The sequence below is a fragment of the Ochotona curzoniae genome, unplaced genomic scaffold (genome assembly GCF_017591425.1).
Source record: "Ochotona curzoniae isolate NIBS_2020 unplaced genomic scaffold, NIBS_Ocur_1.0 contig_4612, whole genome shotgun sequence".
Lineage (NCBI taxonomy): Eukaryota > Metazoa > Chordata > Mammalia > Lagomorpha > Ochotonidae > Ochotona > Ochotona curzoniae.
Genome location: NW_024466343.1, coordinates 27130 through 315487, shown reverse-complemented (window position 1 = coordinate 315487; position 288358 = coordinate 27130). Strand labels below are relative to the sequence as shown.

Genomic DNA, 288358 nt, shown 5'->3' with positions numbered 1-288358 from the left:
TTAAATAACATGCTATTAAATGACCAACTTGTAGCTGAAGAAATGAAACTCAAGAACCTTCTTGAAGAAAATCATGCTACTGTATGCTCTATGAGTCATTGAATGATTTAATCAGAAGGTGTTTTGAAGAAATTAAACCAACAGAAAAAAACAACAAAACCAATGCGATACAGTTTTCTCTAATTTTGGTTGGTGAAGTGTGTCTCTTCTAGACAATAAATAGAAGAGTTTTGTTTTTTAATCCAGTCTACTAATCTATGATGTTTGATTGAGCTTAAGCCATTTACATGCAGAGTTTAATATACATGGGTGGTACTTTGGTCCTGTCGTTTTAGGAATGGGTTGTTCATTGATTTAGTCTTCTGTTGTCATTTTACTGGGATTTTTTTCATATTTGCCTTTGGTTTTGATAGGTGCTATTCCTCACCATCTTGAAGTATCACTTGTAGGACAGGCTTGGAAGAGGCATATTATTCTAACTTTTCTTTACTGTGGAAGAATTTTATTTCATTTTCAAAGACAAAACAAAGCTTTGCTGGATATGTTATCCTAGGCCGACATTTTTTTCTTTTAGAATCTGCATTATGTCACTCCATTCTCTTCATGCCAGTAGAGCTTCCTGTGAGAGATTTCTTGTGAGTTTAATTGTCATTCCTTTATATGTCAATTGATTTTTTTCACGTGCACAATTAAGGATTTTTTCCTTATGTTCAATTGACGAGAGCTTGATGATCATGTGTCTTGGTGAAGATCACTTTTGATCAAGCCTGTTGGGAATTCTGTGCCCCTCCTGGATGTGGTTTCCCAATTCTTTCTCTAGATTAGGGAAATTTTCCTATATTATTTCATTAAATACATTTTCAAACTCAGCTTCTCTTTCTGCACCTTCTGGGACTCCCATAACTCTGATATTTGGCCTCTTAATAGTGTCTTTCAATTCTTGAGTACTGTTTTTGGCTTGATCCAGCTTGCTTCCAGCTTTTTGTTTGTTTCCCCTGGTGACAGGAAATATTTTCCAATTCTGAGATTCTTTCTTCTGCTTCATTCTATTTTGGAGACTCTCCACTGTACTTTTAATTTGCTCTACTGTGTTCTTAATTTCTGATATAAAACCCTAATAATAAATCCTAATATGCTTTATTGCTTCCTTAAATTCTTTGAACTCTTGTATGTGCTTCTCACTTTTCTTCAGAGCTTTAAAATGAGTTTTCTGAATTCTGTGTCCCCCATTTTCTCAATGTCTTCCTCAGTTAACTCTGAAGTTGACATAGGGTTTTGCTCCTTTACAGAGAAGTTTTCAGTAATATTCATTGTGCCTTTGTCTCTTCTTTTGCTCTTGATCATTGTACTTCTGGTTAGCAGAGTCTTCTTGGGGCAGGTTTCTAAGCTGTTTCACCCACAGGTCTACAATGCGGTTTTACTTATTGCAGTTGGTACACAGCTCTTTGCTTGCAGCCACTTGTGTCACAACCTCCAGTGAGTTCCAGGTCTGTGTTCTTATGTCAGATTTCCACCATGGTTCCCACAGCCCCAGCTCCTGGCTCACCACTCTCTACCTCATGTGATACAGTGCTGAGGCTGTACCATTGTCTCTGCAACCTTTCTCCAACTTTCAGTAGGAGCAGATCCCAGTGTTAGGGAGACACCAGGTGTCTTATATAATTAGGTTGTTGGTGATGCTGATCTTGTCGGAACCTGTTGGACATTAGGTCTGGGCGCCACACTGACCTATTTTGACCGGCCTGATGCCACAGTCGGTATTATTTTCCTGCGGGACCAGTGCAATCCATGGAGCTCAGTAAATTCTCACAAGCTCAGCTCATGCGCAGTTCACTGTTGTCCTCTGCAGTCCTAAAGCTATTGCCACAGTGTACAAAATGGTGCCTGACATACCACTACTACAATTCTTGAACTGCTGGCTGTCAGGTCTGAGGGCTACCCAGACCTGTCTTTGGTGGAACCTATAGAATGCTATGTTAATGCAGTTCACTAAGTCAGAAATGAGTTCACTCCCAGCTCAGTGTATTCTCAGTCCGTTCCCTTACCTTTGCCTCCTTACCCAAAATGGGGCTCAATTCAGTTCTGGGGGCTGACCAAGCTATGAAATCCACCCTGTTCTCACACTGTCCATCTGGGACCTGCTGCTCTGTCTCTGCTCCTGGTCAAATCAAACAGACCAGCAGGACAGACAGTTGTTTGGGTTCACCTCCCAAGCTCCCAGTGAAAGTCCCTTCCCACCTGGTTGCTGGTGGAGTTCTGGCTGCTGGTGGAGTTCAGATTGCTGTTAGCTGAATGTTGCTGGAGTATCAGTCACTGCAACACCACAGTGTTGTGTCAGCTGCTTTCCTGTGTCTGTTAGTCTCCAGGTACCCCCTCTGCTGTTGTTGTGCTGTCCTCTCCAATTTCCTGGAATATGTCCTCTCTGCCTCATCCTGATTAAATGTTTCTCCATTTGTTTAAACATGTCCTTACCCTATTCTGCCATCTTGATTCTCAGTACCTGTTAATTGTAATTTTATTTCAACCTCAAACAGCCTGTATCACATGCAATAAGATATTATGATGTAACCAATGAACCAACAATCAATGTCAGATTGCTTATGATCTACATCAAATAATTGTAAAACCTAATATACTTTTAAGACCCTATGCTATTCTGTAATGGGGTGGGTAAGCAGAGAAACCCTCCACCTCCTTCGAATGTGTGATGATGATGTTAACTATAACTTATGAAGAACCTAATAGGTAACTTATAGACAGCATACTCAAATTCGCATTAGACATTAGCAAAACTACAAAGACATATGGGGGGTATCAAGAGCGATCCTGACAACCTCTTAACAGGAGGTTACATGCACAGAGCAGGGTGTAACCTCAGAGTGGAGTAGGAGGACAGGAGAATGCTTATAGACTGGAGACTCCTGTATCCTCACCGAGGACTATCAGTAAGGGCACCAAGGACTATATCCCATCTTCCAAGGAGACTACGGGGAATTGGGGTGCCTTTGGAGGCAGAGAACTCTGGGGTCATCCACTCCCATTCGGATCTCCCACATGGGATGGAAGAAGCCCAAATCCTTCCTCACAGGATCTAATGTCATCAGAACAACACCCAGGAGCCCTGAGCAGTCCTCAGAAACAGAACAGTAAACTTCCTCCAGGAATCGGGAAAGGAGTTTTCTCTGGTCCTTACTTAGTTCCAACTTTGGATCCATACCCTCTCTTGCAATGACCAACAGGGTTGTTGTTCCAGAGCCTACCTCCCCACCCCCAAAATTAGATTAGATAGACAAAGAACAACAAGGAAAGCTTAGAACCAGACAGGAACTGGACAGGTTGGACGCTCATATACCTTACTAGGTAAGACACAAAGATAGGTCACTCCTCACTGGGATATTCAAGATTTCTCTGCACACCCCTCCTAAAACTGTTCTGTGCCTCAGCTGTTGACATATGCCTTGTTAGAGTTATATGCCAGTTTGGACTATCCTAAGATCTGCCAAGTTCAGTAAAAATTATCCTTCAACACTATAAGCTACTAAATATAAAAATGAAAATAGACACGAGATAGCTGAATCCTTTCTATAGCCATTTTAAGGTGGATAGCAGCCAGATGTGTATTAACTAAAATAGAACTGTCAATGAAGTAGTCACAGGATATGGTTAAGGACTTGTGTTTTCTAACATATTGGTTACTCAATACCATGTCAATTAACCCCACAAAGTTGTTAACTGTTGTTGATGTTATGTTGTGGCTTTTAATTGGTCGGGATGATATTCTGCCAGCTCTGCTTTTAGACCAGAGATGGTCTCCCCAAGAAACTGTTGAAATTATCTGGACAATAAGATGCTGGACTCTGTGCATGGTACATGCATGCAATGAAAGAATCATGACTGGATTTGAACTGTAATACTGCAACAAGGTGGAGGAATCCACCATGGGGGGAGGGTCCATGGAGGGGTTGGGGGAATGCCAGAGCCTATGAAATTGTGTCATAAAATGAAGTGTAATTAAAAATATTTTTTAAAAATACAGCATCTGGGCCATCCTCCCCCCTCAAAAAGGTTTTCTCTATTTAAGTTTATCAATTTAAGTTTTCTCCATAATGCTTTTCACCTCCTTCTGAGGTTTTGTCAGCTGCTCCTAAAGTCCATATTTATTTTTTAAAAGATTTATTTGTGAATTTGAAGGTCAAAGGTGCAGAGAGAGTTGGCCACAGTCAGGAATGGGCCAGCCTGAAGTCAAACTGCAGCTAGGAGCAAGGAGCTTCTTCCAGATTTCGTATACAGATGGCAGAGGCCCAAACACTTCTGCCTTCTTCAACTGATTTTTACAGGCTATTTGCAAGGAACTGTATGAAAAGTGGAGCAACCAAAAACCAAATAAACACATCTATAGGATGCCAGCATCACAAGTGGCAGTTTTAGCTGTCACACCACAAAACTGGCATCTAGTGTCCATATTTTTGAAGCCTTTTATTTGAAGCAATTTTGGTTTTTTCTATCATACCCCTCAAAATTCTTCAAGCTTCCAGCCCATAACCACTTCTGTTCTTTACATATTCTTCAAAGCAGTAACCCTTCTCACACAAAAATCTGCATTTACTATGTATTATTGATTATTATTTGACACAGTCTTAGAAGCTGAAAACAATGCACACACATTATCTCACAGTTTCTAAGAGTCAGAATTCTGGCACGTTAACTGGGTCATCTACATAGAAACACATAGGATGAAATCAAGACGCTACCCTAGCTACAGGGGTTAAATCATTTGCTTCCACATTCATTGAGGCAACTGGCAGAACTCAAAGAACTCTGATCGTGGGACTGAAGTTCTTATTCACTCACTGATTATTGGATGGAGCTCAGTCACTCTGAACTATTGCATCCCTCCACTTGTAGCTCTCTCCATCTTCAAGCCTGTCATGGCACTTTGAATCCTTTTTTTAATCTCCAATTTTTGTTTCTCCAACTTACCAGAAAGTCCCCAAATGACAAATACCATATGTTTTCCCTGATCTGTGGTACCTAAAATAAAGACTACAAAAAAATACCATATTGTATATGAGCAAGTTGACATTTTCAGATTTTATTATTGTTTGCAATCTTTGGTATACTTTTTCAGAACAGTGGGTTTTTTCCCTACATGCTAGTTGTTGAAGTCCTTACCTAATACAATATTAAACCTTCAATTGTGACCAACTGAAATAACGTCATTGTAAAAAAAAATTTTTTTTTGAAGTCAAGAAGGAAGAAGGATGGTGAACAAGGGTGGGAGAGGGGTTAGAGTGGGAAATGTCACTGAAGTCCTAAATCTGTACCGTGAAATACAGGAAACGTGTTCACCTTGCATTAATAAAACTATATAATAAGAAAAGTTTCACTTGATCAGCATAGATTCACCAAGATACTTCTGCATCCTTTTTTCCTCTGTTCCTCATGTAACAATAAAAATCATAAAACTTTTCAATTACATAATCAAAAATTATGTAATTGTTTTATGTAATTGCTAGTAAGCATAGCTTAAATCATGAAGACCTCACAGAATCATTTTTACATGCTTGTTAGGTTACAATTTCTACAACTACATGAGTACTGATTACTGAGGACAGAATAGTTAATTTTTATATAACTGGTTCTATTATGTTGCAAATTTTTTTCTGAAAATATACCACATACACACACACATTTGCTACAAAATAGATTGTGAATGTCAAGATTTTTGGAAGATGATTAAAGGCATATGTGGCTTCATACTTTATCTGATTTCATACCAAAAGGAATTTTTTAAATTGCTGATATATTTGTTAGAACAAGCTAGCTGTTTCCAACCAAAACATCAATGCAGAACTTCATAACGCAACTGGATTTCAGCTTCCCCATTCATTCACCGAATGTTTACTCGGCTCCCACTATCTACAGAACATTTGAGTACAGAGACATGGAGATACAGGGTGATACACATGGTAATGCCCTAAGACATGGTCAGAGCCTGAAGTTTCTCCTCGTGCCCAGCAAGTAAATCTTACTTCATTTAAATTAGTCAAAAACGTACTTTAAATGTCCACTGTCAAACTTTGGAGAGCATTTGAGATAGCCTAAAATATTATCCTGGTTCAATAAAAAGAAACATGAATTCCTACTTTTTTATTTCCTGCTTTTAAAAAGGTGTGGCAAATCATATTTTTCCTTTAAATGTGACCCTTGTATTAATACATGAAGGAGTGAGATCATGTACCATTAAAGTCATATCTCTTTGTCAGCTTCACCTGTTCCTTGGAAATGTCCTTATTTTGAAAAGATCTTGGCTTAATCTCAGGCTAATCTAGCCAACGCTCCAAATCAACCCAGCAGCAAGCGTGGCAGACCTTGAAAGAATGGAGCACTGGCCTGTTCATGGGCTGCTTCCATCAGAAATACCACATTTTACAAGAGAAAGACAAGTCATCACTTGGAGTGAGAAGTGATGCATTGTACAGCATCCTGGCATTTTCACATAACTTCTAACTTCTGGGTTTAGTGAATTTTTAAGCTATATATTCATGTATTATTCTCCAGGTGGAGAATAACCTACAGCCTTTTCTTCCTGCACAGAAACTCTTATAATCAGAACTAGAGCGAATAGGGAGGAATAAGAAAAGGGAACCCTATGGAGGCCCCTGGGGTGCAGGACTGAGGCCAGGTGCTCTGGCAGATGATTTGGCTTGGCTTTTCTAGTTTCCCCCACTTTCACTTCTTTCCGTAGCATGGTTCTCACTATCATCCTCCTCTTCCCTCATCTTGGGAGATATTCCTATCACCACCATTTCCCAAAGGCTGCCCAACTCCTCCAGTTTATACCCTGCTACCACCAATATTTCTGCAGAAACAATATGCAATCAATTTATACTTTCAAGAGATCCCCTGAGCCAAAGGTCACAGCCTTCTGTTAATTCACCAATCACATACTCATTCACACCAAAGACATCTGCCTTCTAGGTGTCAGGTTAGTGGCTAGAAGCTGAGAATATGAGGGGAAAAATCCCTAATCTCTGCCTTCAAGGGATGGAGTGAACACTCATACACACAAGGGCCTACAATAATATCGTCATCAGTTATCACATGTCAGGACAGGGGCAGAGTATTCAACCCACACTGGTGCTCCCATGGGGGACAAATTTTAACTCCTGTGGCCCCAACTTTCCAATCCAATCAGGAGCATCTAGTGGGTGAGTTAAATTTTTGGCAGAACTTCTTTCCACAAAGAATCCCAAGTGAAACAAGGACATTCCCAGAAAGAAGTTTGTGTAGGTGATGGGAGAGCCAAGGCTGTTAAAGAGGCACATGGAGGAGGACCCAGGATAGATTATGTATCTGTTGATTTTAACAAATTCTTCATTCAGAGAGAGAAAAAACATTTGAGCTAAACTTAGGCTCACAAATATGAGATTCAAGATATGTATCCAAGCATGTTTAAAATGAAAAGTATTGCATACATTAACTGAAAATAACTCAGTTTAGCCTCTTTTCAAGTAGAACCATAGAAACCTAGAGGTCATACATTTTCCCAATAGGAAAACATCTGAAAATGATTGACAGTCCATTGAAGTGTAATAATGTAATAAATACCACTCTTTCACAATGTTCTATGGCCCTTTCTATGGAAAGATTTCATTAGAACAATTTTTATTCCTGGCAGGCAAAGACACATATTTACAAAAAAAAATCCCAGGTTTGAGGGCCAGAAGATTAAAAGGCCATTTTGCACGTTGTATGCTATATATTAGAAATGTTAGAAGAGAATCACGAGGGGACGAAACAGCATAGATCTCACAAGAATATGGCAATCCAAGCTAAGTGGAGGAGGCAGAGATAGGATGAGAGGAAACTTCAGTTTCCTTTGGAAGCTGGCCCCTCTTCATCCTCCTTTCAATCGTCCCTTTGTTCATTAACCAAGTTAAAGAGACTTAGCCAAGGCGGCTACAGTACAAAGAGCTAGGGATACAGAAACCATCAACTATTTAACTTATCCACTCAACTCGATCTAAGGGTGAGGCACAGAGGGGCAGGATCATTACACAATGCAAAGAATATAATACAGAGTGATGGGTAAAGAGGGTTGTGGGAATAGCAAGGAGAGCAGACCTCTTTTGGGTTGAAGAATTGATCAAGAGAAATTTCTTGAAGGAGGAAGCATCTGAGCTGCATTTGGAAAATGGTAGAGTTTCCTAAGTGGAACAGGTATGAGAGGAAGTGTATTCAAAACACTGGAGACAAGACTAACTTGGGAAGTGCTTATATACAGAGTAATCCAGGAAAGCTCAACTCCTGTACCTAACAATTATGCTTGGGCTCATTTTTAAGTTTATTTTTTTTAATATTTATTTTTATTTAAAAATCAGATTTACATAGAGGAAAGAGAGGAGAGGCATAGAGAAAGATCTCCCATTTGGTTCACTTCCCAAATAGCCACAAATAACCAGAGTTGAGCTGATCTGAAGTCAGGAGAGAGGGACTTCTAGATTTCCCACACATGTGCCAAGTCCCAAGACTTTGAGTCATCTTCCACTGCTTTCCCAGCCCTTAAGGAGTTAGAACAGAAGTGAAACAGCTAGGACACAAACCAGCTCCAATAAGGGATGCTGGTACTAGCAGGCAGAGGGTTAGCCAATTAAATCATTGCACAATCCCCTCGTTTTAATTTTGTTTAAACTCAAGCCAATTAGGTACTCACTCAGATCCCATTAGGGACCCTAACTACCACTGCCACATCACTCCAGGTGTGAAATTGCCTCTCTCCAGGCATCACTAAGCTTGAGGCTTGCTTTTATGGTGAATCATTGGCTTCTTGTCGTGACCATGTAAGACCTTTCATCCCAACATTTGATGTTCCAGAAGCCAGGAGGAACAGAACCCAGGCATCCTAGAGGCTGTCCAATTGCTGGGCCCCTTCCTCTCAAATGAGCTTCATATCAGAGATCAGGAGACCCAGGAGGGCTGAAGAACAGCCTGGAACCTCAGTCTTCCTGCTAGGGGGAGGGGCAATGAAAAGCGTTTGAGGGGCAACAGGACTTTTCTCAGAAAAAAGTAATTCTCTACTTCATGCAACAGAAGCCACCCAGAAATTTTCCAACTGTTAAGTGAAGAGGGGTGCTCTAATTTCTCAGAAATGGAACAGAATATCCATGATAGCATTAACATTATTAATTAAAGTAAAATCATTTTTAAAATTCTCATAGAGTTACATGGTCTATGATTTAATAGACTCTCTGAAAGACTCCTGATGAGAGCTTTCACCTAGGCAGCCATGAGCTATAGAAAACAGCTGGTATTTGGCTTTCTATTCCCTAAAAAATAGAATTTTAATGGTCCATTCACTCTTCATCTTAACTCCCACAGCAGTTACTTTTATGCAATTCTTTATGCTATCAGGCAAGTAAACAAGAAAAGTTAGCAGCTTACCAAAAGTTGCACATTTTCTATGCCCAACAAACACTAACACACACATACAAACATACACACCCTTCATTTGGGGACTGTGTGACTGCTGTTCCTGCCCCAGCCCTGAACTCAACAGGAGATAGCGCCAATGTCAGCCACATGTTATTTACTTAACAACATGTTCCCAGTTTGGCACCATCATGTACCACCAATTGGAGAAGGGATGGGGCGGGGGTCCCAGAGCCTCTGGCCCCAGCCTTCAGCTTTGGCTTCATACTATTGCCTAGCCTGCCCCAAACTACCCTGCTCCTTCTCAACCCAACATCTCCCTGAGTTTCCCAGTCAGATTCAGCAGAACAGTCAATCCTATTCTGGGTTTTTACTTCCTAACAGCAGAAATTCTGAACAAAATTCCTGAATAAAGTTCATCACTAGCCTCTGGCATTACACAACAAACATCAGATGACTCAATATTGCAGAGGGAATTAGGACAACTTGGCTTCAATTCAGGCTTTACTCATATAACCTTTGGCAAGTTCTTTCATTTATAAAATGTAGATAAGGGAGTACTGCCATTAAATAGGTATCTGGCACACATCTCATTTAGTACTACCACTGTTGTAACCATTTTTTAAAATAAAAACTATAAGCTGCCATTTATTCCATAAGGATTCACCAAATGTCTCGTTTTGTGCCAGGTGCTGAATTTAAGCTTCTCCTTCTGGACAAGGAGACTACCCAAGATGCAGAGCCATCTGGAAGGTTCCCCTGTAGACGCTGATCAGCACGTTGGAAAAGTCAAGGAGACCAGTGTTTGAGAAGATGTGAGACCATACATTTCAAAATTCAGGATCATACTAAACTCCTAGGCAGCCTTTCTTTTGTTTCATCATTCCTAATGCCTTTTTCTCTAAATTTTTAATCAATATCTAATATTACATAAGTTAAAACCATTTATTCAACAAGCTCCTTTGGGCTGAAATCAAAATCTCCCAGAAAAGGACAGAAGAAATCAACAGCAGAAATTTTCAACCATTAGTATTAACCAGGAAAACACAAGCTTTTCTTTTTGTTTTACATGTAACTACTTTTTATTTTTTCATCCCTCTAGATTTTCCTCATTTGGATATATCAAAGTTATAGACACACTCTTTATACTTGACCATGAAAGTTAGACCTTTGAAAGCTGATAAGTAACTGGACAGATTCAGATATCCCTTTGTCAATACACAAAAGATTATTCTCATTTGGTTAACAGATTTTTACCTTTTGTTGTTGTTATGTTTTCAAAAGTTCTAGGTATGGAACATGAATGTACTTGAGATGTCAAGACATTCACTTCAAAATAAAAACTGCATATGGATTATAAATTTCAATAAAGATTAATCATGCATCAATCACCTCTTTATGAAGAAATAACTGCTGAATCTCAATGAAAGTTAATAATAGACATATACACCTCATAGTATGCAAGTTGACTAGGGGATTGGTTGGTCTGGGCTAGGTTCAGCTAGATTATTCTCTCCGTGGGTATTTACTTTAGAATCTAGCTAAAGGAGTAAGAGTGCCAGAAAGTGCTCATGGAAATGATTTTGAACAATGAACTCATACAAGATGACAGTTCTTTACAAAAAGAAACTAAGCTTCCATTTGGATCACATCTATTAATTCCTAATTTTTATACTAAATCAGAGCCAAGCCAGAAATATGTTCAGGTAGAGCCAAAGCCACTGAAAACTACACAAAATCAACTGAGTTGGGAAAGAACACTGTTCCCATGAAGTTATCACTAGGGAGTAAATATTTTGAATAGATCCAGTATGATAGCTTAGCAGCTAAAGTCCTCGCCTTGCACTTGCTGGGATCCCATATGGGCACCGGCTCTAATCCCGGCTGCCCCGCTTCTCATCCAGCTTCCTGCCTGTGGCCCGGGAAAGCAGTCGAGGAGGGCCCAAAGCTTTGGGACCCTGCACCCACGTGGGAGACCTGGAAGAGGCTCCTGGCTTTGGATTGGCCTAGCTCCAGCCCTTGCGGCTGCTTGGGGAGTGAATCATCGGACAGAAAACTTTCCCCTCTGTCTCTTATCCTCACTGTGTATCTGCATTTCCAATAAAAATAAATAAATCTGAAGACGGCATCTAAATCTGTACCTCAACCTTAACTACACTAATTTGATACCAATAAGCTATAGCATTTGTTCTTGGATCCAGCATTGGCTAAATCTTTAAAATAATAAAATAATAAGTGAATGGGTCATATTCTCAGTAAGGAATAATCCTATCTTTGATTACCAATAACTCAAATGGAACCCTAGGAAATATACTTATTTATTTAGCTTGGATGATTTCTTTCCATTTTTCCTGGAATTTGTGGCTTAATATATAATGTGTTCATTCTAGGCTTTAGGGTCATTGGAGATATGTGGGGTTTTTTTTAATCATTAGTTAGCATATTTGTTTATTATGTTTCAATCATTAGCTTATCTATAGATTTTTTATTTTAATATCTTAAGTAGCTTTATACATAATTTACACATCAAAAAGATACGCCCAAATTTGTCCTAATTCAATTATTTTTGCTAGATTTAAATTTACAGATGAATGTATAGAACCACCACTATGTTTCAATTTTTGCACTTTTGTATCATCCTATAAAATCTCTTATCCTAAATGCAGCCAAATCACATTCTCATCCTCAGCTCTAACATCTTATAGCTGTCTTTATAGGAATGAAATAGTACAGCATGTTTTTATTATCTGGCTTTTTTTTCACTTAGCATAATGGCTTCAAGTTTTATTTGTGTTACAGTACATGGAAATTTGTGGAAAATGCAAATACTAGAAAACCTATCATAGATTTAAAACTTTTTTGCACCAAAAGAAATCCATCTTTTTGAAGATTTGTCTGTGTATTTCAAAGAGATATAGAGACATGGAGAAAAAGAGAGAGCTTTTCCATTCTGTTTTACTTCCCAAATGATTTCAACAACCAAGGCTTGGCTAGCACAAATTCACAAGCTAGGGACTCCATGAGTGTCTCCCACATGGGTGGTAGTACCCAAACACTTGCGCCATCACCTGCAGTTTTCTTGGGTGCATTAGCAGAGGATTGGATTGGAAGTGGAGCAGTGGGAAATTGAACCTGCATACTGATATGGAATGTTTTGGCACTGCAGTTAGCAGCCTAACCCAGTGAGCTACAATACCTACCCTGATACATTATTTTAAAGCTTTGTTATTTATTTGAAAGACAAAGCAATAGAAAAAGAGTCATCTTTGATCCATTGATTTACTCCCCTAAATGTCGACAACATCCAAACCTGAGACAGGCCAGGAGCAGAACTTATATCCTGATTTCCTATGTTGGAGGAGAGGTGCCCAAATATTGGATTTTTTTTTTATTAAATGGAGTAGATACTGGTAAAAGAATAAGCTACAGGTTCAGCTTAGAAATGTATATATAATGAGGAATTGAAAAATCAGTAGCATAAAAACTCTACTTATTAAATCTCAGCATTTTTTAAAAAACGAAAACTGGAAAGACGTGAAAATTGAAAAGCCAGAGTGTATGGCATTGCAAGAGACACCATATGAGAGAAACAGGTTGAAGGCACAACATAACATTTGGAATTGAGTAACACTGAGAAGTCAGAGGAATGCAATCAGTCATGTACTGGATTTGAAGACAAAAATACTGGTGACTATAACAAGAATAGTTCCAATGGACTTAGGCACTAACCCAAGTTAGTGCAGGGACAGCTGCTTCTCTGTTTCTTCATCGCTTCAAGAAATGACACACATTTCACAACTCCCCAATCACGTGCATAATCATAACTCTAAGATAAATATCCAAATGGATATGGCTATTTCAGTTTGGTTTTCATGCTGTAACAGAACAAGTAACTATGTAGCTGACTTCCAGTGCTTTTGACAATTCTAGCATTTTTCTGGTGTTTCTCCCTCTGTGGGAAGCGTAGAACATAATAAAATTGCAACAATAGCCAAAATTGATGTCAAATTGGACTTTCTGAAGGTACAGAGATTGCAAGTTTAAGATTGGGCTAGTCCTGGGACACAGTGCAGTAGCCTAGTGGGTGAAGTCCTCGCCTTGCACATGCTGGGATCCCATAAGGGCACCAGGTCATGTCCTGGCTGCTCCACTTATCATTAATCTCCCTGATTGTGGCCTGTGAAAGCAGACAAGGAAAACCCAATGCATCCATGTTAGAGACCTGAAGGAAGCTCCTGGATCCTGGCTTCAGATCGGCTCAGCTCTGGCTGTTGTGGTCACTTGGACAGTGATTCATCGGATGGAAGAGCTTCCTCTCTGTCTCTCCTCCTCTCTGTATGTCTGATTTTCCAAAAACAAACAAACAAACAAAAAACATAAATCTTAAGAAAAAATTAGGCTAGTCCAACCAGCATGAAGGTCCTCAATATCTTTCATATATGTGTATTCAGCACCCCAAGAAAACCTGAAAGTATCTTCTTCAATTTCTTTTCTCATGATCCCTTGCAAGATCGATTTAAAGCTTATTTTAACTCGATTCCTATTTCAATAAAGAGGTCAAATGAAAGAAGTACATCGTGTTAGCAGTGGACGCCTGTCCTCTGCTTGCTTGGGCAAAGCTATACCTCAGGACGTGGACTCTTGAAAATATTCCCTTTCTTCAAAATTATTACTCTCCAGCAAAAATAGCTCCTAAAGTCTACAAGCTCTGAATGAGCAAAACAATTTCAAAAATTTCCCTAATGAAGATTACAATTAAAATATTTAAATGGGTTTTGGTTTTCTTTCTGAGCCACACTATTGCCTAGCCCTCTTGAGGAGTTCCTATTGTTCAGTCCTGACAGGATTCTCTGTTAGAAATTATAGCCTGCTGCCTTTCAGCCTCTTCATTAAAATGCAATGCTGCCAGTTATATCTGCATGCATATGAATGAAGCATCTATAGAATAATTAAGTCATGAATAACACATTGCCTTGCCTTGGCTTTTCCTGATGCGGAAAGGGTGTTATTTATGAACCTAGAGAATTTATGTTATATTAAAAAATAATTGTCAATAGAAAGTGTTATTTGAGCACTCATTCATTTAAATTATGAGTATCCTATGCTAAGGACCATTTTAATAATACGATCATTTTCATTGGGACGTGGATGTAAACCTATATGCCATTTTTTTTTTCATTTTGCTCAAAAAGCTTTTGGAATGAGAGTTGCATAATTTGAGAATCTTCTTTTAGGTCTATTATAAACAAAAGACCATTAGCATCACAACAACCTAACAAGCCTGGATTCAAACTAATAGTGACATATCAGTGGGAAAACATAGATACTGTCAGTGCTATTATAACACAGTGCATGTACATTTTGGACTGTGTCCAAGGTGTCTGGCTCACAGCTACAAGGACTTTGTGATTTCCTAGAACAATGAGAGTATAATTTTCTTAAAATATTTGATCTTTGTTTTTCTTTCCTGAAACAGTTCCAGGAAAGCTTTGATGAGGTAAAGAGGAAATTAGGTCTTTTTAATTACAACAAACTCTCTATTTAAAAAAAAAAAATCTATCTCTTTATTTGAAAAACAAGAAAGAAAGGAAGAGAGATCTTTACAAACTTACTTCCAAAATTACTGCAATGAATCAGGTCAAATTTAGAAGCCCAGAACTCTGTCTGGATCTCCTTCGTGGGTGGCAGAGGACCAGGTAGATCTGCTGCTCTCCCGTGAGAACCAGCGGGTAACTAGCTCAAAACCAGAGCAGCTAATTCACAAATCAAGCTACATGTAGGGCATGTGATGTCCAAGCAGCAGCTTAAGATACTGTGCCATAAGAGACCCCTTCTAAACCACACCTAAGCTTATGTTATTGAGATGATCTGGGGGAAACAGCACATAGACTGAATGAGAGCCTAGTGGCCAGAGGAATCAACTGTGTGCTTACAAAATGGGATCTCTTGGATCATCAATGGTCAAGATACAAGCAATCATAGCTAAACCACAAAGACTTCATCAATATGGGAAAGGATTAAGATCCCAGGGCTTCCAGTTGGTAAAAGGTGCTCATTCATGTGCCAAAAGGGCAGAATGCCCAATCCCTGTAAGGAAAGATACTCCAACATTTGCAAACTTTCCACGCTTCTCTCCATCTGGCTGTTCACATGTAAGCATAGAGGTATTCTTTAGAATAAATGACTGAATATAAACAAAATATTTTCCTAAGTGCTGTGAGCCATCATAGTAGATTAGTCAAATCCAAACTGGGAGATAGTCATGAGACCTTTACCCTACAACTTGTCAATCACAAATTATAGAGGGACAGACTTGGAACTGAAGAAAGAAGTTGTGGGACTAAGGTTTCAACACTTTGGACCTGATTCTGTCTGCAAGAAGATACTGTTAGAACTGACTTTAATTAGAGGTCACCCTGCTGGTGTCTGTTACAGAATTGATTGCTTAGTGTGTGAGTAAAATCCCAGGCACACTGGCCATAAAAATTACATGTGCATATTTAGGAGGAAAAATGATTATCATTTCTATTCATGATTTTAAAGTGATCTTTGAGTATTTTAAAGAATTTATTGATTTATTTATTTTAAAAGTACAATTACAATGAGAGAGAAAGGAATAATTACAATAAGAGAGAGATAGAATAATCTTCCATCCTCTGGTTGACTCCCCAGATCACCACATAGACTGGGGAGTCCCAGGCAAAAGCCAGGAGCCATGAGCTTTATTTAGATCTTCCACATATGTGGTACGGGCCAAAGCACTTGAGCCATCATCCACTGCTTTCCCAGGCACAAAAACAGAGAGATGGATGAAAAGTAGATCAACCAGGACTTGAACCAGCTGCATATTGAATCCTGTAGCTTAACCTGTTGCTTCACAATGCCAGCCACAATATTACAGAAGTTATGGCTGAGCTTCCTGGAGTCAGGCCCCTCCCAGTATAAATGTAGAGTTAATTAGTTGTTCTTTACCCCCAAAGTCCCAATTTAACCAAGAATGAATTGTGAAGTGGTATTGTATTGTAGTTTCTCTTATTTTCAATGCTTACCTTCATGATTTTGTGAATCACAAAGATATCCAGCCTTATGTATACCATTTGCTGCAGAAAACAGAAACTAACAAGGCGAGGATATGTGGGAAGCTAGAAGGAAATATTGGGAAAAAGTACAAGTCTCAAGGTGAAAAGAGAAAAGGATGCTGGAGTAAGCACAGTGGTGTACCAAGCTAATCCTCTGACTGTAGTGCCAAAATTCTGTATGGGCACCGGTTCAAGTCCTGGCTGCTTCACTTCTGATCCTATTTTGTGTTTATGGCCTGAGAAAGCAGCAGAGGAAGGCTCAAGTCCTTGAACCCCTGCACTTACATGAGTAGCCAGGAAGAAACTCCTGGCTCACAACTTCGGATTAGCTCAGCTGTGACTGTTGCAGACACTTGAGGAGTGGACCAGCAGATAGAAGACATTTTTCTCTATATTTCCTCTCTGCAAAAATCTGCCTCTCGGATAAAAATACTGTTTTTTTAAAAAAGAATGTCCACCTTTTGACCTCACTGAAATTGTTTGATTGATTCTCATCTCTAATCATGCTTATTTATGACTCATTTCATGTATGGCCTTTTTTTTTTCTTTCCTTTTCAGCAGAAAACACATGCTACCAACTCTCCCTGAACAATAGTCTAAACCATATGTCAATGGAGCAAACAAGAGAGGCGAAGGAATTTGCTTCAAATATTCTAGTTCCATTTACTCCTTTCTGTTTTGCACAGTGAGAGATGGCCTGGACAAAAAGAAAACTTGGAGAATAGTCATGGAAGTAGGCAATAGTTTAGTCATGGAATAGTGGAATCCTGAATCAAATAAAAGACAAGTTTGAGTCCCAAATTTATCAATTATTGTACATGTGATCTTAGACAAATTGCACCTCTAATCATTAATTTTATAACTTAGGTGTAAATAATAGCACATTGTTACTGAAGAATTTTTTTTATTAAAGATGAGGCATTCTAATACTTTTGCAGTTATTGAAATTAAAAATGGAGAGATGGAGTTAATTTGCAGATATTAAATATAAGTTAAGGGATTGGCATGGTGGCCTAACAGGTAAAGTCCTCGCCTTGTATGTGCTGGGACTCATATGGGTACCAGTTCTAACCCCAGCAGCCCTGCCTCCCATCCAGCTCCCTGCTTGTGCCTGGGAAAGCAGTCGAGGACAGTCCAAGGCTTTGGGACTCTGTACATATGTGGGAGACCCAGAAAAAGCTCTGAGTTCCTGGCTTTGGATCGGCTCAGCTCAGGCAATCACAGCCGCTTGGGGAATGAATCAAGAGATGGAAGGTCTTCCTCTATGTCTCTCCTCTTCTCTGTAAATCTGTCTTTCCAATAAAAAGAAAAAAATGAAATTGCACAGACACAATTACTGAGTAAAAACTTCCATGCCAATATTATCTGAGTTAACAGAACAGGCAGATCTCAGACATCTTAAAATCATTTTTGTTGAAGATAAAATTCACAGTATATAAATGAGAATACTAACACTAGCAATCATTTATTTGCTTCTTGGCTCATTTTTACAACAAGCAGAAAGAAACAATGAGAGTAGAAGTGAAGGTAGCTGCCCTGCTTTCTCTGTAAAGCCCACAGTGCAGCCTTGGTCTGATGATGCTGTATGATGCTGCTCAGATGGGAGAGAAAGATGAGTTCTGCATTTTTATGCTGTTTTGATTTTGAGGTTTAATTAGTGTTGTTTCTGGGGAATTCGTTGCTTTAATTAATGATGTGCCTTGAATCTCTTAAGAATGTCATTGCAGGCATGAATATGTAATGAACGCAACTTTCTATATCCCAGCTGAGGAATATGACTTTCATTTGGCTCTCACCTCTCAGGTACTAGAAAGAAACTGGCTGACAAGGTTTTATTTGTGTATCTTGTTTTGGGGCTCAAGTGATCTTTTATTTTACTTAAAAACTGCATCCATTAGCAAGGAAACCAGAGAGGGGGAATTGATAAGCTTGCTTTGGAACACTTAAACACTATCTCTGAACTGCTTATGTATCAATAGGCCAGTTTCTAAATTAGGGTTTCTCAATCAGCGCATTTTTGACTAGATAGCTCTTTCTTGTGTGAGAGATGCTGTACAAATTGATGTTTATCAGTATTTCTGACTTCTAACCACTAATTGGTAATAGCACTTGTCATTCATAACCATCAAAAATATTGCCATATGTTGGCAAATATTCTCTGACTGTGTGGGGCTCAAGAGCGAATAGGTCACTAAGTCAACAAGATGGCGACTGATGGTCAAGGTCACTGGGTTACACTTAGCCCGAGCAAGATGGCAGCCAAGAGAAGAGCCTTGGGTGATATCCAGGGCGGGGATCAAGTTGCTTTAAAGAAAGACTGATTAGTCAGGGGCCATTTCACTCACCTGCCCACCGGGGGAGGTGGCTTCTGCAATCTGCTGATGATAATTGGCTCCTAGCCCTCCCTTCCTGGAATCCCTGGCCTGAGACTGTTCGCTGTTCCATAGAAGAGCGTGTGCTTCCCAAATAAACCAGAACTGTTTAGATGGAACCCTTGCTGCGTCTGTTCGTCTCTTGTGCAAGGGGAGGTTGGGTGGCAGGCAGCAGGCTCACTCCCCCCAACAGCGGGGTACTAGAGGAATCTGTCGGGGGAGACCCCGCAGAACTGGCGCTCAACTTGGAGGCAGGAAGGCTGGACCTTCTGACCTCTCACTGTGCAGCTCTGAAAGAGGAGTGAGGAAACGACTGGCTATACAGCTTCAGCACAGTGATTTCAAAGAGAAAGCACATTGCTGAAGATGTGTTTTTTCTTTAGGTGAACCTCTTAAAAGAGAAGATAGCATCAGGTACAGTATTCCTCCTCTCGAATGGGATTGCACCCTGCAGAAGTGACCCTTGGCACCCCACAGCTCTGCATGATCGTGGGGACCCCGTCCAAGCCATATCCCCTGAGATGTTGTAATGTGAGGGAGGCGTTGGGTGCCCACTGACTTCTGTCCTATCCTCTCACCTTCTGCTTTGAGAGAAGGTCGCATATGCGTGGCCTGAAGTGAACCTGTTTGAGGACTGACAGTTTCTGGCCAATGCAACTCTTCGGTACTACCTGAAACTCTTCAGGGAACCCTCTGCGTACCCTAGTGCATGCCTCTCCCCGCTCTACTACCTTTCTTAAGCCATGGACAACGACGGTGGGAAGATTGACCCTGCGTTTAAAGTGCTGAAATATATATTGAAATCCTGAGGATTAGAAATTTCAGATGCACAGGCAGTTAAGGTCTGGGAGACTGTGGTCAGAGTGGCAGGTAACATCGGCTAATTTATCCACCCGCAATACTTGGGAAAGGAAGAGCGAAACTGACACCCAGAACACTGGCCCTGGTCCACCTAAGCCACCCCAACAGGAGCTTCCGGGATGCTGAGAGAACGGGCTTCCCCCTCCCCCACTAGGCTGAGGAGAGTCAGGGAGCACGCAACCCCAGTTAGGAGCCTTCTGAAGGGGCACTGACCCTGGAAGAAAGACCTGCTCCTAGTGCGCCCGAGGAAGAGCTGTACCCCACTCCCTCCGCCATTCCTTGGAAAACTCATTCCACCACATCATGTTACCCCGAGCCTCCTCGCAAACCTCTCCAGGCCTTCCCAGTTAATGTTAACCTTGGGGGATACTGCGCAGTGGTGTGGTATCCCTGGGAGGCTGGGTGGCCGGCAACAGACTCACCCTCTCCGACAAGGGGGTTCTAGAGGGATCTGTAGGGGGAGACCCCGCATGAAGGCAAGAATTAGTTGTCAGCCACAACTTTGCAGGAAGGTCAAGACAAAGTATATTAATTAATGATAAATATGTGGCTATTGAGGACTTAAAAACACTGTTGTTGGTTTTTTCAAAGGCAAGTTACAGGAGGCCACTGCTTTGGACAAAGCTTCTGCTCTACACCCCAACAGACCAGACCAGACTAAACAAAAAAAGCATCACACGTTAAGTTCTGTGTCACCACACTGAAACTAAGCTGTTTATCTGTCCTTTTGAAAAATCAGGATTATGAACACAAAAGACAAATTTTCAAAACTAGCCAGTTTCATTTGAAGTGATAGTGAATTCCTCATGCCTAATGCCCACACAGTTAAGGTCACCTGATACTGAGTAACGCTCACCCTTCAAGGAAAGTAACTGAAATGACCAATCCTTTGTTTTCTTAAATTCTGCTTTCTTCTCAAGCCTTTTCCTGCCTGTAAAGCCAGCTTCTTCTGCTTTACTCATCAGAAAACATATTGTATTCCACAGGATGAAGTGTGGCCCAATTGCATGATCAAAAATACAGCCAATATAGATGTTTTAAACTATCGTAATTTTGTGCTTTGACACTGCCATAGAAAACATGAAAATGCTAGGAGTGTCATGTAGGAATGGGAAGGACCTAGGACTAGAAACCCCAAATCATCTGAACTAGAAACCCAAAGCCATGTTTCCTTGAGCAGTTCTTTTATCCTTACCAAGTTTCCTCACCTTTCTAAGAAATAAGCATGAGCAGTGTAGAGCAAATATATCTATGCATGTGACTGAATAAGTAGTGCTAACACTTATCTAAAGATCTTCAGTGAAACAGCTGTTAGTTGTAATTAACACACCATTTGGGACACTTGTAATCTCTGTCAGAGCTGCCGTGTTTAAGGCTGGGCTCTGCTTCTCCCTGCCAACACTTAATGCATACTGGAGGCTCAACTGCTTGGGTTCTTGCCACCTATATCAGACACCCCCAAGGTATTCTAGAATCATTCACCCTCTCAAGTAAATAAATAATGATTTTTTTTTAATGATCTCTAGTAGTGAAGCAAGAGTTTTCATTCTCCAACCTGATCTGTTCAGCTTGCTAATTGATGTTTTACATGAATGATGAATCAGCTGACATTTTGCTCAAATGCACATATGCCTCATGTTTGAAATCATCATTAATTAGATGAACTTACAGGAATTTAAAATGATCTTGAAAAACAGAATCTAAGAAATTATATTTACATAAAAGTACTGTGTAACTGACCCCAGAAGTTCACACCACAGCACAAATATCAGACTAAGGAGACTAATAAAAAACATTTTATAGAAAAAAAAAAACTAAGTACATCACAAATGTTATAAAGTCAATTAAGAATCTTAACTGTGATGGCCCAGCCCTAGCTATTGCAGCCATTTGGGGAGAGTAGACCAACAGATGGAGAATATCTATGACTTTTAAATAAATAAATAAATATTAAAAAAAAAATAGTCAAAGAGCCATGTGCACCAGGCTGGGAGCAGGCCTGATATCCTGAAACATCGGGCTGGGAGCAGACAGGCTGATAAGAAGCCTGGTAAGAGGGAAGGGTGCTCTCTCTTTTCTGCAGATACAGGAGAGAAGGCAGAATTATCTCTCTCTCCCCTACTTTTCTCCTCCCAGCTTACTCTGTACCGGAAGATGACCCATTATATGTGTGATTTCCTCATCTTTTAAGTAAACTTTATTTTAAAAAAATGTACTTAGGGCCAGCATAGTAGTATATCAGGCTAATGTTCCTTCTCCAAGTGCTGGCATCCCATATGAACACAGTTCATGTCCTGTCTGCTCCACTTTGGTCCAGTTTTCTGTTTTTGGTGTAGGAAATCAGCAAAACATGGCCTGAGGCCTTGGGCCTCTGTACTCCCAAAGGAGGCCAGGAGGAAGCCTCTGGATCAGAGCTTCAGATCAGCTCAGCTCTGTCTGGTGCAGCCATTTGGGAAGAAAACCAACACGCATATCATTCATCTGGAGCAGGTGGGATTTATCCCTGGCATGCAGGCATAGTTTAACATGCAATTTAGGGAATGTGATACAACATATCAATACAGTGAAGACCAAAACCACATGATCATCTCAATAGATGCAGAGAAGGCATTTGATAAAACCAAATATCATTTCATGCTAAAAACTCCAAGCATAGATAATCATAGATGGAACATTCTACAACACAATTTAAGCAATACACAAAAACCCAATTTCAGCATCACATTGATTGTGGGAAGAATGGAAGCTTTTCCACAAAGAAATAAAATTAGACAAGGATGTCCACCTTCACCACCGCTATTCAACATAGTATGGGAAGTCATCACCACAACTGTTACTTAAGCACAAGAAATTAAATGAATTCAAATTGGAAATAAAGAAATCAAATTATCCTTGTTTGCAGATGACATGATTCTACACAGAGAACTAAAAGTCTCTGTAAAGAGAGTATTGAAACTCATAAGCGAATTTGGTCAGGTAGCAAAGTACAAATCAATGAACATCAGTTGATGGTCCTTGTATATGCAAATAACTCCATGGCTGAGAAAGAACTTGCAAGAATAGTCCCCTTTAAAATAACAAAGAAGAATATCTTGGAATAAGCCATGAAAGATATGGAAAAGATTCATGATAAAAACTATAAAACATTAAAAAAAATAAATAGAAAACATTGAAACATGGAGAAATTTACCATGTTCCTGGATTGGAAAAAATCAATATCTTCAAATATCCATATTACCAAAAAAATATATAGACTCTGTGCAATCCCAGTCAAAATCCCAATAGAATTCTTCTCAGAGCTGGAAAAAATGATACGAAGATTTATCTGGAAATACAAGAGACCACATATAGCCAAACTATCTTAAAGAATAAAAACAGAGCTGGAGAAATCTCAATTCCAGATCTCAAGACATACTACAGGGCAGTGGTAATCAAAACAGTTTGTACTGGCAGAAACAAAGATCAATGGAACAGAATAGAAACCCCAGAAGTAAGTCCACACAAATACAGCCAACTAGGCTTTGACAAAAGGATAGGAAATTACTGAGGATAGGAAATTTGATCCCTTCAAAAATGCTGTTGGGACAATTATATAAAATCTTGCAGGAGTAAAACAGAAGCCCTGCCCCCATCTGTCTCCTTATATGAAAATCAGCTCTAAATGAGTCAAAAACCTAATCTTCACGCAGAAACCATCAAGCTAATAAGAAAAAAAAAAAAAAACAGCAACAACATAGAATGAACTCAATAAAATATAGTCATTGGTAAAGACCCAATTAGAAAAGCCCCAAAAGTACAGGCAGTCAAAACCAAAATAAACAAATGGAACCACATCAAACTAAGGAACTTCTGTACAGCAATGGAAATGATCAACAAGCAAAGAATCAACCACGGGAGAAAATCTGCACACTACATGACAAATAGGGAACTAATTTTCAGGATATATAAAGAGCTTCAGAAACTCAATGACAACAAATACCCCATTAGGAAATGGGTGTAGGAAATGAACAGGCATCTTTTTCAAAAGAACAAATTCAAGTGGCCAATAGACTTATTTAAAAAAAAAAAAATGCTCAGGCTCTCTTGCTATTAAGGAAATACAAGTAAAAACCAAATTGAGAATCCACCTAACTCCAGTGAAATCAACTTACTTTCAAAATTCTACTAACACCTGCTAGTGTAGATGTGGGAAAAAGAGTACTACTTCACTGTTGGTGGAAGTGTAGGTTAGCTCAGCCACTGTGGAAGTTACTAAAGAAAGTGCTAAGAAAACTGACAATGAATCTACCATATAACCCAGCTGTCCCACTGCTGGGAATATATTCGAAGATGAAACCTTATGAGAAAGTTACCTGCAATCCTGTATTGATAGCAGCACTATCCACAATTGTGAAGACATGGAAATGATCCAGATGCCCATCAAATGAGGAATGGATGAAGACTCTGTAGTACATGAACTCCATGGCATACTAAAAAAGAATTAAATACTACCATTTGCAATAAAATAGTCCTAACTGGAAACACCATGCTTAGTGAAATAAGCCAATCCAAAAAGGACAAATATCATATGTTCTCTCTGATACAAGACAACATTCATGCAAAATACAAAACAAATAGATATATAGGTGAATAAGAATATACGTATATAGTAATATATATATGATACGTATATATTATCATAGAGGAACTATTTAATGTTGGCTAGCATATCTAGAAGAAGTGAAGATATCTTGCAGTATGCAGCTCTATAACTAAATAAAAGGATGAATCCCAGTGAAACAGTTTAATATACCTTGAAAATACGATACTAGATTTTCTACCATTGCCTATACTTACAATACCATGATACAATTAGGTATAAAATGTTGGACTTGGAACGGCTCTTGGATGACTTTGCCACCACAATAATATGGGGGGGGGGGTGGGAATAGGGAAGGGGGTAATGAGAGGAGAAGGTGGAGGGAAAGGAGCTAATCCCTATAGCTACAAAACTGAATCATGGAAAATAAGAAAAATAATGTTTTAAAGATTTATTTATTTTTATTGGAAAGTCAGATATACAGAGAGGAGGAGAAACAGAGAGGAAAATCTTCCAACCAATGATTCACTCTCCAAGTGACCACAATGGCTAGTGCTGCGCAGATCTGAAGTCAGGAGCCAGGAACTTCCTCCAGGTCTCCCACATGGATGCAGAGTCACAAGGCTTTGAACTGTCCTTGACTGCTTTTGCAGGCCACAAGCAGGGAGCTGTATATGGGAAGTGGGAAAGTGAAGATGGGAAGTGAAATTGCTGAGATTAGAACAGGTGCCCTTATGGGATGCTGGCACATTCAAGGTGAGGACTTTAACCACTAGGCCACTGCACCAGGCCCAAGAAAAATAATTTTAAAAACGCACGCACACAGAGCCTGACGTGATAGCGTAGTGGCTAAGGTCCTCACCTTGAATGTGCTGGGACCCTCATTTGGGTGCCAGTTCTAATCCCAGTGGCTCCATTTCCCTTCCAGCTCCCTGCCTGTGGCCAGGGAAAACAGTCCAGGACAGCCCAAAGCTTTAGGACCCTGCACCCGCGTGGGAGACCCAGAAGAGGTTCCTAGCTCCTGGCTTCGGATTGGTTCAGCTCCAGCCACTGGGTCACTTAGACAGTGAACCATCAGACAGAAGATCTTCCTCTCTGTCTCTCCTCTGTATATCTGCCTTTCCAATAAAAATAAATAAATCTTTACACACATACACACATACACACACTCACTCACACACAAATAATAACCACGAAAAGGAATTTGGCCCATTTCAAGAAACTGTAAAATGCGAACTATGCAGAGCCTGAATACTGTGATCTTATTTTTGCCTATGCAATAAGTGACACAACGGAATGGACCACCACATGAGATAATAACCTAGTAATGTTAAACTTTACCTCATAACCCCTATGAGCAGGTTGCAAAGACTGTAACCACAGCATGCGCTGTGGAACAGCAGGCTGAGTTACTACTTGGAACACCCTTCCCATGTCACAGTGCCTGGGATCAAGTCCTACCTCTCCCTTTGTTGCAAGTTGACCAATCAATCCCAGAAATGAGTCAGAGGCAGACCCTTAGAATCTCAGGAGCTTTTAACCAAGATAAGACAGAAGACAGAACAGGTCAATCAACCACCTCAGCTATATGTTGGCAGCGAAATACTGGGCAAACGGAAACTCTATGATGGACTATGTCAATCAGTGGATTCTTCAATGACCTCATTGTACTTGGAGTGGCAAGATGGGCAGCAATTCATAACTGGTGAACTATCAAAACCACTGGAGCAAGAATCTTGGCGTATGCCCCACATCCAGGACCTAGGATGGGTGGGAAACTGGGTAGGGCTTCTCCCTCAATATTCCCTTTACCTCAGATACATGAAGGAAATGATATGGAAATAATAGTCTTACCCACTTTCCTGTAGCCCTCAAACCTTTTTACCCTAATTAACTATGTAAAGATTGTCAAAAATATAATAAAAAGATGAATTTAAAACATATTTTTAAAAAAGAACTTCAGCAGTTTTAATTCACTGACGGCATCCAACCAGTGTGTTGTCCCTTACCAATGCAAGTGGAAGAAGGAAGCAGCCCTGGTCAGCCAATTGCAGGGATTTTTTTTCAGAAATAAGCATCCGATAAGCTAAAAGAGTACTGGCACATGATATGAATTATTCAGTCAGCCAAGCTTATATCAGGGCCCAATACAAATTATCCAGTCAACTTAGTGGTGCAGAATAGACACCCAATTAGTTAAAGCACCATGCATTCTAAACTCAAATGAGTAAAAGCTATATCCTGTCTAGTAGTGAACAGCTAAACCAAGCAAACATGTCCTGAAACCAATCTGGGACAATCAGCTCACTGCTTGAGCTGTAAAAGAAAAGCAAGATCTCATCCTGGAAGAGGATAATATCTTGTGATAAGTACTCTCACTCACATTCCTGAAATTTTCCAAGAACCCAACGTGTTTCCAAGAACACAAGGCTATGGACATGTCCCAGAATTGTTTCAGAAGATCTAGCATTATTGTCACTATTGTTTATTGTCTGGGCTGTCATTCCTTCCAGTTGAGCTTCCAGCAAACATGCATAGACAGCAGACAGCAGCCCAAATACCTGAGATTTCATCACCCATATGGGAAATCAGGAGGAAATTCCAGGCTTCAGCCTGATCCAGACTGAGCCTGATCAGATGGAAGATCTTCCTCTCTGTCTCCTTCTCTCTGTAAAATCTGACCCTCCAATAAAAAAATAAATAAATCATTGAAAAAAAAACCAAAACCTCAAAGCCAATAATGACCCCTTCATAAATGAGGACCACCAGGGGGCAATATTCTCATGGCTGAAATAGAAGTAACTTCTCTTTGTAAAAATCATGGAGACACTTGCCGCTCTCAGTATCAGTGTTGTGTGAAAATGGAAAATATGAATGAAAAAATCTCCTGAAAATCCCTCATGCAAACCCGTAATCCCATCATTTGAGAGCCAAAATCCTATTGACAATGTGTTTAAAAATACGAGTCAAAAGTAATTTGAATGATCTTTGGTTGGAAGTATTTCTAGCATCCTGCATGAAAAATAAAAATTTACCTTAAGTATAAAAAATTCTGAGGGGTAAAACTTAAGGTATTTACGATCACAACCAGAAAGCATCACACAGAAGAAAACAAATTATGAGAAGTGTGAGTTGACAGAAAGAATAAATTGCCTACAAGACTGAATACTCGAGATTGGAATAATAAGCCCACCATATTACATAAATAAGCTACTGTGTTTTCAAAAATTAAAGCAGATATTAGAAAATTTGAGCAAACTACAAGAAACTATTAGGATTGGACATCCGGATGTGATACTGAGTCAGAGATCTTAGAAATGGAAATTTACATTTAAATTTAAAAAGCCAACAGATTAGACTCAGCAGTGGAGAGATTTAGTGAACTGGAAAATAGTGATTTAAAAAACTTAGAAAACACTGTCCAGAAAGACAAAAGGTAAATATGAGATAGAAAATAGAAGCTATAGCTTGTGAAGGATACAGAAGGTAATTCTATTCTCAGTGAGCTGGGAAGGGAAAAAAAAGTGAAGGAAACATGAAATATATCAACTCAGAAATTCAGGTAGACTTCAAACACTGCCCCCTGCTAGGAAGACTATTAATATTAGAAGAGCATGGATAATCACTGAATCCCAAAGCTGAAAGAAAAGGCTGCCAACTTCAGGAGAAACATAGATGAAAGGGAAAATCTGATCACCCGTCTGTCCTTCCTATTCAAATTGAAAGTGATGTATTAATATAACGCCCAAGGATGGAATGAACTGGGTCCTAAAGGCCACACGCCAGAGAGTAAGGTTGAAATGATATCATAGGCATGAGATGATGAGTCCTCTGTTATTAGCACTGATTGTTGTCTGTTGTCCTTGATTCACGCAACATAATTGGATCAACATTTACAAATAAGTGCTTTCCTTTCTCTCCTTTTCAAACATGCCCAAAGCTCTGCTTCTCAGAGAAGTTGAGAAAGCAACTTGTGCATATCTTGGACAGTGTAAAGAAATAATAATATTGTAGCATGGAATTTAAAAAGCCCTTTCCATAAAGAATAAGAAGCAGCCTGATTCAGACTTTAAGAGCTCTCTGATATGTATGCAGCAACTAAACTCTGCCAGCGCTGTGCCAGTGCAGCCACAGACAGTGTGAAAATGAGTAGGCACGGCCATGTTCCAGTAAGTCTTGACTTGCAACAAAAGATGGAAGGCTATTGAGGGAATAAGTAGTTTACTAACCTCTGTTGTAAAAGATGATTTCTTTAGAAATACAAACACTGGTAGCATTTAAGAAATAGAACTGCTCTAAAATGATATTTTGATGATCATTTATTTTGAAATGAACATTATGACTATTGAGTGAAAATGTCCTAAAGTATGTGGGTAGAAAGGCCGGAAAATCTAACCCAGTGAAGCCACAGTGGTCCAATTCATATAATATACACATGGAGATGCTGGAGTATTACCTGAGTTTAAAAGCCCATTGCTTCACTTTCACACAGAGATAGAAAACACAGCACACACAGAAGAGAAATCCAAGAAAAGTGCAGCATCAGTAAGCAGACACTGAAGGAAAGTTTACCAAAATAAATTTTGATTTTGTGCCAGTGGATTTTCCAATGAGTTAGAATTTCATAGTGTTTTTCAAATTGCTATTATTATTATTTGAGAGATAGAGAGTTCCATGGCACTGTTTCATGTCCTAAATGCCCAAAACAGTCAGGACTGGGTCTGACCAAAACCAGAAGCTGGGAACTTAAAGCAAGTTTTTTAAATGTGGAAAAGCAATCTAAAACTCCTTCTCCATCATCTAGCTGCCTTGCATGAGGCAGTGAGCGGGGATGAGTAGACACAGCCAGACTCAAGCCCAAGGCACGCATCATCACAACCAACATCTTAATCAAATCCAACATACATTATTTTACCATTTTTAAACTGAATAATTATTAGTAAGCCTTAATTTTTAAACAGGTTCATTTTACTTTTATTTAAAAGGCAAAGTACATACAGAAGGAGAAAAAGAGAAAGAGATGTCTTTCATCTACTGGTTTCCTCTCTAAGTAACCACAATGGCCAGGATTGGGCCAATCTGAAGCCAGGAGCATCTTGCTGGTGCAAAGACCCAAGAATTAAGCCACCTTCCACTGCTTTTCCAGGTTATAAGCAGGGAGTTGAATAGGAAGCAGAGTAGCTAGAATTGAACCAATGCTCATAGGGATGCTGGCATTGCAATGAGAAGCTTAGTCTCTATGCCATGGTGGCAACCCCAATAATTCTGTGTGGATGACACAAAGGTGTGAGGAGAACAGCTCCCCTGCTTGGCAGGGCCCGGGGAGCTTCCAGATATTTGGCAGGGACCAGCAGATTTCCCTCTGACCACCTTGATGCAGTCTCACCCTCATTTGCATGGACACTCAAGCACCCCACTAAGAATTCTGTAATCTATTGAGGCATTGTTGTTTGCCCCCTGTGAGATGGTTTTTACAACCTATGTGAGCTTGAGAGTTAGTGTCACTGGTAATGCCTTGATGAGTGGGCCTTTGACAATTTACACATAGGAGCACAATTAAGCCCATGCCATTTCTGGACACATTAATGGGTGCCTACCTATTGCACTGAAATCTGGCCCAGGCATGTAGCACACCTTCTGGGAAAGGGCTTGATAAATATCCTAAATATTAATGCAAGTGATGGGAGAAAGAACCGAAACTGCAATGGCAATAAATATAGTTGTTGTGATCTCAAAGGCTAGTCTGTCTTTGTAGTTTCTTTGGAGCATAGAAAATATTGCTGTTTTAGCCACTTTTATAAATTTGTAACTAGAGGAATTATAGGGTGATTATATTAACATCATAGAGATATACTTTTGATTATTGTTTGATTGTTTATGAGGTTGTAGAGCCTGCAGTTATAGGGGGATTTAGCGTTTGAAACTTTTTGTCCTAGATCATTATGTTTTTTTCCCTTTTGATGTATTACTCCCGCTAAGTGATAGATAAGTTGTGAAAATAAAATGTAGTAAGAATGTTTTACTGGTTAGTAAGCAACCATCTGTGCCTTGGCCTTGGAGTTCTGGCTGTCACCTGATGGCTACTTCTGAAGAATAAATAATGGCTTGCTTTAAAGAAACTGATTATAGTAACTTACAGAATTATCTTTAAGAGCACCTGGTTGACCATGAAGTAAAAAATAAAATAATGAAACATCTGTGCATACCCACTTAGTCATGAAGTAAAAATAGGACAATCAAATGATTGTGCAGAGGCTTGTGATGTGTCTGAGTAAATAAAAAGGACAGCTTCTTCTTGAGCTGTAGCAAGAGGGCACCAAGTGACAGTGTCTGTGTCTCTTCTTATTGCTGACTCCACACACCCTTCCCGAGCTCCGAACTCAGCTGGAGCTGGACTCCAGCACATATATTATAAGGTTTTTACATAACAAATTTATTCTTTTTTCAGTTTTATTTTTAATGCATGAATGGTATTAGTATTACTGATTATTCACTATTTTCATATACTATTCAGATTATTGTACACACATTATAGTTTTTAACACTTTAGAAATTAATAAGGAGAGCACTATAATTGCCTTGAAAGGTATATGCTTGATCCATGACAACCAAGTAAAGATACTGATTTACTTTCCTTTTTTGGCTGTGTGAATATCCACTGAAAAATATTCCAGTTGGAAGTTAGTTAATGGTTATAAGGAGAACAAAGGAAGAGATCCTTGAGCAAACTAAGAACAGTTTGTCTTCCTAATCTCTGACCTCTTTGTAAGAAAAAAAAAGAGGGAAAAATTAAAATAAGTCAAAAGTGAGAAGAGTTCTTTTTGGGTCATATTCATTGTCCTGTTTGGTATAGTCTATTGCACAACTCCTGTACTGACTTGGGGGTGCATTGCTAGGCAAGAAGCTGTACTAAAACAGGACAACAGGGGCCTGGCGCAATAGTCTATTGGTTAAATTCCTCACCTTGCACGTGCTGGGATCCCATATGGGTGCCAGTTCTAATCCCAGGGGCCACACTTGCCATCTCAGCACTCAGGCCTCTGACCTGAGAAAGCAGTGAAGGATGGCCCAAAGCCTTGGGACCCTGCACCCATTTGGGAGACCCAGAAGAGTTTCCTGGCTCCTGGCTTTGGATTGGTTGAGCTCCAGCCATTGCAGCCACTTGGGGAGTGAATCATCAGACAGAAGATCTTCCTCTCTGTATATCTGACTTTCCAATAAAGAAAAATAAAATAAAATAAAATAAAATAAAATAAAAAACAGGACAACAAGAGGAGACTGTCATGTGTCTGTTTGACTTCTTCTCTGTGAGGCTCAGGATTTATTATCAAAAGTTCCTTTGAAGGAAAAGGATTGATATTGGTAAAGTCAATGAGAAGGGTGTAAGACTCAGTTCCACTGTTGCCTTCATTGCACACATATGTCATCCTCATAGCTGTGGATTAGTGGGAAATAATTGGGTAATCAAAGATTGGTATAAATGGAATAGAAGTCTTTTGCCAAATGAATTACCTGCATCAGAGGCCAAATGAATCATCTAAATCAGAGACATAAGATGGCTGTGAGATGAAGATGTAGCCGAATGCTTCACAGAAATCATGGGTGCGTAGACAGTTGCTCAAAACCAAGTATATCATCTGAATCTTTCTTATCAAGAGAATCACTAGTGATCATTAGTGAATGTGCAGCAAAATAGCCATCACAAATAAACAGGCAAACACGAATGTATCTGCTCCCCAACTCCCTTCAGATACAATAAGAGATAAGTATCCCACACACTTTTATTTCACAAGCAGCTTCCAATTGACTGTATGTGCTAATTCAGAGCCTGTAGGAAGGTAGAAAGCAAATGTCAAGACATAATGAGATACATAAATGATCCAGTGGGAGAATTGAAGAATAATGGCGGAAGAACAGGAGTAGACGGAAGAGTCTTCAAAGCACAATATTTTGAAAGGAGACAAAGGAAATTTGATCAGGCTGACTCAGACTGTAGTGCAGATTTGACCAGGCCAATTGGCAACAGAGCAACTTTTTTTACATTGCAGAAGTCCCATAGTGGCAGGAATAATGTTGGCTGAGAACAAACCAAAGAGCAATTAGCTTAATGATAATTCTTTCAACAGACTCAAAAAGTGCAGCACCTCAAGGCTGTCAACTCGTTATTTGTAGTGTGTTCTCACTTCAAGGAAGATATAGAGAGAACTCTAAAAACTGTCCAAAGATCTATTTAGTCTTTTCTAGGACGGATGTTGCTCTAGATCACAGTTAATACCATGATCAATAACAACTGTTTTCCATTCAGCAAGTACCAAAGAAAACTGGGATAACTGCTTCGTCTGTCATACATCAATTTATTTTCCCACTCACCTTCTACCACCTTGCATTTTCCTTCTCGCATTATATATCTGTTGCAAAAACACCTGACCCAGGAACTAAGGCCACCATAGCAGATAATACAATAGCACAGAAAATATCCAAGATTAGGACATTCCTTTTAGTAAGTGGAAAAAAAAAGTTTGTGAATTCTTTCAACTGGTTTCTTTCTTAACTCTTCATAAGGTAAAAGAATAAAACCTTAGGGCCAGTGATTTAGCCTAGTGGTTAAAACATTGGTTAAAACATCCTCGTCCTATAGCAGAGTAATGGGTTTCTGACTCCAGCTTCTGATATTGCAGACCCTGGGATGCAGCAGGTGATGCTGTGACTGGGTCCCTGCAACCACATAGGATGCCATTACAGTTGGGTTTGGCCCCTGCCGCTATGGGCATTTGGAGAGTAAACCAGTAAATGGACACACTCCCTTGCTCTCTTTCTCTCCCTGAAATAAATGACTTTTCAAATCATAAAAATGTAGTCCAAAAAGGAGGTTAATGACCTGATTTGTGATAGATCTCAAAACAAGCATGCAGAGATGTGAAACATTTTACTATAATAGTGTTACTTGACATAATGGTGAGGTCCAAGCAGGGTTGACTTGAGAACACGGCTCAGAATTAGATCTGAAAAGAAAAGTGGAGATCACTCCAGGCAACAAAGTGGACAGGCACAGTGGCCTCACCGATGAAACAGGAATATAGACACTAGTGTCACCAAAAGAAATAAGTGAGATATTTTCTCTTCAATTTTCATTGTCCTAAAGTAACTGTAATGTTTTAATCAGAGGATTAATGATCAGATTTGTACTTTGAAAAAAGATTTTTGTTAATAAAAAGAAAAACTTGAAGAGTGTGTGTGTATGTATGTGTGCACACTCAAATATTTAGGACTAGTTTGTATTCAAAACAGGTATATTACATATAAGAGAAAAGGTTGTCATGAATTAGACTGCTGGATATGGAATAGGTATATTCAAGAAATAATTAGCTGTTAAAATAACCAAAACTCACTGGTATGTTAAATGTAAGAATAAAAAACAATTAAGATATGAAGATAACTCCTATGCTTCCAACTGATACAACTGGGTGAATGACAATGACATTCACACCCATAATAAACACTAAACAAAGATCAAACTTTTATCAGATAAGACTATGTGTGAGTTTCAAATTAAACAGGGCACGTGTTAGAAATCTACTTGTGAGTGATTGGAAAGTCTTACTCAATCAGACTTGGACAATGGTGATAAATTTCATGCACATTTGAGAAAAGCAAAGTCTCCCTGAGGTCAAGACCATGGACTATGAATAACAACTGGTTCCACACAAAAACAGACAAGAAGGACCAAAAACACCAAAGGCATATCCAAGAAAGTCTCTTTCAGTAAAATTCTTTGAAAGGCCCATCGGAGTGATTGGGTAACATCACCACGACTGAGTTTGGTTTTTTATGCTTAATTAGCATTGCATGATATGGGCTCTGTTTGAGTTTTTCCATTTTTATAACGACTTCTCAAATGTTCCAGTGCAAATACATGCAGGCTGACACCACAGTGCACAAGGAGGCCCTGTTTGTCTCAGCGCAATAGTCAGACCGTTTTCTGCCTATACCTGCTTAATAGTATGAATAAGCAAAAAATCTGTTAGCCAGATTGAAAAAGACTCCACTAGGGGGTGCCAACCTGCAAATAAAAATGAAATTAAAGCACGTTTGACTTCCCAATACTTTTGTATATTCACTGAGCAACTAATAACTACTTTAGCCTAGATTCTGCAACAGAATAGCCACTGCAGCTTTACTGTGTTCTGCGACCACGACCACCGGTAGCAGATGAGAGGAAAATTGAAACTTGGCAGTGGGAGTTGTGAGGGCCAGTTCGAGGCCTGAGCTGCTCACCTCTTGATACTAAACTAACTCCTAGAGCTTATCATGCTTTGCAAGGGAGAGGCCATGTTAGGAACTGCTTCTCAGAACAGCCCACCAAGACTGACTCAGTTTTTTGGACATCACTTTTACTCACTGCGGCATAAATTCTCTCCATGTGTTTGACTTGTATGTGTACAGACTCTGATGTCTCATATCCCAGTGTCTATAGAACAGAAGGTGAAATGTACACAGAGAGGTCACTTAGGGAGATGGCAGGTCATTCTGTGGAATTGCATCCAGTTCATGCAAAGTTTGTAGCTAATTAAAGGACTGAACAAGTGATAAGAGTCTGCAAAGACAGACAAGGGGCACCAAATAAGATGAATGATCCTCAAAATTTAAAATGTACAACTGAAAGGGAGGGATACCTTGAATAAAACCAATATCAGGTAACAGCAATTGGAGAATGTTTTTGCTTCGACTCTCAACATGAATTATCATTTCCATTTAACCAGACAACTGGACGGTTGCTTATGCGTTTCTTACTTGGAATTTGATTTGCTGGTCTTTTCAGAAACTAATTTGTTTATCTGAATAAATCTTATTTATCTTTACCAAATCAACGCCATAGTGCCACTGAATTCATAGTGCTAATTCTTTTTACAGGTAAACATTTTTAATTATGAGGCTAATGCATTGGTTCAACTGACTAAATCTCTGTCTTCAAGAGTCAGCATCCTATATGGGTGCCAGTTCATATCCCAGCTGCTCCACTTCCCATCCAGCTCCCTGCTTATCATCTAGGAAAGCAGCAGAGGATGGTTCAGTGCCTTGGGACCCTAATAGCAGTGCTTGGGATGACATGCAAGACCCAGAGAAAGCTTCCTGCTCCTGGCTTCAGATTGGCTCCTCTCCAGCCATTTAAGCCATTTGGGGAGTAAACCAGCAGATGAAAGATCTTTGTCTCTCTTTCTCTCTGTAAATCTGCCTTTCCAATAAAAATAAATGATTCTTTTTTTTTTTTCTTAATTGTTTCTCAAGTTGACTCATTTCAAAATGCTTAGAACTTTCCTTGTGGCATTAGAAATAGGTGGACTAGGAAGATAAGACATTTAAGGCTATATCTTTAAGTAACTATTATTCAACACTACATGCTTGTTTTGCCCTGATTTATCTACTTAGTAAATTCAAAAACAACTTTTATATAAGCTTTTGTCCAACTTCCATAATAATTTCCATGCTTTTGTCTCACATATTTAATATTATGCTTTAGATCCTCTTTAGTTTTAGTGCTCATACAAAATGTACCATCTTATAGCAGCTTCTTACTTCAGAAAAGAAATCAACTTTATAGGATGTTTCCATAATAAAAGAGCAAAACTGAATGAGCATATGCTCTTCCCAGATCCATCCGTTAACATTTTAACGCATTATACAGAAACTTATTTTTTAAAGTTCATGGTTATTTTAAAATACTGTGTAGTAATTTTAAGTTTCCCCCAAACTAAGATAACCTTTTTCAAAAATAGATTTTATTTATTTGTTTATTTATTTCAAATTCAGAGTTACAGAGAGAGAAAGGGAGACAGACAGACGGATCTTCTATCTGCTACTTTTCTTTCCAGTTGGCTCTAACAGCCAAGGTTGAGGCAGGCTGAAGCTTCATTCTGGTCTCCCATGTTGTAGCAGAGACCCACACACACTTGTACCATCTTCTAATGCTCTTCCCAGGCCAATAGCAAGGAGTTGTATGGGCAGTGGAACAGCCAGGCCACATGCCAGCGCCCATATGAGAAGCTGACATGAAAGGTGACACCTTTATCCACTACACTACAGTATTAACTCCTCTGCTTACTTTTAATTCCTTTTCCTCTGAAATTGAAGAACCCATTTTTGTGGCTTATACATCATGACCATTAAATCCTTTTTTTAAAGATTTATTTATTTTTATTCGAAGGCAGATATACAGAAAGGAAGAGAGACAGAGAGGAAGATCTTCTACCCGTTGATTCACTCCCCGAATGGCTGCAATGGCTGGAGTTGAGCCAATTCAAAGCCAGGAGTAGGAACCTTCTTCCGGGCCTCCCACACGGGTGTAGGTTCCCAAAGCTTTGGGCCGTCCTCGACTGTTTTCCCAGGCCACAAGCAGGGAGCTGGATGGGAAGCGGGCCTGCAGGGATCAGAACCGGTGTCCATATAGGATGCTGGAGCGTTCAAGGCAAGGACTTTAACCACTACGCTATCACGCCAGGCCCATGACCCTTTAATCTTAAAATATTTTAATGTGCATTTCCTAGGAATGGGACTATTCTTTTATATAATCAATAATTGTCAGTAGATCTTATGTCCTTCTTGGCTTTCCCACCACCATCCCTAATTCCCACTCCCCATCTTGGGTATAGGATGAAGTTTATGATACTGTGTTGAGTTGTCACATCTGTTTAATTTCCTTTAATCTGGAACCAGTCCACATTCCTTATTTGCCTCTTACACCAAAAATTTGAAAAACATGGTCTTTCCTTCTTTTAATTTAAAAAAAAAGTTATTTTTGGACCTGGCACAGTATCCTAATAGCTGAAGTCCTCACCTTGCATGAGCCGGGATCCGATATGGGCACCAGTTCCTCTCCCATCTTCTACTGCTTTCTTAGGTCATAAGCAGGGAGCTTGCTGGGAAGAGGAGCAGCCAACACACAAACCAGTCATTGAAGGTGGAGGATTAGCATGTTAAGCCACAGTGCCTGCCCCTTATTCTGATTGTTGTTGTTTGGCACTGTTGCTCAACACGCTGGAGTTTTCATTTCATTGCACCTGTTTGTGCTGTCTCTTTCCTGGGTAACACAAGTTCCTGGAGCCTGTAACCTCCCTTCCTCCTCCTCCTCGGAGGTCATATCCTGCGTGGCCACTAGCTGGCAGGATGGTTACATACTGTGCTTGGTCCCTCCCAATCTCCAAGCCCATTTCCTGGAAACCTTGGCCTTCAGACAGACTGGACTGCAGCAAATAGAACATTCCAGCCTGGCAGCGGGCAAGCCTTCAGCATGCTTTTGCAAAGGAGACACTGAATTGCCTGAAGACTGGAGGAGGCACTAGGTTTCCAAGGGACAGCTGATCCAACCCTTCTACCAAGGCCCCATGTCAACCTCTAGTTGCCTCTTAGCTACCTCTCAAAAACCACATCTTGTAACCCATGAGCTGGTTGTGAAAACACTGAATTTGGGCTTACGTTGTGGCAAGTCACTGTAATTTCTCTCATCCTAAATTTCCCCTGCTGTAGCAGGAGTATAAACTCGGATCTGGCTTGCTCTTGCATGTATACGGGATTTGTGAAAACAAACTTTTTTATATGACCCTGATTTGGTCAGGACACACCAATTCCAAAAGTAATACCTTTTTTTTTTTTAAGATTTATTTACTCATTTGATGGAGCTAGTGCCATGGTTCTGCAGGATAATCCTTTGCCTGCAAGCACCAACATCCCATATGGGCATCAGTTCATGTCCCAGCTGCTCTACTTCCCATTCAGCTCCTTACTGTGGTGAGGGAAAGCCCAAGACCTTGGGACCCTGTACCCACATGGGAAACTTGGAAGCAGCTCCTGGCTCCTGGTTTCAAATTGGCTCAGCTCAAGCCATTGCAGCCATTTGGGGAATGAACCAGGGAATGGAAAATCTTTTTCTATCTCTCCTCTCTGGGAATCTGCTTTACAATAAAAATAAATAAATGTTTTGTTTTGTTTTTAAGAAAAATTTATCTATTTGAAAGTCAAAGTTACACAGAGAAAGGAATGTTCTGTATCTTTTATCCACTGATTCACTTTCCAAGTGGCCAGAATGGCCATTGTGAAACCAGGCCAAAGCTTCATCTGGTCTCCTTGTGGGTGACAGGGGCCAATGCACTAAGTCATCATCTTCTGCTTTTTCCCAGGCCATTCACAGGGAATTAAATTGGAAGTGAAGTAATCAGGACACAACTTGGTGTTCATACTGGGTGCCAGGATTTCAAGTAGGGGCTTTATACACTATGCTACAACACTGGCCCCAGCACCACAGATTTGAGTAAATAGAAGAAACAGGGAGATCTCACTTTGCCCTCATCCATCTTCCCTGAATCAGGCCATTCTTGGGCTCTTTCCTGCCCTTCTCTCCTGAAGTAGATCAGAAGACTGTCATTCCAGAGGTACCCTCCCTCTGACCTGAGGAGAAGCATGATCTTATCCCTGAACACACAGAGATGAATCTGAACCAACAGGCCTGATTAAAGTTGCCCAGGGTGTTGCTGTGATGACAGCCTCCTTCATCCAAGCACACAACTAGTCACTTCTTCATAAAACTTAAAAATATACTAGTTTTGTTTCTTTGGGTCTTCATTCCTGAAGACTTCCATGTCACATCAAACTTGATTAGGTAAATGTGCAGGCTTTCTCTTGTCAATGTAGCTTAGCTACACACCTTTCCCATAGAAAGACACAGCAAGATTTCTTCCTCACAGTCCCAAGGATGTCTTCCAGATTTGCCTATCTACGCATCTATAAAGTGGAGATATAAAACCTGTGTTTCTGGCATGGCCATTGTGATGCAGAAGAGTGAACTGCTGCTTGGGTTGGTGTTGCACTGTTGGTTCAAGTCCCTGTTGTACAATTCTTGATAAGCCTTCTTAGGCAGACAGCTGATGATAGTCAAAGTACTTGAGTTCTTGCCACTCATATGGGATACCCAGCTGGGCTTCTTGGCTCCCGGCTTTGGGATATCCAGGCATTTGAGAGGCACTCAGCAGACAGAAGATCTCTCTTGTGTTCGCTCTTGCTCTCTGTGTCACCCTGCCTTTCAAATAAAAGATAAATCCTTAATTTTTTTTCTAAGGATGGAACAAAATTCAGTTAGTGAAAGTGGCAAAATAGAGTATTCAGTGTTGTCAATATCAACCCTTTATATCAAAAATTCAAAGCAGCATAATTCCATAGTTATTAGAGATATGTATGTGGGGAGCCATGAAGTTGGGTGGGATGGCATGGGTGTGTGATGAGCACCGCTCCTCAGTTAGCAAGGCTGCGAGGAGTTTCTGGCTGCGAGGCAAGGCCCGGCAGAATGTCTCTGATCACCTCATTGCTGCCTCACCCGTTGTATGGAACTCAATCACCTCTCTGATGTTTCATAGAATTCTTCTGAGGGTGTTGTTGTTTTTCTGCTAATGTGAAGTGATTCCTGTAACTGGTATGACACCTCAAATTGATCTATCATGTTATGATAAAAACACCTATAGTAACGTAAGGCTATGACACACAGTTAAAAGTATACAATAGCACAATTGAGCCCACTATGTTTCCAAACATCCTGTTATGTGCCCACTTTTGCCCTGAAATTTGCCGTGGTATAAGTAATGTTTTCCTTAAGAAACGGCTTGATAATATCCTGGAATAGATGGCAATCATGGAGGCACAAAGAGTTTGTTTACCATACACCTCGAACTGCTACAACACATGATATGATGCATTTTAGTTTCTTATCACAAGAAAGCAAAATATGTGGGGCATCTTCTAAAAGGAAACAAAACAAAACCCCCTCAAAATGGCTTAAATCCCAATCTTATTGGCACTTACATTTAGGGAAAGTAAACAGTTTATATAGATGAAAGAAAGTTTCTTGTAAAGGCCCTCTGTTTGTAGATTGGCTGAGCTGCCTTGATGCCTTTCACTGCCCTTTAACAAAAGAATAAAAAACAATTGAATCAGCACTAGGTGAAGGTGACCGTAATTAATGCATGATTTGATTATAAGATTTAGCAAAGAATCTATGGTATATGCTTTTATAAAATCCTTTCATTTATGATCTTTTAATTCTGTATTCTTAATATTTTAACCAATATTAGTTTCTGTTTAGTAAAAATTGATTTTGGGTATAAGTAAACTACTTGTCACTATGTAGCTGCATGCGCTGCCAACCGTGGAGTTCCTGGCTTCAGCCAGGTGATTGCAGGTTTCAATGAGTAATGGTTTGTTAAGAATGTTTTCTTTGAAATAGAAAAATATTTTTTAGGATTGCTTCTTGCATTTTCATAACCATGATGTAATGAAAAATGAAACAATTAGATGTTGTACAAAAACTTGTGATGATTTATGTATAAATAAAGAAGGCAACTTTTCTGAGTTGTCCATTATGAGCATCAAGCCATAGTGGTCCGTGTCTTATCTCTTCCTATCATCTCGCCGATCTACGCATCCTTTGCAGGCTCTCAGTCAGCTGGAGCTGGTCTCCGGCATATGTATGTGTGCATTTCTAAAAAGTCAGTATTCTCCGCTGAGGAAAGCACAATGAATTCTCTCTTTTATTTTATTTTTGATGATGTTTACATAGTTGATCAGGGTGGGAAGGGTCAAGGAACAGAGCATAGTGGGTGAGACCATTGTTTACACATTTTTTTTTCTTCTTCCTGTATTTGGGGGAGAGGGGGAAAACAATGGGAGAGGACACACCCAACCTCCCAATCACGCCAGTACCCAGTCATCCAGGGTCCCCGTGGTGGAGCATGTTCTGAGAGTTCTGCTGAAATGGTTTTGATAGTTCTGAGATGCTGTTGCTATCACCACTCCAAGGATGAGGAAATCCTTCCAAGTTCAATTGGCTGGCATAGTTCACCTCAGAGTCTCCATTCACCTAGAAGTTTGCTGTCAAGCTTCACTGGGATAGTTGATCAATTTATTTTGCCCTCCTTCTTCTGCAAACCAGTGGGTGCTGTAGCCCAGCCCAACCCTGCTCACCTTCATGTGCACCAGTGGGAGCTGCAACCCAGTGAGCAATCCCCAAAACCTCCACTGGACTGGCCCCCAGCTCTGGTTCTTGTACTTGCCAGCATGTGCAATTGACTGGTCTGGTCTGTCCCACATCCATTCAGATCTTGTATACATCATTGGGTATTGAAGCCTAACTCAACCCAACTAATTCCAGCCTCCAGCCCACACTCATGCCAGTGAGTGCTACCGCCTGTCCAGCCAGGCCTGCGCCCAGTCCTGGTCCTCCTGCTCACCAGTGGGAATTGCAGCCCATAAGAGAGGTGCCCACAGCCTCTCCACTGGAACCACTCCCTGTCTTGGATATTGTACTGACCAGATGGTTCTGCAGTCTAGCTCAACAGGATGCCCCTGGTTCTAGAACTTGCTAGCTGATGCTGCAGCAAAGCCCAACTCACCTGCCTTTATTCTGGCTCGTGCCTATATGAATGGATACAATTGGTTAACTCAGCCTGGCTCTCCCCCTAACCCAGTTCAATGTAGGCCAATAGGTATTGTAGCCCTGCCCAGCTTGGTCTTTCCCCAGTTTCAGCTCCTATGCTCACCATCAGGGGCAGTGGCCCAGCAGTGTAGTCCCCCACTATTCCCCTACCAGACTGACACCTCCTCCCACCCTGGTCTCATGTGTATTGGTGGGTGCTGTGGCCCAGTCTGGTGTGGCCCATCTCAACTCAGGATTTGCCGGTGGGTGCTGAGGTCTGGCCCAGTTTGCCCTAATTCCAGCTTGTGCTGGTGGGTACACCCAACCCTGCAGTCAGGCCCTAGTCCCTGCCCTAGTATGAACCGGCTGGTGATGTAGACAGATCCAGCCTGTCCTGCACCCCATCCTGGTTATGACCTGCCAGTGGATGCTGTGAACTAGCACAGCCTGGCCCAACCCTAGACCTGAACCAGATGGATACTGGCAGGTGCTGTAACTTGGTCTGGTCTGTACTGCTCCTTGCCTTTGTTGTTGCACTCACCTACAGGGACTGCACCCTGACAAAGGAGTTTCCCAAGCTCCTCTTTTGGGTCTCCTCCCAGTGGCAAATCTTATGCACACAAGTGGGTACTTGGCCCAGGCTGACTTACTCCTCCTGTCTTGGTTGGAACAGTAACCTTGCCCAACTGGCCCACACCCAACCTGGTTCTTACTGTTGGCTGTTGCATCCCAGCCACACATGGTCCACGCAGCTCTCACTTGGCCCAGTAGGAGCCAAAACCTAGCCCAGCCCATTCTATACCCACTCTGGCTCTCCTGAGCACCAGTGCGTGCAGGAGTCTAGCCCAATCAGACGCGCCCCAGACCCAGTCCACACCCATGCCAAGGGACAACTTTGGTCATATCCAGCCCAGACTAATTCCCCTATTCCAGCTCTTGTGTTCACTAGCAGGAACCACAACCTAGCCAAGGCATTTCCTTAACTCCCCAAAAAGGCCTGTTTCCAGCCCCGGATCTTGCACCTGCCAGTGGTCGCTCTGACCCAGGTCAACATAGCCCATCTCCTGTCTTGACCTTTGCCATCAGAAGCTACATGCAGCCTGGCCTGACCCAGCCTGTGCATAGTCCCAAATCTTACTGAAGAATGCTACAGCCTGGCCTTGCCCAGTCCACTCCCATCCCTGACCCATGCAAACTAATAGGTGTGGTAACCTAACCCAGCATGCCCAACATTCCAACCTAGCTCCTGTACTTGCCAGTGAGCTAAGGTTGTATTGGTCCTGTCTGATCTACCCCGTTCCAAAACCAGTCCTCACACTTGTTGACAGGTGGAGCTACCCTGCCCGGTCTGACCAAAACCCAGGCCTGAATCACATGCTTAATCAGCAGAAACTATATCCCACCACGGGAGTTTCCCCAGTTCCTCTACCAGACCCATCCTCAGACCCAGATCTCCCATGTGCCAGTGGGTGCTAGTCCCTTATTGGTCAGACTACCTCCTCCATCCCAGCTTTTATATGAGCAGTGGATGTTGTTGCCCAGCCTGTCCCACACTATATCCAAGACAGGGAGTGGTTCCAGTGGAGAGGCTGTGGGCACTCACAGGTCGGCAAGGGAGCAGAAAGGCTGTGGTTTGGAGGGGAAAATCCGAGGCATGTCTGATCAGGCGAGGGCATCTACCCAGGTGGGAGACCTCAGGTGAGATAGTAGCATGCCCATTATCCACTGGTACTTGCAAAAGCTGAGGATAGGGAACAAGCCTGATTTGGCTAAGCCAAAGTACCTACCCACAAGTGTTGGATCAGAAGATGGACAATGTCAGGCTGGGCCACAGCACCCACCTCAACACAAGAGAGCTGGATCTGGGGGCAGATTCTGTAGGGGAACTGTGGAGTCACCTCTGTGGGACTGCAGCACCTGCTGATTTACATGAAGAACTGGAGGCAGTGATGGGCCATGCCAAGGTGGACCATAGAAGTAACCTAATAAGAACCCACCTGACACTCACAGAAGCTGGGCTGGGAGGTGGCCAGGTAGGATTAGGCTATAGTACCTGCTGGCACATGCAAGGGCTAGGGCTGAGGGCAGACCATGCCCAGCAGGGCCACTGCTCCTGCTGGCATGCATTAGACACAGGGCTGGGAGCAGACCTTGAAGAGGAACTTGGAAACTTACCTATGAGGCCACAGGTTTTGGCGGGGTACAAAGGAGCTGAGGCTGAGGGCAGGCCAGGTCAGGCAGGTCTGAACTACCCATTGGCACAAAGGAGGGCTAGGACATGGGATGGGTCATGCCATTTGGTCTGGGTTGCAATCCCTGCCAGTGGAAGCTGAAGCTGAAGCTGTGAGTGGGCCAAGTTAGGTCAAAGCACCTACCAACAAGCTCAGGACCCAAAGCTGGAACAGGCATGGTAGGAGAGCTCTGGGGACACACCTGTTGGGCTGTAGCTCTCACTAGTAAATGTGAGGGCCAAGATGTGGGCAGACCAGGCTGGTCAAGGCTGCAACACCCACTGGAATCCGTGAGACACGGAATGGGTGCAGGCCAATAGGGCTAGGCCACCGTACCCACCAGTGCCAATCAGTATTGGTAGCAGCACTTATCAGAACATGTGAGATCTGGTACTGGGAATAAGCCTGGTAGGAGAATGTTGGGAACTCTCCTGATAGGTTACAGCTCCCACTGGTGAGAGTAAAAGCTCAGGCTGGGGATAAGATAGATCAGGCTGGATTGTAGCATCTGTTGGCATACATGTGAGCTGAGTCGGGGGTGGGCCAGGCAAGGTCAGTCCACAACACACCAGCATGAGTAAGAGCAGGGACAGGAAGTAGCCCAAGGCAGGTTAGATGCTCACCATTTCACAGAGAGCAGACCAGGATGAGCGAATGCCAAAACTAGGAGTGAGCCATCTCAGACTGGGCCGCAGTACCTGCTGGCACATGCAACACACAGGACTAGAAGCGTGTCTGGTAGGCAAGCTTTCAGGGCCTCCCTTGCGGAGCTGCTGATACTACTAGTGAGAATGAGAGCTGGGACTGGGGGCTAGCTGGTAGGTTGGTGGGGCAGGATGGACTTGGCTGCCACACCTGCTTGTGTACATGAGAGCCATAATGGATGCATACCAGCAATGCTATGCTGGAACACCAGCTACATGCCAGGACTAGGTGCAAATCACGTCAGGATGAATGACAGTATCCTCTGGTAGGCACAAGATCTGGGCTGGGAACATTCCTGGCAGGGGAACTGTTGACACTGCCCCACTAAGCTGTACCTATGAACACAAGATCCAGGCCCACGGGCAGGCCAAGCTAGACAAGGCAGTGGCACCTGCTAGCATATATGAGGGTGGGGTCTGGGAATGGGTTGGCCTGAGCTAAGCTGCAGCACCCATGGGTGTGCACAAGATCTAGATGGGGTACAGGCCAGACCTTAGCAAAGGTTAGCACGCACAAAAAACAAAGGCTGAGGGCAGGTCTGGTGGGAATTATTGGGAGTCTCCCTGACCAGGGCACAGCATCTTATGATGCATCTGAGGACTGTGTGGTAGGCTGGGTGGGTTGGCTGGGCTGGGCTGCAGCACCAGTCAGTTCATGTGAAATATGGGGCTATTGCTGCATAATGTATTCCGTTTTAAAAAGATTTATTTATTTTTATTGGCAATCAGATTTACAGAGTAAGATCTTCCATCTGCTGATTCACTCCCCTAAGTAGCCGCAATGGCTGGAGCTGAGCCAATCCGAAGCCAGGAGCCAGGGACTTCCTCCAGGTCTCCGGCACAGGTGCACTGCCCCAAGGCGTTGAGCCATCCTCTACTGGTTTCCAAGCTCCAAGTTGGGAGCTGGAAAGGAAGTGGATCAGCTGGGATACGAACGACAGCCAGATGGGCCTTTAGCCACTAGGCTACTGTGCCAGGTTCTGCATAAAGTACTTTTAACTGGCTTTTTTTTTTTTTCTTACAGGTCTTTAAATATTTCATTCCATTCCATTCTGCCCTTTCTAACATCAGCTGAGAAGTCTACCATTGATATGATGGGGATTAATTGTAAATGACTTGACACTTTTCTCTTGCACTCTCAGAATTATTTCTTTGTCATTTGATTTGAACGGGTTTTGTTTCTTCGCTTGGGTTTTGGTTTGAGGGTAGTTTTACTATAAAATGACTCTGAGACAATCTTTTTATTTATTTGTTTGTTTGTTCGTTTGTTTAATGTAACCTATGGTAGTTCTTTGGGCTTGCTGGAACTAAATGTCAATGTCTTTCTGAAGATTCAGAAAATGTATTGAATAGGTTTTCTTATTCTCTTCCCACTGTTTCCTTTCTGGAACAATCATAAAGTGAATGCATAACTATTCAATGGTATTCCAGAAATCTCAAAGGTTTTTCTTGTCCTTTTAATCTATTGTTATTATTATTGTTTTGAATAGATTATTTCCTTTTTTAAAAACCCATATATATATGGATTTATTTTTGGATTTTCTTTTTTTTTAAATTTCATTTTATGACACTGTTTCATAGGCTCTGGGATTCCCCAAAAACTTCCCCAAGCCCTCCCCCCATGTTGATTTCCTCCATATTATTACAGCAGTACAGCTCATAACCATTCATAATTCCATCATTGTGGGCATGGACCATGCTGAGTCCAGCATCTTATTGTACACATAAATTCAACAGCTTCACTGGGAGATCATTCTTGATCTGAAAGTAGAGCTGGCAGAATATCATCCCCTCCAATGAAAAGCCACAACACAAATTCAACAACAGGAATAAACATGGAAATTTACAACATCATGACATCAATTGACATGGTACTGAGTGACCAATGCTTTAGAAAATGCAAGTTCTTAACCACATCCTGCAATTACTTCATTGACATCTCAATTTTAATTTATACATAACCAACTGCTATAAACCTTAAAATGGTTATAGAGTACTATTCAGCTGTCTCGTGCCTTTTTTTTCATCATGTTTATATTTAGCAGCTTATAATATTCAAGTGTGATTTTTACAGAGCTTCGTGAATTTTAGGATACTGACTAGGTTATTTCAAAGACCCATTTTAACACTCAGAGATTCTTTCTACTACTTGCTGAACTCTGCAGGTAAGATTGTCAATGGTACTTCCACTTTTATTTACTGAGTATTTTAACTCAAAGATTTTGAGTAGCTATTTCTTATTACTTCTATCACTTTGTTAAAACTTTCATTTAGCTGTTGGCTGCTGGCAGGTCCCAGGCCAGGTCTGATGCCATGCTTGGAGCCCTGATTCCAGCCACCGCAAACACGTGGTGAGCTTTTTCCCAGGCCTACCCGAGCTTCAGAGGCTGCTCCCTTCCTGGTGAATACACTGAGAGGGGAATTCTGGAGAACAGGGTGGGCTTGGGCCCCACCCACGCCAACATGGTATGGGAGATGGGATTGGGAGGGGTGACCTTGGGGTCTGGGGGTAGAATTTCTAGCAGATCCCAGACTGAGTCCTACTCTATGCTCAGAGCCCAGATTCCAGCCACTGTGAACACGCGGTGAGCTGTCCCTGGGTGGCATTTGGCACCAGGCTCTGCCTACCAGCAAGGTGCTGCCTAGGAAAATCCATGTTGAGCCCACTGTGCTTCTGGGTTGTGAATCAATCCTGAAGACTTCCAACAACAGAGTAACTTTTCCTCTGAAGGTAAGCGAGGGTACTTAGACCTGGTAGGTTGGAGGAGAGGGACCAGTTGATGTGTATGGGTTAGGCTGATATACAGCCTCCTTTGAGTCATGTGTAGAACTTGTTATCACTGAACAATGCTGACCATCATACACCAGTTCGTGCAAAAGCTAAGGCTGAGACTTGTCTAGCAGGACTAGATCCTAGTACCTGACAGAATGATGGATCAGGAGACCGGTCACATTAGGCAGAGCTATGACATTAGCCAGCACACAGGAGAACCATTTCCAGGGGTAGATTCTGTAGGGGATGTGTGAGTCAAACCCTGTGGAAATACTAGTCTCACTTGTTAACTCAAGAGTTGAGGTGGTGATGGACTAAGCTAGGTGTGACCAAGGAGCCTGCCATCACTCACGGGTAAAGGAACCAATAACAGTTTGCGCTGGTCAAGGCAGCAGCACCCAAATGTGCCTCCTAAATAGGGTGTGGAGTGGGATGAGCTGCAATGTTCATGAGCTCATTCAAGGCCAAATGGAAGGCCAGACTACTCCAGACACTGGCATATATGAGAACTGGGTCTGGGAGTGGGTCAAGTAGAGGAACTTGGAAACTGCCCTGGTGAGTCAAAGCTCCTGCTGGTGAACACATGATCTAGGCCTGGTGGTTGGACAAGCTGGGCAAAGTAGCTCCAATGGCTGGCTAATGTATGGGTTGATAATGTAACAGGGTGTACTGGGCAGGGCCGAGCAAACCTTAGCTCACAAACGAAAATAGAAATAAGGATGGAGCACAAGTCATGCCAAGCTAGGCACTTACACCTACTGGTTTGCATGAGCCAGAAATGCTAGGCCACAGCATCTAAGGCAAAGGCCGAGAGAGGTGAGGGACTATGCCAAGCTGAGTCAGAGCAACCACTGGCATGTGCTTGATCTATGGCTGGGAAAGGCCTGGTTGGAAAGCTAAGGGGACACCCTAACTGGGTGGAGGCTCCCACTGAAGAGCGTGGAGACTGGAGTGGGGGCTGTGTTCTGGTCTGGATATGGCTGCAGTCTCCCTTGACACAAGTGTGGACTGGGACTGGACACACCAAGCCAAGCTAGACTCCAACACCATCTAGTGCTCTGGAGGACCAGAGTAGATGTAGGATGGACTAGGCTAGGTCTCTGCCCCTATTGAGCCATGTGTGAACTGTGTTTGGCTATGGATGAGCCTCAGCTGGGCTGGAACATCCAACAATAAGAACCGGAATGGGTCGAAGGCCAGTGAGGAAAGGCCACTGTTCCTGCTAGGACAGTAGGTGAACTGAGTATGGCTGGCTCCTGGACCCACCAATATGCATGAAATCTGGCACTGGGAGAGGTTCTGATGGAGGAGCCTAGGCATCTCCTCTGCCAGGACACAGTCCCTGCAGGTAAGCGCAAGAAGCACAATAAGGAACAGCCCACACCAGGCCAGGGAAAGGTACCCACTGGCATATATATGGTACAGGTCAAGGGTAGACCAGGCTGAACCAGTTCACATCAGCTGCTGATTAATCCAAGCACTAGAACAGTGTGGATCAGGCCAAGTATGGTCGCAACACATATCAATACACATTACAGCTGGGATAGGGTACACACTGGGCTGGGCTAGACTGTAACCCTCACCAGCTGGAAATGGGGTGGACCAGGCCGTGCCAGGCTACAACACCCACTAGCAAACGCCAAGGTGAGGCAGGCCGTGCCATACTGGGATGCAGCACTAGTAGGAACCAAGGAGGGATGGGGTAAAGCTGGTAGGGAGAATGTGGAGGGCTCCCTGCTAGAACACTTCGTCCACTGGAGACCATGAGTTGGGATGGGGGTAGACCAGACTCGGCAGGGCTACAACACCTGTGGGCCTCTTGCAAGCCAGATCAGGGAAGAGCCAGGCTTGGTTGACTGTCCCTACTGGTGCAAACATTAAGCAGAATGGGTGAGGGTTGGTTGGGCTTTGACACAGCATCAGATAGCAAATGCTGGCACCGGTGGCTAATTTGTCAAGTTAAACTACAGAACCATCCAGAAAATGCATGATCTGGGAGTGGGAGTGGCCTAGGAGGGAAATAGTGGGCACCTCCCTCTTGGATTACCACTCCTACTTCAGAGCATGAAAACCAGGACTGGGGCAGGGTGGCTAGATAGAAAGGCACCCACCAGCATGTGTGTGGGCTGGATAGTGGGACTAGTTGGATTGAACTAGGCTTTAATGCCCATTGATATGTATGAAAACTGAATGGGATGTGGGAGCAACTGGACTAGTCTGCTGTACCTACCGGCAAGCACAGGAACCAGGGTAGGGGGTGGGCCTGATGGAGGTTATTGTGGGTCACTCCAACTAGGCTGCAGCTCCCACTGGTTTATGTGAGGGCTGAGTGTATGCTGCTCAGAATCAGGCTGGACTGCAACACCCATTGGTTCCAGTGGAAGACATGGCTGGAAGCAGAACCATCCCAGCAATTGCAATCACCAGCTGATTGGGATGATAGACTGTGCTGGGCCCTGTACTTGCAAACACACACAAGAATCTGGTCTGGGATCACCTCAGACAAAGTTTCTTTGGGGAGTTCCCCAATCGAACTGCCAGACTCAAAACCCTAACCATGAAGAGAAGTGCAGGTTCCATGATCTGCCATGGAGTGCAAGTGTCAGAGCCGAGCCTCCTCAGAGGCGCAGACAGAGCAGTGGAGAGCATAACCAGATGCACATGGAGGATATGGCAGTCTATCAGAACCTGCAGAGGATACCTGGCACCACAACAGAAGACAGAACAAATAAATCAACTGCCCCAGCCATGTGTTGGCAGTGAAGATCTGGGCAAATAGAGATTCTAAGGTGGACTGTGTCAATCAGTGGATTCTGCAGCAGCTTTATCATGATTGAAATGGCAAGATTGGCAGCAGTTCATAACTGTTGAACTATCAAAGCCACGTATACAAGACCCTCAGGGCATGCCCCACTTTTGGGACCTGGGATGGGTGGGAGGCTGGGTGAGGCTTCTCCCTTTATCTCCCCTTTTACCCTTGATACAAAAAAAAAAAAAATGTGGAAATAATAGCCTTACCCACTTTCCTGTAGCCCTTGAACCTTTGTACCCTAATTAACTATGTAAAAACGTCAAAAATTAAGAAAAATTAATAAATAAATGTAAAACTTTCATTTATATTATATGATTAATTGTTTTTAATTTCATTGAATAGTCTATGCTCTTTTTTTGCTTCTTTTTTTTTAAAGATTTGTTTCTACAGGAAAGTCAGACTTACAAAGAGAAAGAGACAAGGAGACGAAGTAAATCATCCACTAGTTCACTCCCCAAAAGGCCAAAATAGCCGGAGCTGAGCTGATCCAAAGCCAGGAGCCAGGAGCTGCTTCCAGGTCTCCCATGCCAATGCAGGGCCCAAGGTTCTGCGTCATGCTCTACTGCTTTCCCAGGGCACAAGCAGAGAGCTAGATGGAAAGTGGAGCAACTGGGCATAAAAAGGAGCCCATAAGGGATACCAACACTAGAAGGCAAAGGATTAGCAAGTTGAGCTATCGTGCCAGCCCCCTTTCTGCTGCTTCCATTTGTTTGAGACATGAGAGAGAGATAACTCTTATCCACCAGTTCACTCCAGTAACATGCATAGCAACCAAAAGCTGAGAGCGCAAACTATGTGTCCCATGTTTGTGGTATGCATGCAATGAGTTATCATTGCTGTCTCTCCTGAGTTCACATCAGCATAGTTAGAATCAGGGCTGGAACTGAAAGCTGAGTTGAGGTACTTCAATGTAGGACTTGCGTACCCTAATTAATGGCTTAACCGCTATAGCAAATATGCATCTATATTCTCTTCTGTCCATTATATTTCCTTAATACTGTTTTTGAATTATTTTCCAGGTAACTTATTAATCTGAATTTCTTTATGATCTATAACTGGAAAGTTGTTATATACTTTTATAGATATAATTTGACTTTGCATTTTTAGGCTTTTTGTGCCCTAATATTGTTTTTTGTACATCTGGTTAGTTGCTTCCATCAACTTTAAAAGATGGTTTTCATAGCAGAAGATTTCCTGGTAGTAATGTGTCCTACGATGTTGGCTGTATGCATTGCTTGGGCTCTAGTTCTAGGTGAACACCTTAATATTCTACCCATATTATGTACTTTTTGCAGTTTTAATCAATGTTGCTGATGCATGTGTGTAACTCAGTGGCCTGAACTATAGGTTGTGGGATTGCACAATCAGTTGAGATACAGCTTCCTTGTTCCAGGGTCACCTCTGTGAGCTCAGGTGGGTATGGTACAACATGCTTTGTTATGGAATGGGGTGCTGTCACTGTGTGAGGTCTGCAGTGACATTGAGAATGCAAAGGTGAGCATATACGGGGCACTTGTCAGTTTCTAAGTGTTGCACAGGTGACTTCATGGTCCTCTGGTCTTAACTTAGTCAAAGAGGCCTACTCTGCTGCTTGCCTACACTGAGGCTGGGTAAGCAAAGTCAAGCCCCAGCCAACTGAGCTGCGGAGAACAGGCTGCTCAACTTGTTCTTGGGGCCACAGGAGGGAAGGTAGGGAATCTTGGCCAGCACATAGTGTGGGATCAGCTGCTTAATTAGTCCCTGAGTGACTGGGACATCCAAAGGGTTATGGGAAGTTAAACCTTCAGAGAGAGATGGTGCAGTGTGTGCTGGATTCCATCTCCAGGACAATCAGCAGTGTGCTGATCCTGAAGCTTTCAAACTGAGCTCAGATCTTATTGCAGCCATGGGGTTCTCTAGTGATAACTGCCTTGGGTGACTATGGCATAAATAGGAGTTAATGAGGGCCACTGCTTACTTATTTTCAATGGAATAAAGTCCTTCTTGATTCAGAGTTGGTGTTTAGGTGGAACTGCAGGTGCTGTCTTCTTAGTTACCTTCTTTAAAGAGTATCACATATCCTCTTATTCTGAAAACTATTCATAAGACTTTAAAATGAAAGATGAAAATTTCTATGTCATTTTGCAAATTTTGTTTAATTAGCCTGTAACTTTTCAGTACTTGCTAGCACTTGGAATTTCTGGCTAAGAGCAAAAAGTGGTGTTTCACATGAAAAAGATTAAGTATAATAGTGAGTGAATATCCAGAGCAGATTTGGTGTAGCAGGAATTTCATGAGCTTCAGTTCTCCTGTAGTAGCCCTTTAGTGGTCTGTTACAAACAGCAACTCTTACTGCCCTCACCTTCTAAACCAAATAAGATGATTTAAAGAGGCTAGAATTTGCAAATAACTTTTGGATCCATCTGGCTCAGCCTCCAGAGTGTTTGGCAAACTTTTCTCTGTGAAGAGCCAGATAGTAAATAGTTTGGGTTTTCTGGGTCATATGATATCTGTCATGACTTTAATGCTGAGTAGTAGCACAAAAGCAGTCACAGATAATATATAAGCAAATAGACAGGATAATGTTCCATCAAAACTTTCAGAAACAGAGGAGCATATTTAGTTGGTGGTCCAGTTTGTCAAAGACTTCTCTAATGAGTACAGAAAAGAGTTTCATAAACCCCACATTGTATTCAGCAGTCAAAACACAGTCTGGACATTTCACAGACATGAAACTTGTGACATTGAGAAACTTGTGGTCTTGAGTTTAGCATAAACAGATGTTTTCTGAGCATCAGCATCATCATTGTTGGCACAAATATGGTGGTGCAACCATCAGGTTTCCACTTAGAATTTCCACATCCCATTTCAAAGTGCCTGGGATCAAGTTCCATGTTTGCTTCCAGTCCAGGTTCTTTCTAATGCTCTCCCTGGGAGGCAGTACAGGATGGCCCAAGAACTTTGTTTCTGATTTAGTCCAGGACTGGCTGTTGTAGGCATTTGGAAAGTGAACGTGTAAGTGGGTGGAAGACTCCCATCCCCTCTCTCTCTCCTTAGGGTTCAGGACTGAGAAGACATCACCTTACATCTTTTCTGACAAAGTAAATACACTTATCACTATATACAAGTAAATCTAAATACAACTGAATGCATTTACTTCATTTTTTTTCCCTGTTAAGACTATTGCACTCATTTTTACAGACAAGCCATCGGAATACCATTTCACTAAACGTCCTTATGTTGAATAACTATTCAGATGCTATGGAAATCATTGACTCACTAAATCCCTAAGAGATATTGTAGAAGGAAATGACTTTATTCTTTTTTTTTCATTTTTTTATTGCATTTCATTTTATGACATCATTTCATAGGCTCTGAGGTTCCCCCAACTCCTCCCTGTACTCTCCCCCCATGGTGGATTCCTCCACCTTGTTGCAGTATTACAGTTCAAATCCAGTCATGCTTCTTTCATTGCAAGCATGTACCATGCATGGAATCCAGCATCTTATTGTCCAGATAAATTCAACAGTTTCTTGGGGAGACCATCTCTGATCTAAAAGTAGAGCTGGCAGAATGACCCTGATGGTCATTGCAGGAGAGAGTGGGGATCCAAAGTTGGAACTAAGTAAGGACCAGAGAAATCTCCTCTCCCTAGAAAATGACTTTATTCTTAGTGGAAGAAGATTCTGGACTCCCCCAGTCTACTCAACCAATGATCGTGGATGCGTTCAAATTGTTTTTTAAAAGAAGATTCAAAATCCCTTTGCTACTTTTACTTGCGTATTACACTTTAGTATTTATACCTGTTTATCTGTTCAAAAACACAGACTGAACAAGACTTAATTACATACACAAATGCATAACATTTTAGATTTAGATGCAATTTCTAAGATCATCTAAACTGCAGATGTTATTAGAGAGAGGAAGAGACTGGGATTACACATACCTGTAATAGCAAAGCTAGGAGATCGATACTCTACTTCTCAGAAGACTATAGTATATTTGAGAAGCCATGGGTACATCTTTTAGAGATTCTGAAATGTTGGGTTAATTCTTAACCTTTTTCAATGAGAATGGTATCTTCTGTAGGTTAAATTAAATAAGTACTATGCTACATTAGAACAGGCTTGCTAACCTGGCTTAATCACCCCCAAGGACTGTTTGAGAGAAAAAGTAATCAGAATCTATACAAATGGGACTATGGCCAGCCACCCTAACAATCTGTTAAACATAGGTACTTTCCAAATCTAGCCAAAATGCTTGAGCTTATCTGTCAGTAATGAATAACTAGAATATAGTGCATGTGGTGGGGAGAAGAACTTTAGTCTTACGAATGTTATCACTATCTTTCTAAAAATGATGACATGGGAAGGCAAGCCTCTCTGATATTAGCACTAAAATAGGCCAGGAAAGAATGTGGATTGGCCTTGGTGCTTCTCTTCTGGTCCAAGGGGTTGACACCATGACCAAGGAGGTAGTGATGATCTAAAATATGATCTCCATCCAGGAGACTCCTCTCTGGTTCTATGCTTCCTGAGCATTCTTCCAAGAGCAACCAATCTTAGGACAAGCTCATGACCTGGTTTTAGTCCCTAATGCCTCTCTCCTCTTATTTATTCTCTGCCCCCTTTGGCTCCTCCCTCTCCCCCTCCCTCTCTCTTTCTTTTCTTCCTCCTCCTTTTTCCCTTTCTCTTTCTTTCTCCAACCTGCTCTCTTTCTTTCTCTCTTCACCTCCATTCTGTATTTGGGGCATAAAGATATGAAGAAAGGCAACTGTCTTGCTACCATAAAAGAAATCAACCTTAGCTTGTGCTACGTACTAGTGCACACACACAGCAAAAACAAAAAGAAGTAAAATCAGACTGATGATATGGTTGAGTGCCTAAATAAATTCAAATCCAGGTCTCGCTCTGCTTTTAATTTCCAAGTACAGAATCTATCAAATCCCCCTATTTATTTTTTTTCTGCCACTTGCCACAGATCGCAACCTAATGGATCAAAATTGGCTTATTATGGGAAGTTTCCTATATGACAGATATACTAGTCAGTCAACCTTTGTTTTTGGACAGCATAATCTAAATTAAACGTATTGCTTTAATCACATATGATTTTGTTTGACGTAATTGTTGTGTGCACTTGGACTTGTATTCTAAAGTTGTATACCGATATTACTTCTGGTAATACCATGTATCTGCAAGTCTAAGGCCACATCCTAAGGCCAAACCCTGAGGTATGTCCACAATGCTCCGATGTTGTATCTTGTGTAACCTCCACTGCATATTTACCTCAGTTTATCTCATTCATCTCTCTCCTTAACCAAATCCAGTACTTAAGGCTCCCATTCCAGTGCTCTTTCCACCAAACCACATGCTCATTAGGTGGTTAATGACATCATGAGCTTGAAAGTAATAAAATAAATTTTTTGTTAATTCAGATAGGCCTTCCCTCCAATTAGTGTAAATTATTGAGGTTTTATTATATACATACATATGTGTTTGTGTTTGCAAAGTTCCATTGATGAATAATGACTGTGCAGCCACCCACAGACCAGATGGAAATGATTGAAGATCATTAAATAAAACATTGTTAGATCATTTCCAGCATGTAATCACCAACAATGGCTGTGGTTAGGCTTGTTATATAAACAGATGGGAGAGAACATGACTCACTGAGTACCAGCATTATTGAGGCCTTAGGTATCCCCAACATAGAACTTCTAAGAAATGAGCTTGGGGGCTGCTGAGCCTGGCCTGGGTAGAACCTGAGACTGAAAGGATCATGGCCAGCACTGAGTCATTACTCCAGTGCTCACCATAACTTGAACTTGTGAAAGCTCCCTTCCCTTCTCTCCCTTACTCCTTTTCCTGTTTTATTCTTTTCTCTCTCTCTAATTTTTCCCTATCTAAAACCATTTATTGAGTATGAAATAACTGCTGCTCACTAGACTGGATCTTTTTTTTTTTAAGATTTATTTATTAGGAGAATCAAGATGGCAGAATGGGGTAAGGACACTTTAAATAGACAAACATTAGCTGGTGTGAAGCAGAGAGGGCACATTCCAGGAAATAGGAGAGGACAGAACAACAGCAGAGGGGTACCTGGAGACTGACAGACACAGGAAAGCAGCAGACACATGGTGTGGTGTTGCAGTGACTGATACCCCAAGGAGAAGAATCTGCTAACCAAAAGTACAATGACCAAGAGCAGAAGAAGAGACAGAGGCACAATGAATGTCACTGTAGACTCCCCTGCAAAGGAGCAAAACCCTTTGCCAATCTCAAAGTTAACTGAGGAATACATCAAGATAATGGGGGATGCAGAATTCAAAAACCTCATTATAAAGCTTCTTATCAACAATAAGAAGCATGTAACACAGGAAATGAATCAAATGAAAGCTAATATATATATGTAAACACGCATTTATAGACATGCACACATATATGCACAAACATACACACAATACATGCATACATGTATATATATGCACATGCATAAGCATGCATATATAAATATATACATACATAATATGCATGCACTCACACATATACACATACATACAGTACACATTACCAGTCACAGGTATGCACACATGCACATGTGTCACACACATATATACAACACAGTGCTTCCTTTACCTTGACTATGATTAATTTTGTTATTGTATGAATAAGAAACTAAATAACTGCATCTCATTTTTAAAAATCCATTTATTTAAAAGTAGGCAACAGAGAAACAGAGATCTTCCATCTACTGGTTCACTTCCCAGATGGCTACTAGTGTCAGAGCTGCATTAAGCCAAAGCAAAACTCCAGGAGCTTTATCCCAGTCTCCCACGTGGGAGGCAGGGGCTCAAGCATGTGGGCCATCTTCCACTGATTCCCTAGGACATTAACAAGGGGCTGTAGCAGAAATGGAGCAAGAACTGGCACTGAGACAGGATTCCTGCAACTCAGTTAGCAGCTTCACCCACTATGTCACAACTTTGATCCTTGACTAGGTATTTTAGAAGTAATAATCCTAGTTAGAGCCATGATGGCACCTGACTTGATCAAGTAAGCTAACTTCTAGCAGCTCAATTTCTGTCTTTAAAAATGAAGAAAAAGATGCTGTTCACATTCCTACCTCCAGAGTTCTGAAAAGCCAGTGAAGTTAGACAAGAGAAAGAAACGTCTAGAGAATAGTTTGTGGTTTATTCCATGCCCAGTTCGACCTCCACTCTCTAGCAGATGATGCTATCTTGGGGCTTTGCATCTCACTTAAGCAATACAGTACTGGAAAGACACATGATCAGAGGGATCAAATTTCAGTCCCAACTCCATCATTTAATAGCTGTGGGATATCTTTTAAAGTCTTCAAGTTTCAAGAGATTACTGTAAGAAATGAAGTTTCAAAATTAAATAACGGGGGTGGGGGGTGCACTGTGGCAGAGTAGGCTAAGTCTCCACCTGAAGCTCTGGTATTCCATATAGGCGTGGTTCATGTCCCAGCTGTTCCACTTTCTGTTCAGCTCCCTGCTTATGGCCTGGGAAAACAATGGAAGATGGCTCAAGTCCTTGGACCATGCACCACATGGGAGACCCAGAAGAGGCTGCTGGCTACTGCAACAATTTGGGGAATAACCAATAAAAGGAAAATCTCTATGCCTTTCCTTCTCTTTGTAAAAATCTTCTGTTTCAAATAAAAATAAATAGTTCTTTAAGAAGATGAATGAATGGTGTGAAATCAGACATTTTTGTTGTTGCAAAAAGCACAATCTAAAAATAGTCTGAGAAGGAAGTCAGTTTTTAACAAAATAGGAATGGGAAGCCATCAGGGTATAAGATCCTGCTGAAGACTGGCCACCCCCTTGAGCTCTCTTCATAATTACAGCATTGTTTTACTCCCAGCAGGTTAGAAATCAGTGTGTTTTCTGGACAAACTCCTGAGTAAAATAATCTGCATGACCTATCAAAGACTCCAGGCCTTTGTGAAATAGTCTTCTATCTCAGAGTAGCCAAGGATGGGCCGCCTTCAGCACACTTTGACCCAATGAATGTGATTAGGGGGCAAAGGGATATTGTTGCTCACAGGAAACATTATCTATTCCAAAATAAGATAAGAACATATAAGTACACTGAATAGAGAAGAAAGTGGTAAATAGAAGCTGCCCCCTGGATTCCCAGAGGGAATGCTTAATAATGTCACAAAGGAGGGGCCACAGAGATTAGATTGTAGTCAGACAACAATAGCACCTGTTCAATGGATATCTTTCCCTTGCTTGCAGTAAACAGAGGAAGTAAAAGAGAGAAAGCACGGAGGGTGAGGAAGAATGTGGGGAAGCCAAATACCGGCTGTAAATTTAACATCCAGAGGAAACGCGAGTCTCAAACAAACATGAAACCCCTTGTAGCCCTCCCACAGTACAACATAAGGCAGCTGGGCAGCACATGGCACAAGACTTCAGGGGATCCGGCCTCATCAGCAGTACTGATGAAAAAAAGCTCAAGAATTAACATGAACTCTGAGAAATAGAGTCTGTTTGGGCTGCTATAACAAAATGATCATAAATCGTGTGGCTTATAAATAACGAAGTGAGGCAGATAAGTTCAAGATCAAGTTGCTTACAGGTTTGGTCTGAGGGATGCTGACCTCCACAACCTTCTATGTTCTCCTGTGGCTGAAAGGGTAAGCTCTCTGGGTCTTCCTTGATTGAAACACTTTGGAATATGCTAATCATCAGGATCTCAAATGTCCTACCCCCTAACACCATCACTTTGGGGTTTAGCATTTCAGTAACACACATGAGCTGTATGATGTGGAAGCATTTTACAAACTAGGAAATAAACATGTAATAACAAAAGTATATATGTCACCAATAAAAGTGTTCTATTTTATGTTTCTCTTCCTTCTTGACAATAATAAAAAGGCTTTTTTAAAACTCTGGGAAAATAGTGTAAGAAACACAGGGAATGGATACACATTGCCACAACAGGAAACTGTACATCAGAAGCCATGAACGAAGTTCAGTCACATGGGATTCATCTTCACAGAACCTAAAACTCTCCTCCAAGAATCCATTTCCAATTTCCTCTGCTGCCCCCACTCAATTTTCCCATCACTTAAATGACTTAGGAGGGCTCTCTAAGTGATAAATATTGGTGAGCATACCCTATCATTCCTACTCTTCTTTAATAAAAAGCCCCACAGATTTGTTCCTGGAAGAACAACTATTCAAAGTGAAGATATCTTTGGAGCTGGTACTTAAGTGCTCCCAAGAAGTACTTACCAATTGCATACAAGTAAAACTGTGTGTGTGTGCTTCTATGTCTACAAGAAGATATGTGAGCTGTATCCTTCCTTCTTGGTAGAAGGATAGATATGACAGCTGGACCTTATACAATGATCTCAAAACCATTCATTAAAAATAATGCAAGAACAGAATACAGGGATCCGAAGGTTTGACAAGACTGTATACCGGCCATGGATTGCCAAGGTTAGTAGTTTTTTTTGTTAAGAGTTACAAGAATATTATATTGCATGAATCATGATTATTCTGGGGCTAAAAAATTCAATACCTATGGATATGAAAGACAGAAAACAAATCATGGTGGTTCAAATAATTGGGAAATTTACCACATAAAGAGAAATACAAGGGTTTGTCAACTCCAGGGCTGCTTCATTTAGAAACACAGCAAGATTAAAGCACCCACATTTCGTCATCTTTCTGTTTTCCAGTGCTGTCACAAATACATTTTGATTTTGATAAAGTGCTGCTGGCTCATCCTGTATGCATCTTTAGAATAGTGGTCCTTCTTTTTGAACTAGGTTCCTTATTCAGCTGTTGTTACCATAACAAAATTCTACCAGTCATGTGGCCTAAATAAAATAAATTTATTTTCTTACAGGCCTGGAAGCTAGAAGTCTAGGAGCAAAGTACCAGTCCACTTTGTACTTGCGAAAGGCTGCCTTCTCACTGTGTCCTCACATGGCAGGGAGTGTAAGATCTCTGCTGTCTCTCATTGTAAGGATTCTAATCCTATTTGAATAGGGCTATGTTTATGGCCTCAGTTAACGGTGTTTCCTGGAAGGTCCAGTCTCCAGTCAGACACACTGGACGGAAGTTGGGACTTTACTATAAGAATTTCACAGGGCAAGGCCAGCCTAGTAGCCTAGCGGCTAAGATTCTTGCTTTGCATGTCCCAAGATCCCATATGAGAGCTGATTCTACTCCTGGTGGCCCCACTTCCCATGTATTGTGGGCAGGGAAAGCAGTTGAGGATGACCGAAAGCCTTGGGACCCTGCACCCACATAGGAGACCTGGAAGAGGTTCTGGGCTCCTGACTTCAGATTGGCTCAGCTCTGGTCGTTGTGACTGCTTAGGAAGAGAATCAGTGGATGAAAGAGCTTCCTCTCTGTCTCTCCTCGTCTCTGTATATCTGCATTTCCAATAAAAATAAGTAATTTTTTTAAAAGTTTCTCTGGGTACAAATCTTCAGTCTGTAACATTGAAACAGCTCCAATTCCCTAAAATGTGATTTAAATCTTACTCGCTTTAGAAAACCTTCTCAGACTCCTATGCTAAAATTAGCTGTTTCCTTTTCAGTTCCATAACATGCCTTTTCATGCAGTGTGAATCAAACAGTAAGTACATTCTTGTCCTCCTTGCTACAGTAATTCTTCTGCTTTCTATTCCTAACATCTAGAACAGTTTCTGGCACTAAGTTTTTAACTGACAAATGCTACAGGAATGGAGAGGAAAAGAGTATGTCTTTAGGAACCTCCCCAGCCCAGATCAGAGTTCCAGGTTCCAAATCTGGCTCCTCTTCTGATAGAATTTCCTGCTAATGAACACTCTGGGACACAGCGCTGATGATTCATGTAGTTGGGACTTGTCACTCACATGAGAAACTCAGATTGAATTTTTGGCTCCTACTTTTGGTTCTGCCCAATCCCAACTATTGAGAGAGCTTGCGGTATGAACCAAGAAATTAGTGCTTCCTCTCTCGCTGTCTCTCAAGCAAACATAATTCTTTAAAAAGGAGAGAATGAAAGAAAGGAAGAAAGAAAGAAAGAAAGAAAGAAAGAAAGAAAGAAAGAAAGAAAGAAAGAAAGAAAGAAAGAAAGAAAGAAAGAGAGGAAGAAAGAGAGAAAGAAAGAAAGAAAGAAAGAAAGAAAGAAAGAAAGAAAGAAAGAAAGAAAGAAAGAAAGAAAGAAAGAAAGAAAGAAAGAAAGATAGATAGATGAATTTTCCAATCACTGGATTTAGTACATGACTTTGTTACTTTCTGTAACATATTTAAAATTATTCTATATATATTGCTATTCCTCCTGCTTAGACATGAAATTGAATCCTTTTTAAAAGAATGATTTATTTATTTGAAAGAAGTTACACAGAGTGAGAAAGGGAGAAACACAGAAAGATCTTCCATCTGCTGTTTTACTTTGTAAATGCCCACAACAGCCAGGCCTGAGTCAGGCCAGATCCAGGAGCTTCATTCCAGTCTCCCACATGCGTGGCAGGCGCTGAAACACTTGGACAATCATCTGCTGCCTTCCTAGATGTATCAGCAGGGAGCTGGATCAGAAGTGGAGCAGCCTGCAACTTTAACCTGTACTCATATGGGATGCCAGCACTGTCAAGAGGAGATTAAACTACTATACTACAACATGGCATCCCCCCTACACCTCTTTCCTTAAATCTTTTTTTTTATAAAGATTTATTTTTATTATTTTTCTATTGGAAAGGCGGATATACAGAGAGGAGAGACAGAGAGGAAGATCTTCCGTCCGATGATTCACTCCCCAAGTGAGTGCAACGGCCGATACTATGCCGGTCCGAAGCCAGGAGCCTCTTCCGGGTCTCCCATGCGGGTGCAGGGTCCCAAAGCTTTGGGCCGTCCTCGACTGCTTTCCCAGGCCACAGGCAGGGAGCTGGAAGGGAAGCGGGGCTGCTGGGATTAGAACAGGCGCCCATATGGGATCTCAGGCGTGCAAGGCAAGGACCTCAACCACTTGCGCCACCGCGCTGGGCCCTCTTTCCTTAAATCTTGACTGGTCTCTTTCTTGAGTTATTGAAGCCATGGCTTAAGAAGCCTTTCCATTCCACTCTGGCAACATCTACTCCTGGAACCCTGAGGTATAATGGAAGAAGTTTAGCTCCCCAGAGGTCGTCATACTATAAGGCAGTCCTATTCAGTGTGTGTCGAGACCACATGAGACAGCCAGCTGACCAACCCCCAGCTATTCCAGGCTTCCAGATTTCATTGAACCCAGTCCAAATTTCTGTTCATCCTAAAATCAGATGAGGTAACAGAAATAAATTGTTGTTTTAAGCTACCAAGTACTGCGTAAGTTTCTGAAGTGGCAATAGATGGTGAAAATTTATTCCACTGTGCGTCTGTTCTTTTCTCGGAGAAGAAATATGACCATTTTGTCGCTAGTGATACTTTTGCAATAATTACTTGGATTAAAATGCAAAGTACCTAAAACAACATCAAGCCCAAAGTGTCAGCCTACAAATATCAGGTTTTTTTTTTTTTTAATCTTAATGGTGTTGCTTTTTGTTTCTGTAGATCTAAGCAATTCTGTGACTAAAACCAATAATGGCTCATAAGCAATGTACATGAAATTAGCAATTAACAAGTTATATCACCTTTGAGATGATATTATATTAGTAGATCTTGACTCTACCTCTGTGTAGGAAAAGGTAATCTCTTGCAGAGATTCTCTAAGTGGAAAGAGTGAAAGAACAACTCCCCCGCTCCCCCTAAATATTAGATACCCTCTTCTAGAAATCGGAGCTGTGGCCTGGGCCAAGCAAAGAGGCTTCCTGATACACTTCTGAATCCCTCTGTTTACACTGCTATTTTTTCGCTTTTTCCCTACTGAATTAATTTGACACTAATGGGCAAAGCTCTTGGGGACAGAAAGTGTTGGTCTTTTCTCTCTGTGAGCCTAAGATCCAGTGTCAACGGCAGAGAAACACCAACAGGACACTAATGGCCCTGCCTTATTCTCAGTCCTTCTCCAGACAGTAGTGCCCTTGGCATCAAGAATCCTCACTTCAAATCCATTAGTGCCGGGCAAATGAGTTGTGTGGTTTCTCTCATCTCCTGCTCCCAAACCACCACATGTACCTTCTCCTGACCCCTCCCTCTAGTTAACATTGTTTAACACACTCAAGGACACAGTTGCGGTTCTTTTGTTCCTAGAAAAGCAAAAAGTGCTAATGCTTCCTGGGCTGGCCACCTCCGAGTGGACTCAAAGCCAAAGACAGGGCTGTTTGATGTTTTCTATTTCAGGATGGTACTGAGATCCTGCTACTGGGCAGCTTGCTGATGAAAGGGGCCCCTGGGAACTTGCTCACATACCCGTTTTCCTCCGCTGACCTCACTTGGCACAGCTAGGAATCCGGCCCTCCCTGCACCCAGTGAAGCTGTCCGGGGCTCGTCAACTCCTCCAGAGCAGCGTCGTGACCCCGAATCCCTGAGAGGAGGGGCACATACTGTAAGAGAGTTGTATAAAGTAAGTGAATCAGTGCTCCATGAAGACCTGAGGAAGTATCTTAAACAAAGAATCTGAGCATTGACACAGAACGTAGAACACAGAAGCATAAACTGGCACCCAGGTCGGCTCAGTTATGGAGAAGAGGGTAGTACATGTGGGCTGAGCTAGATATTTAACTATCATTTAGAGTGAGGAAAAATCTATCCATGTCAAAACTATTTCAGGGCAGGTGTTTGGCATAGTAGAAAATATGATGCTTGTGATACCCAGATCCCACCGCACAATGCTTTGAGTCAAGTCTAACTCAGCTTCTGAAGCCACCTCCTACTAGTGGCCACCACCTCCTACTAGTGGCCACCACCTCCTCTAGCCACATCCTAGAAGAAGCAGGTAATGACTCAAAGCCTGAGTCTCTGACATAAACTTGTGAGTCCCAGATTGAATTCCAGGTTCTGGATTGCAGGCTTATTCAGGCCTGGCTGTTGTGGGCATTTGGGGAGTGAACCAGTGAATAGAAGGATGAAAGTTTCTCTCTCTCTCTCTCTCTCTCTCTCTCTCTCTCATTCTCTCTCTCTGTCTCCCTCTTTCAAATAAATAATTTTTAGAATTTATTTATTTGAAAGTCAGAGTTGTGTAGAAAGAGAAACAGGGAAAGAAAGATCCTGCATCTGTTAGTTCACTCCCCAAATAGTCACAATAGATAGCACTAGGCCAAGCCATAGCCGGAAGCCTAGAACTCAACTCAGATCTCCCAAATGAGTGCAGGCTTCCAAGCACTTAAAGAATTTTCCATTGTTTTCCCAGGAAAATTAGTAGGGAGCTGAATTGAAAGTAGAGCAGCCAGGACTGGAAAAGGAGCCCACATGAGATGACAGAGTTGCAGGTGGCAGCTTAAGCCACTGTGACACAATGCTAACCCCAAATAATTTGATGCTACAAATAAAACTAAAAGATATTTATTTTTCCAATTGCAGATCTGGGCTTTAGGCCTATTCTGCTTTATGCTAGCTATCTGAATTTGGATAAAGTATCTAGATCTCAACTGATTTATTTGTATGAACATAATCTCTAGTCCACAGATCAAACAAACAGGATACAGCCTCATCTTTATATATGTAAGACAGTGGCTGGAAGGGCATGCAGGTATTGACCACTGCCAAAAAGATTGTTTTTTTATAATGGGTCCCAACCACACTAGGAACCTAAAACAGAAGGCAGGTTGGTTGCTGTTTCCAACAGGTTGTCTCCCACAGTCTTCTGTCTTCTATGCTTTTTTTTTTTTTTCTTCTTCTTCTTCTTTTTAATATTTATTGTATTATGTGACACAGTTCAATATAGGCACTGGGATTCCCCCCACCCCCCTCCCAACCCTCCCCCCATGGTGGGCTCCTCCCCACCATTGAGCAACCACAGTTCAGGTTTAGTTGAGATTCCTTCATTGCAAGCATACACCAAGCACAGAGTCCAGCATCTCATTGTCCAATCAAGTTCAGCAGCTTCTTGGGAAGACCTTCCCCGGTCCGAAGGCAGAGCCAACAGAGTAGAATCCCGGTCAATTAAAAGCCCCAACATAACATCAGCAACAATATATAACATTAAGGGATAAATTGACAAAGTATTGAGCAACCAATTTGTCAAAATTGGATGCATGGTCTTAACTTCCTATGACTATTTCAATGACATTTCAACGATTGAGGTGTGAAACAGTGTTAGGAAGCGTGTGCAGAGAAATCTTCCATACCTTGGTGAGGAGTACTTAATCCTTGTGTCCTACCTAGTAAGGTGTGTGTGATTCCATGCTGACCAAGCCTTCCTTGTTGTTCTCCGCCTATCCATTCCAATTTGTGAGAGTGTGTGTGTGTGTGTTGGGGGTTGCTCTGGAGCGTCCCTCATGGTCATTGCAGAGAGGGTGGGGACCCGAAGTTGGAGCCAAGTAAGAACCAGAGATAGTTCCTCTCCCTAGTCCCAAAGGGAGTCCACTGTTCTTCTGTTTCTGAAGACTGCTCAGGTTTCCTGGTTGTTGTTCCGATGGCCTTGGATCCTATGATGAAGGATTCAGCTTCTTTCATCCCGTGTGGTAGGTCCAAAGGCGGGGGGAAGGGGTGATGTCCTCTGAGTTCTCGGCCTCCGAAGGCATTCCAGTCCCCCGTGGTCTCTTTGGCACTTGGGATGTGGTCCTTGCACCCGTACTGATAGCCCTTGGTGGGGATCTGGGAGACTCCAGGTTTGGGATACAAGCCTCCTCCTGTCCACCTGCTCCACTCTGTGGTCCCCCAGTGCTCTGTGCACATGACCTCCTGTTAAAAGGTTGTCAGGGTCGCTCTTGATTCCCCCTATATATCTTTGTAGTTTTACTGTTGTCTAATGTTGTCTTGAATCTATTGTCTACAAGTTACCTGTTATGTGTCTGAGAGGTTACACTACACGGCTTCCTCACACGTTCACAGGAGATGGAAGGTTTCTTTGCTCTCCCGCCCAATTTCTGAGTAGTAAAAGGTTTTGAAAATATATTTGGTTATACAATTTTAAAAACACATGGGTTGAGACCAAATTAGGTAGAGGTCCATCGGGGAAGATTTACATCATTGGGAATCTTTAGGGTTGATTCATGTACCCAAAACCCTGAGGGTTCATCATGGAGCTTTCTAAGCAGCAATCACGGCAACCAAATCCCAGAGCTCCCTGGCCAGGCTGCCAGCAGGCAGAGCCTACCGCCAAATGGCGCACTGGCCACCCGATACCGGCTCCGGACGCGCACATGGTAGCGGCCATGTGCAATCCAGGAATGGGACACTACTTGTCCCGGGGCCTTCCAGCCCCCATGTGGTGGCTTGAATACTCTTTGATTTCCTTTTTTCTCCTGCTTGTCGTTTCTTGTTTTGTGCCTGTCGGGGCCTGGGTCTCACCTTTTCACACAGGCAGTGGGAGATGAACTAAGGCTCCTGGTGGCCTAGGTACTGAATCTCATCCATGGCTATGGCCAAAGCCAGGGCAATTTTCATCCAGCGCCATCACCCTTCTTCTTTTTCTATCCCTTGGTCTGGGTCTCAACCAAGGATAGAATCTACCCCTATATATTCTAAAAGGAGCTCCTAAAATTAAACCAAACTCTCCTGTTGTTTGTAATTGTGTCTCTCTTACTAGAACTCTGGTGTATAATAACATTGAAAGATCTGTGAGTGACAATGGGATAAGATCAAAGGGACGGAAAAGCGCACACCATGTGCCCGGCATTTATTAGGTCTTCAGAAATGACCTGCCTTCCTTTAATACTAAACCTTTACTCTGACTCTGTAGCCTACTAAATGTTGACCTTGGGCAAGTTTAAGATTTCATGCCTCTAGCTTCCCCATGTGTAAAAACAGGGAAAATAATAGAAACCAGGTCATAGAGCTAGCTACTATGGAATTTAACAAACTGATACATATAAGACTCTTATAACAATACCTAGAAAACAACAGATACATGTAAAATGCTCACTGATCTTAATGTCTCCATCATTAATTATTCTAATTGCAATGTTTTTGAAATAAACTTTCAAATAGATTAACACCATTCAAAACCAGAGGGTCAAACAATTGGTTCAATTTCTTTTCTTTTCTGGTTACTTTATGAATATCTGTCCCTAGTTTTCAAGTCTCCATGAGGGATGATGTAGGAAGAAGTCTGGGAGCACTAGATCTCAGGTTCTCTGACTGCTTGTTGTTTGGTGGTCCGAGGCAAGCGCCCTACCAATGGCTCCCACCAGGCTGCCTGAGGTCCGGACCAGCAGGTCCCATTCACTTTCATGTTCACCTGTTTCCTGTCACCCTGGATTCTAGACTGAAGGTAGTCTGTTTTAAAATTACTCAGCTCTCAAGAGCAGAGGGAAATCTACCTGCAAACCTAGCTTGCTGCCTTTCCTTGAGGTGAACAAACACTTCCAGATCCCCTGCTATCAAGCATGCCATCAATACTGCAAGAAATAATGGATCAGTGCTCCAAGAAGATCTGAGGGACTGTTTTAAATAAGCTGAGCCTTTATAAACAAATGTATACACCTACATTAAGCTGCTGGTCCCAGGAGGCCCTGCGATGCTGACTCCTGATTGGGCAGTGCTATACTTCTTCAGGGAGTGGCATCGCCACCCAACCCATTTCTCTAACCCCTATGGATTGTCCACCTTAAAATATCTCATATTCTCCTGGTGACCTCTGCATCATCCTTCGTTATTTTCTTCCATCTTTCTGAAATAGTCTGGAGCCATTGCTATGTACCAGACACCTTACATAAGGAAGACTAAGACAGCCTTTCTGCTTTCAAAAACATTCACCCATTGACAAACTAAAATAGAAAGAACCCCATAATACCATTTCATCTAAATCTGGTTCACTAGTTAACACTTTAATAGCACTTAACACCTTTTCTCTATTACTTAGAGCAGGTTGCTAACGGTATTTATACATTTCTTTAATTAATATCTTCCCCACCAACCCCCTCCACGGTATAGGTTGCAACTCTTCAAGCTAAAGTATGCTGCGTAATCAGTGTACACCAGGCACTATTTAAGAGCTTTATACATATTAATTTTTTAATTTTCACAACCACTTTAAGAAGACTGTACTAATATGAGTCTCGTTTTACAAATGCAGAAACTGAGATCCAGAGAAATTAAGTAACCTGTTTGGGGTCATAGAACTGGTGAACATCATGGCCAGGACTTAAACCTGAGCAGTCTGGCTTCAAATCTGTTCTCTCAAGTGAGATATAGCAAAGCAAATTCGTGTGTTCTTACCTAAAAGCCAAAATAATGTGCATCATCACAGTCCTAACTTAATCTAAGTTTTTAATTATGAAAACAAAGAAAAATGATCATCTAGTTTCAGAGAGGGAGATTATTTCCTCTGCCATATCAATCAATTCTCCTTTAAATAGTGGGCACTATCTTGGTAGAGTTTATTGCCAGCACAATTAAAATAGCAACATGTAAATTAAAAGCAAAAAATAGATTTTTTGATATGACTATGTCATTTTACAAATTATATTTCTAAACTATGCTTACTAAAATATAGCATAGAAATTATAAGTTCATATTGGTGGTTAAAATAATGAGGTCATATAAGTAAAATTTGGATGTTGGTTCACTTACTAAATACCAATAAGATATAGACACACAATTTGCCCTCTTACAGCCTTAGTTTACTCACCTACAAGATGAGATGGCTTATAAGTGTCTTTGACCTTCATCTAACATACTGAGGTTTAAGAATGCAGTAAGTCTTTCTGTACTTTTTTATGTTTTATTTTTACCCAATGATATTAGAAAATAATCTTGTTTGCAGTGCAGTTTCTTTCAGTGAGCATTTGTAATAATTACAATCACTCAACTCATTTAGAAAATAAATGGAAAGTTGTACAACAATACCCCAAACTGTTTGGAGGCATTGTTGTAGAACCCCTACACTGGGTCTGCTTGCCCAACACATAGAAAGCCAATCACTGATATCGTGGTGATGGAAGAACAAAGATATTTTATTTTTAAAAATACAGAGTAAGGAGTCAAGCAGCTCTCACTTAATTCCCAGGCTCCCCAAGAAGTTAAGAGTGAAGGTTCTTATATTGAAATTGGGTCTGGGGCCCCCCGCACAATAGCCTAGCAGATAAAGTCCTTACCTTGTACATGCCAGGATCCCATATGGGCACCAGTTCTAATCCCAGTGGCTCTGCTTCCCATCCAGCTCCCTGCTTGTGGCCTGGGAAAGTGGTCAAGAGCAGCCCAACGCCTTGGGAACCTATGTCTGCATGGAAGACCTGGAAGAAGCTCTGGGTTCCTGGCTTTGGATTAGCTCAGCTCTGGCCATCGCAGTCTCTTGGGGTCCTTCTGAATCAACAGACAGAAGATCTTTCTCTCTGTCTCTCCTCCTCTCTGTGTAACTGACTTTCCAATAAAAATCAATGTTAAAAATGGTGAGAGAGAGAGAGAAATTGGGTCTGAGAGGTGCATGATTAACTTAGAGCCTGTTTGCTGAGCGGAACTCATGACCTTCCTGTGATTGGTCAGTGATGCTGTGTTTTTTAGAAAATTTGTGATAGGTACATGGGATCCAATTGGTGTGGGAATGCAGAAACACAAAAATTACTCTCTGCCCAGACCTGAAATTTCTCTACCCAAAGGACAATACTGGCCATTGAGATTCTTTACTATTATAGAAGAAAATAGTCCCTTGAGCCCCTTGATTGGAATCGTGTAAGGTCAGCTGCGTCGCTCCCCTAAGTCAGTGAATTCCTTTTGATTAAGGACACATAAAAACCTCTTGTGCTAAGGGAGACAGACATTAGGATTTAACACTATGAGAGTTCAGTTTCGGAAGTTAGCCCCAGTGTTGAACAAAACAGTACAGTTCCCTGATCACCAATAAACAGACAAGGCAGTGAGTCTGTTGAGAGACTGATAATGTTCACAAGTGCCACCGCTCTCCTTTTCACTGGGAACCTAGCTAGACCACATTTGGCAATATTTGGGAGCATGTATCTGAATTTCAGTCAATGGAATTTGAATTCAGGTGCCATGTCTAACAAATAGGCATGGAATAATGAAAGCATCTTTTATGAATGATGTATTTTCTTTTCCCAGCCCTGGCTAAGTGGACAGAACTTAGAAAATGAAGATAAAAGCAGACACCCAATGCAAAAGGAGCCTGGGTTGCCAAATGGTCACATAAAACAAAAACACATCTTCAGATCTCTACTAGGTTGCAGCATTAAAGAAAATTCAACCTGAATTTGGGGCTGTAGTTATCTTTACATTTTACATTTTTTGTCCAGGTAAATTAAGTTACACTGAACATCGCATTCAATCTTGGATAAAGGCAATCTCACAAAATGCTCAGTGTTTGTTGCAGGGAAAAGAGAAAGAGTTGAAATCACATCTTACACCTTTTACCTCTCATCCTTGTTGTGCTATGAAAAAACTACCTACCACCATTTCATGCCATAGGTCACCCTGGTTTTGGCAAGTATTTCCTTGTAATTCCAGCACCCCTATAATCCTGCCTTTCACAGTTTCCCTAACCTCTGTAACTGAAATCTGTCTAGTATATACAGCCTGATTGCTTTTTCATTCAGTTTTTCATTTGTTACCCTTTTTACCACTACTTCTAAGTCACTTTTATTTCAACCCAGTTAATTTGAAAGATCTTTAAGAGAAGAAATCAAGCTATGGATTGATGTGCTTCTCCTTGCTATTCTAACAATTATTTCTTCGTGTATTTTGAAGCTCATTACTAGCCTTATATATGTTCAAGATTCTTTTGCCCTCTTGATGAAATGACCCCTTTAGCATTATGAAATGACATTCACTTTTCCTGGCAACATTCTTTGCTCTAAAATTTGTTGTTCCTGGATTCCTCTCCTCTGCTCTTGTGTGTAGAATATCCTCAAAGACAGTAAACTAGGGCAACAGCTTATTCCATTTCTCTCTTATCTCCTGGAATTACCATTCTTTACTTCCTCTGTGTGTGTGTGTGTGTGTGTGTGTGTGTGTGTGTGTGTGTGTGTGTAATGTTTCGTGGTTTTCGTCAGGACGGTAAATTTGTCCAATGTTTTGCAATTGTGACCTGAAGGTAAAGTCCCTAATTGCTTTTATGTGTCATCTCATTTGATTTTTATTGGAACCCTATTAAATAAGTCCTATCATTTTATTATTTTCAAAAAGTGTCTCTAAGAGTTTAATTAGCTGCTCTAGGGACAATGTTGTGGCACAGTGGATTGCATTGCTGTGCAATACCAGCATCCCATGTTGGAGTTCCCATTTGTGCTTTGGCTACCCCAGATCTGATCCAGTTCCCTACTAACGCATTTGAAAAGGCAACCGATGATGGCCCAAGTATTTTTGTTTTGGCAGCCAAGAAGACTATCAAAATGATTTGCTGATTCATGGTTCATGGCTTCTGCCTGGCCCATCCCTGACTGTTTTAGTCATTTGGGGTGAACCAGCATTTAGAAAATGCCTCTCTCAGTATCACTTCTCTCTCTGTTGCTCTGGTCTTCCAGATAAATAAATAAATATTTAAAATAAATACATATTGATCTAAGTTTTCACTATTAGCAAAAATAATTAAAATAAATGAAGTTGGTAATGATTAGAATAACTGTGTACACTTATCACCTGGAGCTAAAATTAAATACATGCTATAATCTCTTTCTATAATTTTTGCATTTATTTACATATTAAGTGTCACAGAAATGAAAAGATATAAAAATGCATTTGAGCGAATACATAATGAATTGCCTTAATTAACAGTAATTGCAGTTTATGAAATAAAGTCTACCTCTGAATATCGAAACTCTAAGATCAGATGGGTAAGATGACAAAGCATTGTAAACTAAGAGACTGCATAAAGGATACAAGTTAATGACACTACTCCATATGAGAACTGGTCCTACCACAATATGTCTCAATTTATCCTCCATGCCAGTAATACTGAAGCATACATTTTTGGTTTTGATAAGAAAACTCAAGAGGAGCAAATAACCAAAAAAAAATTAATCTATTTGAAAGACAGAGTTACAGAAAAGAGAAAGAGTGAGCAAGATAAAGAGAGAGCGATCTATTGATTCCCTTCTGAACTGGCCACATTAGCCATGTCTGGGCTAGGCCATGGCTGGAAGCCAGGGATTCCATCCAGGTCTCCCACTTGGGGTAACAGGGGACCAAGCACTCACACACCCAGCACCTGAAGCGGTTTTTTGCCTTTTTGTTTTGTTTTGTTTTGTTTGTTCATTTTGCCTGTATGAATAAGATGGAAGCAAATGATTCAGAGCAACTTGGAAGGAGGACACTGAAAACAAATGAGTCGAATGGCATCACAGAGATAGTCCCAGTCCTGACTCAGTTTAGCATAGTGCACCAGGCTGCGAGAAAACAATGGGGGTTGGCATGGCAAGGTGCTTCCTTCTTCTTCTTCTTCTTTTTAACAAATTTATATAATTAGTATTTATATAATAAATAATATAAATATTATTTATATAATATATCACATTATATATTATTATATATATATATATATATATTTGGAAAGTCAGATATGCAGAGTAGAGGAGAGTCAAAGAGAAAGAACTTCCATTCACCTATTCTCTCCCCAAGCATCCACAATGGCCAGAGCTGAGCCAATCTGAAGCCAGGAGCCTGGAGCCTTTTCTGGTTCTCCCACATGGACACAGACTCTCAAGGCTTTGGGCCTCCACTGCTTTCCCAGGCCACAAGCAGGGAGTTAAATGGGAAGCAGGGCCCCTGGAACATGAATCAGTGCTCATATGGGATCCTAGCGTGTGCAAGGTGAGGACTTTATCTGCTAAGCTGCCACATCATACCCGTGCCTCTTTCTTTTAAAATACCTGTCACAGTGTGGTCACATCAGATGCCACAGCAAATGTGAGCTTCCTGTTCTTCTTTCCCAGACCAAACATTTTCCCTGTCACAAAGGGAGCAGCAACTCAAGGACACCCAGGCATGTGTGATCCCCAGGCTTAATGTGATCCTTCATTGACACTAATCTCTCCCTCCAACTTGGAGGGTCAACAAACCTCTTCTAAAGCAGCAGCAATATAAGTCTTCCCAAATGAGATTTTAGCCAATGAATAACAATTGCTCTTACCATAACAGCATCTGTTTCCCACATGGACAAGAGGCTTTCTCCTGTCTGCCACAGTGCTGTCATTAGAGGGAGGGGCATGTCTTCCTGTCCATTCATGCCGCAGTCACCACTTAGCAGCAGTCGGTAGGAACAATGATCCTTCCTTTACAAGGGATGCAGTTGCAAGCACAGCCTTAGCACTGGGAGAGATTCTGCTCTGTATCACAATATTTCAGTTTCTTCCCTTCTTTGGAAACACATAATATTTCTAGGTTCTATGAAAACTCTCTTTGCAGCAAAAAAAAAAAAAAACTGACCTTAGAATCCCTGTCAAAGAAGAGAGACCACATAGGTATTATGATACTGAATCTAGGCATTAGGCAAAATTTATTTTTCATTTGTTGAACAGCAAAGAGGATTTGTAGTCACACTTGATGACATTGTGTGTAATTGCATGGAATTCTTAGAGAGCTCATGTTGCTCTCGAGCACATGATAGGAGTATATCTGCTTAGACACGTTCTCGCAGCCACTTGCTGACATAGAACATGGACCTTAGTGTCACATAGGCCTTGTGCAAGTCCTGGCCCGTCACATGAGAACATAACCTCTGAAGCACTGCTATGCAACAGAAGTTTTGTCTTGATGTAGCTAGTCTGTACCTGTGCTCTCCAACACAGTAGTCATTAGCCTCAGATATTGAGTGCTTGAAACGTAGCTAGCAAAACTATAGAATTATGCTTAGTGAAATAAGCCAGTCCCAAGCAGACAAATTGTACATTATCTTTGACATGCAGTAGTTAATACAAAATACAATCAAAATGTATGACTGAAGCTGACATCTTATGATTTGATTACTGGTTATAGTCCTTGTCTATACTTTTATAGAAGAGTAGTCTTTCTATTTTTTACTTGTTGAACATTGTGGTTAGTGATGCAATGAGCCTGTGACAATAGAATCAATTGAAAATATGTGTCTGCAAAAAATTAAAGAAAAAAAGGAAAGAGAGAAAGATTAAGGGAAAGAGATAAAAGATATTTTCTTTGACTGATATCTATTAAGGTGCTGGCACAGTGGCTCAGCAGGCTAATCCTTTACCTGAAGTCATGAGCATCACATATAGTAACTGCTTCATGTCCTGGCTGCTCTCTGCTGCTCTTTTCCCATCCAGTTCTCTGCTTATGATCTGGGGAAGCAATAGAAGATGGCCCACAACCTTGTGACCCTATACCCATGTGGGAGACCCAAAGGAGGCTTCTGGTTCCTGGCTTAGGATCATCTCAGCTCTGGCCACTGTGTAATAGATTCAAGTAGGTACAAGACAATTCATTTGCTATAGAAATGATAGATTAAAATTATATTTAAATAGTTCAAGAAGATAAAAGTAAATATTACAGATCACCCTAATACTCAAGTCACCTGCTCCTACCACACTTTTTCTTTTCTAAACCTCAAAATTATAGTTAATATGGAGGTCCCTATAACCAATTCTCAGAAGAAAGAACTTATGCTTGGCTCATGGGTGGGTTGACATGATATGTTGAAGCAGAGAGGACATATTTCAGGAAATAGAAAAGGACAGAACAACAGCAGAGGGGTACCTGGAGACTGACAGACAGAGGAAAGCAGCAGACACAATGGTGTGGTGTTGCAGTGACTGATACTCCAGCGGCATCCAGCTAACGGGCGATCTGAACTCCACCAGCAGCTGGAACTCCACCAGCAACCAGGTTCCACCCAAGACAGGTCTGGGTAGCCCTCAGATCTGACGACCAGAAGATCAATAATTGTAGTAGTGGTACCTCAGAAGCCATTTTGCACACTGTGGCAAATGCTTCAGGACTGCAGGGGACAACAGCGAACTGCGCATGTGCTGTGCTTGTGAGAACTTACTGAGTTCCATGGATTGCACTGGTCCCGCAGGAAAATAATACCGACTGTGGCATTGTACCAGTCAAAATAGGTTGGTGAGGCACCCAGATCTAATGTCCAACAGGTTCCAACAAAATCAGTGCCAGCAACAACCTAATTATATAGGACACCTAGTGTCTCTCTAATCCTGGGACCTGCTCCAACAGAATGTCAGAGAAAGGTTGCAGAGACAATGGTGCAGCCTCAGAACTGTATCACATGAGGTGGAGATTGATGAGCCAGGAGCTGGGGCTGTGGAAACCATGGTGGAAATCTGACGTAAGAACCCAGACCTGGAACTCATTGGAAGTTGTGACACAAGTGGCTGCAAGCAAAAAATTGTGTACCAACTGCAATAAGTAAAACTGCATTGTAGACCTGTGGGTGACACAGCTTAGAAACCTGCCCCAAAGAGAAGACTCTGATAACCAGAAGTACAATGATCAAGAGCAAAAGAAGAGACAAAGGCACAGTGAATATTACTGAAAATTCCCCTGCAAAGGAGCAAAACCCTTTGGAAACTGAGGAAGACATTGAGAAAATAGGGGACACAAAATCCATAAAACTCATTTTAAAGCTCTGAAGAAAAATGAGAAGCTCATGCAAAATTTAAAGAATTTAAGGAAGCAATAAAGCATATTAGGGCTGATATATCAGAAATTAAGAACACAGTAGAGCAAATTAAAAGTACAGTGGAGAGTCTCCAAAATAGAATGAAGCAAGCAGACGAAAGAATCTCAGAATTGGAAAATATTTCCTGTCACCAGAGGAAAACAAACAAAAAGTTGGAAGCAAGCTGGATCAAGCCAAAAACAGTACTCAAGAATTGAAAGACACTATTAAGAGGCCAAATATAAGAGTTATGGGAGTCCCAGAAGGTGCAGAAAGAGAAGCTGAGTTTGAAAATGTATTTAATGAAATAATATAGGAAAATTTCCCTAATTCTAGAGAAAGAATTGGGAAACCACATCCAGGAGGGACACAGAACTCCCAACAGGCTTGATCAAAAGTGATTTCACCGAGACACATGATAATCAGGCTCTCTTCAATTGAACATAAGGAAAAGATCCTTAAATGTGCACATGAAAAAAAAATCAATTGACATATAAAGGAATGACAATTAAATTCACAGGAGATCTCTCACAGGAAACTACAAGCAAGAAGAGAATCGAGTGACATATTCCAGATTCTAAAAGAAAAAAAAATGTCGGCCTAGGATAACATATCCAGCAAAGCTTTCTTTTGTCTTTGAAAATGAAATAAAATTCTTCCACAGTAAAAAAAAAAGTTAGAATAATATGCCTCTTCCAAGCCTGTCCTACAAGTGATACTTCAAGATGTTCTCTTGACAGAGAAGAGGAATAGCACCCACAAAACCAAAGGCAAACATGAAGAACACCCCAGTAAAATGACAACAGAAGACTAAACCAATGAAAAACCCATTCCTAAAACGACAGGACCAAAGTACCACCCATGTATATTTAACCCTTAATGCAAATGGCTTAAGCTCAATCAAACATCACAGATTAGTAGACTGGATTAAAAAACAAAACCCATCTGTTTATTGTCTGGGGGAGACACACTTTATCAACAAAAATCAGCAGAAAGTATAACACATGGTTTTTGTTGTTTTCTATTAGTTTCATCTCTTCAAAACACTTTCTTCTGATTAAATCATTCAATGACTCATATATCATGCAGTGGCATCATTTTCTTCAAGAAGGTTCTTGATTTTCATTTCTTCAGCTACAAATTAGTCATTTAATAGCATGTCATTTAACTTCTTAGTGTTGTTCATTTCTTTTTTCTCCCTGATGTTGATTTTGTTTTGTGGCTCTTCATTTAAGCGGATGTATAATAGCTGAGTAATGGAGACTGTCATATCTAGTAACATGTCATTTAACTTCATGGCATTTTAAATTTCTGTTTTTCTTTCTATTGTTGATTTTGTATTATGATTTTTCATTTGAGGGGATATACAGTAGCTGTGAAATGGAGACTAACATCCAGATGTGAGGATGCAGCGTGCATTTCTGTTTCCAGACAAAGATGGACTTACAATGAAACTGTTCACTATATCTTGACAATAGGATGCTGGATTCTCTGCCATTGTCCATGCCCACAATGATGGACATATGACTGAGTATGAAGAACTATATGTTAGTAATTACAGAGGAACTAGGTGGGGGGTAGGGAATTGGGAGGGGATGAGGGAATATGGAACTCTATTGTAAAATGAATAATAATAATGAAATGTAAAAAAAAAGAAGTGGAAAAAAAGATTAGGTATTTTGGTGCTGAGGGAGCTCATGATAGAGTAGAATGAAGAGATGCTGCTGTTAGATAATACCAAAAAATTCCTATTGAACTTACAGCCAAATCTACCTGCTGACTTGGCGTTCCTTCTATGTGAACTAACAAAGAAGGTCTTAATGTTATTTTAGGGACGTTTAATCATAAGTATGGTGAGAGAGAATCAAGAATTGATACTTGATAACAAGGATAAAAAGAAACTTGTTAGGAATCCAGAAATTCACTGAGAAATTTCTTGGTAATCTTATGCTCAGTAAATGATGTGTCTGATAAGGACAAAGCAAACCCTCAGAAATGAGAATTTGTGTTATCCCAACAGACAACCACTGAAAATAGTGCAGAAACAAGATTATGGACACTTATTTTAGCATCAGAATCAATTGTTGCATTGGGAATTGTAGCTTGATTTCACTCTGGATTCAGCTATTCATAGATTTTACCAACACACCACCTACGAAGAGGAAGGCCTAATTGATTGAACTTTCACTTCCGGGAAAGAAGTGGTATCACTTTTTTCTCTCACGCACACAGATGTCTTTTGTGGTAGTGTAACAGCAAAATAAAATGAGAGCACATAAATTCACATATTCAGTACAAGTAGTAGACTTTATCATATTCCAACTGTTGCCACCTTGCCGTTTCTGACATCACTACACTTGTTTCATCAATAACATTTGCTGTGCAACAAATACTAGTAGGAGTCAGACAAGTTTTATATAAAATACTCTGTGTTTTACACATGTCCACACTATGTATTTCGTGTTTCTTGCCCAATTATATGCTGAGGGATGGAATGACATTGGACCTTTTAGGTACCATATATGCGTAACTCAGAACTATAGAAAAATCAATGCCCTAGAAGGGAAACATGTGATCAATGAGAAACGAAAACTAATTGTACATACCTTCTTCCCTGGAGGGATTATAAGAAATATCTCTAGGCTTTCAGAAGAAATATTTCCTTGAAATAAGACAACTGTTTCAATTGATAGCCAGGAGCCAGGAGCCTCTTCCAGGTCTCCCACATGAGTGCAGGATCCCAAGGCTTTGGGCCATCCTCGACTGCTTTCCTAGGCCACAAGCAGCGAGCTGGATGGGAAGTGGAGTTGCTGGGATTAGAACCAGTGCCCACATGGGATCGTGGCACACTCAACGCAAGCATTTTAGCATCTAGGTTACCACACTGGGCCAAGAACTTCATTTATTTGTTTGTTTGTTTGTTTGTTTGTTTGTTTAAAACAGGATTGGGCAAATGCAGGGGAAGCCCCAGCTCTTTCGTTTTTACAATATATTTTTTTTAATTTCCAAGTCAGATATATATAAAGAGAGGAGGAGAGACAGAAAGGAAGATCTTCTATCTGTTGATTCACTCCCCAAGCTGTAGCTGAGCCGATCCGAAGCCTGGAGCCAAGAGCCTCTTCTGGGTCTCCCACGTAGGTGCAGGATCCCAAAGCTTTGGGTCGTCCTCAACTGCTTTCCCAGGCCACAAGTTGGGAGCTGGATGGGAAGCATGGCTGCCAGGATTCAAAGCAGCACCCATACGGGGTTCAAGCTCATTCAAGGCAAGGACTTTAGCTGCTAGGCTACCGTGCTGGGCCTGAACCAGGAAATTTATGCAAATATATCAGAATGGCAGGGAGTCAAGTGTCTGAGTCATCATCTTTGACTACACATTCACAGGAAATTGGATAGGAATTGTAATAGCTAGTACTGCCAGACGCTCCAACATGCGATGCGGAGGTCCCAAGCAGCAGCTTTACCTGCTGGGCCACAACACCGTTCTTTGCATTATTAATTTTTTATCAATATGCCTAATATATTTTGGCTATCACTGAAGGTATTCTATTCAGCAATGTCTGGCAGATTGACTGCTACATTTAATAAGTTGTATAATAGAGCAGAAATTAAAAAAGAATTTTTTTTGCACCTCAAAATGAAGCATGGAACAAAGAAGAAAGTATTTATTGCAAAGTCAGATATATATATAGAGAGAGGAGGAGAGAATCACCACATTCTCTTCTGTGTATATGAGAAGAAATGGCTAGGGAAGCAATGCTTGTATCAACACCTACAATGCTGCTGAGAATCCAAGGGAATACTGAAAAAAAATTAAAATTTGGAGTAATATTTTCTGTAGATCAGACTTATTAGCGATTTCTGACTTGTAGTTCATTGTAGTTTCATGAATCTCTTCCTACCAAGTGATGCCACTAAATACACAGTTAGGGCCCGGCGCGATGGCACAGTGGTTAAGGTCCTCGCCTTGCATGCCCGGAATCCCATATGGGCGCCGGTTCTAATCCAGGCGGCCCCCCGCTTCCCATCTAGCTCCCTGCCTGTGGCCTGGGAAAGCAGTCGAGGACGGCCCAAAGCTTTGGGACCCTGCACCCGCGTGGGAGACCTGGAAGAGGCTCCTGGCTTTGGATCGGCATAGCACTGGCCGTTGTGCTCACTTGGGGAGTGAATCATCGGACAGAAGATCTTCCTCTCTGTCTCTCCTCTCTGTATATCTGCCTTTCCAATTAAAATTTAAAAAATAAATCTTTAAATACACAGTTAACCTGAAAGATGTAAGGGCTGTTGATTTAAGAACCCAGTTTACTTCAGCAGATTTGTCCCTTACCTAAACAGAAAGAAATAGAAAACCCTGAAAGGTCCAAATGTGTGCACACCCACACACCAGTGCAAGCACAATGAAAGCCTAAGAAAGCCGACATTTACATCAACGGGGCTTTCTGTTGGGTTCCACAGCATTCCGGGCAGATGGTTCACCTGGACTCAACAGGCTCAGACATCTTAAGAGCAGAAGATATCACAGAGGAAGTATTAGGGACACAAAAAAAGCTAAAAATGAAATTCTATGAGCCTTGACAAGTGGTCATGGCATACATTAGATAGGACTGGAAATAGCTTCAAAAGAAAAAAGTCAGGATTTTTCTTTGACCTGGTGCTTTTCCTCCAATTTGCCACACATAAAGGTAAATTGCTAAGGAGAGAGCATTTCTCCGGTACTTGTCAGGCCTCCTCCAACCCTCCACACACATCTGCTAAAGAGCTGTAAAAGTGATCAACAGTCATTCAGTATTTTGAAACAGGACACGACTGCTAATCAGGCAAAGTCCCAGAATTTGGCTATGGCTGTTTCAAACGGGTTAGCTGTAGTTTCCTTTATAAATTTAACCACAACCAAGAGACATAACTTTTACCACCAAGAATCCTTCTTTTACCTTTTGTTTTCATACAGGTTTCAGGGTAATGCTGCTTAGGACATGCTACCCTAAAATATGTTTGAAAATATAAGGTTCTTGGTCCAGTGTGGCAGCCTAGTGGCTAAAATCTTCACCTTGTATGTCCCAGGATCCCATATAGGTACCAGTTCATATCCCGGCAGCCCCACTTCCCTTCCAGCTCCCTGCCTGTGGCCTAGGAAGGCAGTCAAGGACGGCCCAAGGCCTTAGGATCCTGTACCTTCAGAGCATGTCCCACATCAGTGACCCTGGGGTATTATCGGGAGGCTGTCCTCCATCCCAAGGTGCAGAGGCATTATGAATATGAACCTATTCCCTGATCCGGCCTGGCCTGCCCCCAACCTACACCAAATATATGCTGATGGGTCCTGTATTTCGGCATGGTCTGGGCTGTTGCCTGTCTTGGCTCTTGCATTCACCTGCAGGGATTGTGTCCCTACAGAGGAGTTACCCAAGCTTCTCCATCAGGATTTCTCCAGTGCCAGATCTCGCACACACTAGTGTGCCAGCTCTACTTAGTCCACCTCCTGTCTCACAGGAACAGTTGCCTTTCCTGACCAGCCCTCACAACTAGTTCAGCCCATCACCACCCCAACTCTTGGGCTAACCAGCAGGATTTGAATTTCTACAGGGTTGGAGCCACTTAAATTCCCCCAGTGGAATCTACCCCCAGACCTGGTTCTTTCATGTGCTAGTTAATGTCATGACCCATACCCTGTTCTGACACTCAGTCAGGTACCGGGATATAGCTCTGCTACACAGGCCCCCAGCCATAGCTGTCATGTGGGGTGGCATGTGGCAGTCAGTGATGCTTTGCACTAACAAGCCCACCTCAGGACTCCAATGTGGGCTGGTGAATCAGCCTGACCCCTACAGATTTTTCTATCATTGCTGGCCAAACTACCAGGTCTCAGTCCCCTTGGTTACCTGCAAGTACAGTACATTGAGTGTTCCTCAGGATTTATTCCTCACCTACACATACAGTGGCCTTATCAATTGATATCCCTATGAAGTAATTGATACCCTCAAGACCCAGAGCTCACTGCCGGGTGGCCAGCGGCAGCCTGGTGCAGCATGGGTTCTCCCAACCACAGCCACATGGCTGAGCATGGTTCCTGTAATGACCCTATCTTAAAAGGTCCTGGCTCTTTTGCAGGGTCTTTGCATTTTAACATTCTGAGTAATGTAATTTTGAGATGATAAATCTATTTCTGTTTTCTTTAGTATTTTCACTTTATAAACATGCCTTCTTTGCCCAGTCTCTAATAAATCCAATTAGGTTTTTAAATTTTTTGATTCTTAGGCTGTACTGTGAAAGTTGGAGGCAAAGTTAACATTGGATATGGGTTGTGATAAAGATAGAGGCAATGAGGACATGTATAGTGTAGTCGTTTACTAAGATGTAGAACTGAAGATGGTCAAGCTTTAGAGGAAGGGAGCGTTGTTTTGGGCATCTCAAGTTTGGGGTATATGTACCTACTATACATCCTATTGTGGATAAGCCAGGTGAGCCGCTGGACATGCCAGTAAGGGGATCTTGGTGAAAGATCAGTTTGGGCCATAAGGTTGTAAAAGGCAGTGGCATTTGGATGTAATTTAAAGTTGTTGAGGCTATAGGAGTTAATGTAGAAAATATGTGGCTAAAAGAAAGCACTAAGGTTAGGGCCACTTAGACTGCCGTACCATTACTAGATTTAGCAGAAGAGGACTACTTCCACTCTGAAAATTATTCTTTCTGAAGCAAAATAGAAAGTAAAAATCACTAGATATATAGAAACTCTCAAGTAGTCATTCAAGAACTTAGGTGGACATCAAAATATTCTATTATAAAAGATGAACTAAACTTAAGAATTCTGTGCTCTTATCCTCCCATACCAATTTTGGATGCTGTAGCTGATGGAGTATATGCTATCATTTAATATGTCTTTAACGCATCTAGCTTCCCTGCCAAGAAGCCTACATCTCTGGTCTTCCATGAATCCCTCTTATAATAGTCTAGTTGGATATCAGGACAACTCATTTGTATGAATAATTCTAAGAAGTAGAAAACTCCTCCTTTCCTCCCAACATTCCTTTCTTCCTCCCCTTAAGGGAAGTTTTTTTCAAACTTCAGTGAAATTATTAGTTAAAGACATATAAAAGGGCAGATTTTAGGCTCAGCAGATTAAACCACCAGTATTTTATATGGCCTCTAGTATAAGACTTGAATGCTCCACTTCTGATCCAGATCCCTGCAAATGTGATTGGGAAAGCAGTTGAGGATGGCCCAACCACTTGAATCCCTGCTTCTTATGTGGGAGACCTGGAAGCATTTCTGGTTTCCTGGTTTTAGTTTTGTCCAGCCATGGCTGTTGCAGCAATTTAGGGAGTGAAACAGTGAATGGAAAATCTCCCTCCCTTCTCTTTTCTTTTCTTTTCTTCCTTCCTTTCTTTCTTTCTTTCTTTCTTTCTTTCTTTCTTTCTTTCTTTCTTTCTTTCTTTCTTTCTTTCTCTCTCCCTCTTTTTGTAACTGCCTTTCAAATTAAAAAAATCTTACAAAACAAATGAATAACATATAGAACTACAAATAGGATATAAATAAAAATGGGATACTAGAATCACATTTCCCATTTGTGGAGATCTTAGAAATATTTTCATAAACCCCATTTTCCCATTGAAAATCATAGCATGAGGACCATTGCTGAGGTGGATTCAGTCTTTGTTTGAGGAGACTCTAAGCAAAAAGAGTCTCCAGCCTTTATGAGCCAGTTTCTTACCCACAGAGTATTAAAATGGGAGATTAAAATGGGATCACAGACAAGATTTCATTTTAGAGTAATTGTGGAGAGCCAGAGAGTTTATACAAATTCCCTGTTAAAGAGAATCATATTTCATCAGTTAATGAGAAAATATGTGCTGAGTATTTTTTTTTAAAGATTTATTTTTATTATTTTTTCATTGGAAAGGCGGATATACAGAGAGGAGAGACAGAGAGGAAGATCTTCCGTCCGATGATTCACTCCCCAAGTGAGCACAAAGGCCGATACTATGCCAATCCGAAGCCAGGAGCCTCTTCCGGGTCTCCCACGCGGGTGCAGGGTCCCAAAGCTTTGGGCCGTCCTTGACTGCTTTCCCAGGCCACAGGCAGGGAGCTGGAAGGGAAGCGGGGCTGCCGGGATTAGAACCGGCGCCCATATGGGATCCCGGGCGTGCAAGGCGAGGACCTTTAACCACTTGTGCCACCGCACCGGGCCCTGTGCTGAGTATTTTGACTCAGCAGATTGAGCTGCAGGATACGATGCCACATTTCATTAGGAAAGTGTTGCTTCAGGTCCTAGGCACTGTTTCCAATCCAACTTCCTGCTAATGTTCCTAAGGAAGCAGTGGATGATTATTCAAATAGTTGAGTCCCTGCCACTCTTGTGGGAGAAGTGGAAGGGGTTCTAGGTTTCTGTCTTTGGTTTAATCAAGCTCTCTTTGTCCCAAGCATTTTGGGGATGAACCAGAAGCTGAAAGATCACTCTTCCCCTTTGTCTTACCTCCTGATTAGTCTGCCTTTAAAACAAGCAAACAAGTAAATAAACAAGCAAACAAATGTGCTATGGTTTAGATATGGTTTCAGTGTATGCTTGAAAAAGAATTCCTGTATTGAATACAATATGGCAATGTTGAGGACTTCTAAGAGTTGGACCCAGGGTGGGAAATCTTCCCCAGGCTCTGACTTCCAGTTGTGTGATGTGACCTTTCACACAAGCTTTCCTCATGGGGTTCTCCACCTGCCATCTACCGTGAGGCAACATAATCAATGGAAAATTCTCCAGGGTTAGTTTCATGTTTTCTGGAAATTCAGGCTCTGAAAGCATAAGCTAAACTTTCCTTTGTAAAGTTATGCAGCCTTAGACATGTTGTGATAATCAGAGAAAATGGATTAGCACAAAGGGCCTCAAAAATGTGTATTACAAAAAACAGTGCATTGTATTTCAAGCTTTTGAAAAAGGATTGTGTGGTTAATCTGGTGGTCAGAACACTGCTTAGGATATCTGCATATTATAGCAGAGTACCTGACTCCCATACCTGGCTGTAGCTCCTAACTTCAACTTCCTCTAATTCAGACTCTAGAGGAGGCAATGAAGATGGTTTAAGTAATTTGATTCCTGCCATCCATGTGAGATTTGAATTGAATTTCCTCCCTCCCAGCTTTGGCCTAATCCAATCTTGGTCATGGCAGGCATTTATGAAACGAACCAATGGATGGGACCTTTTTCTGTTCACATGTGTATGTGTGCGTGTTTATGTATGTGCATGTATATATAGGTTCCTGCCTCTCAAAAATTTTTAAAAATTTCAGCAAAATAGGTTTATATTTTAATTACATTTCTACAAACATTTGAAAATATTTAAATAAAAATGTATATCTAGTAATATAAATCATAACAAAATAGATGGAATTTTAAAGAAAACAAGATAACTGGGTTTAGATAATGCTTATGTTGGAACTGGAAAACTGAGCTTCAGTCGAAATCCTCTCTTTGAAAGACTCTCCTTTGTGAGTCTCCGAGTTTTCATTAGCTGAACATGAAATTATCCTTGTTGTTTGTGGTGAAGATCAACTATATATAACATGAAGATTACCTAGAACCTGGAAGTATTTGTCATGCAATAAGCAACTAATTAATAAAAGGCTCATAATTCCTATAATTACAAATTTACTTACTTAGTGTGTCAAAAACAATGGCCTGTATCAGATAGCTTTTCCAGGCCTAAAATCACTTATGGAACTTCCGGCTGATACTGAAATGGAGCAGGACATATGCTAATGGCCTAAGTGAAATGGCTGTTTAATATATGGTCATATTCTGGATGACTTTTCCAAGATTCAAGTCTCTTGTGTACCTAAGGAAATGAAAAAGCCAAAAATTTCTGGCACCTGGCATAACAGTTTGAATGCTTTTGGGTCAATGTTACTTGTCCTTTTTGTTCTGATTTAATAGAAGTTGGGTCCTAAACACAGCTCCTTTTTACAATATGTCATCAGTGGGATTCTTCCTTGAATTTGTAGAGCACACAACACAGAATAAACAAAACCAAGACACTACATTCATGTAATGAGGGTCTGTATCATTGAAATTGAGTTTCACCCACTTGTTCGTTTATTCAATAAATATTTACCGAACTCTGTGTACCAAGAATACACAAGCACAGACACTGTTTTGTGACAGAGCCAAGACACATCCTTGACCTTGTGAGGGGTCAGGAATTGCAAAATGAAGAATTAAGCTGGATATAAATAAGAAACAAATGGGATAATTACAGGTTCTGGTAAGAGTAATGGAAAAAGTGAGATGCTATGGAAGAGCAACCCACTTACAGCAAAAGCAATACTTTAGGGATATTCCTCACAACGGAAGCTAAGCTGGGACCAAGAGAAGAATCAAGAGAAAAGTACTCTAGGAAGAGTAACAGCAAGAGGGTAAGCAAGTGAAAGTTTTGGAAAATTTTTCAGAATTTCTATAAGTGTGTGTGACTGAAGTATAAAAAAAAAAACAGTGAAGAGGAAAGCAGGAGTCAGAATATATAAATTCTTGAAACCACAAAAAGGTATTTAAAATTTTTCTATTTATCTGGAAAACTACTGAGGGCTTGGACATGGGTGTGGTATGTGCTGATTTACATGTCTGCTCCTCAAAGGCCACTGTAGAGCGGATGAAGGACAGATGACTGAGTGGATGTTACAGGTCAGCGGTAAGACACCATAGCTGAAAATAGCTGGTGCTTTGAACATATAAGATCAGAAGTACCTCCTATTTTAGGAACAAAGCCAATAAGAGCTGCTGATAGATTGAGGGGCAGTGAGAAAGAACCCTGATTCTTGGCTTTAGAGATTATAGCAGTGCTTTTATTATTTTATGAGAAAGGGAAGATTGCTTTGTATGATCAGCTGACACAGAGTGAACGTGAAAATCAAAACTATTTTTGAAATGACTTTTTTGGGAATATCTCTGAGATATCAGAGATAGTGAGCAAGTTTGTCAAGGCAGTTGGGTATAGAAGAGAATCTAGAAGGAAGTCAGAGTCTTCAGAAAATCATTTGTGTTTCATTCTAACGGACTAGTATAAGGAAATAAATAAAAGAGAACCCAGGACCCAACACTGAGGTCTCCAAAATTAAGATGAGTGTAAAGAAAAGTATGCTAACTTAAGAAAACATACCTTGATCATGAGATATGAAGAAAATCAGACGTGATAACTACAGAAAACCAAAACATGGGAGAGAGAACATTAAGAATGAGAGGTGAATGGGATGTGAGACAGACTGGACCAGTCTGCTGTACATACTGGCAGGCAATAGGAACCAGTGCAGGGGGCGGCACTGGTGGAGGTAATTCCAGGTTGCTTCCACTAGGCTGCAGCTACCCTGGTTTGCATGGGGGCCAAGTGAGTGGTGGGCAGGATCAGACTGGGCTCCAATACCCTTTGAATTGCATAAGATGGTGCTGGAGACAGAACTGACCCAGAAATTGCAACTACCAGTGTGTGCATAGGGTGATTTGGGTGTTGGATTGTGCCGGATCCTGTATTGGCAAACACACACAAGAATCTAGTCTGGGATCACCTTTGATGAAGTTTCTTTTTCTTTTTTCTTTTTTATTTTTTTTTTTAAGATTTGTTTATTAGAAAGTCAGATATACAGAGAGGAGGAGAGACAGAGAGGAAGATTTTCTGTCCGATGATTCACTCCCCAAGTGAGCGCAACAGCCGATGCTATGCCGATCCGAAGCCAGGATCCAGAAACTTCTTCCGGGTCTCCCACATGAGTACAGGGTCCCAAAGCCAAAGCTTTGGGCCGTCCTTGATTGCTTTCCCGGGCCACAAGCAGGGAGCTGGATGGGAAGTGGAGCTGCCGGGATTAGAACCAGAGGCCATATGGGATGCAGTTTATTTGGGCATCCCCCCCAACTAATTTGCTGATCTCACAATCCCATCCATGAAGATACTGCAGGTTCCATGATCTGAAGATGGAGCGCATGTGTCAAAGCTGGGACTCCTCAGTGGCTCAAATGGAGCAGTGGACAGCACATTGAGGTGCACATGGAGGATATGGCAGTACATTGGAGCCTGTGGAGGACACCTGGTACCATGTCAGAGGATGAAGGACAGAACAAATTGATCAACTACCCTGCCAAGTGCTGTCATTGAATATCTAGCCAAACAGAGACTCTAAGCTGGACTATGTTAGCCAGTGGACTCTGGAGTGATCTTGTGGTATGGTGAGATTGGCAGTAACTCAGAACTGCTGAACTATTGAAACCTCTTGAGAACTTCATGGTATTGTAAATTTTTATTTTTCTTCCTGTTGTTGGTTTTGTACTGTGGCTTTTCACTTAAGGGGATATATAGTAACTATGTAATAGAAATGATCATATCCAGATGTGAGGATACAATGTAGTATAAATCTCTACTTCCAGATCAAAGATGGACTACCAATTACACTGTTAACTATATCTTGACAGCAGGATGCTGGACTCCCTGCCATTGTCCATGCCTACAATGATGGACATATGACTGTTTATGAAGAACAATATTATAGTAATAATATAGGGGAACTCAGTTGGGGTGGGGACTTGGGATAGGGGTAAGGGAAATCCCAAGGCCTATGAAAATGTATCATATAATGATAATAATAATAAATTAATTCTAAAAACTAATTTTTAAAAGACTGGATCCTTTTCTATGTTTACTGTGGATTCCCTATTTTTATAAAACCTAGATTGTTTCAGTTTAAAGTTCTATGTGGTTTTGTTACAACCAGTGTGACTGTCTCCTTTCTGACTAGGTTGGGTACTGATGTAGCAGCTTAGTCCAAAACAGCAACTTCTCATAATTTCATTTAACAAAATGCCTCTACTATTTTTCCATCTACTCTGCTGCCACTCTAGACCAAATCTGGATGAGCAATAGCTTCCTAACTGATCTCCCTGAGGCTGTCCTTACCTGCATAGAGTTTTAAACCTGTCAAAGCATATTTTAAAAAATATAAGTTTGGAGACTCAAGATGCCAGAATGGGATAAGAACAGGGTTAAAAATATGGGAAAAATTAGCCAGGGTGAAGCAAAGAGGGCACATTTCAGGAAATAGGAGAGAACAGACTGACAACAGAGAAACACCTGGAGACTGATGGACACAGGAAAGCAGCAAAGATAACAGTGTGCTATTGCAGTGACAAGATACCCCAATGACATTCCACAAGTGATGGTAAGAGTTCCACCAGTGGCCAGGACTCCACCAGCAGCCAGGTGGGAAGAGGAGTTCGCTGGGAACTCAACATGTGAACTCAGGCAAAGAACTGTGCATCCTGCTGATTTGTTTGATTCTACAAGGAATAGAGACAGAGCAGCAGACCTGAAACAGGCTGTGCAAGAAAAGGGAGGATTGCACAGCCCAGACCCCAGAGTTGTTTGGAGCACCATTTTGTGTAGGAAAGTAAAGGCTGCAGGATGCGATTGCACATACACTAAGCTGGGAATAAACTAATTTCTGGCTCAGTAAATTGCACTGACATGGCATCCTACAGGTTCCCCCCAAACTAGGTCTGGGTAGCCCCCAGACCTAATGACCAGAAGATCAAGAACTCCAGGAGTAACACATCAGGCACCATTTTGTACAATGTGGCAATGGCTGAGATTGGAGGGACAACAATGAGTTGAACATGTGCTGAGCTAGGAGTGAACTCATTTCCAGCTCAGTGCATTGCACTGGTCCCACATCAAAAATAATACCAACTTTGCAATCCTACAGGTCAAAATAGGTCCAGGTGGCCCTCAAACCTAAAGGCCAGCAGGTTCTGGCAAGATCAATAGTGCCAAAAACCTAGCTATTTAGTACTCCTAGTGCCGCTCTAATCCTGGGAAATGCTCGAACTGGAAGAGGGAGAAAGGTTGTACAAAGAATGGTGCAGCCACAGCACAAGATCACAGGAGGTGAAGAGTGATGGGCCAGGAGTTGGGACTATGGAAACTTTGGTGGATGTCTAACACGAGAGTCCAGAGTGGAGGGCGTAGCACAAGTTACTACAACGAATCATGTACCAACCACAATAAGTAAAAATCAAACTGTATACCTATGGGTGATGCAGCTTAGAAACCTGCCACAAGGAGAAGAATCTGCTAACCAGAAGTGCAATGAGCAGAAGAAAAGACAAAGGCACAATGAATGTTACTGGAGACTTCCCTAGAAAAGGAGCAAAAGTCTTTGCCAACCTCAGAGTTAACTTAGAAGACATCAAGAAAGTGAGGGATACATAATTCAAAACACTTATTATAAAACTTCTTATCAACAATGAGAAACACATAACATATAAGTTAAAGGAATTTAAGGAATATGTCATACATGAAATATCAACACTGTTATAACAAAATCAAGCAGAATTATTGGAAACCAAGAGCGCAGAGCAATTTGAAAATTCAGTGAAAAATCAAAATAGAATGAAGGAGGCAGAAGAAAGAAATATTAGAATTCAAAGATATTTCTTGTCACTATGGGGAAATAATCAAAAAGCTGAAAACAGAGCTTGGTCAAGCTAAAAAAAAGTATTCAAGAATTGAAAGACACTATTAAAAGGTCAAATATGAACGTTATGAGTGTCCCACAGGGTGCAGAAAGAGAAGCTGGTTTTAAAAATGTATTTCATGAAATAATAAGAGAAAATTTCCCTAATTTAGAGAAAGAATTGGGAAACAACATCCAGGAGAACAGAACTCCCAGCAAGGTTGACCAAAAGCAATCTTTACATGACACATGATAATCAAGCTCTCCTCCATTGAACATAAGGAAAACATCTTTAAATGTGCACGTGAAAAAATCAGTTGACAGAGGGGTGGCAATCAGACTCACAGCTGATCTCTCACAGGAAACTCTGCAGACCAAAAGAGAATGAAACAACATATTCTAGGCTCTAAGAGGAAAAATTGTCAGCCCAGAATAACATATACTGCAAAGTTTTCCTTTGTTTTTGAAAATGAAACAAAATTCTTCCAAAGTAAAAGAATATGCTTCTTCAAAATCTGCCCTACAAATGATACTTAAACATGTTGTCTTAACAGAAAAGAGGAATAGCACCCACCAAAACCAAAGGCAAATGTGAAGAACATCCCAGTAAAATAACAGAAGACTAAATCAATGAACAACCCATTTCTAAAATAACAGAACTAAATTATCACCTATTCATATTAAACCTGAATGTAAATGGCTTAAACTCATTAGTTAAATATCACAGATTAGTAAACTGGATTTAGAGACAAAACCCATCTATCTGTTGCCTACAGGAGATATATCTCACCAACAAAGATGAGCAGAAACTGTATCTCATGGATTTTGATGTTTTTGTTTTTATTTTCATTTTCATTTTTTCAAAACTTGTTTTCCCTCAAATGCTTCAGTGATTCATGGGTCATACAGTAGTATTATTTTCTTCAAGAAAGTTCTTCATTTTCTTTTTCATTTCTTCAGTGACACATCCGTCATTCGGTAGCATGTTATTCAACTTCATGACGTTGTTAATTTCTTTTCCTTCGTGTTGTTGATCTTGTTTTATGGATTTTCATTTAAGGGGATGTATAGTATGTAATGGAGCCTATCATATTCAGATATGAGAATACAATGAAGTATGCATCTCTACTTCCAGATCAAAGATGGATCCCAATGAAACTATTAAATATATCTTGACCCTAGGATGCTGTACTCTCTGCCACTGTCTATGCCCACAATGATAGACTTATGACTATTTATGAAGAACTATACTCTAATAATGATATAAAGAAACCCGTGGGAAGGGGAAGAGATTTGGAAAGGGAGTATGGGAAATCCCAGAGTATATAGATTGTATCATGAAATATAATAATAAAAAATGAAAAATATAAATTGAGGGGACAAACATTACACATCAAGGAGTCTGCTGTGGTTCAATTCCATCTTCTTGCTAGTGCCCATCCTGAGGTTGGAGGGGAAAGTGGGAGCCAGTAGATGATGGCTGTTATTTATGTGGCAGAGCTGAACAGACAGAGTTCCTGAGTCCTGGTTTCAAATTTGCCCAGCCCCAGGAATTATGAAGGATATCTAGAGAGGAACTAGCAGGTTTTCTTTCTCTCAGTCTCTCTCCCTCTCCCTCTCTCTCTCCCCCTTCCTTTTTCTCTCCCCACCCCCACCCCAAGAATCTCATTCAAATTAGTGAAATATAACTAACTAAATAAATAAATAAATAAAATTACTTCAACTATTCTCTGCTTACAAGTTTCTGGACTTTTGTTCTTATACCGGTATTAAAATCTAAACATCCTTTCATGATCTTGTAGAAAGTTTGCCAAATCAAATAATTATCTAGATTGTGAAATCAATGTACTGGGTAAGGATCAGAATTTTAAAATAAAATAGAAAATGTTAAACTTCTAACACTTGGAATTATCTATACAGTAAGATTCAGATGCAGCAAGTATGATTTCAAGAGTCTTCTCTGTGTATGCACACACATACCTATATTCCTGAACTAGAATGGAAAGACATGTCATAATGAAACACCTCGAAAGCCATTCCCCTGCAAAACCATATGATCTGTATGTTCACATCTTCTACCTAATCTATTCTATCCCTTGTGCACACAACACACTTTTGGTGCCCTAACCTTCTCAACTTCTCCCCACCTCAAGTCCTAGACATTTACTTGACATTAAGCTTCCAATAATCCCTATATTTTACCTGGTTGTCTTTCCTTGTTATCATCCAAATCTCAGCTTAAAACATCCCTTCTTCTTAAAATTCAGGACCAATTGCCCCCATTCCTCTATTATACCACCCTTTCTTATTTTTTTACTTTTCTTATTATCATCTCACTTACTTCTGTGTATGTACCTTATCTTTCTGAGTTCTCCGGTTACAAGTCACATGATGCAAGGAGCTTGTCTATTCTGTTGACTACAACTGTTATACACACTTCAAAAAGTTTATGAACAAGTCAAAGTACAGAATAGTATGTATTTTATATGATTTTTCCTCTTTTATTAGAAGAAAAAATGTATTTACTTGAAAGCAGAAACACAGGGAGAGAAACACACATACATATACAGAGGGAGCAAGGGATCTTTCATTATTTGTTTACTTCCCAAATGGCTGCAATAGCTAGTTATAAGCCAGGCCATAGCTGGGAGCCAAGAACTCTGTCCAGATCTTCCACATGGGTAGTAGGATTCCAAGTAGTTGGGCTTTCTTCTGCTGTCTCCCCAACTGCTTTAACAGGAAGCTGGATCAAAAGCAGAGCAGCTGGAACTCAGACTGGCACTCTCTTTTGGAATGTTATGGTGTCACAAGCAGTGACTTACCCAGTGGAGCCACATAGCCCTCTATGGGCTTTTCTTTTCTTTTCTTTTTAAGAGTTTATTTATTTTTATTGGAAAGTCAGATATACAGACAGGAAGAGAGACAGAGAGAAAGATCTTCCGTCCGATGATTCACTCCCCAAGTGAGAGCAACAGCTGATGCTATGCTGATCCGAAGCCAGAATCCAGGAACTTCTTCCGGGTATCCCACGAGGGTGCAGAGTCCCAAGGCTTTGGGTCATCCTCGACTGCTTTCCCAGGCCACAAGCAGGGAGCTGGGTGGGAAGTGGAGCTGCCAGAATTAGAACCGGCACCCATATGGGATCCTGGTGAGTTCCAGGCGAGGACTCTAGTCACTAGGCCATGCTGCCAAGCCCCGCCCCTATGAACTTTTCGAAGATTCTTGTTATAATATTGCACCATACGTGTTTTGAGATATTGACTTCTTTATCACACAAGTTTTTATAAAATTGGGAAGCATGATGAAATTTAATAGAAATGGTAACACTATTTTTTTAAATGGTATTTATCTTATTTAAAAGGCAAAGAAACAACTCCCATCCCCCTGGTTCATTTTCCAAATGTCCACAACAGCCAGGACTTGGCTGAGCAGAATCTGGGAGCTGCAAACTCTGAGTCTTCTACATGGATGGCAGGGACCCAAGCACTTAAGCTGTCATCTGCTGCCTTGCTAGAAGCAGGAATTGGGAGTGGAGCCAGACTTGACTCACGTACTACTCTGTGGGAGACGGATATCCCAAGCACCAAGTCTACGTCCCCCTGTAGGAACACTGCTGTGAAAATAGATGATACTGCTAAACTGGGTGGTGCTGGCAGGCAGTGCCTCATGGGAGTACCCGAAAAGTCCTTTTCCCAGCTGATAAATGAAAGGCCAAACACAGTATAGAAGTTCCTGGTATACAATGTATAAAGGTGCATATTGGGTAATACTGAGTGTTGAGTAGTTGGGGACAGTCTCACTATATTTGCCTAATGGCAGTTTTTTGTGACAACAATAAACACGTTATAAATCACTCAGATGCACGAATTAGCAGTAACAAGTGCATGCAACATTTTTTTTCTGAAATGGCAGAAGGGTCCAGAAGGGGAAGGAGAAAGTGACTACTGCAAGAGTGCCAAGACAGGGCAGGATTAGTGTGGAAACCAGGGGGCACCAGCAAGAGTCTAAGAAAAGGTGTGCTCATTTCCCTCAGAGTTCATTCTCCCGCAAAAGGGCATCTGGTTGCCACTCCCATCTTTCCTGCATTCTTCTGAATATGTGATAACAAAGGGGCGCACGTGCTAAGCTGAGGAGTTGGAACATTCTAGTTCTGTGGGGACTTGAGAGGCTTCCAGCAGCAATGCAACCCTTTGGGATCTCTCTCTTACTCTCTCTCTCTCTCTCTCTCTCTCTCTGCCCTATAGCCCATGCTATCTTTTTAAAGATTTGTTTACTTGAAAAACAAATGACAGAGAAATAAAGACACAGAGATCCCCTCACCCACTCGTTTACTCCTCAAAAGTCCAAAACAACTGAAAACAGGCCAGGCCAAAGGAGTTTCATCTAGGTCTCCCACATGGATGCCAGGGGCCGGATAATTAGGCCATCGTGTGCTGCTTAACCAGGTGCATTAACAGGAAATGGGCTTGACACTGTAGCAGGCTGGCGTCTAGGCGAAGCCTATATGGTTTGCTGGCTTTGCAAGCATTAGCTGAACTGTTGCATGTCAGTGTTAGCTCCTGGGTGTTGCTTAAACACATCTGCTCCTCTGCGCCGTGCGGAGGGATTGAGGTCTGCACGTGTGGCAGCAGAAACTCTGAGACTGACCTTCCCAGAAAGAAGCAGTCAGATGCTGCGCCTAGGCAAGGACGTGGGTATCACAGCTTGTGAGAAGGAAGGCTGTCTCCAGCCAGACTCCACCCACCAGGCTGAGTCCTCTTGTCTGAAATATCAAGCTGAACATGGCAGCTGCTTGAGAGACAGTTCTGAGGAGCACCGGGGCAAGGCGTGGAAACGCCACATGTAAATGCTCAACAAAGTTGTTGAATTTTCAGTCAGTCGCTTTGGGTGCTGTAGCCGAGCTCACATGCAGCAGAACAAAACACCAGTTATACTCACAAGACGCTGTGAAAATACAGAACACATAGAACTTCCTCCGACCCATGAAGGTGCCTTCGAAGGGAGTAAACGGGCGCATTGGTGAACAATAAGTAACATTTGCAGAGGCAGTGGTCTTGGATTCAAAGCTGTAGCTCACTGCAATGCCAACTCTTGTTTGGTGTGGGCCAGGGACTGAAATGAGAGGGGATGGGAGCCGGGAGGGACCCTGGGCCTGCCTGCAATCCGGTGGGAATCCGGCCCCGGTCACCTCCGGCCAGGCCGCCGCCCCCACCCCCACCGCCTCCAGCTTTTGTGAGAGAAGGAGCTGAAATCTTAACGCTAGGGGGAGAGGCAGCAGCAATCCCGGACCTCAATAGAGGGGGGCTTGGAGGGCCCCTCACCACAGGTTTTGTCTGCAAACCCAGTTTCCGAGGTGCCTAAAAGTGTACAAATAGTAGAGCCAGGCCCAGCGGAGCCGATTCACGACGCGCCCTCGGCGCTGCGGGCTGATTGTTTGCTCTCGGTATCACCTCTCCTCAGGGGGTTGCGAGGAATCAGCAAATCCGCCTCAGCAGAGCTACGAATCCCCAGCACAGCCCATTCACACGCAGCGGGGTGGCTGGGGATTAATTGGAGAGGGAATGCTGTGAATTCCAGAGAGTTCTTTCTCTCCGCCTCACAGTCGGTGGCCGGGGATATTGCTACATGAAAGCTTCGCTGTCAGTATCAATCATCATTGCCCGGGCTGCTACATTCCACAGAATGAATTGGCCTCATTTGGTAACTCAAATGGGGGAGGGGGCATTCCTGAAGAGTCCACACTCGATCGCAGCCCTGTTCTGACTACCTAAGTGGTTTCCAGGGGCAAACAGAAACCCATAGAGCCCAGCTGCCTTCCTGACACTCCCCACCTCCGAGACTGTTGGGAAGAGACCTGCCTACTGTGGGAGTTGGGTTAGGGCCTGGGCAAGCCATTTCTTAGGGTAGAGCCCTGGCTGACTGGAAAAAGGCAGACAAATAGCCCCCCGGGGTCTGTCGCTGCTTTGATGGGGAGACTGACTGACTCCCAGCCACACCACCCCCACCTCAGCCCTTCCCCGCCCAACTCGCATTCCCCCCGGCTTCTCAGCAGGATGTCCACACACCCAGCCATCACCGCTGGGCTGACTGGACACAGAGGTTACGACAGTCCAGGAAGGCAAACTGTAAAACGGAAGAAATGTAAGAAGTCAGGCACCCCTAAACCTCCATGGAAGGAGTCACTGAAAGCCCAGTCCCCAGGGAAAAGGGGCAGTAGCTAGGGTTTTCGCACAGCCAGTTTCACTGCAGCTAGGCTGCCAGCATCCCATCAGGGCATTGGATCAGCTACCGGCTTCTCTGCTTCCCATACAACTTCCTGCTAATATGCCTGGGAAGGCAGCAGGTGATGGGCCAAGTACTTGCACCCTGCATGGAAGACTGGCAGAGTGTTCATAGCTCCTAGCTTCAAAGGATGGTGGTGGTTGTAGTGTGTGTGTGTGTGTGTGTGTGTGTGTGTGTGTGTTCCTTTCTGTGTGCCATTCTTCCTTTCAAATAATTAGATATAAAGGGGGAAAAAATCCTTAAAAACAAAGAAATTGAAAGGAAAGGAAGAAGATATACTTGTGAGATTTCCTTCTGGTAATGTGATGTCTCCTTGCCCAAAGCTGACCATGTTGCTATTTCCTAATTTTTCAGCACAGGCCTTTCGGATTGCCTTCTTCGCTAGCAGAGCACCTCCCTTCACTTGGCCTAGTCTCCTCCTTTTTCTATTTTCCAGAATTTCCTGCAAGTAAAGGGCTCAGCAAATATCTCCCAGGAGACGCCCAGTTGCCCCAGGAGCTGAAATCCCAGAAGGGACCCTGTTTGGTTGCTCTGGGGCTGTGTGACCCGAGGCTAGTCGCCAGGCTCTGCCCCATGGTGGATGACAGCAATAATTGCTCTGCCTACCTCATAGGGCTGTGCAATGCTAATGGGAGAATGGATTAAAAAGAGCTTTGTGATTTGTAAAGCACTCAGTGTAAGATTCATGATTACTAATTTCTCACCCTGGAAGTAGTATTGGGTGAGAGCCATTGATTTCCTCTGAAGACCTTGCTCTGCAGGCACGTGTCTAGATATGTGCCCTAAAAGGGATATAGATAAAAACATAAACCAAGATACATGCGTGTGCACACACACACACACACACACACACACACACACACACACACACACACACACAGTGAGAGATCATTATTATTTGAAGAAAAAAAAAAAAAGTAAAGAGTGCTCAACCTGAGCATTTCAAAATGTGCCCATCCCAGAAGGCAACGAGTAGTTTTGGTCCATTTTGGGGGATTCTTTAACTACATGGCAATAATCCAGCATTAGCTTGAAAGGCAGGGAACTTGACTCTAATGTTGAGCAGGCTGCTGCTTCTCTCTGGGACCTTAGGACTCCATCTCTCCAGTGTGGGTGGCCAGATTGCTCTGGATTCCATCCAACCTTCCTGTATTATGAATCCTGGGATGCTTGGCTTAGCCAATTGGGGCTCCAAGATCGTATCAGTCTGGATGGAATTTCAAAGTTTTATTAGTCCTCACCCTGGGGAAAGGATTGAGTCAATAGTACAACATAATGCCAAACACTTGGGGACACTTAGTTCTGCTTAATCATAATGAGTATTTTCCAACGTTTCGAAAGTAATACCAAGAGAAGCTTGACATCCAGCTTCAGAACATTCCAGGTCTATTAGAACATTCTCCACCCCTAAGTGTTTTAATAGTTAAAAGTGCCTATTTCGCTTAGTAATTCTACTCTAAAAAAACAAACAAACAAACAAACAAAAAACACCTGGAGGGCACGGGCTGGATGTTGCAAGAGCCTAAAGAATGCAAGGTCAGCATTCCACTTTCTCTGCCCCTGCTGTGTCTCTTCAGCTCTGAACTCTCCCCAAGTGTTTTCTACCCAGGGTCTTTATCTCCCAGCTGTACTTGTCTGCCGCCAGAGATGCCTTTGTTTTCTCCCCAGCTGACTGGTCCATCCTAGCAGGGGGGCTTGGAGTTCAAGGCTCTGTTTGGGGAGCTCCTGTATAGCCTTGACTATTATTCTGATGAACCCTTGTAATTCTCCCCACTTTGATCCAGTCGGTTTCCACAACAAACAAGGCTGACCAGAGGCATTCCTGAGCATACAAAGGCAACCACACTTACATTTGCATCCCAGACACCAGAGACTAGAATTCTTCAGCTATTTTAATCCTTGGTGGCATAAGTTTCCTAGTTAGCACGTTTCACCTCCCTTCCCTGAGACCAGAGACGTATCAGGCTCCCCTAGAAAGCACCACAACGGTTTCCAACCTTTAATTAAATAAAAATTTAAGTGAACACACCCAAGCCAGAAAAGCCTTGACTGGGAAGATCTTTTTCTTCCAAATGGTGTGCAGTTCACTAAAAGTAACTTCAGCTAATAAAAATAGCTCTGTCTGTTTAGGACCATGAGATGAGCTGTTTCAACTCATTTAAAACATTATCTCAGTTAATATTGGCTAAATATTATATAGTTCAAGGCAGTTATCTTGTCATTTTCTCAGGAAATGAATAGAATTTAAACAATTTGCCCAACATTACATAGCTAGCCTGATATCATCTGTGTTTTAATTTATTTATTTAAAGGGGAGAGTTACAAAGAAATACGATAGTTAGAGATCTTTCACCCACTGGTTCATTTCCCAAGTGATGCCAGCAGCTAGGTACAGGCCAAGGAGAAGTCAGAAACCAGGAACTTGTTTTGTGGTGCCCATGTGGGTGTCAAGAGCCTAGACCATTCTCTGCTGCTTTCCCAGGCAAGTGGACAGGGAACTGAATTAGAAGTGGAGCAGACAACATTTACTGGAAATCATAGGAATGTCCACACTTCAGGTATTGGGTTAAACTGCTAGGCCACAGTGCCAGCTCCTGGTCCTAATTTTTTTTTTCAAGTTTTTGCTTTATTTTTGATATTGTTTACATAGTTCAGAGGGGTGTATGTCCATGTAGGCCCTGGATTAGAGTGGGAAGGGTCGAGGTACGGAGAAAGGTGGGTGGGACAAATGTTTCAGTTTTGTTGTCATTTTTTGTTTTGTTTTTCCCTTGTGTCCACAGGGGAGGAGCGGAGCCAGGCATTTCTTGCTGTCAGACTGCGTTAGCACCTGGGAATGGGGGATGATGGATGGTCATTCAATAATGCCTTAGAGACCCATGTGGGGAAGAGCTTTCAGAAGACCTTGCTTAAGTAGTTTTGATAGTTCTGAGTCACTGTCCATTTTATTGTACCAGAGTTGAGACAATCTTTCCAAGATCTATTGATTGACCATGTCCCAATTAGTATACACCTCGCTGGAAATTTTGACAAGGAGGGTTGTCCAATCTGTTCTGCTTTCCATTTTCTGTGAGGCACTCCACAGCCTATGCTCTCCTAGATAGGCTGGCTTTCATGTCTTTTCATGTCCCCTCATGCACATCTGGGCATGCTGTCCACTGTGAGGATGTTAGCAACTGAGGAGGCCAAGGCCTGATGCATACACTCCAGGGTCTGAGCACATTTATTGCAATTTTTCCTGTGGCCAGGATCTGAGTTCAGCAGCCTCGTAGGGGAGTCCTCCAAGAAACCTCACCTGGGATAACCTCAGACTCGACTCTTCTGTGTGCCAGCCAGTGCAGGGTCAGGTTCAACCACACCAGCCAATGAACTCATCGGTGGATGCAACTACCTAGTCAGGTCCTTTCTCAGCCCCATCTCTCACCAATAGATGCCACAGCCTAGTTGGGGTAAACCACAAAAGCCCCCACCAAAACCGCCCCATCCCTAGGTTTTGTGCATGTTGCCATGTGCCACCAACTAGTCTAGCCTGTCCCACATATCATCGACTGCTTGTGCACAACCATAGATGTTGTGGCTTAGCTCAGCTGAACCTGCCCTTAGACCTGGTCCACACATAGGCCAGCAGTGCAGCTGCCTGGTCCAGGCTGCTGGTCCTTAATTTGAAATCTGGATCTGTATTACTGAGAGACAGGTCTATATACCAAGATGTTAAATATTAGACATAGCAATCATACTGTAGAAGAGCCAAGAGGCCAGCCACTCAATGTGATTCTAAGCAGAAAATCAATATTCTCCATATTTTGATTTCCCCACCTGTAAGTTGAGGGTAGACTTAGGTCTTTTCCACCACACATGATTATTCACTGTATTGTTTTTGCTGGGTTCTGATGTCATTTATACTACAATAACTATTTTTCATCAGATCAATCAACCAAATAACATGTTTTTAAATTAAACTGTGCTAAATTTAAAAATCAAAAATAACTTTTCATATACAGATGATATTCATAAAGATCATGAAAAAACATCATTGGATTCTAGGTAGGTTTTCTTGTCTCTCTAAAAATGAGTTTTAGGCTAAGCTTAAGATAAATTTTAAAATATACAAATTGGTTAAGGGCTGTGCAAGTTAGTGTACAAATGCTGAGAATACATTAGTAAAAACTAATTGAGGGCCCAGCGTGATAGTGTAGTGGTTAAAGTCCTCGCCTTGCATGCGCCAGGATCCCATATGGGCACGGGTTCTAATCTTGGCGGCTCCATTTCCCATCCAGCTTCCTGCTTGTGGCCTGGGAAAGTGGTCAAGCACAGCTTAAGACCCTGCACCCGCTTAGGAGACCTGGAAGAGCTCCTGGTTCCTGGCTTCGGATTGGCTCAGCTCCAGTCATTGTGACCACTTGGGGAGTGAACCATCGGACTGAAGATCCTCTCTGTGTCTCCTCCTCTCTGTATATCTGACTTTCCAATAAAAATAAATAAATCTTTAATTGAGATTTTTTCTAGCCAACATAGCCAAAATGTAAAGAGACTCACAAAGGAAAGAAGTTTCTCACTACCTTACCCCGTGTTACTAAACATTTTGGCCAGGTTCTACTTAAACTTATTTTATCAAAAGTGCATTTTCAAGCTATACTTTGTATCACCCTGTATTGAATCAGATGATACTGTAGCATTCTTTCAGCATTTCCAATTTAAAATAACTTGATTCTAATTAGGAAAGGAAAAATTAATGAGTATTAAATTTGAAACTTGATTCACTAGCATCTAATTATAATTTCCCTGACTTACTGAGAAAATAAAATAATATGAACTTGATAATAAGCTACTGCTATCAATTTCTTTGAGGAAAGAAAAGTACTTCCCCAGATTGTTCTGCCATAACCATGCAGGCAAGCAATAATTTTGCATATTTACCATTGTGTACACCAGTATGCTTTCTTTTCATATTTTTTTGAATTTTTACAGTAATATGTTTTTGTTAAGTTAATAGCACAGAACTGCATCAGAATCTTCCTTGTGAGTGCTAATGACCCAGGTACTGGAGTCCCCATCTACTGCTACCCGGGGAGTATGCTGGTAGGAAGCTGGCTTGAAAGCTGAAGAGCTGCACTAGGCATTCAAACTAGTCACTACTGTTTGGGATATGGACTGCCTATGAGGACGCTTACCAATTATGCCAAATATTCACCACATCAATGGGTTTTTACAGTGTATCTAGAGCTCCTGGGGACTCCCAATTCCTTTTCAGATCAAAACTATCTCCCTAAAAATACAAAGTGCTACTTTTGTGCTTTCTGTTTTCCAGAAGCAACTGGAAGAGAGATACTGCAACACATGGGTGCAGAAGTCCGCGTGAGGATGCAGCTGCCTTCCACTGAGGAATCAACTGAAGAGGTTGCCAAAAGCTTCAACTATGCCACTCACTTCGTTTTCTTGTTTTAGAAAATACAGTTATTTTCATAAAATAAGCAAAATATAATGTGTACATTTAAAAATGCATTATTTATGTATCTCTATTTATTCTACTATGGGAAGTATTAGTATATCAAACCCTCAAATATGATAGATCTTTGTACCCTCAATAGTTCTTCACACTTAAAGACATTATGCAGGACGGGGCGTCTCATGCCTGGATTCCGGACGGCCGCCATGGGCACATGGTGAGCCGTCCTCCCCGGGCCTGCTGGGTTTCGGGGGCCGCTTCCTTCGGGGTGAGTAGACCGAGGGGGGGAGGCCTCCGGGACTGGGCAGGTCCGGCACCCAGCCACCGCCCTCATTGGGCGGTGAAGGGGATTTGGGAGGGGCGCGACCTTGGGCCTGGGAATTTTAAACCTCCAGCTGCCTCCCGGCAGCTGGTGGGTCTCAGGACGGGGCGTCTCATGCCTGGATTCCGGACGGCCGCCATGGGCACATGGTGAGCCGTCCTCCCCGGGCCTGCTGGGTTTCGGGGGCCGCTTCCTTCGGGGTGAGTAGACCGAGGGGGGGAGGCCTCCGGGACTGGGCAGGTCCGGCACCCAGCCACCGCCCTCATTGGGCGGTGAAGGGGATTTGGGAGGGGCGCGACCTTGGGCCTGGGAATTTTAAACCTCCAGCTGCCTCCCGGCAGCTGGTGGGTCTCAGGACGGGGCGTCTCATGCCTGGATTCCGGACGGCCGCCATGGGCACATGGTGAGCCGTCCTCCCCGGGCCTGCTGGGTTTCGGGGGCCGCTTCCTTCGGGGTGAGTAGACCGAGGGGGGGAGGCCTCCGGGACTGGGCAGGTCCGGCACCCAGCCACCGCCCTCATTGGGCGGTGAAGGGGATTTGGGAGGGGCGCGACCTTGGGCCTGGGAATTTTAAACCTCCAGCTGCCTCCCGGCAGCTGGTGGGTCTCAGGACGGGGCGTCTCATGCCTGGATTCCGGACGGCCGCCATGGGCACATGGTGAGCCGTCCTCCCCGGGCCTGCTGGGTTTCGGGGGCCGCTTCCTTCGGGGTGAGTAGACCGAGGGGGGGAGGCCTCCGGGACTGGGCAGGTCCGGCACCCAGCCACCGCCCTCATTGGGCGGTGAAGGGGATTTGGGAGGGGCGCGACCTTGGGCCTGGGAATTTTAAACCTCCAGCTGCCTCCCGGCAGCTGGTGGGTCTCAGGACGGGGCGTCTCATGCCTGGATTCCGGACGGCCGCCATGGGCACATGGTGAGCCGTCCTCCCCGGGCCTGCTGGGTTTCGGGGGCCGCTTCCTTCGGGGTGAGTAGACCGAGGGGGGGAGGCCTCCGGGACTGGGCAGGTCCGGCACCCAGCCACCGCCCTCATTGGGCGGTGAAGGGGATTTGGGAGGGGCGCGACCTTGGGCCTGGGAATTTTAAACCTCCAGCTGCCTCCCGGCAGCTGGTGGGTCTCAGGACGGGGCGTCTCATGCCTGGATTCCGGACGGCCGCCATGGGCACATGGTGAGCCGTCCTCCCCGGGCCTGCTGGGTTTCGGGGGCCGCTTCCTTCGGGGTGAGTAGACCGAGGGGGGGAGGCCTCCGGGACTGGGCAGGTCCGGCACCCAGCCACCGCCCTCATTGGGCGGTGAAGGGGATTTGGGAGGGGCGCGACCTTGGGCCTGGGAATTTTAAACCTCCAGCTGCCTCCCGGCAGCTGGTGGGTCTCAGGACGGGGTGTCTCATGCCTGGATTCCGGACGGCCGCCATGGGCACATGGTGAGCCGTCCTCCCCGGGCCTGCTGGGTTTCGGGGGCCGCTTCCGTTGGGGTGAGTAGACCGAGGGGGGGAGGCCTCCGGGACTGGGCAGGTCCGGCACCCAGCCACCGCCCTCATTGGGCGGTGAAGGGGATTTGGGAGGGGCGCGACCTTGGGCCTGGGAATTTTAAACCTCCAGCTGCCTCCCGGCAGCTGGTGGGTCTCAGGACGGGGCGTCTCATGCCTGGATTCCGGACGGCCGCCATGGGCACATGGTGAGCCGTCCTCCCCGGGCCTGCTGGGTTTCGGGGGCCGCTTCCTTCGGGGTGAGTAGACCGAGGGGGGGAGGCCTCCGGGACTGGGCAGGTCCGGCACCCAGCCACCGCCCTCATTGGGCGGTGAAGGGGATTTGGGAGGGGCGCGACCTTGGGCCTGGGAATTTTAAACCTCCAGCTGCCTCCCGGCAGCTGGTGGGTCTCAGGACGGGGCGTCTCATGCCTGGATTCCGGACGGCCGCCATGGGCACATGGTGAGCCGTCCTCCCCGGGCCTGCTGGGTTTCGGGGGCCGCTTCCTTCGGGGTGAGTAGACCGAGGGGGGGAGGCCTCCGGGACTGGGCAGGTCCGGCACCCAGCCACCGCCCTCATTGGGCGGTGAAGGGGATTTGGGAGGGGCGCGACCTTGGGCCTGGGAATTTTAAACCTCCAGCTGCCTCCCGGCAGCTGGTGGGTCTCAGGACGGGGCGTCTCATGCCTGGATTCCGGACGGCCGCCATGGGCACATGGTGAGCCGTTCTCGGGCGGCCAGTGCGCCATTGGTGCCAGGCTCCGCCTGCTGGCCGCCCGGCTGGGGAGCTCTGGGGATTTGGTTCTTTGAGTTGCTGCTTAATTAGCTCCAGGTTGAACCCATTGTGCTTCTTGGACCTGAAAGAGGCAGTAACTCTTCCTTAGCAAAACTTGTAATCACTAATAATTCTGAGCACCAAATACCAGTCATGCAGAAGCTATGGCTTGGGGCTTGCCCTGCACAAGTAGCTCCAACAGTTGGCCAATGTGTCAACTGGTAATGGAACAGAGTAGATTAGGCACGACTGAGCAAACCTTAGCCCACAAGTAAAACTAGAAACCAGGAGGGAGCAGAGGTCATGCCGAGCTAGGCTCTTGTACCTGCTGGTCTGTGGGAGCCTGGGACGCTGAGTCACAGTGTCTAAGGCAGAGTTCGGGACAGGGGAGGGGTTGTGCCAAGCTGAGTCAGAGCATCCATTGGCAGGCATGTGATCTATGCCTGGGAACGGACCCGGTTGGGGAGCAAAGGGGACAACCCTAGCTGGGCTGAGGTTCCCACCAAGAGGCGCGTGGCCTGGAAGGGGGCTGCGTTCTGATCTGGAAACAGTTGTAGTCTCCCTTGGCACAAGTGTGGACTGGGATTGGATGCACCGAACTGGGCCGGACCCCGACTCCCCCTGGTGTTCTGGAGGACCAGGGCAGATGTGGGATGGACTAGGCAGGGTCTCAAACCCCTACTGAGCCATGTGTGAGCCATACGTGGGTATGGACAAACCATGGCTGGGCTGGAACATCCAACAGCAAGCACCAGATTGGGTTGAAGGCCAGTCAGGAAAAGCCACAGTTCCTGCTATGACAGGAGGTGGACTGAGTAGGGTTGGCTCATGGACCCACTGGTAAGCGTGAAACCTGGCATTGGGAGAGGTTCTGATGGAGGAGCCTGGGCAACTCCTCTGGCAGGACACAGACCCAGCAGGTAAACGCAAGAAACATGATAGGAAACAGCCCAGAAAAGGCCATGGAAACCTACCCACTGGCATACAGTTGGCAGAGGTTGGGGCAAGACCAGGCTGAATCTGTCCACATCATCCACTGGCAAATCCAGGCACCAGTGTGGGTCGACCCAGGGTCGGTCGCAACAAAGACTAGTGCACATTATGGAATGCCGAGGTGAGGTTGCCTGTACCGGAAGGGACCGCAGTGCCCAACCAGCCTGAGAACAAGAAAGGAAGTGGGAAGAGCTGGCAGGGGAATAAGGGAGGGTTCCTTTGCTGGACAGCTACTTCCGCAGGAGAGCATGGGCTGGGATGGGGGCAGACCAGACTAGGCAGAGCTACCACACCTGTGCGCCTCATGTGGACTAGATCAGGGAAAAGCCAGGCTGGGCGGATTATTCCTACTGGTGCAAACAAAATTAAAGTGGGCGAGGTTTGTTTGGGCAGCATCAACTGGAATCTGGGAGTGGGAGAGGCCTGGGAGGGAAATAGTGGGCTCATCCCTCTTGGGTTACCACTTCCACGGGAGGACATAAAACTAAGACAGCGGCTGGGGTGGAATGGGATGTGGGACAGACTGGATTACTGCTACACTTACTGGCAAACCAGGGTAGGGGGTGGGCCTGGTTGGGGTTATTGTGGGTCGCTCCAACCTAGGCTACAGCTCCCGCTGGTTTATGTGAGGGCCAAGTATGTGCTGGGCAGAACCAGGCTGGACTGCAACACCCATTGGCTCCAGTGGAAGACGGGAGTGAACACAGAACCAACCCAGGAATTGCAACCACCAGCTGATTGGAGCGATGGACGGTGCCAGGCCCTGTACTTGTTAGCACATACAAGAAGTTTCTTTGGAGATCTTCCTAATCTAAATGCTGGACTCAGAACCATAACAAAGAAAAGAGCGAAGACAGACCGGGTCAACCAACCATCTAAGCTATGATGGACTATGTCAATCAGTGGATTTTTCAAAGACCTCATAGTGCTTGGAGCGGCAAGATTGACAGCGATTCATAACTGTTGCAATATCAAAACCACTTGAGCAAGAACCTCGGAGCATATCCTACATCTGGGACTTGGGGAGGGTGGGAAATTGGGTGGGCCTTCTCCCTTAAAACCCCCCTTTTAAACATGAAGGTAACAATATGGAAAACATATTAGTATTATCCACTTTCCTGTAGCCCTTGAACCTTCTTACCCTAATTAACTATGTAAAGAATGTCAAAATAAAATTTATTAAAAAAAAAAAAAAAAAGACATTATGAAGCCAAAATATCTCAGCATGTTGAGGGTATTACATAGCAGACCTAAATACACAAACAAGCTGAAATATGTGAATAAAGTCAAAAGCAGTTCATTAGAGCATTACCTACAGAAACAGAAGAAGAAAAAACTATAGTTACATATTACAGTTGTTTATAAGAAGAGGTAAAATTTAAGAAATAGTTATCAACCTGTGACCATTACAAAGGAAAATTAAGAAACTATAAAAGAAGGTGGTACTGTAGCACAAGTTAAACCACTACTTCCAGCACAAGCATTCTCATTTTGGGGTGCTGGTTCAAGTCCTGGCTGCCTTGCCTCCACTCCAGATCCCCACTCATGTCACTGGGAAGGCAGAGAAACATGTTCCTATCGATTAGGTCCCTGTCATCAATACAGGAAATGCCTGGCTGTCATGAAGGCATTGAGATTGAATCTGCATAATAAAACATCTTTCTTACTGTTTCTCCCTCTCTGTGTCTGCTGTTCTGCCTGCCAAAGAGATAAATTTTAAAAGTTCTAAACAGAAACATAAAAAATAAATTAAAAGGAAACACTCATCAGAAAATATTTACACAGATAGATAAACACAACCAAAGCACTGAATTCCAAACACTGTGAACTGCAGCAGTATAAAACATGTCAGCTTTGGCAGAGGCCTGGGAAGGAACATGAGAAATGCAACATTTTATTGGGAAATTTGTAAAAGGAATGTTTTTATTTTACAAGTGATCTTTAATGGTGTCACCCAATTGCTTTATAATAATCATGTCAGCTATTAGCTGAAATTTAATTTCTTCTGTTTTCAAGTTGCTGAAATGGCAGGACACCAGTCATGATTCTCTAATTACATTTGATTAATCAACAAGTTGGGCCAATGTGTCTCAGCAATTTTACATGCTGAATCCTACAGCCATAAATTGGTTGTGACTATCAGCTGAGACCATGGCAAAAATGTGTGATTGTCAATTAGTGTGCTTCATGTAGATAAGGCCAAGGAGTGTTCCACCTACACTAAAAGTCTCAAGCTCATTTTGATGCTGGGAGCTCAATTTACAAAAAGAGAATTAACATTGCTCTTTATTTTAAGTGGTTTCTATGGATACCTTCTATGAAGCATTGCATTCACATCTATCCAATTTAAGCTTCTCATTTTAATTTAAATACGTTTTCCATTCTTTCAGAATCTGTATGTGATACTCACAGTTCATTTTCGGGCAATAACTTAAGAAAAATGTTATGCACCCAAAATTTCAAATTAATATGTGCAAAGGTTTAAAAAGAGATAAACTTCAACCACACAGAAATTCATAATCTCAGAGCTGGGAGACCATTTTGATTTGCATCATAATTACTCAAATCCTGGTCTGTAATCTAAGGCATCATATTTCCAGGTTTCAACACTTTGATTCATTATTGGGTTTTTCTCCTTACCTCTTATTTTGTCTTATTAGAGTTTTCTAACTTTGCGGTGTTAACATAAAAACTTTTTGGATGTTGCTATCATTAAAAGTCACTAATAACAACGTGTAAGTCCTAAATTTCCACTTTGTATAGAAAAATTAAAAGAAAGCTTTTTACAGAATATGAGTACAGCTCATATGATGTTGCCAGTATTTGCTAACCTAGTACACATTTTTTAAATTCCCTCTTTCAACCTCCCCCACCCCCCACAAGAATTATAACATATAAAGCGGTTAGAGGAGCGATCTGATGTTGCAACCAGGTATAAAAGCTTTATTTGTAGAAATCTGCTATGTGATGTTGTATGCCACAGCTTGTGACCTCAGACTCCCAACAGCTTCACCTCCACCTGTCTCCTGGGTGCCTGCCCAGCTGAAGGATGCAGCCCAACAGAATTGTGATGTCTGAGGAAGTCCTCTTGCCCACTTCCGGCCTTTCACTCACAATCTTCTCACCTTTGAAACATCTCTTTAATCCTCAGTGTTATTCTCAGGAATCCATTTCAGACTCTAAAGGATATGCCCACAAAGCTATTTCCCGAAGCAGTTATTCTTGGTTTTCCCAAAGAGAAGCAGGCACTGCCCTACAAGAAAACCAAGCACTGTCACTGCGCCTAATCACACTTTTTTAAGATTCATGTGTGTGTTTTCTATCATTTCTACTTCCAAAAAAGCTCTTTCAATTGTTCGTTTTGTTTATGATAAACAAGAAATATTTACAATTATTATATAATCCCAAAACACACCAAAGGAAGGTTGACTCCTCACAAAGTTGTCTTTTGCACAGACCGCAGTGTTGCCAATTATCTATCTTTTCAGAGCTTGTTGATGTGTGGTGTGGAGACAAATGGCAGCACATTTTCACATTATTCTATGGACAAAATCCAAATCTTGGCAGGATAGTGCCAAGCAGGCTGTGCCACACACAAGGGTGCCCAGTGGGAAAAGTGAGAGGCCTAACATCTCTGCTGCATTCCTCTTGCTGAGCTGTGTGCCATGCAGCCTTCCACTTGCAGGGGGAAAAGTAAGATCTTTCTGGACTGTTGAGGGTTTATAGCTGAGGCTCCTGTAACAAAAGACAGACCACCAAGTGCACAGTATACAGAATTAATTAATGCTTATCTAAGTTTCATGTGACCTGAGAGCCCTTGTAAGTGACTCATAGGAGCAGAGGAATCTGTTTTTACTGGCCATTGGGCAGCAGTATGATTGGTGAACCAAGGGAATGCTGTAAAGATGACAAACTGAGCAGAAGAATTGCTAGTTGCTCCAGTTCCTCTGGGGGCCCAGTATGATATTTCTTCCCTCTGGGCCTATGGTGAGACACTTGAGGGTCTTCAAAGGAGGAAGTAATTAAGACAAAAACCTTCCTGGCTTTTGTGATCTGCTTCAGGGGAGAAGGCAAGGAGAGAGTGGTTTCATGTTTCTACTGTTTCATTAAACGTCAAGGTGACATATTTGTGGGTCATGTGTCAATAAACTATCATCGGTACACTCAAAAGAAAGTAAGTTTTCTTTCTACGAAATCACCCTAGAGACTAACTGGGGCTGGTCCTACTGTACGGTATGCTTTAATTTTAGGCCTCTAATTTATTGTAAAATATCTTTAAAAAATTTTTTTTGATCTAACGTAAGAAAGGATTTGCATGACAAATTCATGCTTAGACACTGTTGAAACCTACTCCCAAGCACTAGCTTGTTTCATATTTGCTGATTTATGCCACAAGTAGATATTCTAAATTGATATTACTGATTTTAGATGAAACAGCTTTGAAAAGATTTTTTCAGAAGCTGTGAAAACATTACCAGTAATCATATTTACAATGAAGATTTTTTGAAGCAAGAATTTTAGGAACTTTTATAGGATGAGGTATCTGGAGATTGTTACAAAAAAAGTTTTGATGCAATAATTAGATCTTTTTTTCTTTTCCTCCAAATTAATCTAACATGCTAAAAAAAAAATCTACAGTGCTCTTTGCTTCCCCTGAGGCTCACCCAGTGTTAGTTGCAGAATGTGTCAGAATCTCAGGCTCCTCTAAGTTCCAGAAAGAACTCATCTTTAATGCTTCTCACTGCAGGGGGCCTCTTTTGATGTGTTTCTGCCCTCATTTCGAATAGTTAAATCTAAACCTGCTTCTTCTCAGAAAATTCAGCATGCCACTATGGAAACAGATTTGCCAGCCAAGACAAAGTCTTCTGGAAAAGAAAACCCAGATATTCGTGTTCACTATTTGTATTTCATAAGTCAATTCAGGTTATAAGCATTACACTGATGAGAATGTCATTCCAAGTGACCCTGTCACTCTTCCCAGACATGTTAGATTGCGGTCAGAGCCTCCAAGAGGCAAAAAAAAAAAAAAAAAAAAAGCATTTCCCCACAGCCTAGAAAGTGAATACATGTATATTTTTAATGCTTGGGACATTTAGTATTACTTCTTTTTTTTTTTTTACAGCTATACTTTATGTTTTTATTTGAAAAGCAAAATTACAGAAAGAGGGCCCTGTGCTGTGGCCTAGTGGCTAATGTCCTTGCCTTGAACACGCCAGGGTTCTGTATGAGTGCCGATTCTAATCCCAGCGACCACGCTTCCCATCCAGCTCCCTGCTTGTGCCTGGGAAAGTGCTCAAGGACAGCTCAAAGCCTTGGGACCCTGCACCCGTGTGGGAGACCCGGAAGAGCTCCAGGGTCCTGGCTTTGGATCGGCACAGCTCTGGCCTTTGCCTCAGCTTGGGCAGTGAATCATCATGCAGAAGATCTTCCTCTCTGTTTCTCCTCTTCTCTTCTCTCTATATATCTGACTTTGCAATAAAAATAAATAATTTTTTAAAAGTTACAGAAAGATAAGACAGAAAGAGATCTTCTATCTGCTGGTTGACTTCCCAAACGACCACAGTAGCCAGAACTGAGCTGATTCAAAGTCAACCAGGAGTTTCTTCCTGATCATCCACGTGGGTGCAGGCACCCAAGGACTTCAGCTATCCTCCGCTGATTTTCCAGGCTACAAGAGCTGAATTGAGGGTTAAACAGCCTGGACATGAGCCAGAGCCCATAATGGGATGTCAACACCCCAGGCAGAAATTTAATTTACTACACCATGGCACTGACCTCTATTTATGTCTATTTTATGGCCTTAAAAATCATTAAATATTAAAAAAATCAAGATCAAGTAATAAGGCAATACTATAAGCCAGTTCAATATTAATTTCTATATTATTCCTCAGATTCAGTTCACTTCTGACCTGAATGCCAAGAAGAAAAAGAAGCAGGAATAACAAATTTGCTCTTGCCTTCTTCAGGTCTTCCAAATGCTAGGAAGTCAAAAAAACCTTGTCCAAACATCCTGCTTTGTAGAAGGTATCATGCATTCCTGGAATACTTTTTACAAAGCAGTTACATATACATACATATATATGTATTTATATATGTAAAACTAATATTTTAAGATATTACTTTTTACTTTGTATTAAAAAGTTTAAGAATATATATCATCCATTGGGTGCCAGTTTGATTATTAGTTGCTCTACTTCCAACCCATTTCTCTGCTTGTGGTCTGGAAAAGCAGCAGAAGATGGCCAAAGTCCTTGGGTTTCTGCACTCATGAGGTGGGGTCCTAGGGGTTCCTGGCTGTTGGTGTAGGATCAGCTTAGCTCAGGCTTCTATGGCTGTTTGGAGGATGGAAGCTCTCTCTCTCTCTCTCCCACGCTCTCTCTTTCTCTCATTCTTTTTCTCTTTCCTTTTGTTGCAAATCAACCTTTCAAGAAAAAAAAATTTTTTTTAAGAGTTGTTATTTTTCCCCCTGAGCATTCACCTAAAAAGCAAAGTCTCCCATTAGAAGTCAAAAGAACTTTACTAAATTCTTTTGATACAACTAGGAAGTCTTTACTCTCTTATTCCCGTATTAGAAGTTGGCAGGCACATAAACAGACATTGTCAAAAATCTTCATTATCTCCCATTTCTTTTCTTGTAGGAGTAAAAAGATATGATGTGTTTCTTCACCAATCCTAAAGGTCATGACCAACATCCCTGTGAGAAAAGACAGTTTAGCAAGAGACAAACATAACAAATACATTTAATCCAAGTTTTTCTTACAAATAGGAGTCTTCAGAAATGAAGATCTGCAAGACCTACAGAAAGCTATCTTTTTTAATGCTTGGATTCTATGAAGAAGGGACAGTAATGCAGCCCCTTCTGTGATGGACAAAGGGCATGACAGAATGGTAACAGACCGGAGAGGGAAAGCCAGCAAGGCCTGTCAAGATTTGGGGGCAGGAGGTCCTCTCTATGCTGCATTCCTTCTTCATGGACAGGAGCAGGAGCTCCCTGGAAAATGGAGACAGGGTGGCCATTTTTACGTTTAAGGCTTCTTGACTGGAGTCAGGCTCTCGTGTTTATAATTTTCTGGGGAAAGAAGGATTCTTTGATTACTTCAGGGGATAAACAGAGACAGAGAGAGAGAGAGAGAGAGAGAGAGAGAGAGAGAGAGAGGTAGAAGATCCTAAGTGAGGACTTACTGCTGAGGCTTTTCCCAGTTTCCTTCCATTTAAATTGAAGCGCTCAGCATGCCAGTGGGCCACACTTTGGGTGCAATAGTCCATTTTGTGTTACTATAAGAAACTAACTGAGGTGAATAACTTATAAGCTCATGAATCTGGTGATTAGAGGATCTAAGTATCATGGTGACATCACCCTTGATACATCACAGCATGGAGGAGAAGGGTAACTGGCTTCGTGCAAAAGGGCCAAAGGCATAGGGTGACCTACTCTCAAGGCCGACATGTGGCTGAGACACCCACAGCTCATTTTAGAGTGTCCAGAGTTTCCACTCAGCTTCCTATTGCGTTCCCTCTGGAGCACACCTGGGAGTTATCATATAGTGACACAAATACTTGGCTTCCTGCTACCCATGTAGGAAATAAAGTTGGAGTTCCAGGTTCCTGGCCTTGGCATTGTTCAGCTCCAGCTGCTGAGGGAACTTGGGGAGTGAATCATCAAATAGAAGCTCTCTGTGTCTAGCTCTACTTTCAAATCAGTAAAAATAATAAACGTTAAAAAAAAAAAAAGAATCCACTTACAAGAGCTAATCCAGTCACCCTGGACTTGACCTACTCCTGGGAGACAATTCATCAAAGCAGAACTCTACTGACTTTTTTTTTTTTTTTTCCGGTTGGGTCCACCTCTTAAAGGTACCACCTCAACACTACCATGCAGGAACCAAGCTGCCAATACATCAAGCTTAGGAAACCAACTGTATGCAAACTCTGGTCTGGGGATACCTCAATCTGAGCCAGAACACTCCTAGGAACCTATTTATTTTGCCTGAGAGCCATTTGCTTTCCCAAAAGAGTCCTCCCTTATCAAGCTAGTAAAGAAGTCTCAAATTGGAATCACCTTCTGGAGAGGTTCCACTCTCTCAGGTACATTGTATTTATGTAAATAAAATCAATCTTTCAGGCCCAGTGAGGTGGCCTCGCAGCTAAAGTCCTCACCTTTAACAGGCTGGGATTGCATATGGGCGCTGGTTTTAATTCCAGCTGCCCCACTTCCCATCCAGCTCCCTGCTTGTGGACTGAGAAAGCAGCTGAGGACAACTCAAAGCCTAGGGACCCTGCACCTGCATGGGAAACCTGGAGGAGGCTCCCAGCTCCTGTCTCCTCTATTGAGGAGTGAATTATCGAATAGAAGTTGTTCCTCTCTGTCTCTTCTCCTCTCTGTATATCTGACTTTGCAATAAAAAGAAATAAATCTTTTTCAAAAAATAAAACTTTTCACCTTCAATCTGCCGTTTGTCCATTTAATCCACAGCTTTCCAGCACTAGGGCTGAGAGGGTATCCACGTTTTTTACCTGCTAGAACAGCATCTGCATTTAAGATAATAATTCTCATGCTTAAAGACCCAGCTCAATGCTGCATTTTCTATTCGAAAGGAGGAGTCCTCTCCTTATTATGATCTTCAGAAAATTTTCCTATACTCTTTCAGATAATTTTCCCTAGATTCCTCAGAATGGTATATCCATTTGTATTACTTCCTCAATTCTAGCATTCATATTTTAAAGATGAAGACTGGTTCTACGTTTGGATTTCCAGTAACGCGAAGGCCAGTGTGTTATGTAAATAGTAGAGCTTGAGTAAACATTCAGCAGAGGAATATGACCAAAAAGGAAGAAATAAAATGTAACTGAAGACCCAGCATTATGAATCTGAGCAGTCTCTAACCAGGGTTGTCCGGTGCCTCAGCCTCATTTGCAAAACAAGAGTCAATAGCACCTAGGTGAGCTATCTCACTTAAATATTTATCTGAATGACTGAAAGGGCTCTAAGGCCTTTCCTTGATGCTTCATTCACACCTAGGAGGCCCTGAATGTTACTGAAGCCTTGCAGTCTTTTCAGTTAGATCTCCTCTGAGAAATTCTTCAGGAGTCTACATCCTCTCTCCCTGCCTGGATGAAAAATCTCCCAGATCATAAATGACAAAGTCTGGGCAAAATCCTTTCCAGAGTCATACTATCAAAGTCCAGGACTTCTGGAAGCTTCTATAGTGCTTTACTAGGCCTACTATCAGCTTAGCTTTTTTACTAGCTTACTCATCTTTTTATCTGTGTGAAAATGAGGGAGGTTCAAATAGTGTAGGCAGAAGCAGGGGACTGAGCTGGCCAAAATGGGCTTAGGGGCTTAAATCCTCGGGTTGGAAAAGATAACCAGGAGATGGCTGCTTCTAATAAAATCAACCATCTGTGTATTTCTCTGACTTTATCTTCTACGTGAATGACCTGTATTTTTGTTCTTGTTTGCTTGTCTGTTTGTCTTTTAAAAGGCAGAGTTATATATAGAGAGATCTTTCTTACACTGATTCACTCTCCCAAATGGTCCCAATAGCCAGAGCTGGTGCAGTCCAAATCCATAAACAGGCTCTTCCTCCGTCTCCCATATGGGTACAGGAATCCAAGCACTTGGAATGTCAGTAGCTTTCTCAGGTGCATTAGTAGGGAGCTAGGTTAGAAATGGAGTAGCCAGGATGCCATGATTGCAAGTGGTCACTTTACCAATCCCCTATAATGCCACCAATTTATTCATTTTATTCAAGTTAAAAGAGCTTTAAAAAATAAGTAAAACACTGTCCATGTACAGAGAATCTTGATACAGTTTGCTTACAGTCTCTGTGGGAGACGGTGAGTGATTACTTCTTATTCTGTTGGTTTGTGACAGAGATCAGCAGACCAAGTGCTGTAAAAACAGACCAAGTGTGACCAAGTGCTAGGAAACAGACCAGCAAAACAGTGCCTGGAATGCGGAAAGTGGCTCCAAGCTGAGTGTTCAATTCTTGTCTGTCTCTTTCCCAGCTTCCATAAGCACACTTAGCTTCCTACATTTCCCATACCCTGCCGTCCCCACTCAGGAATTTGGAAATCGAGCCAGATTTTGAGACTTTTCGTTCTTTTTTCTTAACTTGTGCTAAATGCCTGCTATGTTTAGGATCTCCTCCCTGGCTTAAAGGCCGCCTTTCTCTTCTACAAATTTCATTGAACAAACTACAATTGTGATTTTCAATAACAGAACCTCTCCTTGTTAATTTTTTGGGAAATGATAAGTGCTTTGAGGCAACAACTCAGAAATCAGAACCAGGGAAAGGATCAAGGAAATTTTCTGAATGATAATTGGGAGGTGTAGGAATGAAGGCATCAGAGTCGTTAGGCACTTTGGTTCAGTCAGTGCTTGCTATACCCATATCCCATACCAGAGCGCCTTTTTCTAGGCAGCTTCTGACTCAGCTTCCTGCCAATTCATGCCCTGGTAGACAGCACATGCATGGGTCCCTCCCACCCACACTGAGACCCACATTAATCTCCTGGGTTTGGTGGGCGTTTTGGTTATTGCGCCCTCATTTGAAAAGTATCTCCCTGTCTCTTTTCTCTGTCTTTGTAAAATAAAATAAACACTTAAAAAAATATTAAGTACTTCACCTGCCTTCACTCCTCATTTGTCAAATGAGAACATCATGACCTGATTCTCAATATTGTGGCAGTAGCTGGCCCTGGGGCTGGCCTCCAGAAGCATTTAAGATATTCCTTACTTGTAATAGTTGTGCTATTAACATTATTAATAGCAATAATTACTTTTTAGTGGGCTATACAAAAATACGTAGAACATTTCCTTGGGCTTTTAGAGTCAAGATAGAGAAAAAGGAAAGTAGAGAAAGCACCCTATGGGGCCGTAAGTGAAGTCCTGGGTGCACTGCACAGGGAACAGAACACACTGCTTCCTCCTCTCCAGAGGCTGAATTCCAGAAGGGAACATGCTGTTCTCAGCAGTGACCAGCAGCTTCCAACTCCGGTTGTCTAGACCAGTTTTCTCCTTGACTTCATCTGATGAGCAGATAAGCATACCTAAGCAGTCTGCCATTTGTCTAAGGTTTCAGTTCCCTGGGGCATAGCCTAGGGGACTCAAGGGATATCAGTTTCCAGTTACTTTCAGAGTTGAAATTTTGAGTCCTTTGCTTTCTAGACATGTAGTCAGAGAATTTTCCACTGCCAGGACACTTGATTAAAAAAAAGTACACAAATCAGTGTGATTCCAAGCTTTTGTCCTAACCATCCACTCAATGTCTTTTCCGAGATCTGCACTGAAAAACAGAAAGGATTGAGTTAATCCACAAATCATTCCAATGCCATCATGGAATTTGATTTTAGTTGTAGAAGTAGGTTATCCAGTAACATTTTCAGAAACACCTGGAATCCCACTTCTGGTATGCCACTGATTTAACTCACATCCAGCTACCTGAATTTTTATTTTTGAGGAGCTGATTTCTGGACCCATTAAGACAGTTCTAGCTCCCTTTCAGAAACACCTTGTACATAGTAGGTGTGCACAGAATATCACCTTCATTAATAGAGAGAGAATTAGTTGGTCTTAAACCAAATGGAGATATTTACCTTGTTTGGACAGAGTTATGCTGAGGGAGATTGTTAGTCCCTCAGGCTACATATCCAGAGAGAACATTTCTCAGGAGATTATTTCGGACAATCAGTGGGCACTTAAAAAAACAAAAAACCAAACTCTTCAGAACAATCAGAACGGGAGTGTAGGGAGGATCATATGCACCAAAACAGACTAGAAAATCTGACAAATGAGCTCTTCATGTTATGGAATAAGTATTATGTCTGTTCTCTTTTATACTTTACTTTCATAGGACATCTATTTCTGTCTGTTCTGTAATTTAGAGCATACTGCAGATTCTAGCAGCTACAGGGTGTTTCTCTTTCACAAAGGCAGAAAGGTTTCTTGTTTATTAAGATAAGTTGGGTCCTACATTCTTCACAACTTTCAGTGTTGAGTATTTCAATACTCATTTTTGAGAGCAGGAAAAAATGAGACACGGAGACATTAGTTCACTAGCTCAAGACTACACAGTTCTATGTGAATGAACTGAGCTTCAAATCGGGCAGCCTGTCCTTACAACCCTGCCCTTCACACGCTGTTGCGATGATGCAGAACCATGTATGCTGCTCTTACAGAGAGCACCAGGAATAGCTTTGTCTGGGGAGCTTTATGTTCTCTCGAAGGCTCTGTGCTTTCACCATTCTAGTGGATTTTCACTTTGTCCCAATTATGAACCTCTTCAAGCATAATTTTCCTTATCATCCACTCTCCAAAAATTCTTAATACCATAGGTGTACTGTGTACTTGTTTAAGAACTGTAAGGGGCCAAACACCATTGTCACAGTGAAGGTGTTTTGTGCCCTTGGCAGCAAAACTGTCTCCCTCTGAGAGATAGTTGCATGTTTTAAGGAAACCACTATCAAAGATTTATTATTGTATTTATTTATTAATGTATTGTTTATCCCATACATTAAACATTAAAAGATGAAACAAAATCTCCCACATAGTCTGCGATCACAGGAAATACAATTCTAGAAGAATTCTGGTCATCTCCTCAGCTTCTAAGGCTGTATGTTTGTGGGGTGGTTGCGGGGATGTTTGTGCAAAATGGAGAATGAATAACACCAAAGAAGCTTCCATAGGGCTGGAGGTTCTGTTGTCCTTATTATAAGAATCAGTTTTCAATTATGTGTGCTAATGAGGTCCAGCAAGAGGATGGGTAATTGAAATCCACAAAGAATTCCCAAACCTCATTTAGAAAACTATTTCAAGTTCTTTCATGAATTTGAGACCATGTAAGAAGCAGGCTGGGATAATTGTGCATCTTCTATTGTTTCCAACCCAGATGGAGTGAGTCATGTGGTTTGACCTATATTTATTCACTCTGGGCATTTTCTGGCCCAAGCACTTGTGCACTTCTACCCCAAGGTGTCCAGTGTATGCTGGGAAGCTCCACGTGTGAGAGGTAACCTCTTTTCTGCTTTAAAGGTACATAATTTCCTTGCTTAAAGTGTTGTTACTAAGAAATGGCAGAGAAAGGATTAAAAATTAGGTATCTAGTTCCAAGTACTTCCTTTCGTGGGCTCTTCAAAACCTTCTGAAAAAGCTGAAGTATCCTGGAAATGAATCAATTAAATTGAACTCTGATCAAGTTAATTGTTAATCAATATAAACATCGACTTTTGTGCTTTTAAGCTTGTTTATTTCTTTCTAAATGTATTCCCATAAGAAACTTTTAAAGTAGCCTTTATGCTTTACTCAATATTCAAGCGTAACTTCACCATGGTGAGAATTAAGTGAGATACTATTTTCCAGTGTCTGATATAGATGCCCTCTTGACATGATGGATTACAACCTGAAAAACTCATAACACACTGAACATTTTTGATGTAAAAATGTTTTTTAATACTTAACCTAATGCATATTATCACTTGCAGACACAGTACATTGTAGAGTGATGGTTACTTCCTCCTGCTGTAGACTGACTCAGAGCCGTGGCTTGCTGATACAGCCAGAGTTGTGAGGGATTACAGTATGTTGGTAGCTCAGAACGAGGTCAAAATTTAAAATTCAAGGTATGATTTCCATTGAATGTGCATGGCTTTTGCAGACCATTTGCACATCTTCTGTCTTAAAGCATCTCATAAGCTGCCCTATCAGTTTGCTTTAGGATCATTTATTTGACGTTGGTCCCAATTTGATTTCATTACCCATCACCTTGTAATATCTGTCTAACTTTCGAGTATGATTTGAAAGGATATCCATGTCATGAGCTTCTCTCATACAGGTAACTGTCAAATGTGTGCGGATTTCTGACTTCCACACATCACCCAATAAACAAGACTTCAAACTCTCAAATGCCAGTGCCTTTTGCCAAGATGGAGTTCAGCTACCTTTCTGCAACACATTTGCCTATCTGCAATAATTTATTTGCCCTATATTTTGAACAGCTAATTCCATGTGTAGTGTAATAATCAGTGAAAATACTAAGAAAAGGCTAATGAATAAATTTAGTAATGTGATTTAAAAGAAAATTAGTTCCTCAATGGCCAATCTCTGGTTTCTGATGGATGGCTCATTGGTCTTAAACGTGTATTTGTGTTTAACTGTGAAAGATAAGAAAAAACAAAAGGTCATGCAAGAATTGCTGGTAAGGATGTAGAGGAAAAGGTACTCTACTTCACTGTTCATGGAACTGAAGGCTAGAGAAGCCACTGTGAAAGTCAGCATGGAGAGTGCTAAGACAACTGAGAAATGATCTACTATATGGACCAGCAATTCTACTACTTTGTTTTTTAAAATTTATTTAATTAGTTACATTGCATTATGTGACACAGTTTCATAGGTACTGGGATATTCTCTCCACCCCTCCCCAAACCCTCCCCCCATGGTGGATTCCTCTACCTTCTTGCAATACCGCAGTTCAAGGTCAGTTAAGATTCTTTCATTGCGAGCATATACCGAACATTAGAGTCCAGAATCTAATTGTCCAGATAAGCTCAACGATTTCTTGGGAGGACCATCTCTGGTCTGAAGGTAGAACCGGCAGAGTATCATCCCTATCAATTAAAAGCCCTGACATAACATCAGCAACAATTTATAATGTTATGGGATTAATTGACATAGTATTGAGTAGCCAACATGTTAAAAAAAGAAAAAAAATGCAAGTTCTTTACCACATCCTGTGGCTCTTTCATTGACATTTCAATTTTAGTTTATACATGACCAGGTTCTATATATCTTAAAATGGCTATATATTACTTTTCAGCTGTCTCGTGTCTATTTACATTATAGTATTTAGCATTATATAGTGTTAAAACATAATTTTGCTGGACTTGGCTTTTTTTTGTTGTTGTTGTTCGGGTAGTCTAGACTGGCTTATAACTCTAACAGGACATATGTCAACAATTGAGGTACAGAACATTTTTAAGGAGGGGTGTGCAGAGAAATCTTCAATGCCCTAGTGAGGAGTAAACAATCTTTATGTCCCTCATAGTAAGGGATATGTGTATCCACGCTGACCGTTTTCCTGTCTGATTCCAAGCTTTCCTTGTTGTTCTCTATTCTAGAGTTTTGTTTGTTTGGTTGTTTGTTTTGAGGGGTTTCTGGAGTGATCCTAATGGTCATTGTGAGAGAGGGTGGGGACTCAAAGTTGGAACCCAGCAAGGACCAGAGAAAACTCTCCTCCCTAATCCCAAAGGAAGTTTACTGTTCTCTCTTTCTGCGGAATGCTCAAGGCTCCTGGCTGTTGTTCTGATGCCCTTGGATTCTGCGAGGAAGGATTTGGATTTCTTTCATCCCATGTGGTGGATCTAAGTGGGAGTGGATGACTTCAGAGTTCTTGGCCTCCGAAGGCACTCCAATTCCCCGTGGTCTCCTTGGCAGTTGGGATGTAGTCCTTGGTGCTCATACTGATGGTCCTTGGTGAATTTTACTACTTTGAATATCCCCAAAGAAAATGAAATCTGCATGTAAAAGAGTGACTTGCAACCATTTATTTATAGCAACACAATTCACAATAGCAAAGATATGAAAGCAACCCAAATGTCCACCAAAACAGAAGTGAACAAAGAAACTGTGGTACATCTACTCTTTGGAATATTACTAAGCCATTAAAACAATGAAATCTTACTGTTCATAACAAAGTAGTCCCAGCGGGAGACCATCATGAAATAAGCAAATCCCAAAAGGACAAATATCATGTCTTCTCTAAGACAGCCTTTAGACTAATTATAAAATAAGTAGATATAGGAAACCAAGTATATGCATATATTCTCACAAATGAATGGTATAAAGAGACTCACATGTTGAAAAGTAAAGTTACATTGCAGTACACATCTCCACTCCCAGGTAACAGTAGGGCTCCCATTTTGAAATATGTAAATATACCAACACAGTAGGATACTAGGTCTTCTACTTTCATGTACACCTACCACATGATGATACACTGAAGTAGCAGAAAGCTAATCTTGTAACTGTTACTAAGGGACTATATCTCTCTAATAATTTGGAGGATCATTTCAAGAGGAAAAAACATGGAGGGAGGAAAAGAAGCAGAAGGGAAGAACCCCCATACCTACAAAGCAACAACAATAAAAAAAAAAGGAAAGTAAGTTCCTTGAGGGTAGGAACATGATGTGTTTTGCCTAGGAACACAGATCAGCATCAAAAACAGCATTGTCACTGAAAAAATATTTACTGAGGGAACTCAAATAAATGGAAATCAAAATAAGATGAGTCTACAGATCTTTATGTTAGATAAAATAAGCCTTATAGTGTAAGACAAATAGTGGATGTTCTCACCTACAAGTATGTGGAATCCGAAAATGTTGAATTTGTAGAAATAGAGAGCACAGAGTGATTAACAGGGACTGGAAAGACTTGCAGGTACTAGAAATGGTGGCTGGAAAAGGATAAATAATTTCACTAAGCCAGGTTCAAACACATTAAAATAAGTTCAACAGATTCATTGCTCAATATGGTTATAGTTAATAAAAATATGAAAAAAGTATTTGCTGTAGTCATTTTTTCCTGTGTTTCAAAAAAATCACATAAAGGCGTTGGCATGGTAGTATAGTAGGCTAAGGCTCTATCCACAGCACCAGCGTCTCACATGAGCATCTATTCTAGTCCTGGCTGTTCCACTTAATCCAACCCTCTACAAATGCCCTGGGAGAGCAGCAGAGGCTGACTCAAACCTCTACGCCCCAACAAACATATGAGACACCCAGAGGAGGGTCCTTTCTCCTGGCTTTGGATTGGTGCAGTTCCAGCCATTATGGCCACTTGGGAAGAAAACCAGTAGATGGAGGACTTGTTTTTCCTTTACTCTGTAATTCTGCCTTTCAAATAAAAATCTAAAAAAAAATGTTTAAAATAATTAAATGAAAATCACATAAGGAATTATTGAAAATCTAAGATGAACAATACAATTTTATTTTTCTTTTTTACTTGTCTAAGGTCTAGAAAAATTGCAATGAATTTACAGTCTTGGTTTAGTTGCTAAACCTTCTTGAGCAGAATTAAATATAGATAAATGGTAACATATTAATGTACCAAACTATATCTACACATCTGCCACACAAAATTAGGACAGTTATATCTGAAAATCTGCAATAAACCAAAATTAAGCAAATAAATTTGAATAAAATTATATAAGTGCATATTTGTATGAGATCCAAATATATATATATATATAAATAATATATATAGATAAATTAAAGCAGAAGGCAATGTATAAGGTATATAAATTAAATGATTGAATGTGAAATTACCTTAATATGATTAACATGTTTTAAACTTTGGCAAACTTCTAAATTTTATTTATTTTGATTTTATTTAGAAGGCAAAGCAACAGAGAGAGACAGAAATCTTCCATGTACCAGTTCATTTCCCAAATGCCCACAACAGTCAAGGCTAGGCAAACAGAAAGTCAGGATCCCAATCTTGCATCTGGGTCTCACACGTACGTGGCAGGGACTCAAGTACTTAAGCTATCATACACTTCCTGCCTAGGGACACATTCGCAGGAAACTCGATGAGAAGCAAAGGAGCCAGAACTTACATCATCTATTTCAATATGGAATTAATGTACCCCTAGCAGTGACTTAACTGCTCTCACACACATCTGTCATATGTTGAAGTTTTTAGTTGTCATCAAAGCAGACTTAAAGTTGAAGAGTATAACTTCGTGTTTCCCATCTACACATCATTTGTGACATCAATTTACACTCCCTGTTGTAATCCTCATGACAGTCATGGATGCTCATTTTCAGTCATTTTGATTCAGGGTGAGTGTGTGGTGGATTTTACACAAAGATGGTCATCCAAAATCTCTCCTATTTCTGTACCTCTGTGTTTCTTTCACTGGAAATCTCCTTTCCGTTGACAGCCTCGTTTTCTGCTTTGATAAAGAGAACGGGACAGATGTAACACTGTGTCAAGCTTTGTGAAGCACCACAATTTTGACTTCTCTCTTTTTCAAAAAAGGTGTATTTATTCTTACTTGAAAGGCAGAGATACAGAGATTGAAAGAAAGCCATCTATGTTATGATTTTCCATGAAAAAGTTTTGTATGTGAAGGGATTTCCACTTTTTCCTCACTTCCATCACTCCCCTTTCTAGCTTATTATATTATTATGTTATAATAATGTTTGTATTTAAAATTATATAGCACATAATTATGTTATTATATTTATAACTATACATAGTATAACATATAGTAATATAATAATATTATTATTTTATTACTATAATATAGACCTTCAGCAGCAATGACAACTCCAACATTCTGCTGTACATGTGTGTGATGATGCTGTAGGTATACACAATGGAAGAAAGACAAGGAGAGACATCTCTTGTCCACTAGATCACTCTTCACATGTCTTCAATGTCCAGGGCTAGGGTAGTCCAAAAACAGGAGCCAGGAGCTTCTCCTGAACTTGAAAAATCTGGACAATCTTCCACTGCTTTCCCAGGCAGATTGACAGAGCTAGGTCAGAAGTGAAGCAGCCAGCACTGAAGCTGATACCCATATGGAATCTTATCACCACAGGCAGAGGTGTTACCAACCACACTACAGCTCCAGCTCCTTAATTTTTCACTTCATTGGGATTTCTCAAACATCATGTAGAGGAATCCATTGACCCTGATGAACAAAGAAGGCATAAAAACAGAAACAAATGAAGCCACCCCTAGCCCTTCCAGCCACCCCTACTAGACCAATAGACATAGTAAGTGAAGCCTCCTGTATCAGACTAGTCTATACCATAGTATTTCATCTCAGCCACAACCCCTTTTATCTCCTGTCCAAAACATTTTTCTCCTTATTATTGTGCTATTGACCTCTCCATCTGTGTATACTCAAAAAGGTCAGTGGTACTGTGAAAAGGCCTTGACTTTGATCGATGTCTTTAAGAAAATGATCAGATATGAATGCTGGATAGAAATAATACTTAAAGTTTTGAATAATTTGGTTTAAAATAAGAAATAGAAATCTAGGCTCTCTATAGACTAAATACCAGAAAGTTGGTGCCACGTTGGCTTAATTAATCCAGAGAACAGAAAAATGATAGTTCTAGAAGACCACAGTAAAAGATTGTTTCATGCACAGGAAATGCAATCATACATACCTTACAAAGTAATAAAAGAAGATAAACACACACTGCCCTGCATGACCTTTTTATTTCCAATCTTAATGTACTATACAATCAATATTTTAATAACAAGGAAGAAAGTAAATTAAGCTACAACCTTTCTACTGAAATGCCAATATTTTCATTGTGCCAAGTTCCTTTCCAGTCCTTTTCCAGCTGCATTAACTGGAAACCTTTATTTTTGACTACTCAATTTCTCGTTCACCAGCACAAAGACCAAAAGGAATCCTAAGCAATGATTATGTCAAGAAAAGGAATAAGCAAGTGCTTGCTCCCTATTTTCAGGGAGCTATGGAGGGAAGATGATTAATCGTACATTTGGTTTTCATTTATTCAATTAACATTACAACATATATTTTAAATACTTTCCATTTCTTGACATTCTTCAACTATGTAATCACTCCCTGATTTTCTTCACAAATGAACTATATTATACATATGAAGCCAGATCTACTTTTTCTTAATTTGATTATTTTCCTACCACCTAACATAATGCTTAGCACTTAATGTCTCAGTAGGCATTACGTAAGTATCTGTTGGCTTGAAGTTGGAGAATTTCAAGTTTAGAGGATCTATTTACCAATTAGAAATCAATAGGAAGAAGTACAAAGAAAATGATTGTTAGATTAAACAGCTGGTGAGAGCCTATCTACTATAAGAAAGCATGCATGCTCTCACGTACAGTACAACAAATGTGGTCTATTTGATTAGGCAGCTACTTAGAATTTGGGCCTGCTGAAAAAAAAGAAAAGATGATACCATCTCCAGAGACATTATATATTCATTTAATTTAATATTTATATTGAGCATCTTAATTCTGCATCCTCAAGGATTCCAAAAATCATAGTTGGAATATGCAGATTCATCCTCAGGAGAATGGGGTAAATGTACTCCCCATGTTCCCAGCCTCAGATAAGTCGACACACACCGAGTTAAACTGAGGTACTCTTCTAAAAGTTAGAGGGAAAAATATCCTTTCTTGTCTCTTTCTCCCTAAAACTCCAGGTTTTTTTAAAAAAAAAGTTTTAAAAGGTTTGTTGTATCAAATAAGAAAGCCTATGTATGATAGTGCAGACATTAAAAAAAAAATCCCTGAAAGTGAATGGATTAAATAGTGTGAAATTCTGTGTTTCTAAAAATCTTCCAGACGGTGCTGAGGTCATTTGCCCACTCTGTGGAGCTGTGTAGCCAGGCCCTGGAGCACTATCATCATATGTATGGTCAGCGTGGGATGGCTGGAGCATCTTTATTCCCGTTTTCAGAAAGAAGAAAGAGAACAAGTCTAGGATAAGAAATTCCTTTTAAACAGGCAATGTAGAAATAATACACACATCTTTTGTTAACACCGATATTCCAGGGCTTAGAAAGATGGCCATACTTGTTTTTGTGAGGAAACACAAATGAGTTTCTGTCTAGTTGGTGGCTGTAATACAATATAGAGGGGAACGCACTATTTTTTATAAAAAAAAGAAAACTTGGTATTGGAAAACAGCTAACAAAATGCATCACAAAAAATAAGTCAGAAGATTATAATTAAGTAATAATAATAAAAAAACACCACAGTAGAATTACATGGTCCAGATATTGTTCCAAATTCCATGAAAATTGCTTCATCAAAACGCTATTGGATCAGAAGCCAAGGGTCATTAATGGCACTCCATTTTTGGTTTTCAGTCCCTGGCATGCCTTGCACGCCTGTCTTCTGTGTGACTTATTCCTGGTTGTGGTTAATGATCACTGGGAACAATTCTGAGACTACTTTAGACACACTGAATACATTAACACATTTGACTATGGTTTGAAAAAACTAAATGTAAGCAAAAATCAGCAACACCACTAAGATTTCTTTAAAGAGATCAAATTAAACACTAAAATAATGCAAGGGCCCAAAGTAGTAGCCTAGCGACTAAAATCTTCCCCTTGCCTATGCCATGATCCCATATGGGTACCGGTTTGTATCCCAGCTGCTCCACTTCCTTTCTGGCTCCCAGCCTATAGCCTGGAAAAGCAGTAGAGGACAGCCCAAGGCCTTGGAACAAGACCAGAACAATCTCCTGGCTTCTGGCTTTGGATTAGCTCAGCTCTGGCTATTGCAGCCACATCAGAGTGAAGCAGCAGATGAAAGATTCTTCTCTCTATCTCTCCTTCTCTTTGTAAATCTGTCTTCCCAATAAAAAATAAAATAAATCTTCAATAAAAAATTTCAAGTGTAAAGTACAAACTTTGGACATATTTAGCATAACATTTGCATCTCTATTGCTAACAATTTATCCAGGATCCATTTCAAAATTTGTTTCTAATGGCACCATAAATAAACTTCAATGTTTAACTCCTTGGATTTTACATATTTTTAAAAAATATTCAATTGACTATTTAGGTTTAGAAAATTCCCATAAAGAAAAGCAAATAACCTTTTTTATATCTCACCCATTTCAAAATTTTGTTTGAATATTTGTCCTACACAAAATCTTGTTTGCATCTGATCTGGTTAAACTGATCATACTGGAACATTTCTGAGACTGAAAATAATGATACTAATCATTAGGGCAGGGGTAAGGCCAAGAGAAAATGTGAACTGTCCTACATAGCCCAAGGCAAAAGACTCAAAATCTACGTACCATTTCCTCACCTGCTTTTGCTTTCATTTCTTTTATTTCTTTTTCAACTTTTAGGTAAAAATTGGGGATCATAAATTCCTCTAACAAATCTCTTTGAAACTGCAGAAATTATATGCAGCAGATTACCTTTGGAAATAAGAATTTAACACAAATATTTTAGATAATTAAAGTAATATGCAGCATGGAGACCTGATGACTGCAGCTTTGCTCTTAGGAATAGATTATTCAGTAGTCCAACATAGTTCAAGATATGTTCTGGCCCCACACAATCCTCAAGCCATATGCCTACGTTAATTTTCCCAAGTCTTTTCCAAGCAGCTGGCCTTCCTCATATGCAACTCTATTCAGTCAATGTTAGCCACCAGAGAACAATCAGAATAATTCACTGAAAATGTTATGAACTATATGGAGAGTTTTGGTAGAAAAAAATCTTCGAGGTTCATTTTCTTGAACTGTTAGAATGGGTTAAAAACTTACTGTGAAGAGACTGAGCTACTAGGCATAAAATCAATGTTTTACTCTTCTTGAAATATTTCCACTCTTGTTTGTAATTCATTGTGATGGCATTTTCGTTAATAAAAGATGAACAAAAATGATACAGGCCCATTAGTGACATGCTACATAGCCTATCAATCCTCTATGATGCACAACCTTTCTTTTCTGTTCCTTTTGGTTAATAACAATAAGCATGGTGACAAAGGAAGCCACAGGATGAAGAAAGCAGAGTCTTGAGATAAAGGAAATCTTCATTCCTAAATCTCTTGAAAATAAGTATCTGCTGTAATAAGATATAGAGGTTTGTTCTGTTGTATTAGTTAGCATTATCCTAAGTGATTTAGGATCTGGAATATGTCGCTTTATTCTCTCCTGGCCACAGGATCTCCATAGAGAAGTCAGCAGTGAGTCTGGTGTTCCTCTATAAGTTACCTGACCTTTCTCATTGCATGTTTCAGTGTCTTTTCTTTACATTTAACTGATCAGAACTTTATTATGATGTGCCAAAGTAAGGATTGCTTCTAGTAATATCTGTTTGGAGTTCTTTGCTCCTCCTATATTTGGGCTCTCCTTTCTTTCTCCATGTTAGAAAAATTCTCTCTTGTTACTTTTTTGTTGTTGTTGAATACATTTTGCAATTCTGTTTCCCTTTCCACATCTTCAGGAACTCTTGTCACTCTTATATTTGATTTTTTGATGGTGACACTTAATTTTTGCATATCTTTCTTAGCTTTATTCAGTTCCACTTGCATGTTTCTGATTATAGATTCTCAAATGACATGTCTTCTAGTTCTGGAATTCTGTCTTGCTCATTTTATTGTTAAGGATTTCCATTGTATTTTTAATTAACTATAGTGTATTCTTCATTTCAAGTATTTCATTTTGATTCTACTTTAAAGCTTGTATCTCCTTTGTAATGTATTCTTTCAATTCTTGCCTTTGTTTCTCACTGTCTCAAGAGTTTTTCAAGGTTTTCTTGAATTTCTTGTTGGGGAGCTCCTTAATGACTTCATCTTGTAACTCTAAGATTGAAATGGTCTTTTGCTCATCTTTAAGGGAAATGCTGGAACAATCATCAGTATTGCTTGTGGTTCTTCTGTTATCTTTCACTATCGCCTTTCAGATCTGCACATTTTCTCTTCAGGCAGGATTTGTCTTTATGTTGTGTCGTTCATAGGTTTGTGAGGGGGATTTTACTGTTCCTATTCTATACCCAGTCCCCAATACATTCTCTACCCAGAATGATGACCGGGCACTTGTGCCAGTGACTCCAGGGAGCTTGAACATTGAAATCCTGTGTTGTTGTCCCACCTCCACCTCAGCACCGCCCTGGCTACCTCTCTCTGCCGGATGCCTCCAAGTAGTGTCCATACTTTGATCTGTCTAGCTTCTCTCTTGCTTATGGTTTCAGTGGCTCCTGGGGCCAGGGAGGCTACTGCTGAGACTTTCAACTGTTTTGCTCCTCAATCTTTTCTTGCTTGGCCCTAGTTAGTGATTAGGTATCTATTGATCTTGACGACAAATGAGTCATGGCTGATCTACCTCAAGTGTTCTATGGATGAATAGAAAGATTTCGCAAAAACAGCAGCAAGGGAAAATTCCACTTTAGGGTGGGGGAATTCCCTGGACTTCAAAGGCGACTTCCCTTCATTTCATTTCTACCCAGTGTCAAAGATCAGCTATGCATCTGGGACTTCCACTGTAGTGTTGGACACAGTATGAAGCTGCTGGATTCCTCATGCTCATGCTGTTAGGGAAGGCATTGAGGCAACAACCAGAGTGGTTGTGCAGCCACAGAGCTGCACACTTGATTTTAAGTGCTTTACTCTTTCTCACCCCACTCACGGCCAATGGAACCTGGATCCACATGATATCATGTGGCACTGCTTGTCATCTATATGTGTCCATTTAGAAGCATGCATTTGCTCTCTAGTTCTCACTAATTATGCTCAGACTGCTTACACTCAGAATGCCCATCTTTGCCCAGGCAGCCTGTGCTCCCCTTCCTGCCTTGTATGTGCTTCCAGGTGCAGGACTTCACACAAAAAGCTTAATGTCTGCCTATAGAATTGCACTTGGACTATGTCTCTGGCTTACCCATCAGAAACCATGGATTTGATCCACAGCTAGCCTCTGCCCCTCAAGGTTCCCATTTTCCCTCTCAGTGGCCATAGTGTCTCTCAGGGCCACTGAGCATATAGACCTCCTCAGTCTGGCATGGAACTCATTCACCACTTTCATCTCTGGGGTCCCTCCCTTGGCTCATGCTCCCCAATGGCATAGTTGTGCTTGGCCATTTGGAGAATAAGCCAGTGGATGGAAAACACTCATTTGTGTATCTCTGTCTTTCTTTCTCTCTGCCATTCAAATAAACAAAAACAAATGCAAAATTTTAAATCATCGTTCTCCATGATGATTAAATCACCGTTCATTTAATCATCTTCATTTTATTTGGCAGAGTTTTTTCAATTCCCCAAATATTATTTAGATTACATAACATGGATTTAACCATAAATGTCGACATTGTTTTAGGCATGAGTTTTCTGGCCTGGAACTTATTATAAAATAAGAATATATAAAATTAAATTAAACATAAAATGAACCAACTCTTCTTTTTCCTTTGTCTGAAAAGAAACCAGATGAACAGATCAAAGGAAACCCTTGTTGCTCATAATCCTAGGAAGTATATACATACATCTCTGTCCCCAAGATCAGTTTTCAACAATAAACCCAAATGTATGCATGTACCTGTCCATAACCTTGGACAAATTCCTGAACATACACTTCTGTGTCTGTTTGAAAAGCTCTAAACACAGATTAGCATTAAAATAGAGTCTTGGCTATATACTATTGATCCTAAAGTGTTCAAAGAAAATTTGTGAATTGATATATTAGTTTTCCTTTTTTGGTTTTTGGAGCAAATTCAGATGATGAATAATAAAAAACTCAGAGTTCATAGCTTTTTCAATCACACAGTGGAAACACTGCCTATTCCTAGCTTCTTATCACTTTCCTTTCATTTATAAACATAAATGATAAATTCAGAGATTACTTCCTTGTCGTTTGTGCATATAGCAACCAGATATGTAGACAAGCTGACATCAAGTACAAGGAAAGCAAGAACTTCAGAAAGCTCAATCATTTCAATCATGACTTAGTCAAAACAACATATTTTCTTTTAAAGATTTATTCATGTTTATTGGGGAAGCAGATCAGATTTTATGGAGAGAAGAAGAGACAGAGAGAAAGATCTTCCATCCATTGATTCACTCCCCAAATGGCTGCAGTGACCAGGGGTGAGCCCATCTAAAGCCAGGATCTCCCATGCAGGTGCAAAGTTCTAAGACTTTTGGCCATCTTCTGCTGAGTTCACAGGCCACAAGCAGGAAGCTGGATGGGAAGAGGAATAGCCAGAACATGAACTGGCACTCATATGGGACCTCAGCACTTATAAGGTGAGGATTCAGTCATTGAGTCATTGCAACAGGCCCCAAACAATACATTTTATTTTTATTTTTTTTTAAAGATTTATTTTTATTATTTTTTTCATTGGAAAGGCGGATATACAGAGAGGAGAGACAGAGAGGAAGATCTTCCGTCCGATGATTCACTCCCCAAGTGAGCGCAACGGGCCGATACTATGCCGATCCGAAGCCAGGAGCCTCTTCCGGGTCTCCCACGCGGGTGCAGGGTCCCAAAGCTTTGGGCCGTCCTCGACTGCTTTCCCAGGCCAGAGGCAGGGAGCTGGAAGGGAAGTGGGGCTGCTGGGATTAGAACCGGCACCCATATGGGATCCCGGGCGTGCAAGGCAAGGACCTTTAACCACTTGCGCCACCGCGCCGGGCCCAACAATACATTTTTTTAAGCCATTGTATCTTCAAAGTCCAGCCTAGGAATACTTTTAATGAAGAACAAAGTTTGAGTTACTCTAAACTATCATATTATGCTTCTAATGATATTTTCTATTATACACTGAAATATTATATATAGATTTATGTATACATACATATACATACACATATATATTTAGATTTGAGATTCTGTGTGATCTTTTTTAATTTTAAATTTTAAAAATGTTTGCATGTGGGCAGTGTTGTGGCATACAGTTCAAGTCCTGGTTACTCACTTCTGATCTAGCTCTCTGTTCATGCATTCAGGAAAAAGTTTAAGATGACCCAAGCACTTGGGCCCCTGCACCCACGTGAGAGATCTGGATGAAGCTCCTGGATCATGACATACCTGGACCAGCCTTGGACGTTGTAGCCATTTTGGGTGTAAGCCAGTGGATGAAACATCTCTCTCTCCTCCCTCTTCTCTCTGTATTTATCTGCTTTTCAGATAAATAAAATAAATCTTAAAAAATATTTTTAACTTACTTTTACCACCAAGATTAGTATTATTTTTTAAATTAGAAAGTGAATAACTATAAAATACTATTCTTTTTCTGTGCTGAAATGTTGACCCTATTGCTTTACTGAATTTCAAATAATCATGAAATATAAGAATTAACAGTTGTTTTAAGAGAGAATTTAGCTATTGACTTTGTTGTTGTCCTCTACTGTTCAATAAAATTAATCTTTTGATGGAATCTTTGTTGGCAAGACACCATTAGTTTGAAATCAGTGTACTCCCATGAAATTGAACTAAAGCAATTCTCTGATGCAGTAAGTCTCATGAAAATAATAATGGCTGAATTAGTCAACCTAGAAAGGGCTTGAATCACTCCTAGCAGGAGGTGAAATTTTTAATTTTGTCTTTTGTTCACTTTATGAACTTTAGTTCCACTTAAAGCTGTCTTGAATTACTAATTCTGATGGGAAAATGAAAAACAAGGCTTAGAGACATTCACCTTAACATAAAGTTTGGAATTTCCAATAGTAATGTAAATATTGTCACTCTTAATACTTAACAACCAGATAATTTAAAAAAAAAAAAGATTGACTAAAGGATAACATTAGGTAGAACTCTGATAATCAATGAAAGTCTCCAAAAGGAGCTATTATAACAATCACCATTAGCTGAATTTACAAAATGAGTCTTCATGATAAAGATGAGTGGTTTGTGAATGGTGTAAACGTTAGTAGTAAATTCACACCAACATTGGACCAAAAAAGCAAAGGCTAGTATTCAGAGACAAAAGCTACTTCCACAGTTCAAATTATTGCTTCCAGACACATCCTCACTAATATTTCAGTTTCTTGGTTTTTTAATTTTTAATTTTATTTTTAATATTGCTACATAGGTAGGAGAAATGTATGTTCATATGGGCTTTCAACTGGGGGTGAGGGAAGGTTGAGTGTGGAAGAGGTGGGTGGGACAAATATTTGAGTTGGTCCACCCCCCCCCCCTTTTTGTGTCCACTTCTGCTGAAGGGGACAGGGAATATTCCTTGCTGTCAAACTACATCAGCACCTGGAGAGAAGGGGATGGTCATTTGACTACACCTTGGAGACCCTAATGTGGGGAAGCATTCCAGGGGTGTTACATGAGTATTTTCAATAATTCTGAGACATTATTGGCTTCGTTGCACCAGGGTAGAAAAAAATGTTTCCAAAGACTGTTGGCTGACCACGTCCACCTTAGTGCATCCACAGATCCAGACACTTGCTTCAAAACTTGGCCAGAGGAACGGTCCAACTTGTTCTGTTGAAAAGGCAGCTGATGTCTCCTGTTGGCCTAGATGACTTGGTTATCATGCCCCACCATGTGCGACTGGGTATGCTGTCCATTGTACAGGTGTCAGCAACCAAAAAAGTCAAGTTCTTCTCTCTGTACTTCAAGGTCAGGCCACATATATTGTGATTTTCCCTGTGGCCATATTTTGAGTCCAGTGATCTAGTTGGGGAGTCTCCCAAGAAATCTTGCCTGGAATGACCTCAGATTGGACTCTTGTTTACATCAATTATTGTGGAGTAGGTTCAGTCCATTATCTGTACCAGCCCGACATCCCTGGTCTTCTGCCTCAATGCCGCAGAAAATTGCACACATATCTTCTAAAAAATATAGAATAGGCAATTGCATAATGTCTAAAATTGTAGTGTTGAAATTCGAGCTACCGATTAGGATAATGTGTTAGAAGTTTGTGTTCCAGAGCTTGGTACTGTGACATAGTTCGTAAAGTCACTTCCTGAAGCTTCAACATCCTCTTTGGGTGCAAGTTCCAATCCAAGTTGCTCACAATTTAGATCCCATGCACCAATGTGGGAGACAGGAAAGAGGTTCCTTGCTCTTGGTTTGGAAATGATCCAGTTCTGGCCATTGTGGTTATCCAGGGAAGTGAATCAGCGATTGGAAAACATCTCTCTCTACCCGTCCCCCTCAGAAACTGCATTTCAAATAAATAAACGTTAAAAAAGAATAAGAAGTTTTTGTCTAAGATTAGAGTGCTTTGATTCAATACACAGCTCCAACATCTTGCCATATTACAGATCCTGGAAGGCAACAGTGATGGTTCAAAAAAATTGGATTTCTGCCATCCATATGAGAAACTTGCATGATTTTGTCCTCAGGCTAGTCCCAACCATTGCAGCCATTTGAAGAGTGAACCCGTGGATGATCTCTGGTAAAACTTAACCAAATTATTCAGTTCATCAGATTCAATTTCTTCATTTCTAAAAAATCAATATTTCATTGTGGGTGTTTCAAGGATTATACAAAATGCAAAACCTTAGTTCTTTTTTATCCACACCCCTAGTGACCAGTGTGTCTGAATATTCAAACATTATATTTTAAAAGGAAATATGCATTATTCTATAAGATACAACACTCAACAGAGTCTAGGATAGCATTCAATAATTAAATGCCTAATATTACAAATCATCTCATCTTCTCACAACAGAATCTTCTAGAACTCAATGGCCTACAAAAAGTCATGTTTTTCTTACTCATAGTTCAGTGAGTCAGACTAGAGTGTTGAGAGGCAGTTCTGTATTTCTTCTCATTTAATATAAACTACGGACTCTAGAGCAGGCCTTCTCAAGGTGAGTATGAAGCTCAGAGACAAACCAACCTCAGACCTCACGATCATGTGTGAAGGCTCAGTTCTCATCAATTCCACTCACATTTCACTGGCCAATGCAACCCTTATGGTCAAGACCAAAGTCAAGGAAATAAATATATTTCTTTCTACATACTATGGTGAGGAGGTTGTAATGGATTGAATTGTTGCTTGAGATGCCAACATCCAATACTGGTATTCAGGTTCAAATACTGGCTAATGTATTTCCAATCAGCTTCCAGGTTAATAAGCCTGGAAGCTCGTAATATCCACTGGGAGTTCCCGGCTTCTGGCCTCAGCCAAGCCCCATTCTCAGGCATCTGGGGAGTGAACCAGCAGAGTGAAACAGGAGGCAAAAGATTGTTGCTATAAATACTTCAACTTATCACACATACTCACAGTCCTTCAGTAAAACATGAATAAACTGACACTGGATATGATAAATGCAATTGAGCTTATAAATGGCCTCATTATAGTTCAATTCTCAAAACTTTTTGTGCTTTACATTTGTAGATAACGCATTGTGGGCTACTTAGGTAGGCAAGGCACATAGCACTGTGCTTAACAATGCATAATCTGATGCTAGGAAATGTTTCAAGAACTTTACGATGCTTAGAGACTTGTAGCCATTAGATGCATCTCCCTATGCCATGCCAAACATATTAAATGCATTTCTAGGGCTGGCACTATAGCCTAGTGGCTGAATCCTCAATTTACATTTGCAGCAATTCTGTGTGGGCATTGGCTCATGTCCCAGCCTCTCTACTTCCCATTAGCTCCCTGCTTGTAGCCTGGGAAAACAGTGGAGGATGGCCCAAAACCTTGGGAAACCTGAAAGAAGCTCCTAGCTTGTGACTTTGTATTGGCTCAGCTATGGCTGTTGCAGCTATCTTGGGAGTGAACCAGCAGACAGAAAGTCTTTCTCTCCATCTCTTCTCTCTGTAAATCTGCCTTTCCTTTCCAATAAAAATAAATTTTTAAAAAAAATTCATTTTTGTCCTCTTGAGTAGATGAATGAATCTGTACTGTAATTATTAGGTGACATATTTCCAAATTGTAATGACACTAAAACATTTATTAACTTTAATTAATTTTACAATTCTCTGAATTGAAAACCAGAAATATTTCTTTAAACATGAAATATTCAAATGCAAATGTAAATTTCATGTGTATATTAGCAAATAAATCTTTACCATAATTTTGTGAGTTAGTTATTCTCCCTGAAGATGAGGGTAGGAAATGTTAAGATCTGTAACACATGGTCATCAATGTACTTTTTAATTAATATCATTATTTTGTGAACTTCAGAGGGTCAAAAAGATCATGTGATATATCATCATATTCCCAGAATCTGGCACAATGCCAGTCATGTAATAGATATCAAATAAATATTTGCTGAATAAAAAGAATGACCAAACCAGGAAGCTGGACATACAAGTGATTAAAGTGTCCTGAACACCAATGTTTAAACCTGTAGCTTATAAAATTTTGGTCAAATTCTGTAATTGGTAGTCCTAAGACTGAATGCTCATTGAGGAAGCTCTCCCTACATTCAATAGAGGCAAATGCTTTTGCTGCCTCATTGCTCCCATTTTTCTCCAAGGAGCCTTGGTGGTTTCAAACATCTGGTAGTTTTATTCCTCTTGCTTTCACGGAACCTCACATCAGCTCTAGGTTTAATGGATACACATAAGAGAAATGCTCATTCATTTGGACTGTAACATCAGTGAAACCTATAGACCCTGAACAAGACAATTGTGAGAAGGTTTGAGGATGTTTAGCCCTGGGACATTCCTGTCATTTAGTTCTTATATTTCATCCATTCTCAATTCCTAATCTATAGGTGTATTAAACTTCATTTTCCATTTATTAACTAACTAATATAACCCTGTTTTGAAACAAAATGAAATAATATCCTCTTAAAGAAAAAAATGGTGGCTTTACAGTTATTAACACTCAAGGCCAAATAATTAATGACTGCTATTCTGCTATTCCATCAGTTATCTGTGAATTATGTCTCTAAGAAAATCTGGACTGTCAGTGTAGACTATGAGTTTGCTTTGAAAGCACAACATTTGTGAACTTTGTGATAAGACAGGTCAAGCCATCACTTGAGATGACTGTTGATACTGAGTTGACAGGAGCCAGTTTGAGAGCCGGAGGTACCTGCAAGTCACAACCCACTTCCCCAAACAATCCTATCCTTAAAACAGCATGTCAGGCCTGACGTGATAGCTTAGCTGTTAAAATTCTCACCTTGAACATGCCAGGATCCCATATGGCTGCTGGTTCTAATCCCAGCAGTTCCACTTCCCATTCAGCTCCCTGCTTGTGGCCTGGGAAAGCAGTCGAAGACAGCCCAAAACCTTGGGACCCTGCACCTGCGTGGGAGGCCCGGAAGAGACTCCTGGCTTAGGTTTGGCTCTGCTCCAGCAGTTGCGGCCACTTGGGGAGTGAATCATCAGATGGAAGATCTTCCTCTCTGTCTCTCCTCCTCTGTGTATGTCTGCCTTTCCAATAAAAATAAATCAATCTTAAAAAAAAAAATAGCATGTCAACACTTCCTTCTTGCTTTTCTGGGATGCTTCTGTTTTATCTGCAACCTGAAGAGAGAAATAGCCTTGAAAAGTTGGAAATTCGACCCCACGTGACATTTTTATGGAGATGCTAAAAAAAACTTTTAAGGTAATTTCAGATCTGTAAAGCCAAACCCCTGAAACTGCCACTTCATAAAAGGAGGTACAAGAAGGTTCTTCCTCTTTCACCAGAGACTACAACTGAAGGAGGTACACTGAAGGCTCTCCCCATCCCTTCTCATTTTATTTGCCCACCCACTTCCCACTCAATTGGCCATCTCTCTGTGGGGTAACCCATGTGCTCAAATACTTGCATGTTTATGTGTGCGTATTCACTTTCTCACCTTTTGAATAAAATTTACTGTATTCATGTCAGCACTAAGAATTCCTGTTTTTGTGCATGGCAGTGACCTGTAATAAAAATTAACACACCCCTTTCCCCAACAGCATTCATTAATGGAGTGTATGGTTTGAATCCTCAGGATCCTGTGCTTCTGATCCATCTTCCTGCTATTGTGCCTGGAAGGCAGGAAATGTTGACCCAACTGTTCCAGTTCCTGCAACGGACATGACAAAGATGGAGTTCCTGGCTCCTAGCTTCGGCCTGTTCCATTCCTGTCTTTTGCAGATATTTGGGAAGAAAAAAAATTTATGGAAAATCTCTGTATCTCCCTCAGTCTCTGCCACTCTATCTTTCAGATAAACAAACCAATCACAAAAAATTAGAGCATTATCCAATAATAATGTTGCATGGTATATATTTACTCCTAATTGTTTCAGCTTGGAATGTAATTAAGACTGAGGCTAATTGCAATCATATATTTATTCCTTGCTTCATTTTACATTAGATTAGTTGATTTCTTGAAAAATAGAAACACAGCTTTTTAAACTGAGGTGCTTTTCTAAATAACTCAGTGGAATTACCAAATACACAAAATCATGGTTCTTAAAATTTCAGAAGAACATGAAATAAACCCAAAGATTCCTGAAATAAAAGCAATAGAAAATACTTCTGAATTACCAGCAACTGTTCTCTAGAACAGTTTAAATGAATTGCATTTATTTTATGACCTAGATTGTAAAAAAAAAAATAACTAATCAAAGATGAAAAAGAAATAGTAACATATAATCTCAAGGTTTCTTTTTAAGATTTTTTTTTTCACTAGAAAAGCAGCTTTACAGAAAGAAGGACAGAGAGAAAGATCTTTCATCTACTGGTTCAATCCCCAAATGGCCACCATGGCCAGAGCCAAGCCAATCCAAAACCAAGAGCGTCTTCTTCTGGTTTCCTAAGTGAGTGCAGAGTCACACAGACTTAACTTATACTCCACTGTTTCCCCAGGCCACAAGCAGGGAGCTGGATGGGAAGTGGAGCTGCCAGACACCAGCTGCATTTGGAGGTCAATGATCAGCCAGTTGAGCCATTGTGCGGACTTCCACAGGAGGTTTCTGAAGACATTCTTGAGATGTCAAAAATGGGAACATTTTCTATCACTTTTAAAAACAAGGTGCAAGTGTTGTGATACAGCAAGTTAAGTTGCCGCTTGGGATGCCCAAGTGTGCCTGGAATAGTCTGTCGTCAAATCCAGAATTATATCATGCACAGCCTGAGATGTCACAAGTGACAGCTCAAATACTGTGACCCTGCCACCGATGCTGCAAAGAAGTCTAGATGGGGTTTCTGGCTCCTGGCTTCTGCCTTGTCATGGTCTGGCTTTGGGGGGACTGAATAGGAGTGTGGAACACCAATTTCTCTGTCTCTTGTGTTTGCTCTTCCTCCCTCCCTCCTGCACTAGGTTTTCCTGCCTTTCAAATAAGAAAAACAATCTTTGAAAACTAAGACTAGATGATTATAGCAGTAGCATGTTTCATAATTCAAAAATAAAGAGTAGATGACTATAAGGCAAAGCATCAAATTTTCCTGTCTTCTGTCCTTCCTACTCCTTGCTATTATGGAGGTAACCACTGCTACCACTTTCTTCTATTTATAGCCATGGAACATATTTCATTTTTACTACTTATACTGATTTGCTAGGATAACAAAATACCACTGTCTTGGTGGTTTAACATCAGGAATTTATTTTCTCAGAGTTCTGGTGTTTAGATGTCAGGATCAAGACATTAGCTGATTTAGTTTCTTCTGAGATCTCTCTCCTTGCCTTGCAAACAGTTGCCTTCTTCCTAAACTCCCACTTGGTGTTTTCATCCACAACTTGAATCCATGCTACAGGACACCAGCCTGATTGGATTAGAGCCTCTCCTAACTGAATGATCGTATTTTAAAGTTTATTTCCAAATATAATCACTTTCAAACAACTTCAACAGAGAGATTTTGGGAATAAAATCTGGTCCATTAACACTTTTAAGATCAATGCTGAAACAAAATAGTGAAACTATATACATAGATATTTGTACACTTCTGTGGTCATGAGTAGGATATATTTCAAGATGTAGGGTCAAAAAACATTCTCATTGGTAATTTAATAAGATGCAAATAAATTTCCCATGAAAGTATTACAGAAGGTTAATCTGTCAATAGCACATAGATATGTATAGTTTCTTTCACATACAGCCTTATCCTTTTAACATTTTAATTGAAATTGAAATTTTGACATTTTAGTCTTGCTTTAATTTGTATATTTATAAATATAAATGTGGTTCAGTATGATTTTTAAAATACAGTGCATTTACATCTCTTATCTGAATTCCTCTAACCGTGTTTTTTAATTGGAGCACTTATCTTTTGTTTACTCAAACTGTGTGATTTTTCTGTATACAAAGCATGCTTTGTCATACTTGTTTCAAATATTTTCACCAATCTATTCTTGTCTTCATTATTTTACCTTTCCTTTCTGATAACCTGGAGATCTAAAATAGCTATAATATAAAATATATGACAAAAATTTAGATACGAACTTCCTGTGTAACCCTGGTTTTTTGAAAAAATGTTTCTGAAGGCCTTTCTCAGGTCAAACTCTCTTATTAGTATTACCCTTGTTCTCATCTAGTTATTCCATAGTTTCTTCGCATTTTACATTGTAGTAGTGATGAAGAAGAGAAATATCTAGTTTTGTCTTATTCAAATATTTGACTAGTTTTACCAGTGTTACATATCAACATCTGTATTTTCACTCATGAAAATGTAAATTCCCTGTTTTATTATTTTTAGATAACTAGGCAGGATTATTTATGGTTTCTCGCATCTAATCTGTTTGTCTCATCTGAGTTCAGGGCAAAATAGATTTAAGTTTCAATGCCGGGCCCGGCGGCGTGGCCTAGCGGCTTAAAGTCCTCGCCTTGAACGCACCTGGATCCCATATGGCACTGGTTCTAATCCCGGCAGCCCCCACTTCCCATCCAGCTCCCTGCTTGTGGCCTGGGACAGCAGTGGAAGACGGCCCAAAACTTTGGGACCCTACACCCACGTGGGAGACCCAGGAGAGGTTCCAGGCTCCTGGCTTCAAATTGGTGCAGCACCAGTAGCTGCGGTGACTTGGGGAGTGAATCATTGGACGGAAGATCTTCCTCTCTGTCTCTCCTCTCTGTATATCTGACTTTGCAATAAAAATAAAATAAATCTTTTTTTAAAAAAAGTTTTAATGCCTTCCTATTGCATTGACTCCCAAATTTGAGACTCCTACAGTAATTGTAAATAAGATACTCGTACTGGTCATTTTTTTTGTTACTATAGTGAAATACTTGAGATAAGCAAAGAAGAAAAGAGGGGCTTATTTTGATTCACATTCACAGAGATGTCGAATCCACCATCAGGAAGATTTTTGAGTTGGCACCTGGCAGTGCTGTTCTTGCTGATGGAGTCCTGAGGCAGGACAGCGCTCCACAAGGTGAGGGGGAACACTCCCCCATGGGGTGAGTAACTGCCTGCCTGTCTCCTTATGAGATCATCATGACTTATCACGAGAGCTCTGCATGATGGCTAAACCTCATTCAATCATTTCCTCCAAACACCCAAATTTGACTAAATTTTCACCCTTCTGGAAATCTTAATATAAGCCCAGAGACACCAAATCTTTTTTTTTTTTTTTTTAAGATTTATTTTTATTATTTTGTTATTGGAAAGGCGGATATACAGAGAGGAGAGACAGAGAGGAAGATCTTCCATCCGATGATTCACTCCCCAAGTGAGCGCAACGGGTCGATACTACGCCGATCCGAAGCCAGGAGCCTCTTCCGGGTCTCCCACGCGGGTGCAGGTTCCCAAAGCCTTGGGCCGTCCTCGACTGCTTTCCCAGGCCACAAGCAGGGAGCTGGAAGGGAAGCGGGGCTGCCGGGATTAGAACCGGCGCCCATATGGGATCCCGGGCGTGCGAGGCAAGGACCTTTAACCACTTGCGCCACCGCGCCGGGCCCGAGACACCAAATCTTTGAGAGACACATAAACAGTATCCAAACGATGGCAATACTTCCCTCCATTCTGCTTTGTGATGGATAATCATTATTCTACAGCAAAGCAATTATTTACATTACATTTTTATTAGTTATCTTATTGTTAGAAATAAGTTCACATAAATTTTCACATTTTAGACTTACTGTATTATGAGTTTTTCTATATTTGCTTCCTTTTATTCTCTAACTGCTCTGTTAGTGTGTTCAAAATAATAGTGATAATTTAAAAATTATGTATTTTACTAGAAGAATTACACAACAAAATAAAGAAATAAAACAAAATAAAATCTACATGAATAATTATTATTCTAAAGATAAAAAGAATAAACAGATTATGAGACTAGATTATAATTCATAAATTGTAAGGCTACATTAATACTTGAATTGCTACTATCCATGTCGGGTAGCAAGATGGAGTTCATGCTCCTGGCTTCAACTTCGACTAACCCCTGGCTATTGCAGCTACACTGGGAATGAACCAGCACATGGAAAATCCACTGCTCCCACCCTAACCCTTTGTGCTCTCTCTCTCTCCCTTTCAAAATAAACCTTTAAAAAATCTCAATCAATTCAACAAGTCAACATTCCAACAAGTTTGTGGAAATCAACAATACAATTCTAAAATATATAAAATTCATGGAACCTAGAGTTGACACTTTTGAATAACAGATCAGGGAGACTTACTGGATATTAAGGCTTATTACAAAGCTATGATTTAAGAAGTCTTATGTTACTATCAGTTGAGACAAACAGATATAACAGGAATAGAAAGCCCAGCAGCAGACTCACACAAATATGGTTACTTGATCTGCACCACAGCCACGAGTGCAATTCAGTTAGGAACAAAAGTGCTGGGACAAGGGACAGGTACATAGAAGCATTAATTTTACATGGATCACAGTCCAAAAATAATCAATCTTCATGATGAAAAAACAGGAGCACATCTTCATGACCTTGTGTGAAAAAAGATTTCTCTTTTTTAACGGAAATCAAGACAACCGTAAAAGGATACATTGCTGCATTGCAATTAACATTAAGAACAAGTCCACTCCATCCTACAAGAAGGTGGTATTATGATGTAACAGGTTATGCCATTACCAGCATTCCTGGCATCTCATGTGGGCATGAGTTTGAGGCCCACCTGCTCTGCTTCTAATCAAGCACCCTGCTCACACACCTCAGAAACAGGGAAAAATAGTCCAAATCCTTGGGCTCTAAGTGGGAGACACAGATGAAGGTCTTGGCTTCTGATTTGGGCATGGCTCAGCTTTGGCTTGTTGTGGCCGTTTACAAAGTAAACCCACGGATGGAAGATCTCTGCCACTTATTTCATCTTTCTGCAGCTCTGCCTTTCACATGAATAAAATGCACCTTACTTTTTTTTCCTTGTGATAAAACAGGAATTAAAGGAAGAAAACACAAGTTCTTTACAGTCCAAAACACGTTACTTGCAATAAAATTCCTTAGTAAGGATCTGCATATAGAGCAACAATTTCTGCAAATTAATGAGACCAAAAAGACAACCAGCTTAAAAATGAAAAAAAGAATTGGCCATTTCACACACAAAAAGCATAGCTAAATGACAAAAATTCAATAACATTGTTCATCAGAGAAATATAAATTTAAAATTCTAAGGACTTACTCATACATCCCCACAAGAAGGAATCAAATTCAAAAGTTATTAACAGGACCCAGCACAGCAGCCTAGTGGCTAAAGTCCTCACTCTGCACACTCCAGAATCCCATATGGGTGTCAGTTCTTATCCCAGCAGCTCTACTTTCCATCCAACTCCTTGGCTATGACCTGAGAAAGTACAAGGATGGCCCAAAGCCTTGGGACCCTGCACCCACATGAAAGACCCGGAAGAAGCTCCTGGCTCCTGGCTCCTGGCTTCGGATCAGCTCAGCTCTGGCCAATGAGAGAGTGAATTTAGAGAGTGAACCAGTGGATGGAAGATCTTTCTCTCTGTAAACCTTCCTTTTCTATAAATATAAATTAAAAAAAAAGAAGCTGGTAACACTAAATGTTGGTGAAGACTTGGAACTGAAATGTTCATTGTTAGTGCTTGCTAGCATATCTACATTGGAAAATTTTTCTACTATATACAGTAACACTAAATACAACTATACAATTGTTGCTTGTGATTCTACTTTGCATATATGTGATGTATTGAAATGATTATTTTTAACAAAAGGTAAATACAAATCAACACAATAATTTACACAATAAAATCACGTAGGCAAAACACCACTACATGTGATAATATAGATGAAGCTGTCACACAGCAGGCTGGGAGGAAGCTACCAGTCATGAAATAACAAATTTATCTATGAGATGAGAAACAATATGAAAAAAAAAATTTAAGATTGTAGGACTCAGAGAAATTGAGTGAGAGATATTGAAATTTTGAAACAATTATCTCAACATTGGACATATTTGCTAAGCACTGATCTACGTTCCTCCATTTTTTTTAAAGATTTATTTATTTTTATTGGAAAGTCAGATATACAGAGAGGAGGAGAGACAGAGAGGAAGATCTTCCATCCAATGGTTCACTCCCAAAGTGAGTGCAACAGCTGGAGCTGAGTCAATTCAAAGCCAGGAGCCAAGAGCTCATCCAAGTCTCCCATGCGGGTGCAGGGTCCCAAGCATTTAGGCTGTCCTAAACTGCTGTCCCAGGCCACAAACAGGGAGCTGAATGGGAAGAAGGGCCTTCAGGACAAGAACCAGTGACCATATGGGACCCCGGTGCATGCAAGGCGAGGACCTTAACCACTACGCTATAGTGCTGGGCCACCCAAATTTTTTAATTTTATTTTTATTGCAAAGTCAGATATACAGACAGAAGGAGTGACAGAGAGGAAGAACTTCCATCTGAAAATTCACTCCCCAAGCTGCCACAATGGCTAGAGCTGCAATGATCCAAAGCCAGGAGCCCGGGGCTTCCTCTGGGTCTCCCATGTGGGTGCAGAGTCCCAAGGCTTTGGGCCATCCTCGACTGGTTTCCCAGGCCACAAGCAGGGAGCTGGATGGGTAGTGGGGCTGCTGGGATTAGAACCAGTGTCCATATTGGATCCTGGCATGCGCAGGGTGAGGACTTTAGCTGTTAGGTTACTGCTCCAGGCCCCCTCCAGATTTGTGTGTTGAATTCCCTACCTCTGATAACCTGGACTGCAACTGTATTTGAAAATAAGGCCGTTCAAACGTGGATAAGTTAAAATGGGCCCTTAGGGTGAACCTAATCCTTGTCTGACTGATATCCATATAAGAAAAGGAGGTATGGGTGTTATGGCACAACAGGCTACGCCATTTCTTGAGTCACCTTATTCCGTATTGGCTCCTGACTACTTTGCTTTTCCAATCCAACATTTTTATTAATTCTTCTAAAAAGTTGCAAATGACAGTCACCCCCATAGAAGACCTGGATGAAGTTCCTGGCTCTCAGATTTAGCCTTTTCCAGCTTTAGCTGTTGTGAGCTTTTGGAATGAGTACCAGAAGATGGGAGTTCTGTGTGTGTGTGTGTGTGTGTGTATGTGTGTGTGTGTGTGTGTCTTTCTATTACTTCCTCTCTCAGATTTTCAAATAAGTACATGAGTCTTAAAGAAGAAAAGATAAGAAAAAGGAGAAAGAATATCAGAGACACATGCAGCTTTAGCAAATGAGCCCGGCGTGGGTTAGCGGCTAAAGTCCTTGCCTTGAACGCACCCGGGATCCCATATGGGCACCGGTTCTAATCCCAGCAGCTCCACTTCCCATCTAGCTCCCTGCTTGTGGCTTGGGAAGGCAGTCGAGGACAGCCCAATGCTTTGGGACCCTGCACCCTCGTGGGAGACCAGGAAGAAGCTTTAGCAAATTAACACACTGTTGCTATATATGAGTTCCTCAATATGTACCCCTTTTATCTGTATAGTTTACTGTATGTAAGCTATGTGGCAATAAGATTAAACAATTTGCTTTTCCTTCCGGCAAACAGCCCGATATATTTCCAACACATCCACCTGACTTTTCTCTATAATCTGTTTTGTAGTTCATTTACTATTTTCTATATAATTCACCACTATTTCTGATTATCTTTTAACATGCCCTAGCCTCTTTAGGCGCAACATTTTTCTGTCTCCAAAGACAAGTGGATAAATGAGGAAAAGATGCGAATCTAAAAGTGCAATTTAAGGTCTCATTTCTAAATTTACCACCATTTAGAACAACCCTGTATACCTGCTTTCTCCTTGAAAGATGCCAGTAATGATAATTCACTAGACCACCAAGGTTGTACATATTACTGAGATAGCATCTAAATGTAGTTCAAAAGTAGTCCTATTCAAGAGAAGATACTATTATTATTCTCAGTCTAGTAATGAACATGGTTCCAAATGATAGCTTTCAGAGATCTAGAATCTTAATGAGAACCTGATTGCTCCACCCTTCTTATGTTCCATCTGGCTGGCATGGCTCTAATTTCCAGTGCGATATGCTGAAGACATTCACTCATAAAACATTTTTTTCTGGCCAATTCCATGGTATTTAGGAGTTACTCTTCCTTAATTTTAATCTTCTCCATACATACAATTGCTCTTCATTGTCTTCCTGGAAAATTGCTGTTCATATTTTCAAAACTCATATAGAATTATTTTTATCTTGAATAATTAGCCTCAACATTTTCCCCTCCTCCAATATGAAGTAAGTTATTCTTTCTTATCCCTGCTTTGCCATGATCGCGTAGCCTTATGTGGCAACCCACTGACCGTGATTACCGCTGCTGCTGTGGCTACATAAAACTGCACTTCACTGTGAGTGACCACATCTCAGAAATTGATACAAATCATCTATATGTATCAAAACTTGCAATCATAAGGGCAATCCCTTGAAATGAAAAATAATAAGACATAAACAGTTTAAATGAATTTCCTAAGGTCAAACAGGAAACAAGTGGCAAGCCAGGCTTTGAACAGAGTCTGGGTGGCTCGAGCGTCCATTCGCTTAACCTCTCTATTCATTGATTTTCTTTTTTGTTAGGTTCTACTTATTATCTACTTACAAGGCAGAAGGAAAGAGAAGAACACAGAGAGATCATACCTTCATTCCCCTGTTCCACTCCCCAAATGTGTGTAGGAGCAGAAAACCTGCGGCAGCCTCGGGGCTAACGTCCTCACCTGCATGTGCGAGATCCCACATGGGCACCGGTTTACTTCCTGGCTGCTCCACTTCCCATCCAGCTCCCTGCTTGTGGCCTGGGAAAGCAGTTGAGGACAGCCTAAAGCCCCAGGACCCTGCACCAGGGGGCAGACCTGGAAGGAGCTTCTGGATCCTGGCTTTGGATCTGCTCAGCTCCAGCTGTCAAGGCCATTTGGGAAGTAAATCAGCAAACAGAAGGCATTCCTGTCCCTCCTCCTCTCTGTAAATCTGCCTTTCCAATAAAAATAAACAAATTTTAAGAAAAAAACCCCCCACAAAACCCAGCGCTGGGCAGAAATTCCACCTGGGTCTACCTTTGTGGATGGCAAGGGCTTTCCTTAGGCACCTTAGCATGGAGTTGAATAAGAACCAGAGTAGCCGACATGCGCACAGTACTTCAATACGGGCTCGGGCATTGCAAACAGTGGATTCATCTCTATGTTGCACCTTGCTCATTGGATTTAACCTCATTTAACTTTTATTTTGTTGATCACAAAAACATTCCCTGATTAATATAATGTCTCACATAAAGCAGGTGTTTAATAAATACTTGAAAAGGAAATAGATGGTTAAATGAAGAAAACATCCTCACATTCATATGAGCAAGAGTCTGAAAGTTTGTGTTAAATTATCAAAGAAATCTAAAATCGCAAAAAAATCTGAAACAAATTACTTGAAAGAGTAAATACTTGCATTTGAAATGAATGCACAGTTCCACCTTTTTCTGGGTACCAGTTTTAGTTTCAATTTTTGTTTGGCTTTCTTTAAACATATTCATTTGTAAAAGTAACCAACGGAAACAATATTGCCTACTTTATACAGACTGCCGTAAGCATCAACTACAATTATACATTTATACAGAAATTATGTATATGTGTATATATATGTATATATACACACACATATACAGAGAGAGAGAGAGTACTACCAGATAAACAGAATACCTTAAGCGATAGTTATTACTACAGTTATTAAACATCAAATGCAAAATAAAACACCAACTAAGTTTCTAGATTTGGGTACAACGTTGCTTGGTTCAAATCTTAGCTCAAGTAAGTATTTGTCAGCTATGTGATCTTGGGTAAGTCGTTAACCTTCTTTGAGCCAAAATGTCCTCAGTGATAAAATAATACTTCATACCGCAAATCATTGTGCTGAAAAGAACTTCTTCTCAGTGATATGTATATATGAAGGGACTTGAAAAAATTAATGGACATGCATTTTACTAGAATAATGAATGGATTTAAAATTTTTTATATACGGCCCGGTGCGGTGGCGCAAGTGGTTAAGGTCCTTGCCTTGCACACCCGGGATCCCATATGGGTGCCGGTTCTATCCCTGCAGCCCCACTTCCCTTCCAGCTCCCTGCTTGTGGCCTAGGAAAGCAGTTGAGGACGGCCCAAAGCTTTGGGAACCTGCACCCGCGTGGGAGACGTGGAGGATGCTCCTGGCTTCGGACCGGCATAGCACTGGCTGTCGTGCTCACTTGGGGAGTGAATCATCGGCCGTTGCACTCACTTGGGGAGAATCATCGGAGGGAAGATCTTCCTTTCTGTCTCTCCTCTCTGTATATCCGCCTTTCCAATAAAAATAAAACAAATCTCTAAAAAAAAATTTTATACACAAAGTGAACACTAAGTTTTCACAATCTTTCTGAAATTTTCTCATATAATATACTTGGCATTTGTTGACTAATAAAGGAGAAATCTAGGAATATTTCTAGATTGTTGCCTTGAACCTCTACATAGACAGAACTTTAAAACGTGCAGTATGACATGGATTTTGGCACAGAAGTTGGACACAGCCTGGAACACCTCCATACTGTCTTGAAAGTGTCTATGTTCAGTCCCAGATTTGCTACCAATTCCAGCTTCCCACTAACATGCAACTGGGAGGCAACAGGTAATGGCCCAAATACTTGAGTCTCTGTCACTCATTTAAGAGACGCAGATTGAGTCTCCACCCTCTGGCTTTAGCCTAGCCCAGTCACCTCTGCTGTATGTCGGTGTATGTGAGATATCTTTATTCTATACCATCATGTCTTTCTATTTTTCAAATAAATAACAGACAAAAATGTTAATGGCACAACCATTAAACTAAAATAGCTAAAATAAAAACATGATTCAAGAGGAAAAAATACCATAAAATTATACACAGTTAGTGGTACCCACTTCAGGGTCAAGTAGTCTGTCCTATTGATTACATTTCAAGGAGAAAGACCAGGGCTAAACCGTTAATTATACGTAGCGAGGAACAAAGAGGTGCCTTAGGGAGACTGCGAACAAAAAAACACCAGTCCAAATTAGCTGGGTGTTAGAGTACTGAGATTTTGCTACATGTAGGTTCTTAATGGTGGGTTTTATTCATAGGCAATGGGAAGATACTGCCAGACTATATTCAGAAAATGAGAAAGACTTATCTATGTTTTGTAATCACACTTTGGAAACTATGTACGGGCTGGATTATTTATGTATGAAATCAGAGGTTGCTGGAGATGGAGTTGTGGTTTAAGTCACTGCCTGCAGTGTCAGCATTCCATATGGGCGCTGGTTTGAGTCCTGGCTGCTTCACTTCTGATATAGCTCCCTGCTAATGTGCCTGAGAAAGCAGTACAGATAGGCTCAAATTCTTGAACTCCTGAACCCACATAGGAGACCCAGATGAAGTTCTTGGCTCCTGGCTTTAGCCTGACCCAGGCCAGCCATGTGGCCATTTGCAGAGTGAACCAGCCACCTCTCTACAGAGATAGACAGATGGATGGATAGATAGATAGATAGATAGATAGATAGATAGATAGATAGATAATAGATAATAAATCAAACAAGTCTTTAATAAGAAAATAAAACACATCAGAGGTTTGATAGGTGAGAATGGATGCTTTTACCTGTGCAGTTATCCAAATTACAGTGATAAGAGTTTAAAGTTGCAGAGGTAAGGATGGAGTGTCGAGGCTAGATCACTGTACATGAGGAGATAGTACCTGTGATAACTGTTCATGTGAGTTAAATACTAAAAATGACTTTGAAATTCATGAACTTGGGCAATTGATCAGAAAAGATCATTAACTGAGATAGGGAAGAGAAGATGTTACAAAGGAGAGATGCTGGCATATGGCATAGAGGGTGCAGTAACTTCATGATGCCCACATCTCCTATCAAAGCGCTACTAGCTTGAGTCCCAACTGCTCTGCATGTGACATAGCTTCGTGCTAATGCATCCGGGAAGGCAAAGGCCCAAGCACTTGGTTTTCCTGAAACCCTTGTGGGAAACTGGGATGGAGTATCGAGCTAGTGGGTTTGGTCTGAATCAGCCCCATTTATTGAGACCATTTGAGGAATGATCCAGCAGATGGAGATTCTCTCTCTCTCTCTCTCTCTCCCCCTCTCTCTCTTCTATGCTTTTAAATAAATAATAAATATTTAGCAAACAAGAGAAAAAGAAAAGGAGGGGAATTAATAATTTTGCAGTTATTGCTGAGGACATGAGGAAGGATTTTCTAATATCAAGAATAGCTGAACAGGTCCCTGGTGATCTTTTTCAGAGTACTCAGTGAATCTAGATTGTCTGCAGGTGCTGAGGCAGAAATAATAGGAAATGAGGTTATAATGCTAGCAATGTGAACTGTGCTTTGTAGAAGCTTGATTGTAAACAAAAGACATGGAAGGTGATGTATTAAGGGGAATTCAGGATAGAGGGAAGGAGCTTGTTTAGGTTAGAGTAAGATTGAGTAAAGGTATGAAAAAAGCAGTGCAGGCAATTGATAACAGTAGCTAACCTCACTGAGTTTGTATCAGCAATAACTGTTTTATCTAGTAAGCCATTTTTACATACCAGCTCACTTAATCCTTAATATCACTGTGAAGACAAGGATTATTACAATAAAGAGATAGGCAAGAATGCATATAGGTTTAGGGACTTAGTCATTAAAGAGCAGAGCCAGACATTGAAACCCAGACATTCTGGTTCAAGTATATGCTCTTTGCTGTAAGTTTGCATCAGTCAACTCTCTAAAATGCATATAAGAGTATAAGTAAAGGTGAGTTACCAAAAAGGTCATTTGTTTTTTTGAAGGAAAGACATGAAGATGTTAATTACATTACAGGCTAACAGTGAATATAACTGATGGCTCTTGCTCTGTCTTTTATGAGAGGAGGTGAAGAAGCACAGCAGCTTAGCAGCAAAGACCTAGAAAACTCACCACGTGTGATTCTACCAGAAATGATTGTAAAAGATTGCTGAGTGAAACACAGCCCCTGTATAAAAACGCATGATATGCTAGAGATGTGACAAACGTCTGAATAATTACAATATGAAATAGCATGTGTATTTGGACATAATAGAGTTGGTAATATATGACGCTTTATTCACCAGTGGTGACACTGAATCAGCTTGTAAGGTTGCCGCATCAAAAATTACCTTGAGGGCCTGGAGCAGTAGCCTAGCGGCTAAAGTGCTTGCCTTGTACGTGCCAGGATCCCATATGGGCACTGGTTTTAATCCCAGTGGCCCCACTTCCCATCCAGCTCCCTGCTTGTGGCCTGCAAAAGCAGTCAAGGATAGTCTAAAGCCTTAGGACCCTGCACCCACATAGGAAATCTGGAAGAGGCTTCAGGCTCCTGGCTTTGTATTGGCTCAGCTGGCATTGCAGCTGCTTGGGGAGTGAAGATCTTCCTCTCTGTTTCTCCTCCTCTCTATATATCTGACTTTCTAATAAAGATAAAATAAATCTTTTTAAAACATTGCTTTGAGGAGCTGGTGTAGTGACACAGCAAGCTAATCAACTGTCCTCTGGCATCAGCGACCCATCTGGGCACCTGTTTATGTTCCTGGCTGTTCCACTTCCAGGCAAGGTCCCTGATTATAGCCGGGAAAACAGCAGAGGATGACCCAAGTGGGAGACCCAGAAAAGGCTCCTGATTTTCACTTTCAGATCAATTCAGAACTGGCTGTTGCAGCCATCTGGGGAGTGGACCAGCAGATGGAACACTTTCTCTCCATCTTTCCACTCTCAGTAAAATCTGTGTTTCAAATAAAAACAAATATTCTTAAAATAATAATAATAAAATACTTTGGGCCCAAGGTGGTAGCCTAGTGACTAAATCCTCGCCTTCCATCTGCCAGGATCCTATATGGGTGCCAGTTTTTATCCCAGCTGTTCCACTTCCCATCCAACTCCCTGCCTGTGACCTGGGGAGACAGTAGAGAATGGCCCAAAGCCTTGGGACCCTGTACCTATTTAGGAGACCTAAAATAAGTTCCTGGCTCCTGGCTTCAGATCGGCTTAGCTCTAGTCATTGTGGCCACTTAGGGAGTGAACCAGCAGACAAAGATCTTTCTCTCTGTCTCTCTTCTCTGTAAATCTGCCTTTCCAATAAAAATGCATAGATTTTTTTAAAAAAAATTAACTAATTAATTAAATAAATAAAAAGCCTTGTAGGTTGGGTAATGCTCCCACTTGAAAGCTAAAACTTCAGCGCATAACCCAGAAGCCATATAATTGGACTCTTCCTGATAGATAATTAGCTAAGCACTAAGTTCAATGATAGATTTTTGATCAGGATTATAGGCAAATCATGGCACAGGAAAGGAAGAGCACCTGCTCGAGGCAGGATCACAAGTAGCAGCTGAACACCAAACTTCAGTTTTCTAACTAAGTGATAGTATTAACCTCCGAATTATTGGACCTCTCTTCCTCCTTCAACTCCCCTAGTTTCACATTATCGTATCCATTCGTGGAGCTTTGCTACCTGGCCTACAGCAACTAATAAGTGCTTAGGAAACAAATGAAATTTTGCTTTTTACAGGTAATTTGTCTGAGACCCTGAGAACCTGTTTGCCCTAACTTTCAGAGCTGTTCTATAATTGAGCCAGAATTCCAGCAAAATCTGTTTTGTCTGTGATCTTAATTTTATATACTCTTTCTTATGATTATGTATTAGCACCTAGCTTTTAGGACATTCCCAACAAATAAATGACATGCAAATATACTTCAAATAGTTTGTGGAAAACTGAATTAAGATGCATTTATTTTGGTGTACAACTTTTTGAAAGCTATAAATAGATTGATTTGTTTAATGTTCGGCATTTTGTATGAACTTTTTGAAGACCTTTCATATGTTTGGCAATATGTAGTACTTTGGGAATTTACCAAAATATTTAAATTGGATTGAGTTTTTGTGAGCATGACTGAAAGGGAAAACACTTCGTTTTTATTTATGTTTTAAAATGAATTCTTATGTTGAAACTACTATATTTCAGGCACTGTTTTAAAGACTGCATACAAATTAACTCATTTACTCTTCATACCAATCATATTTAGGAGAGGCACTATTATTCCATTTTACAAATGAAGAGACTAAGGCACAGGAAGTAACTTAACTGACCTAGGCACACACCAAGGAAGTGGCTAAGTCAGATGGTTTGGCTCCAGAGGTTATGCTCATTACTTCTCTGTCCTCCTGTGACGGTCAAATGGAGCTAAGCATGAAGTACCTTGCACAGCAAGCCAAGGACTAAAAACCCTGTCCTTTCTCTTGTCTCACCTGAGGTCAGTGCCCCAGTTCTCATACTGGTAATTCTGTAAAACTTACATTTTAGGGGGTTAAAGTTGTTATATCACAAAGACCTTTGTACATACTTGAGACTAGAAGCTTTGTTAAAGCAAGAGTGTTCTTTTTGCATTAATATCCTTGATAAATGGCACTTGTCGGCTGCCTGGCTTATAGCACCTAATGAGTACTTAAGAAACAAATGAAAAATATCATCACCAAACCATCCAGGTGTCACCTGAGATATAAACTTAGAGAACCTTTACCTTCATAAATTGTTACATTAAGATGAATAGTATTTATAAAGCTACATGAAGTCTTGAGCAACAGGAGTGAAGAATGTCATGGCAACAAAATAAACAATCAAGAAAAAATATTTTAAGAATCAATTTACAGATGACCTAAGCCAAAATTAATCTTATGTACTGCATATCTTTTGCTAATGTATATTTTTTCAAGAACGCCTTCAACACATTCTAGAATTATGCTTAACAATTATTTTCTTGAGTCATTTAGCCTGAAAATTGATCTTTCGCTTGGAAAACTGCTTTACAGCAAACCCTATCAGTAAAGAAAGAATTACAAAGATTCAAGGCTTAATGAGAGGGAGTTTGCTCTGAGTGGGAACAAAGTACAGGAGAAAGGAGATGAATGAATGAACAAGGGAGCAGCTAGAAACATTAAAATAATGTATGTCTCAGAATTGGCAGGAAAAAGAGCTTTGGAATGAATGTCCCTTAAGATCTCACAGGGCAGGTGGGCGTGAAGTGGCTGTAAACATCAGGAACTAGATTTCTACTCACTTTCACAGCCCACAGATTTCTTTCTTTTGGTGGGTTCAAGGGCATAGCTGACATAAAGTCGATAAGAACTAAGGCTCTGACGTTGGTGCCCTGACGTAGGTTCAATGAGGGCAAGGCCACCAGGGGCTTCACTGCTCTTCCCCAGCATCTAAATCAGCTCCTGGCTCAGTAATGTTCCAAGACTGGACGAATGAACCATGTGTTCAATCATTTCAGAATCTCACCTCCCCAGAAGGAATCTCAACTCTGCGCACTCTACTGAAGCTTGTTTTTCTCTTTTTAATTTGAACTGAGTTGGGAAGTTGTTGTGGTGCTGATGGTTAAGCCACCATTTGAGAACCCTGCATCCCATATTGGAGTGCTGGTTCTGATCCAACTCCCTGCTGGTGTGCCTCAGAAGCAGCAGATAACGGTTCAAGTATTCGAGTTCCTCTAACCCATATGGGAGACTTGAGTTGAGTTCAGCCTTGCAGCCATTTGGAAAGCCAACCAGTGAATTGAAGGTCTGTCTAGTATACTTTCTAAATAAAATTTTAAAGTAAATAGAATAAGCCTAGCACTCACCTCATTGGATAGTTGTATGAATTTATGATGATCACAAAAGTAGAACATCCAGCAGAGTGCTTAGTACATAGATAGCAATCAGCAAGTTCTTGGTGCTATCATTGTTACAATTATTGGCTTTGTTAGTAGCAGCTGTTAGTTGAGACTGTATCTGAAATTTGGGGGATGAGCTAAGCTCCCTTGGCCCCAGTCATCCTAGTTTTTCAATGATTAGAAAGGTTATTGACAAAGCTCAATGTGTTTGTTTCATCAGTTTAGTATAGAAATTAAAAGCCAGGAATCAGTTGCAGATAGAGTAAAGGTTTTACTTGTGAAGAGAGCAAATAAATGTGAAAAAGAAGGAAAGGGAAAACAGGAAGGGGCATCTGGGAGATGGGGTGTCACCTGAAAAGAGAGGGAGACACCAGTGTTTCAGCAAGTGTCTTGAGCTTTTAAGGGCTCCCTGACCTGTGCTTATCCGGGCAGAAACCTGCAGAAGACGTTCCCCAGTGGTGGTCTCTACCAATTAGGAAATGTCTGGGCAATCCCTGTTTTGCTCACTTGAAAGCATTATTTTCCTGATCACCTGGTGAGAGACCAAGTGGCAACTGACACATGATAAGGTTACTGACAAATGTGGGATGCGCAAACACAGGGCAATAAAATGGTGGCCCAGCAAGAATAGCCCCACAAGGCCCCTGGACTGACACAAGATTTTAGCTGGCTTGGACACTTTCAGTAAACTAGTGCTATGAGAGGTTTTGATATTCCTGTGTTTTGTTGTTGTTCAATCCTTGTCTTTCAGTGCTACAGATAGAGTCTTTTAAACTGTTTTAATGGGACAGTGGCCTTCATGCTGAGCTACTTAATGATCATTTTGAGCTAGTCTGCAGTGATACTCATGGGGTAAGAACGGGGCTTTAGCCTGAATCAGGCACATTTTCTCTCCTTTTAAGCTAAGATCAGATTTGAGTACCTTTTCTTGCCATTGTCATTTGTGTGGTAGGGGAGAGGATGAGCATTCATAAACCCTTGCACAGCCAGGGGTTGGACCTTGTTCATCAATCATAATTTAATATTTTTTAAAATTTTCATTTTTCACTTGAAAGGTGAAAGAGAGAGAGAGATCCTCCATCTGCTGATTCACTTACTAACTGCCTACAATAGGCAGGGCTCAGTCAAGTCAAGGCCAGGATCCTCAAACTCAATCCAACTCTCAACATGGTCAGCAGAACCCAGCTATCTAAACCATCACTTACTGCCTCCTAGCATGCTAATTAGCAAAAGGCTGAGACAAAAGCAGAGTAGCTGAGACTTATGCAGGCATCCCAAGCAGAGGCTTCACACTCATTCAGTCAACACAATATGTTTACAGCTGCTGCTGTGGTGTTAGGTGTTGTAAGCATATCACAAGACCACCACATAATTGTGGCATAAGTGTGTCTTGATCAGTCCAGGGTCGTCTCTTCCCACTGCCACCCTGCCTGGCTGGGGGACGGGGGAGGGGAACTTGTGAACATGATGAAGCACAGTGAGGGAACAGGGAGAGCAGTGGGAGGAGTGGTGCCGGGGCAGTCAGCTGTTTAGCGCACATCATGAAAACTGGCTAGCAGAAAAAGCCCTTTCCCTGCCTCTGCTCCAGGGACCCATGGAATCCCATTGGACTAAACACTGGAAGCACCCTAACTCTGAACTGTAGCCTCTTTCAAGCCTGGGAGACAAAAGGGGCTGGCTGGCTGCTTTAGGCTGTCATCTGCCCCCCATCAGAGGCCTCGGGAAACCTATAAAGTTTCTTACCTGCCCTTCTAGGTTGCCTGGGTTCAAAGACGCAATTTCGTAAGTCAGACTATAATTAGAGGTTTTATAGTTTGTTTGGTTTTGCTCTCTGGGAACAGAAACCTGCTTCTCCTTACAGCAGATAATATTTTTGTTATAGTTTGTGTCAGGCACTGTGCTAGACAATTTTTACACTATTTTATCTTCATAATAACCTCTACTTTTAATACTATAACTTTTCAAGTGCTGAAAGTGATCTCTCTTACCTCTAACAGTAAGAAATTTCCCTAGGTTTGGTGACTTCATTAATAAGATATAAGGCTGGGATTGAAAAAAAAATCTGATGATTTCAGATGTATGTGATATATTAAAATTTTTGTTTAATCTGATGAAATGGATATCTGCAGGGAAGTAGTTGTGTATGAAAAGAAAGGGATGCGTGGGGTTTTAATTATTTTGACTGAAGGCCAGGTTGTTGTATTGTATTGTTGTATTGTTCTTCAAGCTCTGAGTTCTGAACAGTTGCTACCCAAGGTTAGGGAAAGGAGCTGCCAGGCAGGGTCTTGCATTTCCACTTAAAATGAGACAATGGGAGAGCATGGAGAAAGAAGGGCGGAGTGGCTCTGCTTGGGGGCGGGGAGCATTTTTAAGAGAAGCCGTGAAAACATATACACATATATTGGCACTGAATAATAGAGTGTGAACCCACAGAGCCTGCTGACATTCACAGGCGCTAACTAGGGAAAAAACACCAACAGCCACGGAGCAGAGCCACAGGGATGCCACTTATGGGGAAAAGCAATTTAGGAGAATGAGAAACCCCAGAGAGGAAATACTGCCCTTGTTAGGTCCCTCTGGGAAGTAAATTAGATGTTTAGGGAGGTATATTCAATTCTTTCAGATCTCCACATTACATTTACTGCAATGACAATAATGATATGCCTTTCTTGGCTTTCAAGGGAGGCTTTCTCAACACTGTGAACTTAGCCCACCTCTGTGCTGGATGCTGTGCTGAGACTGTGAATAAGACAAAAGTTTAGCTCACACTCCACTTGTCTTTTGGGATTTTGTAAGCCAGTTGGGGTGGCAACACACTACATACACGAACATATGTGCAAAATTCAGACCAACATATAGGAAGGCATAGAATCAGTAAATTCTTTGCAGAAATTAGGACAAGGAGAAGCATTCATCTTCAGTTATATATTCATGTGTTCATTTATTTATTCATTAAATATACATTTAATGTCATTACAGACTTCAACATGCCAAAAGCTTTAAATTAAATGATGAATAAATCATAATATTCATTGTAATACACAGAGCACAAAAAATGTAATCTATATAAGCAAGAGTGACATTCTGGGATTTGTTGTCTACAGCTTTTATTTATACTTCTGAGTAGAATTTTTCTTGTTGCTGTTATTTATTATTGTTCTTGTTATCTTTTGCTTGCTAGGTATTGCTATCATTTCTTAAATGTATTTTTGAAGATTTATTCATTTTTATTAGGAATGCAGGGATGAGGGAGGAAAGAGTGAGAAGTCTCACTAAATTCCTAAATCTGCATTGCAATATATGTGAAATTTGTTCCATTTAAATTATTTTTAAAAAGTGGGCAAGGGAATATAACTTCATCATCGTTTTGTTTTGTTTTTCAGAATAATATCCATTGAACTGTAGTTGAAATGATCAGTTACTGTTGGCAGAGAGTTGATTTGCACCCAATGGATTATTCTATAATAAACTACCTCTTGTCTGAAAACATTTTCTTGGTAGTCCAGGGTTTTTGTTTGTTAATAATAGATGTCTGGGGCCCGGCACTATAGCATAGTGGTTAAGGTCTTCACCTTACACGCACTGGGACCCAGTATGGGCACTGGTTCTAATCCCAGTGGCCCTGCTTCCCATCCGGCTCCCTGTTTGTGGCCTGGGAAAACAGTTGAGGATGGCCCAAAGCCTTGGGAACCTGCACCTGTGTGGAAGACCCGGAAGAGCTCCTGGCTCCTGGCTTCAGATTGGCTCAGTTCCAGCTGTTGCACTCACTTGGGGAGTGAATCACTGTACAGAAGATCTTCCTCAATGTCTCTCCTCCTCTCTGTATATCTGCCTTTCCAATAAAAATAAATAAATCTTATATTAATAATAATAATAGATGTCTGGGCACTATAGCAGGCATTTAGTCTGGTTGTTAAGATGCTGCCTGCATCCCAGGCTTCAGTCCTGACAATGCTCCCAATTCCAGTTTCCTGATATCATGCAACTGGAGAAGCAGCAGCTAATGACTCAAGCTATGTCCCTGCCTCCCATGCAAGACATGAATCCTTACCTCCTGGTTTCAACTTGGCCTACACCTAGCTGAAATGGGAATTAGAACAATGAACCCAAAGAATTAGACCTCTCTCTCTTTCAAATTAATAAAACAAATGACCCAATATTTAACAATACTGACCACATGTTCAGTAACCTGTGTTAAAATTCACTGAGTACTGTTTGTGTTCAATACTAGAAATTCATACTAGAACCCCTTGGCAAGTAAAGTAACCTCCAGAGTTATAATAGTTCAAAATGTAATCATAACATGATAAAAACATTGAAGGTCAGAAAAACTAGTCAGTGATCAATTTTGGTGCTTTTAAAAAAGGATTTATTTGAAAGGTGTAGTAACAGAAAGAGGGACACATACATAGGAAGAGAGAGAAAGAGAGCTTCTATTGCTGGTTCACTCTCCAAATTCCCATTCAGAGCTCTGCCAAGTTGAAGTCAGGAGCCAGGAACTCTGTCAGGATCTCCCATTGCATGATGGGGCAAACAAACAAACAAACAAACAAAAAACTTGAGCAGAAGCAAGATAGCCAAGACTCAAAGCAAGCTTTCAGACACTGGACACTGATGTCCCAAACAATCTGTAAGACCCTCAAGTTTTACAGATTTTTAATACAAATTTACTGATTCCCTTTATACTTTTCTAAGTAGAATAATAACCCCATCAACAGGATACCTACAAGGCAGGTGCTTTTAATTTCCCTATTTTACAGAGGAGAAAACTCAGCTTTAGAGTAGGTAAATAGGATGCTTTGCATTACTAGAAAAGCTCAGTGGGTTCTGGATACAGATATAAAAAGCCAGGAATTGGTTGCAGACAAAGAAGTTTTATTTGTGAAGTGACCAGGCGAATGTGAAAAGAAGAGGGAAATGGAAAGCACCTCCAAAGTGAGATGAGGAGATGAGGTGACTTTTGAAAGAAGAGAGAGAGACATCAAAGGTTTGAGGAAAGGCCTTAGGATTTTAAGCATTCCCTGATCCCTCCTTACTGGGCAGAAACCTACAGGTTAAAAGTTCTGCATTGGTGATCTCTAACCAGTTAGAAGGTAGCTGGGAAGTTCTTCCGATACTGACCTGAAAATGTGATCAAGATTTTAGCAGGCTTGGACAGTCTCTGTAATCATGCTAAGCAATGAGCAGTCAGTTCATAAACATGTTTCAGATCTAGCTGATACAAACACTCATCCTCTCTTTTTTAAAATTCATCTATGTTGTCCCCTTAAAAATAGATTTGATTATCATTTTTAACATTAAAAAAGACATAATAAAAACTGTAATTTAAATAAAAACCCAGACTAGTTTTGAATGCTTTTACCATCTAGAAACTGTAAATATTTGAGGAGATAGATATGTTTACCCTAATTTGTACAGCACACAACATATACATGTATCAAAAGATCATCCAGAGCCATACGAATGTGAACAGCTTTTATATTTTAGTTTAAAATAAAACCAAAAATTTAAAAAAGCAATTCATGGTGATGAGTACTGACAGTGTCTGCACCACAATCAGTTATGCAGTATATTAGTAACCTCATGCAAGTCAGAAGTACTGACCACCAGTTAGAAATGTTTCTTTTTAATAATAATGGTTTTAGGAGATAAGTTTCGTATGTTGGTGGGACAGGTGTACTTGGAAAACTATGTATGTATCTCAGTTTTTTGAAGCAAAGTAAACTTATTTTAAATTCTGATTTCCTATGAACTTTTTTTAAAGCCCCTCTTGTAGTTGGTTGCCATCTAGAATGGGGCTTCATCTGGCTGGTGTTTACTGCAATTTTATTCTAAGCCTGTCATTTCCAGATGAGGAAACTGAGCTGAAGGAATTCTGCCAGTGATTGTGCAAGAATCATATTTGGAACCAAAGGGAGCAACTGATGGAAAAGTGGCTCAAGGGCTTCACTAATCTGAAATAAATTCAATTACCAAAGATATTTCTTGTAGACACAGTGCACACCAAGGGTAGGTGGCACACCATCTCTTTTTAAGCAGTGCATCTTTTTAAGCAGTGCAACGTGAAAGGAATAGCCTAGGTCACAGCCTCAGAAAGCATTTTCTCTCTGGCCTTCCTCTGCCCTCCTGTCTTTGTCTTGTCCTCCCAATTTCCAACTCCTTCAGTAGACAATTCACAGATATTTGAATTCTTCTAGAACCACTTTTTAGAAACCAGCCATGGAACCCTCAGAGTCTTTCCCAGGCCATCCTTTGCCTGTCTGTGTTAGAACTGGCTATAAACAAATTCTGTCATTCCAGAGACATTCTGTTCCATACTTGGAAAGAAAAGAGAAACCTCCCAACTGAGAGGCTGTGAGGAATCTGGACAGGCCTTGTTGGGTCTGTCTCTGTCAGCGCATATCCTTTGTGCCCAACAAAATGTCTGTACAACTGTCTAGCCTTCATGGAAACTAAGCACTAACCCAGATGGCTTGAGGAAGGGGGCAGGGATCTTCAGAAGTTTAATTTGAGGACTGAAATGTCACATAAAACATCAACTAAATATATGTGTTATACTTTCCTGTTGTAAACCTGTCTTTTGTTAACAGAATTTGTTGCAAAAATGAAAGTTGTGATCCTTGAGGCTGGTGAAGAAAAGTTCCATCCCTTCCCTTCCCTCAAGAAATACCCCTTTGTCCAATCTTGCTGCCGACTAGAGATGGATGTTTCTATTACGGCTGAGTTGTCTGGCATTTTCTGGAAGGGCCCTGAAAGTGTGAGTAGAGTGGGAAAGGAAAGAGGACTTATAATCCACAGAGGCTTAGCATTAGGAGGGCTTAATAGGATGGGAGTGGAGACTGCGCATGTGTGTTGGGGGTAGGATATTCACCAAATTACCGGTCAAAGGCCAAATGGCCCATTTATGAATCATGGAAAAACCAGGTCCAGGAATTTCGGCTTACCGGCACAGGAAGGCCTCCCCGCCTAACTTTCTTGGGTCATTTTGTAATGTTGTAGCCCTTTCAGCTTGTGTGAGTACACCCTATGATGTCAGCACAACCACGAAATCGCCCAACAATGCCATTCCCATGGTTAAGCCACGCATGACTGTGTGTGCTCGCAGAGACAACAAGCACTGCAATATGTGTACTATCTAAAACCAACTTTATGCTTTTGAAATGCAAATGCTGGCCTTGCTTTCACATTCATTTACTGATTCATTCCGCAAAAGTTTACAGAGGAGGACCTATTAGAGCTAGACTTTTGCTTGGCACCACGGGGATGGGCGTGGGGGAGATACGAACAAAACTGGGTTCTTACCCATTAGGAATTAACAACTCCGGGTGTGGAGACCACCGTGCACACACCAAGTCCTTACAATAGATGATAAAAATGCAAACAGAGAAACGTCGGGCTGCAGTTCCCAGAGACACTACACGGAAGTGGTGTGGCCAGCGCGAAAGGCTTTTCACATGAGGTGGTTTTTGAATCAGGCTCACAATGCAGAACACGTTTTCTTTACCGTCACAGCCAGGATGAAGGCTCTGCAAACCCCGTGGGGGTGAAGGAAGGCACAGGGCCAGGGCGCAAGGTTCCTGATGGGATTTAGCTGAACCCCAGACTGAGAACCAGCCAAGAGAAGCTGAACTGAGAGTGGGTCCTGCATCTCTCTCGGCATGTCTGTCAGCGTCCTTTAAATGTGTCTCCTCCTCTTTCCTAAATAGAGTTGCAGCAGCTGAGGGTGGGGAGGGTTCCTTACTGAAGTCAGCGTGGAAGTTAAAGGGCTGACGGGCGGCCCGCCTGATGGGTTCAGCCTTGCACTTTAGGAAGCAGAGGGAAAACGTGCGAGAGGCTGAGCAGTGTCCAAACGATCCGGTCCCGAGGCGGGACAAGACTGCAGGGAGCGCGGTGCCAGCTCCCGCCGGAGCTCGGATCCCGGGGCTGGCGGGCGAGGGGTAGAAGCTAGAGAGGGAGGGACGGAGGGAGGAAGCGCGAGAGGGAGGGAGGAAGAAAGGGAGGGAGGCGGCGTCATGTGATCCGCTTCCCTGCTCCTTTAAGCGTCCACAGGCGGCGGAGCGGCCACAATCACAGCTCCGGGCACTGGGGGAGCCCGAGCCGGCTGCGCCGGAGGAATCCGTGCGGGCGCCTTCTGTCCGGGTCCCATCCTTGCCGCGCTCCCGCACCCTAGAAGTTTTGCAGCGCCCAGCAAGGGGGCGAGGGAGGAGGGCGCAAGAGAAGGGAAGGGGCCAAAAAAAAAAAAAAATCCAAAAAAAGCACACCCTAAAACATTTATTTCGAGGAGGAAAGAAAAAAAGGGGAGGGGGTCGCGAACATGGCTGGGGCAATTATAGAGAACATGAGCACCAAGAAGCTGTGCATTGTCGGGGGGATTCTGCTCGTGTTCCAAGTCATCGCCTTTCTGGTGGGAGGCTTGATTGGTAAGTGCGAGAGCTGCAAACTTTTCCCCCTTTCTCTCTTTTCGGGCCCCTTCCCTCTTCGCCTCTCGGGCTACTTGTTACAGTATCACTGCCTCGCTTCTATGATCTAATTAGTCCGGCTATTGTGCTTAAGAAAGCAGAGCTCCATGGGGCTCCGTGGGGCACCATCCAGTCTAGTGGCTAAGAGAAAAGGAGGGGAAAAAGTTTTGGCCTAGTTTCAGTATCCACTTGAAAGGCAGGAGGGGGTGGCGGGGGTGGGAATCTAAGCATGGCGACGGATCGCGCGAGGAAGCGCTGGGTTACAAAGTTGATTGCTCGCACCCCCCCACCCTGTTTTTTCCCGCGTCTTCCCCCCACCCCCCTCGCCTTTTCCACCCTGTTCTCTTCCAATCGGCTCCGGGAGGGCAACGTAATGGACTTTATTAAGAACAACAGAAGAGTCGGGGAACTGCGCCCGGCGCAAGACCCGGGGCTCTGCAGCAAGGCTGTGGTTGGTGCCGGTGCGAAATGCATTTGCTCGTCTTGGTTGTGGGGCGCCGGTGGAGGGTTTCCTTGTTGCACTCCTTCCCCACCGGCTCTGGTGACCGCAGTCAGGTCGGAGCAGTGGGCGGGGCCGTGGGTTAGGGTAGGGTAGGGTGGGAGAGTGCTTGGCGGGCGCCGCGGGAAGTTGGAGTGGTCCGAGGGGAAAAACGTATCCGAAAGGTGTTGCTTTTGGCCTCCTGCCCTCGAGCGAACCTCCCCTCCCCCACCTCTTAGAGCCCCCCGAGCCGGGAGTCTGCCGCCCCTGATCCTCCCCCAGTTCTCCGGACAGAGCGCCCCGCAGGTGACAGGTCATGAGCCCCCAAGGGCTGGGGTCCTCCCCGGGAGACCCCCCGTGGCGTGCGCCAAACGGGCTTCCGGGTGCCTGCTGTGTCCCAGACCGTCCCCCTCGGAACCGCCCCCCAGCTCCGTCTTGAGGTCTCTAAGGCGCCACCCGCCTCCGGCCCCTCCTCACATTTGCATCCCTCACCCCTCAAGATTTGGGACAGCCGGGCACAAACTTAAGCTCCAACTCAGGCTGGCGCGGATGGCAGGATCGGCTTCCTGTCTTCGCGGCTTTGTTAAAGTTTGCCGAGTGCACGGAGTCCACTCAGGGCCGTCCTCGCGCGTGCCTCTGCGGGAGCCCGCGCCGTGGGGCTGTGGACCAACGGTCCGCGCGCGGGCCACGGCGCCTTGAAACCCCTCACCGGTTTGGGCATCTCTGCGTGGCATTTTGCCTCCAGACTTGATTTGGTGCGGACAAGTTAAAAGGAGCTTGATACTGTAAATCTGAGCTAATTGTGTTAAACAAAGGAGAGTGGGTGCAGCTTCAAGCAGGATAGAAATTCCTGGAGATCCATGCCTTTCTCCCTGCGTGCCTGTGTTCACAAAGCAGGAGTTTAGAGTTTGCCAGGATTCAGTCAACACTTCATCTTTGTGTTTCTGGAACCCTCAGCCCTAACACACACACACACACCACACACACACACACACACACACACACACACACACACACACACACACACACACACACACACACACACACCGGTTTGGCTTTTGTGTTTGCGCTCTCCTGTGACTATTTGTAATCTCTGTTTCTCTGTATTGGATTTTTTTTTTCTGAGGCTCTTAATACCTTGTCTGCTGGGAGCTGAAGGCAGCCTTCCCTGTGCCCTCACAGTGATTATGCAGCGGTTACAATTACACCTCTTGTCTCCCTTGATGAGCAGTTGCAGTTAGATGCCATTGGATCTTGTGTGATTTCAGTGGCAGACCATAATTAAAATTTCTTGCACCTTGTGCTTTCAGAATTAAATTGGCCTATTATCCCTGTCTGACCTTCATCCTCTTTGAGGTTTTTGCACAAGCAGCGAACCATAACACAGAGTTTCCTGGTGTTTGTTGGTTGTATTTCTTTTTCTAAAGCTGATCTCCCAGTTTTAAACAGCCCATTATCCGTGTTCTAGGTTTCCTAGGGCACTTCCAGAACTGCTATAGTTTCTGGAATGCTGTTACTACTGAAGCGGTCCCAGGCTCCTGGAGTGGGTGCAGGACATTATCATTGCTCTAGGATCAGAAGAAGCCTTGTTGATTCAAAGCGGGGTTTATCTGGAGAGAATTTAGTGACCAGATATGACAACCTCCAAAGGTCAGGAGGAGCAGGTGGATTTCCCTCAGTTGATGAGATGTTTTAGTTCCAACTTCTCCACAAAAGAAAAATACCTATCTGTCACACTCCCTGGGACAGTGTGTGTTCATTGCTGGTTTACCTCCCATCCCAGTTGCAAAGATCCGGTCCCTAGTCTGATTCAAAGACTGTACAGATGAAATTGGTTGATCAGTGACTCCCATTCAGAAAGTTAGGTGTTTTTTTTTTTGTTTGTTTGATTGATAAATTTTGTTTGATTTTGCCCACCCAAAAATCTAGTAACTTGGGCATGCTTCTAAAAGCCAAACATAGGAAGTGAATTTTCAAGAAAAAAGGATAATAATGTGTTCTACCCACCTTTCCCTAAACTGGAAAACAGCTGAAACAGAAAAAAAAAAATCAGTAAAATAGGCAAATGGAACCAGTAGGCAACAGGATCATTGTGTAGGCTGGAAAGCCATCAAAATTCCTATGGCTCTTCCTCCTGTGCCCAGCGAGGGGACTCCACCACTGCCCATGCCTCTGCTGCTTCCAAGGTCAGATACCCTGTGTGCTACTGTGTTTCTAACACATCGGCAGCCTGCTGAGCCAGAAAAGGAGGTGAACCCTTTGAACTGGACATCATATGTATTTCCTTTTGATTGCTATTGTCCTCAATGAGAAGAAACTTGGAGATATTCTTGATGGCACCCCTCCTTTCTTAGGGTTGTGAAGTACCACATATGCATATTCAATAGCACAGAAACAACTGACACCCACATTCCAAATAACAACAAATGGAAGCCCTAAAGTGACCCAGCCAAGAGGGGTTCAGTCTCTTCATTAGCAGGGTAATGAGTTAAATGTCCATTTCAGTTCTAAAATTGTGTAACTCGTCCAATGTTTAGTGTTGAATGTGACATTTTGATTAGTGTTTGGTTGTGGCCTTCCAGAGTTAATGGGAAAAAATTTAAATATTAACTATAAAAAGAATTAGGAGTGATTGGGTTTTGATTTAGCTAACTTAAATACTCCCCTGCCCCAATAGCATTCTTATGAACCTTATTTTTTATTTTATTTTTGTTGCTGTTTTGCTTGCCTTATTTGTTTTTCTTGTTCAGTGTCTATATCAAGTCAAACCAATAGTAGGATTTTGTAAACAGGATCTGAAAGCAGTAGCTTGTATGGTAGAATAGGGTATTTATAAATTCAGCAGTCTGTATTAAGCTTTCATAAAAAAGAAAAAACTTCAAGATCCAATAAAACCGTGCATTTGATTGTTTTACATATTCAGGAGGTTTCCTAAGTGACTAGTTTCTTTAGTATTTAGAACCCATTTAAAAATTTAAGATTCCCTAAAGGAAAATAAAACAATTTTAATGATAGAGCTACATCTTTATCTTCCTTAAAAACAAGCCTGCAGAAATAAAAAAAAAACATGTCTCCTTTAATTTCACATTTGGTGAATTTAGTTCATAGAGAAGCAGGTACAGGCAGAGGAAGGAGAGGGAGGGGAAGATCATGGGCCCTGTTAGTGTAGCCGATTAACAATCATGAACTCGAATCCCTTGCCCATTATGTGCAATTTGCTCAGCTTCAAATTAGTCATGTCTGGGGGATATAATGGTTGAAAAAGCAGGTCACTGTTCCCACCTGCTCTAAAACTGCTAAGAGTATAAAGATCAGGACTGAATGAACACAGGATTGTAGAATTGTTTTAAAGACATCAGAAATGAGAATATGCCAAACTTAAACTCCAAAAAAGTAGAGCAAACTACCAGTTAATTATTTCTTTAGGAAAGACCACTGTTTCCTGCCTAAAATCAAGATTATGAGTGACCAATTTTTTAGATGCTCCAAGTAAAATCTGCAGAGGACATATGAACACGTTCTTACTGATTTTCTCAAACTATACATGGATTCGCTTTCTCCTTTCAATGATATTGCCCACACTATTGGGCTGTTATTGTTTAAATGGAAACTACTAGTGGTTTTCATTGTGGATATTCATATGAGCTTCTGTTTCTGCTGCTATCATTTATTTGAAACTGACTGCAACTTAAAAAAATTAATTAAAGTTATACAGAGTATATAGCATTGTTCTCCAGTATACTAGATTTTAAAGTTATTGCATTCATTATATTTTACCATAAACTAATCATGCAGTATTTGTAACCCTGTAGTGTGTTTGTTTATTGAGAACCTTGAAAAGCTATCACTTAGCTGGTTTTTGGTGCACATTTCCTTGTATTTGATTCTGCTTTTTGTTTTGTAAAATTTCATATATGACTACACCATGTCAATTCCAATCCTCCCCCCCGCCCCGCGCTAACAGCTAGAGATATCCAATGATAATTTGTAGGAGTACTTTGCCACCTCACAAATTCATCCTTAAAAAGCAGAAAATTATTTTAGTAGCAGCATTTACCTTAAATGATTTGAAGTGCAAGCTTTTAAAAAAATAACAAAAGAACATGATTGCTGTTGGGATGCCATCTTGCCTGTGCCAACAGTCTCTGATGGTTTTTTCATCTGACACGGCCTTCGGTTCAGCCTGCCTACCCTTCTATTGGAATTTTCTCTTCCACTATTAAAAGTGAGAAACATTTCCTTGAGATAGTAGTGTTATGTGTGACTTTGGTTTTCAAGTCCCCTGTCTGGAGCCCAAATGTAGATTTAAAGCCTTCCCTGCCAATATGAAATTTTATGATAATTTGATCTTTAAAATACACTTTTAAAAAATTACTTACTTGAGAGACAGAGGCAGCACCCAGGAAAAGAGAGAGAGGGGGGGGGGTAAAATTCTTAACCATAGGGACTAAGAAGAGATTCTGATTTTATCTCTGTTGTAAATGTGTTTTGTGGAAAATTATGACTTGTTGACATTCTAGGAAGTCCTTTAGCTTAAAGCTCATGGGTACCATTTGCCCAATGTACAAAATATTTATCAGGGCCTACTATGTGTACAAAATATTTATCAGGGCCTACTATGTGTTTACGATTGGGTTACATGCTGACTGAGGGTTAGTTAAGAGAGCACTTCAGATCTCAGAAAAGAGGGGAACCATCTGTACAATCTTTTTCTTTTTTTTTTTAAAGATTTATTTTATTTTTATTACAAAATCAGATATACAGAGAAGAGGAGAGATAGAGAGGAAATGGAGCTGCTGGGATTAGAACCGGTGACCATATGGGATCCCAGTGCATTCAAGGTGAGGCCCTTAGCCACTAGGCCACGCCGCCAGGCCCCATCTGTATTATCTTAAAATGCCCCTCTCAATCCAAGTTTACCAGCAAAGTATTTCCTATTAAGAGAAGTTACAAAGTCCTTTTAATTATACCATGAAATAATTTGTTGTAATATTTTATCTTAAGGTAAATACATTAATAAGATGTTTGACATGTGTTCAATGGCAGATCTTGTTTAATGCGCATGAAGAATTCCTACCTTGCTATTTTAGTACCCACTTTACATGTAAAGAAACCAAGGTACAGAAAGATCTATTAAAATTGCTCAAGACCGCCTCACTAGTCAGGATCAAAGCTGGGGTTGGATTCCAGGCCATCTACCATCACAGCCAGAATTAGTAACCATTAGCTGATCCTTCCCCCAACACCCCAAACCTGGACCTTTTGATTCAAATAAAATTGATTTTAATGCAGGGGAAAAATGTAACTGATTTATTGTTTTTAATAATTGGGCAACATATCAGAAGTTTGAAAAAAAGTCAAATGAAATGGAATCTACCCTTTCAGAGAAAAACAGTACTTTGCCACAGCTGAGTGAGGACACCTTTTCAGGAGTTTGCATGTGCCAATCTCACCAATTTCGTACAAGTTCTAACCAGTCTCCATAATGCATGAATCATCCAATTATCTCAGAAGTCAAGTTCATTAACCGTAATGCATTTGAGAGGCTGCTGTTTTAGAAAAGTTGGCTTGTTCTTATTTCCTTCAGCTAGTGACTGTAACATTTAAGGGGCTCTTCAAAAAGTTGATGGAAAATATACATTTATCATTTAATTCCATTTCCATGAGCTTTGGAGAAATATCTTTGTAGCTTTTTAAATAACAAATATGGATTTTCTCAAAGGAAAAAGACCAAGAAGGAATTGACTGATTGATAGAGAGGGTTTTAGAGTGTATGGATTGGCAGTGATGGAGCAAGTGACATAAGTTCTTCAGATTATCGGAAAGTAAAGTTTCCATTCTCCAGAGAATAATTTCTGTTTATATATGTACCTATGCATAATAATGAAGACTTGCACACCAGAAGCTTCCAGGAACAAGCACACTGACATGACACTGTGAATAGATATATTTTGTTCTTTAGAACATATGCCCATGGAGTTTTTTCTCCATGGTAACACTTGCAGCCCTCAGTTTTTTTCTGGGTACTTCAAGGCTATTGAAGATAATGAGCATCAAGACCTGAAGTGACTGTGTCTGTTTGCTTTAGGCTCCATTTCTTCTGCAGGTGTTGTGAAGACAGCTCAGTAGGCAGTTGTTCCAGATGTAAACAGCTCCCAAAGAAAGTGTTGGGGCAGGGATGAGAGATGAGAGGAAGAGTGGAGAGATGTTGGTACTATCAAACTTGATGATTAAGAGCTTAATTAACAACTGTTTTTTGACCTTCCTTAAGAGAATTGCTAAAGTACAGAAAAGAGCGACTTATATATTTTAAAGGGCAAAAATACTCAACTTCTTTGAGCCTTTTACTATCATGTCCTCTCCCCACCCCAAACTATCACATTCCTTTCCTAATTAAATCTTGCAGGGAAACAAAAAGCAATATGCAGATTATTTGGCCAGTAGCAAAATAACTTTGTTGCTGTATTGTTTCTTGAGGATTTGCTAGCTGACTATACACAGTAATTCAAATATGTTGAATTGATGAATGCTTCTAACAGCCTGGAGAAGTAGTTATTGTCACTTTCTTCCATTTTCAAGTGAAACTGAAGCTCATTTAAGGAACTTTTTGAGGTTACTGAAATCTCAAACAAGAGGGCGAAGACTCAAGCATATGATTCTTGCTCGAATCCTAAGCTATGCTCTTGAGCTTAATGCTACTCCCCTCCCATTGTCCCTGCAGTTTCTATGGGAAACAAAGGGGTGGGTGTGATGAAACTGATTCTACACAGATTAAGTAAAAGATGAAAGCCGTCTCTCCTCTTCTTGCTCCTGTCTGTTCCCAAACCACATACTCACACCACTGCCTGTTTGTTGATCACTGACCTGGTCACTTTCTCAATAAATTATTCCAGTTCCTAATATTTGATAACCCGTTACAGTAGCCATTGTAAATGTTGACCAATACTTATAAACCATACTGGGAATGGCTGATATTGAGGAAATGATATGCCAACTCCTACTCCTTCATCACCCTCAAAAAGAGAAAAATTGTTAGTCAGCAAAGGGTGGCTGAAAGTTGCAGAAAACTTGTCAGCAATCACAGCCTCTGCCCATAGGTCCTGAATGTGGCTGTTGAAGAATAGTAGGGACTATAGATGAGGAAAAGGGAGAAAGGAGTGGAAAAGTATGAACTTTATAAGCACAAGACCATCCCTTCAGGACACAACTTGTGCCAGAATTTCTAAAACCTATTTCTGATGCCACCTATTCCCACTAAACTGAACGGGGATTCTACGCACTCTACCTGTTTACATTTTGGACGTGCAAGTATGATTTTTTGCTCCTCTTTCTGCCCCTGTTTTTATTTCCCATACCATTCTCATAATATTTCTTAGCAGAGGAGTATACTTTCAATATTTGTTGCTCAACAAGAATTATGAAAGCTTTGGAACTTCTGTGTTAAGTCCCTGTGTTCATGCAAAGGCTTTATCGATACACATTTCGAATAAAACAGAAGTAGTTGGGGAAATGCCAAGATACTACTTTTGTTTTAGCAAGGCATTATGATTTTTCTTTAGAAAGAAGCTGATCAGCCTTCCTCACTCCATTTTTTCTGAACCCCTAATTATTACGCTAAGTTAATGAAAACTGGTTGGGTGCTTTCCTTGTCTGCTTCAGAAAGAAGGGAATCAGCCTGTAAATGGGTGACTCAGTTTTTTTTTTTAAAGCCCTAATTATTAATGCCAACTTCATGATGGCTGGTTGATTGCTAGATTACTGTTGCCCTTGGCTTAGCTTACCCACTCCCAGAGAAAAAGAACAAGAGAGGGCAGAGAGGCAAGCCCTTTTCAAGTGACCTCAAATAAGTCAAAGAAGCAGCTTAGTTCCCTCCATCAGTTGTGATATGGGACAGAACCCCCCTATCATATCAGGGTTAGATACCAATGGCATCTGCTGTCTTGAGGATCTGGCCTGTGTTGGGATTGGGAGGGTCTCATTGAGCTTGACTCACCAGAAAAGTAATTTCTCAAGGACTTTGAACTGAAACCATCCACTTAAACACCGAATCCATGCTTATACCTCCCCTTAGATAGAGAAACTTAAACTGGCATTGATTGTGATCGATTCTTTTCCTTTCTTCAGTTACTACTATTTTGTCAAACATCAGCACATTTGTGGATCTGTTGAGGCAGAAAAAAATGGGAATGCCACATACCCAAACTGGGTCTGGGTTTGAAAATTCAGAAAGGTCATACTCATTTCTAATGTTAATTCCTGTGTGAACATCTTATAGCACATCTTCCCCAAATGGTAGATCTTAATATTGTTATGGAGAATTACCAGACAAAAATGTAAGCACAATTTGTGTTAAGGTATACATGTTTATCCCCAAGAGAATTTTCTCTTGAATTTATTTAGGGTCTGTTTATTGCTTTTGCATTATACATAAATTTAACAAAGCTTGGTTATGCCATTTTTGGAGCCTCTACTTTTAAATTGCTATTATTGCCATAGAAACTCAATGGCCGTGTTAAGACTATGGTCACAGGAAGGCAGAGGAAGAGACAAGAAATCTACTGAGCATCCCTATCCAGAATATGAAAGCCCAGGCAGGATTCTGGGATCTCCAGTGTATAGGAACGTGATTCAACCTCAGTAATTCCCCGCTTCCCTCCCAGTCCTGGTGGCATTGATAAATTATCAACCAATAAGATAATTGATTTTAAACTAACTGATTTGGCTACTTTCCCTGAGTACTGCTATTTGGGCCCAATGTATCCATACATTTTCATTGTGTGTGGTCTGAATTGATTACATAGAACTTATTGATATGAAATTATTAGAAAAAAAGGACGGCCTTAGAGACTTCTTGCTGTGCATCATTTATATGTCAGCGTTCCAGGAGAGGGAAGTCACTTAGAGGCAGAGCCATGGCCACTTGATGCTCTGCAGGTGTGTCTCTTCTTCACTTTCTGTTCTAGACTATCAGAGAATTAACGTGTAGAAAATTCCCAACTTGTGGTTATAGTTTGACTGACTTTTCCCTTACGTGTCAGGAAAGCAGTAATAACTCTGCCTTCACTTTCTTGCCTTTGTATGCTTGGTAGTCTTGTCTAATACCTAATGGAGCAATGGAATAATAGTGTTATGTTCTGTGTGGATTTTAAAGAGCATCACAGAATTAAAAATTTGCTTCACTAAAAAAAAAAAAAATCTGAATTCCTTCCTTGCTTGGTGAGGACCTTGCTTGGTGCAGTCTTTTTTCCTGCTTGGGGAAATATAAATGTAAAACTCTTAATTTTTTTTTTAAGCCAAAGCATAGTCCTTTGTGTTTCATTTTAAGACTTCGTTGGTATGAGGCTTCCTTGAATAAAAAAAATGTGACTAACTTTGTGCTTCTGGAGGATGTTTGTGGTAGGCATAATTCTAAAGTTGTGGGGAGCTTGGGGGAAAGTCACATAGCCCTGTATTTTAGAAATCTGATTTACATACAAAAGAAGCAACAAAATCCCTCCTCCTTTGTGTCTGCTCTTGCTTCCCTTTGAAGGAAATTGCAAGCAGAAAATTGACACTGTGGGAAGATAGGACTTAAAATGCTAAGGGGCCCAGTCTTTTTGAGTGACAAGTATATTTTTTTTTTGTGTAGGAGAGATACAAGGGTTCTTGTAGATTCTTCTTCCTCTGCCTTTTCTTTGGTTGAAATTAAGGAGAGTTAGAAATCTCTGTTTCTGCACCACTTAATTTAGCTGAAACGAATCTTAACTTTTAAGGCTCTGTTTAACATGCTTGCCTTCAGGTGATCGTAACCAAAAGAATGGGTTCCATATTTTATGAAGTCCTCTGTGGAGGCATATCCGACCTTTTGAGCTCCTGTTCCTCTCTGGTTCTTATGTATTTTATCTGCTGTCATATAGGCTGTAACCTGCCCTGGAGTGCATTGCCCGCAGTGTGGAAAAGACAGGCCCTCACATTCCATTCTTCCTCTCTTCTTTTGAGCTAGTTCTGGCTTGTGGGAACTGGGCTCCTACTCTGCATGCCAGAGGGAAGTTGTAGATAAGATTTTTGCTGAGGCTTTGAACATTCTTTACCTTGGATCTTGCTGTCATTTTTTAAAATACATCTTTATTTAGAAAGGGTCAGCCTCTTCAAAATTGTGAGCGCCATGGTTGGGGGTGGATGATTTGACTGTGACAGGCAGCCCTGGGACCATAAACAACTTTTTATTTACTCCTCTCACTCCAGTTTCAGAATGTGCAGGTCTGTGAATGTGCCAGGGTTAGATTCCTAGCATTGTTCTTTGGACATGCTAAAACAGGACAGTTTCACTCTGTGAGAATATGCTATTCCTGGGTAATGGTTGATGAAAGAGAAAGAAACTGTATGATTTGTAGATGCTCAGAAGTTTTAAATTAAAAAAACACTAAGGTGTCTTTGAATTAGCATTGCATTTTTTTTTGTATAAAGTAACTATCAGAAGAATTTTTCCATAACATTCCTTTCTTAAATTTCCCACTGGTTAACATAGAAAAAAAGCAAGAAAAGTGAGAGTTTAGAAGGATAAGTAGTATGTTTGCAGTTTCAATAAAGCTGGGAGTAATGTATATAGTAATGTATGTAGCGTTTCAGGGTTGGGACTTGGGCAAGGTAGATATCCAACTCTGTCCAGGAAATTCAGCTAACCAAATTTGTGCCAGTGAAGTTGAAAGATGCTTCTTGATTATGAGAATCAATAATGAAATTTCTAAGAAATAATCATTGTATAAAGCAGCATAATGTTGGTTGAAGATTTTCCATGGGATTGCTTCAGTTCAGGAAGAATTAGTAGTCATCTTTCCTTTCATGGTGATGAGATTATGAGCTCATGGAATGTGGTTTAGGGTGGATCGTGATAGTGTATTATCTATTCCTTATCAGACTTGTTTTGTATGGTTAGCAAACTGCTTATATGCTCTGTTTCCTTATCCAAAAACTTACTTTTCAAGGGGAGATTGTGGAATTTAAATGTGAACATGTTTTGTGGTTCATGAGTATTTGCATGTAGCTAAAAGCTTCATCAGTGTATGGCAGCCATTCCCTTAAATTAGAAGTTCCCATTAGTTAAACTTTCTAAGGCTGTTACAGTTTTCTTAGGCCCACAGCAGATTGCTTCTACTTCTTAATGAAGTAGATAAAATGAAAAAAAAACCCAGCAACTCTGTTTGATAGCCCTCTTGTTAGATATAATCTGTGCTAGTCAACAATCAAAGAAAATTTGCTGTTTATGTAGTTGATAGAGTGATTAACCTAATCTTTGGTACAGTCAGCAGTTCTCATTTTTAATCTGAATCTTTAATTTCTGCCTTTTTAAGTATTAAGCCAATACTCACGGCTTTTTCAGAGAAAGACTTATAAGTGGCTATTATGTGAAGGAGTATATTCCATCTTTGCTGCAAATTTAATCCTAGTTGTCCTTTTAAAACCATATATGTTATTTATATACATATATATATACACATACATATTTGGAAGGCAGTGAAATGGAGTGTGTGTGTGTGTGTGTGTGTGTGTGTGTGTGTGTGTGTGTGTGTGTATAAAGAAAGAGAGAGAGAGAGAGAGAAAGAGAATCTTCCATCTGCTGGTTCACTGCCCGAATGCCTGTAACAGCCTGGGATGGAAAAGGGCAATTCTAGTAACAGGAAAGTGAATCAAGATCTCCCACATTGGTGGCAGGGACCCAGGCAGTTGAGTCATTACCTGCTACTTGAGGGTGTGCGTTAGTACAAGACTGGGATTCAGAGCAGAGTCAGGATTTGAATCCAGATATTCTGATATGAGTGACAGGAGTTCCCATGCCAAACACTGCCCATGTTTTACCTTATAAAATGGGAGTCCTCACCTAATGTTTTTTTTTTTTCATTCTAGATAATAATATAAATGACAAAGATCTTTGAAAGTCGAAGTATGATAAAAATGATTATTTTCTTCTAAAATATTAACTTTCTGAAACATGACCTGGAATCACAGAGTTATATTGTGAGAGATGCTAGCCAAAATGAGAGTGATACATGGCCTAAGGTGCTCAGTTTCATCTGCAGTTGTTACCACAAACTAATACTATTCATGTAACCAATATTTGTTGAAGAAGTGAATAGATACATGCCTTGCATTTTAGACTTCCTGTAGAGAAAGGTAAAACACTCTAAATTTAATGTCTGTCCTAAGTTTTATAGCATTGATTTCTAGTCTACACCTTTTGTATTTATATAAGAGGAGGATTTTATTATTTACTTGAACATAGAAGATTGTATCACCTTCACAGCACCAAGGCACTTAAAAAAGTCTGTGAAAAAGTGAAAAAAATTGCTTTGATGCAAAAATTTTGAAATCCATTAGCCTGAGACATCTTCAAAAAGTTTATGAAAACATTGTGCATGGATCTCCAAGCTTTTGCAGCAAAATAAACCTATATGTTAATTCCATTTTTTCACAAGCTTTTTGAAGCACTCTTACAGGTGTGTTAATGTTTGTAATAATAATACAATGTTTTGGAGTAGCAAAGGGACTTTTTCCTACATATCGTGGCCCAGAGATGGTGTAAGGAGAAAAGATTTGATGCCAGCTTCTTGGTTACAAGCAAAGTGCTTCATTGTCCACGATACTTTGTATCATGTTTGCTTCTATATTTCAACCTTTAGATAGCCAAACAAGCAGGAAAGTGACAGTGGCTGGTGGTCCATATTGGTTGACAGAGATTAATAGCAGGGAGGAACTATACACCAGTACATACATTTCCATATTTTGAATATGTACTTGGCAATGTGGAATGCTACGAAGTGAATATGTTCCTTCTGCTCAAAGGACAATTTTGAAGAGGTTTCTTCTAGAAGACTTCAGTGTTTACGTAATTTTCCATATACTTTTAAAGATGGGAAACTTATTGTTCTAAGTTTTCCTTCTAACAAGCTTACAGATTTCTGTGTGGTTATTCTTGGAGATTAATAATGTATTTATTATATCAACCTTTATAAATGCCCTTGATAGAAAAACATAATTCATGCAAATAACCACCTCTGCATTTCATTGTGTTCAGCTTGTAGATTTGGTGGGTGGAATGAATTCATCCACACGTTCCTCCAGGTTCCTGAATGGTCCTGAAACACACTGTGCTCAATGCCTGCCTGCAGGCAAAGAGAACCCTTGCAAGTAGAGCAAGGCAAAGAATAGAGACTTAACCAGCACATGTAAGCACAGGAGGAAAGGAGAGAAAGCTGAAAAGAACACTGAAAGAAAGCCATACTTGAACTGCTCTTAGACCTTCGAGCAAGAAGTGGCAGTGGCAGGGAGGGCTGGCACACAGAAGGGACTGGAGAGATGGTACTGGTGGCGGAGAAGACTGCAGGCTTGAACCAGGCTGTAAGAGTTCCTTCTCAGCTAGTTCATTCTGTCATCACACAGTCCCTTCCCTTAAAATAATGGCAAATGGGCTGGCATTGTGATGCAGATGTTTAAACCCCTGTCTGCCACACTGGCAGTTCATATCAGAACATTGGTTTGAGTCTTGATTGCTCTTCTTGGGATCCATCTTTCTGCTAATGAACCTGGGAAAGCCGGAAGATAACCCAAGTGCATTGACCCCTGCTGCCTAAGTGGGCTCCTAGCTTTCCGCTGACCCAATCCCAGTCATTGTGGCCATTTGGGGAGTGAACTCTCAGATAAATGATTTCTTTCTGTGTCTCTCCCTTTCTGCGTCACTATGCCTCTCAAATATATAGAACACATTTTTACAAAAATGACTGTTTCTTTTTTTGTTGTTTTGCTGCATACCCATCACCACTGTACTCAAGTATTTCATTTAATGCCACACAATCAGCAAGTGGAAGAGCCAAAATGTGAATCTAGCCCTCAGCCCCAAAGTTCTTGCATTTATGAGAAATAACACATTTCCATTTTCAGTGGAGTTGTGTCCAACCTTGAGTACAGTGGTGTCCTCATCCTGCAAGGGGGAAAAGTAGTAGTCCTAATGCTTGTCTCAGGCCAGTGTTCAGAGAACTAAAGTGAAAAGGCACAGCAAACACTCAGAATACAGTAGGTACTATATTATAGTGATTCTTTTAACCCAGGATTTAGTTGTTGGAGGTAAGTAGCTCAGGACCTTTGGAGGTTGGCACAAAAGATCTTTGCCTACTCTGAACTTGACTACTAAGGTGCAGAGGGACATAGATGAACCCAGCTCCAGAGTCAGGTTTAGAGTGCTTGTTTGAATTTGAAATTTAATGATTGAAAACAGGTATTTCTGTCACTTCCCAATATATTTTTTTAAGAACAAGAATGCAACGGCACTGAAAAATTATAAACAAAGACAAAATCAGCTATTTTAATACAATGATTCTGTGATATTTCTTCATTCCTTCCTCTTCTGTTTGAATATTTCCAATTTCTTGTAGCAAAAATGTGAAAGCTTACTCAGCAGAGGCTCTCTGAGGCTTACTGTTTCTGCTTCTTCTGTCACTTGTATGTTTACTTTGGATTTTCAGCAGTCAGTTCCTCTTCTTTTCCTTTGAAATCTTCCCTATTTCTTAACCCAAGATTGCTGTTGAGCCATTGAACCATGGGAAATTCATTTTCAAAATCTGCTTAATTGCTGTGAGACTTTTAATTTGTTCTGGATGAGGGTGCTAATGTCTGGGAACTGGGACCGAAGCCCTCCAGAGTTGTTAATTTAATCAGCGACTGTGCCCTTGCCATGCCTAATGAAGGGGGGCAAGCGGATCTCTCTCACAAAGGCTGGGTCCCTCCTGGCCACCTTGCCAAAGATGAATAAGGGAGGCCCCATGGTTAGGTCGAACACTGGGAGCAAATTACCAGGGTGTCAGTCCACATTATCTGAAACTTAGGGTTATACTTCCCAAAATCATTATTGAGTAGATTTCATGTTGGACCTCAGAGTTTTAAAGCCTGGGGTTTGTGTGCGTGAATTCATACCTGCTAATCTGCAAAATTCTTTAATCAGAGAGTTCTGTTGGGGCTTTGTCTATAATCTGTAAGATCATAAACATCACCCCCAGACTATTGATATTCCTGTTAACCACTGAAGTTTTCCATGGCGAGACTGGTGAAAGCTTGCTCTGTCCTCATGATAAATTAGCTTGTTTATTCCTCTTCTGCTTATTTCTATCCTGCTGTTGGTTAGTGTAATGAAGCAGAAGTCCATTGTATATGTTCATTGGGTAGCGATCCTCTGGCACCAAAGGGGGTAATTGAGTAGAAAGGCGGAATGCTGTTGGTGCACGGGAGAAGTTAACACCACATGAGGTCACCAGGCTTCAAGCTTTAATCAATGTGGACACAATGCAATTGAGATTTTGAAAAGGGTTTGTTTATAGTGTGAAAGTAAGGGTCAGTAGTTAATTTGAAATGCTGTAGGTGTGTTTTCCTTGAACCGAGAAGGTACAGAGCATGTGTCATAGAGGATTGTAAATATCCTGAAGGGAGGGATGTAATTGGTGTAGGGATTTAAAGGCAGGGCACTTAAGAACTTACTGTATGTATTCTGCATCCATTTTAACATTCTTTAAAACCAAGTGTCTATGGAAGGAACTTATGAATGTAAGTGCATAGTATAGGGGCTCAGACTTACCAACAAACATTTTTCTTGCTTCAAAATAAGAATTCTTTTGCAAAGATATATATGTGTGTATGTATGTATCTGTATGTTTATATGTATATATATATACATACATATATGTAGAGAGAGCTATAAAATATTGCTGATAGGAATGTTTTATACTACAGTAGTCTCCCCAAATTCTGGGCTTCTCTTTCTGTGGTTTGTTACTTGTAGTCAAATGTGTTATGAAAACATTAAATGGAAAATTTCAAAAATAAAAAAGATCTACAAGCTTCAAATAATTTTTATTATACTGTATTATTCTAATTGTTCAATTTGTTTTATTATTACATATCATTAATAGTCAATTACTGCACTTAGTTTATAAGTTAATCTTTATCATAGACACAAACAGGAAAAATATAGTCTGTATGGTTGAGCTTGGCATACTACATGGCTTTGGGCATACATTGGGGATCTTAGAATGTATCCACTATGGATAGCGGAGTGGCTACTATAGTTCTAAAAGAATGATGCCAGAAATTAACATCTTCTAAGATTTTTAATTGTGGCTTTAATTGGCGATGTGAGACACACTAATCATTTATTTGTTCATACCATACCCTTTTCCATTTCAAGGCTGCATTCTATACCAGGCATGTCTGATTTCCTTTTTGATTCTCTTTGGTAATTCCCTCTATTATTTTCTTAAGTTTGCCAACACTTCATGAACATTGTGCTTGCATTCTATTTTACTCCTCAGCGATTTTGAAAGTTGGAGCCTGCCTTTTTGCTACAGGGAAACTGCAAACAAATGTCTGACTTTGGAAATGATTGCAAGAAAGGAACATGGAAGTCATGGAAGTGCCAAAGGCTTTTCTTGTATTTCGGGATTCTTTCCTATTTCTGGCATTTCCCTGAATTATTTAGTTAGTTAAGTCTCCGTGCATTGATATCCCTGAAGCCCTGCTTTTGTATTTTTTTCTTCCTTCAGTATAGTTTTGTAGAAATCATCTCATTTGAGCATACTGAGACAGGCCTTCTACTATGGATATTCATACCTTAAAGTAATGAAACCCAAGATGGGAAATAGCTTAGCGCTTTTGTTTACTTTGTGAAGGTGGTAGATTGTGTGTGTGTGTGTGTGTGTGTGTGTGTGTGTGTGTAGGAACACTGGGGATTCAAAGATTAATTATTACATTATGATAAGTTGACAAGTTTAGATTTTTGCAAAATATAATTATTTGTTATAAAATCATTGTGTATTAATCAAACATTACTTTTAGAGTTTTCTTCTAGAACTAGTAACTGTCATCTGTAGTTCATCTTCTTAACTTTCTCCATATTACTCAGCACTCAACTCCCATAAACAACTGTTGAATATTCATTTACATATATTTTCAACAAATTTCAGGCTGCTAAAGTGTTGAGATGTTTTCCTTTTTCCTTAGGCAGACCCTTCAGTAGATTTCAAAGAAAACAATGGGGGGATGTTGCCTAGGAGATTAAATTTATGAGATTGAGCTAGTACTTTGGTATGCTTACCACAGGATTCTTTCGTGATATGCCCTACATTTAAGACAAGACAATAAATATGTATGGAAAGGCCATTTTTGATGTTAGTTTGTTATCCCTAGAATTGATATCATAGTGAAATTAGTTTCCTCCTATTTTTGGTCATTTATAGTAATTCCACTTTAGGAGCTATGAAAAAACAATATTGGAAGGCCCAGCGCAGTAGCCTAGCAGCTAAGGTCCTCACCTTGAACGCACTGGGATCCCATATGGGTGCCATTTCTAATCTCAGCAGCCCCACTTCCCATCCAGCTCCCTGCTTGCCTGGAAAAGCAGTCGAGGATGGCCCAAAGCCTTGGGACCCTGCACTCACGTGGGAGACCCAGAGAAGGCTCCAGGTTCCTGGCTTCGGATTAGCTCAGCTCCAGCCGTTGCAGTCATTTGGGGAGTGAATCATCAGACGGAACATCTTCCTCTCTGTCTCTCTTTCTGTCTGTATTTCTGACTTTCCAATAAAAATAAAATACCTCTTCAAAAAAAAAAAAAGGAAAGTCCTTCAAAGTAACTGGATTTTTAATCATATCCTTAGCCATTTCCCTAGCAGTTTCACTTTTGTAAGAAAACAATGCCCGCAATTAAAGATTTTTGGTGATCAGTTATAATCACCAGGTAACTCATTAGCCATGACAGCAAGTGTGTCTCCTTGCATCTTGGCCATAATGGACAACACTTTTATTTTTAAGGTTTTTGCTGAGGATCCCAGTGAGAATATCCAATTTAGTTGATTTACATAAAGTTCCTTATGTAAATAGCATTTGTTTGATAGTAAAAGTGAAAACTTTCATATACTTATTGTCTATTTATGCTTCCTATGACTTGCTTCATTGTCTTTTCTTTAATACACTATGTTCAAAGTAGACCCTCCTCATAACACAATTTGTTGGAGTTTAGGAATGGAGAGATTTTACTGGGGAGGATGGTTGCTATTTTGGCGCTGCTTGAAGTGGTCGACTTACTTGTTTGGGTGGAAGGACACTGAGCCCTCTTTGTAATACTTCTGATTCCTCACTCTCAGCACACATGCTGAAGGCAATCTTCGCTTTTGCTCTCAGAGAGGCCCATGGGAAAAGTCAAGTACTACCCACAATGGATATGTGGTCCAGTCAAGTGAATGCTGAGACTTACATGAAGGCTACCAGGAAGATGCAGTCTCATCTGAGTTCACATTGATAATGGGAGCCTGAACTTGTGGGAATCCTGCCACTGAAGCCCAAGAACGAAGTCTATAAAATAGTTGATGACCGTAGAGAAGTGAGCTCTGTTGATACAATTTGATTTTTCAAAACAGTCACTAAAGACTGCTCTGTCCCTGGACATTTTTCATTTCACCCTGCTGACTGATCAATTTAATTTTTGCTCAAACATATTTAAGCAGGATTTTCCATTCCCTGCAGCCAAAATGCACTAATCTACATATCAGGTCTTCAGTTTAGCGATAAATTTGTGTAGATCACTGTTACGTTGCAGATGGCATTTGCTTGTGTTTGATGGAGCAGATCTAACAACTTAAAAAATCAGTTATGGAATCTATCTCTGTTAGATTCAGCTTTTCTAAGCAGAACTGTATTTGAACTTGTTTCTGTAGTGTGTGTGTGTGTGTGTGTGTGTGTGTGTGTACACACACGTGTGTGTGTAAGTGGTCAGGGAGCACTGTTGAGCACCAAGTGGCTCGTGGTGACAGTTTCTAGTACTTGGCCAAGTGACGGGCTTTCATGTGAAGCTTGTTGCAACAGATGGTGCTGCTGGGCTGGATGTCAGTGTGAAATGGATGGCCACAGGATGTCCCAGAGGCTGAAATAAAGGTCTTGAAAGCAGAAGAGAAGCATTCATGATGCCCAAGTACATAAGTTTCTCATCAGATAGTTGGGAAACTTTAGTACATGTTACACGACTCTGAGAAGCTTTCTTTGAGATGTTTTTGACTATGTGGTAAAACAAGCAGTGAGTCAGCAACATGTTACTGCAACCCCTGAACTGGGTTCCTTTCAACAATCTAAATTTGATTGAGAAGGCAAGATCAATAAGATAAGACAGCTTGTTGTCAAGCACTGAAAGGTTGAACAGTCTAGGAGTTCTCAGGAATTTTAGATCAGATACAAAGTCCTTTTTTTTAAGAACTTGAGTTTGACGTGGGGCTTTGAAGTATGGGGCAGTCATTTGAAGCACACCTTGATGTTTCTAATTTAAGAAAACATTCACTTGGTTCAAGGCACTAAATTAGTGATGAGTTCAATAGAAACACAAAATGAGCAGAAGATCCAGAGATCTGGTTCTTGCACCATTGCCTTCATAGATATAATTCAATCCTTTACAATCCCTCTGCCTTTATTATTTGCCAAGAGAACCTGGTGATTCTTTCCCTTGACAAATAAGGACAGACAAATGTCTGCCTTCTGCAAAGCCAAAGTTCTTTTCCATTCTTGTTTCATCTCCCTTTTTGTAAAAGTCCTAAGAATAAATCTTAAATCTTTGGGTTACCTACAGTTTCAAAATTATTTTTGGCTATGATTAAGATATATCTTAGCACTTTAATAAGTTTTCTAAAATATAAGACATGAGACATGATCTTCTCATCTCTTATGTTACACACAAAAAAGCACTGACTATGAAATGAATGAATGAGATCCCAGGGAGTCCATCGCTTGCCAGCTGTGAGGCTGAGGCTTGCTTTCACCATCTAGTTAGAAACCTCCTAAAGTTCTTCAGGCTTAAATATGATAATATATATGGAGGCATTTATCTTTTCTAATCCGCCAAAGATAGATAAGGTGGAACTATTTTAGCTGAGTGGACAGGCAGGACATGTATAAAAATATCATTAATAAAGCAGAGTAGCAGATGATGAAAAGGTTGTGCAATATTGTTCGAGCACTGAGCATGTACCAGGCCATGTGCTAAGTGTTTTATGTATATTATCTCAAACCCTTTGTGCTGGTGGCGTTGTAATGCAAACAAAGCTTTTTTTTTTAAGTTTAAAATTCTAAAAATATAGAAAAGTCATTAAAGCACAGATTTGGATTTCTTAAACATGTGAATTATAGATTTAAATATTCGTTCTAAAAGAAATGGGGTTTGGGGACCAAAACCAGGAGGTGGCTGTAAATGGACCAGAAAGTTTAAAGTACCCGTAAGGGCTGGCATTGTGCTAGACATTGTGGACCAATCCATTCATTTCAGGGCCTCTGTCTGTATTTTTCTTTGTGAACTGTTTTGCTGAATGTCCCATCACCCTTTGTCAAGATGAGGTCCTGTTCATCCTGTGTGCTTTCACGCCATAAATGTTTTAGGAACTCTCCACAGACTGGCTGGATTGTCTGTTAGGGCTGTGAACAGATTGTGTGGGTGATGAGACAAGTAGGAAAAGACTCAGCAATCAAAAACAGGGGGAGGAAAGCTCTTTCTCTGTCTTTCAGAATGGAGCTTGGACACAAAGAGGACTTCGTTAATCATGCCTCCTTTGTAATCAGAATGGGGGAGGTATTTATCTACACCACTACTTTGTGATTCTGTGTCTCGTCTTGAGTTAAACCAACTGTGCAATAGCTAATCGAGGAGTTAAATATTTCCCAGATACAGCCAGGTGAATCAATTTGGTAAAAGAGTGATTCAAAAGGCAAGTCAAGTGTAATGCCAGACCTCTTTAGACATGGTTCTAGCCTCATAAGATACCCCTTGTCCCACATTGCATAGTTGCAGATTTATACTTTGATGATGAAAATGTGCTGTGTGTAGAGAAATGGGTAGAGAACCCCAAGACTTCAGAGTTTTGGTGAGTTTTTAGGATTCAGTCATTTTGCACTAAGTCCCTAAAACAAACACTGAATGGAAAGGCTAGCATCTTATTTAGTGAGCAACTTCAGACAAGTTCTTGATCTTTCTGTAAAGGGTTTCTGAGAAATCAAAGGAGGATAATAGTTTGTGCTACCTACTTGTAGGTGTTGTACAAAATAATAAAACTATAAGTGTTTAGAGTGATGAAGAAAGACATAGGGACATTTAAAAGATATTTATTTATTTTTATTGGAAAGTTAGATTTATAGAGAGAAGGAGAGAGAAAAAAAGATCTTCCATCCTCTGGTTTACTCCCCAAGAGGCTGCAATGACTGGAACCACGCCAAACTGAAGCCAATCCAGAGCCAGGAGTTTGGCCCAAACCTTTGGGCTATCCTCTACTGCTTTCCCAGGCCACAAGCAGAGAGTTAGAAGTGAAGTGGAGCAGCCAAGATATGAACTAGTGCCCATATGGGATCCCAGCACATGCAAGACAAAAACTGTAGTCACTAGGCTACCACACTGGGCCTGGAAAATTCTTTTAACTGCTATACATATTAAAATGGGAAAATGAGAGCAGTTCTGGGGAACAGTGGGTACAGTTACCACCTTGTACTGTGAATATCCCACATTAGAGAGCTGATTCAACTCCCAGCTGCTCCACTTTCAATCCAACTTCCTACTGTGACACAGGGGAAGCAGTGGATAGTGACCAAGGGCTGGTCACCTATGACCTATGCTGAAGACCATGCTAGAATGCCTGGCTCCTGGCATCTACCTGCTCTAGCCCCATCTCTTGTGGCCATTTCAGCAATGAACCAACAGATAAAAAATACTTTGTCTCTCTCTTTCTCTTTCCTTGTCTCCCCTTCTGCCTCGAAAGTAAATAAACAATCTTTAAAAAATTAAGTGGGACCATTAATTCCTGTAGTTTTTGTTGTTGCTTTTATGGTAAATTGGTTATTGTGTACCTTGATGGAAGTTGACTTGTAACAATTTTGTGTTCTAAGACATTTTTTGTGACAATTGGTTTTCCAAGACCAAAGTTTGACATTAGACCTGTCCTATTGATTTATTGGCTCTAATGCTGAAAGGTTTCATAACAAAATGTTGGCTTAAGACAAATAAAGAATAATGAATGCAAAGGCAATATTAGTGTTTAGAAAAGGCCTTATCAACTATTAACCTGACTATTCTCTAGCTGCTTTGTTGTATGTTTTGTTTTAAAAATTAAATGGAATTTTCAAACCAAAATATTGGAAACTGGTTGTGATTTCCAGGAACCAGAAGATCTTAAGTTAGAAGACAGTATGAAGAAATGATTCTTGGTCTTTTTATAATCTTGCTGCTCTATTCCCTTCTCTCTCATTCTTTAGTTTTTTTTATTATTTATTATATGATGCAGTTTCACAAGCCCTTTACCTCTCCCCATGTTCTTTCCCCCCACTGATTTCCCCTATATTATCACAGTAGCATAGACGTTTAAAAACAGTTATAAGTCCATCCTTCCTGCTTTTTAGGTGTATCATGACATTGTAGGTATGGACAATGGCAGTCTATCATTCCATTGTCAAGATGTATTTAACTGTTTTTTGGGGAGTCCATCTTTGATTTGGAAGTAGAGATACATACTGCCTTTTTTCTTTACATCTTGATATGTACGTGCATATGTGCTTATACATGTATTGATCTTATATTTTACACTAAGGTTGCTTTTATTAAAGTGAACATATTGTTAGCTCGTACGCACAATCAAGTCTTCTTTTCAGAATAAGTTTGCCTCCATAAAGCTAAAGTACCAGACACAGAGAGGCACGTGGGAGGTTCTTTCATTCCAGCAGGGTAGGAACAGGAGCAGGAGTGGAGGAGGAGAGAACAAGAGGAAAAACATCTCCTGCCATGGTGGCAAGATGGGGCTTCAAGGGAATTGGTAGGACGCCAGACAAAGGAGAAGGGGGAGAGCCAGGCAGGGAAGCCACAGCATGCTCGGGGGAGAGAGAGGAAGAGAAGGAGGAAGAAGTGGATAGTAGGGTAGCTGTGAGGGATTCCAAGAAATGGATATGTGGGTCATACAGTAGCCCAATTTTCAGTTCTCTTAACAGTCTCCATACTGAATTCCATAGTGGTTGTACTAGGCTACATTCCTACCAAAAGGGAAGGAGGGTACCTTTGTCCCCACATCCACATCAATATTGCTAGTAGAGTTCTGGATGTAAGCCAGTCTCACTAGAGTTAAGTGGAACCTCAATGTGGTTTTTATTTGTACTTGCCTGATAGTCAGGGTGCCTGACCATTTTTTCATATGTCTATTAGCCATTTGAATTAATTATTTTGAAAACTGTCTATTCATTTTCTTTGCTTATTTTTTCACAGGGTTGTTTGTTTTACTGTTACTGAATTTCTGAAGCTTCTCACAAATCCTGGATATTAGTCCTTTAACGTTTATGTAGTGTGCAAAATTTTCTCCTATTGTGTTGGTTGCAACATTTAGTTGATCGTTTCCTTTGCTCTCTTTTTATTTATTTAAAACAGAAGGAAACATGTTTCTCCAAGGGTTATTTCCTTGTATCTGGTCTCATCTAAATGATATTTGACCCTCCCCCAGCCCGGGTAATATTGGAATATACCTCAGTTATTATAGGGATGAGCAGTTGCTGATGCTTTCTGGCCAATGAAACACTACCTTTCTCTTTCCCATGTATGTTTTCAACAGGAAATCCAGAATTTATCTGTTTTTTTTTTTTTCTTTTGAGAAACAGAGATGGGAATTCATCCAGTCCCATCTCATCCAGATTGCAGTTTTCCAACTGAGGCAGCCCCTTCTGCTAGTACCTTTCTGTTCTACTGTTAGATTGTTCTTTAGGCTGCACTTTAATTTTCAATTCTGTTGAACAACTATAATAGTTAGATGCTCTTATCATTCAGTTGGAAACCAGGTTCTATTATTAAGTTATAATCTCCACTTTTGAGTCCTGTATTTTTGCTGTTGGAATAATCTAGAACATGTGCTTCCTTTCTAGATGGTGACCTTTCACATTATCAGTGCTATCATTTCCCTCCTTTGACTTTTTCTTATTTGGATGAAATGTCCCTTGTCTCATTTAGGCTTGTTACTATGCTTACTGTATCTTTCTGGGAATTGTATTCCCACTTAAGGTAAAGTTTACTTTTGCTGCCATAGCAACCAGTTACTGCTTATTATTTCTCCTTAGAGGAAATCACTATTTTCCTGTTTTCAGTAGAAATGCCTTGAACAAAGACAGCCTTCCTGCTGGTGGTCAGCTTAGTTCTATCCCGTAGTGTCATCATTCTTACTTGCAGCAAGTACATTTCTCATGCATTTCTGTGTTAGTTTTTACTGTAGGAGAACTAGCATGGCCTAACACCACGAGACATTGTGGAGATTGCTTACGTTCAAGTCTTAGTTCACCCACACTTAATAGCTGTGACTTTGGATGAGTTATTTTCATTTTTTCAGAACCTCATTTTACTCATCTCTACATGGAGATATACCTCTTGTCACTACTATATAAAAATGAAAATTAATCCAGTTAATCTCTAGCCTAACGTGTAGCACATAAGAAATATCCAAGAAATGGTAGTTGTTATTGTCAACTGTAATTTGCAAGTGACGGCCTAATACAGGTAGGCGGCCTAACATGTAACAGCCCCTTATGGCTATAGATTGTTGGGAACATAGAATGCTGCCGTTGCAAACTTTACAAAGGGATTGTCACAGGATGGCCTAATGGAGAATGAATTTTTCTTATAAGCTTAAGTGCTTGGGATAAAACAGGAGTTGTCAACCATTAGTGATTTATCTACAGAAGCAGGTATTTGGCAATATCTGAAGGTAATTCTTTTTAGGACTTGCTGTGGGAGGGTGAACGATGCTACTGTCAACCAACTAAGTGGGTAGTAGCCAGGGCTGCTGCTAAACAGCTTTAAGTGCACAGGATAGCACCTCCTGTATCAGTTATCCTGCCATAAATAGCAATTGTATCATGGCAGAGAAATCCTGGGGTAGAAGGGTGTGGGTAGGGCAGCTAGCAGTACAGTGAGGGAAATGTCAGGCATAGCTTTTGGTAGTGAGGACTGTAGCCTTCGGAAAAACTACTAAGAGAAAATGATGGTCTGAAGGAGCTATTGCTCCAACTTTACATTCTTGCACCAGAGTCTTTTTAAAAAAGATTTTACACATTTATTTTCATTGGAAAGACAGATCTACATAGAGAAGGAGAGGTAGGGAGAATGATCTTTAATCTACTGGTTTACTGCCAGTATGACCACAATGGCCAGAGCTGAACTGCTAACCCCAAACCAGGAGCCTCTTTAGGACTCCCACACAGGTGCAGGATCCCAAGAACTACAGTTGTCCTCCCCTGATGTCTCAGGCCATGAACAGTGAGCTGGATCAGAAGAGAAGCAACTAATATGGGATATCAACATACGGGATCCATCTACAAGATGGATGACAAACCTGTTGAGCCATGGGGCTAGCCCTGTACCAGAGTCTCAACATGAGTTTGCAAGATATTGGCTTTTCCAGTGTTCCCCAATACATAATAAATCCTAAGGTTTACGTGCTATTTTTGAATTGGTTATTTTATTTTCTATATTCTCCCACAGTAACATATGATTTAGTTAAGTCAGTCCTCTAGAGGTGGTTGTATCAAACAAATAGACATAGGTTGATTTAAAATGATCTAAAAATTTCTGTTCTTTATTAGTACTACCAATTGTATCACTAAACTTAGTGAAGGGGACAAATGATGTGTATCAATACTGTTAGAAATTCCCTTTTTCTTTCTCATCTAATCTTATTCTTCTAGCCTTTTCTTCCAAAATCTCTTCATCCTCCCCTGATAAAACTCCTCCCTCAGCCAAGTCACAGGCTGATGGGATTAAAACCAGCACCCATATGGGATCCTGGTGCATGCAAGGTGAGGACCTTAACCACTGGGTTACTGCGCTGGGCCCCTACTTATTTCTTTATTCACCACATACAGTAAAAACACACAAAGAATATCAGCAGTATTTGAATTTGTGTTGAGGGGAAGAAGAGAAGTTGTCACTGAACAGGCAAAAACCAGAGATTTCTTTGTGTTTATATTTGCTTAGCTGTAATTATTTTATAATGATTTGTGAGATGATTGTGAGTAAAAGTGTTCTAATCCTATTTTGCTAAAGAAGAAACCAAGGCCCAACTCTTTGTTCCCTACCACAGCAGGCTGCTTAGGATAACCCTAAGATATGTATCACAGAAAGGTAACTTGGATGTTCAAGTTAAAATGTTAATTATCTCATAGCTTGGATTGTGCACAGAGAAATAAGAACAACCTCTGCTTTTTACATCCAAGAAGCAGACCTTCTATTTCCTTGAGTGTTGATTAACACATCACTTAAGGGAACAGAACAGGTAGTATGTGTGTGAGTGTGTGTGTGTGAAGTAAGTAAATAAGTGACTTTTCTTTATTTGTCTTTATTTAGAAAGCAGAGAGACAGGGAGATAGAGAAACAGATCATCCATCGGTTCACTCCCAACTGCCTTAGGCAGAAGCCAGCAGCCAGGGACTCAAGCCAAGTCCTGCAGGTGGGTGGCAGGGACACACATATTTGAGTTATTACTGCTGACTCCCAGAATAAGCAATAGCAGGAAGCTGGAATTGGAGGTAGAAGTGGGATTTGAGCTCAGGTACCTTGATAGGAGATTTTATGTCTTAAGCAGTTTCTGAAATCACTGTGCCAAATATATGTACCCTAGTGAGTATGCCTTCATCTTCTACTGATTGTTCTTCCGTTCCATTGGGTTACAGCATCTTTGTCAGTAGCTAACATTTACTGAGTGCTGGTTACATGCTAGGTATTATAGTCAACATTGTTTTTAAAAAAGCTATTTTTCATCTACTTGAAAGCAGAGAAAAAGATATCTTCTACCCTCTGCTTTACTTCCCCAGTGTCTTCGACAGAAGGGACAGGGTCAGGCAGAAACCAGGAGACAGGAATCTGAATTACAGGAGTCTAAGCACTGGAGCTATAATTTGCTGCCTCCCAGGAAGCCTAGCTAGGTAGCTGGATCAGAAATGGGGAAGCCAGGACTCGGATCATAACTCTTATTTGGGATGTGGATGCTCCAAAGATCAGTCTAACTCATGATATATGCCTGATCCAAAATAAGTGGTTATTTACATTAATTTCTTTATCCTCATAAGAAACCTATGAGATGAGTGAGTACTCTACTTTTTCAGAAAGGAAACTGCTGTTCCATAAAGCTGGGTGAGTGACTCATGAAACTGTTAAAGTAGCAAAGGCAGTACTGGGATTTGAAACCAAACGTTTCTAAATCCAGAGGTCAAGATTTGGTAGATGCCTAGAGAAGGAGTGAATGCAAGTCTTGTGCTGCCATGTGTTCATTATTTTCTCTCAGGACATAAACACTCTCAGGAGAGTAATGTGGATAAAGTTTGAAAAAGATTAGGAACTGAACAGTTTCACTGAAAATTTGAACAAATGTTATGGATTGATGTCTCACTAGCAAATTTATCCAAGGTGCATGTCTTGGCCTGGGGCAGTGTGTATCGTGATTTCCACTTCTGAAAACTAGGCTCAGCTCTGATGAGCTGATTTCTGCTATCCTAGAGAACCGAATCTGGACATGATCCAAGTTATTTCATTGTATTGGAATGTCTTTGTGTGGTATAACTCTGAGTTCATTAGCCATTGGGTGAGAATTTTGCTGAAAATTTTTCATCAGACTCAAGTTCCTTCAGTATATGTTATGGGGCACATTAGGGCCTTTAAAAAGTCCATGGAAATAAGAATTAAAAGGTAAATTTCTTTTGTTACCAAAAGAAAATATGAAATTTATGAGGGGTTTTCTCATAATACACATTTTAGATAATCTTTTTAAAGACACTTAAAAATTTTTGATATCAAAATAAATAATTTCACTTTTCATGACCATTTTGAAATGCCCTTGTATGTTACTATTCTGGATATATTGATATGGAGTTTTAGGGGTGGCTGTGGCTTGCCTTTGCCTCCCGGAATGTGTTTTTGGTCTCATCAGCTGAAAGACAGAAAATACTCAGAACCAGTTCAGTCTCCCATAATGTTAAAGTTGACTACAAACTCTTCGTAGAAGCAAATTTCAAAAATTGTCACTATTTTTGTCTGCCTGCTATCAGTCATGTGTCTGTATAATACTTTTCTTTTTTTAAATTTATTTTTATTTATTTTCTTCATAGGAAAAAGCAGATATACTCAAAGAAAGATACAGAGAGAAAGATTTCCATTCACAAATGGAACTCAACAGCCAGAGCTGTGTCGATCCAAAGCCAGGAGCTAGGAGCTTCCTCTGGGTCTTGCGCATGGGTACAGGGTCCCAAGGCTTTGGGCTGTCCTCAACTGCTTTCCCAAGCCATAAGCAGGGAGTGGATGGGAATTAGAGAACCCAGGACAAGAACCAGCGTCTACATAGAATCCCTGCAGATGCAAGATGATGGCATTAGCCACTAGGCCATCGTGTGAAGCCCTGTAGATTACTTTTTATACTGTAGACTTGAGGGACAGTGTAAGACAAATTCATTTTGATACTCAAAATGCAATATTTGTATCATGAATTGGTTGACATAGGAATATAAGAACCATAGCATGTTACGCTTCGATCTGCAATTTCAGTGTTCTGTATGGGTGCTGATTCTAGTCCTGACTGCTCCACTTTTCTTTTAGCTCCCTGTAAATGAACCTAGGAATGCATCAGAAGGTGTCCCAGGTGCCAGGACTCCTGCATCCACATGGGAATCCTGAAATAAATTCCTCGATCCTGCCTGCTGGCTGCTGCCTTCAGTCTGGCCTAGTCCTTGCAATTGTGGCTATTTGGAAGAGTGAAGCAGCAAATGGGAGATTTTTTTTTCCTCTTAGTGTCTCTTTCCATTTCTCTGTGACTCTGACTTTAAATAAGTGAAAAATAACTTTTTAAAAAAAGCTTCCAAAGTATTTGTGGGAAATAAGATTCAATTGGGCCCGAAGTGTGAGATGGGGCAACACTGACTCTGCCAGTCATAACTATACCTTGATGCATGTAAGCCATATGTCTAGTGATGGTTTTTAAATGATACCCAATAGGTGCTTGATAAAAAATTTGTTAAGTAAATCTAGTACAACTTGAATGTGTTAATTGTGACCCCAAAACCCTGAAATGTAGATAGTTCCATTCAGGTTTGAAAGCCTTGCAAATTTAAGTGCATGTGTTTCACGCTGCAAATGGGAATAAGATGAGGTCTCTCCCCTGCAGAGGTTGTAATTTTGTACGGTTGAGGCTGTATGCTTGCAAATAGTAAAACTCTCTAATAGGGACATTACATAGGTGCTATGGACACCAAAGGAAGTAATGATCATTTATTACTAAAGAGAAAATAGAGAAAGTTACAGAGGTGATGTGTTGTAGATATTCAACAAATTGAAAGAGTTGACAGTTGGGCTAGAATCCAGAATGATGCAATGCTAAAATAAGATAACGATTGCATAAAAATTGCACTTAATATTGTCATTTAAATGGTTTTCAGAAGCCACCATTTTCCCAAGAATGTGAATATGAAGCTTCGGGTCACTCTTAAAATTATCCTCTCTTTTGAATTCTAGAGGATTCACAAGTCACAAGGGTGTGCCTTTTCCTTGAATAATGAGTGAAAGGAATACAATCATTCTTGGCATTTGTAAAATCCCAGATAAACTCTAGAATAGGTTCGGATTGCTCTTAGCGCAGCTTACCCTTTCAAACCTTTAGAATGCCCTGTATTTTTGGTTCCTGTAAGAATTTTCCTCTGTTTAGCTGAAACTGGTCAGAACACAGAGTCAAACAAATCAAAGGCCTGTGTGCTTCACCCTATTGGGCCTTTCATTCTCCATTCCCTAGTCTGCTAAATGCACAGCAAGTCCATCAGTTTGGTGTCAGTGAGAGAAACTTATATTTAGTTCAGTCTTTTATCTCTTGAGTTACTTCCTCAATGTTTCCACAGTGGAGAACACACCCTTTCCTGAGTCAAATTGTACCATGATTTGCCTACGTGATTTGCCAGAACATTCTTCCTTAGGCTGAGATGAAGTTAGTCTGCCTGTCTCAAATTCTGCCTACAAGATCTACAAAAAACGCTTCTGTGGAAGCAGTGGCTTTTGCAGTCAGATATTCTGGAGGCTGGCATCACTGAAACTTTCTGTTGAAATACGAAACTAAAACAAGACCTCAGCAAGACCTGGCAGTTTGAAATGTATTTAGTACATTTTCAGGAGCCTTTTTGCCCACCACCCCGCATCTGTGCCGTGTCTCTGACTGGGGTCTCCCAGATAGGCTGTCCTGCTGGTTCCTCTGGTGGTATCCACCCAGTGCACACTGGTTTCTTGTCTGGGGACCTTCAGCAGGCTGCTTCTATGGCCAGTCTGTTTCAGACATCCTCTGTTTCGCAGTTTACTTTCAGGCCATTCGAGAGCACTGGCAAACAGTGACAGCCAACAAGTAAGTAATATTTGAGAGGCGATGCGGGACATTGGAAGGAGCCAGGTCTGGGCTCCCGTATTAGCTCTACCCTTATTTGTGGGACAGTGGGGATGTTCATGACTTCACCTGTTTAAGATCAGGATTAGATGCTCTGTCTTTGCATGAGTACATTGTTACCCACGTAGGAGTTGTTCTTTCTGATAATCGCTAATATCAGTGACAGTAAAATCTCTGTACTTTACAGGTGCCTGATAATAAATTATTATTCCCAGGAGTTGTACATTCACAGTGCAACAGGAAGTTCAGAAGAAAGTAGCTGACAGTCTCTTCTTCTGGGAGATTTATTTCTGGGGATTCCTAACCCTAGAATTCTCATACAATACCAATGCCAGTGCTGAGTTGGAGGAGAGTCAGTTCTCCGCCTTTTTGTTATTTCCACTCCCACAGCTCTGTCCTAGCAAGGGTGGAGACTTCTCCAGTTGCTTTCAGAGAATTTCTACACAAGGGCTGCTGTGCCCTCCGTGCTGGGTTTATGAGATCATAGCCCAAGGTAGTAAACTATAAGATGCTGTAATTCCCTTTCCATAGGTGGTCTTGGCTGTGTTCCACAGAGCCTTTTGGCTGGAAGGTTGCTGATTTTTGAAGCACTGGCACCAAGTCAGAAACAGAGCCCAGGGGCCTGACTTGCCGAGCGGTGAGAAATAGCATCAACCGATGAGACATTGGGATTTTCTGTGGAGGTCTTTAGTGCTCACTTCATGTGTATTTAATTTTTGCTGTTTTGAATACTTCTAGAGTGATGCAGAAACAGTCCTCGCAGGCACTTTTCTGGGACAGAGGTTAGAATTCATAATTTGTCGTACTTCTGTCAGGCTTCTCATTTAGCTTCTCTGCTGCTCGACACCAAAGTTCAAGGCCAGCTTTCTAATCTGCATGTGAGACACTGGATTCCTACTCCAATCGCCAAACATCTAATGGTTGGCACATTTTATGGGCTAAACCTCTGGCAAGATCCTTTTTGTGCATTTTATTATTTTTTTCAAAAAGACAAAAACCTGGCATCAATTCTGAACCTAAAATAATCTCATGTTTACCACAAATTTTTGAATACTATGTAAGAGCTTGGCTCAGTGTTCCAAAGTACTCTGGGTTTTTTTCCCCTCTTCGTTCCAATGTTCCTCAATTCCATGGGATCGAAGCCAAGCAAGTAATGCAAGCCAAGTGGTGTTGCTTATTTGCTACGTAGATTCTGACAAATGCAGCGTGATTCTTCTAGTTTTCAAAAGTCTTACATCTTTAGCTCAGCAACAATTGAGGTTGTAGGCCAAGTATTTAAAATCCTCATGCCTATGATGCAAACATACAATAATTCTCACTATTTTGAGTCAGAATGAATGTCTAGGTTTACTGCAATTTCTTAAACTTTGCTATCAAAATGTCTATGCTGTTTTCATAAGTTTCTTTTGAAGGAAACTTTTAAAAACTTTACGTACTTGAAAAGCAAGAAGACAGAAAGAGAGGGAGAAACAGAGAGATGTTCCATCCCCTGGTTCACTCCTCAAATGCCCACAACAGCTGAGGCTGGACCAGGCTGAAGCCAGGAACCAGGACCTCCCATCGGGATCTCCCGCAGGGCTGACAGAGCTAAAATACTTGAGCCATCATCCCTTGCATCACAGGTGTACAAGGAAGGAGCTGGCTGGGAATGAGTGCAGCTGGGACTTGAACTGGTGCTCAAGTCCCAAGTGGCCGTTTATTCCACAGTGTCCCAACACTGGCCCCAGGAACTATTTTTAAATAAGTGTTCAACTTTTTATTGTGACTCTTTTTTTTTTTTTTAGAATTTATTTATTGTTATTGGGAAGTCAGATTTACGGAGAAGGAGAGACAGAGAGAAAGATCTTCTATTCTGTCATTCACTCCCCAAAGTGTCCGCAATGGCTGGAACTGAGCTAATCTTGAGCTAGGAACCAGGAGACTTCTTTGGGTCTCCCACATAGGTGCAGGGTCCCAAGACTTTGGGCAGTCTTTGTGCTTTCCCAGGACACAAGTAGGGATCTGGATGGGAAGTGGAGCAGGGAGGACATGAACAGGCATCCATATGGGATCCTGTCACATGCAAGGTGAAGACTTTAGCCACTAGACTATTGAGTCTGGCCATGACTTTGCATTTAACTCTGCTTTGTGGAGTGTGTTTGTGTGTTTTTGTGGCATATAATACAGAAGAATATTTTCTCTTATTAAAATTTTTCTTTCCTAGAAAAGATGTTAGCATAATTAACTACTTACTGAGAATGATGGCAAGAATGAACTGCGTTTCACATTCCAAGGGCATAGTGATTATAATAAGCCAAAAAATTTTTTTCCAGGTCTAGTTTCTGCAGACACACTTTCAGTTCTCTGGTAATTGAGAATACATCATGAAATAATGTCTCATTTAGTCATCTAGTAAGATTTAATTCAGATGATTGAAATATTGGAGAATCTCGTCTTCAGAGTCAGAGGGAGAATGAGTGTCTGAATATCCTAACTGCAGAGCAATTTCAGTAAAGGGATTAGGAGACTGAGTAAGTTAATCCCTAAGCAGTAAGTCAGTTTAATGCAAGTATTTTCACTCCTTACTCTGAATATTTTGCAGTAGTAATTCTAATGGACATTTTAAAACTTAGACACATGTCACGCCAGATACTAAGGTGTCTTTTTAAGAAACGATCTTGAGTTAATGCTAAGCAAAATTGGCTTAGGGAAGCACTAGTTGTCTAAGATCTTAACTGGAGAATATGATCTGGCAGCTTTCACCCCATAGTATATTCCGTATGTTTCCTTTTAGAAAGAATTAAGACTTTTGAGCCTGAGAAAAGTACAAGGACCCTATGAGACATCCAATTGAGGACCTTTAAAAGCTAACTTCTAGAAGCCAAGGTTCTCTTATGTTATCATTTGGAGTTTCTTGAATTAAAATTGTGGTTAAAGAAAAAGCAGGAATTCATCTAGTTCCCTTCATTTCTGACATTTCCCTTCCCTTCTTCCTCCTCCATGCTATGTACGTGATGCACATCACAAAATCCTAAGCAGGCTCTAAGTGTCCAATGTATTTCATGTAATTTTTCATTAAAGCAAGTGTAGATGTTAAGATACATAAAAGGTAAAGCCATTTTGGACCTGCACATTTTAATTAGCTTTTTATAAATATTAGTTGTAGTCAAATACTGGGGTTTTTCTGTATATTAGAAAGTGATTCAAAAAGTTGTATTTTGTTAACTGTAACTTAGTAAATAAAAAGAAGTTATTAGGAAAAAAAAAAACCCTGACATACATATTGAGTCATTTTGTCTCATAGTTTAGGTGAAGGTTTTGGGAGCTTACATTATCCAGCTATTGTTTTGCGTTCTGCGCTTGAAGATAGACATAACCCAGGTAATTCCTACAGCCCTCCTTAATTTATGCTGTTCTTTTTAAATTCATCTATTAATAATTATTTCTTTAATAACGGTCTGGTGCACACGTGGTGCGGTAGCCTACTGGCTAAAGTCCTCACCTTGCACTGGGATTCCATATGCATGTTGGTTCATGCTGCTTCCCATCCAGCTCCCTGCTTGTGGCCTGGGAAAGCAGTTGACAACGGCCTAAAGCACTGGGACACTGAGCCTATGTGGGAGACCTGGAAGAGGCTTCTGGCTCCTGGCTTCAATTGGCTCAGCTCCAGCTGTTGCGGCCACATGTGGGGTGAACCAGTGGACAGATCTTTCTCTTTGTCTCTCATCCACTCTGTATATCTGACTTTTCAATAAAAATAAATAAATCTAGTAATAATGATAATATAATAATAATAATAATAATGTCCTGGTGTAATGCCTCAGTGGCTAAATCCTCAATTTAACATGTTGGGATCTTGTATGGGCACCAGTTTGTAGTCCTGGCTGCTCTGCTTTCCATCCAGCTCCCTAATGGTGGCCTGGCAAAGCAGTGGAGAATGGCTCAAAGCCTTGGGATCCTGCACATGCATGGGAGACCTGGAAGAAGCTCCTGGCTGCTGGCTTTGGATTGGTTCAGCTCTGGCTGTTTTAACCTCCTGGTGAGTGAACCAGCAGATGGAAGATCTTTCTGGATCTGCTTTTCTTTATAAATCTGACTTTCCAATTTAAAAAAATAAATATTTTTAAAAGTTGAAAGAAAAAGATTTGCTTATTTAATTAAAAGATAGAGTAGAAGACACATGGAGAAACAGAGAGATTTTCCCTGCATTGGTTACTCCCTAAATGATCATAATGCAAGGATTAGATCAGTCTGAAGCCAGAAGCCTCGAACCCAGTTCCGGTCTCTCATGTGCATGACAGTCACCAAAGATGACCGCCATTTTCTGCTGCTTCCCCAGTGGGATTAGTGGGGAGCTATATTTGTAGTGGAGTAACCTTGATGTGAACGGGTGCTCATGGGGAATGTTGGCATTGCAAGCATTTGATTAACCTGCTGTGCTCACAATACTGACCACTTATAACTCAGTTCTAACAGCCCCAAATATTTTATAAAATAATGTGGAGAATAAATAAAATTAAATTACAAAACATAGTTAAAGAAACCAAACATTCACATTTACAGAAGTGCAGAGATGATGGTAGCAGATTTTTAATGGAGGCTACACTTTAACCTCCCTCTTGAGACAAGAAAAAAGTATCTGCTAGCAACTGCCTGTACATTTTAAAACCAATGTGTCACTTTTTGTTAGCTCAATGATGTAAAACTAAAATTATCTAAGAGATTTCTGAAGTCCTTCACCATTTTTACTTAAAGTCATTACTTTTCAAATTATGGGGTTCTGATTATTAATGCTTGTAAACATGAATTACCCTTTCAGCCAGTCTGCTCCCCACATTTCTTCCCCTTGTAGCCCAAAGCAGATTAATCTCTAAATATCATCTTTGTTGTAAGGCAGACATTCCTCTTCTAATTTAGAAGGCTGTTATTACCTGATGATTGAGACTTCAAAGGCTCTTTGAGGCCCGGTGGCAGGAATAGAAGGTGGGGCTTGCCCATTCCCATCCAGCCACACTCCGTTCCTCTTTCTTCCAGGACATCTTGTGTCTGGTCTTGTAACTAGCTACAGGGCAGAGATAGGGCTCTGAAAAGAAAATATTCACCCAAATAAAAATCCTTTGTTACGTGTGGGTCTCTCTAGCATTCATTATTTACTCTGGAGTGGAGCAGAGATTCCAGGGCGTACAAGGCATGCACCCTGATATAGCTGGTAATGGATGGGGGAAACGAAGCAAAAGTAGGAGCAATGATGCATTTGCACCTGTTAAACAATTTTCAAAAACCTTTAATAATCAAACACGGTCATGTGCACCAAATGTGATTGTTTTAGTCATCCTTTGATCTGCTGTTTGCCATTCCTCAGAGCCTTCCCTGCTTCGCCACCCTCTTCCCTCTGCCAGCTGACAGACGTCTGTTCTTTTTCAAGGCTAAGTCATGGAAACAGCCACCCCAGGCCTTTTTACAGCAAGAGCATCCTGTGTAAACCTCTGTTGGAGCAGTTCTCAATCAGAATTCAATTGTTTGGCAACTTCTTAGCCCCCCGCACTAGGCTGTGTGAGTCTGGCACTGTCATTTGTCCCTGACTTTTCGTTAGCAGAGTGCCCGCACTGTAGTAATACTCATAGGTCGTTGTGGAAGGAATCATTGTTATTTGCAATAAAAGCGAAGAGATAAATAGTCTGTACTGCTTTAAATGGAGACCGTGTGTCATGTCAGCATGTTGTTTTAGTTTTATTTTAGCTTTTCTCAGAGGCAACCAACTCTTGTATCTCTCTCTGTCCAACTCTTTAATTACAGGGAGCAGAGGCTAATGATTTGATGTTGACTCAACTTTGACATGATAAATGTTGGTGGTTGGCTAGATAGTAATTTGTAAACTGGACAGCCATTTAATATGAGATAACAGGAAGCTGACTGGAGTCGATGAATATTCTCCAAAAGAAGTACAGGTTTAGTCACTGTTAACTTACATTTTTACTCAAAATTACATTGCAATGGTGACTGGAATTTTTGACTCATTCAAATGCATTCAGCTTTCCAACCTTCTAAACATCCAACTGTGGCTTTTTCTCAAAGACTGTCAGGTTAAATTTAGCATTCACTATACCTGACGTTTATTGCCTGTTTTTCCCTTTGTTTCTATATTCCATTTAACTGATGAGTGTTATATTAATTTTAGCACCTGCTGTGTCTAGCACATAGTAAGCACTCAAGATTTATTTGGAAAATGCAGTTTGAGCCTCAGTAATGTATGTGATAAGGAACTACTTAACTTTCAAAGAGGCTTCATGTTGGATTTGTGCATTCTTTAAATGTATAGTATCACATTTCACAACTCAAGTACTTCAGTGGAGAAATGGAGGCCTGATTTGACCAAATTATATCATATGCATCTTCAAGTACCACAAGTTAACCCATAAACATGTACAGTTATATACAATTAAAATCATGTATTTAAAATATTTCGATTTGGGGAATGAACCAGCAGATTGGAAGAAAGATCTCTCTTGGTTACTTGCTCTCTCAGGGCCGTTCTTCATTTCAAACATGTAAATCAATACACTTAAAAAAATGGAAAATGTATTTTATGCAAATGCATATAAGAAATGAAAAATATGTGGCTTAAGCTTGACATTTAATTGAGAGCTGAACTTAGTAGACCAACACTTTCAGTGGGGAACTTGTGGCTTTAAATTCTCAGTGGTGTTCTAACCTACCACAGTTAAACCAATTCACATTGACTGCTTCTGTTAAATTCTGGCCAAATTGTTTTGCCTACCAAGTTGCACTGATATAAAAGCAACATTTGGCTCACTTGCTTTCAATTAAATTGTATGCTATGGATGGGTGGAGGGGACATTTTTAGTGGGTGCTGAGGCAGCTGTGTGATATTGCATTACTAGTATAAGAATACCAAGTACTGAATATTTTTAGCTTTTACCTGAGCAAATATGACTCAGTTTGTTGACCTGAATCCTTCAATGCCTTAAACACACAAGCTCTATTAATCCCTAGAACTACATTGGTGACTAAGCAAGGCCTTCATTAAAAATACCTGTTTGATAGTGGCTTGTGGCCTGCTCAAAGGTTGCAGCTAATTTTAACTTCCTCCATTTGGCTCTTTTTACTGCAACAAAATCCCTCACACTTTTATTTTTAATTTAAAAACAGGTTAGATTTTAAAAAAATTTTTATTATAGACACTGTTTTATGAACTATGTAGCCAGTTGTAAGTTTGGCTAAGCTGATGAAAATACTTTATATAGAAGGCAACAAGTTATTCGCTGTAACATTTGCCTAATGGGCATTCCACCCAAACAGTTGGGCACTCACGCTTAGCTGGAGTTGGAAGTTTGTTCTGAACAGTAAAGTGGCAGGGGAAGGGGAGGTTTGCATATAAGTATCAGTGTTTGAATATCAGTGCCTCTGTTTAGTTTTTCAAGCAATAAATGTGTCTTTCCTTCTGAACAATACTAGAAAACGCGAAATGTACTGATTTATCTTTTAAGTTACACAAAAAGGTATTGGGACAGGAGGAATAATTCACTCAAGCAGAGGAAAATATTTGTTCTCACAGTATAGCTAAAGATGCACTTGAGACTTCTCCAAGTTCATTGCATGATCTTTATGAAAATATTAGTATTCTTGGAATTTTTTGTTTGTGGAAGAAACACTATACTAATGAAAGAATGAAAATAATGCAAGCTGCAAGCAAGGCATGTGTTCACGGCATCCATTAAAAATGCAGACTTTCTGCCCATAAAGTGTTCAGCCCCTCTGTTATTAAGCTTGGAATGTGGTTTTGGAGCTTAACAGAGGAGCTTGGCTAGTTCTTTTTCCTTTTGGCCCGAGCAGTGAGAGACTTGTTTTTCAAATGGGAAAAAGAAATAAAGAAATGACAAAAGTTATGTTCATTTTGGAAGAATAGCAGTTTTAAAATGCAGTAACTATTTTCTGCTGCAAATAGTTAGGTTGTGTGTGGCAGCCAAAAATGGAATTCATGACTTTTGTCTTACTGTTTATTTCTCTGACCACATTAAAAGCGGTTCAGTTAAATGTGCCATTTGGTCTTTCTCATGTTGGTGGGCTATTTAGCTGAGTCAGGCTAGCAAAAGTTTGATTGACTCATGTTTCTAATAATAAGTCAGATGTCTGATTTTAGATGGATTAGCTGTAGAAAGACTTTGTGATAGTTGTACAGTTTTTAGTTACAAAGAAAAATTTCCGCAGCGCAGATAGCAATGAGTCCGTGTTGCCGTGTTCAGCATCAATCAGAGGGCTTTGGGCTAGAATTTAGGAGTGCTGAGTTCTCTGGTTTGTATAGCCTTTGTCCCAACTTTTTACAAATGTACCATTGTTTTAGTACTCAAATTTTGCCGTAAGTTTAAATATTTATGAATTGTGGTATTCAACACTGGAAGTAGGGCAAAATGTTAGCAATTCACACTTTGTTTCCAAAGTGACTCTCTTTTGGCTTTGCACAATCTCCTGGTTATTATCTGATCTCTGTTATTCAAGATAATTTCTGCTCAGAAAACAGTGTTTCAAGTACTAGCTGCACAGAATTAAGCGTATTGAACCACACACATAAGTCATACTTTATAACTTTTTCTTTCACTATTTTAATGGGATAGTTTTATGGATATGCTTTGAAACTGTACTGTACTAGGAAGACCTGTACGAAGAAAGCTATGAAAGTCTGCAAAGAGATCATTGTACTTGCTCCTGAACTGACAGGCTAGTATGTGGAAAAGAGCAGATTTTACAGAGATCTGTGCTGGCTTCCATCAAGTGAAGATCTGTTAACTGGAGCCTCACGTCTTAAGTCAAAGCAAACTCCCACTGGAGCAACTATTATAAAAAATGAAATTATAAAAATAACTCAAAATAATTACAAGTGACTGTTGAATTTAGAGACAAATAAAGCTAGTCTTCCTAAGCGTAAAAGCCTAGGGAAAAAACATTAAGGAAAAGATGGATCCTGTAACAGTATGTAACTTCTGTATTAAAATATGCTATGGGCACTTTCAGGTAACAAATCGAAATATTTACAAAAATTTGCAAAAATATTGACCAAGTAATCTCATTTTATTTTTTCTTATTTTTTAAAGATTTATTATTTATTTTTACTTGAAAGTGTTATGGATAGAAACAGAGAAATCTTCCATCACTGGTTCTCTCCTCAAATGGCTGCAACAGCCAGATCTGAGCCAGTGCAGATCTGGGAGGAAGGAGCATCTTCCGGGTCTATTCCGGGTGTATTCGGGGGACCAAGAAGTTGGGCCTTCTTCTGCCTTCCCAGGCCATTAGCAGGGAGTTGTATCAGAAGTAGAGAAGCTTGGACACAAACCAGTGTCAATATAGGATGGCAGTGTCACAGGTGGAGAATTAGCTTGCTATGCCAACACATTTCCCTGAAAGTTCATAATTAGTTTTTTTTTTTAAATGATGAATTTTGGTATGCATGATAGACCATTTTGTAATCATGTAGTATTTTGACTATATAGAAAAATCTAAATTTATATTATTGTTAATCTTAATTTTATGCTTTGTGGAATGTTCTGGATGCTTTTCATGTGTTGTATTGTTTATATATACAGAGAATTACAGAGCTCTGATATATAATGATTATTATCCTAAGAGAGGATAAAACCAATACTTAGATAGGCCTAGTAATTTGCCCTAAACTTTCTTAGTATGGATTAGTAGGGCACTAAAGTAAATGATAAATGGCAGAGGTAGGGTTGAAACCACAGGAATTGCTTCCTGAGCTGATGTTATTTAACATGTGCTACCTAGCTTTTTTAAATAAATAAGATGGGGCAGGCATTTGGCCCAACGGTTGGGCTAATGCTTGGGACACGAGCATCCTGCATTGGAGTTCTTTTGTTCAAGTCCCAACTCCATTCCTAATGTGTACTCTACAAGGCAATAGATGATGGCTAATATACTTAGGGCCTTGCCACTCACATGGGAGACTTACTGAGTTCCAGGCTACTGCCCTGTACCTGGCCTAACATCAGGCAGTGTGTAGGCATCTGGGAAGTGAACAAATAGTTGGGAACTCTATGTGGTTACCTGTGTGCCGGTGTTGTGGTGTGGTGAGTTAAACTGCCTCTGCAACATCACGTGCTAGAGCATGGCTTCAGCACCCAGCTTCTTCGCTCTGAGCTATCTCCTTGCCAATGTGCCTGAGGATAGTGAAAATGGCCAAAATACTCAGGCTCCTGCATTCCGTGTTAGACAGCAGATGCTGTTCTGGGCTCCTGACATTGGCCTGAAACAACCTTGGAAATTGTGGCCATTTGGAAAATGGAATGGATGGAAGTTACTTTTTCTATCTCTAACTCCCTATCATTGTCTTTCAAAACAATAAATCTCAATAAATAAAGAAGTATCAAATAATGTATGATATGACCTTACTTTGTAAAAACAGTTTAATATTCATATAAAAGTTAAAAAAATTTCATTTGTATATACATTTTTGTCTAAGACACTCAAAGAAAAGGCAGGTTATATTTTGATATATTTCCGGCAACAGTTATTTCACTCTAGTGGGATTTGAGTAAGTGCTGTTTTAATCTTAAAGCTTTTATAGCTTGCATTTTTTCAGTTATGATCATGTAACTATTTTATAGTCATATACTAATGTGAATTTTTAGTTTAATTAATTTATTTGAAAAAGTGACAGAGAGGATGCACACACACACACGCACACACACACACACACACACACACCCTAAGCCTCCTTCTACTGGTTCACCCATAAGATGGCCACTACAGTCTGAACTAGACCAGGCTGGAGCCAGGCACCAGAGACGTTGTCTGGTCTCCTGTATGAGTGGCTGAAACTCAAGAACTTCAGCTATATGCATTAGTAGGAAGGTGGATTGACCACAGAGCAGCCTGGACTAGGGCTAGGTATTCTGGTACAGGTTATGGGCTGCCAAAACTAGCTTCACAAAGCCAGTCCACATATGGTAGTTTTTTCATGTTATATATTTTAAATTTGATTTCTATCTTGAAAAGTAAGGCTCGTATTTGATCATTCCTTTGGAGTAGCAGTCATTGTTTGGGTTTCTGCCATCTGATACGTGCCTAAGTCAGGTCCGTGTGGTTCTTTGCCTCAATCAAGAGCGGTGTTGTACAATTTTAGAGCAAAGGGGAATGTTAGAGATCAGCTGTCCTGATTCTTAATGAGGGCCCTAAATTGTGCTTAATATAACTGATTCACTAGCATAAAGTTGCTTCACCAGGCTTCAGACTCAGGTCTTCCAATCTCTGTAAAAGCCAGAACACCCTACGCTTGGGCAAAGGCCGCTGAGATGCTTGAGTCCTGGACAGTGGTGTGGAAGGAGGAGCTAACCACACCACATGGTAACAAAAGTGTTCTTTGGGGACCCAGCACAATAGCCTAGCAGCTAAAGTCCTCACCTTGATGTGCTGGAATCCCATATGGGTGCTAGCTCTATTCCTGGCAGCCCTGCTTCCCATCTAGCTCCCTGCTTGCAGCCTGGGAAAGCAGTCAAAGACAGCCCAAACCCTTGGGACCCTGCACCTGTGTGGGAGACCCAGAACTCCTGGCTTCAGATTGGCTCAGCTTCAGTCATTGTGGCCTCTTGGGGAGTGAAACATTGGATGGAAGATCTTCCCCTCTGTCTCTCCTCCTCTCTATATATCTGCCTTTCCAATAAAAATAAAGAAATCATTAAAAGATTAATTAATTCATTAAATTAAAAAGTGTACTTTTAAAGGACAATGGTGGAAAACAAAATGGGAGGGCTTGGGTGCTTGGGGATATTTAAAATCCCCTGGAGGTTTCAGTACTTCTACTGGAGAGAAGTAAGAAGTAGGATGAACATTAAACAGGAATGACTTCTTCAGCAATGGTTTCACTAAAATGGAAAACCTTTTTCTTTTCAGCCCCAGGACCCACGACAGCAGTGTCCTATCTATCAGTGAAATGTGTGGATGTCCGGAAGAACCATCACAAGACCAAGTGGTTAATGCCTTGGGGACCTAATCAGTGTGACAAGATCCGTGACATCGAGGAGGCAATTCCAAGAGAAATCGAAGCCAACGACATTGTGTTTTCTGTCCACATTCCTCTGCCAGCCATGGAGATGAGTCCTTGGTTCCAATTCATGCTGTTCATCCTGCAACTGGACATTGCCTTCAAGCTGAACAACCAAATCAGTAAGTGTTTGCCCTTCTTTGACCTCTCGGGCCCCAGAGAATCTGCTGCTTCAGGTTCTTTGGGAACGCACTTTGGGAACAATAAAAATGCTGGCAACAATTACATGAAGTTGTTTACTGCTGACTTTCACCCATCTTAACCATTTTATCCTTCCCAATCTGCCCATGAGGTGGGTCTTATTAAGATTTCATTTTTGAGGTATAACTCTTGACACCACTGAGGTTGCCTAAGATCAGAAGATGAATGAGTGGAAGAGCTGGGATTTCTGTCTCAAAGCTGCTCTAACCAGCAGGCTCCATCACCTCCCTAATACCAGAGCAAATCCCAGGGAAGGCCTCGGGGCTTCTGAAAGATTCTGTGCTTCTATTTATCTTTTAAATTTTTTTCATTTTTATTAAATTTTTGACTATCATTACATAGTTAATTAGGGTAAGAAGGTTCAAGGGCTATAGGAAAGTGGGTAAGACTATTATTTTCATATTGTTTTCTTCATGTATCTGAGGTAAAGTGGGATACTGAGGGAGAAGCCCCACCCAGTCTCCCACACATCCCAGGTCCTGGATGTGGGGCACGCTCTGAGGGTCCTGCTCAACTGGTTTTGATAGTTCACCAGTTATGAATCGTTGCCAATCTCGCCACTCCAAGCATGATGAGCTTGTTGAAGAATTCTCTGATTGACATAGTCCCTCATAGAGTCTCCATTTGCCCAGTATTTTGCTGCCAATATATAGCTGAGGTAGTTGATTGACTTGTTCTGTCTTCTGTCTTTTCTTGGTTAGGGTTCCGAGTCCAGCATTTCAATTGGAGGGATTCACAAAGAAAATTTGTCTAAGGTGTTGCCAGACCAGATTCTTGTATGTACTAGCAAGCACAGGGCCTGGCACAGTCCATCACCCCAGTCAGCTGGTAGTTGCAATTGCTGGGTTGTTCTGTTTTCAGTCCCAACTTCCACTGGAACCAACGGGTGTTGCAGTCCAGCCTGATTCTGCCCAGCACATTCTCAGCCCTCACATAAACCAGTGGGAGCTGTAGCCTAATCAGAGAGACCCACGATAACCCCCACCAGGCCCACCCCCTACCCTGGTTTGCCAGTATGTGTAGCAGACTAGTCCAGTCCGTCCCATATCCCATTTGGCTCTCGTACATGTCTATGGGTATTAAGCTTAGTTCCATCTAACCAGCTCGACTATCCAGCCCTCATGGATGTTGTTGAGTGCCAATCTGTCTAGCCACCCCAGCCCCTGGCCTAGTTTTTTTTTTTTTTTTAAAGATTTATTTTTATTATTTTTTCATTGGAAAGGCAGATATACAGAGAGGAGAGACAGAGAGGAAGATCTTACGTCCGATGATTCACTCCCCAAGTGAGCGCAACGGGCCGATACTATGCCGATCCGAAGCCAGGAGCCTCTTCCGGGTCTCCCACGCGGGTGCAGGTTCCCAAAGCCTTGGGCCGTGCTTGACTGCCTTCCCAGGCCACAGGCAGGGAGCCAGAAGGGAAGCGGGGCTGCCGGGATCAGAACCGGCGCCCATATGGGATCCCGGGCGTGCAAGGCGAGGACCTTTAACCACTTGCACCACCGCGCCAGGCCCCCCTGCCCTAGTTTTATGCCCTCCCGTGGAAGTGGTAACCCAAGAGGGAGGAGCCCACTATTTCCCTCCCAGGCCTCTCCCATTCCTGGATTATTCACTCTCCAGGTGGTTCTGTGGTTTGACTTGACAGAATTAGCCCCCAGTACCAGCTTCTGCCAGCTGATACTGTGGCTAAGCCCAAATAGCCTTCACCCACTCTAATTTTGTTTGCACCAGTAGGAATAATCAGCCAGCCTGGCTTTTCCCTGATCTAGTCCACATGGAACACACAGGTGTTGTAACCCTGCTTAGTCTGGTCTGCCCCATCCCAGCTCACACGCTCCAGTGGGAGTAGCTGTTGAGCAAGGGAACCCACCCCCCCATCTTATTCCCTCCTGCAGGCTCTGCCTCCTCCCTTTCTGGTTCTCACTCATGCTGGTTGGGCGCTGTGGTCACATCCGGTACAGGCAACCTCACCCTGGCATTCCATATTATGCACTGGTTTATGTCGCGTCCCAACCTGGCCTGACCCACACTCTGTTCTGGTGCTCAGATTTGCCAGTGGATGATGTGAACTGATTCAGTCTGGTCTGCCCCCAACCCGTGCCAAATGTATGCCAGTGGGAAGCTTTCCATGGCCTATTCTGGGCTGTTTCCTATCATGCTTCTTGTGCTTACCTGCAGGATCTGTGTCCTGCCAGAGCAGTTGCCCAGGCTCCTCCATCAGAACCCCTCCCAATGCCAGATTTTGTGCATACCAGGGAGTCCATGAGCCAGCCCTACTCAGTTCACCTACTGTCCTAGCAGAAACAGTGGTTTTTCCTGACTGGCCTTCAACCCAAGCTGGTCCTTGCTGTTGGATGTTTCAGCCCAGCCATGGCTCGTCCATACCCACATATGGTTCACACATGGCTCAGTAGAGGTTGAGACCTAGCCTAGTCCATCCCACATCTACCCTGGTCCTCCAGGACACCAGATACTATTGGAGTCTGGCCTGGCTTGGTGCATCCAGTCCCAGTCCACACTTGTGCCAAGGGAGACTACAACCGTTTCTTGATCAGAAAGCAGTCCCCATTCCAGCTCGTGCTTCCCTTGGTGGGAACCTCCACCTCGTTAGGATGTCCCCTTAATCCCCAACTGGGCCTCCTCCCAGCCATAGATCACATGCATGCCAGTGGTTGCTCTGACTCAGCTTAGCTTAGCCCCTCACCTGTCCTGGCCTCTGCCTTAGATACTGTGGCTTAGCGTCCCTGACTCACACAGACCAGTAGATGCAAGAGCCTAGCTCGGCATGAACCTGTGCTCCATCTTGGTTTCTAGTTTTGCTTGTGGGCTAAGGTTTGCTCAGTCCTGCCCAGTACATCCCGTTCCATTACCAATTTATACATTAGCCAACTGTTGGAGCTACTTTGCCCAACTTGTCCGATCCCCAGGTCTGGACCACGTGTTCACCAGTGGGAGCTATGACTCACCAGAGCAGTTTCCCAAATGCCTTCACTTGATCCACTCCCAGACCCAGTTCTCATACATGCCATTGGGTTTTAGGCCAGTGTCTGGAGCAGTCTGGCCTTCCATTTGGCCTTGTATGAGCTGGTGAATATTGCAGCCTGGCCCACCCCACACCCTATTCAGGATGCACATTCGGGTGCTGCTGCCTTGACCAGTCCAGAATGTTGTGGGTTCCTTTACCTGTGACTGATGGCAAGCTCTTTGGTCATACCTTGCTTAGTCTGTTCTGTGCCTTTAAAAGGCTTTTCCCATGACTTTGAGTAGAACCCTTGTCTTAGAAAACGATCGCTATGAGATAGGAATGCCATCCACAAACATTCATTTATCCATCACATAAGCAACCATTTTATTTTTTATTGTTTTAGCTTACTTGTTGTAATTGCAAAATTGCAAAATGTGACATGTCATATTTGGAAGGAAGAAGATTATTGGGTGATTTTTCTGAGGCAGATATATACATGGCATTGAGGGGGTAGTTTAGGAAATCTTACATTGAGAAAGGAAAGAACATTTTTTACTAGAACAAGATTAGGGAAGTATCATGCAAAGAGAAGAAAATCTGTTTAAAATAGTTCTGCCTGAGGCCTGTCAATGGATTCCATCAGTTTTCCAAATTATATTTCTTCTATATCAGCTGTAAACTTGGTGCTCGAATGTATTGACTTTATTCTATTTAGAAGCTGGAGCATAGTAAGTGCTCAATGACCAACTTATCTATTGACCAAATCAGCAGGCTATGCTAAAATAACTTTCTAGAATGCAGACTCTTGTTTTTCCCATTCAAATACAAACTGTTTTGAGTGCCTGCTGTTGCCAGGCACTGTGCAGACCATGTGGACACAGATAAAGATGCTGTCTTTAAGGGATTTCTAATCAGGTGAAAATGGCAGATATATAAGCAACCATTGCAGAATGATGTGCTGGATGCTGTGACCTAGGCTTGCCTGGAGACTGGGGCAGCATAGGAATAAGACTTTAGAGTGGGGCAAGAAGAGACTGACCTGGCAGGTATGTGAGCACTGAAGGAGTATAGAGATGAATACACAGGTATTTGAGGCAAATGTTAAAGAGGAAAGTCTGCAAGGAATTGGTGAGATTGGGAGTAAAATAGAGAGTTTTTTTTTTAATCTGGAAGAAAATTGTTTCTAGAAGGAAATTGCTATAGTTTAGACAGGCTTTGGTTCCCCAGCTGCTAAAGGTAGATCGTTTATCTGTAAAGTCTTAAGTTAATGGTATCAAGAGGGGTAAAAAATACATCTGGGGATGATATTTTAGGGTGGGCCTGGTGGGAATGTGGTATTTTTAATTTCATATGTCCCTGATCTTGTTCCCATAAAAATAAATTATGAGGCATTTCTTTGCTTTCTTGTTTACCATCTGATCCTCCCTCGCTACACACATCACTGTTGCCATCTGCCTCTCTCAACAGATGCCCAGCCACTGAGGCTGCCTGACTTTGCACTTGAACCTCTAGAACCATGAATCAATGCCCTTCACTCATTAACATCATGTCACAAACATTTCCTTGTAGTAACATAAATGCTGATAAAAATGGAAATTCCACATGGAAAGCTGATATGAAGTCCAGATTTGTGCCTCAATTTTAATAATTCTTTGATTATATAACACATTTTTCATTTGCTCATCAAAATTTTCCTATGTTAAACAACAGACACTAAGGATATACAATTCCATATGACATGTTTCTAATAACAGATTAGGGAGAGGAAACCTGGAAGAAAAGACATACCCACAAATGAGAAAGAATGTGCTATATAGTAAGATAAATGTCCAGTATAATGTGTGAGCTTTGGAAAGGAAACTGTTGGCTGTGAGAATTAAAACTATGAATGTAAAACTAATTTCTGAACCTCAAAGCTTGGGGTTAGTATTCCAAGTCCTGAGACTGTATTTAAGAAGACAATAGGGACTGTAAGAATAAGTATGGGAGGATGAGAGAAGCAGATTATATGACTTACATGTGTTTGGGAGGGAAGGTTAAAGATGTAGTATTCTACAAGCTGGGCTGGGGGTCTAGGGTTTATTTTGAGTGTAATTCTTTTTTGGACAGATTCTAATTTCTTAGCTAAGAGTCTAGAGGAAATGATTTGTTTATTCTCTAGTAATAAAAGTCGCATAATTGCTATTATTTGCTCTGATAGTATTGAATAACAGATCAAGATATAGCATTTAAAATCAATGATCATTTATTCTTATGTGGGTTAGGAACCTGGGCACAACTTGGTTTGGAAGTTTCATGCTCAGCCTCTCTCTTGAGGATAAGGGGGAAAGGGATCTGTTTGCAAGCCCACTCAGGTAGTGGGTGGCAGGCTCCATCCTCTACACACAGACCTTCTAGAGAACGACATCACAGCACGGCAGCTGGCTTCTCCCAGACACTGTGATGACAACTAGGGAGAGCTGAGGGGCACCCAGGAGGAAGGCCACTCCATCTCGCTGGGACATTCTATTCTTCCCACTGTGTTTTATTGGTTAGAAGCCAATCAGCAAGCCCAGTCACCCCCCAAAATAAACTTCTTGAATCATAAACTTTATTTACTTAGCAACAAAGTAATGAAAATAAAAGCAACTGTTATGATGATGATTTCTGCCTTATTGCAAAGCCATTTTCAAGTTTTCATTTTCACACCTTGATTAGTGGGATCTTTTTTTTTTTTTTAAAAGATGTATTTTATTTATTTGAGAGACAGAGTTACACAGAAAGAGAGAGAAAGTGGTTAGTAGATAAACGTTGACAGAGTCCTCTTCATTCTGGCCCAATGCTACTTTCTAGCCTTATCTCTCCCTGCACATTCTCTGCTTCCTCAGACATGAGTAACCTACTCCGCAAACACATCCAGAGGTTTTCTGTCTTCCCGCCTTTGCTCAAGTCCAACCTAGTTACCTCTTCCTCTGCTGGTGACCTTACAAATGAAGGGCTCCTCACTGAAAACTACCTATCCTTCAAGTAACACTGTTGTCACATTCCCCTGCAGTTTTCTGCGCAATGTTCTGCATTATTTCCCTCTGCTTTCCTTCCTGTAAAAGATTTCCTTAGCTACCTTCCTGGGTTTATGATGTGTATTTGCCAGCCTTGTGACCTGCATGGCTGAATTGCTTTCTGTGTTTTCTTACTAGATGTCAGATTGTACATTATTTCCACATTTACAAAATCCACAGTTTTCTGTGTAGGAAATCAAATGAAAAATTTTCATTTTCATTCTCCTGATAAAAATGAAACATAAAGCAAAGTAATATTTTTGTTATCTAAAAAACATTTCAGTGGAAATGTGGAAACAATGGTCTTACCCGCTTTCTTGTAGCCCTTGACACTTTATGCCCTAACGAACTACGTAAAGATCATCAAAATAAAATGATAATAATAAAAAAGAATTTCAGTGTTCAAGAATGCAGGCATTCTAATCATAGTGCTTATTGATTATATTGTGTCTAGGATGTTCAGAATTGGCTGTAGGGGTTCTGTGTTTCTACTTTGAAGCAGTTTGGTATGACAGGCTATTATTTAGAGTATAGTCCAACACTTTAGAATGTGTCTCAACTGGGTTCAGTTTTCAGATTGTAAGGAAAGAGTCAGATCCTCCTGCGATTGCATTTTACATTGCTGAAGGTGATTGGCCTTTAATTCACTTTTTTGGGAACCAATTAATAAAATAACTCAGAGCCTCCGGTGAGTTGTGTGAAACCTTAAAAGTCTATGATCAGTTCCTAAATAAAATGATGCAAAGCATTTGGAAAAAATTTAAATATTTTCAATGAATTATTTTACAGTAAGAGATATATTTTTTAAATTTTTATTGCTTTATTTATTTGAGAGATGGATAGATGAGAAGAGGGAAAGAGAGACAGAGAGAGACCATCCTTTGGTTCATTCCACACATACCCACAGTAGCTGGGGCTAGGCCAAGTCAAAGCTGGGAGGCAAGGATTCAAAGCAGGAGTCCTGTGAGTGCTAGAACACAGCTCGCTGGTTGCTGCCTGTACTGAGTGTGCTGGCAGGAATCAGCACTAGAACCAAAGCTGGAGCTGGAACTTGAAGCCAGACATTTGGTTCTGGAATGGAGTTGTCTCAAGGAGAGTCTTAACTCTTGGGCTAGGAGCTCAGCCCTGAAGATCATTTAAAATTTTTGAAATAGCATGAAGTATCTCAGATTCTTTTAGCTGCATTCATTTTTACCAGTTCCTAATGTAGTTGTATTTTGTTGTAAGTGAATTGTGCCTTTTTTCTATAAACTCTTTGGAAACATGCTCAAAGCTTGCTATTCACCTCTTTTAGATTTAGCAGTGCAAAATAAAATGATTTTTTAGCCTCAAATATTGAGCGTTTTTATTAAACCAGACTGTAAAGTAACGATCCTGCATATGGTAATAACTTCACAGATGAATTCCAGTATTTTCCAGTAAATATTTATCTTCAATAAGTGTCCATGTTGGCACTTTTATTAAAACATTTATGCATAGAAACCAGCGTGCTGGTGTAGCAGGCTCATCTACACTTGCAGCATTGGCATCCTATGTAGGCACTGGTTAGTGTCCTGACTGATTCCAGCTCCTTGCTAAATGACCTGAGAGAGCAGTTAGAGGATGGCCAGGGCCGTGGCCCCCTGCACCCATGCAAATTGGAAAGAGGCTCTTAGCTTCCAGCTTTGGATTATTAACTCAGTTCTTGCCTTTGTGGCTGTTCAGGGAGTGAGCCAGTTGCTGGAGCACCTTTCTCTCCCTCTGTTTTTCCTTCTCTATCTATAAAATCTACCTTTCAAAAAAAATGTAAATTAAATTGGAATATCAAAATAATTTTAGCTTTATCTAGAGAAAAATTGTGCCTTTTTTTTTATCTTAGAAATTATCCTTGGGGCCCAGTGTTGGGGTGAAGTGAGTTGAGCTACCACTTGTGATGCCAGAATCCCATATGAACCATAATTCATGTTCTGCCCCCTCCAACTTCCTGCTGGCCTGAGCGCATGGGCCCCTGTCATCCACATGGGAGACCCAGATGGAGTTTCTGAATCTTGGCTTCAGCCTGCCCTAGCCCTGAGGGTTGAACCTGTGAATAGAAAATTCCACCCCCCACTGTCTCTCTCCCTCGACTTTCTCTCATTTTGCCTTTCATATAAATAAGTAAATCTTTTTTTTAAAAAGATTTATTTTATTTTTATTGGAAAGGCGGATATACAGAGAGGAGAGACAGAGAGGAAGATCTTCCGTCCAATGATTCACTCCCCAAGTGAGCTCAACGGCCAATGCTATGCCAGGAGCCTCTTCCGGTTCTCCCACGTGGGTGCAGGGTCCCAAAGCTTTGGGCCGTCCTCGACTGCTTTCCCAGGCCACAGGCAGGGAGCTGGATGGGAAGCGGGGCCACTGGGACTAGAACCAGCAGCCATATGGGATCCCGGGTGTGCAAGGCGAGGCCCTTAACCACTGCGCCATCGCGCTGGGCCCTAAAATAAGTAAATCTTAAGAAAGGAAACAAGATCAAAGAGTAACAACGAGTGGTGGCTGCTGACCTTCATATGAGAAGGCTATATAATGAGTTTGTGGGGACATTTTTTATTCCTTAAATATATTTTCTGTACCTTTTTAAATATACACTCATTAAGACATCATCCAAAGAATTATGTCATTGTTCACTGATGTAGCTAGTCACATACATGATATAATTAAAATGATGCTTATCAGTTCTAGATTTTCTTCTGATCCTTCCATTAAGATTTTGTGAAATTGCCTGCCACATTTTGTATTTTTCATTACTTTTATTTTATTTTATTTTCATAGCATTTGTTTTTTTTTATTATTATTATCATTTTATGATACAGTTCCATAGGCCTTGGGATTTCCCACGCCTCCTCCCTAGATCCCTCCCCCACCTCACTGAGTTCCCCTGTAGTATCACTATACTGTAGTTCTTCATAAACAGTCATATGTCCATCATTGCGGGAATGGGCAGTGGCAGAGTCCAGCTTCCTATTGTCCAGATATAATGAACAGTTTCATTGAGAGTCCATCTTTGGTCTGGAAGTAGAGATGCATACTGTATTGTATCCTCACATCTGGATATGACAGTTTCCATTACACAGTTATTATATGTCACCTCAAATGAAAAATTACAATACAAATCAGCAACAGGAAGAAAAACAGAAATTTATAATGCCATGAAGTTAAACAACATGCTACTAGATACAAGAGTCTCCATTACACAGTTACTATACATCCCCTTAAATGAAAAGCCACAAAACAAAATCAACAACAGGAAGAAAAAAGAAATTAACAATGCCATGAAGTTAAATAACTTGCTGCTGAAAGACTAATGTGTCACTGAAGAAATGAAAATGAAAATCAAGAACCTTCTTGAGGAAAATGATGCTATTGTATGATCTTTTTGAAGAGATGAAACTTAAAAAAAAATCAAAATCCATGAGCTATAGTTTTCACTGATCTTTGTTGGTGATATATGTCTCCTGTAGGCAACAGATAGATTTTTTTTTAAATCCAGTTCACTAATCTGACATTTGATTGATGAGTTTAAGCCATTTATATTCAGGGTTAATATGAATGGGTAATAATTTGAACCAAATTCATATATTTTGGCATTACTTTTCATTCGTTCTGACATAAGAAAAGAAATGGGCCAGGCACCATGGCTCAGCCGTTAAATCCTCACCCTGCATTCACCAGAAACCCATACGACTGCCAGTTTATTTCCAGGCTGCTCCACTTTCCATCTAGCTCCCTGTTGGTAGCCTGGAAAAACAGTAGACGATGGACCAAAGCCTAGGGACCCTGCATCCATGTGGGGAATCTGGAAGAAGTTTCTGACTCTTGGTTTGGCTCAGCTTCCACCATTGTGCCCACTTGGGGAGTGAACCAGTAAATGAAGAATCTTTCTCTATAAATGTGCCTTTCCAATAATAAATAAATTTTTTTTAAAAAAGGTTAGAAATGTGGTGAATAAGATCCTATTATATGTGAATGACTTCTTGTTTATCACAGACTTAACTAATAATATTCTCCCAATTATAAGAAGAATTAAAACCCATCCTATGTGACCAGAAAATCAGAGTCAAATATTGTGGTGCCATGTGCTGCTCGGGACGCCTCAATGCTTGGTTGTTGTGCCTGGGAACTTGTCCTGCTCCCACTTCCCATTCAGGTTTCTGCTAACGTACACTCTGGGCGGCAGCAGATGACGGCCTTTGTGTCTGGCCTCCTGCCATCCAGATGCGGTTCCTGATGCCTAGCTTTGTCCTGACTCAGACAGGACTGCTGTGGACATTCAGGCAGTCAACTAGAAGTTGGAAAATTTCTCTCTGTCCCTCAATCTCTCTTTGCTACCTTTGAGAGAGACAGAGAGAGAGAATTTGAAATTTAGGATGTGAAATTGCAGTTGAGATTTCCAGGACAAGTCTGTTTACACAGCTTTGAAGGTTATTGTGAGTACAGTGTGAGTACAGTGTTTTAAGTGATCCCTAGTTATTTGCATCCTTTCTAAAATTCCAGTTTATGTGCAACACAGCTTTCACCTTGCATTTGAGACCTTAATAATGGTCAAAAAAAACCTAGAGAACATGGACTTATACTACAAAAACTGGACATTGTTGAATCAGTTTCAGACTTCAATCAAGCTAATGCCTGTGAGACAAAATGGGCATTGCAAGATAGTTATACCTACACACAGGTATAATATGCATATATGTCTAATTGCTGATTTTAAATATTCCATGCATATTATACAAAAATATAGTGCACATTTGAAAGAGTCTGTTAAACAGAACCATTCCTTCTCACCTTTTAAATGTTTTCAAAACCTATGGTTGTCATGTAGTCATAAATATGGAAAAGAGCAGCTGTTTTGTGTTTCAAGACACAGGAAAGGAACTTCAAAAAATGTGTGGAAGATGAAATTTATTTTTTAAAAATATTTATTTGCTTTTATCAGAAAGGCAGATATACAGAGAGAAGGAGAGACAGATAGGAAGATCTTCCGTCCGATGGTTCACTCCCCAAGTGGCCACAATGGCTGGAGCTGAGCCAATCGAAGCCAGGAGCCAGGAGCTTCTTCCAGGTCTCCCACACAGGTGCAGGGTCCCAAATTTTGGGCCGTCCTTGACTGCTTTCCCAGGCCACTAGCAGGGAGCTGGATGGGAAGTGGGCACTGCTGGGATTAGAACCAGTGCACATATGGGATCCCGGTGAGTTCAAGGCGAGGACTTTAGCCACCACACTATCGCGCTAGGCCCAGAAGATGAAATTTAAAAATAGGCTTATTATGGTGCAAATTACTTTGAAAGGATTGGTGTTTCACAGAGCAGTTAAGATTCTGTTTGAAATGAAGCTGTCCCATATTGGAGTGCTTGTAGGCTTTTAGGGAGAGGATCAGCAGAAGGAGATCTCTGTTTCTGCCTTTCAAATTAAATGATTGATTAATCAAAAAATACTACTAATCTATGCATAATTTTTTCCTTGGACCTTTTGGAAAGTGCTTGGTCACTGGAAAGAGCATGGTGTGATGATGGGGTTGGGACTAAGATTGTTGCTCCCCAAATCCTGAAGAGGGCAGAGGGTCGGAAGTTCAGTTGCTCACCAATAAAGGATACACTGTCAATGATGTCTCATTGCTAAAACTGAAAGGTCTGGTTAGAGAAGTTTCCAGATAGCTGCACCAAGGCGAATACTGGAATGTGATTCCCCTGGACGGGATAAGGAAGCTACCCACGTGCTGGCAATGCGCCTCTCTTCCTTCTGGTTGCACAATTGTATTCTTTCCAATATCCTTGGTGATAAGCCACAAAAATGTATAGAAAGTGTCTCCCTGAGTTTTGTGAGCTATTCTAGGGAATTAATTGAATCCAAGGAGGGGATTGAGAGTGTGTCGGGGGTAGGAGGTGACATTTGAAGCTGATTGGACAGAAACATCAATCAAAACCTGAGCTAGTGACCAGCATCTGAAATGGAAATTAGTCTGGTTGGAACTGAACATTTAACCTGTGGATTCTGTATCCTCAGGTAGATGAAAATAGAAGCATTAATTGTTATTGGCAGAAAGTCTCAAGATGAATGGCTCTGCCTTGAGTAACAATCTGGGAGTTCCCAGGGTCTAAATTCCCTTTGGCTTAAGAAATGCTGGTAAAGGATATGGAGCAGAGGGAAGACAGACATTTATTTTATCCTTAGATAATAAGAGCATTATATTTTGCCTTGAGCCCTGTGCTGTGTACTACCCTTGGATACTAGAAACGATTAAATGAAGCAGAATCATGCCTGCTGTGACAACTAATTTTTCTTCCCCAAACTGAAAATCTTTTTGTTAAATATATTTCTAATGAAAAGGGTAACTAGAATGTTATTGTTACCCAACCATTTTCCAATTTCACAGCTCAGTATCCTGGGATAAAGTTTTCTGACTTTTTAGGAAATGACTGTGCTCTTCCAGTAGTGTATCAGTATTCTTTATGACTTGAAATGAAAAGCAAGTGATATTATGATGGAAGATTTTTTTTAATATATTTAACCTAGGATAGAGAAGATTAGAAACAAGATGTTTGTCCTTCTGCTTCAAGGATTATCCCTCCCTGGAGGGAATCTTCAGCCATACCTGTAAGCTTGTCTGGGAATTAACCATTGTAAACATGTTGGTGTTGGCAGAAGCATGGGAACCTTTGCCTTTGTTTTATTTGGGTGTAATTATTACTAAGCACAAGTTCTTGGACAGCACCTCTTGGAACTCCCTAGTTGTCTATGATCATCACTATAAAGCTCTAAATGGCTCAATGGTTTTGTGTTTGGCACAAAAAAAAAATTGCAGAAACAGAGTAGGGCTCTTCTAAAACTGTTATAAGGTTATTGCAGATTGAGTTTCCTTAATCCAAGTATCTAAAACCTAAAATACTCCAAAATTCTAAACTTATTGAATGTCAACACAGTGCTGCAAATGGAAAATTCCACACCTAAGCTCTTGTGACATATCACAGGCAAAATGTGAGCCTACTAAAAATACATAAATTTGCCTTTAGGCTATATATATAAAATATGTCTAAAATATAAGTGAGTTTCATGTTTAGATTTGGGTCCCATGCTCAAAAGATCTCCTTTTATGTATCCAAATATTTCAAAAGGTGAAATACAAAGCATTTTATTCTAGATCCAAGCATTTTGTATAAATTTTAGCACATATAATTGGGTATATTCAGCCATCCATTGACTTACTGTCAATTTAACACTAAAAAGTAGATCATAGTCGATTGGTTCCAGTTTTTCTTAATATAATTTTTTTATTATTATTATCATTTTATGATAATAAGCCCTGGGATTTCCCCTACTGCTTTCCCAAATTCCTCCCCACCCCACCCCCGACACACACACACACACACTGATTTCTCCTGTATCATTACAACAGCATAGTTCCTCATAAAGAATCATAAATCCATCATTGTGGGCATGGACAATGACAGAGAGCACAGCCTTCCATTGTCAACATACATCCAACAGTTTCACCATGAGTCCATTCTGAATCCAGAAATAGAGATGCACACTGCACCATATCTTCACATCTGGACATATCAGCCTCCACTACACAATCAGTATAAATCCCTCCCAACTGAAAAGTCACAACAAAATTAACAACAGGGGCCCAGCACAGTGGCCTAGCAGCTAAAGTCCTCGCCTTGCACACACCAGGATCCCATATGTGCAGAGGTTCTAATCCCGGCATCCCTGCTTCTCATCCAGCTCCCTGCTAGTGGCCTGGGAAAGCAGTCAAGGACAGCCCAAAGTCTTGGGTACCCTGCACCCACATGGGAGACCCAGAGAAGGCTCCAGGTTCCCGACCTTGGATTGGCTCAGCTCCAGTCATTGTGGCCACTCGGGGAGTGAATCACTGGACGGAAGATTTTCCTCTCTGTCTCTCCTGTCTGTATATCTGACTTTCCAATAGACATAAATAAATCTTTTTTAAAAAGAAAAAAATAAAAAACAAAACAAAATCAACAACAGGAAGAAAAACAAAACGTAGAAATTTACAACACCATGAAGTTAAGACTATCATATCCAGTGTATGGATATAATAGTCTCCATTACATAGTTACTGTACATATCTTTAAATGAAAAGCCATAAAACATAATTAAGAACAGGAAGGAAAGAACTAGTCTAGTACCAGCAACAAGTACACTACTATCCACAGATCAAGTTAGTCTTATGCCTGTGCCTTCCTAATATTCCTGACCAAAGATCATTTGTCTTTCTAAATTGGTATATTTTCAGTGTTTTGAAGTGTTCCCAACCTATAGTTCAGGGAACATAGTGCAGTCTAGAATCCAGGCAAAGTGGTAAGCTGATCCTGTTTATAGTGTCACAGCTGCAGATCACCCACGTGTCTCATTTCCTGCTCTGAGTTTAGACTATAAATGAGAAGATTCTCTTTGCATCCATAACAAGTATATCCTGGTTACTAAAACAAAATTCAAGTGACATAATTGAACAATGTGACCAGCAGAGCAGCTGGTAGTGCCAGATTCCATGATGGTGGCTTCAATATCTACAAGGTGTTTTGTGTTTCTGCCTCCTCATTCTCTTCTAACTTTGAATCTTCTTGTCTGTATTTAAATATCAGTATGGAAAAAAACTTAGTGAGTATGAATCTTGTATAGGAAAAAATCACATCTTTGACTAATTTAAGAAAAAAATAAAGTTATTTTATATATTACGTACTTTAAAGCAAAAAGCAGTTAGATTGGAGTAGGAAAATATTTTGTTGAAAAATCTTGAATTGTGCTTGCAGAAGTGCTAGGGACTCCACCTCAGAAAAAAACAAAAAAACGTTTTTCCAATATCTGTCTTCTATCTACATCCTAATACTAGGAAGGGTTCCAGTTCCCCTTTTGCTTTCATAACAGTTACCAGCAAAAGTATTTAGAAGCAGTAGTAATTATTTAAGTGAAAGAATTCTACTTTTATAATTGCTGCTTCACAGTATCTAGTTAAAATCACTCTTTTTTTTGCTTTGCCCATTTCTTTGTTAGATGACTCTAAAGGAAAGCTCAAGCCTAACAAGCAAGGCCATGGCTTCATTAAATTGAAGGCTTCCAGGGGAAAGATGGAAAACATTTAAATTTTATATCTTGAAAAAAAAAGTCGCTATTGTAACTAACGCTATTGCAACTGAAAATTTCTAATTGTACCATTCCTTGCCAATTAAAAGATTGTCTCTGCAAATGATAAGCAGCCTATCCCTGGGAGTAATCAAGCAGAAGAGGTTTGGTGCGATTTATCATGATGACCACAATAAACAGTGCTTTCTGTACAAGCTGCTTTTGTATCAAGATGCTGGTTGTTGACTAGTTAGGTTACTAGTCATTTTTTGGGGGGGGGCCCATTTCAATTTCTTAAGGAGCCTGCCTAACTGTCCTCTCTTGGTATTCTACCACCTCTGTTGAATGGGCAACTGACCACATGATCAGTCCCAAACACAGATAATTGGATTATGAACAGACTCTGGTCCCAAGAGGAATCAATCAAATTCTCTCATAAGAAATGAGGATTCAATAATTTGTGGCCTGCCTTCATCAGCACTTGAGCTGAAAAGTCCTGAGGGCCACATGAACAGCATCTTTCACAGTGTGCACAGAGGAGCAAGGAAAGTTGATTGGCAGAATGGGAGAATAGGATGCAAACAGGAAAGTGGTGATGCAGGATTCTGTGATTCAATTACAATAGACTACCAGAAATGATTTTACATTTGGCATCTCTCTATTCCTGGTTCTAGGTCTTCAAGCTTAAAAGCATCTTCTGCCCTGGATTTTCCTGGAGTTATTATTGTATCCTTCCAGCTATTTTCTGCTTATGCTAGTGCAGACATAATCTTATTACTTGCAGCAAAATGATCTTTGATTATGACAACTTTACTTTTATTTGTCATTCATTATTTGTTCAGAGTCTCAGAATTGGGAAAAAAAGAGACTTAAGTGTATGTGTGTGTGTTACTTCTTTGGTCCACTCATGGGTCTATTGGTAGTTCTGGGAAGTGGCTTTCTGTTCCTGTGGGAAATTACACTGGATGACCCATAAGGTCCCATCTTCTCTAATTGCCAGATGCCAAGAGTCTGTGAGTCACTTAAGACTCTGACTTTACAAAGTCTCATGGTTTTGTAAGTAGGTGTGAGCCATTTTAGCAGACACTACTCAGAAGACATGGTCCTTTCTGAGTGGGTGAGCCTAGTATTGTTTCTCATATTTTATTTTGTTACATATTACCTTGTGTTCATTTCTAGTCCTTGGGTAGGCAGACAGAGTTGGTGTACTGGAAATATATTTTTAGTCTGACATTAAAAAATGTATCATAGCCACCAACACAGAAAGCAGTTTTTAGGTAAGTCAGTGTAAAAATAACCTCAAAAAGTTTTCATGATGGGATGGCAGATCTTTTAATTTTAAAAGTCGGGGATGTAAGACCCCCCCTTTCCAAACTCATGCATACATCAGTAATCTTTTGTGGAGCACCTATTACTTTGCATAGGATGTTAAAGACAAATAATTTAAAGTAAGTCATTACCCTTCATACTACATTCACAGAAACCATCATTGTTCCTCTTTGTTTACTTTTGTATCTTCTGTGTCTGACAGAATTCATTGAATTCAGAGACTGCGTGTCATTCTTTTTACTCCCACACTTAGCACAATCTCAGGAACTGTAAATACATGAGATGTATATGTATGTATGTTATCAAAATAATTAGTTATAAGTTCATAGTACAGTTCAGAGAGAGAAAAAAACAAACAAAAAATTATACCAATGTCTTCAGTATTTAAGTGCCCAAATGATCCTATGAACAGAGAAAAGGAAAGAATCAACTCAATGAAAAGATAATTTTTAAATTGAATGTTGAGTTTTGAAGATGTGGTAGATGTTGTACTTTATGATCATCTACTATGTGAAGACAAAGACATGGTCCAAGAGCAGCCTTGTTTTATTATGAGAAGTGAAAGAGCTTATAGAGATAAGTGATAGTATTTGATAAGCACTTCCAAGTTAGAGTGTCTGGGCTAAATCCCTCACCTGTCATTTAAAATCATGGGACTATTGATGAAGATTGTCTTCATCTATAAAACCAGAGGCAATGGTACTAACTTACTGAGGTTGTTGTAAGAACTGAGCTAAAATAATTCATGTGCACTTTGTTCCAAAAGTACTTGATACACAATAGATGCTCAATAAAAGTGAATACTTATTATTCTTGAGTGGGGAGGAATAAGAGTCGTGGAGAGAGTTTAGACAACCGGAAACATGCGGCAGAGCCAAGCCAGGACAAGGACCTAGGTGGGTGCTGGTTGGGTTTTTGCTTGATCAGGCTACTTTCTCCAGTAAGTTGACATCAGCAAGGACAGTGGTTATTCATTTGGGGTCAAGGATTTTCACATAATTAGTGTTCCTATTTCAACTGAAGCCCCAAAGCTTATCGAAAGATTAGAAATTCAGTGATGTATAAATCCTAATACAAGAGCTCTGGCTTCATAGTACAAATCCTGTGAGTACCAAATTGCATATTGATCAATACTGAAGCTACAGGGGAGCATCCTTTAATAGATTAGGAAATTCTCCACGTGCTTAGGAGAATGTGCCCCTGTGGCATGATTTGATTACATTTGGACTGTAAACAATAATATGTAAATTAAAACATCTTTAAATGGAATAATAATTCAAGATGGAAGAAGTGTAAGGAAGCCCACAGCCTGCAGTGTTAAGGGAAAAGTGATCTGGCAGTGGCAATGCTTTTCTGGATGAAAACAAAAACTCAGGCAAAGGTATTAAGATAGAGAGAAGAACATTTAGTATGTATCTCCTATGCATGCTCAATACTTGATGCTTAAGGTTAAATTTCTACTATCTTGATATCTTGAGTGAGGTCATTACCAGAATACAAATTTTGAAGTTTTGCGAACTGAAACTATGCAAGTTAAATGGTTGCTCCCAGTTCATCTATTTTGAAGGTATAAAAGTCAGAGCAGGAAAAACTCGCATTTCTTCTGCTGTGAAATTTTTCAAAACAGCACATGTGTACAAACGACATTAAGCCCATCATCAGGCTGTGCAGGAATGCCCACATGGGAGAGAAACGAAAAGCTCTGAAAAGACAGAGGAGCCAATCAGTGAGTCTTGATGACCAGGCTAAAAAAGTGTAGTTTGATCCTTAAAGAAAAGGGATTGAAAATCGCATATCTGGTGCTGAAATGAAATGTGGAATTTAGGATGTGAGACTTCGAGCTTGTCCTTTGAATTAGACAGCAGCTGGAGTCACATTTCTTTTTCTTCCATCTGGATTTCTCACGTGATGGTATTCCCGACAGGAGGGTATCTGTGAACTTTTTAATGGGAGAAGTCAGAAAGCTGGGTTGGGGCAGTGTTCGCACAGGGCCGGCCGGCCCGGAGGCAGGTAAAATTCTACTCCCTTTTGCTTTTCAGCTACAGACGCATCCATTGCTGCCACCACCAGCTGAGTGACTCGGAATCTAGGGGTTGCCAGTAATTGTGGGTTTAAGTCACAGAGGAAAAAGATAAGAGGAGAGCCAGGCTGGTTTTTCCACAATTAAATGTCGCCTCTTGGGCTTCTCTGTTGGCAGGAATCCAAGAGGTCAGGACCCAGCCGCAGTATTATTTTTCTCCCTTGGCTGCCTGCTCTCATTTGTATCCCTCCTCATTCATGGGAACGAAGAAGAGGTGGGTTGGAAATAAAAAGCTTGTTCTAGCCTACTTTTTTCCTTTACGGAACTTGTCAGAAACAAAGCTTTCCCATGAAGCACACGGGACCCCTTCTAGCAGCTGGTTTTCCCTGCAGGTGCCGGGTCTGCTCTTCTTGCTGGCGGCACAGATAGATCTTGAGGATGGAGAAATTACCATTGTTGAAATTTGCTTTTCTTATTGTATCATTATTATTTTTTAAAAAATAGTTTATTGATTTGTTAAATCTATTTGAAAGGAAGAAAGAATGAGAGAGAAAAGCAGAGAATAAAGAGATGTCCCACCTGCTGGTTCACTCCCCAAATGCCTGCAACAGCCAGGGCTGAGCCAGGCTATAGCCAGGAGCCTGGAGCTCTCTTTGAATCTTCCCATTGGGTGGCATGGACCCCGCTACTTCAGTATCCCAAGGTATAGGTTAGTAGGAAACTGGGATGCAGAGCCCAGAAAATCAGGACTCAAAACCAAGCCATTCTGAAATGGGATGCAGGTGTTCCAAGCAGCAGTTTGGCCACTTCCACCAAAACACCCAATCCCTTTTGTGAAAAGTTATAACCGTTTTTTTTTTTTTTTTTTTTTTTGGTCCAGTACCACCATGTGATCAATCCATTGTTCTTGTATTTTTGTAATTGTCAGCTGTTTAACCTTTGTGTTAACTGAACTCAAATTGTCATGTTCTAATGGCAGGAATGGCTTTCTTGTCCTTTGTTGCCACAGTGCTTTAAATGTAAAAATATTTAAATATCTGGTGCTGGCTAAGACTGCTACATTTTTTAAATTTTAGGACTTAAAGGGACATTAGTAATCATGTGATCCATCAGAAAGAGCATAGCATATTTAGCAATTGGTTCAGTTGGACAGCTAATGAGTGGGTATTATCAGTGCACACAATGGTTTTCCTAATGAGCAGATACCGTAGAATCTTATAACACAGTGGTCTGTGAGAGAAAACTTCAATTCAGACTTGAGCAACACTGGGTTCAGCATATTTGACCTCCCTCCGAAACTGGCAGCATGGCCATGGTCCTCAGTTTCCTTGTTTTGAGGTTGCAAATTTTCATTTACGCCTTCCCGGCATCTGTATAGGTGAAAATGCCTTCGCATAGTAGACATTCAAAAGTGTGAACTCTTGGGAGCCGGGGGTCAGTGTTGTGGTGCAGTGGATTCAGTACCACCTGTCACACCCACTCCCCCATATCGGAGCTCTCTTTTGAGTTTTGGGTTCTCCATTTCCTATTTGCTCTGTGCTAACATTCCTGAAAAAGCAACTGAAGCTGACCCAAGTGCTTGGATACTGACACCCTCCTTGGAGATTAGGAAGGAGTTTCCAGCAGAACCAGTCCTGGAGAGTGAACCCATGAATAAAAGATCCTCCTGTGTCTCCCTTTCTATCACTCTGCCTTTCAAAATAAGTAAACCCTTAAAAAATGGAAAAGGAAAAAAGTGAACTCTTAAGAATCATAATGTTTCTTTGAAAAAAAAAAACTACACTGCCTTTGTATGTAAACTCAATTCAGAGAGCTCTTCAGTGTCAAGAAATGATGTTCAGTTGCCCCTGGTGAGCAGAACATACGAGAGAGGGCAGGCAGGCTAATAATTGAATTCCAAAATGGACTGCAGAAAGAAATGTATTCCATCCAGAGAAAAATAGGGCTTATGGGTAGAGCGCAGAAGTAAGTTGGGTTGCTTCATTCCGTAGCTACTAACAGGAAAAAGAGGTTGGAAACAGGGAACATGTATGGGATAAACAAGGGTCCAGGTCCAGCTGGCTTCTGCACAGTGATGGCACATGGGAGCAGCCCAGGTGCTGAGGGTGGTATACAGTGTGCTGCTCCGGATTCAGTGTTCTATGGGCAGGTGATGCAGAGGTGCTGTTAGAAACCTATCACAGAGCAAAGGGGTACCCATATTATGAGAAGCAAATAGAAATTACCACAAAGGACAGGCTGGGGTGGGTGGCTGGGGTCTAGCCTAAGCCTCCTGATGGAGCAGGGGGCTGGTATTAGCAGAGGTACAGTGGAAATCATCCAGGGCTCAACCCAGGCTCTGGTGGTCCACTGTGTGGTGGGCACACTGAGGAGCACTGTGAATCTGCCCATCTCCTGGCAACGCTGAGGTGTGGGAGCAGCAGTGGAATATTGGCTCCTTACCATCCAGAACTCAACTTCAGGGACTGCCCTGGTTAATTGAAAAAGGAGAGAGCGTTCTTTTTTTTTTTTTTTTTTTTTTTTAAAGATTTATTTTTATTATTTTTTCATTGGAAAGGCGGATATACAGAGAGGAGAGACAGAGAGGAAGGTCTTCCGTCCGATGATTCACTCCCCAAGTGAGCGCAACGGGCCGATACTATGCGGATCCGAAGCCAGGAGCCTCTTCCGGGTCTCCCACGCGGGTGCAGGTTCCCAAAGCTTTGGGCTGTCCTCGACTGCTTTCCCAGGCCACAGGCAGGGAGCTGGAAGGGAAGCGGGGCTGCCGGGATTAGAACCGGCGCCCATATGGGATCCCGGGCGTGCAAGGCGAGGACCTTTAACCACTTGCGCCACCGCGCCGGGCCCGAGAGCGTTCTTTAACAAATGAAACCCCAAATTCTGAAGGTGATAATTGCCCACAGAAGCTGTAAGGAACAAGTTCTGTGTGTAACAATGGCTTGTGTCCAGAAATAACACAGCTGTTCAAACAGCCCTGTCATGGTCACCAGGGCCATGGAGGTAGCAGGTGAGGGGTTGCCCGGGTATAGTGGGCCGACTGGTCACTGGCTGGCAGCCACTGCAGCCTGGCCCAGATCTGTGTGAGAGTCGCAGAGAGAGGATCTGCTGCCATCCACAAGCCATCTCTTGTCTCTTTTGAAGCCAGACCATAATCACCTCCCCGGGCAAGGCAAACAGGAGGAGAACGGAAACATTTTAGAACCCAGGGGTGGGAGAGAAACAGTTTGCTTCTTTTAGGCACCTGGTTTCGCCCCTTAATGATCTGTATTTATTTCCTGGATCACTTTTCTTTTCTTTATTTTTTTTAATGCCCTGGGCTAGGCAGAATATAATTTAGGTCTGGAGATGGAGGCAAAACTTAGTTCGTTTATCTTCTGTAGAAAACGAGTGACTATTAGGATGTCCAGGCAATACCTGAAGGACGTCAGAGAAGAAACTTTCTGGTCTTTCCTGGATCCCTATGGCCCCAGCTGCCCTAGCTCTTGTGAGACTCTGGGTAGATCAGCTTATGCACTTGGGCCACTTCCTAGGATTTAGGGAGGACTAATAAATGGCTTGACAGTAACCCTATGCCTCTTCCAACTCTTTGACAGAGCTGATCTTTTGTGTTTTTTTCTTTATGCTGGGCTCCTTCTGCAAGGTTTGTTTTGGAAGTCGTTAAGTTAAATTAGCCATCTCTTTCCTTTCCTGGTTACTGTAGGAGAATGCAGCTGTCAGTCTGTGCATGCTGCCATGGTCTATTTTTAGATGCAGTGTGAATGAAGCTCTTCTCTAATTGCATTCAGAGAGGGAGCGGGAGAGAGGCAGGTAGCTTTTCCCAGCCCTCAGCCCAGCTATTCTAAATGCTGTGTGCATGGCGGTGTCCTGGGGAGAAAGCAAAGCAGCCCACTGTGTGTTTGCCTCCCTTGGCTGTCAAATTTGTTTTTGTTCCACACTTATGTTTATTATGGTCAAATGGGAAAGAGCTGGTGCCACACTGGGTTTCAACACTTGCCAGCTTGGATGGGTCTGATTTCTCTCTTTGTTTGGAAAAAGATTGACTCGGTGTTGACTTCATATTCCTGGGGAAACCAATTCCTCAGATGTAATCTTTTCTAGATTAAAGCATCTTTAGTGTTCTGTGAGCCATGTAATGCCAAGGGCCTTAGTTTCCTCTGCTGTTTCCCTGAGTACCCCCGTCTGTCTGCCTTTCACACAGCTGCCACAATCTTGCCCTTGCTTAACCATCTTCCTAAATAAAACACTGCCACACCCTCTGGTGTTCTCTGCCACAATGACAATGCTGTTTTACATTTACACAAACACATTTTAAAATTTTATTCTGAAACACTGTTAGAAAAGTAGAGAGAAAGAGAGAGGCAGACATACTGAGAGCTCCCATCTGCTGGCTCATTTTCCAAATGCCCACGAAGGCTGGGACTAGGTGAGGTCAAAGCCCGGAGCCAGGGACTCTGTTCTCATCTCCTCTTCCTTATGTGAGACAGGGACTCCACCACTGGAGCCACCACCTGCTGCTTTCCAAGCTGTGCATAAGAAATGAGTCAGGACTGGACCCAGGCACTCGAATATGACATGAATGTGTCTCAAGTGACAGCTTAAGTGCAGTCCATGCACACGCTAGTCCCTCATGACATTTTATACAAGCAGCTTCCCCGCCTGTAATCCCTTCCCTTACTTTGTTGCCTTGTTGCCTAGGATTCATAGGTAAACATTACCGCTTCTGGATGGGGTGATCTTGAAGATCATGTCTTCTGTGCTATGCTGCACGCAGGGCTCTTGACCTCTGTTTGCCAACTATTCACTTTACATGCACTGTTTAATGCACTACTGACGACATGGGATAATACTTATTTATGCATATACATGCAACTCCAATGTGAATGGTTTGATAGCACTGGCTTTGTTTCAAATGCCTTTCCATTCCCACTATTGTGCAGGGAAATTGTTTTTAAAATATCTGGTGGATGTAAAACTGAATTAGATAGTCCAACACAGAGGCTTTCCGATTCGAGTTTTCCAGAGACACAACCCAGGGCTTGAGCCTCATAAGTCTGCTTTTTTTTTTTTTTTTTTTTAAGTCTGGAGCCCTTTTGTCAGAATTCCTGCCTATTCTCCTAACTCTATGGACTGCATGAACATCACACCAACCTGAAAGGCTCACATAGCTTAGCTTTAGTCTTCAAACCAGGACCATTAGGAGAGGAATAGGGAATTCTTGGTTTCTGGCCCCAGAGGTTACATCCTGTCTCTTCCTCACCTCTGCTGCTCTCTCCAGCAGAGTACAAGGGCAATTCCATATTATAATTCAGAAAGGAGGAGAAGAGATGCAGAATCCTCTCAGAATCATTTCCCTGACAGATTCCTCTTCTGGAGCAGCCATTTAACCTTGAGGGTAAAATACTGGTTAGGATCCCCATATCCCATACTGCAGTGCGTGTGTTCAATACTGAACTCTAGTTCCCAATCCCAGCTTCCTGTTGTTAATGCAGATCCTTGTAATGATGCTGCATCAAGTTGTTGGGCTCCTGACTCCTACTTGACAGACTCACATTGAGTTTCCAGCTCCCAGCTTGCCCTTTGCAGGTGTGTGGAAGCTGAACCAGCAAATGGGAGCTTCCTCTTGCTCAGTATCTCTCACATCAAAATGTTAAATGTTTCTCCTTCTACACAGACCTGGAGAAGAGGCACATTTTTTCTTGGTGAGACTGGTGCAAATTTTAGTAACATCATTTTTCTGAGACATGTGTTCTGGGTATGTATGTGTGTGTGTACACATGTGTAGGAAAGCAAGCAATAGAGGGGGAGGGTTGTGAATGCCACTTAAGTAGGGCACACTGTTTGCTAGAGGGACACAGAGTGGCAGAGAAAATTTGGGATTGAAAAAGTTTTGGGGGAAAGATTGTGATTATGGGAAATTCATCAAATTAAAAGGAATATTTCTTGTAAAAATGTTGATAAGCTTATGGCCAAGACTGATGCAATCCCTGGCTTTCAGCATCCTCTAGTGTATGTAAGAGAGCGATGAGGAGGAGAGAGACATGGAGAAATAGGAAGAAGCACTGTGGTAGGAAAGTGTTACAGTGCTGGGGCAGTGGTTACTATAGGGTGGGGGCTAGACTGAGTATTGTTGAGTGAGGTCAGGCAGGGTGAACCTGGTAGAATTATAGATGAGTAGCTCAGGCGTTGGTGCATTGTGATTGGGGATCCCCAGCACTGTACAGCCCAGGTAGAAAGAAACCCTTTTGCCACTCATCCTCTCAAAGGCAGCACCTTACTTGAACTTGATTCACTAATGAAGACCCTGACCTCAACAAGTAAATGATCTCAAGGAGCAGCCTTGAAACAGCAGCCAATGTTTACAAGTGTTGACTGCATTCCAGGGCTGTACCGAGTGAGCAGTCATTTGCTTCACAAACCAGCAGCAGAGACAGACATTACCATTGCCCCCATTTCACAAATAGAGAAAGTCACCAACTTGCTGCAACTGCTCAGGCACAAAGTGGTTGGAGTGAGCCATGAGGCCAGGCTGTCATCTGCAGTGCTGAGCTCTTTTTCCTATACCCTGAAACTGGAGGGAAGGGGATCTGTGCTACAGGTGGCCCTCTGGGTAAAAGCCAGAGGGGAGGGAATTACAGGTTAGGAATCTGAATGGCTAACCAGGCACCAGATCTCAGCCTACATGACTCTACTATAGACTGAGTAAAAATGGAAATTTTGATTAGAAGTTTTTTTTTGGACTATGATGTGAACATTGAGCAAGGATGGGAGACGTGTTTTCGTTATCAAGAAAGCTGATGGCTGACAGAATGGTGCAGTGATCAACAAAGAAAGTGGTCAAGGAGTGGGGGGATAAATCTGAAAGGCCTTCAGTGGAGAGGACAGAGTTTGGTGATTTGATTTTATGTACCACAGCAAAGGAGACATAGTGTAGGTAAAACCTACAGATTGAAACTGTAGCGGGAAATGTGCACTGGAGAGAAAGACCAGAATTCCAGAGACCAGTTAGATGTCTCAGAATTAGTGTGTTGAGCCAGAGAGTTGAAAAGCTGCACTAAAATTCACTCAATGGCAGCACACACCAATTCCATGGACTGTGGGCCTTCAGGCCCATTGATTTATAGAATAGTTGACATCCTGGTTACTTTTCCAGATGTATAGCCTTGAAGCAATAGAAACAAATAGATGTTTTCTAGCATCCATTGGGAAGTTTTCACTTTGCAACAGGCCTAATGTGAGCAGTGGGTTTCTTGGTCCTAGTCAGATTTCATAGACACCAGATTTCAACCAAGAGACACTATGTCTGAGTATAGCAAGACGCTGCAGGGATGGGGTAGGGGGTACTTAGAAAGATGTCTTCTTACATATGGAAAATATTTTCTGTGGTAAAAATGCTTGACATGAGGAGGAAAGATGAGAGAGGTAATGTGAGCTGAACTGTTAGGCTGGGTTGCGAAATGGTTGTGCTCATTCACTTTTATGACCACTCACACCCAGGCCTGCAGGGCATCGTAAGGAAACAGTCAGGACCAAATTTGTAATTAGCTAAGTCCATTTTTGCTAGACCTAACCATGGATATAGGACAGAGTTGGTTTTGTTATATCCTTAATTGAAAGCATCAAGAATGTACAAGCCAGGTCAGAGAGTTTTTGATTGGGGAAAGAATGCTGGCACAAAATAACCCCAGATTATATGTCTGCAAGAGGCTGGGAGGAGGTCTGTGTGGCCTCCTTCTGAGGTTACCCAAACAAACACTGGTGACTGGCAGCTCCCTATGTAACACAGGAATGCAAATGAGCATTGAAAAACCTCTTTAATCTGTTTCCCAGGGCAAAGGCTCAAGAAAATCAAGGTTTCACTAGGAACCTAGAAAACTTTTGGCAATGATAAACTAGTTCTCTGTCTCTTCAAATGTCACTTGTCCTTTCTCTTTCCCCCTTTAGTCCCAATTAATTGGCCAACACTATAACTTAACCATTATGGAATTAAATGAAGTGTTTTAAAGAACATTTCTTTTATTTGTAGGAAGGCAGGTTGACAAAGAGAGGAGGAAAGACATAGATTGAGAAAGAGAGAGAGATCTTTCATCTGTTGGCTCACTCTCCAAATGACCACAATGGCCAGGGTTGGACCACGTTGAAGCCATCTGATGAGGCACAAGCACTTGGGCCAGCATCTATTGCTTTCCCAGGTGCATTAATGGTGAGCTGGATTGGTAGTTCAGAAGCCGAGACTCATACTGGTGCTGATTCAGGATAAGGACATTGCAGGTGGTGGCTTAATCTATTGTACCACTATGCTGGCCCTAGAACTTGTATTTTTAGTGCCTTTGTGTGCCACATGGCCAATCTCTTAGCAAGTATGTCTCACTATTTCCATTTTGCAAAGGTGAAAATCAAAACTTACTCAAAGTCACGTCCAGGAAGTCATAGAAATAGAATTCAAAACTTTGGGTACTGTATGACTCCCAGATTTGTGTTCTCTGTACTGTCCCAGCTGGACAATTTCCATTTCGGTATAGAGAGTGTTCAAAGCCTGGATGGGAGGCTGTGGGTCTCTTTTTCTCATTTCACTCCAGCCCCACAGGCTGTTCTTGCTTGAAACAACTGCCCTAGATTTCTAGGGGTTGCTCAATGTCTTCCCCAGATTCTTGGCCCTCCTCCTCCTTTTTTTTTTTTTTTGTTTGTTTGTTTATGTAGAAGACTTTATCTCCTTTCTGACTTTGCTTTTGTCTACAGAAAAACTATTTGGTAAGTGCTTTTCTCAGAGCAAGAAAGCAAAACTAGCAGAGTGCTAAAGATTTCCTTGACGTGTAAGTAGAGATGCTTCCTAATATGGAAAGACAAGATTCCTTCTGCCTGTGATCTTGTTCTGTGGTCTGACTTGGCTCCTACAGAAAGAAACCTAGAGCTCAGGTTTCCTCACATCAGAGCACCGTATCTATGGCAGAATGGAAAGCCAGGTGTGATGGCCACAGCAACTTTACATCCTTCTTTTCATAATATGTGTTTTCTACCAGGCCAAAGTTTGTTTTCAAAGCCATTTGGAAGATACAAAACTTGATTACCTTTGAAGACCTATGGGCTTCTATACCAAAACTGATGGTCTGATATAGGTGTGGGAAATCACGAATTTCTGATCCATAGATGCCCTAGGCCAGTGTCTTTATAGTTGATTCTATGGGACTGATATAACCAGTGATCTTGTTTTAGAAAAAAAAAGGTTCTCCAGGTACCACATGTAACTGGTTTTCCTGCCATTCTCCCAAGAAAATCAAATTGGATTCTTCTCCTTCATTATCTCCAGAGTGGGGATGAGGGGGAAGTATTGCCCACGCAGCAGCCCAGGAGTCACGAAACTGGTGTTTTATTATATGCAACATAGTCATTAAAGCTGAACTTAATTCCCAAGCCTATCAAAAGCAGAAGAGAAAGCGATTCCAGCTGCCGAATACACAGCTTCTCTGGGCTCCTCTGCCCAGCATTTTCTTGTTGCTGAGTTTTATGTTCCAAGTTTGGATTGGGGTGATTAGTGGAAAGCTCCATGTACCTGAAACTTGGGGATTTATTTGAATTATTGAGTTTTCCTCCCATAAGAAAATAATAAGAACAACAGTGAATACTTTCTGAGCAAAGTATCTCTCATACAGTAACCCTAAGGGTAAGTCCATGTTCTAACAGGTCAGGAAGTAGAGCATCTGCCTAGGGGCTGATGCTACATAATCCAAAGAGAAAAGCAAGAGGATCATGCCCTCCTCCCTGTGCTTTCTATTCTATGTGCACACCATCCACAATGGCAAAATACTGTATAAGACGAAGGCCATGGGTTTGACTTCTGTATCTCTATGCAGGAAGACTAACACCTGTGCTCCCAACTGCACACCAAATATAGAAGTGATGAATGAGAACAAGGCAGCATGCACTGCGTAGTGAATGTGGAACAACAGAAAGCTTTAGAAAGACTTTACTTGTTGATGAAATGGAAAGAAACACATGGTGGAGTGGTAGCCAGTGTGAAGACATTTAGTGTCACCAAGTTATTCAGAAGGAACTGAATGCTTTGTTCATTGACCTGTGCAGAGATTTTATACTGTTTTGTTTTGTTTTATAAGTTAGCTCCTGACATTTAAACATTAGGTGATGTTTCTTAGAAATCTGGATTTCTGACATGTCTTTAAAAAAAAAGTTTGTGAAAACAGACATGAGACAGCCGAATAGTACCCTGTAGCCACTGTAAGGTGTATAGCAGCCGGTTCTGTGTACAAAAACTGAAGGGTCAATGAAGTAGTCACAGGATGTGGTTAAGAACTTGCATTGTTTTAATGTGTTGGTTACTCAATACCATGTCAATTAATTCCATAATGTTGTAAATTGTGGTTGATGTTGTGCTGGGGCTTCAAATTGATCCGGATGATATTCTGCCAGCTCTACCTTCAGAACAGAGATGGTCTCCCCCAAGAAACTGTTGAATTTATCTGGACAATAAGATGCTGGACTCTATGCTTGGTATATGTTTGCAACGAAAGAATCTTGACTTAATTTGAACTGTAACATTACAACAAGGTGGAGGAATCCACCATGGGGGGAGGGCACAGGGAGGAGATGGGAGCATCCCAGAGCCTATGAAACTGTGTCACATAATGCAACGTAATTAATAATTTAAAAAAAGGTTGTGAAACCATTACCTCATAAGCAGAGCTCAGAACAGCTGCCTCCTTTAGTGGGCACTTGTCCCCCCTTCCCATTCAGAGTCAACTTGTTCTTGATCACATCAAAGCCATGGTATGGACACTGGTGTTCCTGGGATTCCCGTCCAGTCCTTCAAGAATCATGCCACGTTTATCCAGGGAATTGTTAGAAGAGCTACTAGGTTGGTTTCAGACAATATAATGAGCCACCCTTGTGATATCACAGATATAGTACATATTTCTCCTACAGTAAGCTATGTATTTTGTATAGGTAATGTGGTTTCAAGTATCTAAGGTATGTCTTGTGGAAGATCAGAGTCTTCATAGGCATTCCAAATCTGAGTATCACTTTGAGTCCCAGCTACTTAGCTTCCAAACCAGGTCCCTGCAGCTCACATGGGAAGGTAGCAGCAGATGGCCTAATTACCTGGGCTCCTGCTACTCAGTTCCAGATTTGTATCATGGCCTGGCCCAGCCCTGACTATTGCAAGTATTTGAGGAGTAAACCAGTAGATGGAAGGTAGATGTATCTGTTATCTGTTTCTGTATCTCTCCTAAACTCTCTATCACTCTGCTTTAAAATAAATAAATCCTTAGAAAGAAAGGAAAAATAATAATAAGAAGAATCAGCAGCAGCAGCAGCGGAGGCAGAAGGGGGAGGGGCAGGAGGAGGAAGAAATATCTGTATCCATGATCACTTCATGGAGGTGTTGGGGAAAACTAAATGAAATAATTAAATGAAATTGCAGAAGTCACAAGGAATTCCTTTGGAGTAATTGTACCTTAACTTAACATAATTCAGGTGTTTTGCTTGTTTTTAAAAATAACATATTTAAAAATAATTTTTCCTTTGAGGATCCTCAGCAGATTAGAGCAGCTGTTGAGCTGAGCCCAGACAGGAGGCAAATCCTCCAAGCTCCCCCCAAGAGGTGCCTGCTCTATACCAGGGGTCCATGACAATGGTAATCATGCAGAGGGTACCCATGTATCTGAGTAGTTAAAACGTCACCAACTTTAAGCCAGATATGCTCCATCCTCTGATTACGACACGTTTTGTTGCATAATGAACTGGAAGGGCAGGTTTGAATTTCAGATTCTCTGAGTTGCCAAAATTCTGTGCCAGAAGATGACTGACCAGGAAGTGTGGTCCGCCAGACTCCCTTTCTTTGCCCTAGGCTCCATCTCAGAGAGAGGGATGCTCATGTGTAGACACCCACACTCCAAACTCAAGCTCTATCCATTTCTTCCTACCAACAGCAGCCTGTGTACCTCCTGAGCTCCCAGAGCTAATCCCAGGGCCTTGCAGGCCCTTAGAAGTAGTGTCAGAGCTTTCTGGGTGAGTGTTCTAAAGCCCTGAGGTCCTTGAGCATGAGCAAGATATGAGTCCAAGAGCATGGGATTAGGGGTAGGCTCTAGGTGTATGTCTCCTTCACTTCAGAGTGTTTTTGTCCAGTAAGGAAGGGACTAGAAGAAGAGGGCTAGAGGCAGTAAGACCTTTTAAAATGTGGCACCAAGAATAAGAGCCATCCTTGTGTCTAAGGCCACCCCTACCTGAGGGTACATAATATGTGAATTGTTGCAGGTATCCCAGGTTATCAGACACCTTCTCTTATAGCTTTTCAGCTTGGTACTTTTAAGTCCTGTGTTTCTCTTTCAACACAATTCACAATCCCAATTATTCTTATTAACCCTAATGCAAAAATTGAAAAGGATAGACCCTGGTTCCTAGTAGTTGACTTATGGATGGGAACTCTAGCCAAATTTTTGTAAATGACTGAAGCTTCCAAATGGGATACTACAGTAACCAGCCTGGACCCTAGCTCAGGGAATAAGCTAATTCTGACTAGTGCTTCTCCGAAGTTGGAGACTACGTGCTTTCTTATCCAGGCTACTATAGTCTTCTCTACAATCAGCCCCGGGTTTTTTGGTGCTGTTTGGTGTCCCAGAGTCCAGAGTCTCTACTTGGACTATGCAGAGATAGGAAGGTGACATAGAGTCATCCAGTGTTCTTTGTCATCCTGTGTCCAGCACCATGCCTTCAGCCCCTGGTGCTTTCAAATTTAGAGTGCTTTGGGATTCTGTCAAGCTTGGTGGTTTATTTTTCCAGAATAGTCCCTCTATGAGAGTTTATTCTGTGGGTGTCAGGAAACTACTTTTCAACTGGAAAAGATTGTTGAAATCTGGCCTGCTTGTATCTCTGTATTTCTACTTGTGGGTTAATATCCTTTGTTTTCCATATGGCATTTTCCATAGAGTTTCAACAGGGAGAGGAAAACGTAGTAGCTAATCCACCATGTTTTTTAAATGGTTTTACAAGTAATAAAGTATTATAAAGGATGTTGGAATTCATGACGTTTTTGCCTGCACTAGAACAGTCTCATGATCTCATGATGCTTGTGTTATTCTTCCTTCTCCTGGATTTGCTTTTTAAAAAAATCAGAAATACACCGCCTAGTCACATCAGGTTTAACTGTCCTAGACATTGTAGAGCAAAGCCCTACTTGTCTAAATAGCTGTTATTTATGCCTGCCCCTCTGTGACATCTGTGTATTTCAGCTTGGAGAAATGATTATAAAGCACCTTGTGCATACCAGACATCATTCAGTGACTTTGCTTAATACTTACAACAACCCTGGAGGTGGGAGTCACTTCACAGATGAGCAAATGCAGGTGCCTGGATATTGAGATTCACCCAAGGTTGAATATCCAGAGCTTTGAAATGAGCCAGTTTCCTACCCCAGTGGGTCCTCATTAAGACCCTGCTGTTCTTGAGTTCACTCAATGTAGCTGAAAACAGGACAAATGGATAGACATACTTTTCACTGATATTCTTAGCAGGGAGTAATGAATTTAACCCACCCATGGTCCTTACGACGTGGAAGGATTTGGACAAACATCCACTTGTGCATTCAGGTGCTCGTTATTACATGCCTATCTGCATAAAAGCTTTTAGTTGTGGAACAATCCTTTGCCTTTTACATTAATTTGGTTATAATACAAAGGAGGGCCTGGCACAGTGGCCTAGCGGATAAAGTCCTCGCCTTGAATGCATGGGGATCCCATATGGGAACCAGTTCTAATCCTGGCCACCCTGCTTGTGGCCTGGGAAAGCAGTCAAGGACAGCCCAAAGCCTTGGGATCCTGCACTCATTGGGGGAGACCTGAAAGAGGCTCCTGGCTCCTGGCTTCAGATTGGCGCAGCTCCGGCCATAGCATCACTTGGGGAATGAATCATCGGATAGAAGATCTTCTCCTCCTCTCCATATATATGACTTTGTAATAAAAATAAATAAATCTTTTAAAAATTTTGGTTATAGTACAAAGAAGAGGTTTTGAGTTCTAGAAGAATAGCAGATCCTATATTTTAGAGATTCATGGACGTATTTTCTTTTTTAAAAAAGATTTATCTTATTATTTGTCTTGATGATAATGTTTGCATAGTCAAGAAGGATGCATGTCTACCAATTACAGTGGGAGGGTTGAGGAACAGGGGAAAGTGAACGAAATAATTGTTTCTAATTTTCTTCTTCCTGTATCTGGGGAATGGAGGGAGGGAAAGGGAGAAGCTACACCCAGGATACATGGGCATCATTTTAAGCAGCGTTCTTTCATGCTACAGTGTCCAGAGGCAAGCACCAAAAAGGCTTAAACTGTCTGAGCGGTGCTTAATAAACGCGGCTGCGTTTATGAGAGGAAGAGAGAAAGTACAAGCAGAGTGTGATCTGCAAGTACCTGAAGCACATTTTACAGAAGAAGGGAGGCCCTCACCTTTCGCGTTGTCTCCTTTGGCTAGATCTGTGACCTCCGGTGCAAGTTACAGGAGCATAAATACTCTCAGTGAGTCAAAATTTGAGACCATTTGAGCTGATCAAAGTGTGAGTTCCCTGTCTCCGGAGGAAGTTATGTGGAGATATCCTGGGAGGACCAACATCCAGTTTAAACTTTCACCCTGTGACTCTGAAGACTTCAGATTTGGCATTTGATTAGAGTTGATGTATCTCTTTCATCTTAGTATTTTCCATGACAGAGCCTGTAAGAATTTTTGAACTGTTTCCAAAATATCCTCCCCAAAGCCTTTTCAGAACTGTGCGTTCTTTCTCTCGCAGGGGAAAATGCTGAAGTTTCCATGGATGTCTCCCTGGCTTACCGTGATGATATGTTTGCTGAGTGGACTGAAATGGCCCATGAGAGAGTTCCCCGGAAACTCAAGTGCACCTTCACCTCCCCCAAGGTAGGATGCTTTGATGTCTAAGCTAATGGAGTGTTTATTTGGTCTCCAGGTATATGGGAAGATTGGCTACACTTCACAGGTGTGCTCCTCATTTCTTGGCATGCCTGAACTACACAGATTAGTTATTATCTTGCATCTTTCTAGAGAAGAGGAAAATGTGGATTCATGTCCCAGGAAAGGAGGGGAAAAAAGTCTATTTACTTGTTTCTCTGAAATACCCCCTATGGCACATAATTTGGCTATATATCTCAATAGTTAAAAATGTTCTTTATACATTGTTAAGTTATGTCTAGGGGCAAGAATCTGTTCCTATTCCATCATTGTTGTATCTGATTTTCAGTTTATTAGACATCTGGTTGTTGCTACAGTGAATGTACAGATCTGAAGTCAGTTATCCTAGGAAACAGCACAGACAAAAAAAGGACCTGAGGGAGGAGATTTCATTTCAGTCAAGAACACACAGACAGACACGCACACACCTCAGCCATCCTACCCATCTTTAGGACTCTCCCATCACTATTTATTTCATAAAAATTCATTCAATTTTTCCCGAGAACAAGGCAACAATCCCACACTGAGTGGAGGCACACCTGATCTTGTGAACAAAGGCCTTAGATGCCACATAAATTAAAATGCAGACATTAACTTGTGACCTTCAGAGAAGAGTCAAATTTCATGCGACAAGAACCAAAGCACAATTTGCCAGGGCTTTGTCAAATGGCAGGTGTTCCTCTCGCACATACCTCAATAAGAATCTGCTCTTCCTGCACCTGCACCCACTTTTGAAAGTCTCTCTGAAGGTAGGATTGAGGCATACTTAGTGCTTTCATCATGTTTCATATCCCTCTAGCATGCTGGCACACAGCATCACTGACTAGGTGAACTAAATTCAGGAAAGTGTGGGAAGTGATTGAGAAAACAAGCTCTCTGCTAAGGCATATTTTGATTATGTGGTTTTTTTTTTCATTTGATAAAATCAAATCAGTTGCCTGAAGGATATGGCTAGCTTTGCAATACTAATTTAATTGGTTAATTAGTTCATCTCTTCTTGCAATGGCCTTTTCAAGCATTTCTTTTGCCTGTTACTGTGAAGTGATAGTCTTTTTGTGAAAAAGTAAAAAGGGCAAAATGAAGCCTGTGATACCACACCCTGATCTTATGCACCAGACCGGAAGAAGCAGGTTATGAGATAAGGCAGGTCACTGTGTTAATATTCAGCCAAAACACAGGTCAGAAGGAAAGCATACTTACCTTTAATTCCTGGCTGTGTCACTTTAGGTAAGCTTACATAAACCAATCTTCAGTGTCTCTTCTGCAAACTGTGTTAATGCAATTGACTTTGAAATCTTTGTAAGGACTGGAGAAGATAATGAACATAAAAACAGTGACCTCATAACTCAGCATCTTTGGAACAAGCTTGAGCATGAAAGGGGTTGTTAACCAGAAACACCATCTGAGTTAAAGGAGCAAGCTAAGACTCATGGGCAAACCACATACCCTTCACATAAGCACTACTACAATACCTGGCCCTTGTTTAGTCTCCCAGCCTCATACTTTCTAGACCACAGCTATGGATGTAAGATCTCATCACCAATGCTACCAGCATCACTTGGAAGCTTGTAGGAACTGTGAATTCCAAGCTCATATCCCAAGCTACTACATTAGTCTATTTTCTGCTTCTATAGTGGTATAGTAGACTGGATAAATGATACACAATAGAATCCTCTTTAGCTCACAGTTCTAGAAATGAGAAGAAGTCCAAGAACATGGTGCTGGCACCTGCCAAGGGCCTTTGTGACACAACATGGTCAAAGGATGAGTGATTACTCATGAGAAAGAGAAGGCAAGTGACTTGCAGGAAACCCAATCATATTGATGCATGAGGACAAAGCCCTCACGATGGGATCCACTCTTAAAAAAATCACACTCTTCATACCATCATGGTAGCACTAAATTCCAACACGACTTGTAGAAAAGACATTCAAAGCTTACCACCTAATGAATCAAAATCCTGGCGTGGCATCAAGAGGTCAGACTTTAGACTCATTCTGTTCAACTCCAAAAGTCTCGGGGGAGGGGTTCTACTCACCCCTTGCAAACAGAACCATCTGGAATTGTTTTGGACAGGCAGTTATGGACAATCTGTGGGTAAAATGAATGGCAAATGAAAATAATGGAGGCATTTTCAGATTATGGTATGCAACAGAAGCAATTCCTCAAAACTCCTCCAGAGGCACTGTAAGTTGACCACTTTTTCAAGAGAAAGACTGCTTGAGAATGTAAGCGCAAGGGCTTTGGGTTACAGAAACTCATCCTCAGCAAAGGGAAAAGTCACTTCTCACCTGGTTTGCACACTTGGAGAGCACCAGAAAGCAGAATGAGGGGGGAAGGTTGTTGGCTTGCAATTGCTTCTTAATGGCAGTTGCTTAATTATCTTTAGGATGTGTTGATCCTTTTCAGGAAAGATATTAAGCCTGAAAGGTGTGAGGGAAATGAATCATCAAATATATGCTTTTTGATTGCAGTGAAATTTAGTCTTGAGTCTGAAGATTAAATGAGAAATTGGTTTAAAGCTTTTTAGTCCCTGGTGGATTGTGAAGTTTAAAAAAAAAAAAAAAAAAGCCAAGTTGCCACCTGCTGTAATTTGTCCTAATTAGCCAGGCTCACGCTGCAGTTGGGGGAGAACTGAGGCGATGGGGAAAGCAAGGTGAGAGAGAAAATCTTTCTTTTTAAATGCCCTAAATACTGACAGAGGCAGAACTTCAATACATCAACAAAAACTGTTTCACAAGATACACTGATTTGGCTCCAAAGCAGGTAGGCCAGCACAAGATCCTGGAAGCGAATATGTCTCTCTCAATTTGTTCAACTTATGAAAATTTATCTCACAATTGCTAGTGTTCCTGCTCTGTAAGCAAAGGTAAATATGCTTTGCTCCTAACCTCTGCTTTTACTGAATGTTAATACAGAGACAGAGAAATGTAAGATACTCTGAGAGAGACAGGGAATTAGAAATGGCCCTGAAATCAGCATATTTAACCTTCTTGTTGACTCAGAGGGAAAGTGAGAGTCAGGTGGCCCCAGGCACTCAAGAAGGGTCAAGATCAGAACTAGAATCTGAGCTCCAGGCCAGGAGTTGAGGACTCTTCCTGGCTTGCCTTGGGGCATGTCTGGCAAAACCTTTGCTCCTTCTGCACTTGAGCATTCTCTTCACCACCAAAACTGAAAGCAACAATATTATGTGGTGAGGCTTAAAAGCCCAACTCTGGGCTGGCATTGCCACGTAGGTTAACCCACAGGCTATGACACCTGCTTTCATCCCATATGAGTGCCAATTTGTGTCCCAGCTGCTTCATTTCCCATCCAGCTCCCTGCAGTCAAGATTTGAGAAAGAAACAGAATTCTTGGAGTGTAAAAATACTTCTTGATAATCCCACTTGCAAGTGTGCTCAACAAGAACGAGAACTGTCTTGACTGATTGGTGATGTCTGCCAAGGCCAGTGACGGGAAAGGGAGAAGGAAGCGCCGAGCCGGCTGTTATTTTGGTCCCCATCTCCCTTTGCTCGTGTGCCTTCCATCTTCACAAGGCTGTGTATGTTGCACTTCAGGCCTAACTGTTGTCATCTGAAATAATCACAACCTGGTTGGAAAATCAAATTTGAAGGTTATTTAGTCAGTAAAAATGAGGATTTAATCTCAAAAAAAGGAGGGGGGAGGAGGAAAAGCCCAATCAGTTGCCTGAGCTGGCTCATCAGCAAGCCTGAATGTGGGGGCTACGGGCTTTAGATTTCTCTTGCAGGAGGAGTATCTGCACTGAATCAGGTTTAACTAAGACGTATTTACATGTGTTTATCAATCACAATGGAAATCGAAAACCAACTTATTAGAAAGCCTGAGTAATAGTTAGCAGACTTGATTTCTATGGATCAAGGAGCTACCTTGCATCTCTACACACATTCGCACTTGGAGTGGTTCAGGGAAAGGCAAACAATGGGATTATTAATCATTCTTCTTGTAGTGGCCCTAGGATCTAAAGTTCACTCCTTAGGATATAGCAGATGTTTCCTTGGTTGTAGACATGGCATCCTCATTGCACAGTCAGTGTGTCAGTTGGTTTGAGCCTTGGCAGACGGCTCCTACTTCAACCCAGATCCAAGAAAACAATCAGGGACCATCAGAGTACAATGAATGCTAGCCAGAGCTTCCGCCAGGACATTAAAGAAGCTGACTCTTCTTGCAGTGCCTCAGAGATCTCCTGTGATTCACTACAAATAAAAAGCTCTCCGAGCCCTGGTAGACCAGATGAGCCTGCTGCAAGGCTCTGCTGAAGTTGAAAGAACTGATCAAGGTGTTAAGAGACAGGAAAGAACTGCTTTTTACCTGAGATTCCTGATTCTGTCCCACATGTGGTTTAGGCGATAGAAGGGTAGCTGGTGCACTGTATATCTTCACTATGTCCTGTTAGTCTGTGCTGCTAATGCATGTTTTTAAGCATTCATCTTTAAAATTTTACCTTTGGTAAAAAGGTAGAAGAAGTCAAATACCTCTACTGGAAATGGTAGCTCTGCCTCAGACCTTCTGCTCTCCTTCCAGACGCCAGAGCACGAAGGCCGTTACTATGAGTGTGATGTGCTTCCTTTCATGGAAATTGGGTCTGTGGCTCATAAATACTACCTTCTAAACATCCGGCTGCCTGTAAATGAGAAGAAAAAAATCAACGTTGGGATTGGGGAGATAAAGGATATTCGACTGGTGGTAAGTAATTGTGATTGGTCTGAGCAGGCAGTGACACCGAAACACAGACCAAATACACTAGCTCTTGGGTGTGTTGTCTGAAAGGAAACTCCACCTCAATATTTCCCTTTCCATGCCTCACTTGCCTCGGTTTTCTGGTCCGAGCAGTGGGAATAATAACATAGCTGAGACAGCTGAGATCAAAAAGAATTAATTTGTGTGCAAGATTACAAAAATGGAAAACAATGCAATTATTATTGCAATTATGATCACTTAAGATCATTACAGTGATTATGATAGCATTGCATAATGAAGAGCCCTGAGATAAGTGTAAGAAAAAAATGCTTTTTAACATCCCTTACCTTGCAAATGCAAATGTTAAAGGAAATGGGGATGCTTTAGATTCTTTCATTTTTATTTAACTGGAGAAGAAGAAAAACTAGGAGTCAAGAGGCTATTTTTAATCTAAAAAAGTCACACAAGAAAATATGTTCTTTCAAAGAAAATTAGAAAGTGCAGGAAAGGACACAGATGAGCATAACAACAACCTGTGTTATCTCACTATTTAGAGAAGGAACCACAGTTGAGATTTTGATTGATCTTGTAGGCTTTTTCAGCAGTATGTGGATACGTAAAATAGAAACACATACGCACACCCAGCCCTTCTTTTACAGAGGATGAGAACTTACTGTGCCCCTTGTATCTTGCTTTCTTCATTTAATGATATACTGTGACTAGATACATTTTCCGTACTTCTCAGCCCTCCGCTGTCTATGTTTTCGATAGCACACTTGCCATTCTCAACAAACTGGGCATTTCAATGACATGTCAGGAAAAATTTTGATCGTGCTCCCAGTCATCCACTTAGCTTAGGATGGGGCAATTTTTATGTCTTTTAATATATGTTTTCACAATGCCTGAGAAAGGACCAAGGGGTGATGAGGGCAGAACATGCTGTGAATATGAAAGCTCTTGACCTTGAATGTTCAGCTAACATGTTCACTTGCCAACCCCCCATGCATTTGATGGTAGAAAGTGATAATAAGGTCTGTTCAATTTCAACATTATGATTGGTCTCTATCTAGGGAATCCACCAAAATGGAGGCTTCACCAAGGTGTGGTTTGCCATGAAGACCTTCCTCACGCCCAGCATCTTCATCATTATGGTTTGGTACTGGAGGAGGATCACCATGATGTCCCGGCCCCCAGTGCTTCTGGAAAAGTAAGAGCTAACTTCAGAGCACTCTTTCAGAACTTTGCAGCACTCTTACGGAACTTTGGCTTTCCAGGGTTCCCGTGAGCCGTTATATTCTGATTGGGCTTCCTGTTTGTCCTTCAGACAAGCAAAGCATTGTGAAATCCTCGGGAGTCTTCCTCTCTCACATTTTCCTATTTTCTCTTCATCCCTATGGTGAGAATTGAATGCTTCTCTCTGATCCATGGGTCTACTCCTCACTAAGCCCAACTTTTTGGTCCACGGAAGGTCAATGCTTCTGTGGACATACTCTTTCCTTTTCCATTTCTAGTAAATTATTTCCATTAATACACAAACATGCTCAGCCATCTCCCATTTGTTACCACAACTCTCTTTTTGCTACTTCCTCCTAAGGGCATGGCATCATTTTTTATCCATATTTGTTCATGTTTCCTTTCCTATTCTCTCCAGAAGCCATTGCAACCTGTATTCATCTCTGCTACACTACTAAAACTGCACCTAATGGCATCAACAGTGACCTTCACATTCCAGAACCAAGGATCACTTTTCATTGCTTGCTCTTGTGGCTCACCATCAGATTTTAATGCACTTGACCAGATGCTTTGCTTTCAGAGAGCTTCCTCCATCCTTCCATTGGTTACTCCTCTGTGCTGATCATCACTCAGTCTCTATTACTCTTTCCTTCCATATTTCCATCTTCTTAAAACTTTAGAAATAGGCAGGTTTTTTTTGTTAGCTATGCTCATTCCCAAGGTGATCTCATATATCTGCACGTATCCCAAATTATCAATCCTCTGTTAACATTAGGCTTACATTCTCAGCCTCAGCTTCCCCCAACATCCAGATGGCAGTATGCCAGCTGCTTCCTTAGCATCTTCACCGGTATCAAAATGTGATATGTGCAGAAGATGGCACTGTTTTCCTCCCATTCCAGATCTGTCTCATTTTAGTAAATGATAACTCTATCCTTCGAGTTGTTCAGATTAGAAAGCCAGGAGTCATCCTGTGCTTCTCTCTCTCTCTCTCTCTCTCTCTCTCTTTTTTCATACTACTCATCTAGCCCACACAGAAATCTTTATCATTTTTATTACCACCATGTAAATTTAACTAACCCATCAACCCTTCTCACCTTGATTGCTTTTGAAATAGCCTCTTATCCAGTTTCTCACTTCCACCATATTTCTCCCTATAATCTATTCATGTAAGAACCTATAATCTATTCATTTTAAGGGAAGAATCAGATCATGTGTCTCCTCTGTTCAAAACTCTACTGGCTTTTCATCTCCTTTGCCCTGGCCCCTTGATGCTCTGCCTCTTGGCACCTCTGATCCTGTTTCCTATCCACTCCACTACCTACCAACCCTGTCAGTGATTCTAGGACCACTGCACTCACAGTTCTCTATAATTGCAACATTATTTCACATACCGGTTCCTTATTTCCTTCAGGTCTTTCTTAAGGTTTTTTTCATTTTCAACGTAAACAAGTTCTTACTTGTTTTGTTGTTGTTGTTGTTAAAGATAGATTTATTCATTCATTTATTTATTTATTTACTTAATTATTTTTGAAAGGCAGTGTGGAAGAGAAAGGAAGAGTGATGGAGAGAGACTTCCACCTGCTGATTTATTCCTCACATTAACACAGCAGACAGGGATGGCAGGGAAACAAGCACTTGGCCCATCTTCCCCTGCCTTCCCAGGCACATTAGCAAGGAGCTGAATCAGAGGTGGGGGCAGCCAAAACTCCAACCAGCACTAATAAGCTGAATCCACTGTGACATAATGCCAGTCCTCCCACACTAAAAAAGATGTATTTATTTATTTGAAAATCAGTTACACAAAGAGAGGGAGGGAAAGAGCACTCTCCATTTGTCTATTTTTCTTTGTAATGTTCATTCTCCATTGAGTGCATTCACCCCTGTATGTCCCTTTTCCTGTGTGATTGCAGACATCACAAGAAAAAGGCCCTTGCTCATTTTGCTCATGAACATATCCTCAGCATCTAGAACCATGGCTGGTACCCAAGTGTTTAATAAATATACGTTGAATGAATAAATCAATTCATTGGTTACGTCATTCCATTGTTTAAACTTTTTATTGCATCTTCTAGTCTCCTCAAAATAGATTTCAGATTTTCTAATGAGATATGCAAGCTTTTGCATGAGCTCAGGGTCTGTTGATTTCTCTGATGCCACATCCTCTCATTTCCTGATAAGTGCTACACATATAGAACATTCAATGCTTCAGGTCTGTCCCAGCCTCCGTGCCGCTATGCAAGCTCTACCCTCTGCTTGGAATGCCCTTTTCACTGCCTAATTTTGACTCAGCTCAGCTTAATTTCAATGGTTGTCAAAGTCTGAAGTCCTAGTAGCAGTGTTCACTATTTCCATACAGTGTTTCCTATTATGTCTTGGTTGTCTCCTTTTATCACTTTTTCACTAAATAGGTCTTTAAGAGTCAAAACTAGTCTTATTCAATTAGACATTTATAGCCCTGACAACACATACCTCATCTGTACATAATCATTGTAGGTATCGCATGGGAATTAGTAAATCAGTGACAGAAGAAGGATGTTTTGACAGGATAGGGACAATCAATAATATGCTGAGAGAAGCAGTTATAAACGCACAACATTCAGACCAAAGAGTTTATATTTCATAGTGTTTCAAAACATGTATTGTGAAACATGCCTAATTCATCATTGCCGAGGATATCATCATAATAATAAGTGTTGTTAATGACCAGGTTATTGATAACCTGAATAGGGAAGAGAAGGCAGTTATACTTGATGGGGTCTGTTTAAAAAGTCAAAGGGAACAAAACATCACAGGGAACTCTTCATCGAAGGTGGTATCAGGAAAAATAGGGAGTATTAAGGCAAAACTCAAAGGTACAGGAATGATAGCATACCATCCGCCCATTGTGCAGTGCTGCCAAAGTTGGAGGACATTCTTTCATCTCATTGTAGAAACACACCATGAATGCTAAGAGACAGATCACCTGGCTTCAGTCTTAACAAGTAGCATCTTGCTTGCCCAGTCTTCTGATGTTTGAAGCTCTGCCTCCCAGAGAAATGAAGTGGCTTTTTTCATGTTGTCTCACCCTCAGGGTTATCTTTGCCCTTGGGATTTCCATGACTTTTATCAATATCCCAGTGGAATGGTTTTCCATCGGATTTGACTGGACATGGATGCTGTTGTTTGGTGACATCCGACAGGGCATCTTCTATGCCATGCTTCTGTCCTTCTGGATCATCTTCTGTGGTGAGCACATGATGGTAAGTTCCCCTTGGCAAGTGGACAGACATCTACACCACAGCCATTCCATGCAGGCTGCTGAGCTTGACACCACCTCCCTATCTTAGGCAGATGCCAGCAAGAAAGCATATGCTAGTCATTACAGGTGGGATTCCTGGACTCAGGGCCTCCAATTGGAATTCCAGCTTTACCATGTGCTAACTAGTGGCTTTAAACAAGTTCCAAAACCACTCAGATTTTCAGCTTCCTTGTATATAAAATGAGATTTGAAAGCCTACTGTTACAGGCTGGTGGTTTTTGTGAGAATTAAATGAGGTAAGATAGCTTATACTGAGAAGACTAAACACAGAGATATTACAAGGATGATTATTTCTTGCCTGTTAGCTTCAGCTCAGCTTGTCCTATCCCCAGGAACAGGTTAGCCACCAGAGAACCTGGGCCTGCCTCTTGCCAGCTGGCAGAGTGTTCAGGTGGCCCAGTAACCTCTGTTACTGTGAAACACTGACCTCCATGGTGTCCTTGGTTTACACAGGCACCAAATCCTATTTCAGGAGGGATAGAAGGCCCTATAGATAAAAATAGGCATGATACCATCGTCACATTGTAGTCTGAAGCAGTGTGCCAGCTAGAACTTGGTCCTCGAGTCACACACAGGGTCTTCCTGGTAAAGTAGCCTGCTCTTAAATCCCATCATGGCTTACTCATAACCATCAGGACTCTCAGCCCCCGCTACACTTCCAGGGAGAGAGGCTCTTGCCTGCTGCTGTGCTTGATGTGGGCCATCTGTCCTTTACTACGAGGGGTCCTATAGCCGAGACGCCTGAAGAATTGAGTCTCTGTATCAGGTTCTGGAATCGGAGAGGGGAGAGGGGAGAAAGAAATTTAGGAGCAAGAGCAGGACTGCCAGCCAGTAAGGCTAGTCCAGAGTGAACTGATGTGAGCTGCTCCACTCTGGAGGCTCAGCTATATTTTTCAGCTTTCCTCACTTTCTCACCTTACAGACGCCCTCCATTTCTCCATTTTTTTTTCTGCTAGTGTCTTTGTGTGTCTCTTACGAATAATCATTGTGGTTTGAATAAAAATGATGAGACACTATATCTAGTTTTCTAACTAGTAAGACTCTGCCCATGCTTCATTTAGTTTTGCCTTTAATGTCTTTAAGATCACACAATTTTAAAGATACACGTTGTACATCATACAAGAATTAAGTCTAAATGAATTATTGTGTGGACCCAGAACTTTCCCACCTGAGTTCAGGGCCTTTCTTTGTGTTCCCACAGTATCAAATTCTTACTGCTGCCAGACTCTTAGGGGATAGGCCTGCTAAGGCTCTGAGTATACAATGAACTTTGCCAGCAGAGTGAACTGCTGAATAAGACAGATGTTTGTCTTTCTTGGTCCGCATTCCTGGCATCTGGCATGGTGCTTGATGCACAATAAGTGGTCAATAGGCATTGCCTGAGAGACAGTCTCACCCATAGAATTGCTCTGCTTTCCTCCTGCTTTTATTTCCTTTCTTAACTTGGTTTTCCTCAGGATCAACATGAACGGAACCACATTGCAGGGTACTGGAAACAAGTTGGACCCATTGCCGTTGGCTCCTTCTGCCTTTTCATCTTTGACATGTGTGAGAGGTGAGCAGGTGCCTGTGGGACTCTAAGCTGGAATGTCCAAGGTATTTTATCACCTGTTTCTGTAGGAGGAATATTCCAAAACAGGAATGGTCATTGGGAACCTTTGGGATGAAAGCACTGGGTATAATCACATCCCCAGGAAAAGATTGGATTTAACTAAAGAGCATAACCCTTTATACTTACAAAAATGTTTAAGCTGTTTGTGTTCTACAAACTTAATTTCTCTCTAGGTTCTCCGTGATGTTTCTTAATCAAAACACATCCCCAAGCCCTCCAGTTGCAAAGCTAAGAATCTGTTAAAATGGAAAATTGCCTTTTGCCTTTGTATTAATCATGTCTTCCTTTTCTTTGTAGAGGGGTACAACTCACGAATCCCTTCTACAGTATCTGGACTACAGATGTTGGAACAGAGCTGGCTGTATCCTTCCTTGATGGGCTCTCAGTTTTATTGCTTCCTAGAGCTCCCAGGTCCCCAAAATCATTTTCTGAGGCTTAGCTGAAGCTCTCCAAATGTGTTCAGCTAGAGCTTTGATCCTCAGACCAATGATAACAGTGCAATTAAGGCAAATAATGAAAAGAATTACCACTTGCCTTCAAGCCCAGATGAGAGCAGGCAAGGCAAGAAAGTTACAGCTGTCCCATCGGCAGAGGAGTCAGAGTTGCTGGCCTGACGGTAGCCTGACTAAATGATCAATTACACACTGTTTCCTGCAGACAAGCATGGCTATCTTTTCCCTGGAGCCACTGAGGCTCACGCCTGGGCCTTGTGGGAGAGCCAGTTTCTCAGGTGGCCTACATGAAACCACACAAAACAAGGATGCAGATCCGTGATATGCTGGCACACCATGCCAATGCTATTCATTTCTGAAACAGAGTGGAGATAAGGTTAAGGTGATTAGTTCCAAAGGAGTCAAGGAGACCTCTGGTTGGCTGGCATAAACTCTATTTGAGTCATCTTCATGAAGCAGAAGTGACAGTATTAGCTTATCCCTTTAAGGATGCAGGATTTAAATATTTCATCCTCCTGAATAATATGATAAGTGCTCTGGGAGAAAAAAGACTTTCCTTTAGAATGGGGAAAAGGTTTGTGTTGCCCTGTTTGGTGACAGCTGACTCATATGCTACCTGGGCTTGCAAATGTGCTTTGTTTGCCTCTTGTATTTCTATTATTTTCTTAGCACCACAAAAACTTTTAGATCAAACTGTGTTAGCAATATCATTGCCTTTAAGATGAAGGAGTTGAACCCACCTTTCTTCCACTACTTGCCTTCTGCTCAGCAAAGAACATGATAATGTTAAAGCAGTTTCACCCTTTGATAGTCTCAATAGGACAGAAGGCAAAAAAAAAAAAAAGCAAATAAACATCTAATTCTGTGGCATGTAACTGCATTTCCTTATTTCAGGGCACTCTTAGTCATGGGAAAAGAGAAACTGCATTGAATATCTTAATGAAGTGTACATGTTAACTCCTTATCTGTTAAAAAAATATTAAAGCCCATTTGAGGGAGAGTTGTTACAGCAGAGGGATCTGGAGTCAGGTCCCTTTCAAGCCAACTCATGCCACCCCAAGCCTTGGTGGCCCCAGTCCCCCATTGGGTCTCAACCCTCGCAGCTCCCACCTTCGCTATGTATCCTTCTGCCCCCATTCAGTTTAGTATGATTTCCTCTGGTGGCTGAGGGTCCCTGGCAATGGCTGCTGTACCCACCGCTCCAGATCCCCTCTCCACAATTCCAGATCATCCTAGTCTCATTCTAAATCCAAGGACCAACCCAGTGATTTTCAAACCTGCTAACCCTGGTTCACCAGCTCTAGAGAGAATTTGGACTCCCTAGTAACAGAAATCTTTGAAAATTTCATGGAAAATGTGTGTCACACAAAAAAAGACTGTGCATGATTTCAAATATTTCTATACCAAAATCAAGTTATTTTAATTTTATTCCCATGAACATTTTGAAATACACTTGTATTTGAACTTTTTCAATGGTTTTAATGCAATTTTCACCTAATTCACATGTTCAAACCAACATCCACTCTGTTAGTGCTTTTCCAGTTGGTGGTGCAAACAAACCTCCTAGGGCCCTGGTGTAAGGGCAGCTTCAGTAAGGCCAGGGAGCACCTCATCTCTGCATCTCCTAGCAAGTAAGGTCAGGTTTCTCTTCTTAGTTAGCATAGAAAGGAATTTTGAACACTGTTCTTTGTGATGCTGTTGCATCAGACAGTTTCTCGTTGCTGGTATTAGAATGCCAGGTTTTACTATTTCATCTCCTAGAAAATTCCCTAAAGATTTAGAGATTAAAACACACACACACACACACACACACACACACACACACGCACACACACACACACTCACACACACAAGCATGCCCAATGGGACTTGGGAAAGGTGCTCCTGCCCTAACTAGCCTGCCCTTTCCTTCACTGCACTGTCAGATGGCCTTCATCATCGTAGCTGGAATCTGCCTCTGCCTCTACTTCCTGTTTCTGTGCTTCATGGTGTTTCAGGTGTTTCGGAACATCAGTGGGAAGCAGTCCAGTCTGCCAGCCATGAGCAAAGTCCGGAGGCTGCACTACGAGGTGGGCAGATAGCTTGGCTCCTTTTGGCACTGGTACTCCATGTCTGTGACTTAGTATGTTAACACACCCCTAAGAGATTGAAAGATGTTACTTTCAAATACATGCTGGAAAATTATATTGCAAGATTTCTGGGCAAAATTTGAAGCTCAGTCCTACTAGGAGAATCATCTAAATGGCCTATCTAGATCACAGAGTTCTCTGTGGTATAAATGTGTTTCCATCCTTAGTAAGGCATGAGTTTGTTTAGCTGGTCCTTTGGCTTTAGGACAGAACGTGGGTGTATATACAAAATAGCAGATTGGACTGTAGCTGAACTGAGATTTGACTTAAGGTGACTTGTAGTCATGATCCTTTTGCTCCAAATCAACATTAAGTCAGCTTCAATCCACATGATCTGATTTTCAGACTCAAATAAATCTCCAGCAGGTGTTCCAATGGAATTGGTAATCTTTGTGTTTCGGTTATGTTCCTCATTCAAGAGAAACACTTAACATCCTCGAATTTTGAATGCAGACAACACATTCTTGATTTTTCAAGGATCCTTTGGGTTCATGCCTAAGTGGCTGTCCTTGCAGACACAGACCTAATTTCTTTGTGAAAAGAGAAGCAGGAACCACAGAGTAGCAGAGGCTTTCTGAGTGTTGGATCTGAGCAGAACAGCCCCTTCACAATAGGCATCTGTCCCTGAAATAAAGGTTTCCTTAAATCCAGTCCTCAGGAAACTGCATGCGCTTTCAGCATTTTGCCTGTCTCCAGAGTGGGACTGCCATGTGAGGAACTGTGACTAAATCTACCTCATGTTAATTAATATGCACATTTCTTTTTGTTCGCTGGAGCAGAATTTTATTACAACCCACAGAAAACTTGGATTTGGTAACTTTGAACCCTTGCAGAGAAGTATAACCAGCTTAGCAGGGAAATCAGCAGCCTCATGACATGTTCTGAATATAATTTCCCAGACTCTGCTGTCACTGTTTCCCAAGCGATAAGGGCATAGGAAATATGTGTCCCCAGCAGTTTTTCAACCACATTTACATCTACAGGAGAAATATTGCTCTGTGAAATTATTTCACTGTCACTCCTAGGGCTTTTGTTTTATAAGTTTCTTTCAAAGTAGCTATCCATAGATTTACATCTATGAGAACAGACTGGTGGTAAATGATGGAAATATTTCATTATTCTTTCTTCTTTTCCAAATAGGGACTCATTTTCAGATTCAAGTTCCTCATGCTCATCACCTTGGCCTGTGCTGCCATGACCGTCATTTTCTTCATTGTTAGCCAGGTAAGTGCATCCTAGATTTCCAGGTCAGAGAAGGATTTCCCAGGAGAAACCCTACTATGTTATGGCACGAAGAAGGGTCAATCCACTGCCTATAATGCTAGCATCTCATGGAACACAGGTTTAAGTCTTAGTTCCTTCCTGTCCAGCTCCCCAGAAAAGCAGCTGAGTATAATAACCTCAATGTTTGGAACCCTGCCACTCAGGTGGACCTCGATGGAGTTTGATGCTTCTGGCTTTGGTTTGGCCCAACCAAGGCTGTTGTGGCCTTTGGTGGATGACCCAGAGAATGAACCATCTCTCTCGCTCATTCTCCCTCTGTAGCTCTGTCTTGCAAATAAATACGGATTTAAAAAACAATTCTAAAGAGCTGCAGGGGAAAGGGGTAGAAAGGATAGTAATCTGGACAGCTGGCCAAGCCCTTTATTCAGATCTCTCCAACACGGAATTTGTCAGCAGCCAACCACATAGACTGACTTTCCTTTCAGGATAGCCTTTTGGGAGGTAAATCTTTTAAGGAAATTGAAAGCCTACAGCTACACTGAAGTACACATTTCACTTGCTGAAGAGAATAAACTTTCAAGCTCTGTAGCACAACACTAGCAAGTATGAATTTTATTGAAGCCATATCCAACATGAACATAAGTCCTTTCACAGTCCATCAGCCATTCTTCGTGATAATTATTTGGCCATTTAGACATGAAATGTAATCAAAATTTGCCTTGGTAGAAGTTCATCTTCCCTCTGGGTATTTCCAAAATTAATCATTTTGCTAGACTTGAATCTCTATACTTATAATGATAATAATATGAAACATTGGTAATTTGCTTTGGGAAGTGGAAAGTACTATTTAAGTGTAATATGTGTCTGACATTTATTTGAGCTTCATAGAAATCTATTGAAGTAGGTAGGGCTGGAATTTTTACCTCAGTTTGCTAGAATATGAAATCTAAAGCCTTTAGAGACATTTCCCTTTTATATTACTCTCCAACTGGAACAGGCATTGGACGGAGACTGTGGATGGATCCCATAACAGTTGTAAGATAAAGTTTCTTATCTGTAAAATGGATTTAAGAATAGTGGCCCCCTGTAGAAGGTTGCTGTAGGCTCCTGGGAACTAGTAGTTGCAGAGTGACTGGAAGAGCCTCTAAAACACTATAAGCATTCTTATCTATGTTCCCTGGAATAGCAGCAGGGTTGTGTATCTCACTTACGTGTATTCAGTAAGTTTGCAACAAGCACGCAGACCTGACTCTTGCTAGAATTTTGTCGTCCTTACATTTGGCCAAGATGGAAAATTTTATTATTTTTAAGATGCATTTATTTGGTTTGAAAGGTGGTATGATAGGGGAGGAGAAGAAGAGACAAAAGGAGTTCTTCTGTCACCTGGTTACTCTCCATCTGCAATAGCCAGGACTGGACTACAGCAAAATCAGGAACCAGCAACTCCATCCAGGCCTTCCATATGGAGGGTAGGGGCCCAAACACTTACACCATCTTCTATCACTTTGCTAGGTGCTTTAGCAGGAGCCTGGATCAGAAACAGAGCAACTGGAACTCCAGCTGGCAGCTTTTACTCACTGTCACAATGTCAGCTTCAAACTAGACTAGTCTTGGGACACAGCTGGCTCCATTCTGCTAGCAAGCATCTCTCTACTACAGGTGCTCCTGTACTTTTTTGACAATCTAAAAGGCTATGGTCTCTTCTTAGACTGATTTTATTTCTTTAAATGGGTGATCTGCCGTCATTGTTTCAAGAGGTAGACAGGGGGGCTGCATCCTCATGGCACAGTAAGTTAACTCAACACCTACAATGCTGGTATTCCATATGAGTATCAGTTTGAGGTTCTGCTGCCACATTTCCCATCCAGCTCCCTGTTAATGTGCTTAGAAAAGTAGCGTAAGATGACTCAAATGCTTGCATCCCTGCCCCTACATGAGAGACCTGGGTAGAGTTTCAGGCTTTGGCTCTGGCCTGGCCTAGCCCAGGCTAAATGAACCAAATAATGAAAGATCTCTCTTTCTCTGTGTGTCTCTCTCCCTCCTGCCTCCCTTTTCCCTCTGTAACTCTGCATTTCAAATACATAAAATAAGTAAATGTTTAGAGAGACAGAGAGGCAGATGCAGAAAGCCCTCGTCCACTGGTCCACTCCCTAGATGTCTGCAATGGCCAGCACTGGGCCAGGCTGAAATTGGAAACAGGAATGTAATTTCCCAGAATATACATTGGCAGTGAGCTGGAATGAGGAACTGGAACTCAAACCCACACACTCTGATATAAGGTATGGGTGTCCCAAACTAACAACTAGGCCATAGACCTGCTCTGTACAATATTTTAGATAAATAAAGTAATTACATTGAATTTCAAGGGGAATCATGTTTGTATTTACAGTCATACATTCTTGTTTTAGACGTAGCATGGGTATTTTATATATGCAGCTATACCATGCAGGCATTATTTGTTGAGAGAAATCTGGGTTGGGGTTTGTTTTCTGCAGTCACTGCTCAAAGAAACACTTACTTTGGGTCAGAGACTAATGAAAATAAAGCTACAACTTTTTCCTATTATACTTCATGAGTTCCTTGAATTGTGTGCCCAGCATTCCAAGTTAGGAGTTATTAAGTCCCATTTGTTTTGTGTGTTAGTGTGGCTTACTCTACTGGAGGCATAAGTGAAATTGAAGAAATACACACCGACAAACCTATATGTCTTCATAAGTTCTAGTTACCACATGTGTTTAGCTCTGTAACAGTGCTGGGTTTGTGTCAGACTGTTTGTTTATAAAACCGTAGAAACTTCGCTCTCCACTCTAAAGGCAGCAGAACTATTTAAAATTCTGAATGAGTCTTTTATTCAGAATCCCATATTCACACAAGTGTGTCTAAGGCCTTGGCAAAATCCTTCCTGAGTGCAAAATGCTTTCTGGTTCCTGGAATCCCTTAGTAATGAACCCAAAGATGTGCGCAGTGCTGCAGTGCCAGGTCTGCAAGGCTGAGGGGTCACAGGAACTTCCCATGAGAAGCAGAAGCTCAAGGAAGACAGACTGAAGAATGAGAGACTGTTCCCAAGATAAATGCTTAGGAAGTCAGACAGGAAGTATGCTTCCTGCTCCCCCTGCCTGCTGCTGCCCGCTTTAGACAGCGGCACTCATTTTCCCACACCTTCCTCTCCCTCACTTCTTATCTCTGCAGAGAGGGCCTTTGACCTCACGTCAAAAGCCTCAGGGTGGCTGCAGGTTGCCAGGATTTAACCTTATACATGTTTAATTAGTGTCGTCTTTAAAGCAATGAAAGCTACCATCCACCGAGCATCATCTGTGGCTCTGTTTTGGAGAAAAGGATTAATTCCATTGCCCCAGTATTTCCTAACATGGCTCCAGTCAGTGATTGGCTTTTTATATCTGCTGTGACAGTCAGCCTGGAGTGGATTTCAGTTCTAAGGGGGTAGCAGTGAGGCCTTTTGAATTCCATTAGCTGCTCACATTCCTCCTGCTGAGTTTTTTTTTTTTTAAGTTTATTTATAGACATCTAAGACATTTTCCAGCCTAACTCACAGTATCCCAGGTACTGTATTAATATAGTCATCAGAGGATTTATTTTTTAATGTCATTTTGGAATGTCAGAGCAATGAGCTCACCTGAAAGGAAACCTATTGGGTAACTTTTTGAAATGGATCCCAGCCTTAGGTAAAAGGAATGTACTTAAACCCCCATTATATTCTCAGGCTCACTGGGAGAGCTTGCATTTAAGCCCCATGAAATAGAATGCGAGGGGATTGCGCCAAGATATTGAAGAGCTGAGGCCAGGAACGAAAGGCCCACGGGAAACTGTGGAATGCAGTGACCTTGAGGCTTTACAGCTGGGGACTGAGGTACAGTCTTTTAATGCCTGCCATTTTAATGGCCTTAGTTATAGCAACGAAGAGTGATACATCACACTCTGGTAAAGAAAGAGGTGTTCCATGGGGAGGGGGCCACAGTCAGAAACAGAACTGCAGTGCAGGGAGGAATGTCACCCCAGGTCACAAAGGAGAACCCAGGTGCCTGAAACTCAGGTCAAGCCACAAGCTACGAACTCCCAGAGCTGCAGTCCAGGCTCTTTTGTGTGTGTGAGCCTTTCATCCTGTGATTGACAGAGGAAGTGTTTCCGGTGAGAGAGCCAGTGTCTGGGACTTGGGAATCTTGTTGCGAAGTGGAATGCTGGTTGTCATGACTGCTGGGCGCGAAGGGATTTGAGCTTCACTTGGCTCCAGGAGTGTCAGTTGTGCAAATGTGAAATCAGGAAACACAGACTTTTGAGAACAGGACTTCTATCAGAGGATGAGATTATTTATTAGGGGATGATTAAAGCTTTCTGGTTTTTCTTTCTGAAAGTCCAATTCCACCTTGGTGTAAGGAAGAGTTTGTGCTTAAAGGCCTGCGCTGTGGAGGCATTCACTAGCGTTGCAGTGGGGCCTAGGAGTTTAGAGCTCAGGAGGTTTCAGGCATGAATGATTGAGAGAAGACAGGAAAACACAACCTGGTCTCTTAACAGCGGAGTTAAACAGTCTACACAGTTAATTTTTGCAACTCAACTCTGCCACAGCAGGAAATAATACATTTTCAGATTATAAATTCAGCAGGTGGGTAATTCTGCAGTTGCATTCTAAACAGCATGCCAGTGTCCTGGAGCAAACAGGAGACGGGGGCATGGATCTATTTTCTCAGCTGGACTCCGTTCCGAGGTATCCTTCCTACCATAACATCTCACCTCAGCGCATTTTGCCTCACACTATACTTTGCATAAAAATACGCTTTATTATGCCTTATGTTACCGTGTGTCACTATAATGCACAAATTTCTGAGTCCGTGTTGTATAAATAATGTGTTTTGTGTACAATGTGGTGAATTTCCAAAGAAAATTTGGTGTCACACTTTATGCTACCTTTAGAGACCCATCCTGTTTAAAATAGTTTTCTTTTAGGATACATTAATTTCTACTGCAAGGGCAGATTTACAGAGAGAAGGAGATACAGAGAGAAAGGTCTTCTGTCCACTGATTCACTCCCCAAGTGGCCACAATGGCCAAAGCTATGCTGATCTGAAGCCAGGAGCCAGAAGCCATGTGCATTCAGGTCTCCCAAAACTTTGGGTCATCCCCTACTGCTTTCCCAGGCCACGAACAAGAAGCTGGATGGGAAGTGCAGCCATTGGGACACAAACTGTTGGCCATATGGTATCCCAGAGCCTGCAAGGCAAGGATTAGCCATTGAGCCACTGCACCAGACCCATGACAATTTTTGTATCCTGTGTCATATAACATTAAAAAGATGTTTTTTTCTGGAGTCAGACCCATAACCTTCTGGCTAAGAAAGCTGTGGCAAGATTTTGCACTACAGTTTACTCATGTGTTAAATGGAAATGTTACCCCCTTGCAAAGCTGTTATTAAGTTTAAATCACATTGTTCATATAAAATGCCTAGCAGAGGGCTTGACACACCATCAGGATTAACTGAATGTTAACTATGGCAATTCTCAGTATTACAACAACAAAAACAATCTTATCTTTGTATCTGTTTTGGCCACTTATTTTTAAGTGATAGTAAAGGAATGTGATAGATGGCCATGCTTAAAGGAAATAACACTTGTCACCATTAGCATTTTCTCTCAATTTTTACTGTATCATTATTGTTTACTGCAGCCTACAGTATTTTCTTTCTGTTCTTCAGCCATGTGATTCTTCTACTTTCTTCTTCTATTCAGCATCCCTGCACACCCTCATGCTTTCCCCTGTCTGCTCAGCAAACATCTGTTGAGAACGTTGTGTACCAGCCATGCAGGTTGGTTTTTTCCTTAGATGGGTTAGTTATATGAATCCTAACGACAGTTTCATCAAAATTGTCAATATTGAGCATTGCCACTCATATCACAGGAAGTCAGGTGAGAGGTGGAATGTTTGGGGGCCCAGCATGGTAGCCTAGTGGCTAAATCCTCACCTTACATGCGCTGGGATTCCATGTGGGCACTGGTTCATATCCCAGCTGCTCCGCTTTGCATCCAGCTCCCTGTCTGTGGGCTGGGAGACAGTGGAGAATGGACCCTACACCCTCATGGCAGACCTGGAAGAAGCTTCTGGCTTCAGATTAGCTCAGTTCTGGCCATTGCAACCATGTGGAGAGTGGATGGAAGATATTTTTCTGTGTATCTCCTTCTTTCTGTGTATTTGCCTTTCCATTAAGAATAAATACATTTTTTGAAAAAGAATTGTGTTATTTCATGTCACCTATAGCTCCCCAGGCTTAGCTTTCCTTCTTGATCTCATAAAGGATAATTCCCTGTGGTCTGATGGAGGGTGTGTATATTGCAAGGGCCTCTCTTGCAGATTTTTTTTTTCCTTCTGTTTATGTGCACCAAAATTCATTATCAAGTGCTCTGAATACTATAACTTTTATAACATTAGGATAGCCCATTCTTAAAAGTAAGAATAGTCACATTTGGAAATGTTTCTAAAACACCCTAAGTTGCTTGAATGCTGGTGCATTATTCTAAAGTCAATACAGATTTTTAAATCCTTCTTTGCCAAAACAAGCAAACAAACAAAAAACCAAAGCAAACACTCATGCCTAGGCTCTTCCTAAGTAAATCATGTTCCAAAATAAATGAAGAGTTTACAGTGCTTTGTGAATGAGTCACAAACAAAAAATTATGTATCACCAAGGCGAAATGAAAACTGGTAAGTCTAAAATTGGCTAGTCTGGCCCACTCTCGAAAAAGGAAACGCCCATACTAACAGCTCTATTAGGCCTAGGGCCCGAGTGGATTAGGGGTTATACAGAGGTACCAAGTAAGCACAGATCCATGGAATTGTAAACAGAGGGTAAAATCAACCTGATGGGTAACGCCACTGATACTTAGTTCTAGCCTGCCACCTTACGGTTTAAAAGTGGCTCCTAGAGATGACTTATGTCATTCAGCCTCCTTATACTGTCTCAGGAACATTTACCCAACCCTTTCTTTTATTTCCATTTGGAATGCCCTGTAGCAAGCAGAAGTGGCCATAATCATTTCACTGGGTCACACAGCCCATGCCAGTTTTCAGTTACCTGGCTAGCAGCTCTGTTGGCAGTTCCTGATGCAGTTCACAGGCCGTCGGCCAACCCTTCCCACAATGACCTAATCGCCAACACTGACAACAGCGACCTCAGAACAGCCATTACAGAATCGCGGAGACTGTGAGGGAGAGCTCCCTAATTAGCTTCATGACTGACTTACCTGGAGGCATGTTTCATGATACTTACGTGTTACTGTGTTTATTGTGTGCCAGGCACTTTCTAGACATTTTTTTTTCTTTAATTGTAAAGGCAGATTTACAGAGAGAAGGAGAGACAGAGAAAAAGATCTTCCATCCACTGGCTCACTCCCCAAGTGGTTACAACATCCAGAGCTGACCGAATCCAAAGCCAGGAGTCTGAGCTTCTTCCATGCCTCCTGTATGGTGTACAGTCCTAAAGGCTTTGGGCTGCCCTGTGCTGCTTTCCCAGGCCATAAGCAAGGAGCTGATTGGGACGCAGGGCAGTTGTGAGATGACCCAGTGTTCATATGGGATCCTGGCACATGCAAAGTGAGGACTTCAGCCACTAGGCTACCATGTACTTGTCTTACATTGGCGAGAACAGCAGTGCCTGGCATCAATGCAGACATAGCAGCAAACCTAACCAAATCAGCCTCCCTCTGCAGGCAGTTGACATCAGCTGGGAAGACAGAAGAGGAGGAATCCTAGCCATGGATCACTGCTAGGTTCCAGCATCACAATTTCTACAATTTAGGGATAACTAACTACTGTTTTAACTTAGAGATAGCTGTCTACTTCTGGTCTCAAGAAGGAGCACTCCCCAGGAAATACTAAGTAGCCAAAATAAGGACAGACTTCAGATTTGACCACAGTTGACTTAAATTTATGCTGCTATGCTTCAGATTAAAAAACGGACTCTTAAGTGCCCCTTTGGTTTTCCCATATGTGGGAAAGAGAACCGCTTTTCCTGTTGCTGAGTTGTCCTTATGTTGGTATTATGCTTATCCTCTGTTGCGACTGAGTCCCGCTCTCCTTTCTCCATAGGTGACTGAAGGGCATTGGAAGTGGGGCGGCGTCACCGTCCAAGTGAACAGTGCCTTTTTCACAGGCATCTATGGGATGTGGAACCTGTATGTCTTTGCGTTGATGTTCCTGTATGCACCTTCCCATAAGAACTATGGGGATGACCAGTCCAATGGTGAGTTACCATCTCTTTAGCACAATTTACTACAAGAGAGGTAAACTTCCGTCTCCACAGGATGTAGGTGTTTTTCCCTCCAATTGTCCAGTTCTAGTTTCCTTTCATGTGATCTCCTCATACTGGGAGACTACGAAGAGGAGCTCTGAGGCTACAGGACATGTCAGGTTTCTCTCGTTAACCTCTTGGATTTTAATATGAAGATGAGAATTTCGTTCCTCGGTGTCTGCAGCACAATTAGTTCCTGGAAAGTATGCCACATTCCTTCTTCCAGTTTGAGAAGTATGATGCTGTGAGTTGAACAGGGCTTAATTTTTCTCCATTATTTAGTGTACTTTTTCCATGGACATTCAAACCAGAAGGCATCCCCCTGTCCTTTAGTGCTGGCTAGGCTCTCATTTTCTTGTGTAAAAACCACAAAACCCTGTGAGGTTGATGCTTTAAGAACCCTTAGATAACGTAATCAGGCTAGTCCTTCTATAGATGAGGAATTTGAAGTGCAGAGAAGGGAAGAGCTTCTCTGTCAGTGGTGGTGGAGGGGACTATTCAGGCTGCCAGGGCCAGTGGGGCCAGTGCTATTAACACAAGCCTCTGAGGGGTAAACAACAAGTCTGACAATTCCTTCTTCTGTTCAGCTCCAGTCTCCATCTTTCTATTTTCCAGTCTAACTCTACACTACACACATGGCTATTCCACAAAGCTAAGATGCACTTTCTCAAATTAGTACTGATGCCTTCACTCTGCCCCATCACAGTGTGTTGCTTTCAGTACCTGCTCAGCAGGAATGTGCTGCATGAATGCATACTCTGCCTCTACCTGGGTCTGGAAGAAACCTGCCCATCTGAGGGACCCAGCTACCCCAGACTCTACCTCTGAGACACATTCCTGACTATCCCAATTAGAATCCAAGAAACTAAAATCAGCTGAATACCCTCTGAATCCGCTGCTGCAGCAGTTTGGAATGTAGTTGTTTGGGATTGTCACTGGTGGCAGCACCTGCCAGTGTGACCTAATGGTCACATAAATTTGAGTTGGATTAATTTACCTCATAGTATCTTTAATCCTTTAATAACTTGTACTGAGGTGACAGTAACAGCATTTCCCAAAATTATTAAACCATTTGGCCCTGGCACTCTGTTCCCAGATAGTTCATCTTTTGGCACATGGTCCTAAAGAACAAATTTAAGGAACACAATTTCACTTCCATGTGATATACCTCAGGTGGATGTGTTGATAAGTTTGCCTACACTTTCACACTCTTATTGGAATGGATACTCCAAGTGAATTAATGATTAGAAGCAAGGGCTGTAGGTGATACTTCATCTTGGGCCAGTTATCTTCCAATAGGGAAGTGCAGGAAGGGAAGAGAATTGCCTAAGGAATGGAGACAGACAGGAGTGGGGAGGACAACAACTATCCTGAAGGCCAGGTGGAGTGGAGTGATCTCAGTCGTTCTGTCTCTCTGATACTATACGTGCCAGTTTTGTGTGAGAGCATCCTGGACCTGCAGCTTCTCTTCAGCCCAACACCTTGACCTTTTTAGAGTTAAGAGGACTTTTAGAAAATATGTTTACTTGTTTATTTGAAAGAATTAGAGAGAGAGAGAGATTTTCCATCCACTGGGTCACTCCCCAAATGACAGCAACAGCCAGAACTGGACCGGGTTGAACTCAGGAGCCAGGAGCTTCATCTGGTTCTCCCATGTGGATGCCAGGCCCAAAGACTTGAGCAATCTTCCACTATTTTTCCCAGGCATATTAGCAGGGATCTGAATCAGAAGTGGAACAGCTAGGATTTGAACTGGTTGGTACTCATGTGGAATGCTGATGTTGTAGGCAGCAGTGTTATTCATTATGCCACAATGCAGGCCCCGGACAGTATTATTGATTTCACTCATGATCATCATGTTGGACATTGATCAACACCAGAAAATCCTGTCCTAGACTTCAGTAGGCAAAGTTCCTGCCTTCTAAGGGAATGTTACATGAAGCAATCACTGCACTTCCTGGGATGTGGAATACTGATAGGCAGTAGTCATTGAGTACTGACTGTATGTGGCATAAGAAATTCTTCAGGTCGCTTTTACCTGAGTCTACCCTCAGCTGTAAGTGATATTTTAAAGGGCTTTGAAATGATAGAATTTTATAATCTTTAGATTAACAAGCAAGAGACAATAGAGAACCTTCCATCACATAAATGGCACCTGGGGCATGTGTCTGTCACAGATAAAAGTTTACAAAAACTAGTGAGTGTCCCCAGCACTGTTGGACAAGTGGGATCCCAGAACCATGGCCAACTACTGATATGGGATGACTATTATCCACCATGTTGGGTGGCTCCTTGGGTTAGTAGCCAGTTCTGGAAGGATTTCTAGCCCCACACCACTCCTGCCCTTCTAGGCTTGACAACTTTGCAAATAAGAATCAGTATCTAATCTCTTCCACATCAGAATTTCTTGTTGAAAATGCTTTATTTGTAAGAGCTTAAAAATTAGTTCTCCACAGGTCATATCACCCAAATCCTTTGCTATGAGGTATTTACAAGGGTTTATATTCCTAAAGGATTGTCCTGTTACTAAGACCTGCCATTGGCATTTAGTGTTCAGATGTTATAGATTTCAAACATCTTACAATGAACAAAATAGTTCCTTGATATAAAGAATTGTCTTCCCTGAAGTACTAATGGGGCACCTATTGTAAAGCATTCTTTTCCTTTTAATTTTTATATTTTTAAATGATACAGTTCCGTAGGCTGAGGGATTTCCCCTTCTGCTCTCCTCATCCTCTCCTCCCCGACCCCCAACCATTGTTTTCCCTTATATTATTATATAGTCCTTTAGCAACAGTCACAAGTCAATAATTCTTCTATTCAAATGATTTGTGACATCTTAGGTATAAACAATGGTAGAAAATCCAGCATCATATGTCAACATATATATAATAGTTTCAATTGGTAGTCTACCTTTTATTCAGGAGTAGAGATGCATACTGCACTATAGCTTCACTTCTCAATATGCTAGACCCCCCTTAAACTGTTCCTCTAGATGGCTGTATTTACATACACGTTTACCTATACAAAAAGACTTATTTATTTGAAAGGCAGATTTACAGAGAAAAAGGCATCCACTAGTTCACTCCCCAAGTTGTCACAATGAAACTAGGATATTCCTCCAGATCTGCTATGTTGGTGTTGGGATCCAAGTACTTGGGTCGTCATCCTTTCAGGCACATCAGCAGGAAGCTGGAACAGGAAAGGAACAGCCGGAACCAGCCTCCAGTAAGCATGCTGGCATTGCTTAACCTGTTAATGATGTCAGCCCCATCCCTGCCCCCAAGAAGCATTCTTACATTTGATCTTAGCGAAAAGGCTAAGAAGCAAGTGTGAAAATCATTCTTAAAGCAGTTGAGTGAGCAGCCCCTTTTTAGGACCCCAGGCTAATCTATGCAATTTATACAACTGTGGCTTCTCAGCAGTCCCACAAACCTCACAGCTCCTGTGCTCTTCAGCTTGCTACATGACAGAGACCTTGCACCTCTGGAAGGAATCCCTTCCTCATTGTGCTTGCTAATCATTTTCCTTCTCTGCTCACCTTCCTTTTTCATTTCTGCATCTGCCACACACAGCATGATTCTGAGGCATTCTGGAGCATCTGCCAAGATTTCAAAGCTCCTTGGAAAGACCTAGTTTTGAATACTCCATGGAAACCTAAAACTGAGTTCCTCAGGGTTTGCACTGTGTGATTAAATTCTCTGGGTCCCTGGATGGTATCCCTTCCCCTGGCTTCTCCTGCTCCTTCTTCTTTCTAGTAATCAACCCTTATTTTTAAGTCAGCTTACAATCCTTCCACTCTGGTTTATGAGGTCCTGAGTCAAGAATTTTTGCTGTGGAGAATGAATCCCAGGCATGGGGCATTTCTTGCTTTGGGTTTGCCTTGGGGTAAAGCCCCAGCAGCTTCCCAGCAGTTCCCAATATGAAAATGCATTTCAAAATAGCATAAAAAGCTGTTGTAGAAGATTGTCTGTGGTTGAAGAGACATGTAGGTTGTCAGGGAGGAACAGGTGGAAGGAAGTAGAAGATTAAACATGGACTTTTATTCTTCCCTTTATCTCATGGAATGGACAGAGAACAAAGCGGGCAAGAGGCTCCACAGAGGGTCACTTTTTGAAGACCATTTTCTCTCATCTTTTCTGTCTCCTTTTCATTGTGGGGCACAGGAAGTAATGCAATAGTAATGAATGAACTACAGAGTGCATCAGTGCCCAGCACAGCCCCAGGTTGGATGGGATAGGGTGAGGGGAAGCCCAGAGGAGACACCAGCCTGCTCTAGAACCTGAAATTCCTCACCTGCTTTGGAAGATGCAGGCCATGGCAGGTCTTCTCAAGCCACCATGTTTTCAATACCCAATAGGTACCACAAGAGTGTGGTAGCTCGGATTCTTCCTGTTTGATTTGCCACAGCTGCAATGGTAGAACAAATACATCTGCATTAATCAATATGCACAAAAATTATTGTATTTGGCCTTTGTCTTCAGCTTCTGTGTCTGTGCATTAAATCAGCCTCAGAATAAAAAAATAGTTTTATTTTCTAAATTGAGGTAGGTATTTGGACTAGTGGTTAAAATGCCCATCAAGATGACCATAAGCCATAAGAAAGACCTGGGCTGGATTCTGGCTCTGCTCCCATTCATACTTCCTATCAGGACAGACACTGGGAGGCAGCAGGTGATGGTTCCAGGAACTGGGTCCATACCACCTATGTGGGAAACTTGGATTAAATTCCCAGGCCCTGGCTTCAGCCTAGCCCAATCTTGGATGTTCACAGGTATTAAAAAAAGGTGTTTGGAGAGTGAACCAGTGGATGAAAGATCAATTTCCCTCTCTCTTTCTCTCTTTCAACCTCTCAAATTAAAAAAAAAATGTAAATATATTGAACATGTACAAACTTCCTTTTTCTTGTCCATAAATAATAGAATGTTACACTCACTTATATAAAACTTGCATCTTAATTTGCATTAGCAGTAATCTGGAGATGATTTATAGTATATGAAAAGATAGACATAAGTTTATACAAATGCTATTTTACATAAGGGACTTGAGCATCTGTGGCCTTTAGTATCTATGGAGATTGGAGGTGGTGCCAAAATGGTATGCCACCAAATCACCAAGAATATAACCACACAATTGTAATAATTTTTTGTGTGTATGTGTACCTGTTAATACATAGCTTTTTTTTTTCAATTTAGCAAAGATTCTTTAGTTCTCTCTGCCTCAAAAAGCATTTACAAGTTCTGCTCTGCTACTACCAACTTTGCAGTTGGTTGTTCTTTCATCTGCTGCCACAGCCAGCTTGGAAATCGTTCTGGGTGACTTCTCAGGCAGGCGGAGCATGCTGCAGGCTAGTGTTGACCCTTCTGTGGAGCCACTTCTCTGTCTCCCAGGGACTCAGTGGTGACACCCTGGACCCCTGAGGCCCCATCAGCCCCCCACACATGGAGAAGCAAAGTTGGAGCGGCTGCCAAGTCCAGCTCATGATAGCTTTAGTTTTTGTGTTCTTTTCTCTGAAACAGTCTTGTGAAGATGTTGTAGAAACAAATGCAAAGAAAGGAAGTCTCTGGCTGACGGACAGTGGAGGAGAGCACTAATCCCCACTCACCACCTTGCTCTCCCTTCCTGTTCACAAGCAGCATCTGCTCTCCCTCCACTAGGAGCCACAACAGCAACGTGGGGGGTGTTATGGTGACTGCTTATCATTTATGAGGCCAGTGGTGGAGGTGGCTAAGGTGTCCCACCATGTGTCTCACAGGAAAGGGGACTTTAGCAGGCATTGCTCCCATAACAGTTGGGTTGAGTTACGCGGCCATCCTCTTTGCGTATTGGCAGATCTGCCCATGGCTGACCTGCCTTGTGCAGAATGCCGCTGAGTGCTGATGGAGTGGCTGTGATTCCCAGCGTAGGACCTTGACTCTAAAGGGGGTTGCCACAGCCCAAACCCCTGCTCCAGGGAAAGTGAGATTCAGGTGACGCCCTCACGCCTGCTGCTCTGTCCCTTGTAGTCAGGGACTTTGTACCCCCCTGTAAGGGGCTTGACCTGATCTATCCTCCCCCACCCTGCCATAATGGGGCACCTCAGAGTACTTCCTGGGAAAAATCTTTCTGCTTCCTAAAGGCATCTCATTGCCCAGGCACCTGAAACAGACATCACAGACTGGGTGAGTTCAGATAGAAATTGCTGTCCTCACAGAGTCAGTCTGAGGTCAAGGTGTCTTTTTCTGAGACCTCCGCCTCAGACCTGGTAGTGGCTGCCTCACCCTGTGTCTTTTGGGTCTTCCCCCATCTGTATCCTAATTTCCCTTTCTCTCAGAAGACATCAGTCATGTTGCATGAAGCTCCATCCCAAGGACCTCAGTTTTACGGTAATCGTCTTCTTGCACAGCCTATCCTCCTGGGCCTAGTGACAGTCTGAAGTCCTGGAGGGTTGGGATTTCAAACAGGAGTTTTAGGTGGAGAAGGTGCAATTCAGCTGATGATGCAACCACTTCACTCCAAGCTGCTATAGTTTGTTGTATCCTCTTCCTTCTCATAGTTGCCCCCAGACAGTAGGTGACTGCAGGTACTTTGAAAGTGGCTTGCTATAAACCAGTCCTCTGTAGTTGAAAGAAATGGAAAGATGATGAGACCCAGGGATCATGAATCCTGTGTCACCAAAGCCATCTTCCCTGCCCCAGGAGACACCTGTTTTCTATTTGAGGCTTTGGTCCTAACTAAATTCCAGCAGAGAATGCCAGTGCTGGCCTACTCAGCTAGACCTGGCCATGCAGAGCAGGGAGGAGCTGGGCTTACCTCCAATAAGTAAATCTTGCTGGGTGCTTCATGAACACATGGTATTCCAGATACCAGATACTTTCTAAAAAAAGACAAGAAGGGAAAGAGAAGAGGAAGGAAAAGGAGAAGGATTTAACAAAACGTCCCATCCTCCGTTCCATTTTAGCATAACAATCATATTCACACTCTAAAATGTAGGGCAGACATCATCTCAGAGCACACAAGAGTTCTTCGCATAAGAAACATTCAGCTTTACAAATACCATACTCTCATTTCTCTGTAAGCCAGGAACTTCATTACAAAAAGTTATCATCTGAGCTTAGCTCTGAAGGCAATTGGAGAGAGGTTGGAGCAGGTCTAGAGAAGACTCCATGAAAAAAGATGGAATTACTAATCTGGAAAGTACACAAGTGTTTGAGGTAGCAGCAGATGGTTTGGAATTCTGGTGACAGCAAATACTTTATGTGACCTTGAGAAACACATATGATCTCACAGTGTGGGAGCTTTCTGCCTTCCTCACCTGGGTAATGGAGTGTTCATTTACCTTGTTGACTGTGAGGACAGAATTAGGGAGTTCTTGATTGATATTAGATAACCTCTTTTCTCTCCTGGAATCTGCAAAGCATAATGATTTTTCTTCCCTTTACTACAGTGACCCCAGATACATGAGTGGTCGTTATTAAATAGCTGCCAATCTGAAGAAGCCACAAAGCCTCAGTAGGCACCCCAGATAGCAGACACTGCAGGTAACCACCCACTGCCATGCTCCTTTGCAGTCCCATCAGCGCCGGAGATGGATCTCATTTCACAAAGTTTTAACAAGAAACACATTCTCATCTGGATGCTAATTAGCTGAAATTAATTGACATCAGAGCTGGGAGAGATTGACTGCCAGCTGAAAGATTCCTTTCATTTTTTATGCTTTCTTGTCTATTGTTTTCCTCAATAAGAAGCAGATCACATTTTTGGAATAATATTTTTTCCTTTAGATTTATTGTTTCTCTTGCCTTAAATTGGAGGAGATTTTAAGCATGTTTGTGCACTGAGTGGCAGGAGCCAAGAGAGCTTGACTAGCAGATGGAGTAAGACCTTGGCACAAGTAGGACTTACCAGGATTCATAGACAAATGAAAGGATCTCCACTGCTGCCATGTGGTTTACACAGCCATTCCCCAAAGGGAAAATGATATCTTCAAGGAAAAAGCAATCACACAATAATCACAGATTTGGCCGCCCAGAATCCATTGATCCAGGTTCTCCTCCAGCGCATTAGGGAAAGGAGTTATGTCTGACTGTCTGTACATCTTCCAAACCCCAAACTGTGCACATGGAAAATACTCATAAATAACAGCTCTCCCAACACCGACATGTTGTAGTAGGTTCCCTTTGTCAGATTGAAAAGCAAAATCCATTTGCTACGCAGTCACCCACGCTTCTGTATGTATGCATTTATAACAAGAACATTGAGTGTGGGCTCCTATTCCCACTGTCCTTGGCTGTTAGAAACTTGGATCTTTAAGAATGGCAGACAGCTCGGTCCTCATTGGCCTGGTTTGAATGCTGTGTCACTGCTGTCAAATTTGGAAATCAGGCAGATTGTTTGGCCTCTCTGTACCTGTTTCTTTGACAGAAGGGGAATGATAACATAGCAGTGCATGTCAGAGAACTGAAGTGACAATTACATGCATTAACATTTTGCACAAACTATAAAACTCTCTTAGACTCATGAAAAGCACTATAATACATGTACCTGTTGAAGCAAAGATGCCAAAGCAACTTCAGCTGTTCCTCCATGGTGCAGTATCTGAAATCTGCTTATCAGAGTTAAATTTCAGATGGAATTAGCATCTTCAGTTTTATACCCAAGTCGACCTCCCTTCCGGCACTAAGTCCTCAAAGGGCCTCCTTAGGTGAATGCTTAAGCTCGGTGCCTGATACTTTCTGAAATTCTGATTTCAGACATGCAGATCCTGAAATCACTTTGAGGTTCTGATGGCTCGCCTGCAGATCCGCATCCCAATTTTTTGGATGAAAGCTGTGGGTCTTTTATTTCACCTGCTGGTTTGAGACTGGTCTAGACGTTATATCAGTGAGAAGGCTAGTTAATGACTAAGAGAATGAGCTCTTCCTACAAGCAGTGACTCACTGGGACCCCAGGTGGTCCTCAGAGAAGTACTCTCACCAGCTTGCCTTTGCATTTATGTTCTAACTACAGTTGGATGAATTGGGATGTTTGCAATGCTAGGCTGATATCCCTTTATGCCTTCTCTGTCCAAATACCTTCCTAAATAACACCAAATGCCCTTAAAAATCCTCAGAATCAGCTAATGACCCTGACTCTGGACCAGGAAATCTCTTGCACAGGGAGCCTCAGTCTTGCTCTTAACAGGGCAGGTCTTGCTGTGCAGCCCCTGAGAAGTAGATCCACAATAAGAAAGCAATACCATGTGGCACCCCAGTGAAGGGCTCCAGCCAAGCAGACTGCAGAGGTCTAAGGCCATCAGACTCACTGATGCTTGGGGTTAGGAGCCCTGAGGGAAGAGCCAAGGCTTGTTCTATGATATATTATGGATTCTCTACTCAAAATTGTATTTATTTCATTTTGTGATTTAAACTTGGGAAACTTTCAGTCCAGCTATATAAGAATATGCATAGATGCAACTTAGCTTTTTATTTAACAACATTTCTGGCCCCACACATGCCCATGTGGGTGCACCCTCCACACTCAGCTGAGCAGGATTGGCTCTCGATGGTTCCGTACCCCCCGCACCAGCTGTTTGTTCTCTTATGGCCACGTGTTGTACAGCATACTTGGAGGGTTCCGCATAAAGAAAATTACCTTTCACCTGATCACCTTGTTCCATTGTAGCTGAATCTCCTTGTCCGCCAACCTTGAGTCCAGGCACCGTAGGTACGGATGCTCAGTGTCAGCGTAATCCTCTGGCACTTGTTTCCCCAAAAGGAAAGCCCCTGCTTCCTCTCAGTGTCTTTTGGGTAAGATCTGCCCCATGCAGGGTCTGTGTACCTGCAGCAACTATATATTACCTGGCCTGTCCAGCTCTTCAATCAGCAGGCCAGCAGTCCTCGCCATGCCCATAGGAAAGCCGTGGAATCAGGCATCCCCTCCTCAGCTGGCTCATGGGCCCTCTCCTGCCAACACATCTGTAGTACCCACTCCATGGAGGACTCTCATGAAGATTAAGTAAGATCACCTATAAAACATTTCAAACAGGATTAGGCACAGAATGAGCATTCATTAAAAGTGAATCATTATGCTAAATAATATCAGCTACGTGCTAACTCATGGGAGACTTTTTTTCTGGGTGCCAGATGTGAGCTGGAAGCTTGGGATTAGCTTTTGTTTAGATTAGTGTGTGTCCAGAAAAGCACATACTAGCTCTGAAAAAAAAAGCCTGGCGTCGAGCATTTATCCATGAGGCAAATTCCAGCTTGCCTCTCCTCCTTTCTTCAATGTGTCTAACGCTGCAAACCTCTGTTTCAGGCGACCTGGGCGTCCACAGTGGGGAAGAACTCCAGCTCACCACCACCATCACTCATGTGCACGGACCCACCGAGATCTACAAGCTGACCCGCAAGGAGGCTCAGGAGTAGCAGGCAGCGGCGCCGGCTGGGCCTGCCTGGGGGCACCCAGCGCCTCACCTGAGAGCAGGGCGCAGGGCAGGAAGAGCTCTGTGGACAGCCCAGCAGCACTCAGGTCTCCTTTCTGTGCTTTTCTGGACCAGCGGTGGCCTGAACATGGGTCAGCTTAGCCTCTGAATGGAGCTTTTGGAGGAAGATTCCTGTGCAGCCACTGATACATTGTGCATACCAGAAGTTCTGAAACAACACCTTTTCTGTGTTCATTGTTAACTAGTGACATAGTAACATCGGTAGCAGGCTAAAGATAGCAAACCTCATTTGTCTGGGGGTGTACTACTTGGGGAATGGTTTGGGCCAATGGGTCTATATCAAGTGGAATTTTTTTTTCTGGTTTAGATGCTAGAATAGATTTTAACATTCTTTGAAGTCCAATGTAGGCTGGTATCTCTAACTCCAAGTCCACAACCACTCCTTTTTTTCCTATTTATATCACCAAGTAGCCCGAGGAGTTAATATTTAAGTTGCTGGTCTGTGTCCCTATTTTTTTTTATGTTATAACCTAGAATAACTGAATTTCATGAAAAGGTCAATTTCACAGGGGCATTTCTGCTTTGAAACCAAATCTGTATAGCCAGTACTAACAGTCTGCTGAATGTGGGTTTTAAGAAATGTTTGCTGAACTACTAAAGTAGTTATTAAATGGCCTTTGGGCCTAAAAAAGCTTTTTATAACCTCTTGCTTCAAATGTGTTTTCTTTTGATAAGATGCTTCAAACAGCCTCCCTACGTGTAGATCTAATCATTTAAATAAACATGTAACCCCTCTTCCTGTTCAAACCCACACACCTGTATGCAGAGTCTTCTCTGTTGGCCATTAGGATAGGGAGTCAGACCGAGGAAAAAGCCTTAAGAAAAAATTACAATACTTTGCCTTGAAATCAAAGTGTTTGAGGGCAGTGTCTATTTCCATAATAAGGCCAGGCATTCCGTGCTGGGCAGTTAGCCTCCCTTGGCTGGCATGGAAAGCCCAAATGTGTAGCAGCAAGAGTAAAAACAAGGTCATAGACTTTTTTTTTAAATTTTTAACAGATTTATTTATCTTAATTGGAAAAGCAAATATACAGAGAGAAGGAGAGACAGAGAGAAAGATCTTCCATGCACTAACTCACTCCTCAAACAGTCGCAATGGTGGGAGCTGTGACCACTGAGGAGCTGTTTCTCCGGGTCTCCCATGCAGGTGCAGGGTCCCAAGGCTTTGGGCCGTCATGCACTGCTTTCTCAGGCCACATGCAGGGAGCTGGATGGGAAGTGGAGCAGCTGGGACACAAACTGGAGCTCATATTTGATCCTGATGCATGCAAGGCGAAGACTTTAGCCACTAGGTGCCGCACTGAGTCCGAAGTCCTAGACCAGATACATGACTGACTTCCACTCCCTGAATTATCCTATTTCATGGTTTTCTGGTACTGTCACTGGAGAAGCAACGTGGCACAGCAGGAATCATGCTGGAACTTGAGGCTGGAAGGCAGAGCTTCTTGTCAGATGTCTGTCCTTTTGCTATTGGCTTGATGTTGTTCCAGCCATGTGTGCTGACTATTCCCCCATGTGCAAACTGTCATTCATAAATGTTCACTGCTTTTCTGGTCACAGTAAGATTTAGGTCGGTTCATGTATATGAAAATGCCATTTGACACCCATCTGACACCATACCTATCCCCCTTCCTTTCTTTTTCCTAATTTTACCCCAAACTGTGGTAAATAGTGACAATAGGATATACATTGATTTTGACTGCTTTCTTAACCTGAAGAACACTGGGTGGTATATGACCCTTAACACTCAACATCCATTTTATTGACTAGTCACTACGCTGCCAGCAATCACATACAGCCCGAGCTTCCAAGTCTAGCAGGGAAAATGAACTCCATGAACTGCAAGTGCTCTCCCATCAGGCCTCTGGGATAGGGAAGGGGCAGAGATGTGCTTTAAAGAATTAACATTCTCCCAGGGTCAAAGGGCAAAGATCTGCAGGACTCAACTCAAAGAAAAAGTGAAGCATTAGGAGTGCTGGCCAAGGGTGGTCGTCATGCATGGTTGCTGGTGGCAAGAACAGATGTTGAGCCCCATGCACCTTCAAGTCGGGACGAGAGGGGATTTAATTCCATTGTAGGACTCACAAAACATTACTTCGGGTTTTATGCAGAGAAGTAACGTGACTGAAGTTAGCACTAGGTAAACCCTGCAAAGCGATCATGAAGGCCAGAATCAGGAGATTGATAGGGGAAATGGTTAGGAAGGACATGCTTGGAAGACAAAACAGACAAGGTGGGGATTCTGAATACAGGTGTCACAGAAAACAAGAGGAGAATCAAATTCTAAGCTCTTGCTGGTTGAGGGATGGCAGAGTCCCTGAGAAAGATGGAGATTTCTGGATGATACATTTCTAACTCTAGAAAGCTCAAAGGAAATAATTTCTAGAACTTTTCTAGAGTGATTTTTATCTTAATGAAAGAGCTGAATCAACCAGATCGGAACAAGGAGAACTCTAAGGGACCGCGGTAATAGGAATTCACAGACCTTCCCTGAGAGCAGCATGTGTACAACCAGCCCAGGCTTGGTGGATCTGCTCTTCAGAACCAGAGTCCGTGTCCAGGTGGATAGGTCTCTCACAAATTCCTGTACCTGTGTTAGCTGTGACCAAGGAATAAGGCTAAATGCCTGCCAGGAGCTCACCCTGTGGGTTGAAGTTGCTTTCCAAAGTAGAGAATTCAGTTTGAGTTAAGCAAACAATGGGAAAACATATAGCCCCATGTTCATGATAGTGAGTTTGGATGTGCCTGAGTGCATTTCTGAAGCCATCTTGTAAAGGAAATGGCAAGCTAGTAGTTAAGGGATCCACCTGGAATAGGAGAGTTGGTCTCCATCATCACTGAGAATAGGAGGAACCACTGAGGCAGTCTCAAGAAAGATAACCAGAAATTGTAATGAGACAGGCATGGCCACATTAAACAGGAGAGAGGAGTAAAAGGAGGTATCAAATAGTAATGTCTGGGTCGGGGAAGAAAAAAGATATCCTGAGAGCCTCGGCAGCGAGGAAGGTTGGACTGAAGCCTGTTGGCTTTAGCAGGCTGATGAACAAGAAGCAGAGCAAAGTCAATGGATGGTGGAAATGGAAACGAAACAAGTGGCATGGCTGTGCCAAGAGGAACCTGGCTAATTTCCGGGCATGGCCTAGCGGCTAAAGTCCTCACCTTGAATGAGCCAGTATCCCATATGGGCACCAGTTCTAATCCCAGCAGCTCCACTTCCCATGTAGCTCGCTGCCTGTGGCCTGGGAAAGCAGTTGAGGACAGCCAAAAGCCTTGCGACCCTGCACCCGTGTGGGAGACCTGGAAGAAGTTCCTGGTACCTGGCTGTGGATCGGCATAGCATCGGCCGTTGTGCTCACTTGGGGAGTGAATCGGACAGAAGATCTTCCTCTCTGTCTCTCCTCCTCTCTATATCTGACTTTACAATAAATAAATAAATCTCTTAAAAAAAAAAAAAGAAAGAAAGAAAGGTTTGCACTTTCTAGTCAGGGAGAAGACTGCACTGAGTTTCGAAACCTGAAAGCGAGATCCAACTTTAAGGTTTGGAACCAGGAACACATGGATGAGTTACCTCTGAAGGAGGGAACTGTCCGTGAGATAGGAGAGAAACAGCAGGTGCACAGGGGAGGGGTGGTTACAGTGTGTCCTGTGGGTGCCCTTGTCTCCTCCGCAAGCAGAAAACGAGTGTTGAGCTACTTATTAGTAACTGAGGAGTTCTGCGGACACGAGCTGCAGGTTGCTCACAAGCAAGTCAGTGGGTGGACAGTCGAGTGCACATGTCTTGTGAAGTTGCTTGTGTGGATGGCCCTCCACCTGGAGGGAGAACTGACTGTGGATAGCAGTTTTGCACATCTTCCTAAGTAAGAATTCTTCATGTACCTTTAAAGGATGTTATAGAAAAGCATTAAGTGCTGCGATGCTCAGCTTCTTTAAAAATAAAATTTACCAACATGTTCAATAAGAAGGAAAATAGCCACTGCTATTTCAAATAGAAAACAAAATCTGATTGATTGTGGTTACCCCATGGGTGGCATCATAGTTATTTTCCCCTTAAAACTGCTGAATAGATCAGTGGTTTCATATGTGGACCCAGGTGCTTTCCATCATTTCTTAGAACTGAGATAAACCACCCTAATAGTGGTTGAGTCTGGTTCATACTGTCAGAGCTCGGGAGAGCTCGGGATTCCCAGCCCTGGGGCTGAAGCACCAGAGGCAGATGGGTGGGCTTCACCTGTGTCAGCACGGGCATCCTCACCTTGGCAATCCTAAAAGCTGTTTGATCTCTTTCCCATTGGACCAGGCTCTCAAGGGCTGGCTGAGATGCTGGGGGATCTACAATTCAGCTCTGTATTTTTCACCAGGCATTTTTTTTTTCTTCCCTGAAACATGGTCAGGAAACCATGAAGGCTGAAAGATAAAACAGGAGGTTTTTTGTTGTTGTTGTTTGCTTATTTTTGGTGGACAAGAAGGAAACCCACAGAAAAATAGGTGCCCTAGAAAGAGATAACATTGCAAACATGATAGACTGCACACACCCATATACCAGAGTAATTATCCCTGTGTCTTCAAGGCAAATCCACGCAGCTCCCTACACAGGGCTGGGGTGGTGTGGCTCTCAGCCAGTCAGGGCTGTGGGGTCAGCTAGCAGACACACTTCACCAGTCCCAGCTGCCTCTGACTGGCGGAAGTCAAGCTGCAAGACCCTCTTCCTGGTTCCAGCCGACTGCTGCTGATACTCAACAGCACAGCATAGTTAACGGAGCTGACTGAGCAAAGCCTCTGGCTCATTCTGACTTTGATTAGAGCCTAATCAAAGTCAGACCAAGAGTCTAATCAAAGCCTGGGGTCTTGTTCATGCTGTCCTGCTCCAGGAACCCTCTCAAAGGCTGCAGACCAGTTCTCACCATCACCGAGCTTTACTACGTACTTGATTCTGTGATGCTGGAATGACTTTCTGAGACGACCTCCAGAGCCACTTTGATGGCCTCTCCCGTCAAAGGGTCCTCCGGGGGCATCTCATGGGAGGAGTTTCTGGTCCCTAAGGAGGACTCACAGAAGCCCTTGGGGTGGAGGCTAGACTTTCCCCTTGAGCCTGGGATGCTGTATTGACAATCTCCTTCTTGGCTAGCTTGTCCCACCCAGTTCTCTTTCCCCTTGAGCCTCTAGTTTGCCCAAGCCTGCTCTAAGGCATAGCTTCAGGAAAGCTCCCCCGTTCTGCTTCCCTGTCCACTGCATCCTTATTGCTCACCATGCTAAGGTGTGATGCTCAGACTGCAATGTCATTCTGATGGGCAGAGAGGAATGTGAAAGTAGAACTTCCTGGCCAAGGCTTGGAATGCTAAGGAAATGGCACAGGATTTGTAAAAATATCCACATCTCCTTACCATCATATAGCCACTAAAACAGTGTTTTAAATTTATTACTGTAAATATCTTCCTCTGCATTTGGAAATGCATTGATTCAATCATGGGATTTTACATACTTCCCTGATACATATAATTTTCTCACACACAACAGGTAAAGTACATGTTTAGCTTTGAAAAGAAGCACAGACGAAATCGGGCACAATCAGGGTGGTACAGCCATACACAAAAATACTAATAAAATAAAACAAACACAGCTTGAGACATATGTAAAAGTAGTTCAGTCTTTCTAAGTACAAAATGGATCTCTTTCCGTTGCTGGAAAATCTACAATTACATAAGCATCATTCAGAAGCCTTGTGGAAAATAGAATTAAATGCTGCTTTCATTCTGGTGAACACAGGTTGAAATCCATTTACATGAGGTGTCTCTATAATTTATGAAAACACATACTGTGGACAAACTGTGTGGATTTCAAAACTGTTTATACAAAAACAAGCATGCCTTCTAATATCATCTTCCTCGGGAACTTTGTGTGATCCCCACATTGATTCCCTGGAGATCAAAAATCCCTCCTTGCCTTGGCCTTTATTCCTTTGTTTTCTTCTTCATACAAACACCACACACACACACCCCACCGCTGATTCTACCATCTGTTGTAACATGGAACTTGCTCATTATCTCACGTCGCTCCAACATCACCTCCTCGCAGTCGCAGAATGACCATCACTGTTTCACAAGTGGAGAAGTGCGACCCAGAGGTGAAGTGATGGGCCCCGGGGTTGTATACGAATGTGGCAGAGTAGGAACTGAAGCAGAACTTCAGTACCCAAACTCACTGTCTTCTTAGGAGCATATTTGCAGCAGAAGACTCAACAGTTTTATTTTGAGCTGCACTTCCATTAGAGCCAAATGACCTCATTGGGACATGTTATTCCATCCAAAAAAAAAAAAAAACTTGTGCCTGCCAGAAACTCCATCGATGACAAGTGTCTGCCTTCTTCTGGCCGAAGATAGAATCACAACGGTCACTAACCAAAACCCATACAACAAAAATCAGACCTGGGAATTTTAGAATTTGGGGTGAGCAAGACATGGATCTCCCTTTGCTTAAACTTTTGTTGCAAGGCTCTGAGAGCACTTCCCTCCCCCTTGCCCGTGATGAACTAAAAGAATTCTAATCACATCACCAGCCGCAATTCTCAGCATCATAAACAGAGACCTTTGGCGACACAGGCGCCTAATCAGATCTGCTGTGGGCGGTGGCCTGACTCAGCAGAGTGTGGCAGCACCACAGCACAGTAGCACAGGCCTCTCCCAGCACCCCAATCCTTGCTCTTCCGTGCGCACAATCTCTTTCCACCGGATGATTCAGGTCGACCTGATCCCTCCCAGCCAAGCAGGCCCAGAGAGGCCGAACATGAACCACTGAGAGGGGCAGCCAAGCCAGGCGCTCTTGGCATCTCTGGGGAACTAGGCTCACTCGCCCACTGCTGGGATGAGAGGGCGGGAAGGCCAGGGCAAGGTTCTCCTGACCTGAGAAAGCACGCAGGGAAGATGTCTACCTCGTCTGTGAAGAATGCAAGAAAACCACTTGCGCTCTCCAGGGCTGTTTGGTCTGGCAGCACGCATGTGCTATAACCTAGGCTGCTCCTGGCCCACCCTCTTCTGCGAGGCAAGGATTTCTGTGCAAGGAGTTTGCCAGACAGTCTTGGGAAGCGCTTTAGGAGCACACGGAGAGCAGGGACTACTCACACTGCTGGAGTCCTTTCTGGAAAACTCCAGAATTGTTCCCCTGACATCAGAGCCCGTGTTGTGGTGCAGGGAGGTAAACCAACTCAGCACGCAGACATCCCAGGAGTCCCGGAGGCTCCACTTCCGGCCAGCTCACTACTTATGCGCCTGTTAAAGCAGCCATCGGATGTGCTAGTGGGGACCTCTGTACCCACAGCCAACAGCCACCCAAAGAAGTTAGTGGACCATCTTGCTCTTTCTGTCCTCCCTTCTCATTCTGCTTTTAAAATAAATAAGTCTGGGGCCCAGTGTGGTGGCCTAGCAGCTAAAGTCCTCTTCTTGCACTTGCTGGGATCCCATATGGGCGCCGGTTCTAATCCCGGCAGCCCTGCTTTCCATCCAGCTCCCTGCTTGTGGCTTGGGAAAGCGGTGGAGGACGGCCCAAAGCCTTGAGACCCTGCACGGGCGTGGGAGACCCGGAAGAACTCCTGGTTCCCAGCTTCAGATCAGCTCAGCTCTAGCCATTGCGGTCGTTTGGGGACTGAATCATTGGATGGAAGATCTTCTTCTCTGTCCATCCTTCTCTCTGTATATCTGACTTTGCAATAAAAATAAATAAATCTTAAAAAATAATAATAAATCTGCAGCACCGCCACCCCCAGCGCCCACACAAAAGAGCAAAAAAGCACGTCTCTATGGAGTGCTAGCCAGCTGTCCCCCAGCCATGTTGGGGGGTCCTCTCCTTGGGGGGACCTCCTGGTGGGAGCCACTGGGACCTAGGGCCAGTTTTGGAGAAAACATATTCAAGGCCTCCAATATTTGTTTTCATCTGATATCAAAAATAAAACCATTTCAATGTAAAAACTTAGCCAAGTTCATCAAAGAGCAAAGAAAAACCACAGATGCCTCACTGTTACAATGCCAATGTGTACCTACACATGTTTTTCAGTGCCCAAACAAGGGGACTTCAAGATGCCAGGGAAAAATAGAAATAAAAGACAACTTTTTTTGGTGTGAAAAAAGCTGAATGCCCCTTACAGTTTGTTCATAATCGGCATTTTGCAACCTTTCTGAAGACTCCTTACATTTGTGAATTTCAACATTTTTTGCACCAAATGATCTTTTTAATTCATTTCTTTAAAGATTGATTTCTTTATTAGAAAAGCAGATAACGGGCCCGGCGTGGTGGCGCAGTGGTTAAGGTCCTCGCCTTGCATGCCCGGGATCCCATATGGCCGCCGGATCTATCCCGGCTGCCCCGCTTCCCATCCAGCTCCCTGCCTGTGGCCCAGGAAAGCAGTCGAGGACGGCCCAAAGCTTTGGGGCCCTGCACCCGAGTGGGAGACCCGGAAGAGGCTCCTGGATACGGATGGGCATAGCATCGGCCGTTGTGCTCACTTGGGGAGTGAATCATTGGATGGAAGATCTTCCTCTCTGTCTCTCCTCTCGGTATATCCACCTTTCCAATAAAAATAAAAATAAATCTTAAAAAATATATAAAAAATAAAAAAGCAGATATCTACAGAGAAAGAGAAAAAAAAGATCTCCCACTCGCTAGTTCACTCCCCCAAATTACCACAATGGCCAGAGCTGAGCCGATCCAAACCCAGGAGCTTCTTCTGGGTTTCCCCCTTGGGTTCATGGACCCACACACTGGACCATCCCCTAAAGTTTTCCTAGGTCATAAGCAGGGAGCTGAATCAGAAATGGAGCAGCCAGGACTCTAACCAGTGTCTGTAACTGGTGCTGCAGACAGAAGATTAGTTGGTTGAGCTACTGTGCCTACCCTTTTTTTCTTAATCCTTAAAGACATGTCAGTTAGGCCACCTATGATTTTCTAGTTTCAATTTTTTTCTTGGTTTTCTATCTTTTTTTCTTCAAGATTTACTTCATTTACTTAAAAGATAGAGTTAGAGATTGTCTGTCTGCTGGATGACTCCCCAAATGACTGAAACGTGCAGGGCTGGGTGGCAGCAGCCCTGAGCCACGAGCTTCATCAGGGTCTCCTGCAAGGTCACCCTGTGCCGTTTTCCCAGGTGCATCAGCAGAGAGCTGGACTGCAGGCGGTGGCTTACCTGATGCAGGGCCAGGACTGTATGCAAGAGGTGGGAGGGGAACAGCTGGATCCTTAGAGAAACAGGGGGCAGGAAATTCGGTCAGCAGAGGAAATCAACCAAGGTGTGCACTGACATTCCTGCCAATCATTCTAACTCGCACACAGGTGAGTGTGAGGGCCAGGCACCCAGAGGCGCAGACCAGCCACCCTTCCTCTGCACTCCCTGGCTCCTGGAGCCCTGCAAATTAACATTTTTTTTTAAAAATAAACTTTGGTATTATTTTTTTTAATAACGATTACATGGTTGATCAGAGTGGGAAGGATCGAAGTTTAGGAAAAATTGGGTGAAGTCATTGCTTCCAAATTTACTATTTCTTCTTGTTGGTACTGGGAGAAGGGGAGAAACAAAGGGGGAAATCACGGGTTTCCACAAGTTAACATTTAAACGCCCCTGTGCCGGATTTGTGTCAGCTGCGGCTGTTTGCTGTCCTCTGCTGGTCAAATGAAGTAATGGCTGCACAACAGAAGAGCGTTGACGTCACAGTATTTATTCACCCAACAGATGTTTGTGGAACACTTCTTTATGGCAAGCACTGCCATGAAACAGAAATAAAGATGCGGTCTTCATGGAATGTAGTTCACCAACAGTCGTGGTTGCTAATTCAGAGCCCTTGCTGTGTGTGTACCAGAGCAACTTTTAACTGCTTGACAACTGTCGGCTCCTTCAGTCTTCAACTCGATCCTGTGAGGTGGACCCGATTGTTTCTCCCACTTTGCATTAGGAGAAACTGGGACACAGATAAGTTGGATGATTCCACTGCACTGCCAGGAAATAAGTAAAATGAGAGCTCTTCAAAAAGTTCATGGGAGCCCAGTCCATGATCAAGTACGGAATGAGGGTGGAAGGAGGCGCTCAGGGTTGGAGCGGCAGAGGGGCCTGGCTGCGATTCCAGCTCTCATGCACTGAGCCGGGGATCCGTCGCACCCTGGACTTGTCAACTTGGCGTGTCCACCAGGAAGAAGTCACCTGTGTGCCTTGCACAGCAGCCGTCGCCCACAGCGGTGGGGAGGGGATGGAACCTGGCCTAGGAGCAGGTGTCCTCCATCAGCATGTCCGGGCTAGCGCCACCTGCTGGTCTCCCTCGCCTCTCCCCAGAGCCTAAGAATGTCAGCTGCCTTTCCGCAGACACGCAGTGTACCCTGCCCTCTGACTCTGAAAAACCTCACAAGACCTCTGTTAGACCCTGACCCGGCCTCGCTACCACGTGGGCACCGACACCGTGGCACAGCAGCTTAAACTGCCGCCTATGTGTGACGCCAGCATCCCATCTGGGCAGAGGTTCGAGTCCCAGAGGCTCCACTTCCAATCCAGCTCCCTAAGAATGTGCCTGGGAAAACGGAAGCAGACAGCCGGGGGTAGGGGCTCTGCACTCATGTGGGAGACCTGGAGGTAGCTGCAGGCTCCTGGTGTGCAGTCACTTGGGGGTCAACTTTCAGACAGACGATTCTCTCTCTCCCTGCTTCCCTCTGTAACTCTTCCCTTTAAATAAATGCCAACACATTTTGAAAATGACACCTTGGTCATACATACCAAGTTGCACCCAGACACCCAGACACAGGCCTTCCTGGTCCTCCCTGGCCCAATGTAACTTGAGAGAGAATGGAGAAGGGTCTACTGGGAAGTAAGACAGACCATCCATCATGGCCTTTTGTCCAAAGCCTTTAAAATTTACATATTCTGTCCAAAGAAGGCTAACACAGACCAGCGTGGACCCACATGGGCAAGAACAACAACAACAACAACATCAAAATTTGGCTCCAGGGCTCGGTGCAGTAGCCTAGCAGCTAAAGTCCTAGCCTAGCATGTGCCGGGATCCCATCTGGGCGGCTCCATTCCCATTCAGCTCTCTGCCTGTGGCCTGGGAAAGCAATAGAAGGCGGTCTAAAGCCTTGGGACCCTGCGTCTGCATGGGAGACCCCAAGAGGTTCCGGGCTTCGGATCAACGTAGCTCCAGCTGTTGCATCCACTTGGGGAGTGAATCAGCAGATGGAAGATCTTGCTCTCTGTCTCTCCTCCTCTCTATATATGACTTTCCGATAAAAATAAATAAATATTTGAAAAAAAAAAGTTCATGGGAAATGTATGTTATGGGGGGGGGAAAGCACAGTTTCAGAATTATTTGCTAAAACAAATGTTTTCACTCTGTTTTCCCATGAACTTTCTTTTTAAAGGTGTTAATTATTCAAAATGCAGAGAAACACAGAAAAGAAAGACAGAGGTCTTCTATCTACTGCTTTGTCCCCCCCTCCCCCCCGCCCCTTCCCCAAATGCCTGCAACAGCCAAGGCTGGGCCAGTTGAAGCCAGGAGCCAGCTCCAGCAGCACATCCCCAATGAGTGACACAAGCCCACATCATCTGCTGCCCCCCCCCCCGCCCGGGTGTGTTAGTGGAAGCTGGATGGGAAGCAGAGCAGTCAGGACTTGAACCTGGAACTCCAAAGTGGGGTGCAGGCATCACCAGGGGCAGCTTAGCTGCTGGCCCCTCCAAGCCCTTTCGGCCATGGTCTTGTAGATTTACTTCCATTGGCAGGTGCTGGCAGATACATCGCTGTCCTGCCCAGAATACTGAATAGATGCTGTCACTGCTGGGTAGAAACGCAAGCACCCTGCTTTCCGAGCTTCAGCTGCTCCTCAGCCTCAGCCACTGCTAGCTCATGACCCCATCTGGTGGTCAGAACAGAGAAGTGCTTGCAGCAGGCCCCTACCCGTGGCTCTGTCTGTCCTCTTCCTCCCTCCTCTACACTGGCCCTCGGACAGCAAGGACACGGAGGCCAAGGAGGAGGTGCTGAATCTATGCCCAGCAGCTCCCGGTTCCAGTCACAAGGTCCCTGAGCTCTGTGGGCTCCAGCTCAGCCGGGATGGGCAGGGGACAACCTACAAATCCACAGTGAGAGGGAAAACCCCTGCCTGATGGGCTGTGGGCTTTGGGCCAAAGGGGCCAGCTAAAGGCTGCAGGGTAGAGCTGGCAGGCACTGGCCCAGGGAGCGAGACCCTGCTGTCCCCGGGAGAGCTGCACTGAATGGCCTGGGACCTCAGCCCAGAGCAGAGCAGAGGAGTGCATGGGATCCACGTGCTTTCTCTTTGCCAACTTATAAGAAAAGCATGTTCATCAAAGCTCTTACACAAGCAGTCACTTTATAAGAAAATAAAAACCTGCTTTCAAGCATCTTATGGAATATGCTGGTGCTTTCCAATGGCAGATCTGAAGCGTTCTGTTATTCTATCACCCAGAAGTAACTCTTTTCATCCACATCCAGCCCCAGTCAAAGCACTCGCTGCGCCTTGCGAAGCATCAGCTGGCCCAGAGAGGCACAACAGCCTATGTTGTGGGCACTCCACATCAACCACTGATGAGCACACTGATGTCCCAAGGGGTTATGTGACCTGTCCTGCCCTGGGTCACAAGACTGATGTTCAGGGCTGGACCTGCCTGGCTCCATTGCCACGCCTCTGTGTCAGGTCCCAAAGTGTGAGAAACTGCAGCAGAGGGCTCTGTATGCAGACCCTAGGACTGGAGGCAGGAGCAGCATCCCCTAGGATGTGTCTGAGCATGTAGCTGGGGTCCCAGGCTGTATGTGTGTGTGTGGGAAGCAGCAGGCAGACTGCACACATGTCCCTGCAGGAGAGGCTGGGCAGTCACATGACCCACGCTTTCCAGCCAGGCCCTACCATTATCCAAAAGGAATCCATTGCAAAGCAGCCAGTGGCGAAAACCCAAGCACAAGGCTGTCTCTACTCCCACCCTAAATGAGACACTCTCAAAGTCTCAGGAACTTGAGTAGTGGAAGGAGGCCACTCACCATGCAGAGCTCTCTGAGAGCCTTGCCCAGAGGCCCAGCCCAGCCCAGCAGTGAGCAGAATTCACATTCATGTCCCTGCAAACACCCCATGGGCTTGCTCCATCTGCAGCAGTGGGAACCACAAACACTGAGTATGATGTCACAAGTGCCCAAGGGTCTCTTCCAAGCTTCACCAGGAGCTTTCTCAAGCTGCCCCCAGTGAGTGATCAGAGCTACTGGTTGTTAGTGGATGGGTAGTGAGTTTGGGGCTCCTCCTCTGAGGACGCATCCATTGCCAGCACAGCAGCTTTCAGGACCTGCAAGGGAGGCACAGAGTGTGTCCTTTCTCCAATGCACTTGTTCCTTCTGCTCCCTTTCACTTGCAGAGCCACCCATGGGACTCAAGACTCTCCAGCCACATTTGTCAAATCTTCACCCACACACAGCCCATCAAGAGGATCTTCCTAAAGTATTTCTAGGGCAAGCATTTGACCAGAGGTTACAATGCCTGTTGACATACTCACTGCCATATTGGGGTGCCCCGATTAGCGCAGCAGCCCTGTTTGGGATTCTAACTTCCTGCTGATGCACGCCCTGGGAGTAGTTGAGTCCTGCTGCCTCCATGAAGCCCCAGACTCCTGGGACTTCAGCTTGGCCCAGACCTGGCCTTTGTGGACATTATGAGAGTGAACCAACAGATGGACTCTGTCTCTCACTCCCTTTTAAACAACAGGCAAACAAATATTTGACAGTGCTGTTTCCAGCAAGCAATATCCAAACTAGAAGTTTGGGGAGGAACCTGAGACTCTGAACTTCTGATGGGTCCCCATCTGATGCTGATCCAGGCAGGTGTGGGATGTTGCAAATGGGTCTGCCCCTGGAATGTTGGTGTAGCCACCTCCCGGCCTTGCAACTGCCAAAGAGCAAAGGGGACTGGGCTCTACTTCCTCACCAGCTGTGGGCCCAGAACCTGGCCCTGTGCATGGAACAAGTGCGTGGTAGGAACTCTTGGCCACAAAGCCTCTTTCCTGGCAGTTTCTGGAAAACTCACTGGGATCAGTCATGCATTTGAGTTCTTAAGAAGTTCCGGGACTTCTTCAAGGCGCTAAAAATGTTTAAAATCATCCAAATCACTTGTTTCTTAATGTCATAAATCTGACTCCATCAACTCACCTGTAAGGCGCTTTTATGGTCATGGGACGAGTAAGCATAGAGCTTCAGCTAGTGTCGTCTCAGGTGGATGCGTGGAGAGCGTGGGCTTCCCACAGTGGGACTCAGGGGTGTGGGGCACAGGCTGGGCTTCCCACAGTGGGACACAGGAGTGTGGGGCACAGGCTGGCCAGCAACCCCAGAGTGAAGTGTTTTCTTAAAGATGGGACCATTGCATTCCAGGCCAAGTGTTCAGAAGACTAAACCTGCTTCAGGACTTTGGCCTCAACGTTTTTCTGATGTTCTCATTGCCAGTCTGCACAGGGAGCCAAATTCTTCACTTGTTAACAGATAGTTTTATTCCAAGAGAACAGGAAGGGAAGCAGCTTGTTTCCATGACAACTGCTTCGCAGGATTCTTAAGCAGAGGAGCAGGGAGGGGGCAAGTTTTTTCAAATTAGGTTTATACCTTCAGCAATCTTGAGATCAAAGCTGACACCACAGGAACCATGTAGACAAAGATCCATAGGAGGTCGAGTCACACATTTCAGTTATTCTGGGCTGGGTAATCCAAGAGGGCTTTCCAAGGGGACATGTTAAGCAGTCAAACCTTGAAGTATCTGGATAATAATGAGAGAGGATGTGGAAATCATGATAGAGAACGTGAGGGTATGAGAGC

At 41.8% G+C, this 288358-nt stretch overlaps 1 protein-coding gene and 1 non-coding gene across 3 annotated transcripts; one reads left to right on the top strand and one right to left on the bottom strand.

Annotated features, from left to right (window-relative positions):
- Positions 1 to 66643: 66643 nt before the first annotated feature.
- Positions 66644 to 66767, bottom strand: LOC121161112. The gene has a single exon (XR_005884630.1). It is a non-coding gene; the product is annotated as a small nucleolar RNA ACA64 (small nucleolar RNA).
- Positions 66768 to 163041: 96274 nt separating this feature from the next.
- On the top strand, positions 163042 to 274181 carry WLS (Wnt ligand secretion mediator). Of its 2 annotated transcripts, XM_040987204.1 has the most exons (12): positions 163042 to 163486; positions 206372 to 206644; positions 239963 to 240087; positions 244681 to 244842; positions 245907 to 246043; positions 249143 to 249311; positions 250828 to 250925; positions 251280 to 251343; positions 253360 to 253503; positions 254704 to 254787; positions 262879 to 263032; positions 273356 to 274181. In XM_040987204.1, the coding sequence occupies exons 1-12, from the start codon at positions 163381 to 163383 to the stop codon at positions 273463 to 273465; spliced, it is 1626 nt and encodes a 541-aa protein (XP_040843138.1). In that variant the 5' UTR covers positions 163042 to 163380; the 3' UTR covers positions 273466 to 274181. The 2 variants fall into 2 exon arrangements, with proteins under 2 accessions (XP_040843138.1, XP_040843139.1); XM_040987205.1 differs by lacking the exon at positions 206372 to 206644 and having other exon boundaries at positions 163109 to 163486.
- The last annotated feature ends 14177 nt before the right edge of the window (positions 274182 to 288358 follow it).

Coding starts and splice junctions, on each gene's coding strand:
- WLS (XM_040987204.1), top strand. CDS start 163,381: ATGGCTGGGGCAATTATAGAGAACATGAGCACCAAGAAGCTGTGCATT. Junction 206,645..239,962: donor CAAGCTGAACAACCAAATCA/GTAAGTGTTTGC, acceptor TTTCTCTCGCAG/GGGAAAATGCTGAAGTTTCC. Junction 250,926..251,279: donor ATCTTTGACATGTGTGAGAG/GTGAGCAGGTGC, acceptor TTTTCTTTGTAG/AGGGGTACAACTCACGAATC.